The following is a 287376-nucleotide window of genomic DNA, read 5'->3' as shown; positions in this document are numbered from 1 at the left end:
CCTTATATCAGTGGTCAGTGTAGTGATCCCTTACATTGGTGACCAATGGGAGAAGGATCCCTTATATCAGTGGTCAGTGTAGTGATCCCTTACATTGGTGACCAATGGGAGAAGGATTCCCTTTAATCAGTGGTCAGTGTAGCAGTCCATTACAAGACTAGAAGGTCTAAAAAAATAAATGAATGAATCACCAGAACCAGATGGCTTGCATCTGAGAGTCCTCAAGGAATGTAGCAGGTCATTGATAGACTGTCATTCCTCATCTTTAGGAAAGCTTACTGACCGGAATGGTGGCAGCAGATTGGTGAAAATCTAACGTGGTTCCAGTATTCCAGAAAGGGCCAAGATACATATCTGGAAACTCCAAGCCAGTCAGCCTAACATCAATAGTTTGTAAACTATTGGAGGGATGATAAGGGACCATATCCAAGAATTTGCTGATGAACATAGTATCATTAGTAGTAACCAGCATGGATTTATGGGAAAAGATCGTTCTTGCCAGACCAACCTATTAACAATCTATGAGGAGGTGAGATGTGATCTGGATAAAGGAACCCCCGAGGATGTAGAAGGAACGAGGATTGTGTCACTTCCAGAGTCACTCAGATGTAAACAAGCCATTTCCAGCTTGTGAAAGCATCAGAACGAACGGATCTTGGTTTGATCGGATGTTTTTATGGTCAGATTGGGATCTGGGGTCCAATAGACCCCAAATGTCTCAGTAAAGGGAACCTGTCTGATAGCAATAAAAGTCCTGAAAAAAAATGAAAATCGGTCCTATACCATGTGATCAGCTGTGTCCAATAAGGACACAGTCTTAGTCTAAACAAAAGCCGCATAGTGCGGCTTCCGACTTCTTCTCCTCACACGAAGTTGTCTGTGAGAGAAAGAGCAAAGAAGAGGTAGTAGCGAATTGCCCTCCACCTCAGTGACACCTGATCACCCCCACAAGTGTCCCTGATCACCCACAAGTGTCCCTGATCGCCCACTAGTGGCCCTGATTGCCCCAAAAGTGTCCCTGATCGCCCACAAGTGGCATTGATCGCTCACAAGTGTCCCTGATTGCCCACAAGTGGCCCTGATCACCCACAAGTGGCCCTGATTGCACCACAAGTGGCCCTGATCACTAACAAGTAGCATTGATTGCCCACAAGTGGCCCTGATCACCCAACAAGTGGCCCAGCAGTCTCCCTGATTGTCAGTGTCCCTGATCGCCACATAGTGGCCCAGCAGTGTGCCTGATCGCCGCAGTGTCCCTGATTGCAGCACAAGTGGCCCAGCAGTGTCCCTGATCATCGCACAAGTGGTCCAGCAGTGTCCCTGATCACCACAGTGCCCCTGATTGCCACACAAGTGGCCCAGCAGTGTCCCTGATCGCCACACAAGTGGTCAAGCAGTGTCCCTGATCACCGCAGTGTCCCTGATTGCCGCAGTTGCCCAGCAGTGTCCCTGATCACCACAGTGGCCCAGCAGTGTCCGTGATCACCGCACAAGTGGTCCAGCAGTGTCCTGATCATCGCAGTGGCCCAGCAGTGTCCCTGATCACCGCACAAGTGGTCCAGCAGTGTCCCTGATCGCCACAGTGTCCCTGATTGCCTCAGTGGCCCAGCATTGTCCCTGATCACCACAGTGGCCCAGCAGTGTCCCTGATCGCCACACAAGTGGCCCAGCATTGTCCCTGATCACCACAGTGGCCCAGCAGTGTCCCTGATCGCCACACAAGTGGCCCAGCAGTGTCCCTGATCACCGCACAAGTGGTCCAGCAGTGTCCCTGATCACCATACAGTGGTCCAATCAGTGTCCCTGATCACCTTACAGTGTCCCTGTTCATACAGTGTCCCTGATCTCCGCTACACCAGTGGATCCTGTTCACTGCCATCATCTGTGAGGAGAGAGATCCAGTACAGCTAACTGTGAGTAGATTTCACCCTTGGCACACAGTTTACACACACTCACAAAACATTGCCTGCCAGCTCACGGTATCTCTGATTGTTGCCCAACAGTGACTACTGTGAACCAACCGCAGCCAGATATCTGTCCCTCACTGCAACCCCATCATCCTGATCACTGCCATACCAGTGGGTCCTGATCAGTGTCAAAAATATGGGCAAAAGATCATATAGAAGCGAGGAGGCATTTCAAATTCTGAGTATGACAGATGAGAGTGACGGAGAACTCTCACTGTCAGACTCAGATTCTGTATATCAACCAGTACACAGCAGCGGTTCACTCTCTGACTCAGAAGAAGGTGTTCCAACAAAAAGAATGAGGAACTCCAAGGAGCAGCAAGCAACCCCCAGCAGCTCAATACGTTCCTCTGACATGGCTACTACCAGCACTGTAAGTGCAAGTTCTAGTACTCGGGTGTCACATCAGCCACCAAGGATTAGGGCCCATACTGCTGTCCCAGATGCTCTTTTAAACCCTGTGTGGCTACCTTCAGGATCAGGAGCACCTATAATTCCCCCATTCATAGCCAAACCAGGCATTCAGGCAGAAACCCAAAATTTTACAGCCATTGATTATTTCCATTTATTTTTCACTGAAGATTTTTTGAATTCAGTTGTGCACCAATGCAATATTTTCACCCAGCAATTCATCACCCAAAATCCCAACTCCTGTTATGCTCGAACATTTGAGTGGAAATGCCTCACAGTTGAAGAATTTAAAGTGTTTCTTGGCCTTACATTTAATATGGGACTAACAAAAAAAATGAACTGCATGCTTATTGGTCGACAAATCGCATTCAACACATGCCGCTCTTTTCTGCCACTATGTCCAGGACCCGCTATAAAACAATTATGCACTTTCTACATTTCAATGTTAATTCCCTGTTCCCCCCCAGAGATCACCCCAAGTACGACAAACTTTATAAAATTCGTCCACTAATCAATTATTTCAACCAAAAATTTTCAGAAATATATTGTCCTGAAAAAAACATCTGTGTCGATGAATCCCTAATCCATTTCACTGGGAGGCTGATCATAAAACAGTACATTCCAAGTAAACGGCCAGATACAGGGTGAAGATGAACAAACTCTGCGAAAGGGCCACAGGGTATGTGTACAAGTTCCGTATCTACGAAGGAAAGGACAGTCAGCTAGAGCCCCCTGAATGCCCAGCCTATATGGGGAGTAGCGGAAAAGTTGTCTGGGACCTGGTATACCCCCTCTTCAATCAGGGGTACCACCTTTACGTGGACAATTTCTACACAAGCCTGCCCCTTTTCCGCCACCTTTATCTCAAGGACACTGTAGCCTGTGGCACAGTTCGACCCAATCGGAAGAGCTTTCCACAACAATTGGTTGCCACCAGGCTAAACAGGGGGGAGTCAGCTAGCTTGAGAAATAAAGAGATCCTGGCCCTTAAGTGGCGAGACAAACGGGATGTGTATGTCCTTTCATCTGTCCATAACAGCAGCTCATTGGAAATTCAAGGAAGTCGTGGTCCCATCTGAAAACCCCAATGCATACACGAATACAACCTGTTCATGGGGGGAGTGGATTTAAATGATCAAATGTTGCAGCCCTACATACCCAACAGAAGATCAATCTACTGGTATAAAAAAGTATCCTTCTACCTTTCCATATGGCCCTGTACAATTCCTACATCGTTTTCCAGAAGTCCACACAAAGACCTGTCACCTTCTTACAATATCAGGAAGAGATTATCACATCCCCCATCTATCAAGGAAGACCCGTACCTGAACAAATTCGGTCTGATGCAGTGAGCCGATTGCATGAAAGACATTTCCCCGATATCGTCCCCCCTACCGAAACAGACCGCAATCCTCAAAAGAGATGTCGGGTATGCTCCAAACATGGAATTCGATCTGACATCCGATACTACTGTCCCCAGTGTCCCTCAAAGCCTGGTCTCTGTATAGAAGAGTGCTTCCGTATCTACCATACCGCACTACATTATTAGGGAAGTACGGTGAAGATATATCTCTTTGTCCTCTGTTTGCTATTTCCCTGCCACGTTTCTGCCTGTTGCCTGAATTCATTTTCCTGCCTTCTGAACTGACCTCGGCCTGTTTATTGACCATGCCTCTGCTTGCTGCCTGAACTGACCTCGGCCTGGTAATGGACCATGCCTCTGCCTGCTGCCTGAACTGACCTCGGCCTGTTACTCGACCATGCCTCTGCTTGCTGCCTGAACTGACCTCGGCCTGTTACTCGATCATGCCTCTGCTTGCTGCCTGAACTGACCTCAGCCTGTTAATCGACCATGCCTCTGCCTGAACTGACCTCAGCCTGTTAATCGACCATGCCTCTGCTTGCTGCCTGAACTGACCTCGGCCTGTGAATCGACCATGCCTCTGCCTGCTGCCTGAACTGACCTCGGCCTGTTAATCGACCATGACTCTGCCTGCTGCCTGAACTGACCTTGGCCTGTTAATGGACCATGCCGCTGCCTGAACTGACCTCGGCCTGTTAATCAACCATGCCTCTGCTTGCTGCCTGAACTGACCTCGGCCTGTTAATCAACCATGCCTCTGCTTGCTGCCTGAACTGACCTCGGCCTGTTAATGGACCATGCCTCTGCCTGCTGCCTGAACTGACCTCGGCCTGTTAATCGACCATGCCTCTGCCTGCCTCCTGGACTGATCTTTTGCCCTCCCACTTTAGTAGTGGGATTCAAGACAACACAGGGGTCTCACGTATGTGAGGGGATCCAGAGTAGTGTTTCTGAGCAGAGAAAACTTTTTTGTTTTCTTTGGGTTTTTTAATTCCCGGATCAGGGTCTGGAGACCAGAGGCTTCAAAGAGATTTGGGTGGGATGAAGCCTCTACCCCTTTGTCCAGTCTTACCTAACCAAGGCCCTAAGCTTAATGTTTCTGCCTGGACCAATCCTTTTCCCACGTCTTTGCTTGCTGTCTGTATTGACTGTGGCCTTTTTATGGACCATATTCCTGTCTTCTTCCTGGACCACTGCTTTGCCTGTTTGCTCACCACGTCTATGCATGACACCGGTACTGACCCATCTGCACATCCCACTGACTACCTTCCTGCGAGACACTGGTGCCACCCATCCTCTGCACTGAAACCACAGGTACTCTTTGGTTTATCTTTTGTTCAACTTCTTGGTGAATGAACATAGTGCTATGTGGACAGCCACGTACTAGTAGGTTAAGCTTTTAGGAACAGGCCGTAGGTGAAGCTACACTATGCTTTATTGATATATAATGTATAATGATACACAGGTTGCAATGACCAGTAATCAGTCCAAACACTGAAAATGTCTTACACATGTGGTATCCCCATACTCAGGAAAAGTAGCAGAATGTGTTTTGATGTGTTATTCTAAGAATGCCTATGCAGTGTGTTAGAAATATGTTATTATTGGTAACATTGCATTAAAAAACTACTTTTTTTTCACATTTTATAAAAATCTGTGTAAAAAAATTAAGTCTTCAGAAGACTTTGCTGCTCCAGGACCTCCAAAATTGTGATACGTAGTCAATAAATTAGATGTGTAATTTTTGCCCTTAGTATGCCTAACGGTGCTTATTGCATGTGGGGCCTCTATTTGGCTAGGCTGTGAAAAAGTCTTACCCGTGTGGTATCATTATACTCAGGAAGAGTTAGAGAATGTGTTTTGGGGTGTAATTTTAAGTATGCCTATGCTGTGTATTAGAAATATCTTCTATATTGACAACTTTGCGTAGAAAAAAATACATTTTCATTTTCTTTTAACATATTCCAAAAACTTTTGACAAAAAATGAAGTCTTCAGAAGACTCCCCATGCCTCCTAAAACATACCTTGGGGTGTTTGCTTTCCAAAATGGGGTCATTTTGTGGGTAATTCAATTGTCCTGATGCTCCATGACCTCCAAAACCGCAATAGGTAGTCAAGAAATTAGATGTGTAATTTTTGCCCTTAGAACTCCAAAAGGTGCTTATTGGATGTGGAGCCCCTCTATGTGGCCAGACTGTGAAAAAGTCTCACACATTTGGTATCGCCATATTCAGCAGGAGTTAAAGAATGCGTTTTGAGGTGTAATTTTAAGTATGCCTATGCTGTGTAATAGAAATATCTCATAGATTGACACTTTGCGTAAAAAAAATACATTTTCATTTTCTTTTTACATTTTCCAAAAACGTGGCAAAAAATGAAGTCTTCAGAGGACTCCCCATGCCTCTTAAAACATACCTTGAGGTGTTTTCTTTCTAAAATGGGGTCATTTTGTAGGTAATTCAATTGTTTTGGTGCCCCAGGACCTCCAAAACTGTGATAGACAGTCAAGAAATTAGATGTGAAATTTTTGCCCCTTGAACGCCTAAGGGTGCTTATTGGATGTGGGGCCCTTCTATGGGGTTAGGCTGTGAAAAAGTTTTACACATGTGGTATTGCCATACTCAGGAAGAGTAGCAGAATGTGTTTTGGGGTGTAATTGCAAGTATGCCTATTGTGGTGGTTTATGTAAGGATATATTTTATTTATAAAGGGCGTGTCCCTTTCCCTTAGATGAAATATTACAGTGCCTCCAGCCGTTAAAATACGGCAAATATTTAGTGAACCAATAATTTGGACACCTTGATAATTTGATCACCACTTATTATTATACCTTGAATTCTTTTAGCCAATATGATTTCGTACCATACACACAAAATTTGCCTTATAATAGATAAATATAAAAATGTATTTATGTACAAAAATTATATATATATTAACACAAAACGCAAAAGACTGGTGATAGATGAATATTGATACACACAATCAAAAATATATCCTACCAATGTAAGACACAATAATAAGGTTTCTAACTAATTACATCAATATCACAAATTTTTAAATGATCTGATTATTTATTAAATTTATTAATAATTAATAATTTCGAGTATCTCAAAGGTTATATTCTCACAAGCCATGGCCATAGGATTGCAAGAAGCAAGCCCTTGATATTTTATACTCTTGATTATTAATATTCAATAAATTATGAAATATGAAAAATTATAATATGGCAACAAACAATTTTTAACAGTAAAACAGGATCTCTCTACATATATCTAACTACCCAATATTGTTGTGATACACTAAGGTAATTTTATGATTCCACACAACAGAGAAAATAGGTAATACAAAATCAAATAAACAATCTCACCGCGCCCGGCATTCAGACTAGGCAACTCTCCCGTGGATTTAGCTGGCAGTGGAACACCTTTAGACTGATATTATAGGGCAAGTGATAGATATTCAGTATGGGAGAATGTAGGAAGTTATAAGGTTAGAGGTTTAGAAATTTAGTTAAAGTTTTAGGAAGTTTGAAAGTATGGAAGAGTAGTTATTCAGAGGTCTCTTCAGATGTCAGGGTCTTCTTTTGATGAGGTCTTTTCTTGATGAGGTCTCTTCTTGATGAGGTTTTTTTTTTTCTTAAAGGTACAAGGGCTTTTATACCAACTAATCCATTGTTCTAAGATACCTTCCCACCAGGCTTCCTGATTGGCTAGTTGAGAAATGTGTGTACATAAGCTATTTCTCACCTGCCCGCCAGGTGGCGGTCATGTATCATAGAACAATTTGAGTATTTGAGATGACTCATACCTCGGGTGGAATCTTAAGGTAATTTCAGGGATCAAATATACGTCTTTTTCCAGATATAAGTGATCATACCTATAATATTCTAAATAGGGACCATGGAATATAGGTGTATATTCAGTTATTCCTTCTTGAAATACCATCCTGTTTGTTTCCTGATAAGACATGTAACTAATGCTAGTTTATAATACATCTTACTTTCCATCATCTCAATACTCAAGTTAGTGATATATAGTTCCCATTGCTGAATATTTAGTGGTGTGTAAAACCTATAACATCTCATTTATAATATGTTTTTGTAGTATATTTTTGTAATTATATACAGTCAATTTTTAGACTTAAATGTCCTGAATTTCACTTCTTTGTTTTAGAACCAACATTTTCTATGTGTAGGGAAAAACTCTCTGTTTGCCTGGCTCTTGTATTGGAATCACGGTAAACAACTGTTAATGCTTTCACCCTTGGTGGACAATAGTATATTGTGATAGTTTCAGAGGTCTGTTGGTTTATCACACTCTACAAGGTTTGGGTAAGCTCTCAGACAATCAGTTTGGTTCCTCTATTGTCATGTCCAGACCTTGTATATATTTACCTGCTTATTGAAGTCTGAATAATGGTGTTTGATCACCTGTAGAACTTCAAAATAGTATATTGTCTCTGGGAGGAAAAAAAATCTCTTCACCCACCGTCTACATCTCTCCAGCCAGATGGTCATTCGACTTTCCAACCAAGACAAATTAACCCCTTAACATCCGGCTATGCTGACTTGATGTTATATAATGTTATGTCTTGATAAAGTCATGTTTTTGAGACATAATTCAAAAGGTCCACAACACTATGCCGTGTGAGAGAAAGAACTTGTTAAATGACAACTTTGTGGAAAAAAAAATTGTGTTTACTTTCATCATTTCCTTCAAAAACTGGCAAAAAAATGACAACTTCAAAAACTCCCCATGCCTCTCATTAAATACCTCAGACTGTCTACTTTCCAAAAAGGGGTCATTTGGGGGGTATTTGTACTGTCCTGGCATTTTAGGGCCCCAAGAAATTATATAGGTAGTCTGTACATCAGGATTGATACATTTTAAAAAATATAGAAAATGTCTATGGACTATAACTTTCACAAAGACTAAATAATACACACTGATTTGGGTTATGTCTACCAAAAAAAGTAGCACAATGGATCTTGGCCTAAGTTTATGAAGAAAGTATATTTATTTGCAAAATGTATTATCAAATACTAAGAAGAACATGTTATTTTTCAACATTTTCAGTCTTTTTTCATTTTTTTAGCAAAAAATAAAAACCTCAAGTGATGATTAAATACCACCAAATTAAAGCTCTATTTGTTTGAAAAAAAAATGATAATAATTTCATTTAGATACAGTGTTGTATGCCTGAGTAATTGTCATTCACAATGTGATAGCACTGAAAGCTGAAAATTGGCCTGGACAGGAAGGGGGTGAAAGTGTCCGGACAGGAAAAGGTTAAATTCAAAAAATACTTTGTGAGCTTCTAGCAAGTGTTTTTGGTTGTCTGGGTTCTTCAATATCGAGGAATTCAGTCTCCAGCTACGGGGGGATTGAGGAATGTTGCTTGTCGTCAAGAGTTATGTTGATTGGAGCGTGATCAGACCAGGTTATGGTGCCAATTTTGGATGACGTTATATGTTGTAGGGTCTATTTGTCTGTAACAAAGAAGTCGATTCTAGAGTAGGATAGGTGAGATGGGGAGTAGTAGGTGTAATCTCTTTCATTGCTGTGATGGCATCTCCAGATGTCGTATGGATCATGGTCATGTAAGAAACAATTAAAGTAATGTTTTGGGGAGCGTTTGTTGGTGGAAGAGTCCAGGAGTGGGTTGCTGATGACGTTGAAGTCTCCACCAATGAGAAGTCCGCCTTGTTTGTGAGAAGAGATGCTGGAATGGAGATTGTGGTAGAATTGCATTTGGTTGTTGTTGGGTCCATAAACATTTACTAGGGTATATGGTATATTGTTAACTTTGCAGATTAGGATATGGTAGCGACCTCGAGGATCTTCTATTTCTGAGATGTGGTGGAATTGTATAGAGTCTTTTATGGCTATAATAACCCCATTTTTCTTCTTAGAGTTAGTGGCCATATAAATATGGAAGAATCGGTGCAGTTGTAGTTTAGGGGTCTTGGTGGTTGTGAAATGTGATTCTTGTATGAAAAGTATATCAGCATGAAGCGTACGGGCTTCCTTTTGGAGCATCCATCTCTTAAAGGGGGAGTTTAGACCCCGAACATTAAGTGATGTTATGTCAATCATTTTGTAGTTCGTTGGTTGGGTTGGTGGAGTAGAGGAGTCATTTCTGGGTGAATTGACATAGAATGGAGAGACTTGGTAGGACAAGAGAAATTTCTATGTGTTTGGTAGAGCGGTATTGGTTTGCTTGATGATGCGTGTGGTATTTTCCATGTTGTTTGGTTGGTTTCAGGTGAACAGTTGGTTCGGATGATCGACTGATGGTGCAGGGGGGGTGAAAGTAAACAGGAATAAAAAAGACTTGTGGAAAATGCAAGTAACATGAGTAGCAGGGAGTGCTACTTCAAAACAGGGGGGTGTGAACAAGCATAGACCGTAGAAAAGGTTATGCCAAACAGAGTCTCGTAATGTAAGAATATTCTGTAAGGGGCCATTGCCAGAGAATAATAGGTTGAGGTATAGCGTCCGAGGTGGTGTGGTTGGGGCCATTGCCAGAGAATAATAGGTTGAGGTATAGCGTCCGAGGTGGTGTGGTTGGGGCCATTGCCAGAGAATAATAGGTTGAGGTATAGCGTCCGAGGTGGTGTGGTTGGGGCCATTGCCAGAGAATAATAGGTTGAGGTATAGCGTCCGAGGTGGTGTGGTTGGGGCCATTGCCAGAGAATAATAGGTTGAGGTATAGCGTCCGAGGTGGTGTGGTTGGATTGTATAGAGTGTAGTAAGTCAGGTTCACTCTGCCTCTATTTGTTGCAGATTGGTAGAGGTGGATTGGTGGGGTTCCACGGGTATTATGTTCCATGTCTTCAATAGGTTGATGCCTGCCTCTAGGTTTTTGATTGTGTGTATTCTGCCCTGATGTCTGACGATCAGTTTTGTGGGGAATCCCCATTGATAGCCTATTCCGTGATTTTGTAAGGCTTTGGTAATGTTCACCATCTTTTTGCAGTTAAGGAGAGTGGCCTTTGACAAATCCGTATATAATCTGATGTTTGTATGTGATGGCGGGAGCGGGCGGGGGGGTTTCTGGCTGCTGTCATTACTTTTTCTTTGATCTGGTAGAAGTGAATGTGAGCCAGGATATCTCTGGGGATGGACGCTGATAGGAATGCAGGTTTGGGTATTCTATGTGTTCGATCTATGGCGAGCTCAATATCTGAGAGAGATGGAATGAGAAGCTTTGTGAATTGTTGGATAGATGATAGTAGTGTATCGTTGGTGATATTTTCAGGGATACTTCTGAATTTTATATTGTTGCGTCTTGAGTGATCTTCAAACTCTGCTATTTTCAGGTTTATTTGCTCGATTTCAGAAGCGTGGTCATCATGTGCGTCAATTAAATGGTTGTGTGCTGTACTTATACCTCCCATTCTCGTCTCAATATGGCGTAATCTGGGATCTTGTTGCTGGACCACATTTGAGATCTGGGATAGTGATCCCGTCATATCGTTATGTAGTGTTTGTCGCAGGGATAGACGCATGTTCTTCATACACATTTCTGTGATAGGCTGGGCTGAGGTAGGGAAAGATTCTATGATGTGCTGAGGTGATGGAGGAATGAGAGGCTGACAGGCAGATAGTGAGTTTGAATCTAGACGGGGTCTAAATTTGGCTGGGCTGCTTGTGGTGGGTGACAGGGGGGAGATAACTCACCCGGGTCCCCAGGTTATAGTGGAGAAAAGAGTCTGATGTCCGGCTGCTGGGATCTGCTGTCCCCCTCATGGCTGCTGTGTCCTGTGTCCATGCAGCCGTCGCCATCTTGGATCCCTGTTGTGACAGCAGGGAAGAATTGGGTTCATTTCCCTGGCTGTCCAGGGGTTTTGCGGCGGCGAGGCATGGCTACCGAGGGTTGTACACCCTTTATCTGCTGATTGGTGCAGGTTAGAACACTCGGTGTCGGAATGAGCCGCAGTGTAACTGGCAGGTGGATGGAGCTGAACTCAAAGCGCGTCCATCCAGGAGCCGGCCACACATGCACCCCCCAAGGGCTCTATTTATAGAACATTCATTGGACCAATGAGACAATCATTCCTCCAGCTGTGACAACATCCTGCCATATGTTAAGTAACACAGTGATTTCCTATGATCGCCGGCTCCATCTAGAGGCCACAATGAGGTGATATTTCTGAAATCTCTCCATCAGTAAAACTAGCCCAATATGATATTATGGCCACTAGATGGAGCCAATGATCATAAGAATTAAAATACGGCCAAAACTCCTTCCAGCTGGAGAATGGGGGTCACATCCATTCAACATTGTTCTCCATAGACCTCCAAGTGTTGGTGAAATCTCCCACCACAAAATGTACTCAGCCAATCACAGGGCAGGACTCCATTTTTATTCTTCTCCTGCCATCAATGGCCAACCCGGTCCCACACTTCATCCATGTCTTTGGGGGCCTCTGATCTCCTTATGAACTGTTTCTTCCATGATGAAGATCAGCCATGGAGTATATCTGAGGTGTATATCAGGGTGTGCTTCTTCCCCACATGAGAGCTGGGATGTCCAGCAACATTCATCTAGAAGACATTTCCCGCACTCAAGGCACTAATACACCTCCAGGGTTGTGTGGGACCCCTGATGTACAGGAAGACAGGACTCCAGTGAGGAACATTTCCCTCACTCAGGACAGGAAAGTGGCTTCTCCCGGGTGAGATCTCTGATGTGTGTAAAGATGGTACATCTCTGAAAAACATTTCCCACACTCAGGACAGGAATATGGCTTCTTCCCCGTGTGAGATTTCTGATGTGTGGAAAGATGGGACTTCATTAAAAAACATTTCCCACACTCCGGACAAGAATACGGCTTCTCCCCCGTGTGAGATCTCTGATGTATGTGCAGATCGGACTTCTGTGAAAAACTTTTCCCACACTCAGGACAAGAATACGGCTTCTCCCCCGTGTGAGATCTTTTATGCATATTAAGACTAGATTTAGAATAAAAATCCTTCCCGCACTCAGGACAGGAATATGGCTTCTCACCTGTATGATATCGCTGATGTATATAAAGATTGGACTTCTGTGAAAAACATTTCCCGCACTCAAGACAGAAATACGGCTTCTCCCCCGTGTGAGATCTCTGATGGGTGTAAAGAATGGACTTCCTTGAAAAACATTTCTCGCACTCAGGACAGGAATATGGTTTCTCACTTGTGTGAGTTCTCTGATGTGAGTAAAGATAGGACTTCACTGAAAAACATTTCCCGCACTCAGGACAGGAATACGGCTTCTCCCCCGTGTGAGATCTTTTGTGCACATTAAGACTGGATTTATAACTGAAACATTTCCCGCACTCAGGACAGCAGAAGCTCTTCCCTGTTGGAAGGCCGGTCCGGTACCGCACAGTCTGAGGTTCCTCAGGATACAAGGAATCCGATGGTCCATCTACACTGGGTGGTGCCGGATGGACATTGGAGGGAGCCGGGTTTTCTCCTGGACTATACTGTGTGATGTCCTCATCTTCTACTTTCCAGTCTGGAGACAAAGTGAGACAATCCTCGGAGGTTTTCCTCATCTCCCGACCATGGACTAAAATACAAAGACAAAGAGGATTACTAGACAGGAGCTTATTGGTTCCCCCAAACCAGGACTCCGCCCACATTAGGCAGCTTGGTCTCTGAGGAGCTTACAATTCCACCCTCAAGGGAACTAAGAAATGGCTCCTCTGATCTCCTACCAGGTCATTTCTTTATTCATGGACCTTAGTCAGAGAGTGAGGAAACAACCAGAACTGTCTTTTATAGAAGGGACAGTGATGAGGGGATTATAGGACGAGGGTCCCCACCCCCTCTATCACTCATCGCCATCTTCCCAACACAAGAAGTACTGCACTTCCTTATTTAGTCCATGATTTAGTCATGAAGAACAGCGGGGCTGAGCCCCACCAGAGGTCAGAAGTATGTAATGTATAACAGAGTATATAGTGCAGGGGTCAGGAGTATGTAATGTACAACATAGAGTATATAGTGCAGGGGTCAGGAGTATGTAATGTACAACACAGAGTATGTAATGCAGGGGTCAGGAGTATGTAATGTAAAACATGGAGTATATAGTGCAGGGGTCAGGAGTATGTAATGTAAAACATGGAGTATATAGTGCAGGGGTCAGGAGTATGTAATGCACATCATAGATATATATTGCTGGAGTCAGGAGTATGTAATGTACAACATGGAGTATATAGTGCAGGGGTCAAGAGGATGTAATGTAAAACAGAGTATATAGTGCAGGGGTCAGGAGTATGTAATACACAACATAGAGTATATAGTTCAGGGGTGGGGAGTATGTAATGTACAACATAGAGTATGTATTGTAAAGGTCAGGAGTATGTAATGTACAACAAAGTATATAATGTAGGGGTCAGGAGTATGTAATGTACAACAAAGTATATAGTGCAGGGGTCAGGAGTATGTAATGCACAACAGAGTATATAGTGCAGGGGTATGTAATGCACAACAGAGTATATAATGTAGGGGTCAGGAGTATGTAATGTACAACAAAGTATATAGTGCATGGGTCAGGAGTATGTAATGCACAACAGCGTATATAGTGCAGGGGTCAGGAGTATTTAATGCAAAACATAATAAAAAGTGCAGGGGTAACGAGAATATAATGTACAACATAAAGTATATAGTGCAGGGATCAGGAGTATGTAATGTACAATATAGAGCATATAATGCAGGGGTCAGGAGTATGTAATGTACAACATAGAGTATGTATTGTAAAGGTCAGGAGTATGTAATGTACAACATAGAGTACATAGTGCAGGGGTCAGGAGTATGTAATGTACAACATGGAGTATATAGTGCAGGGGTCAGGAGTATGTAATGTACACTATAAATTATACAGTGTAAAGGTCAGGCCTCATAATATTGGTATTCAGTAATCAATTGTAATCTAAATGTTTACTGTAGACAAGTTGCAGAGATCCCACACCGCTGCCTCCCATCTCCTGAGACTGCACTCAGTGACTTGGGTCTGAGACACTACAGACATATCCCTCCACCCGGCACAGCCAGCAGACCACAGAGCAAGGAACCCTGGGAGAAATGTTCTGTCACGGATCTTACTAGACCCGGTGATGGGGCAGAAGACCCAAGACACACACCCCAGGGGCCTAAGTCTAGTAACACTTATGGTGAAAATGAACATTTTCCTGCCGCTGAACCCCAGAACCTCCATAAATCCAGTCTAGAGACATAAATTGTGTCTGCAGCACAGAGAAGGAAGATTATCCGAGAGAAATCCAGGAATACAGGACGGGGAACACAGCTCAGGAAAGTGACCAGGGGATTACAGGCTGATATCACCCAGTCCCCGCCCTACTCTGGACCAATCAGTGAGCAGTATGGGTGGAGGAATGGATTTAGTGTTCATGACCCACCTGTGCTGATCTCTGTAGGAGTGTCCTCCTCTATAAATGTCCCCGTTATTCCATCCTCCTCCATAGACTGCTGATCATCCCTCACATACGCCTCTTCTTCTTCTGCTTTCACCTCAAATTCTATATCGATTGGATCTCCACTCTAAATCAAGGAAATGAGAGAAAATATCATCTGTAAAATATAAGGTCACATAAAAAATCCACACATTGTCTATATGAATCCATGTTCTAGATGCTCCATCTCACCAACCTTGCAATGGTGAGGGATGGTGTGACCTTCCTGTGTGGAATCCCGGGAATACAGAGGACGGGGACATCTCTCTGGTGGGTTCCTGGTATTAGGTGGCTCCATCATATCCTTGTGTCCTTCTGAAAACTCCTCCATCACTCCATACTCCTCATCCTCCTCTTTATACTCTTCTTTAACATCAATATTATCATCCCCGAGGATTCCACTCTGAAAGATATAATAAAACATTCATTGTAACAAACATGCTGTGTATAAATCACAACTACCAATAATTGTCATCATCTACCTGATGATGGTGAGGGATGGTGTGACCTTCCTGTGTGGAATCCCGGGAATACAGAGGACGGGGACATCTCTCTGGTGGGTTCCCATGACTGGATCCATCTGTAGGAAACACACACACTGACTGAATCCATTGTTTCTATGTGTTTATCAGATGATGGGGGATCTAGGTGGATCCTCCGTACTGCTCTCTCCTTTACAATAAAGTCTCCTCTTACCTGGTGATGTGAGGGGCGGCTGATTGTCCATCATGACGTCCTTGTAGAGGTCCTTGTGTCCTTCTAAATACTCCCACTCCTCCATGGAGAAATAGACAGTGACACCCTGACACCTTATAGGAACCTGACACACACAATGATACAGTCACCATCCAGACACATCCCTTGTCTGTTACTGGAGAATGTCCCAGAATTCCCGGCACCGCTCACCTCTCCTGTCAGCAGCTCAGTGATCTCTCTGGTGACTTCTAGAATCTTCTTCTTCTTTCTCTCTTCTATCAGGGAGGGAGGTGGAGGCAATGTGATGTCATATGATCTCCAGACTTCACAGGAGGAAAACTCTACATCTGAACACAAATAGTCACATCAAATGATATTCCCAGAATCCTCCTCACCTCTCCATTCAGGTCTCCATTTTATTAAAGCCCCACTTCAGGCTGAGGTATAATTCCCCCCCACAGGACCCCCACACTACGCAGGGTATAGGCTTGTTGCAGCATTCTGATGTCATTACATACAACGCAGGACCAACAGTCCCACTTTACATGTGAGGATACCAAGGGGCCCCACATCCTAAGAGCATCAGAAAAATGCCAGATGGAGGGACATTGGGAGGAGGAGCTGTGAGGTCAGTGTGATGTCATAGGATTCTCTGACTCTGGATGGAGGGACATTGGGAGGAGGAGCTGTGAGGTCAGTGTGATGTCATAGGATTCTCTGACTCTGGATGGAGGGACATCAGGAGGAGGAGCTGTGAGGTCAGTGTGATGTTTCCTCCCCCCAGGGTCACTGCAGGTGTGGAGAAAAGCTGTGTAAGAGGATATGGAGGAGAGATGAGGAGGAGATCCAGGAATCAGGAGAAAGGTCAGGGCAAGCAACAGACGAGCGCATCCAAGAGACCAAGCCGGGGTCACTACACAGAAAATCAATCCAAGGAAACAACAGGCAGGACGAGGAATAGCAAGAAGGAGCTGAGAGACAAATGAGAATATTGCTCAGCCAATGGGAGATGATCTCAGCATGACTTCCATCATGAAGGAGATGAGGGGGAGGGGAGGAAGTCACTGAAGGTGACCATAGATCCATGGAAATTCAGCTGGTTCAGCAGGGATCGCTCACATTTCCATCCATGTGTGGCCACTGCCGGATAAAAGCCACTCCCCCAGCGGCTGCAGCCAATAGCTTCAGTGCTGATCTGTGTATTCTGAGAGCTGAGGAGTCCCCCCATTGTCAGAATACAAGAGTGCAGCGGGGAGGATTTCCCATCCACCTCCAATGTGTGGATGGGGGAATCACTTCAGTTTTTATGGTCATCCCGCTGGCTGAACGATAAAACTGAACCATGTAGGCCAGCATTGGGAGCAAATATATTATCATCAACTCCTCCCCCTGAAGGGGTTCATCTACGTATTACCTCCTCTGCTGCCAGATCCAGGAACCTCTCCTCTCTACTTCCTCATTCATGGAACTTCCTGTCTGTACCTAACATCACTTCCTGACTGTACCTGACATCACTTCCGGTCTTCCATAGAGACTTCCTGTCTGAGTAGAAGTGAGATCCCCACCTTGTGGAGCTCAGAGGAACTGCAGCCCTGAGAAGTGTCTGGTAGCCCCTTTGATTTTGCAGTAAATGTGATTGCATTAGTCCCGTTGATTTTCGTATTTCCATGTAATAAAAGGTTTCACATGATGTCGGGTTCCCCTTTCTCTCCTCCCTGAGTGTGTATTTAGAGGCGGAGCTCTTGCTGGAATGGCGGTCGGAGGCAGAGTCTAGTTACACATAGCGTGGGTTTTATCCATTTATAGTGATGACATCATTGCCCAAATCTGGGGGTCACCAGCCATTTCCACCCTTTACTCCCAGCTGGGGGGCTTTGTATCCATATACCAGATGTTCTGCAGGACTAAATCTGCAATGTTACTGCAAAATCAAAGGGGCCAAAATCCCTCCCCCGAGCAGTCATATATTTCTGTCCCCCTTGGTGGGAGTGGAGGTGACCCCTCTATAAGGATCTACAGTCCATACACACCCAGCACAAGGCCGGGGTCACACTACCAGACGCTTCTCGGGGCTGCAGTTCCTCTGAGCTCCACAAGGTGGGGATCTCACTTCTACCCAGACAGGAAGTCTCTATGGAAGACAGGAAGTGATGTCAGGGACAGACAGGAAGTGATGTCAGGGACAGACAGGAAGTGATGTCAGGTACAGACAAGACTTTCAGTGTGGAAGCGAAGCTGAGAGGAGACGTTCCTGGAAGTGGCAGCAGAGGAGGTAATAAGATGTTATGTTCTATTTACACCCAGTAACCCCCCATCATGTCCGTCCTCTTCCTCCATAGTCACTGTGACGTCTTTTATCTCCAGCAGATGATGATACACACATATATATAGTGTGGGAACCCACATTATCCCCTTCAGGGGGAGGAGTTGATGATAATATATTTGCCCCCAAAGCTGGCCTACATGGTTCAGTTTTATCGTTCAGCCAGCGGGATGGCCATAAAAACTGAAGTGATTCCCCCATCCACACATTGGAGGTGGATGGGGGAATCCTCCCCGCTGCACTCTTGTATTCTGACAATGGGGGGACTCCTCCGTTCTCAGAATACACAGATCAACACTGAAGCTATTGGCTGCAGCCGCTGGGGGAGTGGCTTTTATCCGGCAGTGACCACACATGGATGGAAATGTGAGCGATCCCTGCTGAACCAGCTGAATTTCCATGGATCTATGGTCACCTTCAGTGACTTCCTCCCCTCCCCCTCATCTCCTTCATGATGGAAGTCATGCTGAGATCATCTCCCATTGGCTGAGCAATATTCTCATTTGTCTCTCAGCTCCTTCTTGCTATTCCTCGTCCTGCCTGTTGTTTCCTTGGATTGATTTTCTGTGTAGTGACCCCGGCTTGGTCTCTTGGATGCTCTCGTCTGTTGCTTGCCCTGACCTTTCTCCTGATTCCTGGATCTCCTCCTCATCTCTCCTCCATATCCTCTTACACAGCTTTTCTCCACACCTGCAGTGACCCTGGGGGAAGGAAACTTGGCACCAGCAAGCCGCCAAATCCATCCCCACCATTAGGGGCTCTGGAAACAATTGTCTGCTATTTACACTCCGTTCCTCCGCACGTCACCTGATCACATGACAGCTTACTTCCACAGATTCCAGACAGATTTCTGGATGGTAAAGGTCAAAGGTCACTCTTCAGTTTAGGAGAGGTAGGACGCACCCAGGAACTAGGATTTGGTTTGCATGAGAGCCTCATATAGAAGACCCATCAAGTCTCCCCATCCAAATGTCCCTCCATCCAGAGTCTATATGTCCTATGACATCACACTGACCTCACAGCACCTCCCCCCAATGTCCCTCCATCCAGAGTCAGAGAATCCTATGACATCACACTGACCTCACAGCTCCTCCTCCCAATGTCCCTCCATCTGTTTTTTTCTGATGTTCTTGGGATGTCAGCAGGTACTTGTTATTCTCACTAGCACAGTGGGACTGTTTGTCCTGTCATATGTAATGACATCAGAATTGCTTACGCCAAGCTTTACCCTGAGTTATGTGGGGGTCCTGTGTTGAATTTTGGATCCATTTTTTATTGAACTGAATGTATCTGATATTTATAGCAATTATTACGGATTCTTTTTTGAGTTACCTCCATTGCTATTTTGTAAGAAATTTGGGCTTCAAAGACGTAAGTAATCTTCCTAGGAACATATTATGATATACTGCATTTCCATGATCCCTTTATAATTCTGTCATTTCCGTCATCCCTTTATAATTCTGTCATTTCCGTGATCCCTTTATAATCCTGTCATTTCCGTCATCCCTTTATAATTCTGTCATTTCCGTCATCCCTTTATAATTCTGTCATTTCCGTCATCCCTTTATAATTCTGTCATTTCCATGATCCCTTTATAATTCTGTCATTTCCGTCATCCCTTTATAATTCTGTCATTTCCGTCATCCCTTTATAATTCTGTCATTTCCGTCATCCCTTTATAATTCTGTCATTTCCGTCATCCCTTTATAATTCTGTCATTTCCGTGATCCCTTTATAATCCTGTCATTTCCGTGATCCCTTTATAATTCTGTCATTTCCGTCATCCCTTTATAATTCTGTCATTTCCGTGATCCCTTTATAATTCTGTCATTTCCGTCATCCCTTTATAATTCTGTCATTTCCGTGATCCCTTTAGAATTCTGTCATTTCCGTCATCCCTTTATAATTCTGTCATTTCCGCGATCCCTTTATAATTCTGTCATTTCCGCGATCCCTTTATAATTCTGTCATTTCCGTGATCCCTTTATAATTCTGTCATTTCCGTCATCCCTTTATAATTCTGTCATTTCCGCGATCCCTTTATAATTCTGTCATTTCCGCGATCCCTTTATAATTCTGTCATTTCCGTCATCCCTTTATAATTCTGTCATTTCCAGGAACCCTTTATAATTCTGTCATTTCCGTCATCCCTTTATAATTCTGTCATTTCCGTCATCCCTTTATAATTCTGTCATTTCCGTGATCCCTTTATAATTCTGTCATTTCCGCGATCCCTTTATAATTCTGTCATTTCTGTGAACCCTTCATAATTCTGTCATTTCCGTCATCCCTTTATAATTCTGTCATTTCTGTGAACCCTTTATAATTCTGTCATTTCCGTGAACCCTTCATAATTCTGTCATTTCCGTCATCCCTTTATAATTCTGTCATTTCCGTGATCCCTTTATAATTCTGTCATTTCCGTCATCCCTTTATAATTCTGTCATTTCCGTGATCCCTTTATAATTCTGTCATTTTCGTCATCCCTTTATAATTCTGTCATTTCCGTGATCCCTTTATAATTCTCTCATTTCCATGATCCCTTTATAATTCTGTCATTTCCGCGATCCCTTTATAATTCTGTCATTTCCGTGATCCCTTTATAATTCTGTCATTTCCGTCATCCCTTTATAATTCTGTCATTTCCGCGATCCCTTTATAATTCTGTCATTTCCGCGATCCCTTTATAATTCTGTCATTTCCGTCATCCCTTTATAATTCTGTCATTTCCAGGAACCCTTTATAATTCTGTCATTTCCGTCATCCCTTTATAATTCTGTCATTTCCAGGAACCCTTTATAATTCTGTCATTTCCGTCATCCCTTTATAATTCTGTCATTTCCGTCATCCCTTTATAATTCTGTCATTTCCGTGATCCCTTTATAATTCTGTCATTTCCGCGATCCCTTTATAATTCTGTCATTTCTGTGAACCCTTCATAATTCTGTCATTTCCGTCATCCCTTTATAATTCTGTCATTTCTGTGAACCCTTTATAATTCTGTCATTTCCGTGAACCCTTTATAATTCTGTCATTTCCGTCATCCCTTTATAATTCTGTCATTTCCGTCATCCCTTTATAATTCTGTCATTTCCGTCATCCCTTTATAATTCTGTCATTTCCGTGATCCCTTTATAATTCTGTCATTTTCGTCATCCCTTTATAATTCTGTCATTTCCGTCATCCCTTTATAATTCTTTCATTTCCGTGAATCCTTTATAATTCTGTCATTTCCGTCATCCCTTTATAATTCTGTCATTTCCGTCATCCCTTTATAATTCTGTCATTTTCGTCATCCCTTTATAATTCTGTCATTTCCATTATCCCTTTATAATTCTGTCATCTCCATGATCCCTTTATAATTCTATCATTTCCGTGATCCCTTTATAATTCTGTCATTTCCGTGATCCCTTTATAACTCTGTCATTTCCGTGATCCCTTTATAATTCTGTCATTTCCAGGAACCCTTTATAATTCTGTCATTTCCGTGATCCCTTTATAATTCTGTCATTTCCATGATCCCTTTATAACTCTGTCATTTCCGTGATCCCTTTATAATTCTGTCATTTCCATGATCCCTTTATAATTCTGTCATTTCCGTGATCCCTTTATAACTCTGTCATTTCCGTGATCCCTTTATAATTCTGTCATTTCCAGGAACCCTTTATAATTCTGTCATTTCCGTCATCCCTTTATAATTCTGTCATTTCCGTGATCCCTTTATAATTCTGTCATTTCCGTCATCCCTTTATAATTCTGTCATTTCCGTGATCCCTTTATAATTCTGTCATTTCCGTCATCCCTTATAATTCTGTCATTTCCAGGAACCCTTTATAATTCTGTCATTTCCGTCATCCCTTTATAATTCTGTCATTTCCGTCATCCCTTTATAATTCTGTCATTTCCGTGAATCCTTTATAATTCTGTCATTTCCGTCATCCCTTTATAATTCTGTCATTTTCGTCATCCCTTTATAATTCTGTCATTTCCGTGATCCCTTTATAATTCTGTCATTTCCATGATCCCTTTATAATTCTGTCATCTCCATGATCCCTTTATAATTCTATCATTTCCGTGATCCCTTTATAATTCTGTCATTTCCGTGATCCCTTTATAACTCTGTCATTTCCGTGATCCCTTTATAATTCTGTCATTTCCAGGAACCCTTTATAATTCTGTCATTTCCGTGATCCCTTTATAACTCTGTCATTTCCGTGATCCCTTTATAATTCTGTCATTTCCATGATCCCTTTATAATTCTGTCATTTCCGTGATCCCTTTATAACTCTGTCATTTCCGTGATCCCTTTATAATTCTGTCATTTCCAGGAACCCTTTATAATTCTGTCATTTCCGTCATCCCTTTATAATTCTGTCATTTCCGTGATCCCTTTATAATTCTGTCATTTCCGTCATCCCTTTATAATTCTGTCATTTCCGTGATCCCTTTATAATTCTGTCATTTCCGTCATCCCTTATAATTCTGTCATTTCCAGGAACCCTTTATAATTCTGTCATTTCCGTCATCCCTTTATAATTCTGTCATCTCCGTCATCCCTTTATAATTCTGTCATTTCCGTCATCCCTTTATAATTCTGTCATTTCCGTCATCCCTTTATAATTCTGTCATTTCCATGATCCCTTTATAATTCTGTCATTTCCGTCATCCCTTTATAATTCTGTCATTTCCGTCATCCCTTTATAATTCTGTCATTTCCGTGATCCCTTTATAATTCTGTCATCTCCGTGATCCCTTTATAATTCTGTCATTTCCGTCATCCCTTTATAATTCTGTCATTTCCGTGATCCCTTTATAATTCTGTCATCTCCGTGATCCCTTTATAATTCTGTCATTTCCGTCATCCCTTTATAATTCTGTCATCTCCATGATACCTTTATAATTCTGTCATCTCCGTCATCCCTTTATAATTCTGTCATTTCCAGGAACCCTTTATAATTCTGTCATTTCCAGGAACCCTTTATAATTCTGTCATTTCCGTCATCCCTTTATAATTCTGTCATTTCCGTGAATCCTTTATAATTCTGTCATTTCCGTCATCCCTTTATAATTCTGTCTTCTCCGTCATCCCTTTATAATTCTGTCATTTCCGTGATCCCTTTATAATTCTGTCATTTCCAGGAACCCTTTATAATTCTGTCATTTCCGTCATCCCTTTATAATTCTGTCATTTCCGTCATCCCTTTATAATTCTGTCATTTCCGTCATCCCTTTATAATTCTATCATTTCCGTCATCCCTTTATAATTCTGTCATTTCCGTCATCCCTTTATAATTCTGTCATCTCCGTGATCCCTTTATAATTCTGTCATTTCCGTCATCCCTTTATAATTCTGTCATTTCCGTCATCCCTTTATAATTCTGTCATCTCCGTGATCCCTTTATAATTCTGTCATTTCCGTCATCCCTTTATAATTCTGTCATTTCCGTGATCCCTTTATAATTCTGTCATCTCCGTGATCCCTTTATAATTCTGTCATTTCCGTCATCCCTTTATAATTCTGTCATCTCCGTGATACCTTTATAATTCTGTCATCTCCGTCATCCCTTTATAATTCTGTCATTTCCAGGAACCCTTTATAATTCTGTCATTTCCAGGAACCCTTTATAATTCTGTCATTTCCGTCATCCCTTTATAATTCTGTCATTTCCGTGAATCCTTTATAATTCTGTCATTTCCGTCATCCCTTTATAATTCTGTCATCTCCGTCATCCCTTTATAATTCTGTCATTTCCGTGATCCCTTTATAATTCTGTCATTTCCAGGAACCCTTTATAATTCTGTCATTTCCGTCATCCCTTTATAATTCTGTCATTTCCGTCATCCCTTTATAATTCTGTCATTTCCGTGAATCCTTTATAATTCTGTCATTTCCGTGAATCCTTTATAATTCTGTCATTTCCGTGAATCCTTTATAATTCTGTCATTTCCGTGATCCCTTTATAATTCTGTCATTTCCGTGATCCCTTTATAATTCTGTCATTTCCGTGATCCCTTTATAATTCTGTCATTTCCATTATCCCTTTATAATTCTGTCATTTCCGTGAACCCTTTATAATTCTATCATTTCCGTGAACCCTTTATAATTCTGTCATTTCCGTGATCCCTTTATAATTCTGTCATTTCCGTGAACTCTTTATATTTCTGTAAATTTCTTCAAGTTACTGTTTAAATACAGTGACTATATTGTGGGAATTATTGCAGCTGTGTGTGCTACTTCCCCTACTGATGTAGTTCCCAGCCTTGCTATAACTTATGTCCATTTTGTAACCTTTATGATATTTATTTTGTTTCTATCTCTGTATACTACGCTGTTGCAGCACATTGCTGTATGATTATCAATCTTTATATGTGTATGCATCCTGCTGCTGTTTCCCCTCCTGGCCTCTGGGGTCTGGACCTTCTATTGCTCCCTTGTTTTTTCACTGGGCTGATGGGCCGTTTGGTTGGGCCTGATGTGCAGCCGGGTGGCCACGGTGTCCCTTGTGTATCCTTGCTAGGGTCCAAATGTCCGTGTCTTGGTAGGGACCTTCTGTCCCTCCCTGTGCAGACCTGTGATGTAGCATGAATGGCCATAGCACGCCGGTGTCATCACTGATGGCCGGACGCGGTGACTACATAGGTCTCGGTTCACAGCCGCCCAGTGCCATTCTTTCAGGGCTGGTAATCCCTACAGGTTATCAGATTTATGATCCTCGTGGCACAAACCTTATACCGTGCCCTTTTGCGGTTTTGGTCGTCTCCTCGCCGGACAAGTGCGTTTGTTCCATCAATTAAGCACCAATATAAACATTTTTTGGTAAGATACCTTTTTGAAATTGTTGGGATGAATAAGATATTACATTGTTTTATCTATATTTACACCCTTACACCTGCCTTCCAATGAATGGCTGGGCCTACTTTTTTGATACCCCCAAAGTGTTTGACGGGCTGGCCCAGGTGTATTATCCTGTGGCTCTATGGTGACTGGGAGTCATCTCCTCATAGCTGGGATGTCATTGTAGTTGATGCTATTATACAAGTGACTACTCTATGGAGGTGTTGTGTTACTTTCTTCCCCTCCCCCTCCCTTTTCTCCTTTTTTTGGACAGTTGTCATGAGTCAGAGATATACACAGTAATGTTATGGGGGGTAAGAAATATGTAACAAACGTTTTGCGCTGCTACTAGAAAAGATGGGACTATTGGGACGCAGCGCACACCCGGCTATACCACTAGTAACAGACAACAGACAGAACATTGATGCTGCGCTAATCACAATAATGCCGCAGACATTCCAATACAAATCATGAGATGAGAAGACAACAGATAATACACCAGAACATCATCAGTAAATGGAAGGAATATGGGAGAGAAGGGAAAGGTGAAATCATAAAAGTACAAAATGAGGAGCAAAAGGTGTAACAGACAAAAAATCGTGACCGCGGGCGAAACGCACGGAAATGATCCGGGAGAAATAAAATATGAACTCAATCCCAGTAATAGTGGGACATGGAGTCCGTCACAACATACATGACATAACGTGAATACAACTGAGGAGAAAGTGGAGCAAAATGTGAAAAATACAAAATGAAGGGCTTAATATGAAAAGTGTACAAACCACTTATCACAGAAGAATGACAATAACAACGCACAGCGCGGCCAAACATTGTGACCGTGCGACTAAAGAGTCACCACAATGTGCAACAAAGGCCATGTGACATAAACCGACTAATAAGTGACCATAGAAATACCAGCAATAAATGTGGCAAACAGATATAGAGTGCGGCTAGTATAAAAGAGGAAATGGTGATATAAACGCACAGCGACACCAAATGAATGGATTACTGAGTACCGAAAATACAATAACACAATGAAGAAATAAATAACATGTGACTAAAAAAATTTGTAAAAAAGACATAAAGTCCATGTGCAAAAATGTCCAACAAAAACACATAAAAAAACAAACCACAACGTGGATAGGTAAATGATTGTTGAATCCCACACCGGCTACATTGCCTCCTCACCTCTGTGCCCAGACCCCAAGGGGCCAAAAGGCTTTCAGGACACTCCCTGCAGGGGCCCTTTAAGTGGAATCCCAAATGGCGATGTAGGGATGATATCCCCTCACTGGTGGACCATACTGCTCAGCGGTGGTAATAGATCTTTCACCTTTGGACACGGAAATCCGCCAGTGCACAGAACTCCTGCCAGGGGATTGTTGGACCAGAAAGAACAGCCGGCTCACAGCACTCCCAGGAGACAAGAACAAGTCCTTCCATAGTGTGATGTTATAAATGAATCATTATATTGTAAAGACAAATGAGGACTTACATGGGAACAGATCCAACAACGCACCAATCACATGTGCTGATATGGGTGTACTGGGTGTACCAATATGGCTGTGGCCGTTCATGTCAGAAATGACGTCACCACATTCCGTTCTCCGACCTACGCGTTACGTCACTGTCATGTGACTTCATCAGGGACTTGCAATCAGCCACCCCTCACATCACCGGGTAAGAGGAGACTTTATTGTAAAGGAGAGAGCAGTACGGAGGATCCACCTAGATCCCCCATCATCTGATAAACACATAGAAACAATGGATTCAGTCAGTGTGTGTGTTTCCTACAGATGGATCCAGTCATGGGAACCCACCAGAGAGATGTCCCCGTCCTCTGTATTCCCGGGATTCCACACAGGAAGGTCACACCATCCCTCACCATCATCACGTTGACAATTATTGGTAGTTGTGATTTATACACAGCATGTTTGTTACAATGAATGTTTTATTATATCTTTCAGAGTGGAATCCTCGGGGATGATAATATTGATGTTAAAGAAGAGTATAAAGAGGAGGATGAGGAGTATGGAGTGATGGAGGAGTTTTCAGAAGGACACAAGGAGATGATGGAGCCACCTAATACCAGGAACCCACCAGAGAGATGTCCCCGTCCTCTGTATTCCCGGGATTCTACACAGAAAGGTCACACCATCCCTCACCATCATCAGGTAGATGAAGAACAATCACTGATAGTATCATTAGGATCTGTACATTATCTGCATTGTTACCATTGATGTCATTTTTATTATATATTCAGAGTGGAAACCTGAGAGATCCTAAAGTTGAGGTTAACAAAGAGATAAAAGAGGAGGAGGATGAGGATGGGGGGATGGAGGAGTCAGAGCTTCTAAGAGAACACAAAGATCTGTACCAGGACACCATGGTGGAGTCATCCAGCTACAGGAACCCACCAGAGAGATGTCCCCGTCCTCTGTATTCCCGGGATTCCACACAGGAAGGTCACACCATCCCTCACCATCATCAGGTAGATGATGACAATTATTGGTAGTTGTGATTTATACACAGCATGTTTGTTACAATGAATGTTTTATTATATCTTTCAGAGTGGAATCCTCGGGGATGATAATATTGATGTTAAAGAAGAGTATAAAGAGGAGGATGAGGAGTATGGAGTGATGGAGGAGTTTTCAGAAGGACACAAGGATATGATGGAGCCACCTAATACCAGGAACCCACCAGAGAGATGTCCCCGTCCTCTGTATTCCCGGGATTCCACACAGGAAGGTCACACCATCCCTCAGTATTGCAAGGTCGGTGGAATGGAGTATCTAGAACTCGGACTGATGAAGACAATTTGTGGATTTTTTAATGTGAGTTTATAAATTACAGATGATATTTTCTCTCATTTCCTTGATTTAGAGTGGAGATCCAATCGATATAGAATTTGAGGTGAAAGCAGAAGAAGAAGAGGCGTATGTGAGGGATGATCAGCAGTCTATGGAGGAGGATGGAATAACGGGGACATTTATAGAGGAGGACACTCCTACAGAGATCAGCACAGGTGGGTCATGAACACTAAATCCATTCCTCCACCCATACTGCTCACTGATTGGTCCAGAGTAGGGCGGGGACTGGGTGATATCAGCCTGTAATCCCCTGGTCACTTTCCTGAGCTGTGTTCCCCGTCCTGTATTCCTGGATTTCTCTCGGATAATCTTCCTTCTCTGTGCTGCAGACACAATTTATGTATCTAGACTGGATTTATGGAGGTTCTGGGGTTCAGCTGGCAGAAAAATGTTGATTTTCACCATAGACATTGCTTGACTTGGCATTTGGGTCTTGGACCTTCTTTCCCATGCCCTGGTCTTGCAAAATCTCTGACAGAGCAATTCTTCCAGTCTTTTGACCCAGACAACTGACCCTTGCCCTTATGTCCCTTTTTCTGTTGCAGATTTCCACACTAACACACGGACATCCCACCACTTAGGACCCACTGCTGCTGCAAACAGCATCCAGCCAGACTCCCTGCCCACGTTTCCTCCCATGGCACCCCCAAGTGGGCAAAAAGGCCAGGCTTCCAGGGGGAGCCATGGTGCCAGGGGGGACACTGGGCCACACCTTGGCCATGATGCCAGGGGAGCTACTGGGGCCCAGGGGTCCATTAGGGCTAGGGTGGACCAGAGGTCTGACTGTGGTGTGAAGGGGTCACAAACTGGTGGCAGAAGGGGCCAGTCTTCCTTCAGAAAAAAGGCGGAAGCTAAGTTGAGGACCTCACCTGGGGCTGCTGTATCCCCTTTGAGCCCAGGAGAAGGGACATCAAGGGGAGGCAGAAGGTCCCAGGCCCAGGCCCAATCCCAGCCCAATTTTCCACCCTTCTCCCATGATGAGATCTGGGCCATGGTGGTTGCTTATGTAGAACGGGCTGAATGCATCTCGGGGCCCAGGTCCTACCGCAGCGGTAAGGCAGCAAAGGACCGTCTGTGGAAGGAAATCACGGTGGCCGTAAATGCAGTGGGCAGGATGGTACGCCGGTACCCCAAGATTGTGAAGAAGCATATGCGTGATCTGAGGTGGAATTTAAAGGAGAAGCTGACTCTGTGGGCTCGGCAGGGACATGTTACAAGGCATGGGGTGGACCCTGACCATCTGCAGGAACTGTCTCAGGCAGAACGGGCACTTCTGCCAATCATTGGTCTCAACACGATTTTTGGGGTGACGGCTCATGAAGATACTGATGACTGGCAGAGTGGTAAGTACACCACACATGTCCATATTGTGTCTTCAAAGTTGTGTTATCTTTTTAACATTTACCATTTGTTGTTCATTTTGTCTTGTGTTGTAGCCAATCCCGAGGCAGGGGCAGCCCCAGCCAGCCCATCAGAGGACAAGCCAGATCACACATACGCTGATGAAGAGATGTTCCCTCCTGGTAAGCACTCATTGGGAATGCCCCCCCCCGTAATGTTGAACAGACTGCTAGAACATCAATCATCTCACATGTCAATGTCCTATTCACAGCACAACATCAGCAGGAGGAGGAGGAGGAGGAGCGGCTCCCCCCACTGCAGCCAGGAATGGAGGAAGATCTGGGTATGTATTAATGTGCTTGTCTACAACAATCATAATCACTCAGGATGAGCCAATGAGCATCCTCTTAGGAATGCAGAACAAACCAATGCTAAACTCTGTGTGAACACAAATATATCTCCACAACACGCTGGATTTCTTTGGGGTTCCTCACTGTATTGCGCTCAAACCCCTAGAGAAATCCGTGTGGAAAACTGTTACCACACAGAAATGTGTCTAATCCCTGCCAAATGTCCTGGGACCAGTTTCCCTGAACCATGAAAAGCAGGTAACCCCACAAAACCAAATGGGGGAACTAACTGATGAGGGCAATAAAGTTCCAAACATCACTAACTAGCTGACATCTCCTGAGCGTTCCAAATTAGACTCGTCCTCGTAACTTCACAACTTCTCCCAGACACAAAAACATTCCACGCATGTAAACACATACATGTAATCTGACCAACGTCACCATGCTCAACTCTGACAGTCCCAGAATATCCAATGTGTTTGGTGTTTAGTGACATCATATATCATGCCTGCTCAATATACAGGAAATGATCCACTACAGGGACCCATCACCTCCCAATCGTGCCGCTCACCTTCAGGTTTGAGCCACACAAAGGGAAGGTCAAACACACTTTGGTCACCACTATGGGTGGCAGAACTGGCAACATTCCTCCACTTCACTTGGAATCAGTAAGTCTCATTTTAAGGTCTCCAGGCAAATCCTTGTTAAAAATAAAGCCCAAAAGAGCTCATGATTGTTTACATTTCCATTCAATGAGTTTATTGGCCCCTTAAGGATGCAGATTTCCAGAGAAGTGTTTAACCACTTGTCACCCGCACTGTAGCTGTCATTTGGCTACAGTCTGGGGAGGGCGTCATACAACATCCTCCCAGAACACGCCCTCCCATAGGCCCCTGGGGGTGCACACCCAGCCATCTCAGGGGTCGCTGTGTCCTACGGACACAGCTGATCACATGATGTGGTAAAAGGCCAATCACAGCGGCCTTTTACCACGTGATCACGGCAGATCACCGGTAAATGCAGTTGCCGGTTATCAGCTGCACTTTCCTCATGCTGTCACAGTGGGAGTAAAGTACTGCAGATAACCGACAATTGGCAGAGAACAGATCAGCACCGATCACCAGCTCACTGATGATCATTGACCTGATGATCAGAGCCCAGCAGTGCTGCCAGTCAGTGCCCATCATTGGTGCAGATCAGTGCTGCCTATCAGTGCCCATCAGTGCTGCCTATCCATGCCACCTCATCGACACACATCAGTGAAGGAGAAAAATTACCTGTTTGAAAAAGAGAAACAAAGACAAAAACTTTTTAATTTCAAATTTTTAGCTCTTTTTTTGTTTATAGTACAAAAAACAAACCACCCATCAGAGATTAAATACCACCAGAAGCAACCACTATTTGTGTGAATAAAATGATAACAATGTCATATGGGTACAGTGTTGCATGACCACAATTGTCATTCAAAGTGTGACAGCGCTGAAAGGTGAAAATTGTCCGGGGCAGGAAGGGGGTCTAAGTGCCGGATAGGCAAGTGGTTATAAAAGCCGTGCTGACCCTGCTGGCAGTAATATCTAGTGGGCCCCTCTCCTGACTTGTTTCATCATGTGATCTGGGACTTCAGCATAGTAAAACTTGAGGTCAACATCAAGAAATGTAGCTACTCACCCAATTGTCAAGTTCCAAGTGACGGCGACCATTCTCCTATTGCTCCAAATGTAGAGGCCAAATCAAATACATACCAAGACTGAGTATTCTTGGGGCCATTTTCCCGAAGCCCAAAAACCCAACCAGATCCAAATAATATAACACAATTTAATTTTCCTGATTCCAGGAAAAGAGTCAAATCATTTTACAGTGCCCCTCCCCCCAAAAAAACTGGAACCTAACTAATGCTTTGGGCCTCTCATGTAAACTTGGGGCCGATAATTAGACTGCTTTGTTTTGGCACATCACATGACTAGCAGGAAGATCTATTCCTTTGTCAGAGTTATCCACCGAGAATCTCAGGACTGAAGCACCTAAAGCCCAAAAGGCATCATAAAGACTAATCTATAGGTCATTGACAAATACACTATATTGCCAACACTGCTGGGATGACTTCCTTTCCACACACATGAACTTCAATGACATCCCAGTCTTAGTCCGTAGGGTTCAATATTGAGTAGTCCCGCCCTTTGTAGCTCAGCTTCCAATCATCTGGAAAGGCTGTTTAATGTTTTCAGATACAAGATCAAGTAACTCTGAGACTGCCACATGAGTTCATTATTTTCTTTTTCACATTGAGTTTGCAGGAGACCTGCGGTTTAAAAGTGATTAAAGGAGTTTTGGATGCATTGCTCTTGGTCTCTTCAGATCAACAGTTATATCAACAATTCTTTTGGGTGCATTTACATGCGTTTGGCTTTGGAAATATTTTGGGGAACATTTATATTTGATTCAACCCATTTTTTTCCCTGGGTGACCCTTCTATAACCTATTGAATCCTTTTTGGAATGTTGCCTTAATGACAAATGTTATATATTTTGCTTTAATGTTTGAAGCCCATGGTCAAAATGGGTGCAGTAGCCTATGGGCATAATGGAGCCATCCTAACATCTGCCTCCTTGTTTGGCAGGAAAGGTGGCCCCTCATTCTTGTGGCCCCTGCTCCTGAGCCTTACCATGGCTCTTTCTACTCCCTATCAGTCTCCTGGGCTGTGGCTGCCAGTGTCCTATTTGTCTGGATAAACTTGGGTGAAGAACATACCAATGAGCAATCCCTCAAACCTTGGTCACAAATGTCACATCATACATGCAGCCTGTGACGGAAGCGTAGGCAGGACAGAACACACGGAGGATGATAAACACACAACGTTTTATTGAAGTAAGAGAGACACTCAATCAGGGTAACAAGGGTAGCGGGTGGGTACTAAAAAAGGGGGGAGGAGTCCAAACAGTGATAATCCAGCCCACGATAGGGCAATTCAGGTAGCGATAATCCGAGCATTCAGTGGGGCAGGCCAGGTAGCTACAATAATCCAGGCACACAAGAGGGGCAGTTCAGGCAAGTATTAATCCGGGCACACAAGAGGGGCAGTTCAGGCAAGTATTAATCCGGGCACACAAGAGGGGCAGTTCACACAAGTATTAATCCGGGTGCACAATAGGGGCAGTTCAGGCAAGTATTAATCCGGGAGCACAAGAGAGGCAGTTCACACAAGTATTAATCCGGGTGCACAATAGGGGCAGTTCAGGCAAGTATTAATCCGGGTGCACAATGGGGCAGTTCACACAAGTATTAATCCGGGTGCACAATGGGGCAGTTCACACAAGTATTAATCCGGGTGCACAATGGGGCAGTTCACACAAGTATTAATCCGGGTGCACAATAGGGGCAGTTCACACAAGTATTAATCCGGGTGCACAATAGGGGCAGTTCAGGCAAGTATTAATCCGGGTGCACAATGGGGCAGTTCACACAAGTATTAATCCGGGAGCACAAGAGAGGCAGTTCACACAAGTATTAATCCGGGTGCACAATAGGGGCAGTTCACACAAGTATTAATCCGGGTGCACAATGGGGCAGTTCACACAAGTATTAATCCGGGTGCACAATGGGGCAGTTCAGGCAAGTATTAATCCGGGTGCACAATAGGGGCAGTTCACACAAGTATTAATCAGGGTACACAATAGGGGCAGTTCAGGCAAGTATTAATCTGGGTGCACAGCGGGGCCGTTCAGGTAAGTATTACTCCGGGTGCACAATAGGGGCAGTTCACACAAGTATTAATCCGGATACACAATAGGGGCAGTTCAGGCAAGTATTAATCCGGGTACACAATAGGGGCCATTCAAGCAAGCAATAGTTCAGGTATTCAATGGGGCAGTCCAGGCAAGGGGCATAGGGGTGTTTCACAGGGCAGTCTGGGCAAGGATAATATGGGAATTCAATGGGGTAGTCCAGGCAAGGGGAAATATGGGAATACAATGGGGCAGTCCAGGCAAGGGAAATATGGGCATACAATGGGGCAGTCCAGGCAAGGGAAATATGGGCATACAATGGGGCAGTCCAGGCAAGGGAAATATGGGCGTACAATGGGGCAGTCCAGACAGGGGTGATATGGGTACACCATTAGACAGTCTGGGCAAGGACAAAGGGGTGCACAATAAGGATAGTTCCACACTCTGCCACATGCGGCTTGTAGGGGCACTCATGGCAGGTAGTTTTCAGGGGCATCCAGCAAACAATGTGCAGGAACACTCACGGTTCAGGGACCCTAACAGTGGTCAGCTTTCCAGGGACAGCAGCGAACAGTAGACAGGGACCCTCGCAGCAATCAGCAGCAGGGTCAGCTTTCCAGGGACAACCAGTGATCAGCAGACAGGGTCAGCTTTCCAGGATCAACAGCGAGGGTCTTGGCTGTGGGGTCTGGCCTCAGCTCAGACCTCACACAGCACTTCTCTCAAGAGCAGGGGACCAACAGCTCATGGGTCTTCAGAGGGTTGTGTGTCTTGGCCGCAGCTTCAAGACTACACAGGCAATATAGGACCACAAGTCCCAGCAGTGCACAAAGCAAAGCACAGTTCAATGCATCTCCTAGTTAGGGCTCGGCCAGGAGGGGCTCTGATATCCTCTCTCTAGCTCTCTCCTTTTTCAAGAGATCGCATGGCCCTTTCAATTGTCCAAGCCCCAAACTCCCAGTGAGAACTGGTCGGGCCTTTCACAGCCACAAAAGACCATGCTGTCTGCACTCCCTGCTGAGATCAATCCCATTTCCCACCTCCTGCGGGGCACAATAACTCCAAATTGTAGACAAAGCAGACAAGCTAACTGTTTGGCCACAAACAAAACACAAAAATAAATAGAATATTTCTGCTGTCCGTCACACAGCCTAACTAGTATCTGTTACTAATCATCATCTTGAACTATATTTGCAGATCATCTTTTGCCCCTGGAGGCCCCAGCTGTTGGAGTGGGAGAAGAATCTGCATCTGATGTTGGGGTACGGGAACTGCTGTAATGGGGTGGGGATGTACAAATGCATGTTACATGTGTATTTGGGAAATGTCATGCATTTTTTTTTTGTTTTGTGGTGCAGGGAAGTTCAGGCACTCCAAACTTGTGTGAAATGCCGTCACCTCCACCTGAGTTGCGTGAACATCCGGTAAGAGATGGTACAGATGTTCTCCCTAATGAGTCACCCATTTAGAGTATAACTCCGTTCCTGGCTGGGCAGGACTTGGCAACGTGATGTGTAACTTACTTTTTTTGGATCATTGCTTAGTCAGGAGCTGGAGGGAGTGATGTGCATGTGACAAATCAGCAGGAAGGTATCAGTCTGGGGAAAGATGCCAAACCATTCATTTCAGTCAAATGTTCATCCAGTGTAATTTGTCAGGGAAAGGCATTCACCAATACCTGGTCCTAGGGGTGGGACAAGAACATGAGCTAGTGTTTGGTGCAGGGGCGGACTGAAACTCATGGGGCCCCGGGTCAATAGGGGATCATGGGGCCCCTGTGTGCTTGCTCACCCTCAAACCACACCCAAAAAAGCCTATGAAAGGTACCAGGGACATTTCATGGGGCCCCCTACTGACCCCGGCAGTGCCCGAGTTCCCCAATGGTCAGTCCTCCCCTGGTTTGGTGTCAAACGAGCCCCCTGTCATGCTGTGTGTTAAACACGCTTTCTTTTTTTTGTTTGTTTCTCCTTGCAGCCAACATTGGATCCAGCTGGTTCAGCACCCCGTCCACCTGGACCCAGCCCCCTTCGCAAGCTTGGGGAAAGGCTGTCGTTCAACATGGAGAGATTATGGGAGCAAAGGAGGCTTTCTAATGCATCCAGTAATATAGAAAGGTTACTGGGGCTCCAACATGAAACCCTGCTTGGACTTGTCACCGCGGTCAGGGATCAGTCTACAGCATTGCAGGACCTTAGTCATGATATCCGGGCCTTATGTCAAGCAGGGGCTGAACAAAATGCACCTTCAGCCAGAGGCTCCCAACCCCTGTGCAGTAGTAGTTTGGGGCCAATGCCAAGGTTGCCACAGAGTTCCCCTGTAGAAAGTGCCGGGGAATCAGCAGGGGAACAAGCATTGGAGGTGCCGAATCTGGAACTACCCACTCTGGAGCAGCCCCCTCAAGAAACCCCACCCGAAGACCAGTATGACTCCTTCCCCATGGGTCCCTCTTCTACACCTTCCTCACACTCCACTTTGCCCCTTGACCACACCCCCACTTTCACACCCCCTCCCCTTGTTTCTACATGCTCCTCCTCTCAATCCCGTTTCCACCCTTACCTTCCACGTCCTCAGCCCTCAAATGCCCCTCCCCACATTCTCCCTGTCTTCCATTCCCCCCATTCAACCTCTCCCCCAGCACTCCCACCCCACCACTCTTTCCCAGCCCCTCCACACACTGTACCCCCCCAACCCTCACACCCACCCCCTCTGCAGCAGCAGCCTCCTCCTCCCCATTAATTTTGTATTTTTTTTGTAATAAACATTTTTTGGAAAGTATCAGAACGTGTCTTTCAAATTGTCAACAATGCATTTGGGGTAATAATGGTGGCTTGGTCATGTAGGGAATCCAACACAGGCGCTTTTCTGAGTATGGCTACCAATAATTCCAAATAGCGAACACTAAAAAAGAAGCACTTCAGGAAGAAAACTAAAAGGTGACCCTTCCAGAGGCATTGGTGGTGAGACTCTTTGGCCTTTCTGCTGCTTTCACCTGGTGGTCTGTCCTGCAAATAGTTTTAGCTGTTCCCCATCACACAAGTTCTCTGGCACATGTAGCGGTTGGCCATTATCTGCTAACCATTTGGCTGCCCCAAGGGAGCTTAGAATTCTCAGTGGACTCTGTGGGCAAGGCCAACGTTCCCCAATATGGGAACACACAATATTGCAGCTTGTTTCTAAGTGTCGGCTAGCTTTTGTCTTTTTTGGGTGCTGATTTTGGCCAAGACTCCTGCATGGAACACTCACCCCCCCCAGAGACTGACACTGCTGTCCAAATATGTTCCCTGTGCTACTTCATTGACACACACTATACAAGAAGTGTGTAATATCCAGGACACCAGGCGTGACACCAGGACACAACTTACAGTAAGCCTGCCAAGGAATGCTAGAGACACAGAAAAGTTGGGAGAATAAGAAGAAGGCCTTCTGTTGTTTGGACTATCATTATGCTGGACTAACTGGACCCAGACTAAGTTTGCTTTACACCCCGTGTAACATCTTGCCCTGAGATTGGTTGGGGGCATAGGATCTTTAGCTGCCTGATTCTAGATGTGTGTGCCTATGGAATTTATGTGCCCAATGGACACTTGTTCCTCACTTCATTCCCTCCCCACCTCTTGTTGTCAAAACACTGACATGTGAATGAGGAACAAGTTGGATCCAAGTGGTATGTGTGGAGCAGATAGACAATTTGCCCATTAGGGCCCCTTCTTTTCTGGGGGACATTGCATGTAACTGGTCTCATCCATAACTGATAGTCCTTCCAAGAGCAGCTTTCAAGTCATGTGACTTCTGTGGAATGCCAATCCCAACTAGAGATGAGGTGATGGGAGACATCTTGACAGAGTTGGATCACAGGATCCCCCCACACATTGTCTACTTGGCTGCACCCCCCTTTTGGCAGTCTGCAAAACTCCACTCCACCAAGCTATGTAGAAGACCCTGGATGGAATGAAGAGCTACTCCAAACGTGAACAATGTAACGTGAATGGAGTGTTCTGTGTAAACTGTTGCAGCATTTCACAAGAGGAAGCAAACCAAGATTGGGAGTAGCTGCAGACAGCAAGCAGACAACTTCAATCTTTATGTATCCCAGCTTAGGATTGAAGGAGCTGGTTTACCTCTCGGAAACATGCAATCCTATCTGCTACAGTCCTAAAGCTGGACTTGCCAGAAAACACTTCGTTTGGACATTACCAGAAATTCCAGGTAAGCAAGATTGTCCAGTGCAGCTGGAGCTAGCAGAGTCCTGCAATGCTTTAGGGACATGCAGATCAGCTCCAACTGCAATGAAGAAGATTGCCGACCTGCAAAGGCTGAAGAAGGCCACAACACAGGGCACTGTCCAAGAGAAATAGAACATTTATTACCAACAATCAATAGAAAACTATAAAACATCATAAAAAATTGTAACTAAACTAAAATTGCTGCCTGAAATAGGCTCCAAGGCTGGGCTGGTCCTCGTCTGGTTCCACCTCCAGGGCTTGCTCCAGGGCCTGGATCCAGCGGCACATCCAGCCCAGGAGGCCACGAATGTCAGGATCGGGGAACAATGTAGAAAAAGCCAAACAAAATGTATTATCTGTAATAAAAAAGGAGGCAGACTTGCTTCACACAACAACAGCATGCAATGCTTGTCTACCTTTGTCCATTATCCTGAAAGCACTCTATGCTGTTGTCACCTCATAATTGGAACACAGAACTTACATTTCTTGCCTGGATGATATCATGGCCCAAGGAGTGAGCTTGGAATCCTTAGTCCTAGATTACCCGCTTCCCACCCTCAATGTACTGTGGTCAGGCGGCAGCTACAGGCAAAGCAATGTACTTGTACGTCACTCTGGCTGTACTAACACAGGAGGAACACCGCGCACCCGAGCCGGAACACAGCACTCCCCTCCCCCGACTGCTGTGTCTGGCGGATACAGGGGAATGAAGATCCCAGTGATTGTGACCCTGTGATCATGTGATCTCTAGGTGATCCCAATGTAAACAGTTATTATGAATCAATTTCATTCATAACAGCTCTGCTTCTCCTCCTAGAGAGCTGTGATTGGACCACAGCTGTCACATGATACATGGGGCCAATCACAGCACCCTGTACCATGTGACCAGCTCCAGCCAATCACAGATCACTATCTTGAGCTGTCAAAAATCTAACTCACTGATGACAGTTGATGAATGAGTTCAGTTCTGACAGCAAGCTTTGCATTGCCGGAGAAATCACCATTATTTCTACAGCAAAGAAAAGTGTAAAAAAAAAATCCCTGATCTCCCCCCTCCCCCCACAGTAGTACAATGGTTACTATGGTAACATCCTACTATTCTGATACAAGTATTAAAAAAAAAAGTTAAATATATTGAGAATTTTGTTTTAAAATTTTTTTAAAGGTTTTTTTTAACTACTTGCCAACCACTTACCCGCATTTTGTGGGCGAGCAGCAGCTCTTGGCAAAGTGGCGTAATCTGCATCACTTCCTGTTTTGGGGTGTCAACATGCCTGCGCCCCCCAATACCCCCCCGGTCGGTCCAGGGAGAGAAGAGAGAACACGGCACCGAGTAAAAGCACCACTACATTGTACACACACGTTAGATTAGCACATTTAACCCTTTGATTGCCCCGTCACCCAGCCAGTGCCATTAGTACAGTGTCAGTATATAGAATGTTTCACTGATCTCTGTATTCCTGTCACTAGTGACATCACATAGTGTCAGGGTCAGTAAGCCCCTCCCAGCCAGGGTCAGCTGGCGTTAGATTGGCTGCACACTGTCGCACTCACGCTATAGGTCGCTGATCACCGCCATTACTAGTATAGTGTTTGTACGGATCAATATATTGATCATGAACAGAACTATACTAGTGCCGGCTTTGTATAGTGTCCCCAATACTCAGTGTTAGCCGGATCGGCCCGGTCACTGCCAGCACTAGTGTTCAGCCCCTCCACTGTTCTTCACAGAAGATTTGTACCAATTGTGGGCCAAGGCAATTTATACCCCACAATACATGGCGACACCCAAATTCAGCTCTTGTCACACAATTCACATGGAACTCTCACCGTTTATGAAATTAAAACATTTTTGGGCCGAAACCCCAACATGGATATTACAGAAAAGAATGAATTGCAGTCATATTGGTCCGCAGACCCGATTCATCGTATGTCCGTGTTCTCTGCTGGTACATATATGTCCAACATGGACCAGCAATGTACTGGAACGTCGCTGGACTTGGAGTGGTTATACCGGGAGGATGCTTGCAGCTACAGGCATCATTCTAGTGCTGGTTTATTAGCTGGTGGGCGGCTTTCATGTAAAAGTAATCCTAGTGGCCAATTAGCTGCAGAATTGTGTTTATGATCATTTTACATGATTTCCTATAGCAGCAAATCTGATGAGATGAATGAAGTGGGTGTAAAGTGGAAGCAGTGGATGTGCAGGGAGCAGCATCTTGAGCACAAAGCACTTTATGTTGTGGATGGATTTGCACACGGTTCAGTTTCCTTCATTTATTGATAAACCCCATAAGACCAATGAAGTGGGTGTAAAGTGGAAGCAGTGGATGTGCAGAGAATAGGATTTGGAGCCCCGAGCTCTTTATCTCTGAATGTCTCCACATATTTGTAGTGTATTTGTGATGATTTCTGTGCACACACAATAGGACAGCGCTGTGACACATAATGCTCTTCTAGATGACAGGGAATCCTTCCCTTTGTTACAGCAGCAGTCCGCTAGAAGGTTTTTGTAGGTTTGGAGTTGTTACACATAGCGCGGGTTTTATCCATTTCTAGTGATGACATCATTGCCCAAATCTGGGGGTCACCAGCCATTTCCACCCTTTACTCCCAGCTGGGGGGCTTTGTATCCATATACCAGATGTTCTGCAGGACTAAATCTGCAATCAATGTTACTGCAAAATCAAAGGGGCCAAAACCCCTCCCCTGAGGAGTCATATATTTCTGTCCCCCTTGGTGGGAGTGGAGGTGACCCCTCTATAATGATCTACAGTCCATACACACCCAGCACAAGGCCGGGGTCACACTACCAGACGCTTCTCGGGCTGCAGTTCCTCTGAGCTCCACAAGGTGGGGATCTCACTTCTACCCAGACAGGAAGTCTCTATGGAAGACAGACAGGAAGTGATGTGAGACAGGAAGTGATGTCAGGTACAGACAGGAAGTTCCATGAATAAGGAAGTAGAGAGGAGACATTCCTGGATCTGGCATCAGAGGAGGTAATACGTAGATGAACCCCTTCAGGGGGAGGAGTTGATGATAATATATTTGCTCCCAAAGCTGGCCTACATGGTTCAGTTTTATCGTTCAGCCAGCGGGATGACCATAAAAACTGAAGCGATTCCCCCATCGACACATTGGAGGTGGATGGGGGAATCCTCCCCGCTGCACTCTTGTATTCTGACAATGGGGGGACTCCTCCGCTCTCAGAATACACGGATCAGCACTGAAGCTATTGGCTGCAGCCGCTGGGGGAGTGGCTTTTATCCGGCAGTGGCCACACATGGATGGAAATGTGAGCGATCCCTGCTGAACCAGCTGAATTTCCATGGATCTATGGTCACCTTCAGTGACTTCCTCCCCTCCCCCTCATCTCCTTCATGATGGAAGTCATGCTGAGATCATCTCCCATTGGCTGAGCAATATTCTCATTTGTCTCTCAGCTCCTTCTTGCTATTCCTCGTCCTGCCTGTTGTTTCCTTGGATTGATTTTCTGTGTAGTGACCCCGGCTTGGTCTCTTGGATGCGCTCGTCTGTTGCTTGCCCTGACCTTTCTCCTGATTCCTGGACCTCCTCCTCATCTCTCCTCCATATCCTCTTACACAGCTTTTCTCCACACCTGCAGTGACCCTGGGGGGAGGAAACTTGGCACCAGCACGCCGCCAAATCCATCCCCACCATTAGGGGCTCTGGAGACAATTGTCTGCTATTTACACTCCGTTCCTCCGCACGTCACCTGATCACATGACAGCTTACTTCCACAGATTCCGGACAGATTTCTGGATGGTAAAGGTCAAAGGTCACTCAGTTGAGGAGAGGTAGGACGCACCCAGGAACAAAGATTTGGTTTGCATGGGAGCCTCATATAGCGGACCCCTCAAATGTCCCTCCATCCAGAGTCTATATGTCCTATGACATCACACTGACCTCACAGCTCCTCCCCCCAATGTCCCTCCATCCAGAGTCAGAGAATCCTATGACATCACACTGACCTCACAGCTCCTCCTCCCAATGTCCCTCCATCCAGAGTCAGAGAATCCTATGACATCACACTGACCTCACAGCTCCTCCTCCCAATGTTCCTCCATCCAGAGTCAGAGAATCCTATGACATCACACTGACCTCACAGCTCCTCCTCCCAATGTCCCTCCATCCAGAGTCAGAGAATCCTATGACATCACACTGACCTCACAGCTCCTCCCCCCAATGTCCCTCCATCCAGAGTCAGAGAATCCTATGACATCACACTGACCTCACAGCTCCTCCTCCTAATGTCCCTCCATCTGGCTTTTTCCCTGATGCTCTTAGGATGTGGGGCCCCTTGGTATCCTCACATGTAAAGTGGGACTGTTGGTCCTGCGTTGTATGTAATGACATCAGAATGCTGCAACAAGCCTATACCCTGCGTAGTGTGGGGGTCCTGTGGGGGGAAATTATACCTCAGCCTGAAGTGGGGCTTTAATAAAATGGGGACCTGAATGGAGAGGTGAGGAGGATTCTGGGAATATCATTTGATGTGACTATTTGTGTTCAGATGTAGAGTTTTCCTCCTGTGAAGTCTGGAGATCATATGACATCACATTGCCTCCACCTCCCTCCCTGATAGAAGAGAGAAAGAAGAACAAGATTCTAGAAGTCACCAGAGAGATCACTGAGCTGCTGACAGGAGAGGTGAGCGGTGCCGGGAATTCTGGGACATTCTCCAGTAACAGACAAGGGATGTGTCTGGATGGTGACTGTATCATTGTGTGTGTCAGGTTCCTATAAGGTGTCAGGGTGTCACTGTCTATTTCTCCATGGAGGAGTGGGAGTATTTAGAAGGACACAAGGATCTCTACAAGGACGTCATGATGGACAATCAGCCGCCCCTCACATCACCGGGTAAGAGGAGACTTTATTGTAAAGGAGAGAGCAGTACGGAGGATCCACCTAGATCCCCCATCATCTGATAAACACATAGAAACAATGGATTCAGTCAGTGTGTGTGTTTCCTACAGATGGATCCAGTCATGGGAACCCACCAGAGAGATGTCCCCGTCCTCTGTATTCCCGGGATTCCACACAGGAAGGTCACACCATCCCTCACCATCATCAGGTAGATGATGACAATTATTGGTAGTTGTGATTTATACACAGCATGTTTGTTACAATGAATGTTTTATTATATCTTTCAGAGTGGAATCCTCGGGGATGATAATATTGATGTTAAAGAAGAGTATAAAGAGGAGGATGAGGAGTATGGAGTGATGGAGGAGTTTTCAGAAGGACACAAGGATATGATGGAGCCACCTAATACCAGGAACCCACCAGAGAGATGTCCCCGTCCTCTGTATTCCCGGGATTCCACACAGGAAGGTCACACCATCCCTCACCATCATCAGGTAGATGAGGAACAATCACTGATAGTATCATTAGGATCTGTACATTATCTGCATTGTTACCATTGATGTCATTTTTATTATATATTCAGAGTGGAAACCTGAGAGATCCTAAAGTTGAGGTTAAAGAAGAGATAAAAGATGAGGATGGGGGGATGGAGGAGTCAGAGCTTCTAAAAGAACACAAAGATCTGTACCAGGACACCTTGGTGGAGTCATCCAGCTACAGGAACCCACCAGAGAGATGTCCCCGTCCTCTGTATTCCCGGGATTCCACACAAGAAGGTCACACCATCCCTCACTATTACAAGGTTGGTGGGATGGAGAATCTAGAACATGGACTTGTAGAGACTATGGGCTCCAATCACAAAGCGGTATCTTCCCGTATCCCAGTATGTAGTAAGATGCTGCATTCTGTTTTTTAGTAGTGAATCCTGCGGGTAATTTACCACTGGTGTCCATAGCAACACTTGTAAATAGCTTGTTGTTAAGGAAAAGGCAGCCGCCAGTGTCCCCAACAACCAGTAAACAAGGAGCGGATGGCCGACAGGTTCTCCGCTGATGGCTGTGACAGGTCTGGTATGAATTTTGAGGGGAACCCGATGCCAAAATTATAAAAATAATGGCGTGGGGTCCCCTCCAACATCAATACCAGACCCTTAGTGAGTGCCCACCTTCCTCCTGAACCATATCAGACCACATACCCTGAACATGAGGTGGGTGCTTCAGGGCAGGTGCGCTCTGCCTCCCCAAAAACACCTTGTCCCCATGTCGATGGGGACAAGGGTTCCTTCCCCACAACCCTGGGCAGTGGGTGTGGGTGGGGGGCTTATTGGAATCTAGAAGCCACCTTTAACAAGGAGGCCCCCAGATCCAGGCCCCCCCACTATGTGAATGAGTATAGAGTACATAGTACCCCTATTCATTCACCAAAAAAAAAATGTAGTTTAAGAAAACACTGGAAGTAATTTTTAACAAAACAAAAATAAAGAAAAATGTCCCCCTGATGTAGATCCATCGATGATCCAATCACAATACTCGCTGTCATCGCTGACTGGAAGAAAAAACAAAGATCCCCTCCTGCCATCTGACAGCTCCACCGCCTCCCACTTCTAAATAAACTAAGGACCTGTGACATCACTGGGTGGCCTTGCCCTCTTGTGACATCACCAATACAACATGCCCCGGTCAGTGACATCACCAATACAACATGCCCCGGTCAGTGACGTCACCAATACAACATGCCCCGGTCAGTGACATCACCAATACAACATGCCCCGGTCAGTGACATCACCAATACAACATGCCCCGGTCAGTGACATCACCAATACAACATGCCCCGGTCAGTGACGTCACCAATACAACATGCCCCGGTCAGTGATGTCACCAATACAACATGCCCCGGTCAGTGACATCACCGAGTGGCACCGTCCCTTAGTATATTTAGTGGCAGGAGGCAGCAGAGCTGTCAGACAGAGGGGAGTCTTCATTGGGAGCGGAGCTTTTCTTTCCGAGTCAGCGTTGACAGCGAGCATCGTGATTGATGATGGATCTACACCGGGGGGACATTTTGCTTTAGTTTTGCTTTTTTAATAAAGGACTTGTCAAAAACTGCCTGCTGTCTTTAACAGAATACTTTTTTGGGGGTGAATAATTAGGGGTACCATGTACACCATACTCATTCACATGGGGTGAGGGATCTGAGGGCCCCCTTGTTACATTTTGTAAGTTCTCTGCCTGCAAACCCCCACAGCCACTAGCCTGGGTTGTGGGGAAAAATCGCTTGTCCCCATCAACATGGACAAGGTGCTCTGGGGGAGGAAAGCCCCCCTGCCCCAGAGCATCCACTGCATGTTAAGGGCACGTGGCCTGGTATGTTTAAGGATGGGGGGTCGCTTGCACTCCCCCCCATTCCTGGCCTGCTGGGCTGCATGCTCAGATAGGGGTCTGGTATGTATTTCTTTCATTTTGGCAAGGGGTCCCCCTCAAAATCCATACTAGACCCCCCAAAGGGGGGGACCCCACGCCATTTTCTTAATATTTCATTGCCGGTAATTCTTTTTTTTTAGATTTATCGATTGGTTTGGACGTGGTGGCCGCTCGCTCCCTAACAACCATGTTGTTTACTGGTTGTTAAGGATGCCAGCGGCCGCCCACTCTTTACCAAGCAGTACACATTTCCTGAATGCCGCATGTCTCCACCACTAATTAATGACCGCATGCATTTCATTCTTTATTTCCTTCTGTGAATGTAACGCCTGTTCATGCGGTATTTACTGAGCGTGTTCAGTGTTTGTGGTCAATACCGCAACACGGGATAGGAAATGGACAGTTTCAGGATGGCATGCGGTATTTAGGGGAAATGTACCGACATATCACATGTGATCTGCTTCTGTGAAGGGAGACAATGTGTGGATTTTGTGTGTGATGTCACAATCATAAATCTTACATTTTACAGATGATATTTTCTCTCATTTCCTTGATTTAGAGTGGAGATCCAATCGATATAGAATTTGAGGTGAAAGCAGAAGAAGAAGAGGCGTATGTGAGGGATGATCAGCAGTCTATGGAGGAGGATGGAATAACGGGGACATTTATAGAGGAGGACACTCCTACAGAGATCAGCACAGGTGGGTCATGAACACTAAATCCATTCCTCCACCCATACTGCTCACTGATTGGTCCAGAGTAGGGCGGGGACTGGGTGATATCAGCCTGTAATCCCCTGGTCACTTTCCTGAGCTGTGTTCCCCGTCCTGTATTCCTGGATTTCTCTCGGATAATCTTCCTTCTCTGTGCTGCAGACACAATTTATGTCTCTAGACTGGATTTATGGAGGTTCTGGGGTTCAGCTGGCAGCATTACTAGACCTAGTCTCCTGGGACATGGGATTTGGTTCTCCTCCCCATGTCCGGGTCTAGTAAGATTCCTGACCGATCATTTCTCCCAGGGTTCCTTGCTCTGTTATCTGCTGGCTGTGCCGGGTGGAGGGATATGTCTGTATAGTCTCAGTCCCAAGTCACTGAGTGCAGTCTCAGGAGATGGGAGGCAGCGGTGGGGGATCTCTGCAACTTGTCTACAGTAAACATTTAATCTTCCACTGATTACTGAATACCAATATTATGAGTCCTGACCCTTACACTGTATAATTTATATTGTGCATTACATACTCCTGACCCCTGCACTATATACTCTGTTGTACATTCCATACTCCTGTTTTCTGCTCTCCCCCCTCCCCCCACTGCTATATATACACATAACATGGATTCTCTTTTGTTACACCCATTTCCTCCCAGCTGGACATAGTTGTTCTCCCCCATCCTCACTCTCTGACCTTTGGTGATGCTCAGCCAGTCCTGGTTTGGGGGAACCAATCAGCTCCTGTCTAGTAATCCTCTTTGTCTTTGTATTTTAGTCCATGGCCGGGAGATGAGGGAAACCTCCGAGGATTGTCTCACTTTGTCTCCAGACTGGAAAGTAGAAGATGAGGACATCACACAGTATAGTCCAGGAGAAAACCCGGCTCCCTCCAATGTCCATCCGGCACCACCCAGTGTAGATGGACCATCGGATTCCTCGTATCCTGAGGAACCTCAGACTGTGCGGGACCGGGCCGGCCTTCCAACAAAGAAGAGGTTCTCCTGTCCTGAGTGCGGGAAGGGTTTCCAGTCTAAATCTGGTCTGAATGGGCATAAAAGATTTCACACAGGAGAGAAGCCACATTCCTGTTCTGTGTGCGGGAAATGTTTTTCAGTGAGGTCCCATCTTTACAAACATCAGAGATCTCATACGGGGGAGAAGCCGTATTGCTGTTCTCAGTGTGGGAAATGTTTTTCAGTGACGTCCCATCTTTATACACATCAAAGATCTCACACGGGGGAGAAGCCATATTCCTGTCCTGAGTGCGGGAAATGTTTTTCACAGAAGTCCTATTTTTACATACATCAGTTATCTCACACGGGGGAGAAGCCATTTTCTTGTACTGTGTGCGGGAATTTTTTTTTATCGAAGTTCCATCTTTACAAACATCAGAGATCTCACACAGGGGAGAAGCCATATTCCTGTCCTGAGTGTGGGAAATGTTTTTCAGTGAAGTCCCATCTTTACACACATCAAAGATCTCACACAGGGGAGAAGCCATATTCCTGTCCTGAGTGTGGGAAATGTTTTTCAGTGAAGTCCAGTCTTTACACACATCAGAGATCTCACACGGGGGAGAAGCCACATTCCTGTCCTGATTGTGGGAAATGTTTTTCAGTGAAGTCCCATCTTTACACACATCAAAGATCTCACACAGGGGAGAAGCCGTATTCTTGTCCTGAGTGTGGGAAATGTTTTTCAGTGAAGTCCAGTCTTTCCACACATCAGAGATCTCACATGGGAGAGAAGCCGTATTCCTGTCCTGAGTGTGGGAAATGTTTTTCAGTTAAGTCCCATTTTAACAGACATCAGAGATCTCACACAGGGGAGAAGCCGTATTCTTGTCCTGAGTGCGGGAAATGTTTTTCACAGAAGTCCAAACTTGATAATCACCAGAGATCTCACACGGGGGAGAAGCCACATTCCTGTCCTGAGTGTGGGAACTGTTTTTCAGTGAAATCCAGTCTTTACACACATCAAAGATCTCACACAGGAGAGAAGCCGTATTCCTGTCCTGAGTGTGGGAAATGTTTTTCAGTGAAGTCCAGTCTTTCCACACATCAGAGATCTCACACGGGAGAGAAGCCGTATTCCTGTCCTGAGTGTGGGAAATGTTTTTCAGTTAAGTCCCATTTTAACAGACATCAGAGATCTCACACTGGGGAGAAGCCGTATTCTTGTCCTGAGTGCGGGAAATGTTTTTCACAGAAGTCCAGTCTTTACATACATCAAAGATCTCACACGGGGGAGAATCCACTTTCCTGTCCTGAGTGAGGGAAATGTTCCTCACTGAAGTCCTGTTTTCCTGTACATCAGGTATTATAACGGGGTAGACAGATCAGACGGGTCAGTACTTATTGGTGGGTGGAATGGGGAAAGATGCGGGGAAGGCTATGGTAGATGATAAGAAGTTTCCCATGTTACAAACAACCAGTGCAATTGGTACCATTTGTATGCAAATAAAAAATACAAAAAATCCATGTGAACAAGGTGTCGGTGAATGAACAAGGTGTCCGTGAATAAACAAGGTGTCCATGAATAAACAAGGTGTCGGTGAATGAACAAGGTGTCGGTGAATGAACAAGGTGTCGGTGAATGAACAAGGTGTCAGTGAATGAAAGTGTTTGTTCACTAATGCCAGAAGTGTGCCAGCACAATAGGTGAGTTGGAAGGTTTGGTGCATGAAGAGAACTAGGATTGAATTGGTATTGCTGAATCTTGGCTTCATTCCTCACATGACTGGGCCATTCATATTCCTGGCTAGGTTCTCTTTCGGAGAGACGGGGGAAATAGGAAAGGTGGTGGAGTCTGTCTCTATGTGAGAAGTGATCTCAGAGCGAGTGTGAAAGAGGACCTAGTTGATGGAGAGTGTGATGAGGCTGAAGTATTATGGGTGGAACCAGGGGCGGACTGACAACTCATGGGGCCCCCGGGCAATAGGGGATCATGGGGCCCCTGTGTCCTTGCCCAAACTCAAAAAAGCCCATGAAAAAGGTACCAGGGGCATCTCATGGGGCCCCCTACTGACCTCAGGCCCTCGGGTAGTGCACGAGTTTCCAAATGGTCAGTCCGCCCCTGAGTGGAACTGCACATGGGGGGCGGTACTACAAAGGTCATCATTGGAGTTTGTTATAGGCCTCCCAGTGTTAATGAGGAGGTGGAGACTCAGCTCCTTCCACAGATGGAAAGGGCTGGGACAGTGATAATAATGGGGGATGGTAACTACCCGGAATGGGACTGCAAGCACAGTTAAAGGGTAAAAATGTATAAACCTACTACAGGACAATTTTATGGTCCAGTTCATAGAGGCCCCAACTAGGAATGATGCTCTGGTGGACCTGGTCATCTCCAACCATGCAGAGCTTATTACGAATGTCCATATAAAAGAACATCTGGGTAGCAGTGACCATAACATGATTTCATTTATTGTTAGTTGTAAACAGCAAGCACATACGGGAAAAATAAAAATGCTCAACTTTAAGAGAGCTAATTTTCCAAGGCTGAGAGCTGCTCTCCAAGACTTAGACTGGGAGGGAATATTGACATCGATGAACACAACACAGAAATGGGAGTTCTTCAAAAAGACTGTATGTGACCACACTGCAAAATATATTCCCATGGGCAACAAGTATAAAAGGCTACAAATCCAACCTATGTGGCTTACGGCCAAAGTTACAAAAGCGATAGATAATAAGAAAAGAGCTTTTATTACATATAAAATGAAGGAACGCGATCATCGTTTACACATTACAAAGAATAGAACAGAAGATGCAAAAAGGAAATAAAGGCACAAAAACTGAAAACAAACGACAGAAAGATATCAGGACGACCCCAAAACATTCCTCCAATATATGAATAGTAGAAAGGTCCGGTCCCAGCATGTAGGCCCTTTACAGAACCATCTAGAGGGGGGGGACAAAGAGAAGGACAATGTATGAAATCCCTTCTTCAGCTCTGTGTATACAAAGGAGTATGGGGGGGCTCTTGTCCATAATGGGGGGTGGTACTGACACCCCCAGATGATCCACATTGGCTCACAATTGATATGATCCAGAAATATTTGTACAGAATAAAGGTGAATAAAGCCCCTGGACCGGATGGCAGACACCCACGGGGCCTTAAAGAATTCAGCTCTGTCATCTCACAGCCATTGTTTCTCATTGTTAGGGACTCTTTAATGACTGGCATAGTACCACTGGATTGGTGTAAGGCCAATGTGGGGCCAATATTTATAAAGGGGACAAAATCTTTCCCAAGTAATTATAGACCTGTTAGTGGAACTTCTATAGTTGGGAAGATACTGGAGAGTTTAACCCCTCCCCCTCCTGAGGTTCACCCCCCTTAATGACCACGCCTCTTTTTGCTTTTACCGCTGCACTAGTTCAACTGATAATTGCGCGGTCATGCAATGCTGCACCCAAATGAAATTTATGTCCTTTTTTTCACACAAATAGAGCTTTCTTTCGGAGGTATTTGATCACCTGTGCACTTTTTATTTTTTGCGCTATAAACAAAAAAAACCCAAAAATTTTGAAAAAAAAACAATATTTTTTACTTTTGGCTATAAAAAATATATAGTAAACTCAAAGTTAGTTATAAATTTAGGCCAAAATGTATTCTGCTCCATGTTTTTGGTAAAAAATCCCAATAAGTGTATATTGATTGCTTTGTGTGATAGTTATAGCGTCTACAAACTATGGGAGAGATAATGGAATTTACACCATTGTTTTACTATACAGCACTGCACTAGTGTTACTGACAATTGCGCGGTCATGCAATACGGTACATAAATGAACATGTAACTAAACTCTTCTTTAAACACAGATGATTCTATCCCAATATACAATAAAATAAAAAAATAAATTGTAAAATAAAAATCCCAAAAAATTATATATCAAACTAAATGTCCCAAAATATAAAAGTCCAAAATGTCTCTGTAAAGATGTCTTTCCAAATTCCAAAGCAAACTCGTATCATCTTTAATCATCCAGTATGGAAATTCCAAAATTCTTCATGAACCTCAAAAAAATAAACTTCTGATAGTGTATTACCTTTATACTGAACATACATGTAAAATAGTGAAAGAACCGTGTATCATGCCAACTGCATAACGTGAGCTCACACGTGAAAAACAATTCCTCTACCAATATATCAATCTGAATATGTAAATACACTCGTGACAAGAATCAGAAGAGTGACCATTCCAAGTCCAAACGATGAAACGTGATCACCTCCAAATAGTGAGGATGGAGAATCACCCAAATCTCTAATAGTGAGCTCTACAAACTCAATAATAGTGAACAATAAAGTGCTCTCCTCCAACTGGTGCAACAATGGATCATGTTCCTCTGGAAATAAATCCCAGGCTTTCAGGGGATAGTCGCACTCTCCAGGCTTCCTAATGTTCCTGTTGGCACTCTTCCATATTCCTCATCAGGTGAGATAGGAGACAATCAGCGCTATATAGTAACAGAAGTCAATATTTATTGAATATCTTACATTACAATTGAAGAATATCAGCTTCCAGCATTCAGAACAGCTCAGGTGTAGTCCTATGTATAGAGAACCGCATGTTCCCACTTCCAAAATGGCTGCAATTGCACTTCTGGTTTTGCGTGAGTTCTTTAGACGTTGCGTTTTCTGACGCGTTTCATCACTTCCTGGACTTTTTCACAAGGGATCAAGATGTCTGAGAGGCAGTTCCTTATATTCTGTCCCACATCAAGGGCAGGAAATCGAATCCACCATCTTTCTATATGGAAAAACGGTGGCATGTATATCTTTATTCCCATTCCCTATACAAGCACTGTGATCCCTATACGAGCACTGCAATCCCTATATGAACACTGCAATCCCTATACAAGCACTGCAATCCCTATACGAGCACTGCAATCCCTATACGAACACTGCAATCCCTATATGAGCACTACAATCCCTATATGAACACTGAAATCCCTGTACAAGCACTGCAATCCCTATACGAACACTGCAATCCCTGTACGAGCACTGCAATCCCTATACGAACACTACAATCCCTATACAAGCACTGCAATCCCTGTACAAACACTGCAATCCCTATACGAGCACTGCAATCCCTATACGAACACTGCAATCCCTATACGAGCACTGCAATCCCTATACGAGCACTGCAATCCCTATACAAACACTGCAATCCCTATACGAGCACTGCAATCCCTATACGAACACTGCAATCCCTATACGAACACTGAAATCACACAGCATCTATACTAGAAACATATACTGTGAATCCAACTAAATAGTAGGAATGTATATACACCCTTCTTATATAAATATATAAATATATAACAGACCGATATTCAATACAATGACAATCTTATACCCCCTATGGTAATGACTCCCTCTACTGGTCAATCTATGCATTCCCAGATCAATACATTCTACATCTACTCACACACAAACTAAACCTGATCCATATCCCCCAAACTATCTCATAAAAATGAGGATAAATATGATATATAATAAAATAAATTAACTAAAATATAATATATAAATAAAATCAACCCCTAAAAACACTAAAAGTTAATATAAAATCTACCAAATACATAAAAGTTTTCACTATTTTACATGTATGTTCAGTTTAAAGGTAATACACTATCAGAAGTTTATTTTTTTGAGGTTCACAAAGAATTTTGGAATTTCCATACTGGATGATTACAGAGTGATACGAGTTTGCTTTGGAATTTGAAAAGACATCTTTACAGAGAAATTTTGGACATTTATTTTTTGGGACATTTAGTTTGATATATAATAATATTGTTTGGAATTTTTATTTTATTTTACAATTTATTTTATTGTAAATTGTATTTATGTATTATTTTATTGTATATTGGGATAGATTCATCTATGCTTAAAGAAGAGTTTAGTTACATGTACACATACTTTCAAGGGTGAAAGTTTACTTTCCTTTGGGTATAGTAGATATTTTTGTAGGTGATAGGGTGCGGAATTCTGTTTATTGATTATTGTGTAAGTAAATGAAATTTGCATCCTTTTTTTCACACAAATAGTTTTCCCTTAGTGGTCATTGATCACCTGTGCACTTCTTATTTTCTGCTCTATAAACAAAAAAAGACCGAAGTTTTTTAATAAAAACAATATTTTCTCATTTATATCATAACAAATATCAAAAAAAATTAAATTTCATCATAAATTTAGGCCAAAATGTATTCTGCTACATGTTTGTGTTAAAAAAAATTCCCAATAAGTGTATATTGATTGCTTTGTGTGATAGTTATATCGTCTACAAACTATGGGATAGATAATGGAATTTACACAGCTTTTACTTTCTGACTGCCCATCACATTTCTTGAGGTGCTAAAATACCAGGATAGTACAAACACCCCCAAATGACCCTTTTCAGAAAGTAGACACCCTAAGATATCTGCTGAGAGGCATATTGAGTCTATGGAAGATTTATTTTTTTCCACAAGTTTTTGGAAATTTTTTTTTTCCACAAAGTTGTAACTTAAATTATATATTTGTCACACAAGCCATGGGTATATGTGGAATTACACTCCGAAATACATTCTGCTACTTCTACCAAGTATGGGGGTACCACATGTGTGAGACTTTTTGGGAGCCTAGCCACATACAGGAGCCTGAAATCCAATGACTGCTTTGAAATGCCAAAGGTGTGGAACCTCCTCATTTCACTTCCTCACTACCTATCACAGTTTTGAAGGCCCTTAAATGTCAGGATAGCACCAGACCCCCCAAAATGACCCCTTTCTGGAAAGTAGACACCCCAAGGAATTTAAAAAGAGGCATGGTGAGTATTTTGCAGATCTCATTTTTTCCTACAAGGTTTTGAAATATAAAAAAAGAAAAGAAAAAATGTTTTTGTTTTTTTTATTCATTTTCCAAAAACATGTGGCAACAAACGAGATCTGCAAAATACCTACCATGCTTATTATCAAATTCCTTGGGGTGTCTACTTTCCAAAAAGGGGTCATTTGGGGGTTAAGTTCTATCCTGGCATTTCAGGGCCTCTGAAACTGTGATAGGTAGTCAGGAAGTGTAATGAGGATATAAAGCCCTTTAAAAGCCTGAAGGTGCTTATTGGATTCTGGGGTCCTGTACTTCGCTAGACTGCCAAAATGTCTCTCATATGTGGTACCCCAATAGTCGGGAGAAGTAGCAGAATGTATTTTGGGGACTAAGTCCACATATATCCATGGCATGTGTGAGCAGTAAATCATTTAAGTGACAATTTTGTGTAAGAAAAAAAAAGTTTGTAATTTTTCAAAAACGTGTGATAAAAAATGATTTTGTCTATTGATTCAACATTCCACTCAGCAAATAGTTTGGGGTGTCTACTTTCCAAAAAGAGGTCATTTTTTGGGGGTGGGGGCATTCTATGCCCAGCATTAGAAGTTTATACCACACATCACTCACTCTTCTACCCACCTGAAGACCAAGCCTTTTCTTACACTTTTTGGTCACATGAAAAAAATCTGTATTTTTTGCTAGAAAATTAATTTAAACCCCAAACATTATATATTTGTTTAAAGTAGACACCCTAGTGAATAAAATGGTGGGTGCTACAATTTTTCATGTCACAATGATTATTCAAATGCAAATTAAAAAAATACACTTTTTTTACTTTTAATGCACAAAAACACAATATGTTGGCCAATTATTTGGCAAAATATAAAAGATGATGGTATGCCGAGTAAATAGATACCAAACATGACATGATTTAAAACTGCACATACCCCATGCAATGGCGACAAACTGCAAACATTTTTAACATCCATAGGCAACGTTTTAAAAGCCTTTACAAGCTACCATTTTAGATCTACAGAGGAGGTCTGGTGTTAGAATTACTGCCCTTCATCTGACATTCATGGTGATACCTGACATGCATGGTGCAACCGCTGTTTACATACCAGTACAGGGTCAACACTCCTGCACACAGGTGTGCACGTGCGTGGGGGGGCAAGGTTTTTTTTCATTATTTTGTTTTTTTCAATTATTTTTACACTGTCCCTTTAATTTTTTTTTTTAGCACTTTTAATGCTATAACAGGGAATACAAATATCCCCTATAACCTCAATGGGGAGAAATCTGGGGTCTATCAGACTCTGGATATCTCCTCTGCCCTTACATTATCTAATCAAACCAACATCGGTGATCAGATGCTTTCCCAATTTACAAATGGCACTGTTTATATCCTGCAAAACTGAAGTGATGAAATGCTGGTAGCTTCCAAATTCTTAGACTATAGAGATGATTGGCACCATTCTGGTCTCCAATCAGCTCTATGGTCAGCTGGCAGAAACACCGGCTGCATTCTCAGGTTCCCCTGATGGCACGGAACTGCCCGAGAAGGCCATGGAAGGCAACGGGAGAGGGGGGGCATCATATCCTGCTGCTTGTAAAAGCAATCTTGCAGCTAATTAGCCACTAGGATTGCTTTTACATGAAAGTTGATCGCCGGCTGAAAAAAACGATACCAGGATGATGTCTGCAGCTATAGGCATCATCCTGGTATAACCATTCAAAGTCCAGTGATGTACCAGTACATCGCTGGTCCTTGTTGGGTATATATACTATGTTCTTTTTTTTTGTATGCAGCCTGTGGACTGAATGAAAAAAAGAGAAGAAATCTCTGCCAGAAAAAGTGTGTGGTATGCCCACCATTAGAATATAGTGCCCTGCATCCACCCACTTCTAATGGTTGGCACACATTAGGTCACACGGTGCCACATGCGCCAATTCCAAGATTGTACAAATGACTAAATAGTGGCACGCTTGAATAAAAATTGTCCACGTATACGTGGTACCCCATATGGAAAAAGGATGACACCAAGTCCCAAACTATCTTGCCACTACTCCCCATGTAGTCTGGGCATCCGGGGGGCTCCACGTGACTATATTTTCCCTCATAAATCCAAAACTTACATCTTGACCTCATATCTGGCACGCTTGCTGGGGAGAATTGTTTGAATGCAAGGAGGCCAGAAAAATGAATCAGGGACTCATCAACGCAGATGCTTTGCTGGGGAGTATAGACATCTGCAAATTTTTGGTTAAGGTGATTTGCGAGGGGCTGAATTTTGTGGAGCCGGTCAAATTCAGGGTCACCCCGAGGACGACAGAGTGTATTGTCGCTGAAATGCATAAAACACATTATACTCTCATATCTATGCCTGGCCATGGCAGCAGAGAACACGGCATATGATGAATCGGGTCTGCGGACCAATACAACACAATTCATTTCTTTTAGTAATGCCCATGTTGAGGGTTAGGCCCCCAAAAAATGTAAATTTGGAAACCGTAATGGGTTTCCATGCAACTGGTCTGGCAAGGTTTGAATTTGGGTTGGTGGCGATAAATTGTTGTGCATATAAATTGCTTTGATCCACAATCAACGCATACAGATATTCCATAAAAAACAGCTCCAAAAATCAAGGGGAGTAGTTAAATTTGCTGTTTCCACCTGAATTCCGGGTTGGGCAGTGAATGGGGGAAGTACAGGTGTTGCAGAATTTGTGGGCTGTCAATTGGGATTTGCAAGCACATCTGGAAGGATACTAGGGGCTCTACAGGCCTGTGTGCGAATTCTTCGTGGCAGCGGGACAATACTTGTGCTCACCACCGCACCGGCTTGTACTGGACTTATGGGACTCACCACGTCACCAAGTCATACTGCAGTGCTGGTATTATTATTATTATACAGGATTTATAGAGCCAACAGTTTGCTCAGCGCTTTACAATATAACAGGAGACAATACAGCAACAATACAGTTCAATACAAGAGGGTTAGGAGGGCCCTGATCCTGGGAGCTTACAATCTAAGAGGTATGTGAAAGACCAGGATGTACTAGCCCACTAGTGCTCGCCAGTTCACCAAAAGGTAGCGTGGCACTAGTACTGGCACTCTGCTGCATATGAGAGTCATCAAAATTTACCAGCAAGTGCTAACAGAGATCAGGCCTGATTCTGCGAACACTGCGGTTTTGTGTGCAATGTATCAAGTGATAGTGACCTACTGACACTGCACTTGCTGGGGGTGAAGGGGGGGTAAGCATAGGGGCTAAACGCAGGAGCTCAGGTCTCCTGTCTCTAACAAAGGTTTTAGGTCTTAGGTCTCCTGTATCTAACAAAGGTTTTAGGTCTCAGGTCTCCTTTCTCCGACACGTTATAGGTCATAGGTCTCCTGTCTCTAACAAAGGTTTTAGGTCTTAGGTCTCCTGTCTCTAACACAGGTTATAGGTCTTAGGTCTCCTGTTTCTAACAAAGGTTTTAGGTCTTAGGTCTCCCGTCTCTAACAAAGGTTTTAAGTCTTAGGTCTCCTGTCTCTAACACATGTTATAGGTCATAGGTCTCCTGTCTCTAACAAAGGTTTTAGGTCTCAGGTCTCCTGTCTCTAACAAAGGTTTTAGGTCTTAGGTCTCCTGTCTCTAACACAGGTTATAGGTCTTAGGTCTCCTGTCTCTCACAAAGGTTTTAGTTCTCAGGTCACCTGTCTCTAACAAAGGTATTAGGTCTTAGGTCTCCCCTCTCAAACTAGCCATGTTCGTTTTCTTCCCAGGTATCTTCACTGCCCCAATAGAAGGCAGGTACTTCTTTAGTGCCATCTAGACTGGCTACAAAGATGAAAAGATTGAAGCTGTGCTCTCCAAATCCAACTTGGGCATTGCCAGAGTGGACTTTGAGGGCTACCAACCAGAAGGCCTGGAGTAGAAGCCCCTCATAGAAAACAAGACCACCACCAGCTCACTTGGGGTCTTCAATATTATTCTACAGCTGAGTGCGGGTGACACCGTCTGCATTGACCTGGTGACTGGAAAGTTGTCCCATTCTGATGAGCCTCTGACAGTGTTCAGCGGCATTTTCCTGTACGAGGGGGAAGTGGACTTCTAGGGGGACTCAAACTACTCACCCTGTTGATTTTTTTGTACGATAAGAAGGGTGAAACCTCTCTATGGTGAATTTTGAGTCATTTTTCTGTTGTTAATATTATCTGGGGCCAGAAGAGTAATGAGTGAGTGTCTGAGGACAATCCTGGAAGATAAGAAAATATTTACCCACCAAGGGACATCTTCCTAGATGAGGAGCCCAGCAACCATCTTGTATAAACTTCTGCTCAGCAAGCCTATGAATGCACCTCACAATCCAGCTATCCCCATTATAAAACCACTTAGCTTTTCAACAGTACCAAGGCTATCCCAGCACAAAGTCACCGGCACAAATTAAACAATCTTTATTGAATAAGACAAGATATATCAATGATGTGACTGGACAGATGAGTTACATGGAGTCAGTTGTGTTGTGTTTATTAAATGGGGTCAGATCTGTCATGGAAATTTTCTATTACAGGTTGTCCTTTAAATGTGTCATATATTAGTGTTATCCATATGTCTCTCGTGTGGCTTAATTAAAGCTCTGAAGGCTGCAATTGGGCCATGCGCATTTACAATGTATATGTTACAGTACTCAGCTCGGTAACAGATGAGATGGCACATAGACTGGCGTGTATACCACCACGGCATTCGATGCGAATACTGCCTGCGGTAGGCCGCGGGCCTGTATCCACATATCAGCAGCATAGTACCACATGGACTTCGTATGGCCAGGCGCCGGGCAGTGCGAACTCCGCGTGTAGGCTCATGTATATCTCTACAAGCCACTACCGACCTGAACTGTATTTGGATGGATGTGTTTTAATAAAGATCGTATCGGGCCCATTCAGATACAGACTGGCACTGTTTAATCTAAGGGATGCTTGTACAGACAATGTACATACTGCTGGGAGTTGATAGCATGTAAATAATGGGAAACTCGCTCTCCAAAGAGAGCTTACGGGGGAGGGCAGGAAAAACTGGTTTAATTGGTTTTAGTAAGAGGGAACTTTACATTCCGAGCAGGATAGACATTCTCGTGTATGGACACTCCCTATACATTGTTCTGTGGGAGGGGAATGACTTGGCCCCAGTGCGGGGGTGTGTGTTTTTGTAAGATAATAAAACAGGAGTCTGGTGTTAGACCCAGACAGAGTGGATTCCAACTCCAACCTAGGAGTGTCGTCTGATTATTCCTGGATCACGGGAGCTCCACTTCCCCACATCTCAAGAGAGCTAAACCTTTGCACACCAGTTGGAGGCGCAGGAATCGTGGAGCTAAGCTGCAGTCGCGGTAAGTGAAGTTCGCACAGCTTTATGGGGGATTGCTGCGCATCCAACTGCGGGTACTCACGGTAAGGAGAAATTCATTGAAAGCGAATTTCTAAGACAGATCAGACCTCCATCCACAATCAGAGGTGTCTGTTCCTTCTAACACACAATACATGACAATGATTTGTATCCTGGTGAATGGGTGTATGTGTGGGGGGGTGTCCGGGGTTGTGGCCAGCTTACTACTCAGGGTGTAACCATAGAGGTAGGCTGGGCCAAGCAGATTTAAATTACAAATGGAGACCAAAATTAATTGTGGATGGAGTGGTGAAGGATTAGAACTCCTGTCAGGTTTTTACTATCTGGGGCTCCTTTGAGAAATTTCCCTACACTTCCTGTCCTCCTGACAACAATTTACCAATCAGGAAGTCAGGGAAACTCTTCAAGGAATAAAAATCTGACAGGGGTCTAGTTTTCTTCTAAGCTACTAAGGTATTTTCCTTTCTTGTCCATTGAGGGACACAGGAGGCAGGTTATACTGCCGCATATGGGCAGGGTCATCTTCGCCATGCATGCTTTCGGGTGGAGCATGCTCATTGATGTCCGGAGACCAGGTGGAGTTTGCAGTCATGTGAAAAGTCAAACACTAAGGCAGTTCCCCGACTTGGAGATGAACCTTCACTGAGTGAGGTAATTAAAGCACAGAGTTCCTCTGAAAAGCGACTTGTCTCATGACACTACATGCTGTATCTTGTATGTTGTATTAGGAGGGACGTGCTGAGCCTGTGCCCACTCCACCAGTCCAGTGTACCTCTGTTACCTCACTCCCAGTAACAAAATGGGTTCCACCATGCACATATCATAGACCTCATGCATGCTCCTTCCTTCCCGTACCTCATGACCAGGCCATAGATCTCTGTAATGTGGGTTTGGATCTTCTTTCCATTGGATGCTGACCGCTAGAGAGGGAGCCAGACAATGAGCCCCTCGCTACCAGAGGACATGCCATCTTACCAGGTACCACACCTAACAATTGGCTGCTTGTAGCTTGTTCCTTCACTTGGTTACCCATAGCAACTATACTCCTCTCCTGGTCTTGCTGAGTTAACCCTTTTATAACAATGTTACTTTATAACCCACAGTGTGATACACACCCGTGTTCTTTAGATGCACCAGAACCAACACTATTCACCCCTTTGAATACCTTCAGACCAGGATCCTTCACTGAATGGGTTGCAGTGTACAGTTCAATATGAACAACATCTTTCCCCTAGCTATAACTATAGTAGTGTGGCTGCCCAGGCATACCTCTGTGAGGCAAGAGTCCATGGCATTGTTCATGGCTTGATGTCTCCAAAAGTCCCAGTGTCTTCAATGTGCTGCAGGGCTTGCACCAAAATGCCTGGGAACTGAGTTACAATAGGATTGGACACGAGCAATCAGAACACCTATAAGCCAGTCCCTGTGTAACCCCTTCTGCTCCCAGCAAGCTTCAGTTATTTGTTATTATCTTAAGTGGTTGGATGCTTCAGCTCTGAAGAAAAAAGTCTACTTTTTTTTTTGCTAGAACGGTCTGGATAAAAGCGCACAGATGTGTCCCAAAGGAAATAAGTGAATGGTATATGTCAACTATGATTGGTGGGGAAAAAACTCACTGCTGCCATGGTAAAAACACATCGGTTTGTGGGAGGTATGAACAGGAGCCAGGCGCTGTGTAGTTTTGTGATAGAAATAATACACCTTGTATGGAGGTGTGCCTTTAATAAGTCATATGGTAAAACAATAATAAATAACCAGCCTGTGGCTTTAGGAAGCCAGGTTCCAAGATGGACGGCCCGTCCGCTCAGAGGGAAGCAGTGGAGTAGAATGCCTGTCAGTGCAGGGACCACGTTTACCCGACGTCCCAGCGTCCTGGATGACGTCACCACGATGTGGAGAGACGGAGGGGGGGAACTCTTGCTGGAGCTGCAGCTTTAGAAGGAAGAGGCCGGTTGCTGGGACAACATGTTTCGCGCGCATGCGCTTTGTCAACAAAGCGCGAAACATGTTGTAACTCAGTCCTTGTCATCAACCCCTCATGCCTGGGAGACTAAACGTGGGGTGAAACATCCAAATGGTCTCTCTAGACCAAGTACTTCCAGATATTACCTGTCTGCCTTTTTGTCTGAAAGGGGCAGTTTATTCCCTTCACCATGAAAGTCTTCACTTGCAGGGGTGTCCCCTTGTCTGGGGCTCCAATCTGTTTCCTGAGAACAGTTCCCGTCTCATCAAGCATCCCCTCAATGACTTGGTACTCTGACCTGAGCTCCACTGGAAATCCCTCACATGTTGAAGAGTCTTCCCCTATGGAAAGGTCTGGGAGTTTTCCCTGTGGCAGGTCTAGTGGCCTAGTCCCTATGCTGTACTGCACTGAGAGTGTTACGTTTCACTATGCTGTCCTCCTTGGAGATAAGAATTTGCCGTCTGCTTCTCTTCTGATTCAGTAGCTGAAAGCTGTTGATTTCCCACCTGGCAGGAAGATTTAATTGCTGGATGGCCCTGTGCTCTCCATATTGTCAGCATTATTGCTGCTAGTTCCCCCAGCAGGTAGGGGGTCTGCCTGGAGACCTTTGTGGGACCTGGTCACTGGAGGTTAAGTTCTCATTTGATGACCGATGTGCACTTCCTCCAGACTCCTTCCCTTGCTCCTGTTCCTAATCAGGTAGACAATCTAGGACCCCTTCCCCCTTCCCCTCTCCTCAGCTGAGGATGCTTTGTTGGACCATGCTCCATGATTAGATGTCAGCAGTTTTGCTTAGAGGCAATGATGGGTGTTTAGGCACATGGGTCCCTGTGCATCCTTATGACCTGCTGGTGTTTTGTGCACCATATGAGTTGCTCTCTATATCTTCTCTTTGCTTACCCCTGTGGAGGTGTCTTGGCACTTTCTCCTCTTCCAATCAAGCCCTTAGGTACCCTTATGGTTCTTTCCTACCAGCCTTCAAGAGCTGGCTGTCTAATATGAAGGACAGGACATTCTGGGTAGTCTCTCTCTCTGATATGAAGGACGGGACATTCTGGATAGTCTGTCTCTCTCTCTTTGATATGAAGGACGGGACATTCTGGGTAGTCTGTCTCTCTCTGACAGGAAGGATGGGAGATTCTGGGTAGTCTGTCTCGGTCTCTAATATGAAGGACGGGACATTCTGGATAGTCTGTCTCTCTCTGATATGAAGGATGGGACATTCTGGGTAGTCTGACTCTCTCTAATAGGAACGATGGAGGATTCTGGATAGTCTGTCTCGGTCTCTGATATGAAGGATTGGACATTCTGGGATGTCTCTCTCTCTCTCTGATAGGAAAGACGGGACATTCTGGGTAGTCTGTCTCTCTCTCTCTGATATGAAGGACGGGTCATTCTGGGTAGTCTGTCTCTCTCTGATAGGAAGGATGGGACATTCTGGGTAGTCTGTCTCTCTCTGATAGGTAGTATGGGACATTCTGGGTAGTCTGTCTCTCTCTGATAGGAAGTATGGGACATTCTGGGTAGTCTGTCTCTCTCTGATAGGAAGGATGGGAGATTCTGGGTAGTCTATCTCGGTCTCTGATATGAAGGACGGGACATTCTGGGTAGTCTGTATCGGTCTCTGATATGAAGGACGGGACATTCTGGGTAGTCTGTATCTCTCTGATATGAAGGACGGGACATTATGGGTAGTCTGTCTCTCTCTGATATGAAGGACGGGACATTCTGGGTAGTCTGTCTCTCTCTGATATGAAGGACGGGACATTCTGGGTAGTCTGTCTCTCTCTGATATGAAGGATGGGACATTCTGGGTAGTCTGTCTCTCTCTGATATGAAGGACGGGACATTCTGGGTTGTCTGTCCCCCTCTGATATGAAGGATAGGACATTCTGGGTAGTCTGTCTCTCTCTGATATGAAGGAGGGACATTCTGGGTAGTCTGTCTCTCTCTGATATGAAGGACGGGACATTCTGGGTAGTCTGTCTCTCTCTGATATGAAGGACGGGACATTCTGGGTAGTCTCTCTCTCTCTGATATGAAGGACGGGACATTCTGGGTTGTCTGTCTCTCTCTGATATGAAGGACGGGACATTCTGGGTAGTCTCTCTCTCTCTGATATGAAGGATGGGACATTCCGGGTAGTCTGTCTCTCTCTGATATGAAGGACAGGACATTCTGGGTAGTCTGTCTCTCTCTGATATGAAGGATGGGACATTCCGGGTAGTCTGTCTCTCTCTGATATGAAGGACAGGACATTCTGGGTAGTCTCTCTCTCTCTGATATGAAGGACAGGACATTCTGGGTAGTCTCTCTCTCTCTGATATGAAGGATGGGACATTCCGGGTAGTCTGTCTCTCTCTGATATGAAGGACAGGACATTCTGGGTAGTCTGTCTCTCTCTGGTATAAGAGGTAGTCTGTCTGATTTTGGAGGTTTCTGTTTTATTATGTATACCTTTGTTGTTATCTCTGTTTCTTTAAGACTTTTCTATCTGTAGTAAAAAAACTTTTTTAAACAGTTGGTTGCATAAGAGTTAGGTTTATTGTTTCTTACTTTTTTTTAGTTATTTTTGCACTTCCCTGGTATCTCTGTAAGGTAGATACAATGCAGGAATGGTTATTAGGGGACATTTCTCGGGGCTGCAGTTCCTCTGAACTCCACAAGATGGTGATCTCATTTTTACCCAGAAAGGACTTCTCTATGGAATACAGACAGGAAGTGATGTCAGGTAAAGACAGGAAGTGATGTCTGGAACACACAGGAAGTCATCTGGAAAAAAAAACAGGCTGTGCCATGCAGTGTGAAGGATATTGGAGACATTGGTGAACATGGCAGCAGAGGGGGTATTAAGATGTTATGTTCTATTTATACCCAGTGACCCCCCTTCATGTCCGTCCTCTTCCTCCGTAGTCACTGTGACGTCTTTTATCTCCAGCAGATAATACACACATGTTGATGATACAAATCAATATTTAGAAGGACACAAGGATCTCTACAAGGACGTCATGATGGACAATCAGCCGCCCCTCACATCACCGGGTAAGAGGAGACTTTATTGTAAAGGAGAGAGCAGTACGGAGGATCCACCTAGATCCCCCATCATCTGATAAACACATAGAAACAATGGATTCAGTCAGTGTGTGTGTTTCCTACAGATGGATCCAGTCATGGGAACCCACCAGAGAGATGTCCCCGTCCTCTGTATTCCCGGGACTCCACACAGGAAGGTCACACCATCCCTCACCATCATCAGGTAGATGAGGAACAATCACTGATAGTATCATTAGGATCTGTACATTATCTGCATTGTTACCATTGATGGCATTTTTATTATATATTCAGAGTGGAAACCTGAGAGATCCTAAAGTTGAGGTTAAAGAAGAGATAAAAGAGGAGGAGGATGAGGATGGGGGGATGGAGGAGTCAGACCTTCTAAAAGAACACAAAGATCTGTACCAGGACACCATGGTGGAGTCATCCAGCTACAGGAACCCACCAGAGAGATGTCCCCGTCCTCTGTATTCCCGGGATTCCACACAGGAAGGTCACACCATCCCTCACCATCATCAGGTAGATGATGACAATTATTGGTAGTTGTGATTTATACACAGCATGTTTGTTACAATGAATGTTTTATTATATCTTTCAGAGTGGAATCCTCGGGGATGAGAATATTGATGTTAAAGAAGAGTATAAAGAGGAGGATGAGGAGTATGGAGTGATGGAGGAGTTTTCAGAAGGACACAAGGAGATGATGGAGCCACCTAATACCAGGAACCCCCCAGAGAGATGTCCCCGTCCTCTGTATTCCCGGGATTCCACACAGGAAGGTCACCATTACAAGGTTGGTGGGATGGAGCATCTAGAACATGGATTCATAGAGACAATGTGTGGAGTTTTTATTATGTGACCTTACATTTTACAGATGATATTTTCTCTCATTTCCTTGATTTAGAGTGGAGATCCAATCGATATAGAATTTGAGGGTAAAGCAGAAGAAGAAGAGGCGTATGTGAGGGATGATCAGCAGTCTATGGAGGAGGATGGAATAACGGGGACATTTGTAGAGGAGGACACTCCTACAGAGATCAGCACAGGTGGGTCATGAACACTAAATCCATTCCTCCACCCATACTGCTCACTGATTGGTCCAGAGTAGGGCGGGGACTGGGTGATATCAGCCTGTAATCCCCTGGTCACTTTCCTGAGCTGTGTTCCCCGTCCTGTATTCCTGGATTTCTCTCGGATAATCTTCCTTCTCTGTGCTGCAGACACAATTTATGTATCTAGACTGGATTTATGGAGGTTCTGGGGTTCAGCTGCTAGCAAAATATTCATTTTTACCATAGACGTTACTAGACCTAGGCACCTGGGGTGTGTGCTTTTGATCTTCTGCCCCATGTCGGGGTCTAGTAAGATCTCTGACAGAACATTTCTCCCAGGGTTCCTTGCTCTGTTATCTGCTGGCTGTGCCGGGTGGAGGGATATGTCTGTAGTGTCTCAGACCCAAGTCGCTGAGTGCAGTCTCAGGAGATGGGAGGCAGCGGTGTGGGACCTACATAGTTACATAGTTAGTCTGGCTGAAAAAAGACATTCCATCTAGTTGAACCATTAAAAATAACAGTTATAATCCGACACCCACAGCTGATCCACCAGAAAGCAAAATCCAAGCAAAGCACGATCCAATCTGCTCCTGCAGGGGAAAAAATTCCTTCCTGACCCCCGAGAGGCAATCGGATATTCCCTGGATCAACTTTCCCTATAAATGTTATATCCAGTTATATTCTGTGTATCCAAGAAAGAATCCAGGACTTTCCTACAGCAATCCCCCCCTTATGTATTATACATGGAGATCATATCCCCCCTTATGTATTATACATGGAGATCATATCCCCCCTTATGTATTATACATGGAGATCATATCCCCCTTATGTATTATACATGGAGATCATATCCCCCCCTTATGTATTATACATGGAGATCATATCCCCCTTATGTATTATACATGGAGATCATATCCCCCCTTATGTATTATACATGGAGATCATATCCCCCCTTATGTATTATACATGGAGATCATATCCCCCTTATGTATTATACATGGAGATCATATCCCCCCTTATGTATTATACATGGTGATCATATCCCCCTTATGTATTATGCATAGAGATCATATCCCCCCTTATGTATTATACATGGTGATCATACCCCCCCCTTATGTATTATACATGGAGATCATATCCCCCCTTATGTATTATACATGGAGATCATACCCCCCCCCCTTATGTATTATACATGGAGATCATATCCCCCCTTATGTATTATACATGGAGATCATATCCCCCCTTATGTATTATACATGGAGATCATATCCCCCCCTTATGTATTATACATGGAGATCATATCCCCCCCTTATGTATTATACATGGAGATCATATCCCCCCCTTATGTATTATACATGGAGATCATATCCCCCCCCCTTATGTATTATACATGGAGATCATATCCCCCCTTATGTATTATACATGGAGATCATATCCCCCTTATGTATTATACATGCTGATCATATCCCCCCCTTATGTATTATACATGGAGATCATACCCCCCTTATGTATTATACATGGAGATCATATCCCCCCTTATGTATTATACATGGAGATCATATCCCCCCCTTATGTATTATACATGGAGATCATATCCCCCTTATGTATTATACATGGTGATCATATCCCCCCTTATGTATTATACATGGAGATCATATCCCCCCTTATGTATTATACATGGAGATCATATCCCCCCTTAAGTATTATACATGGAGATCATATCCCCCTTATGTATTATACATGGAGATCATATCCCCCCCTTATGTATTATACATGGAGATCATATCCCCCCTTATGTATTATACATGGAGATCATATCCCCCTTATGTATTATACATGGTGATCATATCCCCCCTTATGTATTATACATGGAGATCATATCCCCCCTTATGTATTATACATGGAGATCATATCCCCCCTTAAGTATTATACATGGAGATCATATCCCCCTTATGTATTATACATGGAGATCATATCCCCCCCTTATGTATTATACATGGAGATCATATCCCCCCTTATGTATTATACATGGAGATCATATCCCCCCTTATGTATTATACATGGAGATCATATCCCCCCTTATGTATTATACATGGAGATCATATCCCCCCTTATGTATTATACATGGAGATCATATCCCCCCTTATGTATTATACATGGTGATCATATCCCCCCTTATGTATTATACATGGTGATCATATCCCCCCTTATGTATTTTACATGGAGATCATATACCCCCCTTATGTATTATACATGGAGATCATATACCCCCCTTATGTATTATACATGGAGATCATATCCCCCCCTTATGTATTATACATGGAGATCATATCCCCCCCTTATGTATTATACATGGAGATCATATCCCCCCCTTATGTATTATACATGGAGATCATATCCCCCTTATGTATTATACATGGAGATCATATCCCCCCTTATGTATTATACATGGAGATCATATCCCCCCTTATGTATTATACATGGAGATCATATCCCCCCTTATGTATTATACATGGAGATCATATCCCCCCCCCCTTATGTATTATACATGGAGATCATATCCCCCCTTATGTGATATATTATGTGTTCTTTTTGTGATTTGGAGTCCAAAACTAAACTGCATATTCCAGATGAGGTGTTACGAATGATTTGTACCGGAGGGGGGGGGGGTTATATCTCTCTCTCTCTCTGGAGTCTATACCTCTCCTAATACAAGAGAGGATTTTGCTCACTTTAGAACACGCAGTTTTGCATTGCTGCCGTTATTAAGCTTTTGATCTACTAGAACCCCCCAGATTCTTCTCCACCACTGACCTTCCCAGATCTTTCTCCACCATTGACCCCCACAGATCCTTCTCCACCATTGACTCCTCCAGATCATTCTCCACCATTGTCCTCTTCAGATCCTTCTCCACCATTGCCCCCCCCAGTTGTACCCCCCTAGTATGTATGATGCATATTCTTAGCCCCCCCAAGTGCAGAACCTTACATTTATCACCATTAGCCCTCATTGGCCCCATAGTCCCCCAATTACACAGAGCATTGAGGTCGGCTTGTAAGTTGGAGACATCCTGTAAGGACGTTATTCCCCGGCACAGCTTGGTGTCATCTGCAAAGACTGAGATCCCCGACACCATATCGTGTATATAGATTACAAAGTAAGGGTCCCAACACTGAGCCTTAGGGTACCCCACTAATAACACTAAATCTTGGGGTACCCCACTAATAACACTGAGCCTTGGGGTACACCACTAATAACACTGAGCCTTGGGGTACCCCACTAATACTGAACCCTGGGGTACCCCACTAATACTCAACCCTGGGGTACCCCACTAATAACACTGAACCTTGGGAAAACCCACTAATAACACTGACCCTTGGGGTACCCCACTAACACTGAACCTTGGGGTACCCCACTAATAACACTGAACCTTGGGGTACACCACTGACACCCCCAGACCATTCAGAGTATGAATTATTAACCACTACTCTCTGAATACGATCTTTTAGCCAGTTTTCTATCCTTTTATATTCAGATTTTTCCAGCCCATAGACTTTACCTTACACATTAGCCGTGTGTGGGGAACTGTGTCCAAGTATACCACATCCACCGCCACCCCTCTGTCCAAGTATACCACATCCACCGCCACCCCTCTGTCCAAGTATACCACGTCCACCGCCACCCCTCTGTCCAAGTATACCACGTCCACTGCCACCCCTCTGTCCAAGTGTACCACGTTCACCGCCACCCCTCTGTCCAAGTATACCACGTCTACCGCCACCCCTCTGTCCAAGTATACCACGTCCAGGTTTGGGGGAACCAATCAGCTCCGGTCTAGTAATCCTCTTTGTCTTTGTATTTTAGTCCATGGCCGGGAGATGAGGAAAACCTCCGAGGATTGTCTCACTTTGTCTCCAGACTGGAAAGTAGAAGATGAGGACATCACACAGTATAGTCCAGGAGAAAACCCGGCTCCCTCCAATGTCCATCCGGCACCACCCCGTGTAGATGGACCATCGGATTCCTCATATCTTGAGGAACCTCAGACTGTGCGGGACCGGGCCGGCCTTCCAACAGGAAAGAGCTTCTCCTGTACTGAGTGCGGGAAGGGTTTCCAGTGTAAATCCAATCTAAATAGGCATAAAAAATCTCACACGGGGGAGAAGCCGTATTCCTGTCCTGAGTGCGGGAAATGTTTTTCAGTCAAGTCCAATCTTTACACACATCAAAGATCTCACATGGGGGAGAAGCCACATTCCTGTCCTGAGTGCGGTAAATGTTTTTTGCAGAAGTCCGATCTTTACACACATCAGAGAACTCACACAGGAGAGAAGCCGTATTCCTGTCCTGAGTGTGGGAAATGTTTTTCAAAGAAGTCCAGTCTTCACAGACATCAGAGATCTCACACGGGGGAGAAGCCGTATTCCTGTTCTGTGTGCGGGAAATGTTTTTTGCAGAAGTCTGATCTTTCCACACATGAGAGATCTCACACTGGGGAGAAGCCGTATTCCTGTCCTGAGTGCGGGAAATGTTTTTCACAGAAGTTTGATCTTTACACACATCAGAGATGTCACACAGGGGAGAAGCCGTATTCCTGCCCTGAGTGCGGGAAATGTTTTTCAGTGAAGTCCAATCTTTCCAAACATCAGAGATCTCACACAGGGGAGAAGCCACTTTCCTGTCCTGAATGTGGAAAATGTTTCTCAAATATGTCCTGTCTTCACAGACATGAGAGATCACACACGAGGGAGAAGCCATATTCCTGTCCTGAGTGCGGGAAATGTTTTTCACAGAAGTCCAATCTTCACAGACATCAGAGATCTCATATGGTGGAGAAGCCATATTCCTGCCCTGAGTGCGGGAAATGTTTTTCAGAGAAGTCTTACCTTTCTAGTCATCAGAGATCTCACACGGGGGAGAAGCCGTATTCCTGTTCTGAGTGTGGAAAATGTTTTTCCGAAAACTCTAATCTTCACAAACATCAGAGATCTCACACAGGGGAGAAGCCGTATTGCTGTCCTGAGTGTGGGAAATGTTATTCACTGAAGTCCCATCTTTATACACACCAGAGATCCCACACAGGGGAGCAGACATATTCCTGTTCTGAGTGCGGGAAATGTTTTGTATACAAATCAGAACTTGTTATACATCAGAGATATCACACGGGGGAGAAGCCGTATTCTTGTCCTGAGTGCGGGAAATGTTATTCACAGAAGTCCCATCTTTCCAGACATCAGAGATCTCATGCAGGGGAGAAGCCACTTTCCTGTCCTGAGTGAGGGAAATGTTCCTCACTGAAGTCCTGTCTTCCTTTACATCAGGGGTCCCACACAACCCTGGTGGTGTATTAGTGCCTAGAGTGTGGGAAATGTCTTCTAGATGAATGTTGCTGGACATCCCAGCTCTCATGTGGGGAAGAAGCACACCCTGATATACACCTCAGATATACTCCATGGCTGATCTTCATCATGGATGAAACAGTTGATAGGGAGATCAGAGGCCCCCAAAGACATGGATGAAGTGTGGGACCGGGTCGGCCATTGATGGCAGGAGAAGAATAAAAATGGAGTCAATGTTCTAGCGGAAGCTCTCACAAACACTTGGAGGTCTGATGGAGGTGTGGAAGTGTGAGGTCCTGCCACTGTGACAATGACACAGGGTCTTCCTGGCTGCTGTTTGAGAAGCTCCAACATGTATTTTGTGAGCAGAGAAAACTGTGTTCTAGGTTGTCAATGGATTTGGTAGTTCCGGGTTGGGACCTGGAGCTTGAAGGTTCCAGAGATTCTTGGTTGGGACAAGACCGTCTGTCCCATGTCCAGGCTTTGCTAGATGCCTGCAGCCTGTGTGAGTACATAGGTGGGCAGGATCGTTATAGGCCTGGTCTTCTGCCATTTGGAGACTGGACCCTGTCAGGAGAGCTGGGGGTTCCTGCTGGAGACTGCATCCCTTGTGAGGTGGGATTCCTTGCCCAAGGACTGGGAAAGTCAGGACAGCTCCAAGACTCTGGGGGACGTGAAGTGGCTTGTGAGTCCAGGGGGCTGGAGGGAGTCCAGAAGTCAATGGAGGAGTGTTCACGTTTGAGGGGGGCTGGGGAACCCTATTCAGAGGCCAGGAGTGGACCTGTGTAGTGAGGTGCTGTGAACAAGGCTGAGTAATCCTGAAGAAGTCCTAGTCTCGGGGACCTGAAGTGGCTTGTGAGTCCAGGGGGCTGGAGGGAGTCCAGAAGTCAATGGAGGAGTGATCAAGCTTGAGGGGGGGTGGGAAACCCTATGTAGAGGCCAGGAGTGGACCTGTGTAGTGAGGTGCTGTAACCAAGGCTGAGTAATCCTGAAGAAGTCCTAGTCTGGGGGACCAGTGTAAAGATCAGTGGTGCTGCTGAAGTGTAGCCAGGTGAGCTAGCATTTTCAGTGATCTGATGTATTGACAAAGCTGGACAATCCCCTGCGTGGGAAACCTTATGGTGTAAAGACTTTCATTTTCCTTCTTAATAAAAGTGGGCTGCCGTGCCGATAAACTGCAAGTCTTGACTGACGTGGACTCACTTACAAACATCTACCACAGGAGCTAACAAACCCCCATATCACAGAGGGATTTCAGGAAAATACTGCATTGAGGCCACTAGATGGAGCTGACCATCATAGGAAATCATTGTGTAAAATAAATGATGGCCACAATGTATCTCGGCGGGGGAAATGCTCCTCACATTTGTCCAACTACCTTTCACTTGCAGTAAGTTTTTATTATTAACGTTTTGTAGGATACATTGTGCAACTCGTACAAATGTTCAGAAGTAACCAACCCATGAAAACAATTCCAGCGTGCATCCGTAAATCATACAAGAGAATACAAGTGATGGATATAAAGATCAATGAGCGCGGCGTGTTACAAGATCGGGTGTACAGTAACCATACACATTGTAAGAATGGCAACAAGAGGATAATTAGGGAAGGAGAAGAGAATAAAATGAGGGGGAGGGGAAATCTTGAGTTAGCCATAATTCGGGAGACACTCTTTGACTGGGTGTGAGAGTCGGGTCCTGCACAGAGGATAGGCAAGATACCCAGTAACCAAGGCCTCCCAGGTCAGGGGGCCGAGAGAAAAGGAAGAGGGAAGGAAAGAGAACAAGATGGTAAGATGAAGAACAGATGGAGGACATCGGGGACCCCCTTACCAGAAACCTGGGGCCTCAATGCCTATAGCAGTGTGTAGGTATCAGGGGACATGGGGGGGTGAGTGTAATGTATACACGGGGCCCAGGTTTCTAAGAATTTCTTATTAGACATCTTTCTTAGACGTCATCTTTGCCAAGATGGACTTCCACGAGGGGGCCAAGCTCTTGTTTCCAAGTCTTTGTTTTGCTGCTAGTAGAACATTTATAGCCAATTTAAATTGGTAACTTGTGAGGCCTGGGGGGCTTCAAATGCCATCATACCAAGGGTTCCTGGGAAGGTGGCAGGTTAGGAATGTTTGTAACCATTTTAGGACCTTTTTAGGATCGCCCAAAAGAGGACAGAGAGGCAAGTGAGGGGATATGAAGTTTCTGGAATTAGAGTCCCAGGTGCAGAGTGTGTGACCCATCAAGAGGCTGATAGACGGAGGTCTGGATTTAGGAGGAAGCCATGGGAGTGAATGGTGAGAAGTTTGAGAACAGAGCAATGCTTCTAAGTCAGCCCATAAGGAGCCATGTATTGTGGTGTAAAGGGAGGTTAGTGGGGTAATCTGGGCACCAAGAAATTTTTAGTAAAATTTGGAACACCCAAACCTCCTTGTTTCTAATGTATAAACATATATATAAAGAAAATGCAGCGCTGTGTGATGTTACTATATTGCGCGCAGATATAAATAATAAATGAAACCAAAGCAAAATGAAAAAATGAATCAATAAATAAATCACAGTCCAGTAATGGTGCTCGCTGATTCCCAGTGCAAAAGTTAGAAATGCGCACTAACCAGAAACGTATTAATAATGCGCATGTGTATATGATATCATGGAGATTCCCCTCTCTTTTCTGGTCTGGTAATGGGCAGGAGATGGAGATAGTAGAGATGAAGTGCCCTCGTGTGGCGAAATGGAGGTCCAGCAGGTCACAGAAATCCTGACAGAAGTGTGTGAAGGAATCTGTAAGGATTTCTGTGACCTGCTGGACCTCCATTTCGCTACAAGAGGGCGCTTCATCTCTACTATCTCCATCTCCTGCCCATTACCAGACCAGAAAAGAGAGGGGAATCTCCATGATATCATATACACATGCGCATTATTAATACGTTTCTGGTTAGTGCGCATTTCTAACTTTTGCACTGGGAATCAGCGAGCACCATTACTGGACTGTGATTAATTTATTGATTTATTTATTCATTTTTTGGTTTCATTTATTATTTATATCTGCCCACAATATAGTAACATCACAAAGCGCTGCATTTTCTTTATATATATATTTTTGGGACTTTTATGTGTTTTCCTTGAATGTTCAGCTGCTGACCATTGGAGCGCTCACTGTATTTTTTATAGTTTAATGTATATACATAGCATGTCTTGAGATTCGTGGCCCTTTGTCTGCTTAGTTGAATCACAAGACCTGATTTTAAAAAGATTTCATAGTATAGGAGGAGATGGGGATCGGTGGGGGTGGGGATGGGGAAGAATACAGGACAAGTAAAGGAGTTTTGGTAAAATTGCCACTTTTCCATCACTGATCCTCCCTATCCAGGAGAGGTGAAGATGAGTCCAGGACAGAAGTAGGACTCTCAAGTATTTGAAAGTGGGATGTAGTTGGCCTCATGGAGTGTGTTGTACGAGCGAGGGAGATGAATGCCCAAATAATCCAGGTAGGAGGTGGGCCAAGGAAACTATCATTCTGTTTTATAGAGGAAAGGGAAATGTATGGAGTACAGAGAATAGGACTGGCAGGGAGGTGTTGGGTTGGACCAAAGTAAGCAAAAGATCATCGGCAAACAATCTGACTTTACCCAGTTCAGGACCGACCACCACACTTATACTGCGGCAGGGCCGTCCTGCTTCTCCAGATCACATACAGTACATGTACACGTGTGAGCCCACCGCCCTGACTGTGCTGTCACTCGGTACAGCACAAGTCGATTATCAGGTCCAGGCCAATGATTTCTGGTCTGGACCTGCTGATCACCTGTACAGAATCAGAAATCTTCCTGTGTCCATATTTATAAACACAGGAACTGGAAAGGAACACTAGTGAAGAGGAGCACAAATAATACAAAGTATTCCCACAAGCAGCTAAAAAAGGTGATCAATAATCAATAAACCAACTTAACAGTGAATTCAACTAAAACAACGCTGCCCACACCTAAACATACTTATATATGTAAAAATGTCAATAAATAGAAATACAGCGCCACGCTTTCCTTATCTGCTTTAAGTCCCCCCTATAATAGAAATACTTCTACAGGGTGGAGTCCCTGCACAAAATCATGTGTACATATATATATATTTATGTGGTTTGTGCTCCTGTGGTGACCGCACGCATGCACCAACCTGCCGTTGCCGTGATTCAGTTCCTGACCGATCAATCATCAGATTCAGGCCAGTGATGTTCGGATCTGATGATCGATCCCTGCCCTATCAGAGATCTTCCTGTACCTGTGTTTACATTACACAGGTACAGGAAATGAAACAATCTTCTCTCTCTGAGCACATTCCATCCCAGAGAGAGAAGAAAGCAGATCCACACACTGCACACACACAGTAAAATCACATTTAGGACTCATTTAACCCCCTGATCACCCCCCAGTTAACCCCTTCGCTGCCCTGTCACCAGTGTCATTAGTACAGTGTACAGGTTGTTTGCTGATCACTGTATTAGTATCGCGAACGACTTCAGATAGCATTAGTGTCAGTTAGTGTCCCTCCCAGATGATGTCAGATTGTCCGTCACTACATCAGTCATCACATTTAAAAACACTAATTAACTTGTGAGCCACTGAGGTATACTGACAAATATGTGTATTAGGTCGCTGGTTAGTTTGCCCACTCTCAGAAGATGTGCATTTAATATCAATTAAATATTGTTGTGGGCTTTTGAATTATGTCTCAAAAACATGATTTATCAAGACATAATCCTATATAACATCAAGTCAGCATAGCCGGATGTTAAGGGGTTAATTTGTCTTGGTTGGAAAGTCGAATGACCATCTAGCTAGAGAAATGTAATGGGTGAAGGGATTTTTTTTCTTTCCTCCTAGAGACAATACTATTTTGAAGTTCTACAGGTGATCAAACACCATTATTCAGACTTCAATAAGCAGGTAAACATATACAAGGTCTGGACATGACAATAGAGGAACCAAACTGATTGTCTGAGAGCTTACCCAAACCTTGTAGAGTGTGATGAACCAACAGACCTCTGAAACTATCACAATATACTATTGTCCACCAAGGGTGAAAGCATTAACAGTTGTTTACCGTGACTCAAATACAAGAGCCAGGCAAACAGAGAGTTTTTCCCTACACATAGAAAATGTTGGTTCTAAAACAAAGAAGTGAAATTCAGGACATTTAAGTCTAAAAAATTGACTGTATATAATTACAAAGATATACTACAAAAACATATTATAAATGAGATGTTATAGGTTTTATACACCACTAAATATTCAGCAATGGGAACTATATATCACTAACTTGAGTATTGAGATGATGGGAAGTAAGATGTATTATAAACTAGCATTAGTTACATGTCTTATCAGGAAACAAACAGGATGGTATTTCAAGAAGGAATAACTGAATATACACCATTCCATGGTCCCTATTTAGAATATTATAGGTATGATCACTTATATCTGGAAAAAGACGTATATTTGATCCCTGAAATTACCTTAAGATTCCACCCAAGGTGAGTCATCTCAAATTGTTCTATGATACATGACCGCCACCTGGCGGGCAGGTGAGAAATAGCTTATGTACACACATTTCTCAACTAGCCAATCAAGAAGCCTGGTGGGAAGGTATCTTAGAACAATGGATTAGTTGGTATAAAAGCCCTTGTACCTTTAAGAAGAGGAAAAACCTCATCAAGAAAAAACCTCATCAAGGAAAAAACCTCATCAAGAAAAAACTCATCAAAAGAAAAGACCTCAGCAAAAGAAAACCTGACTGAAGAAAGACCTGATTCTGAATAACTACTCTTCCATACTTTCAAACTTCCTAAAACTTTACTAAATTTCTAAACCTCTATTCTTATAACGTCCTACATTCTCCCCTACTGAATATCTATCACTTGCCCTATAATATCATTTCTAAAGGCGTTCCACTGCCAACTAAATCCACGGGAGAGTTGCCTAGTCTGAATGCCGGGTGCGGTGAGATTGTTTATTTGATTTTGTATTACCTATTTTCTCTGTTGTGTGGAATCATAAAATTACCTTAGTGTATCACAACAATATTGGGTAGTTAGATATATGTAGAGAGATCCTGTTTTACTGTTAAAAATTGTTTGTTGCCATATTATAATTTTTTTTCATATTTCATAATTTATTGAATATTAATAATCAGAGTATAAAATATCAAGGAATAGCTTCTTGCAATCCTATGGCCACGGCTTGTGAGAATATAACCTTTGAGATACTCGAAATTATTAATTATTATTATTATTATTAATAAATTTAATAAATAATCAGATCATTAAAAAAAAATTGTGATATTGATGTAATTAGTTAGAAACCTTATTATTGTGTCTTACATTGGTAGGATATATTTTTGATTGTGTGTACCAATATTCATTTATCACCAGTCTTTTGCGTTTTGTGTTAATATATATATAATTTTTGTACCTAAATAAATTTTTATATTTATCTATTATAAGGCAAATTTTGTGTGTATGGTACGAAATCATATTGGCTAAAAGAATTCAAGGTATAATAATAAGTGGTGATCAAATTATCAAGGTGTCCAAATTATTGGTTCACTAAATATTTGCCGTATTTTAACGGCTGGAGGCACTGTAATATTTCATCTAAGGGAAAGGGACACGCCCTTTATAAGTAGAATATATCCTTACATAAACCACCACAATATTTATGTAATTACCGCGCTCTAATACCAATAAAAGTGCAAAGTGTTTATAAAAGAATAAAGATATAATATATGGTGACTTATGTGATTAAATAATAAAATTCAATAAAATAAATTAAAATGGTGATATCATAATACCAAATCACTGAATGTGCCATATTCATATAGATGTGCAAATGTTACATAAATAAACCACAGAAAAATTCATGGTGGAATAAATATAAAAACTAAATACTATATAATGTGAAATCATCAACAATACTGTCCCAAGTGCAACTGTGCAAATGATATTCCAGCAAAAGCAGATATACTCTCCTTCAATATACGGATTGGTTCTTTGCAGTAATGCTGTGAGCCTGTGAGGGATACTCCCCTCCTTTGATCCGTTTCTTAATCCACTGCCTTTGTGTTCCTCGTATGTCTCGTGTAAAAGAGGAAAAAACAACATATGGTGCCTTATCCCAGAGATAAAAACCGCTTTAATGTGCTTCCATAATGCACTCACATGTATTATATAACATTGTGCTTTAGATGTGTCAATATCCGCAATTTGCAGTAAAGGACAAAGCAGAGGGTGTGTGTCCACACAAATTTAGTGCTCACCGTATGGTAGATGAGATGCGCGGTGACGTCACTGCCCCTCCCCAACGCGTTGCGCTACAGGGATTTTGTAGCTTTGTCCAGGGGATGTTGTGTAGCGCAACGTGTTGGGGAGGGGCAGTGACATCACCACGCATCTCATCTACCATACGGCGAGTACTGAAGGTGTGTGAACACACACCCTCTGCTTTGTCCTTTACTGCAAATTGCGGATATTGACACATCTAAAGCGCAATGTTATATAATACATGTGAGTGCATTATGGAAGCACATTAAAGCTGTTATTATCTCTGGGATAAGGCACCATATGTTTTTCATTTCAGTCATCACATTTAACCCCTTGATTGCCAGGAAGACACTCAAACACAATAAACCTCCATTGCTAGTATAGTGTCTAAACGGATCAATATCTTTGATCAGATCAGCAGTATACCAACATTCTCAATAGTATAGTGTTCCCAAAAATGCAGCATTAGTGGGATCAGCCCCGGCACCTGCCAGCACCTGTGTTTAGCCCCTACACTTACCCCCCCTTCTCCCCCAGCAAGTGCAGTGTCAGTAGGTCACTGTCACAGGATACATTGCACACAAAACCGCAGTGTTGGCAGAATCAGGCCTGATCTCTGTTAGTACTTGGAAGCCAATTTTTTTGTAGCAGTTCAAGCAGTCCCTGACAGCCAGGTGCTCTTTTTCCCGGGAGTCGCGCTAGCTACCTAAAAATTTAGTGGCCAAAATGTCAAACGGAAGGTACTCTAGTGAAGAGACTTACAGAATTCTGAGCATGTCAGGTGAGAGTGAAGGGGAAGCCTCCCTGACACAATCAGAATATGAACCTGTAGACAGCAGTGGTACCCTAACAGCTAGCTCAGACGATGGAGAAGAGGTCCCTGCTAAGGTCAGGTGTACCCGACCCCATTCCCAGGGTGCTGAGGTGTTACAATTGCATGATGACTCTCATATGCAGCAGAGTGCCAGTACTAGTGCCGCTCTACCTTTTGGTGAATGGCGATCACCAGCGGCCTAGTACATCCTGGTCTTTCACATACCAGCACTGCAGTATCACTTGGTGACGTGGTGAGTCCCATAAGTGCAGTACAAGCTGGTGCAGTGGTGAGTACAAGTAGTGTCCCGCATTCACCAAGAATTCGCACACAGGTCCATAGAGTCCCTAGTATCCTTCCGGATGTGCTTGCAAATCCCAATTGACAGCCCACAAATTCTGCAGCACCCGTACTTCCCCCATTCACTTCCCAACCCGAAATTCAGATGGAAACAGCAAATTTAACTCCTCCTCTTGATTTTTTGGAGCTGTTTTTCACGGAGGATCTGTATCAAAGCAATTTACATGCACAACAGTTTATCGCCACCAACCCAAATTCAAACCTTGCCAGACCAGTTACATGAAAACCCATTACGGCTTCTGAATTTAAGGGTTTTTTGCGCCTAACCCTCAACATGGGCATTACTAAAAAAAAATGATTTGCAGTTGTATTGGTCCGCAGATCCAATTTATCACATGCTGTGTTCTCGGCTGCCATGGCCAGGCATAGATATTAGTATATATATTATGCATTTCAATGACAATACACTCTGTCATCCTCGGGGTGACCCTGAATTTGACCGGCTCCACAAAATTCAGCCCCTTGTAAATCACCTTAACCAAAAATGTGCAGATGTCTATACTCCCCAGCAAAACATCTGCTTTGATGAGTCCTTCATTAATTTTTCTGGCCACCTTGCATTCAAACAATTTCTCCCCAGCAAGCATGCCAGATATGGGGTCAGATCTGTATATCAGACCTGTGATTTGGGGGAGGTGCTATCCTGGTATTTCAGGGCCTCCAAAACTGTGATAGGTAGTGAGGAAGTGAAATGAGGAAGCTACACACCTTCAGGCTTTCAAAGTGGTCATTGGATTTCAGGCTCCTGTATGTGGTTAGGCTCCCAAAAAGTCTCACACATGTGGTATCCCCATACCTGGTAGAAGTAGCAGAATGTATTTTGGGGTGTAATTCCACATATACCCATGGCGTGTGTGAGCAATATGTCATTTAAGTGACAATTTTGTGTAAAAAAGAAAACTTGTGTAAAAAAAAAAGGCATTGCACCAAAGAGGATTACTCCAAAGAGTTCCACATTCATATGATTGGTGTTTTGGTGTCCAGGAATTCTGGTCAATTTCTATCATTGCACCATGGAGAGTATTCTTCCCATCCACACTGCAGTGTAGTATGATGGCTGTAGGATGGAGGATAGGAAGTGTCGGTCTCAGGAGGAGAAATAAAGCACAGCGGATCATAGGTACAGATCTATCGAATTTGGACACAGCTATGCCAGCAGACTAAAAAAGAAAGCAAATGGCATAGTGATCCATCCCGGTTACAGTGTGTTTGTATCTATGATAAATGACAGGCTAAACCCACCTGGAGACTTTCTCCACACCTGGAGTGTGCTGAGTTCTTGGAGAACGTCTACACAGTGTTTCCAGATTGGCTTTATCACCCCAACGAGCTCGCTCCAGTTCATGGATGTCATCATTATGTTTGGAGGATCTCACCAGTCAGGAGCCTTTCCTGTCATCCTACATGTTCCCTTCTGAGGATTGTTCTATCCTTCCAAACAAATGTATGAAATCATGGATGAGTCCTCCTTCTATGTGATCTAGAAGATCTTCAATCACAATGTCTTTATGGATGAAGTGGATGGCCCAGTTTATATATTATTTATTGCTTTACAGCTTTATTCCCTCCAGGATTCATTCTTTATTTATAGAACCATTCAAGGAAGTGTTCTTACTTTGAGAGATCTCCACCACCATTCCTCTGTGACCATTACATCCTTGTCATTTATGTCTAACATCTTCATTATGAGAGGTTTGATTTATATTTTTATACTTTAAAGAATATTTTACATTTTTGTGAAGAACCGTCCCTTTCTGATAACATTTTGCTTTTTCTGTTTCAGTTTTCTCCCCTTTGTAAAGCTGTATATGTTAGCGGCTGTTATGGAGACAAACATTCTACACTGTTTAGGGAAATGTGACCTTGTAGTCTTTCACTTCTATAGAGTTCATACTGTATTTTTGTGTTGTAGGGTTTTGTTGTGGGTGGGGAAAACCCGGTGCCAGGATGTCTGGTGGGGGTAAAGCTGTATATACTGAGCTGTGCTTAATAAAGATTGATTCATTTCACCCAACATGAAGTTCCGACTCGTGGTTTGGGATATCAGGGAAGGATTGGTTTTGAGCTCTAATACCTGCCTTGGCAGAGCACTGGAAGACGTGCCAGAAAAGGGGACCATTGGCTGAGACGCATCGCTCCGCACGAGGAAGCCCAGGCGGAACGGTTCCGCCACAATTTTCTTTACCAAAAAGATTTGATTTCAGAGGGAATCTGTTTTAATTTATTTTCTATATGTAATAAAATATCTTTGTTAAAGCGTTGGCTGCATAAGAGCTAGAATGATTTGTTCTTCCTTATCTTGTGTTATATATGAATTTCCCTGGTAGCCGTGTAAGGTAGATATTTCACAGGAATGATTATTCAGGCTCCGTTCACACAAATGCGTTTTTTAATGCTTTTTGCTTGTTTTTGGAAAGGGTCAGGGACTTATTTTTGAAAGCAAAAAGCAGCATTTTTGCTACAATAGAGTTCAATGGAGTATCTGCTGAAATGCATGGCAGTGTGTTTTTGCATTTTTATTCTGCCCAACAAAAAAATATTCCACTTTGAAAAAAAAGAGCTGAACAAAACACAGTGAAAATGCATCACAAACGTATCAACATGCAAGTGTACAATCCAAACACTCATGTTCCTGTGTTAAAAATGGCGGTGTGTATAAGTGGGTGCTGCAGCGACCGTCGGCTGGAACTGAACAGAATCAGCGAGGGAGAATGTCGCCAGCACACCGAGGATCAGCAATATGGGGCCAAAAGTTTTAATGAACGATCACATAGTTACAGCAAGGCAACGTTTCAGAGTCTCGCAGGATCCCTTCATCAGGCATGTGACAGAGGGGTCCTGCGAGTCTCCAAAATGTTGCCTTGCTGTAACTATGTGATCGTTCATTAAAACTTTTGGACCCATATTGGTGATCCTCGGTGTGCTGGTGACATTCACCCTTACAAACATATCAAAAACTCAAAATGAACTGCGAAAAGTACTGCAAAACAAACAAAAAGCAAACTGCAAAGATGTGACTGGAGCCTTACAGATGTTTCTCAGGGCTGCAGTTCCTCTGAGCTCCACAAGGTGGTGATATCACTTCTGCCCAGACAGGAAGTCTCTATGGAAGACAGGAAGTGATGTCAGGCAGGAAGTTCCAGGTGGTTTTGAAGTAGAAAAGAGACGTTACCAGAAGTGGCAGCAGAGGAGGTAATAAGATGTTATTTCCTATTTACATCCAGTAACCCCCCTGTCATGTCCGCCCTCTCCCTCCACGGTCACGTCCGCCCTCTCCCTCCACGGTCACGTCCGCCCTCTCCCTCCACGGTCACGTCCGTCCTCTCCCTCCACGGTCACGTCCGTCCTCTCCCTCCACGGTCACGCCCGTCCTCTCCCTCCACGGTCACGCCCGTCCTCTCCCTCCACGGTCACGTCCGTCCTCTCCCTCCACGGTCACGTCCGTCCTCTTCCTCCACGGTCACGTCCGTCCTCTTCCTCCACGGTCACGTCCGTCCTCTTCCTCCACGGTCATGTCCGTCCTCTTCCTCCATAGTCACTGTGATGTCTTTTATCTCCAGCAGATGATGATACACACATATATAGTGTGGGAACCCAGATGAACCCCTTCAGGGGCAGAACATTCCCCCACTTCCGGGGCCGGAACATTCTCCTCATTGTGGAGATAAATTCTAGTAATATGGTCCTCTAAACAAACAGCACTGACAATAAATAGACAAGACAAGGACCATCCTGACCATACATGGCCTACAAAGGGCAATGATGACACTACACAGGCAGCCAATGGGCAATCATTACACTATGCAGCCAACACAATGATGGAGTGCCGGGGTCAGGAGTATGGAGCATAGAGCACCTTACATTGCTGGGAAGGAGGAAGGAAACATTCCTTTGTAACAGAAAATGTATATAAATCTGAGGTGCTTTTAGGAATGTGCGGGGGGGTTAAAGAATGAAAGGGGCTTTATAGCGACTAAAACATTTAATATGTGTAACATTCGCTGTTTATCTCCTCTTCCCCTCCCCCACCTGTCTCCAGCACCGCACCCGGGGACTAGCAGGGAGGGGAGAGACCTTGCAGTGTAATGAGAACTGATTGGCTGCTCCTCAGGAAAGGGGAGTGTCCAGCTTATCCTTTCTCCCTTTCACTCCCAGAGCCATTTTTGCATTTTTTGCACACGTTTAAAAAAATCATTTTAGCCCTAAAGATGACACAAAACCACCAATATATACATTTTCTAAAAGTAGAGACTTTAGAGAATAAAATAGTGGCAGTTCTAATTTTTTATGTCGCAAAATATTATCACAAAGTCTAGGAAATGACAAATTTCAGTAAAATATACACTTAAGTTAGTTTCAGGGCACAAAAAAGCAATAAATTACACCATAAAAGCCGAGGTTGCAGCGAGTAAATAGATATCCAACATGTCAAACCTTAAGTTGTGTGTGCTGAAATGGTGACAACCTTTAGTCCCGGTATTATCTATAGGGGACACATTTATAGCCCCTTCTAGGTCATCAGTATAGAGTACGGAGGAGGTCTGCTCCTAGAATTATCCTCTCATTCTGGTGTGACCGGCGATATGTAACGTGTATCACAATCAATGTTATCACGTGTAGGCGCTCCAGCGTGTGCTCTTACGTTTGGGTGTGCATATATGTGGGGGTGGAGGGCCTTAAAAAATTTTAAAGGGAGGAGTTATGTACTTATGTGTAACTTTAATTCTTTACAATTAGGTTCTCTTTATTTAGACATCCAGGGTCTAAAAGACCCCCAATGTCTCCCCTGTACTCCATTGGATGTAATGTAGTGCACATCGCACCGCATTACATTCTTTGCCGGCCTCAATGTGTCAGGAATCAGGGTATGACCAGAGGTATGTGGACTGACGCAGGGAAACGCAGGCTTCAGATATGGTATAAACAATATAATTTATTAAGACTAACAATACAAAACGCAGTGCAAAACTAAACATAAACACAGTGCAAACAAACCAAACCACCCACAGATAACAATACATACAATGCAAGAGTCGTCAGGCAGGCCGGGTCAGTAGCAAACGGGCAAACGGAGTACCAGGAACAGGCGGGAGAGTGGTCGGGGTCACAAGCTGGGTTCAGTAACTCACGGGCAGCGCAGTACAGAGGGTCAGGCAGAGAATGGTCAGGGTCACAAGCCAGGGATCAAGCAGAAGTCCGCAGAGGTCAGAATCAGGCAGGGTCGGCAACAAGTCAGACAGGAACAGGAATACAGGATATAAGATACAGGGGCCCATGGAAAACACACACCATGGCCTTGACTGTGAGTCTGGCCATTCCTTAAATACAACCCCTGCAATCAGCTTCAGGTGATTGCTGAGAGCACCCGCTGGCCAGCCCTGGTACTGCAGCCCACAAGGCAGGTGATTCCCACCATTATTGGCAAGTCCATTCCTGACAGTACCCCCCCCAAGGAGCGGCCTCAGGACGCTCCAAACAGTCCTAGCTGGGTAAAATGTTCCACCTCCCGGGTCCGGTAACTGGCGGGATATCAAAGACTGGCACATCAGGCTGGGCACCGGACAGAGGCACATCAGGCTGGGCACCGGACAGAGGCACATCAGGCTGGGCACCGGACAGAGGCACATCGGGCTGGGCACCGGACAGAGGCACATCGGGCTGGGCACCGGACAGAGGCACATCAGGCTGGGCACCGGACAGAGGCACATCGGGCTGGGCACCGGAAAGAGGCACATCGGGCTGGGCACCGGATAGAGGCACATCGGGCTGGGCACCGGACAGAGGCACATCGGGCTGGGCAACGGACAGAGGCACATCGGGCTGGGCAACGGACAGAGGCACATCGGGCTTGGCAACGGACAGAGGCACATTGGGCTGGGCAACGGACAGAGGCACATCGGGTTGGGCAACGGACAGAGGCACATCGGGTTGGGCAACGGACAGAGGCACATCGGGCTGGACACCGGACAGAGGCACATCAGGCTGGACACTGGATCACCAGGCGGAGCAGCGGGCACCGGGCCACCAGACGGAGCAGCAGGCACCGGGCCACCAGGCAGGGCAGCAGGCACCGGGCCACCAGGCGGAGCAGCAGGCACCGGGCCACCAGGCGGAGCAGCAGGCACCGGGCCACCAGGCGGAGCAGCAGGCACCGGGCCACCAGGCAGGGCGGCAGGCACCAGGCCCCCAGGCGGAGCGCCAGGCACCGGGCCCCCAGGCAGAGCGGTGGGCACCGGGCCCCCAAGCGGAGTGGTGGGCACCGGGCCCCCAGGCGGAGCGGCAGGCACCGAGTCATCTGGCAAGACAGCGGGCACCGAGTCATCTGGCAAGACAGCGGGCACCGAGTCATCTGGCAAGACCGTGGGCACCGAGTCATCTGGCAAGACCGCAGGCTTCGAGTCATCTGGCAAGACCGCAGGCCCGAGTCATCTGGCAAGACCACGGGCCCCGAGTCATCTGGCAAGACTGCGCACCCCGAGTCATCTGGCAAGACAGCGGGCTCCGAGTCATCTGGCAAGACAGCGGGCTCCGAGTCATCTGGCAAGACAGCGGGCCCCGAGTCACCAGGCACGACAGCGAGCTCTGAGTCAACTGGCACAACAGCGGGCACCGGATCATCAGGTACCGGATCGTCTGGCTCGACAGCGGGCACCAGGTCATCTGGCTCGACAGCGGGCATCGGGTCACCAGGTACGACAACGGGCACCGGCTCATCAGGCAGTGGATCGTCTTGCTCGACAGTGGGCACTGGGTCATCTGGCATCAGGTCATCTGGCTCGACAGCGAGTACCGGGTCATCAGGCATTGGATCGTCTGGCTCGACAGCAGGCATCGGGTCATCAGGCACGACAGCGGGCATCGGGTCACCAGGCATGACAGCGGGCACTGGGTCATCAGGCATTGGATCGTCTGGCTCGACAGCGGCATTGGGTCACCAGGCATCAGGTCATCTGGCTTGACAGCGGGCACCACGTCATCTGGCAAGGCAGTGGGCACCGAGTCACCAGGCACGACAGTGGGCTCTGAGTCAACTGGCATGACAGCAGGCATCGGGTCACCAGGCACGACAGTGGGCTCTGAGTCAACTGGCAGGATGGTACTGGTTGGAAAGAATTTTCGCTTTTTTCTCATTTTAGTTACTGGAGCACTGTAAGTAAATGCAGGTCTGTACATGAATGGAGCAGCTGAAGACAGAGAAGAGCTGGAGGATAGAACAGAGGAGGGAGCAGCCGCCACAGCGGACCTCTCCACAGGGCCAAAGAAAGGATAGGTGCAGCGAGTGGGAGCAGGGGACTGGTATGTGGTAGTTAGCAGAGTATACTGGGCCGTCACTGGGGGTGCTGTCGGGGATGCAGGAAGAGTGCCTTGAGCAGAGGAATGATGTTGCAAGCTGACTGAGGGTGGGTGCAACAAATCTGTCCATGTCTGCAGTACTGGTTGAACAAAACTCAGCTTACACATAGCCTGTCTGACCAAAGACTGCACTGCGTTTATACAATCCATAAGCACATGTGATGGACATGCTGCATAGTGCTCATGGAAGCAATCTGGATCCTCCTCCAACAACCATACCAGTGATTCCACTTGATCCACACTAAATGGGGGAAAAGGTCATCCCTGCTTTCAGGGGTACAGGACCGAGCCAACTCAGCACAAACCTGGATCAATGGCTGCACCTCAGAAAACTCTGTGCCCTGATCTACTAGACAATGAGCGATCCGTATACACTCTAGTAGTTGATCCCGGGGATACTCCTTCAGAGTCTGATAAGCATAGTCTTTGTCATCAAACACTAGCAGAGATAAATACACAACCTCATCAAGATCCATCCTTCCTAGCAACAATAAGCCAAGATGGCTTCCCTGTGCAGCCACTTCTGGTCAGGATTGGCCATGGTGTAATGTCAGGAATCAGGGTATGAGCAGAGGTGTGTGGACTGACACAGGGAAACGCAGGCTTCAGATATGGTATAAACAATATAATTTATTAAGACTAACAATACAAAACGCAGTGCAATACTAAACATAAACACAGTGCAAACAAACCAAACCAAACCACCCACAGATAACAATACATACAATGCAAGCGTAGTCAGGCAGGCCGGGTCAGTAGCAAACGGGCAAACGGAGTACCAGGAACAGGCGGGAGAGTGGTCGGGGTCACAAGCTGGGTTCAGTAACTCACAGGCAGCGCAGTACAGAGGGTCAGGCAGAGAATGGTCAGGGTCACAAGCCAGGGATCAAGCAGAAGTCCGCAGATGTCAGGATTAGGCAGGGTCGGCAACAAGCCAGACAGGAACAGGAATACAGGATATAAGATACAGGGGCCCATAGAAAACACACACCACGGCCTTGACTGTGAGTCTGGCCATTCCTTAAATACAACCCCTGCAATCAGCTTCAGGTGTTTGGCTGATTGCAGGGATGAGTCTCTGATTGCTGAGAGCACCCGCTGGCCAGCCCTGGTACTGCAGCCCACAAGGCAGGTGAGTCCCACCATTATTAGCAAGTCCATTCCTGACACAATGCTCGGGAAATCTGTCATAACATCACTTCTGGGTCAGGACAAGAAGGAAGTGAACGTGTCCCCTCTACCCTCCGACACCCACTGACCCGGGCCCACAGATGGGCAAGCAGAGCCGGGGAAGCATAGTAGGTACAGGAGAGGTTCACACACATGGGGTGGCAGAGGCTGGAACCTGAAAGGAGAGCCCTGTGGCTTGCCCTTAGCAGGGTTAAAGATTAAAGGCAATACTTGCTCGAACTACATATCCCGGGCGTCGGGCGATATAAAGTGACCATCCCTGCATGATGAGCTGACATTGACCTCACAGCACTGCCTCAGAGCAAACTAGTCATAGGAAGGATCAGATTTATCATTTCTTGTCTGCAGATCTAAAACTCATCAAAACCAGTTCAGAGACCAAACAAACCCAACAGAGAAAAGGGGCCCCGGACCTCAAAATTGTAGTAAACACTAAACAGTCCAAACAAAATGTCTTCCCATGGGGGGAGTAGTTCTTCAATGTCCAGCAACCCTCCTATTCCCCCCTCACATCCACATCCTATTATTGTGTGACCAATACCATCCAAATCATTCTTACTTTCATTTCCCAAAGTTATCCGTCTACAAGGAGACCTGTATAGATCACATGATGGCACCAATGAGGATGGAGGAGGACCGGAGTCACATGACTGAGAAGATACTAAACCTCACCCTGGAGATCATCTACCTGCTGACCGGAGAGGTGAGGAGGATTCTGGGAGGTCACATGACATCACTCTCATCTCTATGTCGGAGATCGTCGCGCCGCTGGGCTCGGCGCAGGCGCAGTACACCTCCCTGTACGCGAGCGCCGGGACTTGGCCGACCGCGGCAATCAGGTTCGCGCATGCGCAGTAGTGACCACGGGCGCGCGCCTGGCACCAATGACAGCGCAGGGCGGGATATTTAAACGGCCCTGAGCTGTCATTCAGTGCCTTTTGGTCTTTTGTATCCTGTGAACCTGTTTGAAGTAAGTTGCTGACCCGGATTGTGCCCTGACCTTGCTGTTTTCTCCTGTTTTGACCCTTGCTTGCCTGACCTCTCTCCTGAATGCCCCCTATTGGATCTGACCTACTGTTGCTGACCTGGCGTGTGACCCGACTATTCTCTGCCCGCTGCTCTGTACCGCACCGTCCCCATAGTTACCGACCCGGCTTGTATGACCCTGCTCCTGCTCAGCCATCCATCCATCCGTCCCTCTCTACGGGGTCTCCAGACCTCCTCATACCTGGCTCTATCCCGTGGGAGCCCTTGGCGAATACCCCTACCACTGACGGGTGTCCTCAGTAGTCACGACCTGGTCCTGGGGTACTCCAAGTCCATCCCCACCATCAGGGGCCCTGGTGAACAAGTACTCTGGGGCTTAGACTCCGTGCGCTGGGAACATCCGATCAGTGGAGTGCTAGTGGTACCGCCGGGCGGTCCCTTACAGTACCAAAAGGCCATGACTGAGCCTAGAGGAGGGTCCTCCCCGCTAGAGGAAATTTGCAGGCACCTAGCTAATTTGACGCAGGCCGTAACGGTCCTGCAGGACAGATGCATGCAGCTGGAGAATCGCATCCAGACTGGCTCTATTTCTGACCCTGCCCCAGAGGCCCCGGTTTCTGCACCCCCGGCCCTGGTAGCTCAGGAGCCAGTCTCAGGGGCTTCCGCCCCGCTCCCTATGGCAGAACCCCGAGTACCCCTACCGGAGCGTTTTCACGGGGACCGCACACGCTTCCGGTCATTCCGCGATTCCTGTCTCTTGTTCTTTGAGCTACAACCCCGTACCTTCCTGACCGAACACGTGAAGGTAGGATTCATTATTTCACTACTACAGGGTGAACCCCAGGATTGGGCCCACCGGCTAAGGGGAAACAATGATCCTCACCTGGGATCGGTCAATAGTTTCTTTGAAGCAATGGCCATCTTGTATGATGACCCACAGCGGGCAGCCTCTGCCGAAGCGACCTTATATGCGCTCCGACAGGGCCGGCGGGCGGCAGAGGAATACGCCTCTGATTTCAGGCGGTGGATGGGGGACACACGCTGGAATGAGTTCGCTCTATTGCACCAGTTCCGTATGGGGCTCTCCGATCCCTTGAAAGATGAGCTGGCCCGGGTGGAGGTTACCGAATCTCTAGAAGACCTTATTGCCCTGACAATTAAGATTGACCGAAGACTGCGGGAACGCAGGCTTGAGAGGTCCGGCCAGGGTCGCGGTAATACCTGGGGTCCATTCCTAGTCCCCAGCCCACCAACCCGACAAAGCATCCAGAACCCACCACCAGGAGATGTTCCAGAACCTATGCAGCTAGGTCTGGCACGGCCTAAATTATCACCGGAAGAACGCCAGCGCAGATGAGCCCAGAACCTCTGCCTTTACTGCGGTGAAGCTGGTGATATGGTGCGATCCTGCCCTCAGAAAATGAGTAAGTGCACCCGTTTTTCTTCCTTGTCTATTAGCAATACCTGTCCTTCGCAATACTTAGTAGTGCCCCTCTCCTTTCAGCTTCCAGGAAAGATCGTGGAGGTGACAGCCATAGTTGATTCGGGGGCATGCAGCTGTTTCCTGGATCTAGAGTTTGCTCACCAACAGGGTATCCCTCTCCAACACAGACAGAAGGGCTTCAACATCTTTTTGGCTGATGGTTCCCAGATAAAATCGGGGGTAGTTAATCAGGAAACTCCCCCCATTGCCACTATCATTGCCAACCAGCACCAGGAGTTCCTCCGCCTGGACGCTATTGCATCACCTCTTTTCCCAGTCATTCTGGGGCTCCCATGGTTACGGGCCCATAACCCCCAGATTGACTGGGAGACCGGGTCAATCTCGTTCCCTTCCCCATACTGTCGGGAACATTGTCGCACTTCGGGCCCCGCAGGGCCCCGAGTTCTCCTTTGCTCCGAAGGAGACTCCGACTTGAAACAGGTTATTCCCGCAGCCTATCATGGGTTCCTGGATGTGTTCAGTAAGCGGGGAGCCGACACTCTGCCCCCCCACCGCCCGTATGACTGTCCAATCGACCTGTTACCGGGCTCTGAAATCCCTTTTGGGCGTATTTTCCCCCTATCTGAGCTTGAATTGGGGGCCCTGAAGGAATATATCGAGGACAGCCTCCAGAAGGGATTCATCCGCCCCTCCACTTCTCCAGCAGGAGCGGGAATCTTCTTCGTGGAGAAAAAAGACAAAACCCTGAGACCTTGTATTGACTACCGGGAGCTGAACAGGGTCACGATAAAAAATCGTTACCCATTACCATTGGTACCAGAACTGTTTCAGAGCCTAAAGGCTGCGGTTATTTTCACAAAGCTTGATTTAAGGGGGGCCTATAACCTGGTACGCATAAGAGAGGGGGACGAGTGGAAAACTGCTTTCCGTACCCGGTTTGGCCACTTCGAATACTTGGTCATGCCATTTGGGCTGTGCAATGCACCAGCCACCTTCCAACACTTTGTGAACGACATCTTCAGGGATTTTTTGGATGTCTTCGTTATCGTCTACTTGCACGACATACTAATTTTTTCACCCTCTCTAGAGGATCATAGGATACATGTGGCAAAAGTTTTGGGGCGATTGCGGCAGCATGGGTTATATGCTAAGGCGGAGAAATGTTGCTTTGAGCAATCTAGCATCACGTTTCTAGGCCTGATTATCTCCACTGCGGGGGTCGCGATGGACCCCCAGAAGGTCTCTGCAATTTTAGATTGGCCTGAACCCACGGACAAAAAAGGTGTCCAACGGTTTATAGGGTTCGCGAACTTTTATCGGAAGTTCATCAAAAACTTCTCGGGTCTGGTCTCCCCCATTACCCAACTAACCAAACTTGGAACCCGGTTCAAATGGACACCAGAGGCTCAAAGAGCTTTCGAAGCTCTGAAAAAGCTGTTTACCTCGGCACCCATCCTGGGCCACCCGGACGCGGCCCTGCCCTACATCTTGGAGGTAGATGCATCGGAGAATGCGGTAGGATCCATCCTGTCTCAGCGGAAAGGCACCAAAGAGTTACTCCATCCCGTAGCATTCTTCTCGAGGAAACTCACCCCAGCAGAGAAGAATTACGATATCGGGGATCGAGAGCTGCTGGCTATCAAAGCAGCGCTAGAAGAATGGAGGTACCTGCTGGAAGGCGCCTCACACCCTATATTGATTTTCACAGACCACAAGAATCTGGAATATCTGAGGACTGCCAAGCGTCTACGCCCACGGCAGGCAAGATGGGCCCTGTTCTTTTCCAGATTCAATTTTCATATTACTTACAGGCCCGGATCTAAAAATACGAAGCCTGACACGCTATCTCGTATGTTTGAAGACTTCGAAGAAGAATTGGTACCCGACACTATCTTGTCCTCAGGGAACTTCTTGGCGCTCCAGACGGACCTTCGCTCCAAGTTAATAGAAGCATCTACGGCCACACCAACCCCAGTTGGGGTATCCCTCCAGAACAAAGGGGGACTCCTGTGGAAGGAGGATTCTATCGTGGTACCTGAGGAAGTCCGGACCCTGGTTTTGGGGCATTGCCACGATCACCCGCTGGCAGGTCACTTTGGCCCAGTCAAGACTCTGGAGCTTCTCCGGCGCTCGTTTTGGTGGCCAAACATGGCTAAGGATTGCAAGCGCTACGTGAGATCCTGTACCATCTGCCAGAAGAGCAAACCGTCAAGGAGCAAAGCCTGGGGGCTGTTGCGACCTTTGCCGATTCCCGAACGGCCTTGGCAGAAGATCGCGATGGACTTCATAGTCGAGCTCCCACCGTCACAAGACCACACAGCAATTTTGGTGGTCATTGATCGCCTATCCAAGATGGCTCACTTCGTGCCACTAAGGAAGACTCCGTCAGCAACCGAGACGGCGCGAATATTCATCCGGGAGATCGTTAGACTTCATGGAGTACCCGAGGACATCGTCTCTGATCGAGGGGTCCAGTTTACTTCTAAGTTTTGGAGGGCTCTGTGCAAGGCCCTGGACATCAAGTTGTCCCTCTCCTCCGCGTTCCACCCTCAGACCAACGGTCAGACCGAGAGGACGAACCAGACCCTGGAGCAATACTTGCGTTGCTACACGTCTTTCCTGCAGGATGATTGGCTGTCTCTTTTACCCCTGGCGGAGTTCGCTTATAACAACGCAAGCCATTCGGCAACGGGGCAGTCCCCATTCTTTTCGAATTATGGGTTTCACCCTGTCTTTCTCCCTGATTTGGTCTCTGAATGCCCAGTTCCAGCAACGCAGGATGCGTTGACCTTCTTCTCCGTCAATAACAAATTACTCCAGGAAGCCATCGCTCGGGCCCAAGAGGACAATAAGAAGGCGTTTAACAAGAAACGAAGAGGGGATTTGGCGTTGCGGCCTGGGCAGAAGGTGTGGTTGGCCACAACCAACTTAAAAATGCTTTGTCCCTCGAAAAAATTGGGACCTAAATTTGTGGGGCCTTTTCAGGTAAAGCGGATGGTCAACGAAGTGACATATGAGCTGATCCTTCCGGCCACGTTCAGAATTCATCCAGTCTTCCATGTATCTCTGCTGAAGCCAGTGATCCCAGATGCCTTCCCAGAACGGGAATCCAGACCCCCAGAGGCCATAACGGTCGAAGGACAAGAGGAATTTGAGGTGGAAACGATCCTTAAGTGCCGAAGACGGGGGGGCCAGACCCAATTCCTAATTAAGTGGAAGGGCTATGGTCCTGAGGACAATTCCTGGGAACCGGCTCATAATGTCCACGCACCTAGACTAGTCCGGGAGTTTCTTCGTGATCACCCGTGGTGGAGAGATCGGGTGGGCATCCGGAGGTTGCCCGTAGGGGGGGGGCAATGTCGGAGATCGTCGCACCGCTGGGCTCGGCGCAGTACACCTCCCTGTACGCGAGCGCCGGGACTTGGCCGACTGCGGCAATCAGATTCGCGCATGCGCAGTAGTGACCACGGGCGCGCGCCTGGCACCAATGACAGCGCAGGGCGGGATATTTAAACGGCCCTGAGCTGTCATTCAGTGCCTTTTGGTCTTTTGAATCCTGTGAACCTGTGAACCTGTTTGAAGTAAGTTGCTGACCCGGATTGTGCCCTGACCTTGCTGTTTTCTCCTGTTTTGACCCTTGCTTGCCTGACCTCTCTCCTGAATGCCCCCTATTGGATCTGACCTACTGTTGCTGACCTGGCGTGTGACCCGACTATTCTCTGCCCGCTGCTCTGTACCGCACTGTCCCCATAGTTACCGACCCGGCTTGTATGACCCTGCTCCTGCTCAGCCATCCATCCATCCATCCATCCGTCCCTCTCTACGGGGTCTCCAGACCTCCTCATACCTGGCTCTATCCCGTGGGAGCCCCTGGCGAATACCCCTACCACTGACGGGTGTCCTCAGTAGTCACGACCTGGTCCTGGGGTACTCCAAGTCCATCCCCACCATCAGGGGCCCTGGTGAACAAGTACTCTGGGGCTTAGACTCCGTGCGCTGGGAACATCCGATCAGTGGAGTGCTAGTGGTACCGCCGGGCGGTCCCTTACACTCTGATAATAAAACACAGACCTGACGGGAGAAGTGAGGAGGATTCTGGGAGGTCACATGACGTCACTCTCATCTCTATTAATAAAACACAGACCTGACCGGAGAGGTGAGGAGGATTCTGGGAGGTCACATGACATCACTATTATCTCTATTAATAAAACACAGACCTGGCCGGAGAGGTGAGGAGGTTCTGGGAGGTCACATGACATCGCTCTCTTCTCTATTAATAAAACATGGACCTGACCGGAGAGGTGATGAGGATTCTGGGAGGTCACATGACATCACTCTTCTCTCTATTAATAAAACACGGACCTGACCGGAGAGGTGAGGAGGATTCTGGGAGGTCACATGACATCACTCTCATCTCTATTAATAAAACACAGACCTGACCGGAGAGGCGAGGAGGATTCTGGGAAGTCACATGACATCACTCTCATCTCTATTAATAAAACACAGACCTGATCGGAGAGGTGAGGAGGATTCTGGGAGGTCACATGACATCACTCTCATCTCTATTAATAAAACACAGACCTGACCGGAGAGGTGAGGAGGATTCTGGGAGGTCACATGACATCACTCTCATCTCTATTAATAAAACACAGACCTGACCGGAGAGGTGAGGAGGATTCTAGGAGGTCACATGACATCACTCTCATCTCTATTAATAAAACACAGACCTGACCGGAGAGGTGAGGAGGATTCTGGGAGGTCACATGACATCACTCTCATCTCTATTAATAAAACACAGACCTGATCGGAGAGGTGAGGAGGATTCTGGGAGGTCACATGACATCACTCTTATCTCTATTAATAAAACACAGACCTGACCGGAGAGGCAAGGAGGATTCTGGGAGGTCACATGACATCACTCTTGTCTATTCTGGTCAATAGACCATTTTATTTTTGCACACATTTAGATGATGTCAGGTGATTGATGTTTTATTTTTCTCCTGATCTGTAGGATTATGTTGTATAGAAGAAGTCTAGTGGGGAGCCAATCTCAGGAGGATGGAGCAGAACCCGGAGCCTCACCATGGTGCCTCCATCTCATTCTCTGATACCTGAGAGGGAGAAAGAGCAGAAGATTCTGGAACTGACCACCATGATGGTCCATCAGCTGACAGGAGAGGTGAGCGGTGCCGGGAATTCTGGGACATTCTCCAGTAACAGACAAGGGATGTGTCTGGATGGTGACTGTATCATTGTGTGTGTCAGGTTCCTATAAGGTGTCAGGGTGTCACTGTCTATTTCTCCATGGAGGAGTGGGAGTATTTAGAAGGACACAAGGATCTCTACAAGGACGTCATGATGGACAATCAGCCGCCCCTCACATCACCGGGTAAGAGGAGACTTTATTGTAAAGGAGAGAGCAGTACGGAGGATCCACCTAGATCCCCCATCATCTGATAAACACATAGAAACAATGGATTCAGTCAGTGTGTGTGTTTCCTACAGATGGATCCAGTCATGGGAACCCACCAGAGAGATGTCTCCGTCCTCTGTATTCCCGGGATTCCACACAGGAAGGTCACACCATCCCTCATTGTTGTAAGGTTGGTGGGATGGAGCATCTAGAACATGGACTTGTGGAGATGATGTGTGGATTTTTATGTGACCTTACATTTTACAGATGATATTTTCTCTCATTTCCTTGATTTAGAGTGGAGATCCAATCGATATAGAATTTGAGGTGAAAGCAGAAGAAGAAGAGGCGTATGTGAGGGATGATCAGCAGTCTATGGAGGAGGATGGAATAACGGGGACATTTATAGAGGAGGACACTCCTACAGAGATCAGCACAGGTGGGTCATGAACACTAAATCCATTCCTCCACCCATACTGCTCACTGATTGGTCCAGAGTAGGGCGGGGACTGGGTGATATCAGCCTGTAATCCCCTGGTCACTTTCCTGAGCTGTGTTCCCCGTCCTGTATTCCTGGATTTCTCTCGGATAATCTTCCTTCTCTGTGCTGCAGACACAATTTATGTATCTAGACTGGATTTATGGAGGTTCTGGGGTTCAGCTGGCAAAAAAATGTGGATTTTTCCTATAAGCATTGCATAATGTAGGCACCCAGGACATGTGACTGGGGTCTCCTGCCTTGTGCCTGAATCTTCCAGGGTTCCTTGCTCTGTGGTCTGCTGGCTGTGCCGGGTGGAGGGATATGTCTGTAGTGTCTCAGACCCAAGTCACTGAGTGCAGTCTCAGGAGATGGGAGGCAGCGGTGTGGGATCTCTGCAACTTGTCTACAGGAAACATTTAATCTTCCACTGATTCCTGAATACCAATATTATAAGTCCTGACCCTTACACTGTATAATTTATAGAAAAAAATATGCAGCGCTAAAAGCATATATCTTATAAAGGTAAGTATAACCATAAGTGGGCGCTGATATGAGCGCAAAATGGTGCAAATGACATCTTGGCTTGATTATTGCGAGCCTCACAAGGTGGAGCCATTTAGGAGTGTGGAGTCAATGCTTAGAGCTGCCTGATGAGTCTGTCAGCGGAGTGAGACCCCCGAGTGTGAGTTATCATCTTGACTGTCCACTGCTGAGCCTGATGACCCCGCAGCCTCGGACCAGATCCGATGACCCCATCATAAGGATATACATATAATGCGCATATTATATGTACTTCTGGTAAGTGCATCACCTCACCAGATCTTGGCACCAGTATTGATGGTCATGAAGCACCGATCACCTTGCATGATGGACATCATTATTTTGTGATTGGACTCCCTAGCACTGACGTATTTCATTTCATTTCATTTCATAGACGTATTTCCACTGCACTACTTTTGCGCTCATATCAGCGCCCACTTATAATATATGGTTATACTTACCTTTATTTTTTTTTTTGTATTAACAATTTTTATTAGTTTATATATATACATATATATATATATATACATACAAGCAGTAAATTAGAAACAAAAAAAAAGGAACACGAGAAAAACAAGGTAGCACATCGATGGTGAAATCTGCATGGTTACAGACAGTGTCACATAGCAACAGTGAGGAGGCCATCAAAACCGTACATTTGGAGAAAGGCGGGAGGAAGTGAAATTATCCCATGGGGGCCACACTGCCTCGAACACAGCAATCGAACAGGCGTGTAGAGCAGTCAGGTACTCCATCTGTCTCACATCAGCAATAATTTTAAACAGAGTTGGCATCGAAGGAGGTATAGAGGACACATAGGAATGCTTCTTCTAGCCGCTGTCAGGATATGTGTGGTGAATTTCCTGGCCATTTTGGGAAGACCTGGGAATGGCAGACTCAATAAAAAGTACAGAGGTTCAAAGGGAAGGGAGGTATGCAATAGCAATTGTAAAAAGGACAAAACCTCTTCCCAAAAGGGAACGATGGATCCACACGTCCAAAAAATGTGGAAGAGAGAGCCAAGGTCTTTCCCGCAACGCCAGCAAGCGGAAGAAGCATTCGGATTAAAGGCATGGATTACATCAGGAGTTTTGTACCACAGCATCATCATTTTGTATGTATTTTCCTTATAAACCACACAGACAGAAGATTTAGATGTGTTTTCCCAAATTTTCCTCCACTGCATCAGATCAATGTCACATTGTAAAACCTGGCACCACTTGCGCATGTAGTGGCGAGTGTCAGAGAGAGGGGAGGCATCCATAAGAAGTTTATATGTATTAGAAATTAAGCCCCTTTGATGTGGACCCTGTATGCACAGACGCTCAAAGGGAGTGGGTTTCCCAAGAGTCAATGTGGGGGACATGGTAGAGAAAAAGTGGCGTATCTGGAGGTAGATATACAAGTGTTGGGAAGGTAGATCCTTTTTCTGGAGGTAAGCGAATGGTTGCAGCCTCCGAGTCACGTGGTGTACTAAATGATGTAGTTGGAAGAGGTTACCTGTGACCCAAGGGAGCACCCGTGACACGGCCAAACTGTCTGGAAGGCTGGGGTTGAAGAGGACATTAGTCAGTGCGGAGCAATCCGATGTCAATGCAAACCTAGTCTTACATTTCTGCCAGATACTCATGGAGAATTGCATGGGGCCAAGGAAAAAATGACGGATAGGGACAAGGTCCACCGCCGAGGTCGACCAGAGGAGAGAGCAAGGATGAGTCGGAGTCAATTGTAAGGACTCGATCTCAGTCCACAGGTTGGGAGGGTTATAAGACCACGATGCGAGGAAGCGGAGATGAGTAGCATAGTAATAGGTCACGATATCCGGTGCCCCTAGGCCTCCCCTAGAGCGCAGAGAGAGTAGTACACTACGTGCAATTCTATGTCGCTTATTATGCCAGATGAAATGTAGAAGGGATTTCTGGGGGAGTGTAGTCTGGACATAGGAACAGGAATGGGGAGGGTCGCAAATAAGTACAGAAGTTTGGGCAGTACAGTCATTTTTATGACATTGATGCGTCCCAGGAAGGATATGGGAAGGGTATCCCAAAATTTCAAGGAGCGAGAAATAGCTCTAAATAAGGGGGGGGGGGGAAATTGGCATCATATATAGAATCGTAGGAGGAAGTGAGACTAGTACCCAAGTATTTTAGAGAATGAGTGCAGCATCGATAAGGGAAGGATTCCTGGAGAGACGTGAGAACAGCTGGTGGGATATGGAGTGGAAGTGCTTCAGTTTTGGAAGTATTAACCTTGTAACCCGAGAGAGTCCCAAACTGACATCAAATGTTTTGCAGTAATGGAAGAGAGATTTGGGGATTCGAGAATGTAAGGAGGATATCATCCGCAAATAGAGATAGTTTGTATTCATGGCCATGGGATAATATCCCTTGTATGTCGGGGTGAGACCGAATTGCAATAGCCAAAGGTTCCAAGCAGAGGATAAACAATAGAGGGGAGAGTGGACATCCCTGTCATGTACCATTCGACATCTGGAAGGAGGGGAGAGAAAGGAGGCCAATCTGACCTGTGAGGAAGGATAAGAATAAAGAGCTTCTAAAGCTGCCACGAAGGGGCCGCGGAAGCCAAACTTCTCCAAGACCATAAACATATAAGGCCAGCTGAGGCGGTCGAAAGCTTTTTGGGCATCTAAGCTCAATAAAATGGTGGGCGTAGCAGACCGATTAACCAAGTCAACCAGGTCAATGGATCTCCTAGTATTGTCCACTGCATGTCTGGCAGGAACAAAGCCTACTTGGTCTCTGTGTATGAGCTTGGAGATGAGCCTGGACAGCCTATTGGCTAGGATTTTAGTAAAGATTTTGTAATCGGAATTAAGTAGGGCAATAGGACGGTAATTATCTAAAATAGAGTGATCTTTGTCCGGTTTGGGAATTACGGAAATGTATGCACGGGAAAAGTCAGCCTGGGGAGTAATACCCTTGAAAAAATCCTGATAGAGAGAGAGAAGATGTGGAGCCAGGATACCAATGAAAGTCTTGTAGTAAGAGTAGGGAAGTCCATCTGGTCCCGGCGATTTGCGTGAGGGGAGATGTTTGACTGTATCAAATAGTTCCTCAGAGGAAATGTCAGCATTAAGGGCCGAGATGTCAGAGGGCGATAGCTTCGGCAATAGTAGAGGATTAAAAAATCGAAAGAAGTCTCTGTGAGGGGAGGATGGAGATCTGGGGTCAAACATTTGTAAAGGGACTCGTAATAGGAGCCAAAAAGGGAGACCATTACATGGGGGTCATAAGTAGGGTCCCCATTTGGTTGGATAAGATGGTCTGGCAGTGTAGAGGGAGTTTGGGCTTTGAGTCTATTAACGAGCATGCAGTGAGGTTTGTTGGAAACATCATAGAACTTCTGCTTGACCCAGAGAAGAGATTTAGTGGACTTACAGGCATCAAGAGCCTTGATTCGGTCACGGAGAGAGGTCACTTTACGCAGCCCAGAAATAGACGGTTTTGCGAGAAGTCTACGTTCAGCCAAAGTTAACTGGCGGACTAGGGTAGTCCTGGCACTCTCTGAGAATTTCTTCAGGCGAGAGCCCATGGAGATACACAGACCTCGAAATACCGCCTTGTGGGCTTCCCATACGGTTGAGTTGGATGGTACAGAGCTTACATTGTGGTGGAAATACATGTCAAGTCCCTGTGAAAGCTCAGCACGGAGATGTTCCGTGGTTAAAAAGGTTTCATTAAGGCGCCAATGACCCACCTTAGGCATAACAGTAGGGAAAAAGAGATTTAAGGTCAAGGAGGCATGATCAGACCATGTGATAGGGTTGATATCAGAGGAAACCAGAAGGGGGAGCAGAGGAGCTGAAATAAAAAAGTGATCTAGGCGTGAATAACTACAATGAGGAGTGGAGTAAAAGGTGAATTGTTTGTGAAGGGGGTGCCGGATCCGCCATGCATCAAGGAGACGATGTTCCCTGATCAGCTTACGAAAAGATTTCGAAGAGGAACATTGCAGCTTCGAGGGAGTAGACTCAAAAAGAGCCTTCCTATCTTTATGTGGTGAGAGGATTAAGTTAAAATCACCCCCTATAATCATGTGTGGAGTAGGGAAGGAACCTAATTTGGCGAGTGTTTGTGTAAGAAACTGTAACTGACCTGAGTTCGGGGCATATAAGTTCATCAAGATAAGAGGAGTATCACCAAGTGTACATTCTAAAATAATGAAGCGACCATGGTGGTCGACCCTGGAGGAAACGACCCGAAGGGAGCAATGTGTCCGAATCAAAATTGTCACTCCAGCCTTCCCAGATGGGTCAAAGACCGAGTAGGATTGGGAAAAAAACCTTGAGGCAAAACGAAAGGAGCCTGTTGATTTAAAATGGGTCTCCTGGAAAAAAATAATGTCTGCTCCTGAAGATCGGAATTCCTTCAAAGCCATTAACTGCTTCTGAGCGGAATTAAGGCCTTTGACATTATATGACATAAGTCGCAAAGCCATCACAAAATAACAATAGATATAGCATGTGTACCAGCAGGAAAGGTAAATGGAAAACCATCGATGAAACTAAACAAAAAACAAATGACATTAATAGATAAACCGGAAACATAACAATAAAAGACATAGATATCCGTGAGGATATACACTTGGGAAAAACAACTATAACCAAGTCATCCAGGCCAGTGGCTGGACGGGATCGGGGGCAACACGACAACCGAACATAACAGTCGTCAAACCCGGCCAGAAAATCAGAGCAAATGAAAGCACCCAGCAAGGACTCAGCCAGGGAAAAAAAAAGGGGGGGTAGGGAAGGGGGGTGGGGGGGAGAGAAGGGAAGGGAAGAAGGGAGGGAATAAAGGACAACCCCGAAGTATCTGCAGGAGAACACTCTAGAAGAGCATCAGGTAGGCTCATCTCTGGAATGAGGACAAGGACATTGTGGAGTATGTGAAAAACGCTTCCGGCCCCTACAAACTGGTGTCCAAATCTTGTTGGGAGTAACAGAAGGGCGAGATGGAGTAGGCGGTGATGAGGAGGCGTCTTCTGGTAGAGGAGGTAGTCCCAATTGCTTCAGAAAGGAGTCCGCCTCTAAGAGATCACGTAGAATAACTTGGGAATTGTCTTTGGAGACAACCAGCTTGAAGGGAAATCCCCAGCGATAAGGGACACAGTGGTGTTGAAGGTGCGTGGTGATTGGTTTCAGTGCCCGCCGTTTGGCCAGGGTGATTGGAGAAAGATCACAAAAGAGCTGGAGCTTGTCCCCTTTAAATTCCAAGGAAGGCTTGTTGCATACGGAGGCTAGCAAGGCTTCTTTGCTTTCAAAAAAATGAAAGCGGACGATGACGTCATGAGGTCTGGAACCATCAGCAGGTCTAGGGCCTAGTGATCGGTGGGCCCTGTCCATGCGCCAATCTGCTTCTGGGACCATGGGGGCGGTTGCGATGAAAAAGGATAAGAGATGTCGGCGGAGTTGGGAATCGGCAATAGATTCAGACATACCGCGAATATGGATGTTCTGCCGACGTTCCCGGTTTTCCAAATCTTCTTGTTGCAGCTGGATTTGTGACATGGTGTGTTTCAGATACACGTTATCTTCTTCTAAGACATGGACGTATTGCACCAATTCATCAAATTTGTTCTCCAATTGATCCGCACGCTCACCGATCTGAGCTATTTCCCATCGAAGATCCAAAGCCAATTTGCCCACTTCGGTGGATATAGAGGCGGTAATGTTGCGTAAAAAAACTTGAAGTTTTTCCTCAAACGCAAACACCGTGAGAGAAGATGAGGAGTGAGGAGTGGAAGGAACAGTGGGAGGATGGCTCAACAAAGGGTGTTCTATTGCCCCCCTACCAGTGTCAGGGGCTCGGGATCCTTCATCTGGGGGCTAGGAGACCGTGCGGCTGCAGGGGATGCAGGCTGCACTGTAGAGCTGGTGGCTGCAGTACCTCTGGCCGCCACTGGGGGCCCGGAGCTCGTTCTCCGGGTCTCAGCTGTAATAGAGGCTGGGGATTGCGGCCTGGTGAGGAACCGCTGCAGCGGGGATGGCAGTGGGTCACTCGGCGGGGAGGGGGGCTTCCAGCGCCCAATCTTCCCCATTGTCTCTTCCCTTATCATGGGGGCCGGGTGCAGAGCTGAGGTGACTCACCCAGGGATGCTCGGAGGCCGACGCTGCGCCATGGGTGAGTCGCTAAGGCCAGGGAAGCAGGGAGCCTCAGAGGAACGCGGCCATCACCTGTCCTGGTCGCGCATGCGCCCCCCTTACCTTTATAAGATATATGTTTTTAGCGCTGCATATTTATTTCTATTTATCATTTTAAGGTGTTGAGGTTTTATCTTTTATATGCTGGCTGCTTTTTTTCCACTTTTAATATTGCGCTTACATTTACACTTTATATATACTGTATAATTTAAATTTGTAACGGAACCGCACCCCGAATGCGCTAGGGTATTTCCGTTAGACTCTCGCTTCCCTGTCCGAACATTATCCACGGACACCACCGCTGACCATACAGGAAATAGACAGCACCAGACTCTTCTTAAGACAGGAAGTGAGACTGCTTTATTTTAACACAAACACAAGATATACACAGGGCGGGGAAATACAACCAGTAACAGGAAACACATCAGCAGGCTATCCCATCAGGGGGAAGGGCTGCTGGAAACACCCCCCACCAAACCAAGACACACCATAGAACAATGAGATACACCATGTGGCTGTAGACAATACACACACAATAGAACAATGGGATACTCCCAGTGGCAGTAGACAATACACACACAATAGAACAATGGGATACTCCCAGTGGCAGTAGACAATACACACACAATAGAGCAATGGGATACTCCCAGTGGCAGTAGACAATGCACACACAATAGAACAATGGGATACTCCCAGTGGCAGTAGACAATACACACACAATAGAACAATGGGATACACCATGTGGCAGTAGACAATACACACACAATAGAACAATGGGATACTCCCAGTGGCAGTAGACAATACACACACAATAGAACAATGGGATACTCCCAGTGGCAGTAGACAATACACACACAATAGAACAATGGGATACTCCCAGTGGCAGTAGACAATACACAGGCAATAGAACAATGGGATACACCATGTGGCAGTAGACAATACACACACAATAGAACAATGGGATACACCATGTGGCAGTAGACAATACACACACAATAGAACAATGGGATACTCCCAGTGGCAGTAGACAATACACACCCAATAGAACAATGGGATACACCATGTGGCAATAGACAATACACACACAATAGAACAATGGGATACACCATGTGGCAATAGACAATACAGGAACACATACATCCCATAATAGTTCGCTGTCAAGGAAGACACAATAGAACAATGGAGAAACCACATGGCAGTAAACAATGAACAACCCCCACACCCCACCTATACATGTCTACACAATACTAGGACATTCCACCCTGTACCCCTAACAGGCACAGGGTGATTTACACATAAGAGGGATATGGGGAGCTGCATCAGGGGTCTCCCCACCACTACAAAAGAGGCTGTGCCCCCCACCCAAATTCACTCCCCTCACAATATTGTACATTACATACTCCTGGACCTGCACTATATACTCTGTTGTATATTACATACTCCTGACCCCTGCACAGTATATTCTATGATGTACATTACATTCTCTTGACCCCCTGCACTATATACTCTGTTGTACATTACATAGTCATGACTTCTGCTCTCCCCCTCCCCCCACTGCTATATATACACATAATATGGATTCTGTTTTGTTACAATCATTTCCTCCCAGCTGGACATTTTATATCGGATGATGTGATTGGAGCACAGACTTTTACATGGTGATAATAATGTGATAACATCCTCCAACTTTGGACCCTTAAACAGAAAGTGATAATGAGGGAGGAGTCAATACCCCAATGATGGTGGTCTTCAGGATCAGTCCAGTCTTCATCTTGGTTGTTCTCCCCCCATCCTCACTCTCTGACCTCTGGTGGGGCTCAGCCCCGCTGTTCTTCATGACTAAATCATGGACTAAATAAGGAAGTACAGTACTTCTTGTGTTGGGAAGATGGCGATGAGTGATAGAGGGGGTGGGAACCCTCGTCCTATAACCCCTCATCACTGTCCCTCCTATAAAAGACAGTTCTGGTTGTTTCCTCACTCTCTGACTAAGGTCCATGAATAAAGAAATGACCTGGTAGGAGATCAAAGGAGCCATTTCCTAGTTCCCTTGAGGGTGGAATTGTAAGCTCCTCAAAGACCAAGCTACCTGATGTGGGCGGAGTCCTGGTTTGGGGGAACCAATCAGCTCCTGTCTAGTAATCCTCTTTGTCTTTGTATTTTAGTCCATGGCCGGGAGATGAGGAAAACCTCAGAGGATTGTCTCACTTTGTCTCCAGACTGGAAAGTAGAAGATGAGGACATCACACAGTATAGTCCAGGAGAAAACCCGGCTCCCTCCAATGTCCATCCGGCACCACCCAGTGTAGATGGACCATTGGATTCCTCGTATCCTGAGGAACCTCAGACTGTACGGGACGGGGCCGGCCTTCCAACAGGGAAGACATTCTCCTGTACTGAGTGTGGGAAGGGTTTCCTTTATGAATGCCGTCTTAATGTGCATAAAAGGTCTCACACGGGGGAGAAGCCATATTCCTGTGCTGAGTGTGGGAAATGTTTTTCACTGATGTCCTACCTTTGCAAGCATCAGAGATCTCACACAGGGGAGAAGCCGTATTCCTGCCCTGAGTGTGGGAAATGTTTTTCAGTGAAGTGTAATCTTTACATACATCAGAGATCTCACACAGGGGCGAAGCCATATTCCTGTCCTCAGTGCGGCAAATGTTTTTCAGTGAAGTGTAATCTTTACTCACATCAGAGATCTCACACGGGGGATAAGCCGTATTCCTGTCCTGAGTGTGGGGAATGTTTTTCACAGAAGTCCAATCTTTATAGACATCAGCAATTTCATACAGGTGAGAAGCCCTATTCCTGTCCTGAGTGTGGCAATTGCTTTTCATTGAAGTCCAGCCTTTACAGACATCAGAGATCTCACAGAGGAGAGAAGCCGTATTCCTGTCCTGAATGCGGGAAATGTTTTTCAGTGAAGTCCCATCTTTACACACATCAAAGATCTCACACGGGGGAAAAGCCATATTCTTGTCCTGAGTGTGGAAAATGTTTTTCAGATAAGTCCAATCTTTACAGACATCAGAGAACTCACATGGGGGTGAAGCCACTTTCCTGTCCAGAGTGAGGGAAATGTTCCTCACTGAAGTTCTGTCTTCCTGTACATCTGGGATTATAAAGAGGTAGACAGATCAGACAGGGGTCAGTACCCCTAGGGGATGGAATGGGGGGAGGGCTATGGCAGATGATAAGAAGGTTCCCATGTTACAAACAACCAGTGGAATTGGTACCATTTGTATGAAAATAAAAAATACACAAAATCTGTGTGAACAAGGTGTCAGTGAATGAACAAGGTGTCAGTGAATGAAAGTGTTTGTTCCCCAATGCCAGAAGTCTTCCCAGCACAATAGGTGAGTTGGAAGGTTTGGTGCATGAAGACAACTAGGATTGCATTGGTATTGCTGAATCTTGGCTTCATTCCTCACATGACTGGGCCATTCATATTCCTGGCTAGGTTCTCTTTCGGAGAGACGGGGGAAATAGGAAAGGTGGTGGTGTCTGTCTCTATGTGAGAAGTGATCTCAGAGCGAGTGTGAAAGAGGACCTAGTTGATGGAGAGTGTGATGAGGCTGAAGTATTCTGGGTGGAAGTGCACATGGGGGGCGTACTACAAAGGTCATCATTGGAGTTTGTTATAGGCCTCCCAGTGTTAATGAGGAGGTGGAGACTCAGCTCCTCCCACAGATGGAAAGGGCTGGGACAGTGATAATAATGGGGGATGGTAACTACCCGGAAAGTGACTGGAGTAATGGTACTGCAGGAACAGTTAAAGGGCAAAAATAAATAAACCTACTACAGGACAATTTTATGGTCCAGTTCATAGAGGCCCCAACTAGGAATGATGCTCTGCTGGACATAGTCATCTCAAACCATGAAGAGCTTATTACGAATGTCCATATAAAAGAACATCTGGGTAACAGTGACCATAACATGATTTCATTTATTGTTAGCTCTAAACAGCGAGCACATACGGGAAAATAAAAATGCTGAACTTTAAGAGAGCTAATATCCCTGGGAGGGAATATTGGCATCACAATGAACACAACACAGAAATGGGAGTTCTTCAAAAAGACTGTATGTGACCACACTGCAAAATATATTCCCATGAGCAACAAGTATAAAAGGCTAAAAGTCCAACCTATGTGTCTTACGGGCAAAGTTACAAAAGCGATAGATAATAAGAAAAGAGCTTTTATTAAATATAACAATGAAGGAACGCGATCATCGTTTACACATTACAAAGAATAGAACAGAAGATGCAAAAAGGAAATAAAGGCAAAAACTGAAAACAAACGACAGAAAGATATCAGGACGACCCCAAAACATTCCTCCAATATATGAATAGTAGAAAGGTCCGGTCCCAGCATGTAGGCCCTTTACAGAACCATCTAGAGGGGGGGGGGACAAAGAGAAGGACAATGTATGAAATCCCTTCTTCAGCTCTGTGTATACAAAGGAGCATGGGGGGGCTCTTGTCCATAATGGGGGGTGGTACTGACACCCCCCAGATGATCCACATTGGCTCACAATTGATATGATCCAGAAATATTTATACAGAATAAAGGTGAATAAAGCCCCTGGACCGGATGGCAGACACCCACGGGGCCTTAAAGGATTCAGCTCTGTCATCTCACAGCCATTGTTTCTCATTGTTAGGGACTCTTTAATGACTGGCATAGTACCACTGGATTGGTGTAAGGCCAATGTGGGGCCAATATTTATAAAGGGGACAAAATCTTTCCCAAGTAATTATAGAGCTGTTAGTGTAACTTCTATAGTTGGGAAGATACTGGAGAGTTTAACCCCTCCCCCTCCTGAGGATTTACCCCCCTTAATGACCGCGCCTCTTTTTGCTTTCGGTGCTGCACTAGTTCAACTGATAATTGCGCGGTCATGCAATACTGCACCCAAACAAAATTTATGTCCTCTTTTTCACACAAATAGAGCTTTCTGTCGGAGGTATTTGATCACCTGTACGCTTTTTATTTTTTGCGCTATAAACAAAAAAAGACCAAAAATTTTGAAAAAAAAACAATATTTTTTACTTTTGGCTATAAAAAAATATATAGTAAACTCAAAGTTAGTTATAAATTTAGGCCAAAATGTATTCTGCTCCATGTTTTTGGTAAAAAAAATCCCAATAAGTGTATATTGATTGCTTTGTGTGATAGTTATAGCGTCTACAAACTATGGGAGAGATAATGGAATTTTACACCATTGTTTTACTATACAGCACTGCACTAGTTTTACTGACAATTGCGCGGTCATGCAATACGGTACATAAATGAACATGTAACTAAACTCTTCTTTAAACATAGATGAATCTATCCCAATATACAATAAAATAAAAAAGTAAATTGTAAAATAAAAATCCCAAAAAATGATATATCAAACTAAATTTCCCAAAAAATAAATGTCCAAAATGTCTCTGTAAAGATGTCTTTCCAAATCAAACTCGTATCATCTTTAATCATCCAGTATGGAAATTCCAAAAATTCTTCATGAACCTCAAAAAAATAAACTTCTGATAGTGCATTACCTTTATACTGAACATACATGTAAAATAGTGAAAGAACCGTGTATCATGCCAACTGCATACCGTGAGCTCACACGGGAAAAACAATTCCTCTACCAATATATCAATCTCTGAATATGTAAATACACTCGTGACAAGAATCAGAAGAGTGACCATTCCAAGTCCAAACGATGAAACGTGATCACCTCCAAATAGTGAGAATGGAGAATAACCCAAATCTCTAATAGTGAGCACTACAAACTCAGTAATAGTGAACAATAAAGTGCTCTCCTCCAACTGGTGCAACAATGGATCATTCCCCTCTGGAAATAAATCCCAGGCTTTCAGGGGATAGTCGCACTCTCCAGGCTTCCTAATGTTCCTGTTGGCACTCTTCCATATTCCTCATCAGGTGAGATAGGAGACAATCAGCGCTATATAGTAACAGAAGTCAATATTTATTGAATATCTTACATTACAATTGAAGAATATCAGCTTCCAGCATTCAGAACAGCTCAGGTGTAGTCCTATGTATAGAGAACCGCATGTTCCCACTTCCAAAATGGCCACGCCCACACTTCCGGTTTTGCGTGAGTTCTTCAGACGTCACGTGTCCTGACATGTTTCGTCACTTCCTGGACTTTTTCACAAGAGATCAAGATGTCTGAGAGGTGGTTCCTTATATTCTGTCCCACATCAAGGGCAAGAAATCGAATCAGCCATCTTACTATATGGAAAAACTGTGGCAGGTATATCTTTATTCCCATTCCCTATACGAGCACTGTGATCCCTATACGAGCACTGCAATCCCTATACAAACACTGCAATCCCTATACGAGCACTGCAATCCCTGTACGAGCACTGCAATCCCTATACGAACACTGCAATCCCTGTACGAACACTGCAATCCCTGTACGAGCACTGCGATCCCTATACGAACACTGCGATCCCTATACGAGCACTGCGATCCCTATACGAGCACTGCGATCCCTATACGAACACTGCAATCCCTATACGAACACTGCAATCCCTATACGAGCACTGCAATCCCTATACGAACACTTCAATCCCTATACGAACACTGCAATCCCTATACGAACACTTCAATCCCTATACGAACACTGCAATCCCTATACGAGCACTGCAATCCCTATACGAGCACTGCAATCCCTATACAAACACTGCAATCCCTATACAAACACTGCAATCCCTGTATGAACACTGCAATCCCTATACAAACACTGCAATCCCTGTATGAACACTGCAATCCCTATACGAACACTGCAATCACACAGCATCTATACTAGAACCATATAACTGTGTTCCTATACTGTAACATAAACTCCATCTTAATGACCCCCCCACTCCCCCTAACAGGTACACGCCCCCATACCTGATCTAAATCCCCATGTAATTAAAATGCTAAAAAGGATCAACATATACTGTGAATCCAACTAAATAGCAGCAATGTATATACACCCTTCTTATATAATATATAAATATATAACAGATCGATATTCAATACAATGACAATCTTATACCCCCTATGGTGATGACTCCCTCTACTGGTCAATCTATGCATTCCCAGATCAATACATTCTACATCTACTCACACACAAACTAAACCTAATCCATATCCCCCAAACTATATAATAAAAATTATGATAAATATGATATATAATAAGATAAATTAAATAAAATATAATATATAAATAAAATAAATAAAATCAACCCCTAAAAAAACACTAACAGTTAATATAAAATCTACCAAATACACAAAAGTTTTCACTATTTTACATGTATGTTCAGTATAAAGGTAATACACTATCAGAAGTTTATTTTTTTGAAGTTCACAAAGAATTGTGGAATTTCCATACTGGATGATTACAGATGATACGAGTTTGCTTTGCAATTTGGAAAGACATCTTTACAGAGACATTTTGGACAATTATTTTTTGGAACATTTAGTTGGATATATAATTTTTTGGGATTTTTATTTTATTTTACAATTTATTTTATTGCAAATTTTATTTATGTATTATTTTATTGTATATTGGGATAGATTCATCTATGTTTAAAGAAGAGTTTAGTTACATGTACACATACTTTCAAGGGATCAAGATCTGTGTCAGATTTCTTGCAAATTGCACTTTAAATCACCATGTACCCCGACTTGGAAATCATGTGACATCAATGTAAGTCACATGATGTGACTGTGGTGTCAATAACACCACTTAGAAATCTGCTTTAATGTGACCGGGTGGCCCCCAGTAACATTGTTTGCGATTTGGCATGAAATTGGCATGACATGCGACTTGCAAATCGTAGACCAAGTTGCACCCTATTGGCCACTGTAGGCTCCATTCACATCCAATTGGATTGTGAACTCGTGCAACTTCACTGTAAGTTGGGCAATTGCCGCATCGGATTAGATGTGACAGTGGTGTTGGCCCCCAGTAACATTGGGTGCAATTTGCCATGCAAAGGGCAAGCTGCTGGCCATGCCAATCACATGACAAGTCACATCCAGGGTGTGCAATTTCAGGTGTGATTCGTGAATTGACATGGTACCTGATATTGGATATAATGAATGTGAATGTGAGGGGAGTAACGTACGCCATTTGTTGCAGCGAGAGTTCAAAGGTAGTTCGTGTTGAACTTTTTGGCCATTTAATAACAATTTCACATCTACACTACCATAGAAATCACAATGCTACACACAATTGAAATCACAACTAGTTTGAAATTTTCTAGAAAACGGTGAAATTGGCAACTTAAAGCGCAATTTTCAATTGCATATAGTGTGAGCGAAGCAGGAAAATCAAAAAAGGAAATAAATCTTTGAAGGCGTGCGGTACCTGCCTGCTGGGATAAGGGTCTGCTATGCATTTGGGGGAAATTCCACACCAGTATTTATAACAATTTGGATGTGTGGATTCCCCACCCAAGCCTTTTCTCTCTCTCTCACTCTTCTGTATGTCTCTCTTTATCACTCTTCAGTATGTATCTCTCGCTCGCTTTTCTTTGTCTCACTGGCTCGCTCTTCTCTCTCGCTCACTCTTCTGTATGTCTCTCTTTATCACTCTTCAGTATGTATCTCTCGCTCGCTTTTCTTTGTCTCACTGGCTCACTCTTCTCTCTCACTCACTCTTCTGCGTGTTTCTCTTTATCACTCTTCAGTATGTATCTCTCGCTCGCTCTTTGTCTCACTCCTCTCTCTCACTCACTCTTCTGCATGTCTCTCTTTATCACTCTTCAGTATGTATCTCTCGCTCTCTTTATCACTCTCTGGTATGTATCTCTTACTCATCTCTCTCTCAGCTCTTTGCTTGCCAAATCCTTCACAAAAGGGGGTGGAGTGTAAACCAGCATTATCAAATCTATTAGTAGTCCAGTAGTATCTCCTCCCATTGTATGACATTCACATTAGGTGCAGCTTTGAAGGTGTTTGAACAGACAAGGCCTCATTCTAATTCACATTCTAGGGATCATTTAGACAGAAAGCAAAGATGCTGCCAGAACATGTATGTGAAGACAGCCACACACAGAGATCATGCTACTTCCTTGCCGTGGTTGGGATTCAAACCGACAACCCTAGAGTTGTGAGGTAGTAGTGCTAACCACTAATCCACAGAGCTACATTGCTAACCCAGCCTGTATTTCTGTGCTGTGAATCAATCCTAAGTCCCTGGGCAATGTCAGTATAACTACCAGATATCTCCCATGTGACACAAATGTTGTGCTATGTTGCCAATTCACATGTATGTTGGTTCTATGTATCCCAATACAAAGGACTGCAATACTAATACAGGCGTACCTCGGTTTACCAAACCATTAAAATTAATTGGTTGTTTTATAAATGTTTGAATCATTTGCTTCACAATACGAAGTGTATGTCGGCGCTGATTTTCAATGCTAATGGCTAATGCCTTTTTTTGTCCTTCACTATAGTTCACACGCTTAGCTGTCACTTTCCCCGAAGTTAAAGAAAAATGTCTGAATTTTAATTAACTAAAAGTCAACCTTGTTACCTTTAAGGAAATAATCTCAAAACTTTCTCTTTTAGCCGGGGGAAGTGACAGGTGAATTTCTGAGCTATAGTGAAGACCAAAAAAAACCAGAATAACATTTAAAAACCAGCACCATAATAATAAAAAAACCCGGCATGGGGTCCCCCCTCCCATCCATACCAAGCCCTTCGGATCTGGTACGGATATTAAGGGGGAACTCCACGCCAAAATTAAAGAAAAAACAGCATAGGGCTCCCCCCAAAATCCATACCAGACCCTTATCCGAGCATGCAGCCCGGAAGGTCAGGAAAGGGGGGACGAGCGAGCGCCCCCCCTCCTGAACCATACCAGGCCACATGCCCTCAACATGGGAGGGTGCTTTGGGGCAGGGGGCTCCCCCCAAAGCACCTTGTCCCCATGTTGATGGGGACAAGGGCCTCCTCCCCACAACCCTGGCCTGTGGTTGTGGGGGTCTGCGGGCGGGGGGCTTATTAGAATCTGGAAGCCCCCTTTAACAAGGGGGCCCCCAGATCCCAGCCCCCCCCCTACGTGAATGAGTCTGCGGTACATGGTCCTGCGATTCATTCACAAAAAAACAAAGTGCTGTGTAAAAAAAAACACAGTACAGGGTCTTTGACAAGTCCTTTATTAAAACAATGTCCCCCGAAGTAGATCCAACGTCAATCACGGCGGCGGCTACCCGAAAAAAGAAAAAAAAAAACCTATTTAAGAACTGTCAGCGAGACCTTTTTTCAGAAGCCTGGAAGCCTCCGACGGGAGCAGAACCTTTTTTTTTTCTTTTTTCGGGTCGCCGCCGTGATTGACGTTGGATCTACTTCGGGGGACATTGTTTTAATAAAGGACTTGTCAAAGACCCTGTACTGTGTTTTTTTTTACACAGCACTTTGTTTTTTTGTGAATGAGTCGAGGGACCATGTACCGCAGACTCATTCATGTAGGGGGGGCCAGGATCTGGGGGCCCACTTGTTAAAGGAGGCTTCCAGATTCTGATAAGCCCCCCACCTGCAGACCCCCACAACCACTGGCCAGGGTTGTGGGGAAGAGGCCCTTGTCCCCATCAACATGGGGACAAGGTGCTTTGGGGGGGAGCCCCCCTGCCCCAAAGCACCCCCCATCTTGAGGGCATGTGGTCTGGTATGGTTCAGGAGGGGGGTCGCTCGCTCATCCCCCCCCTTTCCTGACCTGCCGGTCTGCATGCTCGGGTAAGGGTCTGGTATGGATTTAAGGGGGAACCCCACGCTGTTTTTTTTAAATTTTGGCATTGAGTTCCCCCTTAATATCCATACCAGACCCGAAGGGCTTGGTAAGGATGGGAGGGAGGACCCCACACATTTTTTTTTTTTTATCTGCAGACCTTTTTTTTTTATATTCAACTGTCAAAATAAATATTAAATAGACATTCGAAAAAAGTAAAATCATTACAGTAATAATTAAAAAGGATAAGAAACAAAAATAGAATCAAAAGAACTAAGGAAATCTAATTAGAATACAGAAAGATATGCCGAGTGTTGTTTGTTAAACACAGGAGACGTGATCTTCGCCATCTGTCAGAGGACTCCACACACAGGAGACGTGATCTTCGCCATCTGTCAGAGGACTCCACACACAGGAGACGTGATCTTCGCCATCTGTCAGAGGACTCCACACACAGGAGACGTGATCTTCGCCATCTGTCAGAGGACTCCACACACAGGAGACGTGACCGAGTGCCGGCTGTCAGAGGACTCCACACACAGGAGACGTGACCGAGTGCCGGCTGTCAGAGGACTCCACACACAGGAGACGTGACCGAGTGCCGGCTGTCAGAGGACTCCACACACAGGAGACGTGATCTTTGCCATCTGTCAGAGGACTCCACACACAGGAGACGTGATCTTCGCCATCTGTCAGAGGACTCCACACACAGGAGACGCGATCTTCGCCATCTGTCAGAGGACTCCACACACAGGAGACGCGATCTTCGCCATCTGTCAGAGGACTCCACACACAGGAGACGTGATCTTCGCCATCTGTCAGAGGACTCCACACACAGGAGACGTGATCTTCGCCATCTGTCAGAGGACTCCACACACAGGAGACGTGATCTTCGCCATCTGTCAGATGACTCCACACAGAGATTTACTATTGAACAGCGTCTAAAAAGAAAGCGCCCACGGAAGACGTCTAACATGTGTTCTGCACATGCTCATTCCTATTAGCCAGAGCCGCTGGAAAAGCATCCAGTTTTTGAATGTGACGAGCAGCCTTAAAAAAAGTACTATTTACACATTGTAAAAATTTTTGGAAATGTCAGATATTGTTAAAAGTGATGTCCTGATATTTGGCAAAGCAAATGTCAATGGAAACATGTCTCTGCAGTGATTTTTCATGGTGTTAGACGTGCTTCTTAGCACATCTGCTTTTTGGGTCTGATTCCTGGACTGTGTCTCGTTAGTAAATTCGTAAATTCGTAAATTCGATTTGGCGTCTACTTCTTAGACGCTTTCTTTAGTAAATGTCTTTGCCGTCTAAAAGTAGACGCTCGCGGTTAAAAAGTAGCCCACAGAAATGCGCCCAGGCTCAATAGTAAATTTGGGCCCAAGTGTTCCCCCTTGACCAACATCATTTTTAATCCAAGTCTCCCAGATAGTCTGGCCATTGGTCGAGTCCATCCTTGGGCTGAGGTTAATCTATTCCAATTGCAACATTTGGTCAATCCCGTAATTCACAACCTTAAATCCTTCCCTGACATTCAAAAAGCTGCTCGCATTCCACCCCATCAGTATTTTATCTACAGATACAACACATTTTTGCCCCCAAAGCCTCTTCTCTGACTCTTGAACAACCTACCCCTTTAGATCATATCTGCATCCAAGGCCCACACCACCGGGACATCATTTCCGCTACGTATACATTGCTTGTAGATGTCGCCCTTTTTCTATTGGTTCTCCCCTTTATATGTGTAAATGGTCCCGTTTCCTTCAATGTGATATTGGGTTGGATCAATGGAGTAGGATTTGGGAGGCCTCTTCTAAATCTTCTGTGTGTGTAATGTATACAGAAAATCCTTCTAAGACCCCCATGTTTTGGTATCGGACCCCTGAGGTTCTCCATGATAGTAACCTGAATGTTTCTTCTGTTTGCTGGTGTTGTGGGACGGAAACTGACACTCTTTTCCACATTTTTTGGGATTGCCGGTCCATTGCGCCCTTTTGGAGGAGGTCCTTACCCCATTGTGGTTACTTTTCCTGGCTCCTGTCCCTTTTGAGCCCATTTACTTTCTGTTGGGTCTACCTTTTCGGGTCTCTCTAAATGTGCGAGGAAACTTTCCACCTACATTCTGAGGGCAGCCAGGAGAACCATTCCCATGCATTGGCTGTCTTCTATGTCCCCCATGTTACCGGCACTGATGAAGGTCAGAGCAGAAATGAGAAAGTTGAAGTACCTACCTGCTTTACACCCTGCTACTGTCCCTGTGCTGGAGGCAGTTCAGGACCCACGGGACACCTATGACACCGATCTGTCTGCTCCGATCGTTTGTGATTGATGGCCATGTCACTGTTTTGTATTGACATTGTATGTTCTTATGTACCTCTCATCGATGAGCTGCTTTATCAGCCTTCTCTCCCTCTCTGCTTTTATTTTACATTTACCTTTGTGACTGCTTGTTGTAATGTGTGACATAGAGGGGAAATGGGTGCTAATAGGCTGCAGGAGATCCGCCGAGACATAGAGAGGGAAATGGGAGCTAATAGGCTGCAGGAGATCCGCCGAGACATAGAGAGGGAAATGGGAGCTAATAGGCTGCATGAGATCAGCTGAGACATAGAGAGGGAAATTGGTGCTAATAGGCTGCAGGAGATCCGCTGAGACAGAGAGAGGGAAATGGGAGCTAATAGGCTGCAGGAGATCTGCTGAGACAATGAAATGTGTGTGAAATGGATGGATGTGCAGACACTCCCAGAAGATGATGTCATTATGAGTGGATTGATATATATTTTTGCATTGTCCCCCCCAGAAGGATCAGGTTTGGCGGGATCGCTCCCATTAGCTATACATTTGTATTTTGTGTTCTGTGTTTGTAAGACTTTTCTATATGTAATAAGAGATGTTTGTTGAACAGTTGGTTACATAAGAGTTACATTTATTTCTTCTTCCTTTATTCAGTAATGTTTCATCTCCCGTAGTATCCCTGTAAGGTACATATTATACAGGAAGGGGGATTATGGGATGGATCTCGGGGCTGCAGTTCCTCTGAACTCCACAAGGTGGGGATCTCACTTCTGTGCAGACAGGAAGTCTTTATGGAATGCAGACAGGAAGTGATGTCAGGTACAGACAGGAAGTGATGTCAGGTACAGACAGGAAGTTCCAGATGAGAGGCGAGGCGGGAAGAAGTATAGAGGAGACGTTGGTGGAAGTGGCAGCAGAGGAGGTAATAAGATGTAATTTCCTATTTACAACAAATGTATATAAATCTGAGGCTCTTTTAGGAATGTTGGGGGCTTTAAAAAATGAAAGGGGCTTTATAGCAACTTAAATGTGTAATATGTGTAACATTGTTCTGTTTATCTCCTCCTCCCCTCCCCCGCCTGTCTCCAGCACCGCACCCGGGGACTAGCAGGGAGGGGAGAGACCTTGCAGTGTAATGAGAACCGATTGGCTGCTCCTCAGGAAAGGGGAGTGTCCTGCTTATCCTTTCTCCCTTTCACTCCCAGAGACGTTTTTGCATTTTTTGCACATAAAAAAAATCATTTTATCCTGAAGATGACACAAAACCCCCAAAATATCAATTTTCTAAAAGTAGAGACTTTACAGAATAAAATAGCGGCAGTTCCAATTTTTTATGTCACAAAATATTATCACAAAGTCTAGGAAATGCCAAATTTCAATAAAAAATACACTTAAGTTAATTCCAGGGCACAAAAAGCAATAAATGACCCATTTATGTGTAATAATATAAAAGCCGAGGTTGCAGCGAGTAAATAGATATCCAACATGTCAAACCTTAAGTTGTGTGTGCTGAAATGGTGACAACCTTTAGTCCCCGGTATTATCTATAGGTGACACATTTATAGCCCCTTCTAGGTCATCAGTATAGAGTACGGAGGAGGTCTGCTCCTAGAATTATCCTCTCATTCTGGTGTGACCGACGATATGTAACGTGTATCACAATCAATGTTATCACGTGTAGGCGCTTCAGCGTGTGCTCTTACATTTGGGCGTGCATATATGTGGGGGTGGGGGGGCCTTAACATTTTTTAAAGGGAGGAGTTATGTATTTGGTGTAACTTTAATTCTTTACAATTAAAAAAAAAAATTTACTTAAGGGGACAAAGTCTTCTATGAGATGACTTTTGATGACAGGTTCTCTTTATTGAGACATCCAGGGTCTAAAAGACCCCCAATGTCTCCCCTGTACTCCATTGGATGTAATGTAGAGCACATCGCACCGCATTACATTCTTTGCCGGCCTCGATGGTCAGGAAATCTGTCATAACGTCACTTCTGGGTCAGGACAAGAAGGGAGTGAACATGTCCGCTCTCCTCCATCCCCTCTACCCTCCGACACCCGCTGACCCGGGCCCACAGATGGGCAAGCAGAGCCGGGGAAGCATAGTAGGTACAGGAGAGGTTCACACACATGGGGTGGCAGAGGCTGGCACCTGAAAGGAGAGCCCTGCGGCTTGCCCACAGCAGGGATAAAGATTAAACACAATACTTGCCCGGCCCCCAGAACTACATGTCCCGGGCGTCGGGTGATGTAAAGTGACCATCCCTGGATGATGAGCCGACATTGACCTCACAGCACTGCCTCAGAGCAAACTAGTCATAGGAAGGATCAGATTTATCATTCCTTGTCTGCAGATCTAAAACTCATCAAAATCAGTTCAGAGACCAAACAAACCCAACAGAGAAAAGGGGCCCCGGACCTCAAAATTGTAGTAAACACTAAACAGTCCAAACAAAATGTCTTCCCATGGGGGGAGTAGTTCTTCAATGTCCAGCAACCCTCCTATTCCCCCCTCACATCCACATCCTATTATTGTGTGACCAATACCATCCAAATCATTCTTACTTTCATTTCCCAAAGTTATCCGTCTACAAGGAGACCTGTATAGATCACATGATGGCACCAATGAGGATGGAGGAGGACCAGAGTCACATGACTGAGAAGATACTAAACCTCACCCTGGAGATCATCTACCTGCTGACCGGAGAGGTGAGGAGGATTCTGGGAGGTCACATGACATCACTCTTATCTCTATTAATAAAACACGGACCTGACCGGAGAGGTGAGGAGGATTCTGGGAGGTCACATGACATCACTCTCATCTCTATTAATAAAACACAGACCTGACCGGAGAGGTGAGGAGGATTCTGGGAGGTCACATGACATCACTCTTATCTCTATTAATAAAACACAGACCTGACCGGAGAGGAGAGGAGGATTCTGGGAGGTCACATGACATCACTTATCTCTATTAATAAAACACAGACCTGACTGGAGAGGTGAGGAGGATTCTGGGAGGTCACATGACATCACTCTCATAACCATTAATAAAACACAGACCTGACCGGAGAGGTGAGGAGGATTCTGGGAGGTCACATGACATCACTCTTGTCTATTCAGGTCAATAGACCATTTTATTTTTGCACACATTTAGATGATGTCAGGTGGTTGATATTGTTTTATTTGTCTCCTGATCTGTAGGATTATGTTGTAAAGAAGAAGTCTAGTGGGGAGCCAATCTCAGGAGGATGGAGCAGAACCCGGAGCCTCACCATGGTGCCTCCATCTCATTCTCTGATACCTGAGAGGGAGAAAGAGCAGAAGATTCTGGAACTGACCACCATGATGGTCCATCAGCTGACAGGAGAGGTGAGCGGTGCCGGGAATTCTGGGACATTCTCCAGTAACAGACAAGGGATGTGTCTGGATGGTGACTGTATCATTGTGTGTGTCAGGTTCCTATAAGGTGTCAGGGTGTCACTGTCTATTTCTCCATGGAGGAGTGGGAGTATTTAGAAGGACACAAGGATCTCTACAAGGACGTCATGATGGACAATCAGCAGACTTTGGGTTTTGTGAAGATTGTAAGGAAGGAATTTCCCCGGAATGAGACGATATTGAAGCTCACCCTGGAGATCCTCAGCCTGCTGACTGGAGAGGTGAGTGTAATGAAGGGGTTAAATCTGACTCGGCTGTACACTGGGAGGTATTCAGAGTCACTTGAAGTCTTCTGATGTTCTGTAATCAATAACGACATCCACACAAGTACTATGAATACATAAAGTGTCCGGACTCTATGAGATTTGGTTATAGCACAAGATGGCGGCATTGGTTATAGAAGAGAACAATCTCAGCTTTAGTCCAATCAGGGAGACCCATGATTACCAGCATGCCACGCCCACTGACCACTAAATCCATGGGTGACATTTCCTGGTGGGTCAGTGAGCCTTACTAGTAAACCATTAGTGACTCTATTATATGACTTCTAGAAGGAGCTGTAAATCTGACCCCATTGTCATCATATCATTGGATGGAGATGTCTGTCCTTTGCTGAGTCGGCACATTGTGACCAATCCCTGGAGAATAAATCTAGAGCTGACCATAGAAGTGAGGGATTATGGGAGAGTGAGATTTATCTTTGTATCACACAGAACTGTACAGGAGTCATGAAGAAATCTACCGACAATGACACCAGAAGGAGATCTCATCGTATGACCACAAGATCCTCGAGAATCCAGAATCCCATCACCATCCCCCCACCTCCATCCCTGATCCCTACAAGACAGAAGACACAGAAGATTCTAGAAGTCACCAAGAAGATGATGGAGCTGCTGACAGGAGAGGTGAGCGGTGCCGGGAATTCTGGGACATTCTCCAGTAACAGACAAGGGATGTGTCTGGATGGTGACTGTATCATTGTGTGTGTCAGGTTCCTATAAGGTGTCAGGGTGTCACTGTCTATTTCTCCATGGAGGAGTGGGAGTATTTAGAAGGACACAAGGATCTCTACAAGGACGTCATGATGGACAATCAGCCGCCCCTCACATCACCGGGTAAGAGGAGACTTTATTGTAAAGGAGAGAGCAGTACGGAGGATCCACCTAGATCCCCCATCATCTGATAAACACATAGAAACAATGGATTCAGTCAGTGTGTGTGTTTCCTACAGATGGATCCAGTCATGGGAACCCACCAGAGAGATGTCCCCGTCCTCTGGATTCCCGGGATTCCACACAGGAAGGTCACACCATCCCTCACCATCATCAGGTAGATGATGACAATTATTGGTAGTTGTGATTTATACACAGCATGTTTGTTACAATGAATGTTTTATTATATCTTTCAGAGTGGAATCCTCGGGGATGAGAATATTGATGTTAAAGAAGAGTATAAAGAGGAGGATGAGGAGTATGGAGTGATGGAGGAGTTTTCCGAAGGACACAAGGATATGATGGAGCCACCTAATACCAGGAACCCACCAGAGAGATGTCCCCGTCCTCTGTATTCCCGGGATTCCACACAGGAAGATCACACCATCCCTCAGTATTGCAAGGTCAGTGGGACAGAGTATCTAGATCATGGACTTGTGGAGACAATGTGTGGAGTTCTTTTATGTGACCTTATATTTTACAGATGATATTTTCTCTCATTTCCTTGATTTAGAGTGGAGATCCAATCGATATAGAATTTGAGGTGAAAGCAGAAGAAGAAGAGGCGTATGTGAGGGATGATCAGCAGTCTATGGAGGAGGATGGAATAACGGGGACATTTATAGAGGAGGACACTCCTACAGAGATCAGCACAGGTGGGTCATGAACACTAAATCCATTCCTCCACCCATACTGCTCACTGATTGGTCCATAGTAGGGCGGGGACTGGGTGATATCAGCCTGTAATCCCCTGGTCACTTTCCTGAGCTGTGTTCCCCGTCCTGTATTCCTGGATTTCTCTCGGATAATCTTCCTTCTCTGTGCTGCAGACACAATTTATGTATCTAGACTGGATTTATGGAGATTCTGGGGATCAGCTGGCAGCAAAAATGTTGATTTTTACTCTAAGCATTGCATAATGTAGGCACCCAGGACATGTGACTGGGGTCTCCTGCCTTGTGCCTGACTCCTCCAGGGGACCTTCTCTGTTATCTGCTGGCTGTGCCGGGTGGAGGGATATGTCTGTAGTGTCTCAGACCCAAGTCACTGAGTGCAGTCTCAGGAGATGGGAGGCAGCGGTGTGGGATCTCTGCAACTTGTCTACAGTAAACATTTAAGCTTCCACTAATTACTGAATACCAATATTATGAGTCCTGACCCTTACACTGTATAATTTATATTGTACATTACATACCCCTGACCCCTGCACTATATACTCTATGTTGTACATTACATACTCCTGACCCCTGCACTATATACTCTATGTTGTACATTGCATAGTCCTGACTTCTGTTCTCCCCCTCCCCCACTTCTATATATACACATAATATGGATTCTCTTTTGTTACACCCATTTCCTAGTCATGGACTAAATAAGGAAGTGCAGTACTTCTTGTGTTGGGAAGATGGCGATGAGTGATAGAGGGGGTGGGGACCCTCGTCCTATAATCCCCTCATCACTGTCCCTCCTATAAAAGACAGTTCTGGTTGTTTCCTCACTCTCTGACTAAGGTCCATGAATAAAGAAATGACCTGGTAGGAGATCAGAGGAGCCATTTCCTAGTTCCCTTGAGGGTGGAATTGTAAGCTTCTCAGAGACCAAGCTGCCTGATGTGGGTGGAGTCCTGGTTTGGGGGAACCAATCAGCTCCTGTCTAGTAATCCTCTTTGTCTTTGTATTTTAGTCCATGGCCGGGAGATGAGGAAAACCTCCGAGGATTGTCTCACTTTGTCTCCAGACTGGAAAGTAGAAGATGAGGACATCACACAGTATAGTCCAGGAGAAAACCCGGCTCCCTCCAATGTCCATCCGGCACCACCCAGTGTAGATGGACCATCGGATTCCTCGTATCCTGAGGAACCTCAGACTGTGCGGGACCGGGCCGGCCTTCCAACAGGGAAGAGCTTTCCCTGTAATGAGTGCGGGAAGGTTTTCCATCATAAATTCCTTGTTATTAGGCATAAAAGGTCTCACACGGGGGAAAAACCATATTCCTGTCCTGAGTGCGGGAAAAGTTTTTCTCAAAAGTCCCATCTTGTCAGACATCAGAGATCTCACACTGGGGAGAAGCCACTTTCCTGTTCTGAGTGCGGGAAATGTTTTTCAGAGAAGTCCAGTCTGCACAAACATCAGAGATATCACACGGGGGAGAAGCCATATTCCTGTCCTGAGTGCGGAAAGTGTTTTTCAGAGAAGTTCAGTCTTTACAGGCATCAGAGATCTCATACGGGGGAGAAGCCATATTCCTGTCCTGAGTGTGGGAAATGTTTTTCACATAAGTTCAGTCTTTACAGCCATCAGAGATCTCACACAGAGGAACCTCAGACTCTGCGGGACCAGACCGGCCTTCCAACAGAGAAGAGGTTCCCCTGTAATGAGTGCGGGAAGGGTTTCCGGTGTAAATCAGAGCTTAATGCGCATAAAAGATTTCACACAGGGGAGAAGCTGTATTCCTGTCCTGAGTGCGGGAAATGTTTTTCAAGAAAGCCCAATCTTTACAGCCATCAGAGATCTCACACAGGTGAGAAGCCGTATTCTTGTTCTGAGTGCGGGAAATATTTTTCAAGGAAGTCCTATCTTTACAGACATCAGAGATATCACACAGGGGAGAAGCCACATTTCTGTCCTGAGTGCGGGAAATGTTTTTCACAGAAGTCCAATCTTTACAAGCATCAGAGATCTCACACAGGGGAAAAGCCATATTCTTGTTCTGAGTGCGGGAAATATTTTACAAGGAAGTCCAGTCTTTACAAGCATCAGAGATCTCACACAGGGGAGAAGCCATATTCTTGTCCTGAGTGTTGGAAATGTTTTTCAGTGAAGTCCCATCTTTATACACACCAGAGATCCCACACAGGGGAACAGACATATTCCTGTTCTGAGTGCGAGAAATGTTTTTCACAGCAGTCCCATCTTTCCAGACATCAGAGATCCCACACAGGAGAGAAGCCACTTTCCTGTCCTGAGTGAGGGAAATGTTCCTCACTGAAGTCCTGTCTTCCTGTACATCAGGGGTCCCACACAACCCTGGAGGTGTATTAGTGCCTTGAGTGTGGGAAATGTCTTCTAGATGAATGTTGCTGGACATCCCAGCTCTCATGTGGGGAAGAAGCACACCCTGATATACATCTCAGATATACTCCATGGCTGATCTTCATCATGGAAGAAACAGTTCATTAGGAGATCAGAGGTCCCCAAAGACATGGATGAAGTATGGGACCGGGTTGGCCATTGATGGTAGAAGAAGAATAAAAATGGAGTCATTGGCTGAGTCTATAAATTGTTGAATGAATGGACCGGCATTCACCCAGATGTGACCAGTTTGGTCCATACTTGAAGGAGAAGTTCCCCTTTCCGGACAGAATTTCCCTCTCATAATACACAGAAGCGTTCTCTGATGCCGTCTCTGGCCCGGCCGTCCCGATGGGCTTTCCTCTCCCCTCATCCACAGGACCATCACTTGTCTGTCAGTTTATTGGAACAGATTTTCAGATTGCATCATTTCCTGTCCATGATATCTCAGCATTCACTTCCTGTAGGCCACTTCCCAGAAGTCTTCACTTCCTTGTTGCATCACAGAAAGGGGTGTGACAGGGCGTGTTCACCACTCTGGACCACACCTCCCTCATTATAATACCTTCCTATACAGTCTGATTGGACAATCTCCTTTAGATCTTCCACCAGCTATGTAGTACAGGGGCAGACAAAGTCCAGGGCAATGAAATGTGTGTACCCCATTATAAATGTGCAAAGAAAGCAAATAAAAAATGGCAAACGCATGTAAACGCATAAAACACAGAGAGTGATAAAAGTGATGATATAACCGATGAGAAAACAAATAATAGGAAAAATGCAGCCCAACTAAATGTGTAGAACTTCCTATAAATGTGCAAAGAAAACAAGAAAAATACAAACTGGCAAACGCATAAAACACAATGAGTGATAAAACTGGATAAAGTGCAATAAACCTCAACTTCCCTTGTCCATACAGAGCTTCATAATCCATCGTTCCCCTTTAAACGTCATAAATACTATAAACGCATGTAAACGCATACACATAAAACTAATAGAAACAAACACAGAATCCATAAAAGTCCCAAATTATCTAGTGAGAGATTTCTGTCTTCCAAGTATTGTGTTCTGTGACATGCACACGTCATGAATGCTCAATACATAGTTGCTGACGTGCCCCACACACGGTGCGTTTCAGGCCCCATTCACACCCAGAGTAGAGGGAACGCAGGTTTTTTGACACACATAGGGCGGCCCATTAATTGCAATGGGCTGTGCTACATGGCAGAGTAGCTCATGGGACATTTTGGCGTGGTGCGTGTTGAATATTTTTTACTGCGTGTGTAGTGATGTGATCATTTCTTTGCCCATTTTCCAGTGTATGCTTCTGTTATGCAGTGTTTGTTTTGCCCTTTTCCAATATGGCTCCTATGCTCTCTGTGCACTGAGGATGAGGTCATCAGAGAGAGCACTTGTGGAAGAGAGAGGTGTGGATTTCCTGCAGAGAGAGCTCAGACTGTCAGTGTTGCAGCCTCCCCTCACTGAGACATGCAGAAAACACTGTTAATGCTTTAATGTTCCTGTTTGGAAGATACTTTATGTTGGATGGTCACTGAATGTGATTTCTTCAATACATGGACTTTCATATACAATGCTGTGTGGATTACTGTCTATGTGGATGATACATTTCTCAGTTGGGATTTCACTTGTTATCCACAAGCCCCAATTGAGTGGAGGCACTAGTGCTTGTTAGAGATCTTGTCCTGATCACACAGATTATATAAAGACTCTGCTCCTGAATTTTATACAGGTGGCGCCATCATACCTCAGTAGCCACAAAAATTGTACAAAGAGCGCTACACGTGTTTTGCTGGATTTGTCACTTGTTTTTTCATGCGGTAAAATATGTTCTTGTTTCTGTGCTGGGTGTGCCGTTACCAATTAATGACACTGAAAGGACAAATAGGTCATTTTAGGTGTATAAAGAGGCTGTACACTATACCATCTGATTGTACAATCTTCTTTAGATTTACAAAAACGATATAATAGGAGGACCTTCCATCTATCTGATCAGGCTGGCCCTTGCACTACATCAGGGGTGTCCTGGGGGCTGCATGTGGCCCCAGGGAATTTAGCATGCAGCCTGAGCCCATCTGGGGTAGCCAGGCAATGCACGTGGGGAGAGATCCTGGGGATGCTGTGAAGAAAATGTTGATGGGTGAAAGGTGTGTACCAATGAGGTCAGTGCAGGATCTGTGTCCTAATGAGATCAGCTGGTAATCTACTTCCTGGTCTTACTGGTTCCTCTGTCCTCTGTCTACATTCCAGGAAGTGAAAACGATTTCTAAGACATTGACCAAAGACTAAGGTAAGGCCTTGTTCTCCAGACCACAGACATCTTGTATATTTGTGCAGTGAGGCACATGAATGGTGTATTGGTGCCGCGGGGAGATGGATTCTAGAAACAAAGGTGACCTTAGCCTGTAATTTTTATTAAACCTACTAATAGCTGCTGCCACTTAACTTATACCATAAAGTATGTGCTCAAATTATTATAAATAGCGAAGCGCTATATCAATATATTAAAAAATAAATAACTAAATATGAACAACATAATGGTGCGCAGTGAAAAATATGAATTATTAATAATATACAGTGAACCAATCTCTAAATAAAGTGAACACTCAAATGTGATGGTGGTTATACTCAATATTAATAGTTGTAATCCATAAAAAAACAAAATTCATTGGTGAATAGTGATTATACTCAATAATATTAATTATAATCCATAAAATATAAATAAAACAAAATTCATTGGTGAAATATCAAAATATAAAGTCCATGCAAAACGTGATGGTGCCCACGTGATCTTCACTCTAGTGGAGAAACAAACACCGATCCCCAAATGGCAGCAATGCCCGCTCACCTCAACACCCTGACCCACACAGGGCTAAAAGGCTATAATTGACAGTGTCAGGTCCTCTGGATTCCACTTCTCATGACAGGGACCATAGGATATAATAAACAATTCCTCCTCTATAAGCCGCACCTTATCCACTCCACCACCGCTCAGGGTAATATGTATGAGATACAAAGCAAAAAGCCTTCCATTGTGCAGTATTTTATTAAATAAAACCAAACAAAACAATTCACATTGCACTCACATGTGTATCCAGTTCAAAAATGCCTGTCACCACTTCCTATGGGTGTACTGCATGGTAACTGGGTATACCAAGATGGCCACTGCAAGTGGAAATGTGTCAACTCGCACCGGAAATGACGTACCAACGCGTTGTCACGTCCCTCGTGACTTCTTCTTAAAGATCACGTGGGCATCATCACGTTTTGCATGGACTTTATATTTTGATATTTCACTAATGAATTTTGTTTTATTTATATTTTATGGATTATAATTATTATTATTGAGTATAATCACTATTCACCAATGAATTTTGTTTTTTTATGGATTACAACTATTAATATTGAGTATAACCACCATCACATTTGAGTGTTCACTTTATTTAGAGATTGGTTCACTGTATATTATTAATAATTCATATTTTTCACTGAGCACCATTATGTTGTTCATATTTAGTTATTTATTATTTAATATATTGATATAGCGCTTCACTATTTATAATAATTTGGGCCTGTAATTTCATGCTGCTCGTTGGCTCCATATAGTGGCCATAATGTTGTATTGCACTATTTTTACTGATGGGTTCATTTCAGAAGAAATACTGTATGATGGTCAATAGATGGCGCTGACAATCAGAGGAAATCACTGTGTTACTTGAACTATGGCCCTCATATTTCATGGCTGAGTGAATGCTTGTCACAGTCTTCTGGTGAATTTCCTATGAAAAGACCCCTTAGTGTCCTTGGTCAGGATGGCTTCTTACTAATACCTGAGCTCATACCCCCACACTTGTGACTACATGAGACATTGAAGGAAAGGAAGTTCTCTAAACCAACAATATTAATCTTGAATGAAAATATGACATTGGACCATTAGAACCAGAACCGGCCCAATGCAGCATTTTCCATTTTATATCTTTCAACCCGCTTAGCAAATATCCTAACAATATTTCACTTCCCCCATTCACACAGAAGGGATGTTTCTGCACTTTCCCCGGGATAATCGATACGCAGTCATTTATGGATCCATGTCAGGAGACGTTTCTATAAAGACGGGAAGTATGGAGCAGAGAAATGAATAGACCTCCCAGCAATGTTATTACCAGGCTGCACCTAGGGGGAGCTCTAATGTCACCCCAGCTGAGTGATCCCATCTAGCCCACATTAACCCTCTCACTGCCAGAGCTGTTTCTGCATGATTTTGCACACATGGGAAAATGCAGATTTTGGTCCTGAAGATGAGATAAACCCGCAAACATCTATTCTGTGACATCAGAGGCCCTGGAGAATAAAATGGTGGTAGTTCCAGTTTTGTATGTCACATGATTAAGCTCAATGATTTATCAAGATTAAATTTCAGTAAATAAATACACTAAATGTCATATTAGAGAACACAAATGTAAGATTTTACTAATTTTATGGGGGATAAAATGTAAAATATGTGGTTGTGCTGAGTAAATAGACACCCAACATGTCCATCCTTGGAATGGTGTGTGCTGATGAAATGATGGAAAATGTTGGTGCCCTAAAACCCCCCCGAGGTGATCATTAACCCTTGTGCTGCCATGGATGGGTGTTGTACTGACCTATAGAACTGCTTCCAGCTGGCCAGGTCAGTACGACGTATGTCCATGGCTTTCCCCTTCTGCTATAACCTCATGGTCTCCTGAGCTTCCCTCCACTCCACAGACCCTCTGCCTGTCCTCTAGGATGGCTCCCTGCACCTCTAACATCCCCCGTCCGCACCCATCCCCCCACACAGCACCCATTGCTCGCCCACAGCACAGATCTACCTTTAGCTTCCCTGCTGCTGGCCTCTTCTCCTCTCCCCTCCCACCAGCTTCAGCTGCTGCAGGGGAGCTACGGGGAATCAAAATGTCTAAATATTTTCCTCTGCCGCTCAGTCTCCCCCCTTGTCCTTAGACCTCTTACTGATCCCCTGAAGCACCTTCCCTGCAGTGCTGCTTTGCCGGCTTCCCCTCTACCCCCGCCCATGGCTGTAGCTGCTGCTGGAGTGGGAGATCAGTGTGGTGTTCAGGATGGAGAGTGGAGGGTGGGCATGTCATGTTTACCAGCCCCTTCCTGAATGAACACAATGATTGATCAGTACCGATCACTCCTGTATTCATTCATCACTGAAGCCTAGTAAAGAGTGTTTTCTGTGCTTTAGTTTCATGAATGAATAGAAGCATCTGTACAGTAGTGTGACGGGAGTGACTTTTGGGGGTGGGGGAACCCTGTATTATCTCCCCAAATCCCTCTTATGTGTAAGGCACCCTGTGCCTGTTAGGGGTACAGAGTGGAATGTCCTGATATTGTGTAGACATGTATAGGTGGGGTGTGGAGGTTGTTCATTGTTTACTGCCACATGGTTGTGCCATTGTTCTATTGTGTGTGTATTGTCTACTGCCACATGGTGTATCCCTTTGTTCTATTGTGCGTCTTGGTTTGGTGGGGGGTGTTTCCTGCAACCCTTCTCCCTGATGGGTTGGCCTGCTGATGTGTTTCCTGTTCCTGGTTGTATTTCCCCGCCCTGTGTATATATCTTGTGTTTGTGTTAAAATAAAGCAGTCTCACTTCCTGTCTTAAGAAACCTGGTGCTATTTCCTATATGGTCAGCGGTGGTGTCCGTGGATCTGTGTTCAGACAGGGAAGCAAGAGTCTAACAGAAATACCCTAGTGCAGTCGGGGTCTGGTTCCGTTACAAGTAGACTCCTATTTATTCATCTACAGTGCAGGTGAGGTTGCATTGAGAACTCCATTAAAGATTTCTTTAGTCCTCTGATATCTAACCACCCCCCCCCCCCAAAAAAAAAAAATGTAAAATTCTTTACAGGGCACATTACAGCATAGGCCCATGCCAGTCCTTGTTCACCTGCACAGATATACAGTGGTGCTCTGTGTATCCCTGTACAAGCAGTCCCATTGATGACAATTGGTACACAGTAACTGCACAGACACAGCTGCTGATCTCAATCTTGTTGTCTTATTATAATGACGTCCACACAGGAACAGTTCATATGACAAATCTATTGTCTTATATCAGTAATGGAGGACGCATGACCAGGGTGTATTATATATGTACTATTCCTGCAGCAACCAATAGTCCTTTTCCAGAGAGATGCATTTATGCAGATAAAGATATTTGTTACAGGTGACAGAAATCCAGCTGAATATTTGTAAATGTTACAATGAACAACAGTCCTCAAAGTCCCATTCAAGATACTTCATATCAAGCATAGAGATAGTACACCATCCAGCATATGTCCGATATATAATATACACCCAGGTTGCTCCCATGCATACAGTAATGTGAGTTATGATCTCTACCTATCATCTGTGTTTTGTCACCCGTATATATATATATATATACACACACACACACACACAATATACTACAAATCTGACATCCATGTGGATGCATGTCCCAGAAGTCACACTGTCTGCATTCAGGGCTGTGCACCCTCCTCATGGATGGCAGGATGGGAGCAGCAGCTATGTCCTCCATGCAGCCACTGAATCACCAATGGGACCGCACAGCACGTGTCCATCACCGTGTGGGGAACCGAGGCCTGGCAGGGCTTACACTATAGGATTTCCTGTGTGAACGAGGCCTTAGGAAGAAGGGTCAGCCACACACCTGAGGATTGATGAATATAGTGTGTATTTATTGATCCATAGGACACACAAAACACCAGGACATGAATACAGGACCTGTTAACGCGTTTCACACCATCTCATGCTTAATCACAACAAAGAAAACAACAAAAGTGCCCTCTTATATAGGTGTTAATTAATAAAGAACACCTGTCCTAATCAGCACTCCTGCATCCTGAGGATACACCTACTAATACATTGTAACAAGACATAGAAAACCATTGTATCAAAAGCAGTGATCTCAGAGAACAAGAAAGGAAGAAAAGAAAAAAGGAAAGTAAAGTGGAATAAAAGGAAATACAAAGAAAGAGAAAAAGAATAATGGATACAAATAATTTTGAAAAAACAATTATGAAAAAATTATAAATGAAAAATAGAATAACAAACACAGATAAAAAAGTGATTAAATATCCCAAGATATGAGCTAAGAAGTCACATTTGTAAATAATCAAAATTTAAATATATGCAAAAAAAACGCATAAAAAAAACAAAAAATGTATGTCTACTTGGAATAAAATACAAAAAAAAAAAAATCACAAAAAAACATACATATTCAGACCAGAATATATAAAAACAGCAGAAAAATAAATTACTAAATATATATCAAAAAAGTAACGCATCGAAAAACAACACATCAAAAAACAAAAAAAAATGCATCAAAAAAAAAAAAAAGAAAAGGAATATATATATATATTGTGGGAACTCGCTTCAACGTGGTAGAGCTTTTAAACGCACACAGCTACTCGCTTATTTTCCAAGGCCTTTTTTAGCCCACTTTTATTTACAAGAAAGTTCAAACAGAAGTTTCCCACACAGGGGTATCGATCATCCACAAAACAAAATTCAATGATTCAGCCTCCTGGCTTACCCCCAGATATACAATCTTCCTGTCTGTCTCCTGCAGACTTCTTCAAGACTTATGGCCACTAGCACACAGCTAGTCTCTAGCAGCCCCTTGCTGCTTTTGGCTTCCACCTCTCCTAGGTGAAGCCCACCTGACTTCCAGGCAGTGACCTCCTGTCTTCCAAGTGGAGCCCTATCTGCCAGGGTGGAGCGGTGGAGCCCAGAACCCTGGTCCTGACTCTATCTAAAGGCCTGCACACACCTGTGCAATCAGTCTCCTGGCCTATCCCAAAACCTGGTCCCAGGATTGGAGATTTCATCCCTCCCAGATCTCTTTGAAATCTCCAGGCTCCAGATCCCAAAACAGACCTTACAAACAAAGGAGGAAAGTGAAAAGCCACTTTCCTCCGTATCAAACACTTAGCCTGGAGCCCCTCAACCTGCCTTGTTGAGAATCCTGGGTGACAGATTGCCACACTGTCACAATATATATATATATATATATATATATGCACGCACATGTGCATATACACACATGTATCTTTGAACGAGGCTTTAGTAGGACTGTAGCAGGAATGAACACCAGAATTGGCAGGTCCACCACTGGCACCCTGTGCTTTTCACAGATGAGAGCAGGTTCACCCTGAGCACATGTGACAGACGTGAAAGGGTCTGGAGAAGCCGTGGAGAATGTTCTGCTGCCTGGAACATGGTTCAGCATGACCGTTCTGGTGGTGGGTCAGTGATGGTCTGGGAAGGCATATCCATGGAGGGATGCACAGACCTCTACAGGCTAGACAATGGCACCCTGACTGCCATTAGGTATTGGGATGAAATCCTTGGACCCATTGTCAGACACTACACTGGTGCAGTGGGCCCAGGATTCCTCCTGGTGCAGTTGGTCCTGGGTTCCTCCTGGTACAGTGGGTCCTGGGCTCCTCCTGGTACAGTGGGTCCTGGGCTCCTCCTGGTGCAGGTGGTCCTGGGTTCCTCCTGGTACAGTGGGTCCTGGGCTCCTCCTGGTACAGTGGGTCCTGGGCTCCTCCTGGTGCAGTGGGTCCTGGGTTCCTCCTGGTACAGTGGGTCCTGGGCTCCTCCTGGTGCAGTTGGTCCTGGGTTCCTCCTGGTACAGTGGGTCCTGGGCTCCTCCTGGTACAGTGGGTCCTGGGTTCCTCCTGGTACAGTGGGTCCTGGGTTCCTCCTGGTACAGTGGGTCCTGGGCTCCTCCTGGTACAGTGGGTCCTGGGCGCCTCCTGGTGTACGACAATGCCCAGCATCATGTGATGAGAGTATGCAGGCAGTTCCTGGAGGATGAAGGAATTGATACCATCTCCTGGCCTAAATCTAATAGAACACCTCTGGGATGTCATGTTTTGGTCCATCCAATGCCCCCAGGTTGCACCTCAGACTGTCCAGGAGCTCAGTGATGCCCTGGTCCAGATCTGGGAGGAAATCCCCCAGGACACCATCCGTGGTCTCATTTGGAACATGCCCCGACGTTGTCAGGCATGCATACAAGCACGTGGGGGCCATACAAACCACTGAGGACCATTCTGAGTTTCTGCAATGACATTCCAGTAAAATGGACTCGCCTGCTGCATCATTTCTTCACTTTGATTTTCCGGGTGTCTTTGAATTCAGTCCTCTGTAGGTCGATCATTTTCATTTCCATCAAATGATGGGGCGTCCTTACATTCCTAACATATTAACCAGTCCATGTCAGTATAGAGATCCAGCAGGAGATTTCTCCCCATTCAGATCTGATGGGTTTTCAAAGTTGTCCTTTCATTTTTTTGAGCAGTGTATGAGTATCCACCAGAAGTGAGTCCCCCCTCACATATGTGTAAATATTTGATTCTCTCTTTTCATGTGACAACACTGAAGAAATGACACTTTGCTACAATGTGACGTAGTCAGTGTACAGCTTGTATAACATGTAAATTTGCTGTCCCCTCAAAATAACTCAACACACCGCCATTAATGTCTAAACTGCTGGCATCAAAAGTGACTCCACCCCTAAGTGACAAGGTCCAAATTGGGCCCAATTAGCCATTTTCCCTCCCAGTGTCATGTGACTCATTAGTGTTACAAGGTCTCAGGTGTGAATGGGGAGCAGGTGTGTTAAATTTGGTGTTATTGCTCTCACTCTCTCATACTGGTCACTGGAAGTTCAACATGGCACCTCATGGCAAAGAACTCTCTGAGGATCTGAAAAAAGCTTTGTTGCTGTACAGTGAAACTCTCCAGTGAAATCTCCTCTCCTCAATTACTAGTCGGATTCTCTCTATTACCTCCTGTATGTACAAAACTCACCCAAATCTCTCCCCTCCTCACCATCCACTAGAAATTGGAGGAATTGTTTCTTCTTCCTGAAATCCAGACCTAGAGAGGAATAGAAAAGAATCAACAAACCCCACAAAGTCTTTTTATAGAGATTTATTCCATCAAATCCAAACTATTCTACACATATTTATTCCATGGAATATGAAGAGATTTTTCTATCAATAATCCCATCAAATCTGCGTGTTTATTGGACTTTATTCCCAGCAATAATCAATCAGGAATCCATGCCAGCAATCATCAGATCAATAGGAATGTTTCCAATATCCAGTGATCACGGTTTGATCCTCCAACATAACCAGTGCACAGAATGATAAATCTATCCCATGAAATGGATCTTATTGATTGGTTGATGTCATTTATTGATCTATTGATTCCCTTCTATGATAGAATAGATTGATTTCTCCATGTATTGATCATCCTCTCCATATATCTCTTCACCTTGTCTAACATCATACAAATCCTGAATGCTATAAATCTCAGTCATGATGTGTCCTCATCATCCACAGAGGAGAATTGGGATGAAGGATGGAGAGCACTCCCCTCTGTCCTCATTGTCCACAGAGGAGAATTGGGATGAAGGATGGAGAGCACTCCCCTCTGTCCTCATTGTCCACAGAGGAGAATTGGGATGAAGGATGGAGAGCACTCCCCTCTGTCCTCATTGTCCACAGAGGAGAATTGGGATGAAGGATGGAGAGCGCTCCCCTCTGTCCTCATTGTCCACAGAGGAGAATTGGGATGAAGGATGGAGAGCGCTCCCTTCTGTCCTCATTGTCCACAGAGGAGAATTGGGATGAAGGATGGAGAGCGCTCCCTTCTGTCCTCATTGTCTACAGAGGAGAATTGGGATGAAGGATGGAGAGCGCTCCCTTCTGTCCTCATTGTCCACAGAGGAGAATTGGGATGAAGGATGGAGAGCGCTTCCTTCTGTCCTCATCGTCCACAGAGAAGAATTGGGATGAAGGATGCGGAGTGCCCCCCAATGTCCTCAACTGTCAGCACAGGAGAATTGGGATAAAGGATGGACAGTGCTCCCCGCTGTCCTCACCGCACTGTCACTGTGTGTTCAGTGTCTTCTACTTGTGTAGGAGGAATCTTCATGTCGTAAACAGAAATTTCCCAGCATGCTGGTCTCATCCATGGTGGCAGTTTTGGTGTGAAGATCCAAAATCACATCTTTATTTTGTAGTAATGAATACATTAAGGAGCAACAATATATAAAGTTGAGGAATCTGAGGAACAGCGAATTCACTCTTCAGTAGATATCATTAGAGATGAGCGAATCGAAGTAGGCGAAGTGGAATTCGAGTCGAATATTGGAAAATTTTCGATTTTTCCTAAAATGGCGGCGGACATGTGCGGCGACGGAGCGGGGATGTCTGGGAAGGCGCGCAGACAAGGCGCGCTGACCCATAATGCATTCATTCATGACATGTGATCGCATTAGCCAATCAGCAGCCAGCCAGCCAGCACTGTGTAATGGTCGAGCTATAAATAGCGGCCATTTTAGAATTCTTCATTTGCCTGCAGTCATTCAAGAGAGGCAGACCGCTCTGTATTAGGGACAGAGTTAGGGCCACAGAAACGTTACTTGGGGACAGAGAAACGTTACTTAGGGACAGAGAAGCATTACTCAGGGACACAGAATTGTTAATGAGGGCCACAGAATCGTTACTTAGGGCCAAAGAAATGCTAGTTAGGGCCACAGAATTGTTACTCAGGGACAGACAGAATTGTTACTGAGTGCAAGAGAATTGTTACTTAGGGCCACAGAAACGTTAGTTAGGGCCACAGAATTGTTACTCAGGGACAGACACAGAATTGTTACTGAGGGCCACAGAATTGTTACTTAGGGCCACAGAAACGTTACTCAGGGACACAGAATTGTTACTGAGGGCCACAGAACTGTTACTTAGGGCCACAGAAATGTTAGTTAGGGCCACAGAATTGTTACTCAGGGACAGACACAGAATTGTTACTGAGGGCCACAGAATTGTTACTGAGGGCCACAGAACCGTTACTTAGGGCCACAGAAATGTTAGTTAGGGCCACAGAATTGTTACTCAGGGACAGACACAGAATTGTTACTGAGGGCCACAGAACCGTTACTTAGGGCCACAGAATTGTTACACAGGGACACAGAATTGTTACTGAGGGCCACAGAACCGTTACTTAGGGCCACAGAATTGTTACTCAGGGACAGACACAGAATTGTTACTCAGGGACACAGAATTGTTACTGAGGGCCACAGAACCGTTACTTAGGGCCACAGAATTGTTACTCAGGGACACAGAATTGTTACTGAGGGCCACAGAACCGTTACTTAGGGCCACAGAATTGTTACTCAGGGACACAGAATTGTTACTGAGGGCCACAGAACCGTTACTTAGGGCCACAGAATTGTTACTCAGGGACAGACACAGAATTGTTACTCAGGGACACAGAATTGTTACTGAGGGCCACAGAACCGTTACTTAGGGCCACAGAAACGCTACTCAGGGACACAGAATTGTTACTGAGGGCCACAGAACCGTTACTTAGGGCCACAGAAACGCTACTCAGGGACACAGAATTGTTACTGAGGGCCACAGAACCGTTAGTTAGGGCCACAGAATTGTTACTCAGGGACAGACACAGAATTGTTACTGAGGGCCACAGAATTGTTACTTAGGGCCACAGAAACGTTAGTTAGGGCCACAGAATTGTTACTCAGGGACAGACACAGAATTGTTACTGAGGGCCACAGAACTGTTACTTAGGGCCACAGAAACGTTAGTTAGGGCCACAGAATTGTTACTCAGGGACAGACAGAATTGTTACTGAGTGCCAGAGAATTGTTACTTAGGGCCACAGAAACGTTAGTTAGGGCCACAGAATTGTTACTCAGGGACAGACACAGAATTGTTACTGAGGGCCACAGAACTGTTACTTAGGGCCACAGAAACGTTAGTTAGGGCCACAGAATTGTTACTCAGGGACAGACACAGAATTGTTACTGAGGGCCACAGAATTGTTACTTAGGGCCACAGAAACGTTACTCAGGGACACAGAATTGTTACTGAGGGCCACAGAACTGTTACTTAGGGCCACAGAAATGTTAGTTAGGGCCACAGAATTGTTACTCAGGGACAGACACAGAATTGTTACTGAGGGCCACAGAACCGTTACTTAGGGCCACAGAATTGTTACACAGGGACACAGAATTGTTACTGAGGGCCACAGAACCGTTACTTAGGGCCACAGAATTGTTACTCAGGGACAGACACAGAATTGTTACTCAGGGACACAGAATTGTTACTGAGGGCCACAGAACCGTTACTTAGGGCCACAGAATTGTTACTCAGGGACACAGAATTGTTACTGAGGGCCACAGAACCGTTACTTAGGGCCACAGAATTGTTACTCAGGGACACAGAATTGTTACTGAGGGCCACAGAACCGTTACTTAGGGCCACAGAATTGTTACTCAGGGACAGACACAGAATTGTTACTCAGGGACACAGAATTGTTACTGAGGGCCACAGAACCGTTACTTAGGGACACAGAAACGCTACTCAGGGACACAGAATTGTTACTGAGGGCCACAGAACCGTTACTTAGGGCCACAGAAACGCTACTCAGGGACAGACACAGAATTGTTACTGAGGGCCACAGAATTGTTACTTAGGGCCACAGAAACGTTACTCAGGGACACAGAATTGTTACTGAGGGCCACAGAACCGTTACTTAGGGCCAAAGAATTGTTACTCAGGGACAGACACAGAATTGTTACTCAGGGACACAGAATTGTTACTGAGGGCCACAGAACCGTTACTTAGGGCCACAGAAACGTTACTCAGGGACACAGAATTGTTACTGAGGGCCACATAACCGTTACTTAGGGCCACAGAATTGTTACTCAGGGACAGACACAGAATTGTTACTGAGGGACACAGAATTGTTACTGAGGGCCACAACCGTTACTTAGGGCCACAGAATTGTTACTCAGGGACACAGAATTGTTACTGAGGGCCACAGAACTGTTACTTAGGGCCACAGAATTGTTACTCGGACAGACACAGAATTGTTATTCAGGGACACAGAATTGTTACTGAGGGCCACAGAACCGTTACTTAGGGCCACATAAACGTTAATCAGGGACACAGAATTGTTACTGAGGGCCACAGAACCGTTACTTAGGGCCACAGAATTGTTACTCAGGGACAGACACAGAATTGTTACTGAGGGCCACAGAATTGTTACTTAGGGCCACAGAAACGTTACTCAGGGACACAGAATTGTTACTGAGGGCCACAGAACTGTTACTTAGGGCCACAGAAATGTTAGTTAGGGCCACAGAATTGTTACTCAGGGACAGACACAGAATTGTTACTGAGGGCCACAGAATTGTTACTGAGGGCCACAGAACCGTTACTTAGGGCCACAGAAATGTTAGTTAGGGCCACAGAATTGTTACTCAGGGACAGACACAGAATTGTTACTGAGGGCCACAGAACCGTTACTTAGGGCCACAGAATTGTTACACAGGGACACAGAATTGTTACTGAGGGCCACAGAACCGTTACTTAGGGCCACAGAATTGTTACTCAGGGACAGACACAGAATTGTTACTCAGGGACACAGAATTGTTACTGAGGGCCACAGAACCGTTACTTAGGGCCACAGAATTGTTACTCAGGGACACAGAATTGTTACTGAGGGCCACAGAACCGTTACTTAGGGCCACAGAATTGTTACTCAGGGACACAGAATTGTTACTGAGGGCCACAGAACCGTTACTTAGGGCCACAGAATTGTTACTCAGGGACAGACACAGAATTGTTACTCAGGGACACAGAATTGTTACTGAGGGCCACAGAACCGTTACTTAGGGACACAGAAACGCTACTCAGGGACACAGAATTGTTACTGAGGGCCACAGAACCGTTACTTAGGGCCACAGAAACGCTACTCAGGGACACAGAATTGTTACTGAGGGCCACAGAACCGTTAGTTAGGGCCACAGAATTGTTACTCAGGGACAGACACAGAATTGTTACTGAGGGCCACAGAATTGTTACTTAGGGCCACAGAAACGTTACTCAGGGACACAGAATTGTTACTGAGGGCCACAGAACCGTTACTTAGGGCCAAAGAATTGTTACTCAGGGACAGACACAGAATTGTTACTCAGGGACACAGAATTGTTACTGAGGGCCACAGAACCGTTACTTAGAGCCACAGAAACGTTACTCAGGGACACAGAATTGTTACTGAGGGCCACATAACCGTTACTTAGGGCCACAGAATTGTTACTCAGGGACAGACACAGAATTGTTACTGAGGGACACAGAATTGTTACTGAGGGCCACAACCGTTACTTAGGGCCACAGAATTGTTACTCAGGGACACAGAATTGTTACTGAGGGCCACAGAACTGTTACTTAGGGCCACAGAATTGTTACTCGGACAGACACAGAATTGTTATTCAGGGACACAGAATTGTTACTGAGGGCCACAGAACCGTTACTTAGGGCCACATAAACGTTAATCAGGGACACAGAATTGTTACTGAGGGCCACAGAACCGTTACTTAGGGCCACAGAATTGTTACTCAGGGACAGACACAGAATTGTTTCTTGAGGGACACAGAATTGTTACTGAGGGCCACAGAACCGTTACTTAGGGCCACAGAAACGTTAATCAGGGACACAGAATTGTTACTGAGGGCCACAGAACCGTTACTTAGGGCCACGTAAACGTTAATCAGGGACAGACACAGAATTGTTACTGAGGGACACAGAACCGTTACTTAGGGCCACAGAATTGTTACTCAGGGACACAGAATTGTTACTGAGGGCCACAGAACTGTTACTCAGGGACACAGAATTGTTACTCGGACAGACACAGAATTGTTACTCAGGGACACAGAATTGTTACTGAGGGCCACAGAACCGTTACTTAGGGCCACAGAAACGTTAATCAGGGACACAGAATTGTTACTGAGGGCCACAGAACCGTTACTTAGGGCCACAGAATTGTTACTCAGGGACAGACACAGAATTGTTACTGAGGGCCACAGAATTGTTACTGAGGGCCACAGAACCGTTACTTAGGGCCACAGAAACGTTAATCAGGGACACAGAATTGTTACTGAGGGCCACAGAACCGTTACTTAGGGCCACAGAATTGTTACTCAGGGACACAGAATTGTTACTGAGGGACACAGAATTGTTACCGAGGGCCACAGAACCGTTACTTAGGGCCACAGAATTGTTACTCAGGGACACAGAATTGTTACTGAGGGCCACAGAACCGTTACTTAGGGCCACAGAATTGTTACTCAGGGACAGACACAGAATTGTTACTCAGGGACACAGAATTGTTACTCAGGGACAGACACAGAATTGTTACTCAGGGACACAGAATCGTTGAATTAAAGAGTATGTCAGACAACATGCAGAGGAGTGGCAGAGGAGGCAATGTTTTAGGAGCGAGCAGACGTGGCAGCAGAGGAAGGGGTCGAGGCAGCACTATTCGCAGCCAGAGGCCAGTGCTCCCGGTGTCATCCAGCGGTCGTGTCTCCACCGACAACCCTGCCGTCATCGATTGGTTGGCTCGGTCGTCTTCCTCTTCCCAGGTCGCCTCTGACACCTACAGCCAACGGTCGGTGGGTACGTCAGACACAACCGTTAGTTGGCATGGCCCGGGAGCAAGCCCACTGAAATCACATGTCCTCTACCTGCCCCTGTCCTTTGGTGTTCCCTCACCAAGCGAAGTATCGCATGCTGTGGGCTCAGCCCCACTGTACAGTGAGGAAGAGCTAACAGAGGGCGGTCAGGAATGGGGGGAGACATCCACCTTTTCAGCAGCCAGGCGAAGAAGTACTGGCGAGGAGAGTGGCTCGGTAGCCGGTCTAGAGACAGGTCTGTCTCCTGACCCAGACACAGCCGAGGGGGCTAGTAGTGAGGCGGAGACCCTACTTGATGATGAGGAGGTTGATCGCACTTGGCTGCCTCGTCGTCATCAGGTAATTTCTTCCGCATCATCAGGAGAAGAGGGTGCCAGCTTGGCAGCGAGCGAAACAGTCGGTGGGTTGCCCAGGAGGCAGCAGGGTCGCAGCAGTGTCAGTGGAGCCAAACGTCCACGGAGTAGAGCACCAGCTCCACTGCAGCCTACCACCACGGCCAGTAGTGGTGCCGGTGCGCACGGAGGAAGTAGCAGTCAGCCAGTGAGGAGTAGCGGGGGCAAAGTTTCCTACTCGGTGGTGTGGCAATTTTTCGTCAAGCCGCCCGAGGAAGTAAACGTAGCCGTATGTCGACTATGTGGCCAGAAAGTCAAGCGTGGCCAGGGGGCCCATGTTGGGACTACAGCGTTGCGTCAGCATATGCAACGTCGCCATTTGGTGGCCTGGGAAAACCGTGATAAAGATACGGCGGTTCTGCCTGCCCCAGCCCCCGCTCCATCACCCGCTCCGTTACTTGCTCCATCACCCGACGTCAATCGCCCTCTATCAGCCAGTCAAGGCTCCAACACCTCTGCTGAGGGGAGTTGTCGCTCGTTGGCATCTTCCGCTCGTTCAGATGCTCCTTCTCCTGCTACTCCTCTTCTCAGATTCCGTCAGCAGTCTTTCTTGGAATCCGTTTCCAAGAGACAACAGTTTGCGAGCACGCACCCGACGGTGCAAAAGCTGAACGTCCTCCTGTCCAAGTTGCTGGTGCTGCAGTCCCTCCCTTTCCAACTGGTGGACTCAGCACCTTTCCGAGAAATGATGGCTTGTGCCGCGCCGCGGTGGAGAGTGCCAAGCCGTCATTTCTTCGCCAAAAAGGCAGTGCCAGCCCTGCATTCACATGTAGAAGAGATGGTGGGCCAGTCTTTGAGCATGTCGGTCTCTGCCAAAGTGCACGGCAGCGCTGACGTGTGGAGCTGTAACTACGGTCAGGGACAGTACATGTCATTTACGGCCCACTGGGTGAACGTGGTGCCGGCACAGCCGCACCAGCAACTTGGACAGGTCACGACGCTTTTGCCTCCACGTTTGCACGTCCTTGGTCCAGCAAACATGTCCGCCTCTACCACCTCTTCTTCCGCCGTGTCCTCAGCCGCCACCCCCGTGCCAAGTCCCATTACCCGACCGGCATATCACATGTGCAGGGCGCAACGGTGTCACGCTGTGCTGCACCTGGTATGCCTTGGCGAACGTAGTCACACAGGGGAGGAACTTCTGAGTGTAATGAACAGAGAAATCGACAGATGGCTGTCTCCGCGCAAACTGAAAATCGGAACCATGTTGACCGACAACGGAAAGAACATGGTGTCTGCTCTGCGTCAAGGAAGGTTGTGCCATGCGCCATGCATGGCTCACGTGTTCAATCTGGTTGTCAAGCGGTTCCTAAAATCCACCATCCCACTGCAAGACATCCTTAAAATGTCACATAAACTTTGCATGCATTTCAGCCATTCCTACACCGCAAAGAACACCCTCATTGAGCTGCAGCGGCAGAACGGAATTCCACAGCATCGCCTGATCTGCGACGTTGCAACAAGGTGGAATTCAACCCTACACATGTTAGACCGCCTTTACGAGCAGCGAAAGGCCATCACCGATTTCCTGATGTTACAAGCGGATAAAGGTACTCCCCTGTGTAACTTCGATGTCAGCCATTGGCAGCTCATGCGTGACACCTGCCGCTTGCTCAGGCCCTTTGAGGAGGCCACGCTATGCGTGAGTATGGGATGAACGACGTCATTCAGGACTATGGGATGAACGACGTCATTCCTCTGTTGCACGTCCTGGAACAAATGCTGTTAACAATGGCTGGTCAGGGCGCGGTAGACGTGGCGCACAGATCTCAACGCCACATGACCCCTGTGGGGGCAGGACAGGAAGAAGAGGAGGAGGTAGAGGAGGACATTTGTGCTCAGGAATTATTGAGTGAAATGGGTGGTTTTTCCACTCAGCGGACAGGAGTGGAGGAGCAGGAGCATCTGGTAGAGGAGGAGGAGGAGGAGACAGAGGACCTAGACGCACCGTGGCAGTATGCTGTGGAGATGGAGGCAGGGAGTCCCTCGCATTCCTTGGCACAAATGGCCCATAGCATGCTCGCTTGCTTGCGTAGCGACAGCCGAATAATAACCATCAGACAGAGGGATGACTTTTGGCTGTCCACCTTGTTGGACCCTCGCTATCGTTCAAAAATGGTGGCCTTTTTCACACCTGCTGAGAGGGAGGCCAAAATAACGTACTATAAAAACCACCTATGTAGTCAGCTGGTCTCTGCCTTTGTGCGCCAACGTCCATCCTCAGACACTGTGGGCCCTGTGCGCTCGCGTTCCGCTGCCATGGCAGCAGGGCAGGGGTGGGGTGGTAGGAGCAGTGGCAGCTCCACCAGCAGCGGCTGCCTCAGTCTGCAGTCGATGATGAGTAGCTTTCTTCACCAGCGCAGTGAGGAAACTAATAACCAGCCGCAGCAGCAGCAGCAGCATCAGGTGGACCTGGAGCAGGAGCTCAAACAACAGGCTTGGGCCTACTTGGACAGCACCCTGCCAACCGAGGTAGACAATCCCCTTGACTACTGGGCAACGAAACTTGACCTTTTGCCCCAACTAGCTGAATTTGCCCTTGAAAGGCTGTCATGCCCGGCCAGTAGCATGGCATCGGAGCGCGTGTTTAGTGCGGCAGGAGGTATTGTAACTCCGCGGAGGACACGACTGTCCACCCAAAGTGTGGAGAGACTGACGTTTGTGAAAATGAATCAGGCGTGGATTAGTCTGGATTTCAAACCACCAGTTCCTGACACAACTGACTAAATCCGCCATGAATCATGCCCCAAACATGTGCCACTTTCAGGTCTCCTCACACACTGCTGGTGTGTTCCATTTTTTTTACATAGGGTGCTGGCAGATTACGGGCCTCCCATAGCTGCTGCCAGGCCCCTAATCTGCCATGGGCCCCTATACCGCCTCCTCATGCTGCTGCCAAGTCCAGAGTCTGTCATGGGTCCCTGTACGGCCTCCCATTGCTGCTGTCTCCATCGCCACACTCTGCCATGTGCCACTTTCAGGTCTCCTCACACTGCTGGTGTGTTACATTTTTTGTCATAGGGTGCTGGCAGATTACGGGCCTCACATAGCTGCTGCCAGGCCCCTAATCTGCCATGGGCCCCTATACCGCCTCCTCATGCTGCTGCCAGGTCCAGAGTCTCTCATGCCATGTGCCACTTTCAGGTCTCCTCACACTGCTGGTGTGTTAAATTTTTTGACATAGGGTGCTGGCAGATTACGGGCCTCCCATAGCTGCTGCCAGGCCCCTAATCTGCCATGGGCCCCTGTACCGCCTCCTCATGCTGCTGCCAGGTCCAGAGTCTCTCATGGGTCCCTGTACGGCCTCCCATTGCTGCTGTCTCCATCGCCTCACTCTGCCATGTGCCACTTTCAGGTCTCCTCACACACTGCTGGTGTGTTCAATTTTTTGTCATAGGGTGCTGGCAGATTACGGGCCTCCCATAGCTGCTGCCAGACCCCTAATCTGCCATGGGCCCCTGTACCGCCTCCTCATGCTGCTGCCAGGTCCAGAGTCTCTCATGGGTCCCTGTACGGCCTCCCATTGCTGCTGTCTCCATCGCCTCACTCTGCCATGTGCCACTTTCAGGTCTCCTCACACACTGCTGGTGTGTTCAATTTTTTGTCATAGGGTGCTGGCAGATTACGGGCCTCCCATAGCTGCTGCCAGGCCCCTAATCTGCCATGGGCCCCTATACCGCCTCCTCATGCTGCTGCCAGGTCCACAGTCTCTCATGCCATGTGCCACTTTCAGGTCTCCTCACACTGCTGGTGTGTTCAATTTTTTGACATAGGGTGCTGGCAGATTACGGGCCTCCCATTGCTGCTGCCAGGCACGTAATCTGCCATGGGCCCCCGTACCGACTCCTCATGCTGTGACGTTGCAACAAGGTGGAATTCAACCCTACATATGCTAGACCGCCATTACGAACAGCGAAAGGCCATCACAGATTTCCTGATGTTAAAAGCGGATAAAGGTACTCCCTGTGTAACTTAGATGTCAGCCATTGGCAGCTCATGCGTGACTCCTGCGCTTGCTCAGGCCCTTTGAGGAGGCCACGCTATTCGTGAGTCGGCAGGACTATGGGATGAACGACGTCATTCCTCTGTTGCACGTCCTGGAACAAATGCTGTTAACAATGGCTGGTCAGGGTGCGGTAGACGTGGCGCACAGATCTCAACGCCACATGACCCCTGTGGGGGCAGGACAGGAAGAAGAGGAGGAGGTAGAGGAGGACATTGGTGCTCAGGAATTATTGAGTGAAATGGGTGGTTTTTCCACTCAGCGGACAGGAGTGGAGGAGCAGGAGCATCTGGTAGAGGAGGAGGAGGAGACAGAGGACCCAGACGCACCGTGGCAGTATGCTGTGGAGATGGAGGCAGGGAGTCCCTCGCATTCCTTGGCACAAATGGCCCATAGCATGCTCGCTTGCTTGCGTAGCGACAGCCGAATAATAACCATCAGACAGAGGGATGACTTTTGGCTGTCCACCTTGTTGGACCCTCGCTATCGTTCAAAAATGGTGGCCTTTTTCACACCTGCTGAGAGGGAGGCCAAAATAACGTACTATAAAAACCACCTATGTAGTCAGCTGGTCTCTGCCTTTGTGCGCCAACGTCCATCCTCAGACACTGTGGGCCCTGTGCGCTCGCGTTCCGCTGCCATGGCAGCAGGGGAGGGGTGGGGTGGTAGGAGCAGTGGCAGCTCCACCAGCAGCGGCTGCCTCAGTCTGCAGTCGATGATGAGTAGCTTTCTTGACCAGCGCAGTGAGGAAACTACTAACCAGCCGCAGCAGCAGCAGCATCAGGTGGACCTGGAGCAGGACCTCAAACAACAGGCTTAGGCCTACTTGGACAGCACCCTGCCAACCGAGGTAGACAATCCCCTTGACTACTGGGCAACGAAACTTGACCTTTGGCCCCAACTAGCTGAATTTGCCCTTGAAAGGCTGTCATGCCCGGCCAGTAGCGTGGCATCGGAGCGCGTGTTTAGTGCGGCAGGAGGTATTGTAACTCCGCGGAGGACACGACTGTCCACCCAAAGTGTGGAGAGACTGACGTTTGTGAAAATGAATCAGGCGTGGATTAGTCTGGATTTCAAACCACCAGTTCCTGACACAACTGACTAAATCCGCCATGAATCATGCCCCAAACATGTGCCACTTTCAGGTCTCCTCACATTGCTGGTGTGTTCCATTTTGTCATAGGTTGCTGGCAGATTACAGGCCTCCCATAGGTGCTGCCAGGCCCCAAATCTGCCATGGGCCCCCGTACCGCCTGGTCACGCTGCTGCTGGGCCCACAGTGTGACCTGGGTCCCTGTACCGCCTCCCATTGCTCCCACTCTGCCATGTGCCACTTTGAGGTCTCCTCACACTCCTGCGGTTTTCCATTTTGTCATAGTTTGCTGGCAGATTTCAGGCCTCCCATAGGTGCTGCCAGGCCCCAAATCTGCCATGGGCCCCCGTACCGCCTGGTCACGCTGCTGCTGAGCCCACAGTGTGACCTGGGTCCCTGTACCGCCTCCCATTGCTCCCACTCTGCCATGTGCCACTTTGAGGTCTCCTCACACTCCTGCGGTTTTCCATTTTGTCATAGTTTGCTGGCAGATTTCAGGCCTCCCATAGGTGCTGCCAGGCCCCAAATCTGCCATGGGCCCCCGTACCGCCTGGTCACGCTGCTGCTGAGCCCACAGTGTGACCTGGGTCCCTGTACCGCCTCCCATTGCTCCCACTCTGCCATGTGCCACTTTCAGGTCTCCTCACACTCCTGCGGTTTTCCATTTTGTCATAGGTTGCTGGCAGATTACAGGCCTCCCATAGGTGCTGCTAGGCCCCAAATCTGCCATGGGCTCCCGTACCGCCTGGTTACGCTGCTGCAGGGCCCACAGTGTGACCTGGGTCCCTGTACCGCCTCCCATTGCTCCCACTCTGCCATGTGCCACTTTCAGGTCTCCTCACACTCCTGCTGGTTTCCATTTTGTCATAGGTTGCTGGCAGATTACAGGCCTCCCATAGGTGCTGCCAGGCCCCAAATCGGCCATGGGCCCCCGTACCGCCTGGTCACGCTGGGTCCACAGTGTGACATGGGTCCCTGTACCGCCTCCCATTGCTCCCACTCTGCCATGTGCCACTTTCAGGTCTCCTCCCACTCCTGCTGGTTTCCATTTTGTTATAGGTTGCTGTATGGCCTCCCATTGCTGCTGCCTCCACCGCCACACTGTGGCTCCAAACACTGGTTTTGGCCCCGTGACTGGCCAAATGAGTGAAGTGTGCAGTGATTCTAAGATCGACGGCACTCATCTGCATGTCATACTGACTGACAGTATTATTTCTCTTCCCCAGCAGACTCCAAGGGCATTTAAATTAAAGGTACAGTGTTCTGCACTAATATAAAGGCTCTCTGAAGCCTAGAAACACCCTTTTATAAGTTAAATTCACAGCGAATATATTCGACTCGAATCGAATATTTTCCACAAATTCGCCGAATCAGTCGAATCGAATTTTTGAATACTTCGCTCATCTCTAGTCCTGACATTTGGGGGATATCTGTACCGTCCTGACATTTGAGGGATATCTGTACCGTCCTGACATTTGGGGGATATCTGTACCGTCCTGACATTCGGGGGATATCTGTACCGTTCTGACATTTGGGGGATATCTGTACTGTCCTGACATTTGGGGGATATCTGTACCGTTCTGACATTTGGGGGATATCTGTACTGTTCTGAAATTCTTGGACCTCAAGAAATGAGATTGGCTGTCAGTACTTCAGGATTGATCAATATTCAGATCTATACCATAGTTTGTGAACTCTATAACTTTCCTACAAACTAAAAAATACATCCTAATTTGGGTTATTTTCACCAAAGACATGTAGCAGAAAACATCTCGGCCTAAATTTATGAAGAACAATTATTTGTAAACTTTTATAACAGAAACAAAGAAAAAATTTTTTCAAAAACCCCAGCGGTGATTAAATACCACCAAAAGAAAGCTCTAGTTGTGTGAAGAAAATGATAAAATTTTAGTTTGGGTACAGTGTTGTATGACCGCGCAATTGTCATTCAAAGTGTGAGAGCGCTGAGACCTGAAAAATGGTCTGGGCAGGAAGGTGTAAAATTGCACGGAATTGAATTGGTTAAACTCTAGATTGCTTTCATTAACTAAATCATCAATAAATTCCATAATTGTTATTCACCGTAATCAGATGATTTTCTTGTTTGACCCGGCTCAGTCACTGGACCTCTCGTTCACGTCTGACGAAACACAAACGCCTTCACTTCTAGGTTCTTTTCACCGTGTTTTTCTCAGACTTGACAATCACAGAATTGTGCGTTCTCCCCCTTATCAAGGAATGGAAAACCAGAGAAAAACTGCAGCGGAGGCTGGCTCACCAAAATGTTGGATTTTAGACACATATAATACTTCTTTAGTGTCTTGAGGCGATTATGAATGAAAGAGCCATTGAAATAAAAAATGAAGTGTGATTTTATTCTATCACACAATGGTGTAAAATAACAATGTAAAGCGTATCATGAACAGTTCCATGGAGATACAACTACTGTAGAAATAACAATGTAAGTGTATCATGAACAGTTCCATGGAGATACAACTACTGTAGAGATAACAATGTAAAGCGTATCATGAACAGTTCCATGGAGATACAACTACTGTAGAAATAACAATGTAAAGCGTATCATGAACAGTTCCATGGAGATACAACTACTGTAGAAATATCAATGTAAAGCGTATCATGAACAGTTCCATGGAGATACAACTACTGTAGAAATAACAATGTAAGCGTATCATGAACAGTTCCATGGAGATACAACTACTGTAGAAATAACAATGTAAGTGTATCATGAACAGTTCCATGGAGATACAACTACTGTAGAGATAACAATGTAAAGCGTATCATGAACAGTTCCATGGAGATACAACTACTGTAGAAATATCAATGTAAAGTGTATCATGAACAGTTCCATGTAGATACAACTACTGTAGAAATAACAATGTAAAGTGTATCATGAACAGTTCCATGGAGATACAACTACTGTAGAAATAACAATGTAAGCGTATCATGAACAGTTCCATGGAGATACAACTACTGTAGAAATAACAATGTAAAGTGTATCATGAACAGTTCCATGGAGATACAACTACTGTAGAAATAACAATGTAAAGCGTATCATGAACAGTTCCATGGAGATACAACTACTGTAGAAATATCAATGTAAAGTGTATCATGAACAGTTCCATGTAGATACAACTACTGTAGAAATAACAATGTAAAGCGTATCATGAACAGTTCCATGGAGATACAACTACTGTAGAAATAACAATGTAAAGCGTATCATGAACAGTTCCATGGAGATACAACTACTGTAGAAATAACAATGTAAGCGTATCATGAACAGTTCCATGGAGATACAACTACTGTAGAAATAACAATGTAAGTGTATCATGAACAGTTCCATGGAGATACAACTACTGTAGAAATAACAATGTAAAGTGTATCATGAACAGTTCCATGGAGATACAACTACTGTAGAAATAACAATGTAAAGCGTATCATGAACAGTTCCATGGAGATACAACTACTGTAGAAATAACAATGTAAGTGTATCATGAACAGTTCCATGGAGATACAACTACTGTAGAAATAACAATGTAAAGTGTATCATGAACAGTTCCATGGAGATACAACTACTGTAGAAATAACAATGTAAGCGTATCATGAACAGTTCCATGGAGATACAACTACTGTAGAAATAACAATGTAAGTGTATCATGAACAGTTCCATGTAGATACAACTACTGTAGAAATAACAATGTAAAGCGTATCATGAACAGTTCCATGGAGATACAACTACTGTAGAAATATCAATGTAAAGCGTATCATGAACAGTTCCATGGAGATACAACTACTGTAGAAATAACAATGTAAAGTGTATCATGAACAGTTCCATGGAGATACAACTACTGTAGAAATAACAATGTAAAGCGTATCATGAACAGTTCCATGGAGATACAACTACTGTAGAAATAACAATGTAAAGCGTATCATGAACAGTTCCATGGAGATACAACTACTGTAGAAATAACAATGTAAAGCGTATCATGAACAGTTCCATGGAGATACAACTACTGTAGAAATATCAAGCAGAAGTGTAAAGATAAGTCACCATTATTTGTCATGGCTGTCCTGGCCATGTGCAGTTCTCCATGTTCTTGTCCTTCTCATGTCTTTTGGGAAGTAGACGGAAGTGACGATCTTGCAGCATGCACCTGTTGCAGCTTCTCAGACGTGGATGTGTGTGTATACAAGAGTGTCAGTGTTAGCGTTTCCAACTGTCCCTTATGGACCTTTTATATAGGAACAGCGTCATAGCTAGCGATCTTAATACCTTCTATGGACATTATTACTGCTTGGCAAAGCCATTTCATACAAGGAAGGGGATGCTATATATGATGTTTGATGGACAGGTACAGATGTGATGTACATAATACTATAAGCTGATGATGTCACCTCAGCTATTCATATATAAATGATAATATAACTTAAGAACATATCTTTACAACATATCAATGTATAATCACTAATCTATATATGTATCAATGTTAGAGACGTATACTAAATACACACAGATACTATTAAATACATTATGTAATAACAAGTCACTTCTAATACCTCTGACATTATACTACCAGAGACATCTAACCAGCTACACCGAAATATAGAATACTCAGCCTTCAGCTGGATAGCTGGTCAGCTAACTCCTGTCTTATGTTACTGTCTCAGCTTAACTGATTCATATCTTTCAGTCTCAGTTATATCTGAAGAATACTAATACTGCCATTTGTCAGAAGACCATTCACACATATTAATATTAATGATGACTAATCATAAAAAACAAATATTTTGCAAGCTTGCCATCAATATAAGTGCCGAATCATAAATGTGATTTCTTACAGAGAACCCCACTAATAACACTGAACCCTGGGGTACCCCACTAATAACACTGAACCCTGGGGTACCCCACTAATAACACTGAACCTTGGGGTACACCACTAATACTGAACCTTGGGGTACCCCACTAATAACACTGAACCTTGGGGTACCCCACTAATAACACTGACCCTTGGGGTACCCCACTAATAACACTGAACCCTGGGGTACCCCACTAATAACCCTGAACCTTGGGGTACCCCACTAATAACCCTGAACCTTGGGGTACCCCACTAATAACACCGAACCTTGGGGTCCCCCACTGACACCCCCAGACCATTCAGAGTATGAATCATTAACCACTACTCTCTGAATATGATATTTTAGCCAGTTTTCTATCCATTTACATTCTGATTTTTCCATCCCATAGACTTACACATTAGCCGTGTGTGGGGAACTGTGTCCAAGTATTCCACGTCCACCACCACCCCTCTGTCCAAGTATACCACGTCCACCACCACCCCTCTGTCCAAGTATACCACGTCCACTGCCACCCCTCTGTCCAAGTATACCACGTCCACCGCCACCCCTCTGTCCAAGTATACCACGTCCACCGCCACCCCTCTGTCCAAGTATACCACGTCCACTGCCCCCCCTCTGTCCAAGTATACCACATCCACCGCCACCCCTCTGTCCAAGTATACCACGTCCACCGCCACCCCACTGTCCAATTATACCACGTCCACCGCCACCCCTCTGTTCAAGTATACCACATCCACCGCCACCCCTCTGTCCAAGTATACCACGTCCACCGCCACCCCACTGTCCAATTATACCACGTCCACCGCCACCCCTCTGTTCAAGTATACCACATCCACCCCTCTGTCCAAGTATACCACGTCCACAGGCACCCTTCTGTCCAAGTATACCACCTCCACAGCCACCCTTATGTCCAAGTATACCACGTCCACCACACCCCTCTGTCAAAGTATAATACATCCACCTCTCTGTCCAAGTATACCACGACCACAGCCACCCCTCTGTCCAAGTATACCCTATCCACCACCCTCCCTCTGTCCAAGTATACCACATCCACCTCTCTGTCTAATTATACCACGACTACAGCCACCCCTCTGTCCAAGTATACCACGTCCACTGCCACCCCTCTGTCCAAGTATACCACGTCCACCTCCACTCCTCTGTCCAAGTATACCACATCCACCGCCACCCCTCTGTCCAAGTATACCACATCCACCTCTCTGTCTAATTATACCACGACTACAGCCACCCTTCTGTCCAAGTATACCACGTTCACCGTCACTCCTCTGTCCAAGTATACCACAACCACCACCACTTCTCTCCTCTAAGGCCCAGTGGGTGTATGCCAGCCGGTCCACGGGCTTTATTCACCTTTATTCTATTCTATAATATTTCTGGATCATATCAATTGTGAGACAATGTGGATCATCTGGGGGGTGTCAGTACCACCCCCCATTATGGACAAGAGCCCCCCATGCTCCTTTGTATACACAGAGCTGAAGAAAGAAGGACAATGTATGAAATCCTCTTTGTCCCCAGTCACCCCCTCTAGATGGTTCTGTAAAGGGCCTACATGCTGGGACCGGACCTTTCTACTATTCATAGATTGGAGGAATGTTTTGGGGTCGTCCTGATATCTTTCTGTCGTTTGTTTTCAGTTTTTGCCTTTATTTCCTTTTTGCATCTTCTGTTCTATTCTTTGTAATGTGTAAACGATGATCGCGTTCCTTCATTGTTATATTTAATAAAAGCTCTTTTCTTATTATCTATCGCTTTTGTAACTTTGGCCGTAAGCCACATAGGTTGGATTTGTAGCCTTTTATACTTGTTGCCCATGGGAATATATTTTGCAGTGTGGTCACATACAGTCTTTATGAAGAACTCCCATTTCTGTGTTGTGTTCATCGATGCCAATATTCCCTCCCAGTCTAAGTCTTGGAGAGCAGCTCTCAGCCTTAGAAAATTAGCTCTCTTAAAGTTGTTTTTATTTTTCCCTTATGTGCTAGCTACAGCTAACAATAAATGAAATCATGTTATGGTCACTGCTGCCCTTGCAGCCCTTTCCATCTGTGGGAGGAGCTGAGTCTCCACCTCCTCATTAACACTGGGAGGCCTATAACAAAATCCAATGATGACCTTTGTAGTACCGCCCCCCATGTGCAGTTCCACCCATAATACTTCAGCCTCATCACACTCTCCATCAACTAGGTCCTCTTTCACACTCGCTCTGAGATCACTTCTCACATAGAAACAGACACCACCACCTTTCCTATTTCCCCCGTCTCTCCGAAAGAGAACCTAGCCAGGAATATGAATGGCCCAGTCATGTGAGGAATGAAGCCAAGATTCAGCAATACCAATTCAATCCTAGTTCTCTTCATGCACCAAACCTTCCAACTCACCTATTGTGCTGGGCACACTTCTGGCATTGGGGAACAAACACTTTCATTCACTGACACCTTGTCCATTCACTGACACCTTGTCCATTCACTGACACCTTGTCCATTCACTGACACCTTGTCCATTCACCGACACCTTGTCCATTCACTGACACCTTGTTCACACAGATTTTGTGTATTTTTCATTTGTATACAAATGGTACCAATTCCACTGGTTGTTTGTAACATGGGAACCTTCTTATCATCTGCCATAGCCCTCCCCCCATCTTTCCCCATTCCACCCCCCAAAAAGTACTGACCTCTGTCTGATCTGTCTACCCCGTTATAATACCTGATGTACACAAAGACAGGACTTCAGTGAGGAACATTTCCCTCACTCAGGACAGGAAAATAGCTTCTCCCCGTGTGAGATCTCTGATGTCTGAAAAGACTGGACTTATATGAAAAACATTTTCCACACTCAGGACAGGAATATGGCTTCTCCCCCATGTGAGATCTTTGATGTCTGTAAAAATAGGACTTAAATGAAAAACGTTTCCCGCACTCAGGACAGAAATATGGCTTCTCCTCCGTGTGAGATTTCTGATGTTTGTTAAAACTGGACTTCACTGAAAAACATTTCCCGCACTCAGGACAGGAATACGGCTTCAATCCCGTGTGAGTTCTCTGATGTTCGTAAAGATGGGACTTATCTGAAAAACATTTTCCACACTCAGGACAAGAATACGGCTTCTCCCCTGTGTGATATCTCTGATGTGTGTAAAGATGGGACTTCACTGAAAAACATTTCCAGCACTCAGAACAGGAATACGGCTTCTCACCTGTGTGAGACCTTTCATGTATGACAAGACTTGATTTTTGTGAAAAACATTTCCCGCACTCAGGACAGGAATACGGCTTCTCCCCCGTGTGAGATCTTTTATGCACATTAAGATAGGATTTAGAACGGAAACCCTTCCCGCACTCAGTACAGGAAAAGCTCTTCCCTGTTGGAAGGCCGGCCCGGTCCCGCACAGTTTGAGGTGCCTCAGGATACGAGGAATCCGATGGTCCATCTACACTGGGTGGTGCCGGATGGACATTGGAGGGAGCCGGGTTTTCTCCTGGACTAGACTGTGTGATGTCCTCATCTTCTACTTTCCAGTCTGGAGACAAAGTGAGACAATCCTCAGAGGTTTTCCTCATCTCCCGGCCATGGACTAAAATACAAAGACAAAGAGGATTACTAGACAGGAGCTGATTGGTTCCCCCAAACCAGGACTCCGCCCACATCAGGCAGCTTGGTCTCTGAGGAGCTTACAATTCCACCCTCAAGGGAACTAGGAAATGGCTCCTCTGATCTCCTACCAGGTCATTTCTTTATTCATGGACCTTAGTCAGAGAGTGAGGAAACAACCAGAACTGTCTTTTATAGGAGGGACAGTGATGAGGGGATTATAGGACGAGGGTCCCCACCCCCTCTATCACTCATCGCCATCTTCCCAACACAAGAACTACTGCACTTCCTTATTTAGTCCATGATTTAGTCATGAAGAACAGCGGGGCTGAGCCCCACCAGAGGTCAGAGAGTGAGGATGGGGGAAGAACAACCAAGATGGAGACTGGACTGATCCTGAAGTCAGGAGTATGTAATGTACAACATAGAGTATATAGTGCAGGGGTCAGGAGTATGTAATGTACAACAGAGTATATAGTGCAGGGGTCAGGAGTATGTAATGTACAATATAAATTATACAGTGTAAGGGTCAGGACTCATAATATTGGTATTCAGTAATCAGTGGAAGTTTAAATGTTTACTGTAGACAAGTTGCAGAGATCCCACACCGCTGCCTCCCATCTCCTGAGACTGCACTCAGTGACTTGGGTCTGAGACACTACAGACATATCCCTCCACCCGGCACAGCCAGCAGAACACAGAGCAAGGAACCCTGGGAGAATTGTTCTGTCAGAGATCTTACTAGATCTAGGCATGGGGAAGAACACCCAAGACACACACCCCAGGTGCCTAGGTCTAGTATCGCTTGTGCTGAAAAACATTATGCTGCCAGCTGAACCCCAGAACCTCCATAAATCCAGTCTAGATACATAAATTGTGTCTGCAGCACAGAGAAGGAAGATTATCCGAGAGAAATCCAGGAATACAGGACGGGGAACACAGCTCAGGAAAGTGACCAGGGGATTACAGGCTGATATCACCCAGTCCCCGCCCTACTCTGGACCAATCAGTGAGCAGTATGGGTGGAGGAATGGATTTAGTGTTCATGACCCACCTGTGCTGATCTCTGTAGGAGTGTCCTCCTCTATAAATGTCCCCGTTATTCCATCCTCCTCCATAGACTGCTGATCATCCCTCACATACGCCTCTTCTTCTTCTGCTTTCACCTCAAATTCTTTATCGATTGGATCTCCACTCTAAATCAAGGAAATGAGAGAGAATATCATCTGTAAAATATAAGATTTATGATTGTGACATCAATTAAAACTTTCATATCATCTATAAAATATATTAATTCACAGAAAATATCAACACATCACCTTTACAAGTCCATGCTCTAGATTCTCCATCCCACCTACCTTGTAATGGTGAGGGATGATGTGACCTTCCTGTGTGGAATCCCGGGAATACAGAGGACGGGGACATCTCTCTGGTGGGTTCCTGGTATTAGGTGGCTCCATCATATCCTTGTGTCCTTCTGAAAACTCCTCCATCACTCCATACTCCTCATCCTCCTCTTTATACTCTTCTTTAACATCAATATTATCATCTCCGAGGATTCCACTCTGAAAGATATAATAAAACATTCATTGTAACAAACATGCTGTGTATAAATCACAACTACCAATAATTGTCATCATCTACCTGATGATGGTGAGGGATGGTGTGACCTTCCTGTGTGGAATCCCGGGAATACAGAGGACGGGGACATCTCTCTGGGGGGTTCCCATGACTGGATCCATCTGTAGGAAACACACACACTGACTGAATCCATTGTTTCTATGTGTTTATCAGATGATGGGGGATCTAGGTGGATCCTCCGTACTGCTCTCTCCTTTACAATAAAGTCTCCTCTTACCCGGTGATGTGAGGGGCGGCTGATTGTCCATCATGACGTCCTTGTAGAGATCCTTGTGTCCTTCTAAATACTCCCACTCCTCCATGGAGAAATAGACAGTGACACCCTGACACCTTATAGGAACCTGACACACACAATGATACAGTCACCATCCAGACACATCCCTTGTCTGTTACTGGAGAATGTCCCAGAATTCCCGGCACCGCTCACCTCTCCTGTCAGCAGCTCCATCATCTTCTTGGTGACTTCTAGAATCTTCTCCATGTTGTGTCTCTCAGGGTTTAGGGAGTCACATGGAGGCACTGTGATGGTCATATGATCACCTGACTTCAATTTCTGTATTGAGGAACCAATAGGAACATCATGTTAGAATCCCAGAATCCTTCTCACCTCTCCGGTCAGGTCTGTGTTTCATTAATAGAGATAAGAGTGATGTCATGTGACCTCCCAGAATCCTCCTCACCTCTCCAGTCAGGTCTGTGTTTTATTAATAGAGATGAGAGTGATGTCATGTGACCTCCCAGAATCCTCCTCACCTCTCCGGTCAGGTCTGTGTTTTATTAATAGAGATGAGAGTGATGTCATGTGACCTCCCAGAATCCTCCTCACCTCTCCGGTCAGGTCTGTGTTTTATTAATAGAGATGAGAGTGATGTCATGTGACCTCCCAGAATCCTCCTCACCTCTCCGGTCAGCAGGTAGATGATCTCCAGGGTGAGGTTTAGTATCTTCTCAGTCATGTGACTCCGGTCCTCCTCCATCCTCATTGGTGCCATCATGTGATCTATACAGGTCTCCTTGTAGACGGATAACTTTGGGAAATGAAAGTAAGAATGATTTGGATGGTATTGGTCACACAATAATAGGATGTGGATGTGAGGGGGGAATAGGAGGGTTGCTGGACATTGAAGAATTACTGCCCCCATGGGAACACATTTAGTTTTGACTCCGGGATTTACAAATCCTATCTCTTGACTCTCGGGACATGTAGTTCCGGGCGCAGTGCAGGATGTTTTCTTACATTTATCCCTGTTGCAGGCAAGCAGCAGCTGGGCACGCTCAGTGTCTGTGACACTTGTTCAGACAGCACACTTCCCCCCTCCCTCCTCGCATAGACGGGGGAGGAGAGAGATTCTGTTTTGCTCCGCCTCTTCCCACCCCTCTGCTCTGTGACTGCCCCGTGGGGGGGGGAAATTTGAAGATTCATCTGGTTGTACAATTGGCGATGTCTGAGCCTGCAGAGAGCAGCCTGGGGGTGAGCGATCTCTGCTCTACCATGGAGCTTTCCCCACCTCCTTCCCTTCTCTCCTTATCTACCTCCCCTCTCCCTGTTCTTCCAGGAGCTTCACACTTCCCTATTCCATGTCCAGTTAGCAGCTGAGCTCTGATGTAAGGGGGGACTCTGCTGAGCTCTGATGTAAGGGGGGGCACTCCGCTGAGTTCTTACGTAAAGGGGGCACTCCGCTGAGCTCTGACTTCTGACGTAAGGGGGGCACTCCGCTGAGCTCTAACGTAAGGGGGGACACTCCGCTGGACACTGACGTAAGGGGGGGGACACTCCGCTGGACACTGACGTAAGGGGGGGGGGACACTCCGCTGGACACTGACGTAAGGGGGGGGACACTCCGCTGGACACTGACGTAAGGGGGGGGGACACTCCGCTGGACACTGATGTAAGGGGGGGGGGGACACTCCGCTGGACACTGACGTAAGGGGGGGGGGACACTCTGCTGGACACTGATGTAGGGGGGGGACACTCCGCTGGACACTGACGTAAGGGGGGACTCCGCTGGGCACTCATGTAAGGGGGTAAAGATGGGGACTTTGATGCAAGGGGGGACTCTTATGTGAACATGGTGCTCATCCTGACTGCTGCACTCTACAGTTCCAAGAACAAGTATGTGAACCCCTTGGGATTACGTGGGGTTTTGCATGAATTGGGCATAAAATGTGCTCTGAACATCATCTAAGTCACAACAATAGAAGAACACAGTCTGCTGAACATAATACTACACAAACATTTCAATCGGGTTGAGGTCAGGACTCTGACTGGGCCACTCCAGAAGGCGTATTCTGTGCTGTTGCAGCCATTGTTTTGTTGAATTACTTGTATGCTTTGGGTCATTGTCCTGTTGTATCGGCTCATTAAGGCAGTCCATACATTACTCATATTGTTCATCCAATCAGTGGGCTGAACAGAAAACAAAATGATCCAATCCTGGAGGACACTGGAGCTTGATTTGTCTGCTCAGCATGTGCTTGTACTGAGCACCCAAGTGCTCCCATGTGCATCAACCTTCATATTCTCCACCCTGGCAAAGTCATTTCATGCTTTATAGGGACATCCATCCATTGACAGTCCTTCGTGATAAAACGTCTCATTCAGTAATAGTAGAACAATAAACACCGGATATAAATATGGTTTGGGTTCAATTATTATTTTTATCAGGACAAGTAGATTGTCATGAGGACAAGTAGTTTGGGACCCCGATTTAGTCCCTTGGACAAATAGTTTTTTGATAAATTTCCACATCGCTGGGACTGCTTAACGTTTAGTACATTTTCATGGTCCTGGGCTTGCTGGATCAGAAATCCCCTTTTCTCTGTTGGGTTTGTTTGGTCTCTGAACTGGTTTTGATGAGTTTTAGATCTGCAGACAAGGAATGATAAATATGATCCTTCCTATGACTTGTTTGCTCTGAGGCAGTGCTGTGAGGTCAATGTCGGCTCATCATGAGGTCCAGGAAGGGGAACTTGATGACTTTTGATTGGAGTTGCTGGATAATCAGGATAATTGCCCGATATCCGGCTGCAAGGCTCCAATCTCCGGCAGCCTGCTGACTGACAGGAGTGATGTCACTGTCACTCTCTTCAGTAAGAGAAGGGATTGGATTGGATAGCAGGAGAATGCTGCTGGTGGAGCAGAGAGAGCTTTGGGGGAGGACTCTGTTCTCCTCCCTCCAATGGCAGCTCAGTGTGGGTAGGAGGGGGACAACAGGGGAAGACCTTTGGTTGCCAAATATACTGTAATACCCAGGACATTGTACAGAGTGGTGGTGGGTTCCTGGGGCTCTGAATTCCAGCACCGGGCACTGCCGGAGCCTGTGTCATGGGAAGGTATGGGACTGTCTCTGGAAGATGTTCAGCACTGACCCCTGACTACCTGTTAGTCTATGCTGAGCATACAGACCTCCTTTAGAAACAAGTGCCCACCCCGGGGTGAAGAACTGTCCTTCATTCCACTTGGACAATATTATTTGACCGGCGAGATGGTAAGAAGGTGAAGGTCGCCTTCTTTTCTTGGCTGGAGTTCTGTAAGGAGGTCTGAAAGTAAGTTCAGGTAAGAGGACCATCATAGACCAACAGCCCCTCCCTAACTCAGCGATTCCCTGAGCCATAGTACCTCCTCTTCTCTCAGAGATCTCCTATCAAGGACCTAAAGTCCTTTGGCTACTCTACCCCCTCAGAGAACTTGGGATCCACTACCCTCCAAGGGGCCCCAAAGTCCTCCATCCTCTGTACCCCCAAAGAGACCCCTCAGCTCCCCTTCATCCATGAGGACCATATTACTAGAATTTATCTTCACAATGAGGAGAATGTTCCGGCCCAGAAGTGGGGGAATGTTCTGCCCCTGAAGGGGTTAATCTGGGTTCCCACACTATATATGTGTATCATCATCATCTGGAGATAAAAGATGTCACAGTGACTATGGAGGAAGAGGACAGACATGACTATGGAGGAAGAGGACGGACATGACGGGGGGTTACTGGGTGTAAATAGGAAATAACATCTTATTACCTCCTCTGTTGCCACTTTCACCAACGTCTCCTTGCTGGTTTCTACCATATGGAACTTCCTGTCTTTATTCCAGATGACTTCCTGTCTTTACCCGACATCACTTCCTGTTTGTACCTGACATCATTTCCTTTCTGTATTCCATAGAGACCATTTGTTTGGGTATAAGTGAGATCACCACCTTGTGGATTTCAGAGGAACTGCAGAAACATAAAAATATCTATCTTACAGGACTACCAGGGAAGTTCAAAAATAATAAATAATAAATAGCTCTTATGTTTAATAAAGATATTTTATTACATATAAAAAAGTCTTAAAAACACAGAACACAAAAACCAAATGTATAGTTAATAAAACAGATACCACCAAAACTGATCATTTTGTTGAAGAAAATGCAAAAATACATCCTAAAGTATAAAAATATATATCAATCCACTCATAATGAGGATGTTAGGCATAAATTACAAGGATGTAAAAAAACTGGGCCATCCACTTCATCCATAAAGACATTGTGATTGAAGATCTTCTAGATCACATAGAAGGAGGACTCATCCATGATTTCATACATTTGTTTGGAAGGATAGAACAATCCTCAGAAGGGAACATGTAGGATGACAGGAAAGGCTCCTGACTGGTGAGATCCTCCAAACATAATGATGACATCCATGAACTGGAGCGAGCTCGTTGGGGTGATAAAGCCAATCTGGAAACACTGTGTAGACGTTCTCCAAGAACTCAGCACACTCCAGGTGTGGAGAAAGTCTCCAGGTGGGTTTAGCCTGTCATTTATCATAGGTAGAAATGTCCACACATGGACTTCCACAGGGACCCATGAGACTACATATAGAACTTGGAGGTACCTGTAACATGGAACAGGATTTGGTGTTGCTGGAAGACTGGTCAGATCAGTGGAAATTGCAGTTCAATGTTTCTGAATCGTGGGCTGGGGATGGGTAGCGGGTACAAAGCTCCCTGGGATGGGCACACTTTCAGGGACAGATACCAGTCCAGTGATGTGGTGTCACACAGTGCAGTGTTTATTGGTGCTATTTACAGGTGCTGTACAATGTTCCACAAAGTAACAGCAGAAACCTCAAAACCAAAATCCTAGCCGTGTCCCGGCACTAACTACACAAACACGATTCCTGACTATCAGGGTACTGGGGCAATGGACATTTTTTATATTGTTGAATTGTTGGGGAGGAGACACACTGGACACCCTGGCTGCCATTGTGCTATATGCTGGGTGTCCGGTGCGCTCCGGTACCTTTAACCACCTCCAGTCCGGCCGTTGAATATAAACGGCCAGACGGTGGCAGTGCAGGGGTGGGTGGCCATTTATAAATGGCCTCCCCGCCCCCTGCTTGTGTGCGCTCCCTGGGAGCATGCAGCACCACAATCCAGTGCCCGCTGTTTCCTCCAGACACAGTGGAACACCGTTCATCGTACGGGACCTCTGTGCGAGGTCACGATCATGTGATTACTGATTGACCAATCAGTGATCACATGTCACTTCTGACATCATTGCTTACTACGTGTGAAATCTGTAAATGATCACAGAGGTCACATGGTACAGGGCTATTCACAACAGCCTTGTACCATGTGACAAGCTGTGACCAATCACAGCTCACACAGTATTTCTCAATGGCTGCAAGAATGCAGCCAGAGAGAAGGAGAAATTATTCCTCTTTATGGGTGTAAAAGCAATCGGTGTAAAAAATAATTTAAAAAATCTTCATCACCCCCCACAGGTAGTACAGTGTCACCATGGTGACAGTATGTTAAAAAATAATAATAATAATAATATAAAAAAATAAAATAAAAATGTTAAAATATTTTTTAAAAATTATAATTTTTGGTTATAAACTAATTTGGGTTATTTTTTGTTTTACTAAAAAGATAACGGAATACATTTTGGCCAAGATGTATGATGAAATATTTATTTGCAAAATTTTGTAAGAAATAAACTTTTTTTCAAAATTTTTGGACTTTTGCATTTATAAAGCAAAAAAATAAAAATACCACCAAAATAAAGTTTTATCTGTCTCAAAAAATGCTAAAAATTCATATGGGTACAGTGTTGCATGACTGCGCAATGGTCATTCAAAGTGAGACAGCGCTGAAAGCTGAAAATTGGCCTGGGCAGGAAGGGGGGGGAAAGTGTCTGACCTTGAAGTGGTTAAAGAGGGGTGGGTTCCCACAGGTCCACCTGCCCTTGGTCTAGCCATTAAATACATGTGCCTCTACTATGGGGGTTCAATTAGTTTGTAGAGTTAGGACTACAGAATATCGGGGGTGCCGTGACGTGGCTCTATAGCTTACAATGTGATTGCAAATGTGTGCTAACTAAACCCCTGTTTTAACGCATACTGTTAGACGGGGTAATTTGGTTTGTTTGCAGGATGGCTGGTAAGTTGAGCCGGGAACTTTTCTCTTTTGTTGTGTGACATGCGTTGCCCGTTCAAGTGCTCCTTGCTGTGAAGGCCAGTTATAGACTGGGGCAGCGGCCATTTCTTGTACTATCAGGGTGAGCAAGCCTAGTGATTGTCAGTCTCCAAAGATGCAGCTTTACCCCAAGAACCCTTTGGAGGACCCCTGGCTGAGAAAGGCTGGACTAGGCAGTCATATATTTCTGTCCCCCTTGGTGGGAGTGGAGGTGACCCCTCTATCAGTGTAGCGATCCCCCCAAAGGGGGTAAGTTTGTTCACTTCACCACTCTGCCTCCCAACCCCAAGAACTGTCTCAGCCCCAACTGACACCCCTGACAATAGTGAAGTACAAGGACCAATGAAAAGCACACACGGTATAATAAACACAGAGATCAGCTTTACTGTAAGACCTCTATGGGAAGTAATAAACATGAACAACAGGTATACGTTCGGTGAATCCAGAGAACAGCAAATCCTGAGACCGGAAGCAATATAACTCACTTTTACACTCAGGCTGCTTTCAGGGGATTCCAACCGTGAATAACCCCAAGAGCAGAGGAAACACTTACATGGCGCCCTCAAAGTGGGTCTAAACCCCTTTACATAAACTCAGCTCTATGATGTCCAAGCAGGAGGAGAGCAGAAGGATGACTCTCTGTGGTGTCAGACTTCTCCCTTCTAACCCCCGACACCACAAGCCCAATAGGCAAACACTGCGCCCAACTGATGCTTCATAGCTACTTTCCAAGGTAGAGCTATTCCCTCCCACACCATGCAATATAGAGGCCTGAATACGCATGCGCGTGCCCGTATGGCACCAGTAACTTCAGTCTCTTGGTAACAGGATGAATGTTGGGGTCTTCAGCGAGACACTTTCATTGGTGCACTTACACTCCTATGGTAAAGTATCATTGTAATCCCGTGGCAGGATTTGTATAGCAAAGCAAACACTGTGTCTGTATAGCAGGACCATCTACACAACCCAGTGCCTGGTGAGTATGGGAGAAGTGTCATGTCTCTGTGTGCCGTGTTCCTGTCATCTGCCAGGGGGCAAAATCCCTCTCACCAGATCCTGGGACTAAGGCCCAAACCATGGTCCTGGAAATGACCGGCTCCTGTGGTCACCTCACGATGAGCCCTTCACACTGTCGGTGTAGGCACTGTACTGTAGGCCACATCTCTCAGGTTGGATGTTCCCTGACTGATGCAGATACCTAAACATGCTGTGAACTGACCCTGAGCACTTCTCTGCCAGGTCCAGACTGTCTCCTGCCACATGCAGACTGCCTCCCCTCAGGAAAAACAAGATGGAGTCCTTCACTCTGCTCTCACTAAGCATGCTGGTCTCTGTAGTTCCATCCCTCATATCAGCCTATCAGGCCATTTCTGTTCAGGACTGCATATTCCACAATGCTTTGCAGCTGCACCTCCTGCTTGAGAAAGTCCCTGTCATTGGCTCCTTTAATACCTCTTCTGATTGGCTCTCTCTGTATTACAGTCTGAGAGGAGAAGGGAGGGGCTGAAATCCCTCACTGCCTTGTGTGTATCCAGTGCAAGTGTCAGATTTCACAGGAGATGCCAGTCAGCAGGTTACAGCAGTCACAGATAGGAGTCATTTCCTCCCTACACAAGGATCTACAGTCCATACACACCCAGCACAAGGCCGGGGTCACACTACCAGACACTTCTCGGGGCTGCAGTTCCTCTGAGCTCCACAAGGTGGGGATCTCACTTCTGCCCAGACAGGAAGTCTCTATGGAAGACAGGAAGTGATGTCAGGTACAGGCAGGAAGTTCCGGGTGAGAGCTGAGTTGGGAGGAAACAGAGAGAAGACCTTGCTGGAAGTGGCAGCAGAGGAGGTAATAAGATGTTATTTCCTATTTACACCCAGTAACCCCCCATCATGTCCATCCTCTTCCTCCATAGTCATGTCCGTCCTCTTCCTCCATAGTCATGTCCGTCCTCTTCCTCCATAGTCACTGTGACGTCTTTTATCTCCAGCAGATGATGATACACACATATATAGTGTGGGAACCCAGATTAACCCCTTCAGGGGCAGAACATTCCCCCACTTCCGGGGCCGGAACATTCTCCTCATTGTGGAGAGGTGTCACCTTCTCACCTCATCAGTCTATACTAATGGATTATACCACTTTTATAAGTGGCGGGGAATGGAGAAATCTATGACATCATACTGACCTTGCAGCTCCTCCTCCCAATGTCCTCCATCCAGAGTCAGAGAATCCTATGACATCACACTGACCTCACAGCTCCTCCCAATGTCCCTCCATCCAGAGTCAGAGAATCCTATGACATCACACTGACCTCACAGCTCCTCTCCCCAATGTCCCTCCATCTGGCTTTTTCCTGATGCTCTTAGGATGTGGGGGCCCCTTGGTATCCTCACATGTAAAGTGGGACTGTTGGTCCTGCGTTGTATGTAATGACATCAGAATGCTGCAACAAGCCTATACCCTGCGTAGTGTGGGGGTCCTGTGGGGGGAAATTATACCTCAGCCTGAAGTGGGGCTTTAATAAAATGGAGACCTGAATGGAGAGGTGAGGAGGATTCTGGGAATATCATTTGATGTGACTATTTGTGTTCAGATGTAGAGTTTTCCTCCTGTGAAGTCTGGAGATCATATGACATCACATTGCCTCCACCTCCCTCCCTGATAGAAGAGAGAAAGAAGAAGAAGATTCTAGAAGTCACCAGAGAGATCACTGAGCTGCTGACAGGAGAGGTGAGCGGTGCCGGGAATTCTGGGACATTCTCCAGTAACAGACAAGGGATGTGTCTGGATGGTGACTGTATCATTGTGTGTGTCAGGTTCCTATAAGGTGTCAGGGTGTCACTGTCTATTTCTCCATGGAGGAGTGGGAGTATTTAGAAGGACACAAGGATCTCTACAAGGACGTCATGATGGACAATCAGCCGCCCCTCACATCACCGGGTAAGAGGAGACTTTATTGTAAAGGAGAGAGCAGTACGGAGGATCCACCTAGATCCCCCATCATCTGATAAACACATAGAAACAATGGATTCAGTCAGTGTGTGTGTTTCCTACAGATGGATCCAGTCATGGGAACCCACCAGAGAGATGTCCCCGTCCTCTGTATTCCCGGGATTCCACACAGGAAGGTCACACCATCCCTCACCATCATCAGGTAGATGAGGAACAATCACTGATAGTATCATTAGGATCTGTACATTATCTGCATTGTTACCATTGATGACATTTTTATTATATATTCAGAGTGGAAACCTGAGAGATCCTAAAGTTGAGGGTAAAGAAGAGATAAAAGAGGAGGAGGATGAGGATGGGGGGATGGAGGAGTCAGAGCTTCTAAGAGAACACAAAGATCTGTACCAGGATACCATGGTGGAGTCATCCAGCTACAGGAACCCACCAGAGAGATGTCCCCGTCCTCTGTATTCCCGGGATTCCACACAGGAAGGTCACACCATCCCTCCCCATCATCAGGTAGATGATGACAATTATTGGTAGTTGTGATTTATACACAGCATGTTTGTTACAATGAATGTTTTATTATATCTTTCAGAGTGGAATCCTCGGGGATGATAATATTGATGTTAAAGAAGAGTATAAAGAGGAGGATGAGGAGTATGGAGTGATGGAGGAGTTTTCAGAAGGACACAAGGATATGATGGAGCCACCTAATACCAGGAACCCACCAGAGAGATGTCCCCGTCCTCTGTATTCCCGGGATTCCACACAGGAAGGTCACACCATCCCTCACTATTACAAGGTTGGTGGGCTGGAGGATCTAGAATATGGACTCATGGAGACAATGTGTGGATTTTGTGTGTGATGTCACAATCATAAATCTTACATTTTACAGATGATATTTTCTTTCATTTCCTTGATTTAGAGTGGAGATCCAATCGATATAGAATTTGAGGTGAAAGCAGAAGAAGAAGAGGCGTATGTGAGGGATGATCAGCAGTCTATGGAGGAGGATGGAATAACGGGGACATTTATAGAGGAGGACACTCCTACAGAGATCAGCACAGGTGGGTCATGAACACTAAATCCATTCCTCCACCCATACTGCTCACTGATTGGTCCAGAGTAGGGCGGGGACTGGGTGATATCAGCCTGTAATCCCCTGGTCACTTTCCTGAGCTGTGTTCCCCGTCCTGTATTCCTGGATTTCTCTCGGATAATCTTCCTTCTCTGTGCTGCAGACACAATTTATGTCTCTAGACTGGATTTATAGAGGTTCTGGGGTTCAGCTGGCAGCAAAATGTTCATTTTCACAAGTGTTAAGATACCTAAGCACCTTGGACAAGTGATTTTTTTCTTCTTCTCCATGCCCGGGTATAGTAAGATCTCTGACAGAACATTTCTCCCAGGGTTCCTTGCTCTGTGGTCTGCTGGCTGTGCCGGGTGGAGGGATATGTCTGTAGTGTCTCAGACCCAAGTCACTGAGTGCAGTCTCAGGAGATGGGAGGCAGCGGTGTGGGATCTCTGCAACTTGTCTCATGTAGACATTTAATCTTCCACTGATTACTGAATACCAATATTATCAGTCCTGACCCTTACACTGTATAATTTATATTGTACATTACATACTCCTGACCCCAGCACTATACACTCTATGTTGTACATTACATACTCCTGACCCCTGCACTATATACTCTATGTTGTACAGTACATACTCCTGACCCCTGCACTATATACTCTATGTTGTACATTACATACTCCTGACCCCTGCACTATATACTCTATGTTGTACATTACATACTCCTGACCCCTGCACTATATACTCTATGTTGTACATTACATACTCCTGACCCCTGCACTATATACTCTATGTTGTACATTACATCCTTCTGATACTGTATAGTCCTAACATTTGTATCCTATATAATAGGTTGTACATTACATAGGCGTTACTTCTTTTACACCCATTTCCTCCCAGCTGGACATTTTATATCGGATGATGTGATTGGAGCACAGACTTTTACATGGTGATAATTAGAGATGAGCGAATCGAACCAGGCGAACCGGAATTCGAGTCGAATTTCAGTAAATATTCGATTCGCGTCGAATCCGAAATTTTGCCTACTTCGGGTGCGCGAATCGAACATTTCCCGATCAGCCGGCAAAAGTGTCCCTGCAGTGAGCTCCGCTATTTCTGACAGTTCTCTGACAGAAGGAACACATGTTTAGCGGTTGAAACATTGTATCTATTAGTTTCCATTTAGGATACAGATGTTTCAACCGCTGTACATGTGAAGAAGCTGTCAGAGAACTGTCAGAAATAGAGGAACTCTGCACATACACTTTTTGCCGGCTTGGAATTATTCTTCTTTTCATCCTACTTCTTCTTCTTCTTCATCCTCATCCTCAGAAGAAGAAGAAGAGGATGAGGATGAAGAAGAAGAAGAAGAAGTAGGATGAAAATAAGAATAATTCCAAGCCGGCAAAAAGTGTATCTGCAGAGCTCCTCTAAGTGTATCTGCAGAGCTCCTCTAAGTGTATCTGCAGAATAGAGGAACTCTGCACATACACTTTTTGCTGGAAACCGCTGTATGGAGGGAATGTCCCATAACTGTCAGAAATAGACTATTTATGACAGTTCTGGGACATTCACTCCATACAGCGGTTTCAACCGCTGTATGGAGGGAATGTCATAGAACTGTCAGAAATAGACTATTAATGACAGTTCTGGGACTGTCCTTCCATACAGCGGTTGAAACATTGTATCTATTTGTTTCCATAAATGGATCCATTTATGGAAACAAATAGATACAATGTTTCAACCGCTGTATGGAGTGAATGTCACAGAACTGTCAGAAATAGACAGAAACTGTCACAGAACTGTCCTTCTTCTCATCCTTCTCCTTCTTCTCATCCTTCTTCTCATCCTTCTCCTTCTTCTCATCCTTCTTCTCATCCTTCTCCTTCTTCTCATCCTTCTCCTTCTTCTCATCCTTCTCCTTCTTCTCATCCTTCTCCTTCTTCTCATCCTTCTCCTTCTCCTTCTTCTCATCCTTCTCCTTCTTCTCATCCTTCTCCTTCTTCTCATCCTTCTTCTCATCCTTCTCCTTCTTCTCATCCTTCTCCTTCTTCTCATCCTTCTCCTTCTTCTCATCCTTCTCCTTCTTCTCATCCTTCTCCTTCTTCTCATCCTTCTCCTTCTTCTCATCCTTCTCCTTCTCCTTCTTCTCATCCTTCTCCTTCTTCTCATCCTTCTCCTTCTTCTCATCCTTCTCATTCTTCTCATCCTTCTCCTTCTTCTCATCCTTCTCCTTCTCCTTCTTCTCATCCTTCTCCTTCTTCTCATCCTTCTCCATCTTCTCATCCTTCTCCTTTTCCTTCTTCTCATCCTTCTCCTTCTGCTTCTCCTTCTTCTCATCCTTCTCCTTCTTCTCATCCTTCTCCTTCTTCTCATCCTTCTCCTTCTTCTCATCCTTCTCCTTCTTCTCATCCTTCTCCTTCTCCTTCTTCTCATCCTTCTCCTTCTTCTCATCCTTCTCCTTCTCCTCATCCTTCTCCTTCTTCTCATCCTTCTCCTTCTCCTTCTTCTCATCCTTCTCCTTCTCCTTCTTCTCATCCTTCTCCATCTTCTCATCCTTCTCCTTCTTCTCATCCTTCTCCTTCTGCTTCTCCTTCTTCTCATCCTTCTCCTTCTTCTCATCCTTCTCCTTCTGCTTCTCCTTCTCCTTCTTCTCATCCTTCTCCTTCTTCTCATCCTTCTCCTTCTCCTTCTTCTCATCCTTCTCCTTCTCCTTCTCCTCATCCTTCTCCTTCTTCTCATCCTTCTTCTCATCCTTCTCCTTCTTCTCATCCTTCTCCTTCTTCTCATCCTTCTCCTTCTTCTCATCCTTCTCCTTCTCCTTCTTCTCATCCTTCTCCTTCTCCTTCTTCTCATCCTTCTCCTTCTCCTTCTTCTCATCCTTCTCCTTCTCCTTCTTCTCATCCTTCTCCTTCTTCTCATCCTTCTCCTTCTTCTCATCCTTCTCCTTCTCCTCATCCTTCTCCTTCTCCTTCTTCTCATCCTTCTCCTTCTCCTTCTTCTCATCCTTCTCCTTCTTCTCATCCTTCTCCTTCTTCTCATCCTTCTCCTTCTCCTTCTTCTCATCCTTCTCCTTCTTCTCATCCTTCTCCTTCTCCTTCTTCTCATCCTTCTCCTTCTTCTCATCCTTCTTCTTCTCCTCATCCTTCTCCTTCTTCTCATCCTTCTCCTTCTCCTTCTTCTCATCCTTCTCCTTCTCCATCTTCTCATCCTTCTCCTTCTTCTCATCCTTCTCCTCATCCTTCTCCTTCTCCTTCTTCTCATCCTTCTCCTTCTTCTCCTTCTTCTCATCCTTCTCCTCATCCTTCTCCTTCTCCTTCTTCTCATCCTTCTCCTTCTTCTCATCCTTCTCCTTCTTCTCATCCTTCTCCTTCTCCATCTTCTCATCCTTCTCCTTCTTCTCATCCTTCTCCTTCTTCTCATCCTTCTCCTTCTCCTCATCCTTCTCCTTCTCCTTCTTCTCATCCTTCTCCTTCTTCTCATCCTTCTCCTTCTCCATCTTCTCATCCTTCTCCTTCTTCTCATCCTTCTCCTTCTTCTCATCCTTCTCCTTTTCCTTCTTCTCATCCTTCTCCTTCTCCTTCTTCTCATCCTTCTCCTTCTTCTCATCCTTCTCCTTCTTCTCATCCTTCTCCTTCTTCTCATCCTTCTCCTTCTCCTTCTTCTCATCCTTCTCCTTCTCCTTCTTCTCATCCTTCTCCTTCTCCTTCTCCTTCCTCATCTCCAAGGGCATTTAAATTAAAGGTACAGTGTTCTGCACTAATTTAAAGGCTCTCTGAAGCCTAGAAACCCTTTTTATAAGTCATCTTCGTAGCGGAGAAATTCGCATCGAATCGAATTTCATACTGGAATTCGCCGAATCAGCCGAATCGAATTTTTCAATTCTTCGCTCATCTCTAGTGATAATAATGTGATAACATCCTCCAACTTTGGACCCTTAAACAGAAAGTGATAATGAGGGAGGAGTCAATACCCCAATGATGGTGGTCTTCAGGATCAGTCCAGTCTTCATCTTGGTTGTTCTCCCCCCATCCTCACTCTCTGACCTCTGGTGGGGCTCAGCCCCGCTGTTCATCATGACTAAATCATGGACTAAATAAGGAAGTGCAGTACTTCTTGTGTGGGGAAGATGGCGATGAGTGATAGAGGGGGTGGGGACCCTCGTCCTATAATCCCCTCATCACTGTCCCTCCTATAAAAGACAGTTCTGGTTGTTTCCTCACTCTCTGACTAAGGTCCATGAATAAAGAAATGACCTGGTAGGAGATCAGAGGAGCCATTTCCTAGTTCCCTTGAGGGTGGAATTGTAGGCTCCTCAGAGACCAAGCTGCCTGATGTGGGCGGAGTCCTGGTTTGGGGGAACCAATCAGCTCCTGTCTAGTAATCCTCTTTGTCTTTGTATTTTAGTCCATGGCCGGGAGATGAGGAAAACCTCCGAGGATTGTCTCACTTTGTCTCCAGACTGGAAAGTAGAAGATGAGGACATCACACAGTATAGTCCAGGAGAAAACCCGGCTCCCTCCAATGTCCATCCGGCACCACCCAGTGTAGATGGACCATCGGATTCCTCGTATCCTGAGGAACCTCAGACTGTGCGGGACCGGGCCGACCTTCCAACAGGGAAGAGGTTCTCCTGTACTGAGTGCGGGAAAGGTTTCCATTATAAATCCCAACTTAATAGGCATAAAAGATGTCACACGGGCGAGAAGCCGTATTCCTGTCCAGAGTGTGGGAAATGTTTTTCACATAAGTGCCATCTTGACATACATCAGAGATCTCACACGGGGGAGAAGCCGTATTCCTGTCCTGAGTGTGGAAAATGTTTTTCAGTGAAGTGCAGTCTTTACAACCATCAGAGATCTCACACGGGGGAGAAGCCGTATTCCTGCCCTGAGTGCGGGAAATGTTTTTCTCATAAGTCACATCTTGACACACATCAGAGAACTCACACGGGGGATAAGCCATATTCCTGCCCTGACTGCGGGAAATGTTTTTCACAGAAGTCCAGTCTTTACAAACATCAGAGATCTCACACAGGAGAGAAGTTCTATTCCTGTCCTGAGTGCGGGAAATGTTTTTCACATAAGTCACATCTTGACACACATCAGAGATCGCACACAGGGGAGAAACCGTATTCCTGTTCTGAGTGTGCAAAATGTTTTTCACAGACGTCCAGTCTCTACAAACATCAGAAATCTCACACGGGGGAGAAGCCGTATTCCTGTCCTGAGTGCGGGAAACGTTTTGCAGAGAAGTCCAATCTTTACAAACATCAGATATCTCACACGGGGGAGAAGCCATATTCCTGTCCTGAGTGCGGGAAACATTTTGCACAGAAGTACCAACTTTACACACATCAGAGAATGCACACGGGGGAGAAGCCGTATTCCTGTCCTGAGTGTGGGAAATGTTTTTCATGGAAGTTCCATCTTTCCAGGCATCAGAGATCTCACACGGGGGAGAAGCCGTATTCCTGTCCTGAGTGCGGGAAACGTTTTGCACAGAAGTACCAACTTTATCCACATCAGAGAATGCACACAGGGGAGAAGCCATATTCCTGTCCTGAGTGTGGGAAATGTTTTTCTGTGAAGTGCCATCTTTCCAAGCATCAAAGATCTCACATGGGGGAGAAGCAATATTCCTGTCCTGAGTGAGGGAAATGTTTTGCACAAAAAACAGATCATGTCACACATGAAAGGTCTCACACGGGTGAGAAGCCATATTCCTGTTTTGAGTGCGGGAAATGTTTTTTAGACAAGTCCAATCTTTACAAACATCAGAGATCTCATACGGGGGGAGAAGCCGTATTCCTGTCCTGAGTGCGGGAACTGTTTTTCACAGAACTCCTAGCTTTACAAACATCAGAGATCTCACACAGGGAGAAGCTGATTTCTACTTCTTAGTGAGGGAAATGTTCCTCACTGAAGTCCTGTCTTCCTGTACATCAGGGGTCCCACACAACCCTGGAGGCGTATTAGTGCCTTGAGTGTGGGAAATGTCTTCTAGATGAATGTTGCTGGACATCCCAGCTCTCATGTGGGGAAGAAGCACACCCTGATATACACCTCAGATATACTCCATGGCTGATCTTCATCATGGAAGAAACAGTTCCTAAGGAGATCAGAGGCCCCCAAAAACATGGATGAAGTGTGGGACCGGGTCGGCCATTGATGGCAGGAGAAAAAGAAAAATGGAGTCCTGCCCTGTGATTGGCTGAGTACAGTTTGTGGTGGGAGATTTCACAAACACTTGGAAGTTGATTATGATTACTTTGTGGACAAATGTTCCAAGCACTCATTAGGCCCACAGTTGAAGGTGAGGACAATACTTGCATGGTGGGGGATCACTGAAGAGGTGGGTGGTAATAAAATGTCCCAATTCTAGAAGAGTGACTGATGGTGTACACATGGAAGCAATGGAATTGTGTGTATACCGGGAATGAAGGAGTGATTGGTGAATGCACATATTGGGACTTTCCCGTGTCTTTCTCCATACATGTTTCTTCTTGTATGTTTCCCGTGATACAAATGTCTGTGTATATGATCGGCACATGATGGTCTGTCTATGACAAACGTTTCATTGATCTGATCATTTCCATGGTGATTGTGGACACATTGGCCCTGATTTACTAAGACGTGAGTCTACCAGCAGACTCTGACCATTCAGGCAGACTCAGTTAAATCAATGAGGACCTGTCAGTCCTCTGAGCGGCGTCTAGCAATCTCATTGCCGAACGTCTACTTTGCTGTTAGTAAATGTGGAATCACGTCTGGCACATTTTCAGCTGCAATACTGGATATGTTCGCTAGATGGCGCACAAGCGCGGGCTTTGTACCATTGGCGGTTTCCTGTTGGCATAAGAGAATACTTAGAATGTAACATAATTAGTACACCGAGATTAGAATTGTTTTTTTGCTGTTTCTCCAAAATGATGAGACAACTAATGCATTTACTAATGAATGTCATACATTCTATTTTCAGATGTTAAACATTTTCACACTTATATCTCCAATAATTGGGAATGTCCAGTTCTAAGTTCCCAATATAATGATATATCTCCCTTCTCTGTAATCATGTAACTATTCTATGTTAAGGTATTAATGTGCATGGGTTATACACATCACACATCTGGGGGTGCAGCGGTATGCTGGCAGCTATGGGTTAGTCATCCATCCATCCATCCATCCATTAGGGTGGGTGCCCAAATGGTCCTGGGGAGGAATTAGCTCAGCCACAGGAGCCAGAAAGGTTCTTAATAGTGTAGTACACTGTCACAAGGGTGGATGACCTTTCACGAGTTCATGCACTACTGTCCGTCACGGATTATCCACACGTGCCATTCATAGGCACTCTCTGAGTTGGTACTCTCACACCAAGGACATTCCATTATTCACGAATGATTAGATGAACTTTTTATTAACACCATTTACCATTTTACATCATCATTAATGGGCAGCACAGTGGCTTAGTGGTTAGCACATCTGCCTTGCAGTAAATGGGTCATGGGTTCGATTCCTGACCATGGCACCTCCTGCATGGAATTTGCATGTTCTCCCTGTGCTTGCATGGCTTTCCTCCAAGTACTCCAGTTTCCTCCCACACTCCAAAGACATGCTGGTAGGTGTATTGATTCCTCTCCAAATTGGCCCTAGTGTATGAATGTGAGTTAGGGACCTTAGATTGTACACCCCTTGAGGGTTAGGGACAGATGTGAATGTACAATATATGTGTAGAGCACTGCGTACATTGACAGCACTGTATGTTCTGTCTTGCATCGGTTGTACTTGTGGCGAGATTCGTTTAGACCCGGTCTGTAAGAATGTGTGCAGCAAGTTGAATGATCGCCTTAACAGATAGTTTACTCAATGAATAACAACTTCAGAGGTGTCTTCCAATGCTTCTTTATGCTTCCAGGTAGCAAAGGTATGAACATAAAGGTGTTTTCATAAGTCCATTTCCAGTGATGTCACACAGCTTTCTCACTCTACAGTGTCTTCATAACCACTAAACAAAAGGGGAGTTACAACAGGAAATGGAGGGTGGAAGCAACCAACTAGTCAGAAACAGCAGGGGTGTGTGGATGATACCAAATAGCATGATAACATAACATGTAATAACAACTGCTATACAGTAAAGCTGCGTGGCAGCACACTGTAAGAGTACCTAAAATAAATAAATGATTGCACTTTTTGGATTTTCCATGCGTTGATTGATAACATGCATTTATAGCGCTGCACTATTACTGTAACATATTTCTATTCTGGGACTGTTGCCAATACCCTGAGTGCTAGCTGCTACCTTCATATCTATACCTAGATTTATATTCATCTTGTGTAATACTGTTTTAGTCATGGACTTAATCATCCAGTGCTTATCTGTTCCTGTCCAAAATTTATGACGCTGGCCAGCTTGTGGAATGTGCGCACATAAAGAAACTCACACTGACACCTTTGGTCTGTGAAAACTTCTCTCTAATTTATTGAAATGAAACCGTGAGCTTATATATGAAAAATGATGCGAACATCACGTGATAACAGCATAAGCATTATATTAGTCTTTGATTGGTCACTTTACGGAAAACAATCTCCGTCATGGTATAGGTGTGATCTTCTTCAGTCTTATCTTAAAAAGAGAAAAACATTCTTTTGTCTTCCAAATCACACGATGGGAGGGGGTCTGTTCCTGTGAGCAAATATTTCTTAAGCAAGGATTTCTTAAAGTACCACAAAGCCCAGCAGGCAGAAAATATTCACACAACATATGTATTAAAGTATAAAAGTAAATATTTATAAAACTTATAGAAATAGCGTATATATATATATATATTCAATAGGAAACGAAATAGGCATTTTACCAAATCCATCACAATACCATTTTAGTAGTCTATATAATTTGACCAGCGCTCGCTGTATCATTATTTGTAAACAATGTAACTATTCTACATTGCAGCTCAAACTCTGTCTCCTCCAGTGGCTGAGTGGTTAGAACTCAGAACTTACAGCACTTGGGTCATGGGTTCTACTCCCACTCATGGCTGCATCTCAGTTTGCATGCTTTCTCTGCACGGGTGTGTTTCTGCCAACACTCCAAAGACATGCTGTTAGGGTAATTGGGCCTAGTATATGTAAAAAAACAAAAAATTGGTTGTTCAATCAGCTGACATTACCACCAACAGCAAAAAAACATCTGATTTTCGTCCCCTCTATGGCCAGCATTTTTACTTCTGTCCCTTACAGAGAGCTCTGCTATTATATTTTACATGAAAAGTATTGCGGTTGCCACATTGTATCCATTTTGGATAAAGATAGTTTTATTCAGATACAAATAGATACATTGTTGCAACCGCAAGACTTTTCATGTAAAATATAATAGAGGACTGGAATTCTTCTTCCCAAAAAAAGTGTCAAAACCCCCATTAAACAGCCGACCAATTAACCCACTAATGGTGCAAAAATTGGCCGATTTTTTTTTTTTCGGTCGATTTTCGACCCATCTATGGCCTGCATTAGATTGTAAGCTCCTTGACATTTGGACATGAATGCCCAAATTATGGAGATCAATTTCTAGGGTTCTGTCAGTGCCAGGAATATAGATCAATTAATTAAGATTTTGGCTACTGACTAGAAAGTGGAAAGGGAGTGAATCTTACCTGCGTCCTGTTCTTCTGACAAGTTTGAAATTTTCAATTTTCCTTCTGTTTATATTTCATTACAACTTTATCTTCTCTAAGGCTGCGTTCACACTAGCTTTGTCAGCAGGTGTCAGACAGGCATTTGGTTAGCGTTTTTATGCTTCTCAAACGCCTATGAAAATTCTGCACATGGCAGCACACAGCGCTGTTCACACTGAAGCGTTAGCATTGCATCACAGCAAAACTGGCGCCTCCTGTCGAGTCATGAGGAATTGAAGCCTCGCATTCAAGTCTATGGTGCCGCTCCTCAAATGCCTGGCAGACGTTTGCGATGTGATTGCGAGGATTTTTTGGAGCGTCAATACAATTTAACTTCATTACAGGCATTTGTGGCACAGTTCTAACTCTTGGTAAATGCTTATCACATGCCTCAAAACCGCACATAGGGTGTTTGGGGAGCATTTGAGGAGCGTAACAAACGCTTCCCAGACACCTGTCCAATGCTATAGGGGCGTATGGCAAGAGTTAGAAATAAAGTCACGTGTGAAAGAGCCCTTAAATCTCTCTCCTTATACATCTTGACCCCACCCCCTCTGTCATCACCTGTCCCCCTTCCCCCTGTCATCACCTGTCCCCCACCCCCCTGTCATCACCTGTTTCCTCCCCCATCCCTGTCATCATCTGTCCCCCTCCCCCACCCCTGTCATCACCTGTTCCCCTCCCCCCCGTCATCACCTGTTCCATCTGCCAATCTATGTATCCCCGCCCCACTCTTTTTATGTAACTATTTATTGATCTTGTTAATGTGTCTCATTTCCTATCACCTCCAGCTCAGATCTCACATTATTATACGATTGCTGATTGTATATCACCTCTAGTCTGATTGAATTCACAATTCCTGGTCAGTCCCGTTCCCTGACCTCTAATAACCTTTAGGGCCAGTTCACACTACATGTGTTTCAGTTGCTTTTTTTGCATCCAAAACGCACAGAAAGAAGGTTATATGGTTGTCAATGTCATAGTTCACATCAGCGCTTGCAGTTCCAGTGCGTTGCAGGTGCTGCCAAAAAAGTCAACCAGGCTGCATTGTTTATGCATAGAACTGTACTGGAACACGGTAAAACGCCCTGGAACGCACATGTCCCTAATTAAATTTTAGAAAAAGAGAAGGGGAAAAATTAACTGGAATGCATAAAAAAATGCACTGGAACACGTCAAAAATGCATCCAAACTGCACTGGAACACACCAAAAACACATCCAAAATGCATTGGAACACACAAACAACGCATCCAAAATGCAGTGGAACACACCAAAAACACATCCAAAATGCTCTATGGGGACACAGCAGCTGTATGAACACAGGTTGTCACCTGACAGGTGTGAAGGCGTGGGGAAGTGGCCCTGAATGCTCACTGTCTGTGTTCAGGGCTGTACACCTGCACACATATGCTTATCAAATTATGACCTGCAGCAATTCCATAGTGTAACATAGGTTGCTTGCAAACGGCGATAGACACAAAAACAAACCACTGATTCCCACGCTACAGGCCACAGCACCCATGTGAATGAGCCCCAAGACTTCCATTTCACACACAGCTTTATTTATGAACTCAGTACAGTTTTATCATTTAGATTTCACAGAAATATGGTTGGGATTATGTCCATTAATAAGGTTTTTAGTGTATTTTTACCATAAATATAATTTGGATATTTTCTCTGGCGGTGGGGGGCTGTCAGGGATGCTGTACGGGGCCCTGTGATATCTAACAGTGGCCCTGGGTGTATGCTTGTGTCTATGCCACCTGTATAGTTAGGAAGAACCTTGAACCTCTGCTATGTACCTCAATGTGTCTAGGAATTGGACATGTTTTCAACTGAAAATACAACAATTATTAGTAATGTTTCCCCAGCAAATGAGGATCAGCTCCTCGGTGGAGAACAGCGATCTCGCCATGTCCAGATGTGGTCTGGAATTCCACAAAAGAACAATTCACAAAACTAAAACATAGACTTGTAAATGACCACTAAACTCTCCTAACTACACTCCCATCCGCTCACACTCCCCACTACGACTTCCGGGTGTGAGCAAACGTCCTTCCCCAAATGTCATGACGTATTTCCGGTATGACAGCTGCTCCTCCAACAGCCGTCTTGGTGTTGATTTATGCACCATAGCAATTTTACATGTGGCTCCATTGTGTATATGACATTTGCAAATATATGTTTGCAGTTATATTTGTGGATTTGGCATTGGTGAATGTATGCTTGCAGCTATACTGTGTATATGACATTGGTGAATGTGTGCTTGCAGCTATACTGTGTATATGACATTGGTGAATGTGTGCTTGCAGCTCTACTGTGTATATGACATTGGTGAATGTATGCTTGCAGCTATACTGTGTATATGACATTGGTGAATGTGTGCTTGCAGCTATACTGTGTATATGACATTGGTGAATGTGTGCTTGCAGCTATACTGTGTGTATATGACATTGGTGAATGTATGCTTGCAGCTATACTGTGTATATGACATTGGTGAATGTGTGCTTGCAGCTATACTGTGTGTATATGACATTGGTGAATGTATGCTTGCAGCTATACTGTGTATATGACATTGGTGAATGTATGCTTGCAGCTCTACTGTGTATATGACATTGGTGAATGTGTGCTTGCAGCTATACTCTGTATATGACATTGGTGAATGTATGCTTGCACTATACTGTGTATATGACATTGGTGAATGTATGCTTGCAGCTCTACTGTGTATATGACATTGGTGACTGTATGCTTGCAGCTATACTGTGTATATGACATTGGCGAATATATATTTGCCAGTAAAGGCCCAAAGTCAACATAAATTGGAGGCCCAATTTATTACTGTTAAGAGGATTGTAGAAAAAGAATAGCTAGCTGCACATTGAACACGACCTATTCATTGGTACAGAACATGATCTTGTGGTGCAATAGAGGGCTTTTGGTTTGTTTGGACATACTTGCACATGTGCGCTCTAACAAGGAAGATTTGGGCATATTATATAGCTAACAACAATAAGTGTTAGGGGTGCTAGTACATTTATTTATGGTATTTATATAGCGCTGTCAATTTACACAGTGCTTTACATATATATGTTGTAAATTCACATCAGTCCCTAACCCTCAAGGGGTGTACTATCTAAGGTCCCTAACTTACATTCATATATATACTAGGGCCAATTTTGACAGGATCCAATTAACCTACCAGCATGTCTTTAGAGTGTGGAAGGAAACAGGAGTACCCAGAGGAAACCCACACAGACACAGGGAAAACATGCAAACTCCAGGCAGGAGGTGCCATGGTTGGGATTTGAACCAACAACCCTAGTACTACCAGGCAGAAGTGCTAACAATTTAGCCACTGTGCTACATTCAACTAGAACATGAAATAATCCCCCCCCAAAAAAATACATAGTCCAAATGTTTATTGATCAAATACACATTCCACATTTATTTGGACAGCAACAACAAGTAGGTACATTTAATTTCTTGGTAAAAAAAAAAAAAAAAGCAGGATTGATGTTGCTAAAATAGAACGGTCCTGCTCATAAGAGCTTACAATCTAAAAGATTATACTTCTAATGAACTGTGCTTTCACAGGTTACAGCAGGAAACAAACAGTTAATATAAATCACGTATTAGGCTTATCTATCCACAAAACAAGCTGCAGATCAAAATATCAATATAAAAATACATACGTGCCAAAATAACACCTCCCACCTCCCCAAATCCCCGACACATACATTTCTTATCAGGTTTGTCTGAAAACTGCATTTCAGTCTAAATAAAGCAAACTTGGAAGAGCAGAGCAATGGACATGTGTTAGGATTACAATGCAAAGATAATAAACACACAATCATTGTACAATAACACACAAACACACCTTAGAAGAAAGAACATGCAAAACATTTACAGCCCACATCAAAACACAGCATGAGTGTGGCCTGGGGCAATTCACCACAATATCTCTTCCTCCCCCAAACACAGCGTGAGTGTGGCCTGGGGCAATTCACCACAATATCTCTTCCTCCCCAAACCACCACAGACAAGGACTTGCAGAAATAATGTAGCCTGTGCAAGGAAAAAATCAGCCCCAACTGCATCTCTTTATATAAGGTAGGCCACACCCACCACTGTCATTCATTGGGTCAGAGAAAGTGTTTGCACCTGATGAATCCTCTTCCCACCTGCGGTAACCCTTGGTATACAGGCCCCACAAATTAGAGTCAGAAAGAAAGCCACAGTGACGTGTACCTGTGCAGCATACAACAGAACATTGAACAGGGATGTGAAAGGGAACCCTATTGGCAATATTTCTTGGCTCTATGGGCACACTTCACTCCAGGTTATCACATGAGTTAAGGCAGTCACATGACCACATCTCGCATGCAATACTGAAAATGTCAATTCACTTTTGCTAGTATGCGGCATTTCCCATAAATCGGAAAAACACTCAGGAAATCAAACATAAAAAGGCCTTACACTGCTGTCACATCAAAGCCGATTTGGCATTGTAACCCGTGTGTGTCACCTTGTGTGTCTGTACCCAGGCCAAACATTCCAGGGGGTGGAGACTTCTGATCCGGGGGCGGAGACTTCTGATCTGGGCCATATGGGGGATTTCTGTTATCATTATGATTTAAAAAGGAGCCAAACAACTATGTGATTATAAATGGCTTCATATGATCACTATCCCAATAAAAGACAGTTTTTTGGCAGATCAGTCATATTTTCAATATGAATACCAAAATGTCACAATTTCTGCCAGGGTATGCAAACTTTTGAACATAACTGTGTATATATATATATATGTCTATATGTATGTGTGTGTGTGTGTATATATATATATATACACTGTATATGTGTGTGTGTTTATGTATATGTGTATATAGTGTGTATATATAATAAAATATATAATGCTCAGTACATAATTGTCATAAAATAATGATGTTGATCACTGAAATTAATAACAAAAGTATGAATACAAATACACCGTGTTTCAAATTATTATGCAAATGATATTTTTGTCATTTCCCTCAATAATTGATGTAAATAATAGTCGGCATAATTCTCAGGTTACAACTAGAAGAGTACAATTCACATTTTATTGAACAAACCTCCTAATGATAACAGGATTTTTGTTCCAAATTATTCCGCACAGGAAGTTTCAAAACACTTTATAGGTTGTAAAGAACTGAAAATTGTCATTTGTTGTGTTTGCAGCATATTTACTGAAATCAAAAGCTATTTCAATCAAACGTTTAACAACATTGTAACTTTGTAAACATTTGAAGCGGTCACGTTACATTGTAACATAGGAGCCCTTATCTGATAGCAGATCACAAGTCTTGCATCCATTGAACTTGGGAGTTTTTGGACAGTTTCTGCTTGAATTTGTTTGCAAGATGTCAGAATAGCCTCCCAGAGCTGCTGTTTGGATGTAAACTGCCTCCCACCCTCATAGATCTTTTGCTTGAGGATGCTCCAAAGGTTCTCAATAGGATTGAGCCAGGGGAGGATGGAGGCCACACCATGACTCTCTCTCCATTTATCCCCATAGCAGCCATTGATGCAGAGGTATTCATTGCAGCATGAGATGGTGCATTGTCATGCATGAAGATGATTTTATTACAGAAAGCAGAGTTCTTCCTTCTGTACCAGGGAAGAAAGTGGTCAGTCATAAACTCCACATACTTTGCAGAGGTCATCTTTACACCTTCGGGGACCCTAAAGGGGCCGACCAGCTCTGTTCCCATGATTCCGGCCCAAAACATGACTCCACCACCACCTTGCTGACGTCACAGCCTTGTTGGAACAGGGTGGCCGTCCACCAACCATCCACTACTCCATCCATCTGGACCATCCAGGGTTGCACGGCACTCATCAGTGAACAGGACTGTTTGAAAATGAGTCTTCATGTATTTTTCTGCCCAATGCAGCCGTTCCTGCTTGTGAGCATTGGTTAGGGGTGGCCGAATAGAAGGTTTATGCACAGTTGCAGGACTCTGGAGGACTCTACACCTTGATGTCCGTGGGACTCCAGAGGCACCAGCAGCTTCAAATATCTGTTTGCTGCTATGTAATGGGATTTTAGCAGCTGCTCTCTTGATCCGATGCATGGATCTGGCAGAAATCTTCCTCAATGTGCCTTTATCTGCACCAACCCGTCTGTGCTCTGAATCAGCCACAAATCTCTTCATAGTGCGATGATCACGCTTAGATTTTCGTGAAATATTGAATGTTTTCATACCTCGTCCAAGGCATCGAACTATTTCACTCTTTTCAGCAGCAGAGATCCTTTTTCTTCCCCATATTGCTTGAAAATGGTTCTCTGCTTAATAATGTGGAACGCCGTCCTTTAGGAGTTTTTCCTTAAATTGGGCTCACCGGTAAATCTAATTATCACAGGTGTCCCAGATTGTTTTCAGTGATCAAAAGAGCCCTGACACACAATGCCATCCATGAGTTACACTGAAAAACAAAAGATTTAATCTTTGTGACACTTAAATGGAATTTGCAGAATAATTTGGAACACGGTGTAGTAATAAATCCATGATTCAGCTTTACCTGTACATTGTGATTAGAGCATATCGATCTTTTGCTGAGTGATTTGCATTAAATCCATGTTATTAGAGCTCTTAAAATGCTTCAGCAACTCTTTAGAACTCTTTCCAAGTGATCAGATGGGTTTAGAGGAATATTATGAGGAAGTATTGTGTTCGATGTGTCAGAATTGTAACAACGGCAGTGGAGAGAGGAACGTCAAACAATCAATCAACAGCAGAGGCTGCTCAGATGGCGGTGGAATGCACGCCGGTATGTAACCACTAATGGGTGCCTGCTCAATGCGTTCCAGCCGCCATCTTTACTTGTCACTGGAGGGCATATCACAGGAGGTGCAACCGAGAAGCCTCTGAAACCGCCCATATGTAAATCCGAACAGACGGAGGGCGGCTGCACACAGCCACAGTCTACTGCTCACTGCATCGTCACTTGTGGGACGGAGAGCCCAGGAACCAACACCTCCATCTCACAACACAAGGAGGGATGGAGGGGCACAGCGTCCACCTTGCACTAGATGGAAGAGTTTATGGATTATGATCCAAAGGAGGAAGGAAAAAAAGGGGGGAATTATGCAAATAACTTAAAAAATAAAATAAATGATTAACGAACAATTGATGGACCACAACACTGGTAAATTGAATTGATGATGCGACGTACAGTGAAGATGCCGATTTCCTTGCGATTTGAAAAACTTCTGACAGATCTCTATGCAAATCGTCACAAAAGTAGTACATGTACTACTATAGAAATCAGTGTCGGAAACGCACCCATGTGACCGCTCTAATAGCAGACAATAGGGTGCAACTTGACATACGATTTGCAATCCTCATGTCATGCAAATCACATGCCAAGTCGCACTCAATGTTACTGCTATTAGAGCGTTCATGTTGGTGTGGTTCAAACTTGGTTGGAGCTGCAACAATTTCTAAATAATGAATATACTACTTTTCATGTGATTTGCAGAGAGATCTGTGTCAGATGTGTTGCAGATCGCACTTTAAATCAGCATGTCCCCCGACTTTGAAATCATGTGACTTCACTGTAAGTCCCATGATGTGACCGTAGTGTAAGTCGCACCACTTCAAAATCCGCTTTGATGTGACTGTGGAGTTAGCCCCCAGTCACATTGGGTGCAATTTTGCATACAATTTGCAAGTCGCAGGGCATGCAAATCGAATGCCAAGTCACATCCAGAGTGCACAATTTCAGGTGCGATTTGAGAATTGAAATTGTACCGGATATCGGATCTAATGAATGTGGATGTGAGTGTCTTAACGTAAGCGATTTGCTGCAGCACAATTTCAAAAGTAGTTCTTGTCTAACTTTTTCAGCATTTTGTAGCGATTTCACATATAGACTACTATAGAAATCGCAATAACTCATTGGTAAATCTACAGAAAATACGGTGAAAAAAAAGCAAAATTTAAATCACATCTAGTGTGAGCCAAGCAGGCAATCCAACAAAGGAAATAAATCTTTGAAGGCATGCGGTATCTGCATGCTCAGATAAGGGTCTGTTGTGGATATGCCGGGGGGGGGGGGGGGGGGACTCCATGCCATTATTTTATTTTTAAATCCTTTTCTCTCACTCTTCTCATGGTTTGAAAAACCTTCCCAAAAAGTGGGTGGAGTGTAAACCAGCATTATCCAATCAATCATTAGTCCAGGCCCTTATCTCATCCCATCGTTTGACATTCACATAAGGTGCTACTTTAAAGGTGTTTGAACAGACAAGGCCTCATTCTAATTCACATTCTCGGGATCATTTAAACAGAAAGCAAAGATGCTGCCACCAGCACATGTATGTTAGGGTAGTCACACGGAGATCATGCAAATTCATTGCTGTGGTTGGGATTCAAACCAAAAAGCCTAGCGTTGTAAGATATGTTGGGGGGGGTGATCGCCGGTATTTGTATGACACCGCCCCTCACATAGCACACTAATAATATGTTGGGGGTGTGATCTCCGGTATTTGTATGACACCGCCCCTCACATAGCACACTAATAATATGTTGGGGGGTGTGATCTCCGGTATTTGTATGACACCGCCCCTCACATAGTACACTAATAATATGTTGGGGGGGTGTGATCTCCGGTATTTGTATGACACCGCCCCTCACATAGTACACTAATAATATGTTGGGGGGTGTGATCTCCGGTATTTGTATGACACCGCCCCTCACATAGTACACTAATAATATGTTGGGGGGTGTGATCTCCGGTATTTGTATGACACCGCCCCTCACATAGTACACTAATAATATGTTGGGGGTGTGATCTCCGGTATTTGTATGACACCGCCCCTCACATAGTACACTAATAATATGTTGGGGGGTGTGATCTCCGGTATTTGTATGACACCGCCCCTCACATAGTACACTAATAATATGTTGGGGGGTGTGATCTCCGGTATTTGTATGACACCGCCCCTCACATAGTACACTAATAATATGTTGGGGGTGTGATCTCCGGTATTTGTATGACACCGCCCCTCACATAGCACACTAATAATATGTTGGGGGGTGTGATCTCCGGTATTTGTATGACACCGCCCCTCACATAGCACACTAATAATATGTTGGGGGGTGTGATCTCCGGTATTTGTATGACACCGCCCCTCACATAGCACACTAATAATATGTTGGGGGTGTGATCTCCGGTATTTGTATGATACCGCCCCTCACATAGTACACTAATAATATGTTGGGGGTGTGATCTCCGGTATTTGTATGACACCGCCCCTCACATAGTACACTAATAATATGTTGGGGGAGGTGATCTCCGGTATTTGTATGACACCGCCCCTCACATAGTACACTAATAATATGTTGGGGGGGTGATCTCCGGTATTTGTATGACACCACCCCTCACATAGTACACTAATAATATGTTGGGGGGGTGTGATCTCCGGTATTTGTATGACACTGCCCCTCACATAGTACACTAATAATATGTTGGGGGTGTGATCTCCGGTATTTGTATGACACCGCCCCTCACATAGCACACTAATAATATGTTGGGGGGTGTGATCTCCGGTATTTGTATGACACCGCCCCTCACATAGCACACTAATAATATGTTGGGGGGTGTGATCTCCGGTATTTGTATGACACCGCCCCTCACATAGTACACTAATAATATGTTGGGGGTGTGATCTCCGGTATTTGTATGACACCGCCCCTCACATAGCACACTAATAATATGTTGGGGGGGTGTGATCTCCGGTATTTGTATGACACCGCCCCTCACATAGCACACTAATAATATGTTGGGGGGGTGATCTCCGGTATTTGTATGACACCTCCCCTCACATAGTACACTAATAATATGTTGGGAGGTGTGATCTCCGGTATTTGTATGACACCGCCCCTCACATAGTACACTAATAATATGTTGGGGGATGGGATCTCCGGTATTTGTATGACACCGCCCCTCACATAGTACACTAATAATATGTTGGGGGGGTGATCTCAGGTATTTGTATGACACCGCCCCTCACATAGTACACTAATAATATGTTGGGGGGGTGTGATCTCCGGTATTTGTACGACACCGCCCCTCACATAGTACACTAATAATATGTTGGGGGTGTGATCTCCGGTATTTGTATGACACCGCCCCTCACATAGCACACTAATAATATGTTGGGGGGTGTGATCTCCGGTATTTGACACCGCCCCTCACATAGCACACTAATAATATGTTGGGGGGGTGTGATCTCCGGTATTTGTATGACACCGCCCCTCACATAGTACACTAATAATATGTTGGGGGTGTGATCTCCGGTATTTGTATGACACCGCCCCTCACATAGCACACTAATAATATGTTGGGGGGTTATCTCCGGTATTTGTATGATACCGCCCCTCACATAGTACACTAATAATATGTTGGGGGGTTATCTCCGGTATTTGTATGACACCGCCCCTCACATAGCACACTAATAATATGTTGGGGGTGTGATCTCCGGTATTTGTATGACACCGCCCCTCACATAGCACACTAATAATATGTTGGGGGGTGTGATCTCCGGTATTTGTATGACACCGCCCCTCACATAGCACACTAATAATATGTTGGGGGTGTGATCTCCGGTATTTGTATGACACCGCCCCTCACATAGTACACTAATAATATGTTGGTGGGTGTGATCTCCGGTATTTGTATGACACCGCCCCTCACATAGCACACTAATAATATGTTGGTGGGTGTGATCTCCGGTATTTGTATGACACCGCCCCTCACATAGTACACTAATAATATGTTGGGGAAGTGTGATCTCCGGTATTTGTATGACACCGCCCCTCACATAGTACACTAATATGTTGGGGGTGTGATCTCCGGTATTTGTATGACACCGCCCCTCACATAGCACACTAATAATATGTTGGGGGGGTGTGATCTCAGGTATTTGTATGACACCGCCCCTCACATAGCACACTAATAATATGTTGGGGGGTGTGATCTCCGGTATTTGTATGACACCGCCCCTCACATAGTACACTAATAATATGTTGGGGGTGTGATCTCCGGTATTTGTATGACACCGCCCCTCACATAGCACACTAATAATATGTTGGGGGGGTGTGATCTCCGGTATTTGTATGACACCGCCCCTCACATAGCACACTAATAATATGTTGGGGGGGTGATCTCCGGTATTTGTATGACACCTCCCCTCACATAGTACACTAATAATATGTTGGGAGGTGTGATCTCCGGTATTTGTATGACACCGCCCCTCACATAGTACACTAATAATATGTTGGGGGGGTGTGATCTCCGGTATTTGTATGACACCGCCCCTCACATAGTACACTAATAATATGTTGGGGGATGGGATCTCCGGTATTTGTATGACACCGCCCCTCACATAGTACACTAATAATATGTTGGGGGGGTGATCTCAGGTATTTGTATGACACCGCCCCTCACATAGTACACTAATAATATGTTGGGGGGGTGTGATCTCCGGTATTTGTACGACACCGCCCCTCACATAGTACACTAATAATATGTTGGGGGTGTGATCTCCGGTATTTGTATGACACCGCCCCTCACATAGTACACTAATAATATGTTGGGGGGGTGATCTCCGGTATTTGTATGACACCGCCCCTCACATAGCACACTAATAATATGTTGGGGGGTGTGATCTCCGGTATTTGTATGACACCGCCCCTCACATAGTACACTAATAATATGTTGGGGGGGTGATCTCCGGTATTTGTATGACACCGCCCCTCACATAGCACACTAATAATATGTTGGGGGGTGTGATCTCCGGTATTTGTATGACACCGCCCCTCACATAGTACACCAATAATATGTTGGGGGGGTGATCTCCGGTATTTGTATGACACCGCCCCTCACATAGCACACTAATAATATGTTGGGGGGTGTGATCTCCGGTATTTGTATGACACCGCCCCTCACATAGTACACTAATAATATGTTGGGGGGGTGTGATCTCCGGTATTTGTATGACACCGCCCCTCACATAGTACACTAATAATATGTTGGGGAGTGTGATCTCCGGTATTTGTATGACACCTCCCCTCACATAGTACACTAATAATTTGTTGGGGGGTGTGATCTCCGGTATATGTATGACACCGCCCCTCACATAGCACACTAATAATATGTTGGGGGGTGTGATCTCCGGTATTTGTATGACACCGCCCCTCACATAGTACACTAATAATATGTTGGGGGTGTGATCTCCGGGATATGTATGACACCGCCCCTCACATAGCACACTAATAATATGTTGGGGGGTGTGATCTCCGGTATTTGTATGACACCGCCCCTCACATAGTACACTAATAATGATTTAGTATTGGACCTAATCGTCCAGTGCTTATCTGTTCCTGTCCTAATTTATGATGCTGGCCAGCTTTTGGAATGTGCGCACATGAAGAAACTCACACTGATACGTTTGGTCTGTGAAAACTTCTCTCTAATTTATTGAAATGAAACCGTGAGCTTATATATGAAAAATGATGCGAACATCACGTGATAACAGCATAAGCATTATATTAGTCTTTGATTGGTCACTTTACACGAAAACAATCTCCGTCATGGTATAGGTGTGATCTTCTTCAGTCTTATCTTATAAAGAGAAAAACATTCTTTTGTCTTCCAAATCACACGGTGGGAGGGGGTCTGTTCCTGTGAGCAAATATTTCTTAAGCAAGGATTTCTTAAAGTACCACAAAGCCCAGCAGGCAGAAAATATTCACACAACATATATATTCATGCTAAACATTTATAAATATGTGGAAAGAAATAGTATTAAAGTATAAAAGTAAATATGTAAAAAGATATTCCCACTTCCAAGATGGCCGCGATCGCACTTCCGGTCAGCATCGATACGTCTGACGTAACGTGTCACTGACGCGTTTCGTCACTTCCTATGACTTTTTCAGAAGTCACTTCTGAAAAAGTCATAGGAAGTGACAAAACGCGTCAAAGACACGTGACGTCAGACACACGTGACGTCAGACGTATCAACACTGACCGGAAGTGCGATCGTGGCCATCTTGGAAGTGGGAACATGTGGCCAATGTTTCCCTAAACTTGTCTACACCTGTATCCTTATGAGGAGGAGCTGCTTCACCCAAATTTTAATGTGAGTTGCCAAATAAAGGAGGATATTTTGTATCTACTATTTGTAACTGTGGATTTTCTTATGAGGGAAATGGAGGAGAAACCCTAACATTGGATGAAACCTTATTGATGAGAAGTTCACCCAGAGTGGTGTTATGCCCTGTCGTTTCTTATATAGGGTAATATCCATCAGTACATGAGTTGGAGAGTGCTGGTTTGGGTTTAAGGTGATCACTGATGAATACAGAGTGCGGTGATACACACTTGCAGTGACAATTTTGAGTTGTTTTCACATATTGTGTTAATGACACTTTGTGTGAGTGTCTTTCACTTATATTTATATATATATATTTTAGGTACACAAAAGAATATTTGCATGTGTATAGATACTCGCCTATAGAGTATACACATTTATATAGATTTTTGCATGTTGCACAGTGAGTGGCACGTGTGTTCCTTTTATTTAAAAGGTATGACACTATGTCGAGCTTTTTCTTTTTGAGGTGTATTGTCATCAGGATTTGCGGGTGTTGAGGAGATTTATTGATGAAAGAAGAAAGAGAACAATTGTCTACACTTGTGGGGACTATTTTTTAAATTTTTGATATTTTGGACACTTTTTTGTGTTGTTTTATTTGTTTACATATTTATTTTTATTTATTTGTTAAAGAGAAAAGTCTTATAATTTTTGCTTGATTGGCCTTCAAGGGTGGAAGTGGATAACTTTTCTGGGATATTATATGGGGATTTGTTGCTGTGTATTTTAATATAAATGCGTCAAGGTTGCCCTCTCTCACCCGCTTCTTTTTGTAATTTCATTAGAGCCATTGCTTCATAAACTTTGCTTGAACCCGGATATCAGGGGTAGTTCCGTGGTGAATAAGGAATACAACCTTGCTGCTTACGCAGACGACATTCGTTTGTTTCTGACGGAGCCTCGGATTACCTTGCCCAACCTGCTTAAAGATTTGTCCTTCTTTCAATACATTTCGAATCTTAAAATGAATCATTCCAAATCCTATGCCTTAAACATTACTCTTCCCTCAGACCTGGTTTCCTTTTGTCAGTCACAGTTTCCGTTTCGATGGGAAAGGGACCCCCTTACCTATCTGGGAATACAGCTTACGAGTAACCTCTCTGATCTTTACATCAAAAATTTCCTTCCAATCCTTGGTGCCATCCGAACAGACCTAAGTAGGTGGCATCGCCCATGCTTCTCCTGGTTAGGTAGGGCGGCAATACTAAAAATGAATATCATCCCGCGCCTCCTCTATCTATTTCAAACCTTACCTATCCATCTACCACCCGCCTTTTTTGTCTCATGCAGACGATTGTGCTCTCTCTTTCTCTGGAATCACAAGCACCCACGCATAGCTTTCTCTCAACTTGTGCTCCCAAATCCAAAGGAGAGATTGGACTACCAGACCTACAACTTTACCATCGGGCCTGCCATCTCACAAGGATAATCAATTGGAATATTCACTCTACCACCAAAGCGTGGGTCCAACTAGAACACTCCTGCTCCTCCTCCCCCTTAGCATCGATCCTGTGGCTCCTGCCCAAACACATTCCTCAAGACCTCCTCCTACATCCAATTATCGGACTTTCCCTTAGAATCTTCCATTTAGCCTGTAAATTGGCCTCCATTTCAGATGCCCCCAATCCACTAACTTCTCTCCGCCTCAATCCGGTCTTTCCTCCAGGTATGCACAAGTCCTTTCCATCAGCACACTGGCCACATAGTCAAGTATTGGCGAACCATTTTTGTCACAAAGGTCAGCTGAAGTCTTGTTCTTCCTTGACAAGTATTATGGGAGATCACTCCTTCCCCTTCCGTCTTATCTTCAAATTAGGCACTTTCTTCTCTCTCCCGCATATCGCCATAAATGGGTCCGCCCTCTCACCTCTTTTGAGTTAATCTGTTCAAAGGCCGAGACATGGAGGCATCTAGTGTCATGTACATATCTGCTCCTTCTTGGTGATAGAACCTCTGACTCTCTTCTGACCTGCCAAGCATGGAAAAGAGACTTAAACACTGACTTTTCTTCCTCTGAATGGGATCAAATCTTTACCTTTTCTCATAAGTGCTCCTTGAATGTTTCGACTCAAGAAAACAGATACAAGTTGGCGACACGTTGGTACAATACACCTTCTAGAATCCATCATTTTTATCCATCTAAACCTAGCACTTGCTGGAGATGTGGAGCTTCTGTTGGATCTCTTCTTCATATTTGGTGGGACTGCCCTATGGTTCAGCCCTTTTGGCAGGAGGTACATCCGATTACTTCCTCGGTATCTACTCTTGATATTGAGTTCTCTCCGGCCCAACTCCTCCTCCACCACTCTACGTTTACCAAACGTCTATATTTCAAATCTCTGGCTATGCATATGCTCAACGTGGCTAAACTTTGCCTACCGGTCTTCTGGGGGTCTGTTCACCCCCCCACAGTGCGAGATTGGCTCATACGTCTATGTAGAATTGCTGAGATGGAACAGTTGATTGTTTCATCTCAGGACAACCCAACTAAATTTTCCCACGCGTGGTCCTGCTGGACCCTCTTCCGAATGACCCCTGAATATCATTCTCTCATGGGCCTTGCTGTCTAACTCTGAATTCCCTCTGCATCCCATGATGTTTCTGGCATTACCTTCTCCCCTGTGTGAAATCTCTGATGTTTGAAAAGATGCAACTTCCGTGAAAAACATTTCCCGCACTCAGGACAGGATTACAGCTTCTCCACAATGTGAGATCTCTGATGTGTGTGAAGACTTGACTTCTGTGAAAAGCATTTCCCACACTCAGGACAGGAATATAGCTTTCTCCCTGTGTGAGATCTCTGATGTGTGGAAAGATGCGACTTCCGTGAAAAACATTTCCCGCACTCAGGACAGGCATACATCTTCTCCCCTGTGTGAAATCTCTGATGTCTGGAAAGATGCAACTTCCGTAAAAAACATTTCCCACACTCAAGACAGGAATACATCTTCTCCCCTGCGTAAGATCTCTGATGTTTGGAAAGATGTGACTTCCGTGAAAAACATTTCCCGCACTCAGGACAGGAATACGGCTTCTCACCAGTGTGAGATCTCTGATGTTTGTAAAGATTGGACTTGTCTGAAAAATATTTCCCGCACTCAGGACAGGAATACGGCTTCTCACCCGTGTGAGATCTCTGATGATTGTAAAGATTGGACTTCTGTGAAAAACATTTCCCGCACTCAGGACAGGAATACGGTTTCTCCCCCGTGTGAGATCTTTTATGCACATTAAGATTGGATGTAGAATTGAAACATTTTCCGCACTCAGTACAGGAGAAGCTCTTTCTTGTTGGAAGGCTGGCCCGATCCCGCACAGTCTGAGGTTCTTCAGGATACGAGGAATCCGATGGTCCATCTACACTGGGGGGTGTCGGATGGACATTGGAGGGAACCGGATTTTTTCTTGGACTATACTGTGTGATGTTCTCATCTTCAGGGCAAGAATGTTTCTTCTCACCTGTGTGAGATCTTTTATGCTCATTTAGTTTCGATTTATAATGGAAACCCTTCCCGCACTCAGGACAGGAATATGGCTTCTCAGCTGTGTGACGCCTTTGATGTGTTTTAAGATTAGACTTTTGTGAAAAACATTTCCCGCACTCAGGACAGGCGTATGGTTTTTCACCCGTGTGAGATCTGTTATGCTCATTAAGATGGGATTTATAATAGAACCTCTTCCCGCACTCAGTACAGGAGATGCTCTTCCCTGTTGGACGGCCGGCGCAGTCCCGCAGAGTCTGAGGTTCCTCAGGATACGAGGAATCCGATGGTCCATCTACACTGGGTGGTGCCGGATGGACATTGGAGGGAGCCGGGTTTTCTCCTGGACTATACTGTGTGATGTCCTCATCTTCTACTTTCCAGTCTGGAGACAAAGTGAGACAATCCTCGGAGGTTTTCCTCATCTCCCGGCCATGGACTAAAATACAAAGACAAAGAGGATTACTAGACAGGAGCTGATTGGTTCCCCCAAACCAGGACTCCGCCCACATCAGGCAGCTTGGTCTCCGAGGAGCTTACAATTCCACCCTCAAGGGAACTAGGAAATGGCTCCTCTGATCTCCTACCAGGTCATTTCTTTATTCATGGACCTTAGTCAGAGAGTGAGGAAACAACCAGAACTGTCTTTTATAGGAGGGACAGTGATGAGGGGATTATAGGACGAGGGTCCCCACCCCCTCTATCACTCATCGCCATCTTCCCAACACAAGAAGTACTGCACTTCCTTATTTACTCCATGATTTAGTCATGAAGAACAGCGGGGCTGAGCCCCACCAGAGGTCAGAGAGTGAGGATGGGGGGAGAACAACCAAAATGAAGAATGGACTGCAGGGGTCAGGAGTATGTAATGTACAACAGAGTATATAGTGCAGGGGTCAGGAGTATGTAATGTGCAATATGAGTACTGACCCCTGCACTGTATAATTTATAATATTTGTATTCAGTAATCAGTGGAAGATTAAATGTTTACTGTAGACAAGTTGCAGAGATCCCACACCGCTGCCTCCCATCTCCTGAGACTGCACTCAGTGACTTGGGGCTGAGACACTACAGACATATCCCTCCACCCGGCACAGCCAGCAGACCACAGAGCAAGGAACCCTGGGAGAAATGATCTGTCAGAGATCTTACTAGACCCGGGCATGGGGAAGGAGACTCAAACCATATGCCCCAGGGGCCTAGTTAGAGTATCTCCTGTGCTGAAAATCTACATTTTGCTGCCAGCTGAACCCCAGAACCTCCATAAATCCAGTCTAGATACATAAATTGTGTCTGCAGCACAGAGAAGGAAGATTATCTGAGAGAAATCCAGGAATACAGGACGGGGAACACAGCTCAGGAAAGTGACCAGGGGATTACAGGCTGATATCACCCAGTCCCCGCCCTACTCTGGACCAATCAGTGAGCAGTATGGGTGGAGGAATGGATTTAGTGTTCATGACCCACCTGTGCTGATCTCTGTAGGAGTGTCCTCCTCTATAAATGTCCCCGTTATTCCATCCTCCTCCATAGACTGCTGATCATCCCTCACATACGCCTCTTCTTCTTCTGCTTTCACCTCAAATTCTATATCGATTGGATCTCCACTCTAAATCAAGGAAATGAGAGAAAATATCATCTGTAAAATGTAAGATTTATGATTGTGACATCACACACAATCCACACATTGTCTCTATGAGTCCATGGTCTGGATGCTCCATCCCACCAACCTTGTAATAGTGAGGGATGGTGTGACCTTCCTGTGTGGAATCCCGGGAATACAGAGGACGGGGACATCTCTCTGGTGGGTTCCTGGTATTAGGTGGCTCCATCATATCCTTGTGTCCTTCTGAAAACTCCTCCATCACTCCATACTCCTCATCCTCCTCTTTATACTCTTCTTTAACATCAATATTCTCATCCCCGAGGATTCCACTCTGAAAGATATAATAAAACATTCATTGTAACAAACATGCTGTGTATAAATCACAACTACCAATAATTGTCATCATCTACCTGATGATGGTGAGGGATGGTGTGACCTTCCTGTGTGGAATCCCGGGAATACAGAGGACGGGGACATCTCTCTGGTGGGTTCCCATGACTGGATCCATCTGTAGGAAACACACACACTGACTGAATCCATTGTTTCTATGTGTTTATCAGATGATGGGGGATCTAGGTGGATCCTCCGTACTGCTCTCTCCTTTACAATAAAGTCTCCTCTTACCCGGTGATGTGAGGGGCGGCTGATTGTCCATCATGACGTCCTTGTAGAGATCCTTGTGTCCTTCTAAATACTCCCACTCCTCCATGGAGAAATAGACAGTGACACCCTGACACCTTATAGGAACCTGACACACACAATGATACAGTCACCATCCAGACACATCCCTTGTCTGTTACTGGAGAATGTCCCAGAATTCCCGGCACCGCTCACCTCTCCTGTCAGCAGCTCAGTGATCTCTCTGGTGACTTCTAGAATCTTCTTCTTCTTTCTCTCTTCTATCAGGGAGGGAGGTGGAGGCAATGTGATGTCATATGATCTCCAGACTTCACAGGAGGAAAACTCTACATCTGAACACAAATAGTCACATCAAATGATATTCCCAGAATCCTCCTCACCTCTCCATTCAGGTCTCCATTTTATTAAAGCCCCACTTCAGGCTGAGGTATAATTCCCCCCCACAGGACCCCCACACTACGCAGGGTATAGGCTTGTTGCAGCATTCTGATGTCATTACATACAACGCAGGACCAACAGTCCCACTTTACATGTGAGGATACCAAGGGGCCCCACATCCTAAGAGCATCAGAAAAATGTCAGATGGAGGGACATTGGGAGGAGGAGCTGTGAGGTCAGTGTGATGTCATAGGATTCTCTGACTCTGGATGGAGGGACTTTGGGAGGAGGAGCTGTGAGGGCAGTGTGATGTCATAGGATTCTCTGACTTCCATCATAAAGGAGATGAGGGGGAGGGGAGGAAGTCACTGAAGGTGACCATAGATCCATGGAAACTCAGCTGGTTCAGCAGGGATCGCTCACATTTCCATCCATGTGTGGCCACTGCCGGATAAAAGCCACTCCCCCAGCGGCTGCAGCCAATAGCTTCAGTGCTGATCCGTGTATTCAGAGAGCGGAGGAGTCCCCCCATTGTCAGAATACAAGAGTGCAGCGGGGAGGATTCCCCCATCCACCTCCAATGTGTGGATGGGGGAATCGTTTCAGTTTTTCTGGTCATCCCGCTGGCTGAACGATAAAACTGAACCATGTAGGCCAGCTTTGGGAGCAAATATATTATCATCAACTCCTCCCCCTGAAGGGGTTCATCTACATATTACCTCCTCTGCTGCCAGATCCAGGAATGTCTCCTCTCTACTTCCTCCTGATTCACCTCTCCCTAGTACGTCCTGAGTGTATCTGACATCACTTCCTGTCTGTACCTGACATCACTTCCTGTCTTCCATAGAGACCTCCTGTCTGGGTAGAAGTGAGATCCCCACCTTGTGGAGCTCAGAGGAACTGCAGCCCCGAGAAGCGTCTGGTAGTGTGACCCCGGCCTTGTGCTGGGTGTGTATGGACTGTAGATCCTTATAGAGGGGTCACCTCCACTCCCACCAAGGGGGACAGAAATATATGACTGCTCGGGGGAGGGGTTTTGGCCCCTTTGATTTTGCAGTAACATTGATTGCAGATTTAGTCCTGTAGAACATCTGGTATATGGATACAAAGCCCCCCAGCTGGGAGTAAAGGGTGGAAATGGCTGGTGACCCCCAGATTTGGGCAATGATGTCATCACTATAAATGGATAAAACCCGCGCTATGTGTAACAACTCCAAACCTACAAAAACCTTCTAGCGGACTGCTGCTGTAACAAAGGGAAGGATTCCCTGTCATCTAGAAGAGCATTATGTGTCACAGCGCTGTCCTATTGTGTGTGCACAGAAATCATCACAAATACACTACAAATATGTGGAGACATTCAGAGATAAAGAGCTCGGGGCTCCAAATCCTATTCTCTGCACATCCACTGCTTCCACTTTACACCCACTTCATTGGTCTTATGGGGTTTATCAATAAATGAAGGAAACTGAACCGTGTGCAAATCCATCCACAACATAAAGTGCTTTGTGCTCAAGATGCTGCTCCCTGCAGATCCACTGCTTCCACTTTACACCCACTTCATTCATCTCATCAGATTTGCTGCTATAGGAAATCATTTATAATGATGTCCCATCTCGCTGTTCGTAAAAACAATTCTGCAGCTAATTGGCCACTAGGATTACTTTTACATGAAAGCCGCCCACCAGCTAATAAACCAGCACTAGAATGGTGCCTGTAGCTGCAAGCATCCTCCCGGTATAACCACTCCAAGTCCAGCGACGTTCCAGTACATTGCTGGTCCATGTTGGACATATATGTACCAGCAGAGAACACGGACATACGATGAATCGGGTCTGCGGACCAATATGACTGCAATTCATTCTTTTCTGTAATGTCCATGTTGGGGGTTCGGCCCAAAAATGTTTTAATTTCATAAACGGTGATAGAGTTCCATGTGAATTGTGTGACAAGAGCTGAATTTGGGTGTCGCCATGTATTGTGGTGTATAAATTGCCTTGGCCCACAATTGGTACAAATCTTCTGTGAAGAACAGTGGAGGGGATGAACACTAGTGCTGGCAGTGACCGGGCCGATCCGGCTAACACTGAGTATTGGGGACACTATACAAAGCCGGCACTAGTATAGTTCTGTTCATGATCAATATATTGATCCGTACAAACACTATACTAGTAATGGCGGTGATCAGCGACCTATAGCGTGAGTGCGACAGTGTGCGGCCAATCTAACGCCAGCTGACCCTGGCTGGGAGGGGCTTACTGACCCTGACACTATGTGATGTCACTAGTGGCAGGAATACAGAGATCAGTGATACATTCTATATACTGACACTGTACTAATGGCACTGGCTGGGTGACGGGGACATCAAAGGGTTAAATGTGCTAATCTAACGTGTGTGTACAATGTAGTGGTGCTTTTACTCGGTGCCGTGTTCTCTCTTCTCTCCCTGGACTGACCGGGGGGGCAGCGGGGGGTGCAGGCGCATTGACACCCCAAAACAGGAAGTGATGCAGATTACGTCACTTTGCTAAGAGCTGCTGCTCGACCACAAAATGCAGGTAAGTGGTTGGCAAGTAGTTAAAAAAAACCTTAAAAATGTTTAAAACAAAATTCTCAATATGGTATTTAACTTTTTTTTTTAATACTTTTATCAGAATAGTAGGATGTTACCATAGTAACCATTGTACTACTGTGGGGGGAGGGCGGTGATCAGGGATTTTTTTTTCCACACTTTTCTTTGCAGGAGAAATAATGGTCATTTCTCCTGCAATGCAAAGCTTGCTGTCAGAACCGAACTCATTCATCAACTGTCATTAAGTTAGCTTTTTGACAGCTCAAGATAATGATCTGTGATTGGTTGGAGCTGGTCACTTGGTACAGGGTGCTGTGATTGGCCCCATATATCATGTGACAGCTGTGGGCCAATCACAGCTCACTAGGAGGAGAAGCAGAGCTGTTATGAATGAGATTGATTCATAACAGCTGCTTACATTGGGATCACCTAGAGATCACATGATCACCGGGTCACAATCACTGGGATCTTCATTTCGCTGTATCCGCCAGACACAGCAGTCGGGGGAGGGGAGCGCTGTGTGTCGGCTCGGGTGTGTGATGTGCCTCCTGTGTTAGTACAGCCAGAGTGACGTACAAGTACATTGCTTTGCCTGTAGCTGCCGCCTGGCCACAGTACATTGCGGGTGGGAAGCGGGTAATCTAGGACTAAGGATTCCAAGCTCACTCCTTGGGCCATGATATCATCCAGGCAAGAAATGTAAGTTCTGTGTTCCAATTATGAGGTGACAACAGCACAGAGTGCTTTCAGGATAATGGACAAAGGTAGACAAGCATTGCATGCTGTTGTTGTGTGAAGCAAGTCTGTCTCCTTTTTTATTACAGATAATACATTTTGTTTGGCTTTTTCTACATTGTTCCCCGATCCTGACATTTGTGGCCTCCTGGGCTGGATGTGCCGCTGGATCCAGGACCTGGAGCAAGCCCTGGAGGTGGAACCAGACGAGGACCAGCCCAGCCTTGGAGCCTATTTCAGGCAGCAATTTTAGTTTAGTTACAATTTTTATGATGTTTTATAGTTTTCTATTGATTGTGGTAATAAATGTTCTATTTCTCTTGGACAGAGCCCTGTGTTGTGGCCTTCTTCACCCTTTGCAGGTCGGCAATCTTCTTCATTGCAGTTGGAGCTGATCTGCATGTCCCTAAAGCATTGCAGGACTCTGCTAGCTCCAGCTGCACTGGACAATCTTGCTTACCTGGAATTTCTGGTAATGTCCAAACGAAGTGTTTTCTGGCAAGTCCAGCTTTAGGACTGTAGCAGATAGGATTGCATGTTTCCGAGAGGTAAACCAGCTCCTTCAATCCTAAGCTGGGATACATAAAGATTGAAGTTGTCTGCTTGCTGTCTGCAGCTACTCCCAATCTTGGTTTGCTTCCTCTTGTGAAATGCTGCAACAGTTTACACAGAACACTCCATTCACGTTACATTGTTCATGTTTGGAGTAGCTCTTCATTCCATCCAGGGACTTCTACATAGCTTGGTGGGGTGTAGTTCTGCAGACTGACAAAAGGGGGTGCAGCCAAGTAGACAATGTGTGGGGGGATCCTGTGGCCCAACTCTGTCAAGATGTCTCCCATCACCTCATCTCTAGTTGGGATTGGCATTACACAGAAGTCACATGACTTGAAAGCTGCTCTTGGAAGGACTATCAGTTATGGATGAGACCAGTTACATGCAATGTCCCCCAGAAAAGAAGGGGCCCTAATGGGCAAATTGTCTGTCTGCTCCACACATACCACTTGGATCCACATGTCAGTGTTTTGACAACAAGAGGTGGGGAGGGAATGAAGTGAGGAACAAGTGTCCACTGGGCACATAAATTCCATAGGCACACACGTCTAGAATCAGGCAGCTAAAGATCCTATGCTCCCCAACCAATCTCAGGGCAAGATGTTACACGGGGTGTAAAGCAAACTTAGTCTGGGTCCAGTTAGTCCAGCATAATGATAGTCCAAACAACAGAAGGCCTTCTTCTTATCTCCCAACTTTTCTGTGTCTCTAGCATTCCTTGGCAGGCTTACTGTGTGTAAGTTGTGTCCTGGTGTCACGCCTGGTGTCCTGGATATTACACACTTCTTGTATAGTGTGTGTCAATGAAGTAGCACAGGGAACATATTTGGACAGCAGTGTCAGTCTCTGGGGGGGGTGAGTGTTCCATGCAGGAGTCTTGGCCAAAATCAGCACCCCAAAAAGACAAAAGCTAGCCGACACTTAGAAAACAAGCTGCAATATTGTGTGTTCCCATATTGGGGAACGTTAGCCTTGCCCACAGAGTCCACTGAGAATTCTAAGCTCCCTTGGGGCAGCCAAATGGTTAGCAGATAATGGCCAACCGCTACATGTGCCAGAGAACTTGTGTGATGGGGAACAGCTAAAACTATTTGCAGGACAGACCACCAGGTGAAAGCAGCAGAAAGGCCAAAGAGTCTAACCACCAATGCCTCTGGAAGGGCCACCTTTTAGTTTTCTTTCTGAAGTTCTGCTTTTTTAGTGTTCGCTATTTGGAATTATTGGTAGCCATACTCAGAAAAGCGCCTGTGTTGGATTCCCGACATGACCAAGTCACCATTATTACCCCAAATGCATTTCTGACAATTTGAAAGACACGTTCTGCTACTTTCCAAATAATGTTTATTACAAAAAACATACAAAATGAATGGGGAGGAGGAGGCTGCTGCTGCAGAGGGGGAGGGTGTGAGGGTTGGGGGAGTACAGTGTGTGGGGGGGCTGGGAAAGAGTGGTGGGGAGGGAGTGCTGGGGGAGAGGCTGAATGGGGGGAATGGAAGACAGGGAGAATGTGGGGAGGGGCATTTGAGGGCTGAGGAGAGTGGGCAGGACGTGGAAGGTAAGGGTGGAAACGGGATTGAGAGGAGGGGCGTGTAGAAACAAGGGGAGTGGGTGTGAAAGTGGGGGTGTGGTCAAGGGGAGTGTGAGGAAGGTGCAGAAGAGGGATCCATGGGGAAGGAGTCATACTGGTCTTCAGGTGGGGTTTCTTGAGGGGGCTGCTCCAGAGTGGGTAGTTCCAGAATCGGCACCTCCAAAGCTTGTTCCCCTGCTGCTTCCCCGGCACTTTCAGCAGGGAAACTCTGTGGCAACCTTGGCATTGGCCCCAAACAACTACTGCACAGGGGTTGGGATCCTCTGGCCGAAGGTGCATTTTGTTCAGCCCCTGCTTGACATAAGGCCCGGATATCATGACTAAGGTCCTGCAATGTTGTAGTCTGATCCCTGACCGAGGTGACAAGTCCAAGCAGGGTTTCATGTTGGAGCACCAGTAACCTTTCTATATTACTGGATGCATTAGAAAGCCTCCTTTGCTCCCATAATCTCTCCATGTTGAACACCAGCCTTTCCCCAAGCTTGAGAAGGGGGCTGGGTCCAGGTGGACGGGGTGCCGATCCAGCTGCCTCCAATGTTGGCTGCAAGGAGAAACAAACAAAAATGAAAGAGTGTTTAACACACAGCACAAGTGTACAGTAGGACAGGGGGCTCGTCTGACACCAAACACTAGATCATGTTCTTGTCCCACCCCTAGGACCAGGTATTGGTGAATGCCTTTCCCTGACACATTACACTGGATCAGCATTTGACTGAAATGAATGGTTTGGCATCTTTACCCAGACTGATCCCTTCCTGCTGATTTGTCACATGCACATCACTCCCTCCAGCTCCTGACTAAGCAATGATCCAAAAAAAGTAAGTTACACATCACGTTGCCAAATCCTGCCCAGCCAGGAACGGAGTTATACTCTAAATGGGAGACTCATTAGGGAGAACATCTTTAGCATCTCTTACCGGAGGTTCAGGCAACTCAGGTGGAGGTGACGGCATTTCACACAAGTTTGGAGTGCCTGAACTTCCTTGCACCACAAAACCAAAAACAAAAAGCACGACATTTCCCAAATACACATGCAACATGCATTTGTACCTCCCCCACCCCATTACAGCAGTTCCCGTACCCCAACATCAGATGCAGATTCCTCTCCCACTCCAACAGCTGGGGCCTCCAGGGGCAAAAGATGATCTGCAAATAGAGTTCAAGATGATGATTAGTAACAGATACTAGTTAGGCTGTATGTATGATGTGACATTTGTGACCAAGGTTTGAGGGATTGCTCATTGGTATGTTCTTCACCCAAGTTTATCCAGACAAATAGAACATTGGCAGCCACAGCCCAGGAGACTGGTAGGGAGTAGAAAGAGGCATGGTAAGGCTCAGGAGCAGGGGCCACAAGAATGAGGGGCCACCTTTCCTGCCAAACAAGGAGGCAAATGTGTTTGGATGGCTCCATTATGCCCATAAGCTACTGCAGCCATTTTGACCATGGGCTTCAAACATCAAAACAAAATATATAACATTTGTCATTAAGGCAACATTCCAAAAAGGATTCAATAGGTTATAGAAGGGTCACCCAGGGAAAAAAAGAGGTCGGATCAAATCTAAATGTTCCCCAAAATCAAATGCATGTAAATGCACCCAAAAGAATTGTTGATAAAACTGTTGATCTGAAGAGAGCAAGAGCAATGCATCCAAAACTCCTTTAATCACTTTTAAACCGCAGGTCTCCTGCAAACTCAATGTGAAAAAGAAAATAATGAACTCATGTGGCAATCTCAGAGTTACTGGATCTTGTATCTGAAAACATTAAACAGCCTTTCCAGATGATTGGAAGCTGAGCTACAAAGGGCGGGACTACTCAATATTGAACCCTACGGACTAAGACTGGGATGCCATTCAAGTTCATGTGTGTGGAAAGGAAGTCATCCCAGCAGTGTTGGCAATATAGTGTATTTGTCAATGAACTATAGATTAGTCTTTATGATGCCTTTTGGGCTTTCCACCGAGATTCTCGGTGGATAAGTCTGGCAAAGGAATAGATCTTCCTGCTAGTCATGTGATGTGCCAAAACAAAGCAGTCTAATTATTGGCCCCAAGTTTACATAAGAGGCCAATGATTTGCCCCTGGGGATTCCTTTTTCAAGAATTAGAAAAATGAAAATTTTGTGTAATTTTATTTGGATCTGGTTGGGTTTTTGGACTCCGGGAAAATGGCCCCAAGAATTCTCAGTCTTGGTATGTATTTGATTTGGCCTCTACATTTTGAGCAATGGGAGAATGGTCGCCGTAACTTGGAACTTGATGATTGGGTGAGTAGCTACATTTCTTGATGTTGACCTCAAGTTTTCCTATGCTGAAGTCCCAGATCACATGATGAAACAAGTCAGGAGAGGGGCCCACTAGACATCACTGCCAGCAGTGTCAGCACGGCTTTTATAACCACTTGCCTACAGGGCACTTAGACCCCCTTCCTGCCCCGGACAATTTTCACCTTTCAGCGCTGTCACACTTTGAATGACAATTGTGGTCATGCAACACTGTACCAATATGACATTTTTATCCTTTTTTTCACACAAATAGTGGTTGCTTCTGGTGGTATTTAATCTCTGATGGGTGTTTTGTTTTTTGTGCTATAAACAAAAAAAAGAGCTAAAAATTTTAAATCAAAAAATTTTTGTCCTTGTTTCTCTTTTTCAAACAGGTAATTTTTCTCCTTCACTGATGTGTGTTGATGAGGCTGCACTGATAGACAGCACTGATGGGCACTGATGGGGTGGCACAGATAGGCAGCACTGATGGGCACTGATGAGGTGGCACTGATAGGCAGCACTGACTGGCAGCACTGCTGGGCTCTGATCATCAGGTCAATGATTATCAGTGAGCTGGTGATCGGTGCCGATCCGTCCTCTGCCAATTGTCGGTTATCTGCAGTACTTTCCTCCCACTGTGACAGCATGAGGAAAGTGCAGCCGATAACCGGCAACTGCATTTACTGGTAATCTGCCGTGATCACGTGGTAAAAGGCCGCTGTGATTGGCCTTTTACCACATCACGTGATCAGCTGTGTCCATAGAACACAGCGACCCCTGAGATGGCTGGGTGTGCACCCCCAGGGGCATGTGGGAGGGCGTGTTCTGGCAGGATGTCATAGGATGCCCTCCCTGGACTGTAGCCAAATGACAGCTACAGTGCGGGTGACAAGTGGTTAAACACTTCTCTGGAAATCAGCATCCTTAAGGGGGCCAATAAACTCATTGAATGGAAATGTAAACAATCATGAGCTCTTCTGGGCTTTAATTTTAACAAGGATTTGGCTGGAGACCTGCGGCCTTAAAATGAGACTTACTGATTCCAAGTGAAGTGGAGGAATGTTGCCAGTTCTGCCACCCATAGTGGTGGCCAAAGTGTGTTTGACCTTCCCTTTGTGTGGCTCAAACCTGAAGGTGAGCGGCACGATTGGGAGGTGATGGGTCCCTGTAGTGGATCATTTCCTGTATATTGAGCAGGCATGATATATGATGTCACTAAACACCAAACACATTGGATATTCTGGGACTGTCAGAGTTGAGCATGTTGACGTCGGTCAGATTACATGTATGTGTTTACATGCGTGGAATGTTTTTGTGTCTGGGAGAAGTTGTGAAGTTGCGAGGGCGAGTCTGATTTGGAACGCTCAGGAGATGTCAGCTAGTTAGTGATGTTTGGAACTTTATTGCTCTCATCAGTTAGTTCCCCCATTTGGTTTGGTGGGGTTACCTGCTTTTCATGGTTCAGGGAAACTGGTCCCAGGACATTTGGCAGGGATTAGACACATTTCTGTGTGGTAACAGTTTTTCACATTGATTTCTCTAGGGGTTTGAGCGCAATACAGTGAGGAACCCCAAAGAAATCCAGCGTGTTGTGGAGATATATTTGTGTTCACACAGAGTTTAGCATTGGTTTGTTCTGCATTCCTAAGAGGATGCTCATTGGCTCATCCTGAGTGATTATGATTGTTGTAGACAAGCACATTAATACATACCCAGATCTTCCTCCATTCCTGGCTGCAGTGGGGGGAGCCGCTCCTCCTCCTCCTGCTGATGTTGTGCTGTGAATAGGACATTGACATGTGAGATGTTTGATGTTCTAGCAGCCTGTTCAACATTACGGGGGGCATTCCCAATGAGTACTTACCAGGAGGGAACACCTCTGGATCAGCGTATGCGTGATCTGGCTTGTCCTCTGATGGGCTGGCTGGGGCTGCCCCTGCCTCGGGACTGGCTACAACACAACACAAAATGAACAAATGTTAAATGTTAAAGATAACACAACTTTGAAGACACAATATGGACATGTGTGGTGTACTTACCACTGTGGCAATCATCATTATCTCCATGAGCCTTCACCCCAACAATCGTGTTGAGGCTAATGATTGGCAGAAGTGCCCGTTCTGTCTGAGACAGGACCTGCAGATGGTCAGGGTCCACCCCATGCCTTGTAACATGCCCCTGCTGAGCCCACAGAGTCAGCTTCTCCTTTAATCTCCGCCTCAGATCACGCATACGCTTCTTCACGTTCTTGAGGTCCCGGCGTAACATCCTGCCCACTGCATTTACGGCCACCATGATTTCTTTCCACAGACGGTCCTTTGCTGCCTGACCACTGCGGGAGGACCTGTGCCCCGAGATGCGTTCAGCCCGTTCTACATAAGCAACCACCAGGGCCCAGGTCTCATCGCGGGAGAAGGGTGGAAACTTGGGCTTGGACCGGGACCTTCTGCCTGCCCTTGATGTCCCTTCTCCTGGGCTCAAAGGGGAGGCATCAGACCCAGGTGAGGTACTCAGCTCAGCTTCCGCCTCTTCTCTGAAGGAAGCCTGGCCCCTTCTGCCACCAGCTTGTGACCTTCTCATATCATAGCCAGACCTCTGGCCCTCCATGCCCCCCCTGGCCCTAGTGGACCCCTGGGCCCTAGTAGCCCCCCTGGCATCATGGCCAGTGGGGGGCCTAGTATCCCCCCTGGCACCATGACCCCCCCTGGAACCCTGGACTCTTTGCCTCCTTGGGGGTGCCATGGGAGGACAAGTGGGCAGTGAGTCTGACTAGGTGCTGTTTGCAGCAGAAGCAGCAGGTCCTAAGTGGCAGGATGTCCGTGTGTTAGTGTGAAAATCTGCAACAGAAAAAAGGGACATAAGGGCAAGGGTCAATTGTCTGGGCTCCAAAGACAGCACATGCCCTGGAGGAAGGGCCACACTTACCAAAAGAAACAACTGGCCCTCTTGGCCCAAGGGGGGGCAGATACGTCAAAATCCTGCAATGAGAAAAAAGACAAAAGGGCAATAGGTGTCTGGCTCCAACTACAGCACATGCCCTGGTGGGGGCCACACTTACCAAGACAACCAAATGGCTCTCTTGGCCTGGGTTGGAGGGGGGGGGCAAAGTATTACAAAATCTGCAATGGGGAAAAGGACATAAGACCAAAGGTCAGGTCTATGGCCTCCAGAGAAAGCCCAGGGCCTGCTTGAGGGGGACCCCAAAGCCAAGTAAAAAATGCCAACACAACCAACGTGGGAGGTGATACATTAACAGGTCTAGAGGAAGAAATACTAGGTTTGGCCAGACAAACACCACATTAAGAGAATTAGAATATGGACAGAGCCACAAAAAATCAATCAACCAATAAATGTGCAAATTAATATGCAAATGTGAAAGAGCAGCTCACCTAACCCTTAACTAGGTGTGCATATAAATAAAAAAAAAGGCAGCGCTCCTTCTTACTAGATGACCACAGTGTTTAACCAATCATATGTTAAAATCAATAAGAATAAAATAAATAATCAAAAAATATTCAAAAAGTAAATTATCCCCAACAAAAATTGTCCTTATATGACTTTTTTAATAAACTCGGAGTTGTGAAAAAAAATTTTTTATAAAATGTCGGCCAGTGGCGTACCTTTCCAAACTGGACACTAGCTCAAGGTTGGCCACCTTGGCTGTGGGCTATCTCAGCAACAGCCCTCTTGGTGGCCGAAGCGGACAAGTTGTCACTGGGTCAAGAGATCTATGTCAGGAGTTCCACACCACATTCAGGCATTGATGGATTATAAGGGAAATCACTGGTTTACTAACAGCCGGATGGTCAAATACCAGGCCATCCTGTGTGAAAATCCTCAAATCCATTTAGAGACTAACACTCTGAACCCCGCCACCCTGCTCCCCACCTCAAAAGAACCCCTAATACACGACTGCCTCCAGGTAATGGATGAAGTCTATGCTAGACTTGAGACAGTCCCTTGGGAAAGCCAGATGTTGAATATTACATTGATAGCAGCAGTTTCGTAAAGGATGGACTCCGCTATGTCGGTTATTCAGTGGTCACACAGGAAACGGTGATTGAGGCAACAGCCCTACCACAGGGGACCTCTGCACAAAAAGTGGAATTAATTGCCCTGACCTGAGTGTTACAACTAGCTGCAGGCCTAAGACTGAATGATTATGTGGGCTCTAAGTATGTCTTCCTGACTCTTCATGCTCATGGAGCCCTGTACAAGGAAAGAGGACTCATCACATCCAGGGAAAAGAGCATCAAGTATGGGACAGAAATACTAGACACTTTGGAAGCAGTATGGGCCCCCTCGGAAGTTGCAGTAATACACTGTAGGGCTCATCAAAAGGGAGACTCCCAGGAGGCCAAAGGCAACAGAAAAGCAGATCAAGCAGCCAAAGAGGCAGCACTTCAGTGGTCCCCACAACAGATTATGGCCCCTCTGTTCTCAGTACCACTCTCTGAATGGGACCCAGTCTATACAAAGGCAGAACAAGAATGGATAGAGACTGAACCTGGAAAGTACAGGAAGACTGGTGGTATCAACTGCAGGATGGAAGAATTGTCATTCCAGCTACTGTAGCAACTGAATTAGTGACAGAATTCTACAAGGGAACACACAACAGGCAAAACAGCCATTGAAAAGGCCCTAGAGAGATATTTTTACATTCCCTGTCTATACACGCAATCACAAGCAGCAGCCAGTAGATGTGTGGAATGCACCAGAAACAATCCAAGACAAGGGCCTGTACCAACTCCCAGAGTACAAGCAGTAGGGCCTCACCAATGGAAGAATTAATGGTCAACTTCACTGTTATGCCCCCTTCAGGAGGATATAAATATCTGCTGCTGGCCGTCTGCACCTATTCAGGCTGGGTGGAAGCCTGGCCTATATGAACTGAAACTACCAGAGAAGTGGTCAAATGCCTAATACAGGAAATTATCCCTAGATATGAAGATCCCTCCTCCATAGGCTCAGACAATGGTTCTGACTTTGTTCTGCCTTCAGATATTTGCAGCCATACTCAAGACCACTTGGAGACTACACACTGTATGCAGGCCTCAAAGATCTGGAAAAGTGGAAAGAATGAACCGCACCCTAAAGTTACAACTGGCAAAACTCTGTCAGGAAACCCAAATGAAGTGGACCTTGATGCTGCCCATTGCCTTGTTGAGAATCTGGAGTACTACAACAAAGAGGACAAATTTGTCCCCTTTTGAAGTACTATATGGTAGGCCCCCACCCATCATTGGAGGTATCAAGGGAGACTTACACCAGATAGGAAGGGTGGTGAACCATGAACTGTTACAGAAATTGGGGGAGAACATGAAGGATATAGGGAAGTGGGTTCAAGAGAAACTCCCCATACGCCTGTCCAACCCCATCCATCCTTTTGCACCAGGAGATGCAGTGTGGGTAAAGGAGTGGAACGTAATCCTTTTAGGGCCCAGATGGAGGTCCTTACACTGTTCTTCTATCCACTCCCACAGCCATCAAGGTGGCCAAGGTGACCCCCTGGATACATCACTCCAGAGCAAAGCGAGCTGCTCAGCCAGGAATCTGTGGGATCATCACAGATTCCTGGCTGAGTAAAGCAGACCCTCAAGACCCCTTAAAGCTGAAGCTGACCAAAGAGATCAGAAGGAAGGACTCCAGCCCTGCTCTCAGCACATACCTGGAAGCTGTTGAGTCTACACATGGTGGAAGAAAAGGTTACATCTGACCAGAAGGAAGGACTCCAGCCCTGCTCTCAGCACATACCTGGAAGCTGTTGAGTCTACGCATGGTGGAAGAAAAGGTTACATCTGACCAGAAGGAAGAATTCCAGCTCTGCTCCAGTCACACCTGGAAGCTGTTGAGTCTACACATGGTGGAAGAAAAGGTTACAATCAGACCAGAAGGAAGAATTCCAGCTCTGCTCCAGTCACACCTGGAAGCTGACTGGCCAATGAACAGCACAAGATGGGAATATACACCGATAGGATGCCTGATAAAAATGTTTTAATAAAATGCTGGTAGCCATAGTAATAACCCTGACTAGAACGAGAGGGGGGAGGGCAGGTCATGTGACCCATGTATGGAGACTACAAGAGTAGGATCTGTAACCACTAGAATGTTACTATGGCATCCTCATTATCAAGGTGAGGGAACAATGACTGACACTTGTGTACATAATGAAACAATGTATTCAATGTGCACTGTAGGGAACCAGGTAACCTGTTATGACCCCACCTATAGACCCACTAAAACCTGGTTGACCATATGGAGATACAGCTCCACAGGCAAGCTGATAAACCGTACCCTGATAACCAATCCCAATGCTGCAGCGAGCCGGATCTTTGATGTATGCTCTGCTATTAACCTAAACTATTCCCCCAGGAAAGGTTGCGGAGGGGGGGTTAGAATGGGAAAGGGAGTACCTGGCAAATGATAAGTATATTTGCTTAGGGAAGCGAGGAAATGGCTGCAATAATGAATTCTGAAATGACTGTCCTCAGTGGAGTTGTGTAACATGGGGAACATGGGGAGAGGAAAGTCATGACGCCAGCCTTTAGTCCTTGCCTAGCTTATCCAGCTGTTCAATAGTAAGACTGCAATCCATGTAATGGCCATGTGGTAATATCAACCCCTAGATGTCCAAGATCAGTAAGTCTGCCCTTAGACCCTTATGATTTGGGTAGTTAGTGGTTAATTGGTGATGCTTTATCTCATTCAAACTTTCACTACGATTGCATCAAAGGGGGGAATGTGGTAGCACCCAGATATGGCAGAGTTCCCCTTTAAACCGTAACATTTCTAACAGGATCTGCTTGCAAGTCAGAAGTGGTGTCGCGCTCCACTACCAATTGCAAAAATGTGAATAAATAAATATTAAATAAATAACAGTCCAGCTTCGAAAGTGTGCATAATATACACTCTATTGAAGCTGGACTATTATTTATTTATTTACATTTTTTCAATTGGTAGTGAAGCACGACACCACTTCTGACTTTATATTCTATGACACAATGGTATGAGGATGTGTATAGTGTAAGCGAACCACTCATTTTCTCATATTTCTTTACACAATTTTTCTGATAATCTTATTATTGTATTGATTTTACCACACAGTATTGGTAATATTTAAATATTTTAGCATACACCATAGTAGCTCACAAGACCCCACACTTCAGTATCTGCTTGCAAGGCTTTTGGCTCATAGTCCCTCCTCACTTATTTCCTGTGAATACTGTGTACTGGCTCGTAGCTGGTATTCTTATCTGCAGCTGCTGTCCAAGGTTATTCTGCAGAGTTTAGGAACCCTGTTGAAAATATAGAAAGTGAAAGAGGAATGTATGTATTGTGACGTAATCATTGGTATATACGCTTGTAAGAAGTTTTCTATAACTCACTCAGCTTTGCAGGCTTGTGCCCGGCTGGGTCAAAACAGCGCTGTTTTTAATAAATCATTTGTATTCCTCAAGTCCATGCCTGGAGTTTTCTGGTTTGCCATAATTGCTACTACAATGCTTTATCCATTAGTTCCAAAACACATGATGGCAGAGGTGTCCTCAGGAAGGCACCTTTTTACATCTTTGGTGGCATTGCCCCAAGATTCAAAAGTTTTTGAGGGATATTTCCCCCTGGATCCAGAAAACGACCTTTCAACCTATTGATTTCACCCCTCTACACTATCTGTTTCATGGCACCCCTTCCTCAATCCAAATGTATAAACATAGTGTTACTCTGCATCTTTTGAATGCTGCTAAGTGCCTAGTACCATGCCTATGGAAGCAGAGTAGATGCCTTACAGTAGCAGAGTGGAAGCAAGAGGTTGAAAGGGTCTATCAGGCCGAACGCTGGAACCATACTGTCAAAAACAACCTTGAGAAATTTCATGGCATTTGGGATGGGTGGTTGTACTACTCTATGGAATTAGAGGACCCAGTTGACTCTCCTCCAGATATGGGCTCTCTACAATTCTCAATCCTTTCCTTGGGTCCCCCATCTGGGCTTCCAGACCCCCCCTCCCCCAGCTGGTATTCCTCTGCATGCCTAGACCCAGAAACTCTATGGCCAGCTTGCCATGTGGTGGGTCTCTCCAAGGTTCTGCTCCCTGAATTGTCCCCCTCCTGTTTCAGCATGAGCATCGTGCCCTCAATCCTGTGTTACTATTCCTATTCTACTGGCCCTATACGGCCTCTAGTACTCTTTCTTTTGTTCCCCTCTTTTATTTTTCTTTTCTCTGGATTATTTTTATATGCTTCGCCTTCTCACACGAGTGCTGAGTTTCTGCAAATGCCCTTTGTGCTATATAATGGTATTTTTACTGTCTAAGTTTGAAGTATACGGGGGCAAGTTTGATCCTTCGCCCTGAGATTGGCTGGCCTCGAGCAGAGACGTAGCTCCTGCGTGGCGGTCAGATCTATGGGTGATACGTTTTGTGAAGCTTCTCGCTGCCATAACAGCGGGTGGGGGGTATGTGGCATGTCATCTGTACTGTACTATGTGCTGGACCTATACTTGTATTACATCATTGTACGCTGGGTCTGCTATTGGAACCTTTTCTAATATTGATATCTGCCCTATATGTTTCTGTGTGTCTTTATCCTTACTGTTTCTTTACCTTCTATTTTTAAAATCTTTAATAAAAACAGATTATACAAAAAAAAGAAAAGAAAAACATAAAAGTGGATGACCAGCAAGGCATGCGTATCATAGGTAAATATTCAAATCAATCAGGGCAGATTTTCAACATCATAGATATTGGACCATTTTGTGTGAGGACAAATATCTATCACAGATCCTATCTACAGACCCCAAGATAACCTACAGACGGGGGAGGAATTTGAGAGACATGTTAGTACATAGTCATCTAGAAAAAACCTCTAAATCATCAATGAAACACACTTGGCTGCCTGAGAAACCAAAAGGTAGTTTCAGGTGTGGTCACTGTAAGGCACGGACTTTCTTCAGCAATACCAAGGAGTTTGTTACTCCTAAAATTGGGGAGATTATTAAAATAAGAGATTGCTATAATTGCAGCGCAGAGGGGGGATTTATGCTTTAAAATGCCCATGCCCCCTAATATATGTAGGAAAAGCAATTTGCCCCTTTAGGAGAAGAGTTCTTGAACATGTGAGTGATATTGCTCCAAACAAGGGTAGACCAGTAGCAGGACATATGATACAAAAACATGATGGTAAGCCGGATCTCTTAGACTTTTGGATTATTGACAAATATAATCTGGGTCCTAGAAAAGGGGGCCGAGATAAATGTCTTTTGCAGAATGGATCTTCCGTTTAGGATCAAGGGCACCTCATGGTGTTAATGAAGGATTTACCTTCCTTCCTTTTGTGTGTGATGGGGGGGCATTTTGATGATCATCTCTATATATAGAGGTGAAACAAATGATAGGTGCCATTGTGCCACCGTGTGCAGCTGAGCACAACTTCCAACCTCTATGTGACCTATTTTGGTTCTTTGTATCCCTGACAAAGCTGTTTTCTGGAGTGAAACGTAGAGATTCTTTTTTTCTTTGGGAACACTTTTTCAATGCACATGGTAATCACTCCGCTCCCTTTTTTTGGAGAGGTTTGCATTTTACAAAGCATCATTTGCATTCCTCAAGACAGTGAGGTATTTTTTCTGGATATGGTGATGTATGGGGCTTATCCACGAGAGGATGACATTCAGGCCTGTGGATGAGTGTACCCATATTACATATATGTAACAAGATAGATTATACAATCCAATTAGTTTTGTCCAGGGGGGGGAACTCCATTTCCTTAACAGAGATTATAGAGTCAAGCTGATAGGCTTCTGATCAAACTACAGGACCTCCTTGTATGCCGTCACTTCATCTAAAATGGGATTATATAAAGCCATCAATTACAGCTGAGATACATTGTTTATATGTTTGAGTAAAGGTTATATATTTTAGATTCATCAATTGGCCAGATGGTGCGAAGGGAAACATACCTTCGTCCAGTATAGATTTTTTAAACTCTAGATCTGAACACAAATAGTAAAATCAAATGATATTCCCAGAATCCTCCTCACCTTACCATTCAAGTCCCCATTTTATTAAAGCCCCATTTCAGTCTGAGGTAATATTTCCCCCCACAGGACCCCCACATTCCATAGGTTAAAAATGTGTCAATTATGGCGACATTACATACAACACATGACAAGCAGTTCAACTTTGCTACTGAGGATGCCAGGATGCCTCCTAAGAGCTATGAGGTCAGTGTGATGTCATTGGATTCTCTGACTCTGGATGGAGGGACTATAGGAGGAGGAGCAGTAAGGTCAGTGTGATGTCAAAGGATTCTCTGACTCTGGATGGAGGGACTTTGGGAGGAGGAGCAGTAAGGTCAGTGTGATGTCATAGGATTCTCTGACTCTGGGTGGAGGGACATTGGGAGGAGGAACTGTGAGGTCAGTGTGATGTCAAAGGACATATAGACTGTGGATGAAGGGACATTGGGAGGAGGAGCTGTGAGGTCAGTGTGATATCATAGGATTCTCTGACTCTGGATGGAGGGACATTGGGAGGAGGAGCTGTGAGGTCAGTGTGATATTATAGGATTCTCTGACTCTGGATGGAGGGACATTTGGGGGAGGGGCGGTGAGGTCAGTGTGATGTCATAGAACATATAGATTCTGGATGGAGGGACATTTGGATGGGGGGATTTGAGGGGTCCTCTATATGAGGCTCCCATGCAAACCAAATCATTCTTCTTGGGTGCGTCCTACCTCTCCTAAACTGAAGAGTGAACTTTGACCTTTACCATCCAGAAATCTGTCCGGAATCTGTGGAAGTAAGCTGTCATGTGATCAGGTGACGGGCGGAGGAACGGAGTGTAAATAGCAGACAATTGTCTCCAGAGCCCCTAATGGTGGGGATGGATTTGGCGGCGTGCTGGTGCCAAGTTTCCTCCCCCCAGGGTCACTGCAGGTGTGGAGAAAAGCTGTGTAAGAGGATATGGAGGAGAGATGAGGAGGAGATCCAGGAATCAGGAGAAAGGTCAGGGCATGCAACAGACGAGCGCATCCAAGAGACCAAGCCGGGGTCACTACACAGAAAATCAATCCAAGGAAACAACAGGCAGGACGAGGAATAGCAAGAAGGAGCTGAGAGACAAATGAGAATATTGCTCAGCCAATGGGAGATGATCTCAGCATGACTTCCATCATGAAGGAGATGAGGGGGAGGGGAGGAAGTCACTGAAGGTGACCATAGATCCATGGAAATTCAGCTGGTTCAGCAGGGATCGCTCACATTTCCATCCATGTGTGGCCACTGCTGGATAAAAGCCACTATGGAGGAAGAAGGCGGACGTGACTATGGAGGAAGAGCACGGACGTGACTATAGAGGAAGAGCATGGATGTGACTATGGAGGAAGAGGAAGGACGTGACTATGGAGGAAGAGCACGGATGTGACTATGGAGGAAGAGGAAGGACGTGACTATGGAGGAAGAGGACGGATGTGACTATGGAGGAAGAGGACGGACGTGTCTATGGAGGAAGAGGACGGACGTGACTATGGAGGAAGAGGGCGGACGTGACTATGGAGGAAGAGGAAGGACGTGACTATGGAGGAAGAGGACGGATGTGACTATGGAGGAAGAGGACGGACGTGTCTATGGAGGAAGAGGACGGACGTGACTATGGAGGAAGAGCACGGACATGACTATGGAGGAAGAGGACGGACGTGACTATGGAGGAAGAGCACGGACGTGACTATGGAGGAAGAGGACGGACGTGACTATGGAGGAAGAGGACGGACGTGACTATGGAGGAAGAGGACGGACGTGACTATGGAGGAAGAGGACGGACGTGACTATGGAGGAAGAGGACGGACGTGACTATGGAGGAAGAGGACGGACGTGACTATGGAGGAAGAGGACGGACATGACTATAGAGAAAGAGGACAGACAGGATTATGGATGAAGAGGATTGACATGACTATGGAGGAAGAGGACAGACATGCTGGGGGGTTACTGGGTGTATAGAGAACATAACATCTTATTACCTCCTCTGCTGCCACTTCCACCAACGTCTCCTCTCTACTTCCTGACTGTATCTGACATCACTTCCTGTCTACCATAGAGACTTCCTGTCAGTACCTAACATCACGTCCTGTCTGTGCCTGACATCACTTCCTGTCTGTCTTCCATAGAGACTTCCTGTCTGGGTAGAAGTGAGATCCCCACCTTGTGGAGCTCAGAGGAACTGCAGCCCCGAGAAGCGTCTGGTAGTGTGACCCCGGCCTTGTGCTGGGTGTGTATGGACTGTAGATCCTTATAGAGGGGTCACCTCCACTCCCACCAAGGGGGACAGAAATATATGACTGCCTAGTCCAGCCTTTCTCAGCCAGGGTTCCTCCAAAGGTTTCTAGGGGTTCCTTCAGCAATAAACAATTCCTGTCTCTTAGTAACAAATGGCATCAATGATCTGTAAAATCCATTTCTTGGAATACATCACAGGACACGAAGCATCTTTATAAATCCTTCCTAACACTGTTATGCCCACCTACAGGTGATCGGACATTGGCAAACAATAGACAGGACGTCCCCTTGTAGAGCAGATCTCTGACATAGGAAAGGTTTGTAGCAAGCCATAGCCCATAACAGGAGGGGACGGATCTCTGGGATTCCTGAGGGACTCCAAGAAATGGATTTTACAGGTAAACCACAAAATGTCATTTTCTTTGTTGCACATCACAGGACACAGAACATCTTTTACATTCCTTACTAACAGGGATGTCCCACCTAGAACATGAGGGGAGGACAACAAGCCAACAGGTCCCAAAAACAACCAGAAATAGGAAAGAACCTCATGCAGCAGCCTGCAAAAACCAATGTGTCCTGTTGGTTCTATTGACCCTTAGACCCCTGGTCTAAGTTCTCTGTCACTCGTTCTGTCTCCTCAGGCCTGGAGAAGCATTGGTTACAAGTAATCACACATGAGACCGTCTTATAAGTAACCAAAAACTTCTAATTTATTCCACAACGAAAACTCTCTTATATAGTACAATATAGCGTTAACTTTCTCAAGAATAAGGAATGTCTATAATATTACATAAAAACTTATCTGCTACATACAATAGAATCTCGCTAGATACTTTTCAAGGCTGTGAACATGATCTTTCTCAGGCATTGTAATTAGTTATAAGTAACAAACAATTATTTTCTCATGGAACAGAAATATTTGACATTTAATTGTATCATAACAGAAACAGGTGCTTGTTAATACAAAGAAATAGTTGAATACTTTCACCGTCTCTACCAAGGCTAAGCTAAGATAAAAGATAGAAGAATTTTGTGAGTATAGTTCTGTAATACATAACTGACATAGCATATTTTCATTAACTCATTCTGGTTATAATACAAAACAATTAATCAACATGGAATATAAAATGGAGTGGGAAAAACAAAATGACAGACCTAAAAGACATACATTTCCCTTCAATCCCCTCTTAAAATCATTATTTACATATATGATTTTACTTTCCCTTATACAACATAGTTCTTTTTCTGCTTCTTTCTATATTTGGCTAGATAACTATTGTACTCTTTGGGTTTTGGGTTCAGTGGGGCAGTTTGTTCTTAGATCTCTTCTGCATACATACTCATACCTATTCCTTTGTTCATAAGCTTCTTAATACACGGGAGGATGCATCAAACCACAAAACCTATGGTAACTAATATAATCAGGATAATAACAAGCTGCACTAGTGTGTTTCCAGCTAGTGAACCACTCAAAATACTGATCCCAAAAGTTGTCTAAGCCGGAGTTCTTCTTAAACTCTATAGACAAGTCTTCAAGTTTCTTTATGACTAATGTGACTTTGCCATTTGGGCCTGTGTTGTTTAGGATATAAATGCAACAAATGTCTACCATGTCTATGTATTTTCATGTACCACTCTTCTCAGCTAGAATCATATCTAGGGCTATCCTGTTCTGGAGTGTCATCTGTGGAATGGCTTCTAATTGTTCAGCAGTTCCCTTTAGGACATCCCTAGTATAATTAGCAAATCTTTTTTGATTATATTAAATATAATTTATCCTATCAACGTTCTTGTTTACGGTGACAATGAGAAATATAGACTCAAATCCAGTTGCTGCTTGGTCTTTTTTTGGCCTTGAGTTCATCTGGAACCCCTCTTGGTACCCCTATGGCATCTATATATACATAGCTAACATCATGTGCAGTATGATACATATTACACAACCAGAGTAAGTGGGAGTTATGGGAACATTGTACACTTTGGCAGTAATTAATAATAAAGGTGACAACCTCAGTATTTGATGAATTATACCACAATATGGTGTGGCCTGAGTCCTGTATTATCACCACTTCACCATGGCTAGATGCCAACAAAATCAGTATGATCAGGAGAAAGTGGCAGAATCATGGTCCAAAATTGGGGAAGCAGTTCATCTTCTTCAGGGTCAGGGTTTTCTACCCCCGTTAGTACCCCTTTTCCTTGATTGTCCTGTTCAAGGTCAGGGCTTTCTGCCCCCGTTAGTACCTCCTTTCCTTTTTTCCTTGGGTCTGGTCCTGGGCCTTTCTCGACCAGCTTCGCTCTGGAAGCATGGATCCAGATGGAGCTATGTTCAGTGAGAATTGCTGTTCTAGTTACTGCTACGACCGTAGTTTCTGGTCCATAGACGAAATCCTGCTGTTTCTTGTTTCTCGTCAGCTGTTTCACCACAATACGATCTCCGGCCTGGAATGGGTAGGTATTTTCCTGTAAAAAAAACGGAAACTTGCGGATAACATCGTTCTCTTTTTGTGGGATACATTTCTTGCCATCGGGAAAACACATCTGTGACCACACAAGCTGGTTGTTGTCTTCCCTTTTGTTGGGGTATGTGTGTAAAATCAATTTGAAGATGTGTAAAAAGTGTTGTGGGGTAAGGCAGGTGTTGATGCATGGCTTTATTTGGGTTGTTTGGGTTACTCCTGATACATGTGATGCATCTTTTTACATAATCTTATTCTAACTTCGCCATTCCTGTGATATAAAAATCTTTTTGGAGTTGTTTTAGGGTTGCCTTCCATCCTATATATCCTATCCCATGGTATTGTGCAATGTATATCAGGGTGTGCAATGTATATCAGGGCATTACACCGTGGGATGCATGGTATCCCCTCTTTGCAGATTAATCCAGTCCTTGGATTCTTCTGTAAAATAGGGTAGCACCAGTCTTCGAGCTCCTTTGTGAAAGCTGACTACTACAAAGTTGTGATCAATTGGGAATCATCTGGGAGGATGGGGCACAAAGTGGGTATCTGCAGTAAAACAAATTATTATTGAGCTACCTTTTTTGCTTCATAATCTGCTAGAGCGTTACCTTTTGTTATATCATCGTCCCCTTTGGTATGTGCTCTGCAGTTTATGACAGCAAGTTCCTTGGGAAGTGTGAGAACCTTGAGCAAATTGGCTAATAGTTGGGAATGGGCAATCTTTTTCCCTTCCGCTCCTATGTAGCCTCTGAGAAACCATAATACACCATGGTCATACACTGTTCCATAGGCATATTTGGAATCCGTGTAAATAGTGACAGACTGATCTTTGTACAATTCACATGCTTTAGTGAGAACAATCAATTCAGCAGCCTGGGCTGATTGAAAAGGGATTGGTCATTTGGTCTAGTACAGGAGCCATCTATGAAAACAACATCAGCATTTGGAAATGGAATCTTTAATAAATCCAGTCTGGGTGAAATATTAGCCTCAATGGATTTGAAGCAGTCATGAGCCTCGGGTCCCAGATCGTTTGACAATTTGAGACCCAACAATGCCTTTAGGATCATTGCTGGACCTGAGTTGTTTGCGCTATACTTGATATGCAACATGGGGTTGCTCATCAAGATAACCTCATATCCGCTGAGTTGTTGGGAGAACATGTGCTGAGTGTGTATATTTCTTAATAAAATAACTACATTATGTGTAGTGTGCAATATCATAGGGTGTCCTAAGGTGAATGACATAGACATCTCCACAGTCATAATGTAAAATGCCAACACTTTGAGACACACAGGCATGCCTTGAACCTGAACTGGCACCATTTTTGAGAAAAAAAACTACAGGGCGAAGTCTGCCTCCATGCTCTTGGGCGAGTACACCAGCCATGGTCTTACAATTGTCCCTTGCATACACATGAAACATTTTTACATAATCAGGAAGGCTAAGGCCTGGGGCAGTTACCATTACATTTTTCAAATACACATATGCATCAACCATGTCATCTGACCACTTAACAATTTCTGACATTTTCTGGGTTGTGACTTGTCATAATAGGAACAGTCAGGTATCCACTGGCGGCAGTAACCAATGGCTCCAAGAAAGGTGAGCATGTCTTTCTTGGTTTGTGGGCGGGCAAGTTTCAGGAGAGCCACAGCTCTCTTTGGACTGACTTTCCTTTCCTCCTTTAGTAAACACAAAACCCAGATATTCAACACTTGCTTTACACCATTGTAGTTTTTTCTTTGACACTTTGTGTCCACCTTCAAAAAAACATTTCAACAAACTCTCCCCATCCCTCAGGCCGGCCCCCTTAGTGAGACTGCAGAGACAGATAACATCCGTGTACTGCAGCAGGACTGACCCATAGTCCGGTGTCCACCCCCTCAGAGTGGCCTGGAGAACAGTTGAGTAGACTACAGAAAATCTACAAAAAACCCTGAGGCATTAAACAGAAAGCAAAAATGGGCTGTGTCTCTGCATCAACAAGGACGCTAAAAAATGCATTTGCTAAATTAATTACTGAAAAACATTCAGCATTAGATGGTATGGCTGCAAAAAAAAACGGAATGTCAAACACCAACAGAACAATATTTTGTAACACAGTCAATGTCCTCTATTTCTAAACATTTAATTATTAACGTGTCTCCTACAGTGAGAAATTGACATTGCTTAGTATTGCCACCTTGTATCTGGTTCTACCTGCCTTTCCAGGACTGAAAATTTTATCTATTCCTGCTTTATTTGCCAAGTCTACTAATAGGGACCCTGATATCTCTTTTAATCCTTCAGCAAAAAAAGGTTTCCTCATTCTGTGTGGAATCAGGAATTCCTTGGGTGGGGGTTAAGGTTGGTCTTCCACAGCGTCCTGGACTGGGACAGGGGATGGAGCTGTGGATTGGATTTGCTGCTGTGCTGCAATAAAAAAAAATCACGTCCTCTTTGGAAAAGGAGGGATATATTCTGACAGTTCGGAGCTGACAGTACAGAGCGGGTCTAGTAACACATAAACACTTATCACTCTCAACAAAAGACAGACAATAAGAACTTAAATATTGACTCTATTTCAATTACTTCGACCCGATCACTTACCAACCAGGTTCACTTATTTGCATAAACAAATTATCTTATACTATATGCATTTGATAGTAGAAGCAAAGAAAAGAAAGTTGGTTACCCTCAACAGACTAGTTAAGACTCTGTAAATTATACCTAGACCCCGTCTAGGTATTTCAAATGTAGACCCCGTCTACATAAATCACCTTTCCTTATCTGAGTCTCCCGGAGACTCAATGAAGTATTCCGGAATACAATTGAAAGGTTGTCCATAGCCCCTGGCTATCAGTCTTTATAGTCAGTTTCAGGTAAGGACGCGTCGGGGAGATTGACTTCATCTCAGAAAAAACAACAGACATACACATACACACAGTGATAGTTGAAATCAATCTCTCAAGTTTATTAGCGGGAAGGAAGGTCTATTTACAATATCTACAATAACGTGACTATTACTATCATAACCTTTATAATGTATCAGCAACCCACATTTACACAATGTACATGTCATTACATAGACCTCCCAGTTGGTGTCACCATGCGTTCACCTTTCTCAGGTCAACAACCAATAAGGTCTAGCTGAGAGGGTGGTGCGTCTTACACCTTCTGACAATAGGTCTTCAGTGATTTCGGTCTGTACACTTACCACCTCAGACTTACTACTCATACAAAACAAATTATCTTATACTTCTATATATAGAAAATAATAAACTTTAGACACAGAATGAGTGACTATAGGCAATCTCCCTGAGATTGCTTAGTCTCCCTGAGACAATTTTTTTTCTCCCTGAGATTTCTTAGTCTCCCTGAGACAATTTTCACTAACACTCCCGGAGTGTTGTGTTCCCAGAACACATATTGGCTTAAATGGATATCGGACTAATCAGAGCCTCCCAGTTTCCTTATATCCAACTTGTACAGGTTATATAGAAAATAATTCTACTTACCGGACAAGTGGATGGTCACTGAGCGGGTGATTCCGATATCCCGGACGAGCCCCCAAAACTGTTGGTTCTATTGACCTTTAGACCCCTGGTCTAAGTTCTCTGTCACTCGTTCTGTCTCCTCAGGCCTGGAGAAGCATTGGTTACAAGTAATCACACATGAGACCGTCTTATAAGTAACCAAAAACTTCTAATTTATTCCACAACGAAAACTCTCTTATATAGTACAATATAGCGTTAACTTTCTCAAGAATAAGGAATGTCTATAATATTACATAAAAACTTATCTGCTACATACAATAGAATCTGGCTAGATACTTTTCAAGGCTGTGAACATGATCTTTCTCAGGCATTTGTAATTAGTTATAAGTAACAAACAATTATTTTCTCATGGAACAGAAATATTTGACATTTAATTGTATCATAACAGAAACAGGTGCTTGTTAATACAAAGAAATAGTTGGATACTTTTACCGTCTCTACCAAGGCTAAGCTAAGATAAAAGATAGAAGAATGTTGTGAGTATAGTTCTGTAATACATAACTGACATAGCATATTTTCATTAACTCATTCTGGTTATAATACAAAACAATTAATCAACATGGAATATAAAATGGAGTGGGAAAAACAAAATGACAGACCTAAAAGACATACATTTCCCTTCATGTCCAAAGGGAAGAGTCCTTAGTGACTCTAACATCCACCTGGTAACATCATAAAGAGTGCCCCGAACACCAGGTAGAGGCTTCACCAACATGATACACTGAAGGTAGGTAGTGTCATCCCTTATAAAGGGGGAACCTGTCCTTTCATACTGGAAACTGGAGCAACAAGCCGACAAATTCAGGGAATAAACAGACATGGAAGCTGCGGGATCCTTCTATTCGGTCCTCAGGAGCCACAAAGAGAAATCCTGTTGCCAAATTGCGGCTGTCAACTACAGGTAACCTGATAGACAAACAAATACCCAACGTGATAAAAACCTATTCCCCCAGTTACTGAGCCTGAGGGCAAAGGGAGGCAAAACACTGTCCCAGCTGAGATGAGGGTAAAGGAAGGTAATACGCTGTCCCGGCTGAGATGAGGGTAAAGGGAGGTAATACGCTGTCCCGGCTGAGATGAGGGTAAAGGGAGGTAATACGCTGTCCCGGCTGAGCTGAGGGTAAAGGAAAGTAATACGCTGTCCCGGCTGAGATGAGGGTAAAGGAAGGTAATACGCTGTCCCGGCTGAGATGAGGGTAAAGGGAGGTAATACGCTGTCCCGGCTGAGATGAGGGTAAAGGGAGGTAATACGCTGTCCCGGCTGAGATGAGGGTAAAGGAAGGTAATACGCTGTCCCGGCTGAGATGAGGGTAAAGGGAGGTAATACGCTGTCCCGGCTGAGATGAGGGTAAAGGGAGGTAATACGCTGTCCCGGCTGAGATGAGGGTAAAGGGAGGTAATACGCTGTCCCGGCTGAGATGAGGACAAAGGGAGGTAATACGCTGTCCCGGCTGAGATGAGGGTAAAGGGAGGTAATACGCTGTCCCGGCTGAGATGAGGACAAAGGAAGGTAATACGCTGTCCCGGCTGAGATGAGGACAAAGGAAGGTAATACGCTGTCCCGGCTGAGATGAGGGTAAAGGAAGGTAATACGCTGTCCCGGCTGAGAGGAGGGTAAAGGGAGGTAATACGCTGTCCCGGCTGAGAGGAGGGTAAAGGGAGGTAATACGCTGTCCCGGCTGAGATGAGGGTAAAGGAAGGTAATACGATGTTCCGGCTGAGATGAGGGTAAAGGGAGGTAATACGCTGTCCCGGCTGAGATGAGGGTAAAGGAAGGTAATACGCTGTCCCGGCTGAGATGAGGGTAAAGGGAAGTAATACGCTGTCCCGGCTGAGATGAGGGTAAAGGAAGGTAATACGCTGTCCCGGCTGAGATGGAGGTAAAGGGAGGTAATACGCTGTCCCGGCTGAGATGAGGGTAAAGGAAGGTAATACGCTGTCCCGGCTGAGATGAGGGTAAAGGGAGGTAATACGCTGTCCCGGCTGAGATGAGGGTAAAGGGAGGTAGTACGCTGTCCCGGCTGAGATGAGGGTAAAGGAAGGTAATACACTGTCCCGGCTGAGATGAGGGTAAAGGAAGCTGAAAGAGACTGCCAAGGCTGAAATCTGACTCTTGATTATACACAAGGCCAGGCACACATTCACCCCCCACCCCAAGAAGGAAACCAAGACACGGACCAAAACAAGGAGGAAACCTCTTAGGTCAACAAAACACAAAATATGATTGTAAAGTCCTGCAGGAAGTTTCCCTAATTTAGAATTCCTAGCCTTCAAAAGAGCAGAAACAACAAAAGGCCTCGATACTTCTGTCTCTCAAAACCTTTTTGGCTGCAATAGTTAATCCAGTATGCCCACTGACACCATAAGGCTGGAAAAATCAGTTTTTGTAACAGCAGGGCTTGACTATCTGGAGATCCAAGGACTTGGGCAGAATCAAAGAAAAAAAAATGAAGAATGAAGTATGGAGGGGAACAGTTCCAAAATTCTATGGCCTGGTTCACACTGCAACAAACAGCTGCCAGAGGTCTTTACTGCTCAGCCTTTGGGCTGGGTACGTTCCCTTGCCGTACCATCTGGTAGTCTTGTGTAGCGCTTCTTCAATTTGCTGGACCATCTGTGTGGTATTACATTACTACCTGGTAGACTATTTTGTTGTGCTTTGTCTTGTTATCCCGACTCTGCCCTCATGTTCCCCAATAAACACCCACATGTTGGGTTTTCTGTGATATACCTCCATTTACTCTCTCTTTCTCTCTGCACTCCTAGTTCATCACAAACTGGTTGGCAGCAGCAGGACAAGAGCACTGGAGATGGATGACAAGAATCTGCACACCATGGATAGATGTCCCAGCCTACAAGAAAAGGCTGGAGAGTTGGGTCTCAGCTACAGGGAACTTCCTAAGAACAGGTGGTCCGGATACTGGAGGAAGCTGGTCAACAGGGGTTGAGCATGAACATGGGTCAGGCACCATCCTTGGAGGATGTACCAGAGCTACCCAGGAAAGCCAGTAAGAGCCCATGGGTTATCTGGTACTAGAGATGGCCATTCTGAGGGAGGGTGCCATGACAGAAAGGAAACTTGCAGTCACTGAAAATACACAAAAGAGACAGAGTGGGAGGCTGCAAAGAACAGAAAAGCCACCTCTGTCCCTGTCCCTGTGGTAAGGGAAAACCTCCAGCAAGGACTTTAAGCCCTACCAAGAACATACTAGAGATGAGGAAGGGTTCGTTCAGGACTTTGAACACCAATGCAAGCTGCTGGAAGTACCTCCCATGGACTGGACCTGCCATGTGGTAGGGATGCTAGATGAAGGGGCTGCTGAGGCCTATCACATGATGGATCCCCTAAAGAAATGCAGCTATGAGTACATAAAAAGGGCAGGGATGGCAGCAGTATCACATATTCTTATTGGGACCAGTTTCAGACTACCCCTCACCTCCCAGAGACCTCTTTCAAAATGTGCATAAGCTGTCTTTAGCCTGTTGCCGATTGCTGGCAGGGGAGAAATGGACCTCCCCTGAGGAAATTATTCACATGATCCTGAAGGAGCAGTTGTTGTCCAAGTGCCTCCCTGAGCTCCGACAGTGGGTTTGTGAAAGGAAACCCATCACTCTAGAGGAAGCAGCAACCTCCCCACTGCTGGATGAGTCCCCAGATAGTGCATCTGCCTCAACCAAATCTCTCATATAATCCAGTTCCCCCACAGGAGGCCCTCCAGCCTACTATAGAGAGTGTCAGGGCTCCGGGTAGGACCAGAGGTGTGTGGACTGACACAGGGAAACACAGGCTTCAGATATAGTATAAACAATATAATTTATTTAAGACTAAACAATACATAAATGCAGTGCAAGTCTAAACATAAACACAGTGCAAACAAACCAAACCAAAACCCCCAACAGATAACAAAAGGACAATACTAAGTGTAGTCAGACGGGCCGGGTAGGTAGCAAACGGGCAGGCAAGGTACCAAAGGAGCAGACTGGAGAGTGGTTAGGAATAGCAGAGGTCAGGACAGGCGGAGTTCAATCAGAGTCAGGGATCAAGCAGGATCAGACAGGAAGCCGACAGGATGCAGGTAGAGGGGCTCTTGGGAAAACATACACCAAGGCCCTGATTGTAAGTCTGGCCATTCCTTATATGCAACTCCTGTAATCAGCCTCAGGTGTTTTGGCTGACTGCAGGAGTGAGCCTCTGGTTGCTGAGAGCACCCGCTGGCCAGTCCTGGTACTGCAACCCACAAGGCAGGTGAGTCCCACCACTATTGGCGAGTCCATTCCTGACAGTACCCCCCCTCAAGGAGCGGCCTCAGGATGCTCCAAACTGTCCTAAATGGGCAAAATGTTCCACCGCCCGGATCCGGTAATTGGCGGGATATCAAGGACAGGTACATCAGGCTGGGCACCGGGCGGAGGCACATCAGGCTGGGCACCGGGCGGAGGCACATCAGGCTGGGCACCGGAAGGAGGCACATCAGGCTGGGCACCGGAAGGAGGCATATCAGGCTGGGCACCGGGCCACCAGGTGGAGCAGCGGGCACCGGGCCACCAGGCAGAGCAGCAGGCACCAAGTCATCTGGCAAGACAGCGGGCTCCGAGTCATCTGGCAAGACTGCAGGCTCCGAGTCATCTGGCAAGACTGCGGGCGCCGAGTCATCTGGCAAGACTGCGGGCGCCGGGTCATCTGGAAAAACAGCGGACGCCGGGTCATCTGGCAAGACTGCGGGCACCGGGTCATCTGGCAAGACTGCGGGCGCCGAGTCATCTGGCAAGACAGCGGGCGCCGAGTCATCTGGCAAGACAGCGGGCATCGGGTCGTCAAGCTCGATAGCGGGCACCGAGTCATCTGGCAAGACTGTGGGCACCGAGTCATCTGGAAAGACTGCGGGCACCGAGTCATCTGGAAAGACTGCGGGCGCCGAGTCATCTGGAAAGACTGTGGGCACCGAGTCATCTGGCGAGACTGCCGGGCGCCGAGTCATCTGGCAAGACTGTGGGCGCCGAGTCATTTGGCAAGACTGCGGGCGCCGAGTCATCTGGCAAGACTGCGGGCGCCGGGTCATCTGGAAAAACAGTGGACGCCGGGTCATCTGGCAAGACTGCGGGCACCGGGTCATCTGGCAAGACTGCGGGCACCGAGTCATCTGGCAAGACTGCGGGCACCGAGTCATCTGGCAAGACAGCGGGCGCCGAGTCATCTGGCAAGACAGCGGGCGCCGAGTCATCTGGCAAGACAGCGGGCACCGAGTCATCTGGCAAAACAGCGGGCACCGAGTCATCTGGCGTCAGGGTATCAGGCTGAATTGCGGGTGCCAGGGCACCAGGCTGAACCACGGAAGGCGGGTTCTCAGATGGCAGGCTGACCGGTTTGGATACTGGCAGGATGGTACTGGTTGGAAAGAATTTTCGCTTTTTCCTGGTTTTAGTTACTGGAGCACAGGAAGTAAGCACAGGTTTGTAAGTGGATAGAGCAGCTGTAGGCAGAGAAGAGCTGGGGGATGGAACAGAGGAGGGAGCAGTTGCTACAGAGGACTTCTTTACAGGGTTAAAGAAAGGATAGGTGCAGCGAGTGGGAGCAGAGGACTGATATGTGGTAGTTAGCAGAGTATACTGGGCATTCACTGGGGGTGCTGTCGGGGATGCAGGAAGAATGCCTTGAGCAGAGGAATGATGTTGTAAGCTGACTGAGGCTGGGTGCAACAAGTCTGACCATGTCTGCAGTATGGGTTGAACAAAGCTCAGCTTACACAAAGCCTGTCTGGTCAAAGACTGCACTGCGTTTATACAATCCCTTAGTACCTGTTGTGAACATGCAGAATAACGCTCCAGAAAGTAATCCACATCATCCTCTAATAACCATACCAGGGACTCTACCTGGTCTGCACTAAATGGCGGCAAAAATTCATCCCTGCTTTCAGGGGTACCAGATGAAACCAACTCTGCACAAACCTGAATCAATGGCTGCACCTCAGTGAACTCTGTGCCTTGATCTACTAGAACATGAGCGATCTGTATACATTCTAGTAGTTGATCCCGGGGATACTCCTTCAGGGTCTGATAAGCATACTCTCTGTCATCAAACACTAGCAGAGACAAATACACAACCTCATCCAGATCCATCCTTCCCAGCAACAATAAGCCAAGATGGCTTCCCTGTGCAGCCACTTCTGGTCAGGATTGGCCTTGGTGTAATGTCAGGGCTCTGGGTATGACCAGAGGTGTGTGGACTGACACAGGGAAACGCAGGCTTCAGATATGGTATAAACAATATAATTTATTTAAGACTAAACAATACATAAATGCAGTGCAAGACTAAACATAAACACAGTGCAAACAAACCAAACCAAAACCCCCAACAGATAACAAAAGAACAATACTAAGCGTAGTCGGGCAGGCCGGGTAGGTAGCAAATGGGCAGGCAAGGTACAAAGGAGTAGGCAGAGTGTAGTCAGACGGGCCGGGTCAGGAACAATCAGGCAGACAAGGTACCAAAGGAGCAGACTGGAGAGTGGTCAGGAATAGCAGAGGTCAGGACAGGCGGAGTTCAGTCAGACTCAGGGATCAAGCAGGATCAGACAGGAAGCCGACAGGATGCAGGTACAGGGGCTCTTGGGAAAACATACACCAAGGCCCTGATTGCAAGTCTGGCCATTCCTTATATGCACCTCCTGTAATCAGCCTCAGGTGTTTTGGCTGACTGCAGGAGTGAGCCTCTGGTTGCTGAGAGAACCCGCTGGCCAGTCCTGGTAATGCAACCCACAAGGCAGGTGAGTCCCACCACTATTGGCGAGTCCATTCCTGACAGAGAGACTCTGCTTTGGCTGTGGAAAAACCAGTCACTACCAGGCCAACTGCCCTGCTAAGAAAAATACTCTTGGGCCCACCTCTCTCAAGCTGGTGCACTATGTGGATATGTACCAAGCTTCTGAGGAAATGCCACTCCAACCCTAGCCCTCTGGTCACCCTTGGACAGTCCACACTATGGATGTGGACAACCCAGGCAACTCCAGGCTAGATGCCCAAGGAGATTCCACCCTCCCCAGACTCAAAACACTTGCACTGATCCCAGTGTAGCACTGGTGCCAGAAGAAAAGTGTCTTTCATCAAAGTGAATGGATGCTTCCAATAACAACCGGTGCCCTTCTAGGAGTCTGTGGAGTCCAGCCCCAAGCTACGGCAGCAGCAGTTACAGGAGCTCTGCGTAGATGTACAAAAAGTCATTGGTTTCTATGATACAGGCACTTTCTTGACCATCATTGATCCGTGTGGTGAATTTCTTCTGTTGGGGTAATGGAAGGACTTTCTGTTGACATTCTCCAAGGGAATGACCTGGAAGAACTTAATTGTCAGTTTCTAGGGAGTGTGACCCAGAGCTCTAGGAGTAGAGCACAAATCTGGGACAGGCTTGATGCAAGATGCAAATTCATCAAGGATCTACCCAGTTAACTATGTAAAGGCTCAGGTCAATCCCACCAACACCCCAAGGTTTAGGGGAGGATCTCTTGGTTTGGAAAACAGGTGGAGACATAAAGGAAGAGCACCCCAGACTTGATTCTGTAGATGGAGACAGCGGGGTCACATGCAGGCTAATTGTCCCAAGAGTTGTAGGGAGATGTCCAACTTTACAGCTGCAGTTTGGTGTAGAGATAATGTTAGTGGATCAAATTATCCTCCCAGCACTTCAAGTGTGTCCATCAGCCAACCACTTCCATACCCCAAAGTGATGTCCTGCTGGAAAGAGCTTTAATAACCATGTGGCCCTCAGATGAAAAGCCATCCCATGGATACTTTTGTAGTTTTGCTGCTGAACTGGGACATGTACCTTGCAGAGGCATGTTGAGGCCTCTTGCTGGTACATGTTTGGAAGGGGCAGGGGTTGTAACAAAGGGCAGAAGTATTTTTTTGTGTGTTGTTTGTTGAAGCACAGACAGCATTGTGTCCTGTAGCTGGATAAAGCCAGATGGGCCAGCAGCAGGTTTGGATGCTTAAGGCTTGGCTGAACTCAAAGGACAATATAATAACCCTATGCTGGCAGAAAGGGTCAGACGTTTCTGAGTTTACTTCTGTGATGGACACACAGGACTGAGGGCTGCATGTCTTCCTAGAAAGAGGTTACCTGGTGCACAGAGTTGCTGAGACAGATAGCTACCTGGACACTGGGACTCTGCTCTACTCTCTGATCTTCTGGGAACTTCTGTCTCTGTGGTCCAGATGCTGGGGCAGGACACACAGCCTTCTGAGGACCTGTGATGTGCATATGAAGAACCTCTGCCCACCAGACCTCCTGTTCCCTGCCATGCTGCCTGGACTTCCTAAGTTGGAGCCTGTAGAAATTATGTAGCTTAAAACAGACGTCTCATATCTTTCATAATGACAGCAAAAGTCATTTAGAAGTAATTTTAACTTCACGTGTGAATGAAGCTTTAGAAAACAGGTGTTAAAGATGAACCATGGTATATTCATGTCTAAGAGGTCAGCAGGTCATAAGCTTAGTTTTAAGAATAGCAATTGGAATGTAAAAAGATATTGGTATGCAGTAGAACAAAGAAAGGATATGTCTTTTATAAAGAAAATCATGTCTAATCCATAATATAGTTAGTTGGATAATTATTTCATATAATCAATTTATTAGTTAGGAATAGTGTGTGATAAGTTTAGTATCAATTATTGTTGGTTATATCTATGCATTTATGTGACCATTATCCTTTCTAAAGATATGTGAAGCCATTATATCAGATGACAGTATCATATATTTCTGTCTTCTAAGAGGTTTTCAAATAACGTCATACTAAGTATAGTTTAGAAGGTTTACATATATGGACACTAAGAGTATATGTTTAGAAGAAGCACAAATAAGGGTTTTACTTATTTAGCTCACACTGAATTAGGAAATAACTGTTTAGTGGGTTGGTCTGGTAAAATATATATAACATGTGCCTTAGAGATAGAGAGACACATACACTCACTCACACTCATATATCAAGACATTATACAGCTGACACGCACTGACATATTTGTCTCCTGGTAAGGCCTGCAAAGCCTTGATACACCTGTTGTCTTCCTTGCCGAGACTGAAACACTTGTCATAGAACAGACAAGAGATTAGACATTTCTCCAAAGCTTATTTCTTTTTCCATAATCTACAACTTTTGTTATATTTTACTCTGTATTTTATTTTATCTTTTGTATTCATTTTTGATGCCAAGTGTGCATTAAATAAAAGTCACACTGTTTTAAGTCAGCCTGGCACTAGAACAATTTGCCTCAAACGCCTAAAGACAGACACTTAAATAATATAAGTGTCACGATATTTAACATTTGGGTAAGCCAGCCTCCGCCACCGTTTTTCCGGGTTTTTCATTCCTTGCTAAAGGGGGAGTAAGCACAGACTGATCAAGTCTTGGAAAAACACGGTGCAAAGAACCTAGAAGTGAAGGCGTTTGTATTTCGTCAGACGTTGACGAGAGGTCCAGTGACGGAGCCACCGGCTGAAAAAAAGAAAATCATCTGATTACGGTGAGTAAAAGTTATGGAATTTATTGATAAACTAGCTATAGAAAGCAAGTTAGAGTTTAAGGATGTTTCTTTATATCCTGATGATGGTAAATTATGGCAGTACATGTACAAGGAATGTTTACAGGCCAATGTTCAGATAGATAAATCTAGATTTACTGTAAACAAACAGCATAAGAAGATATCTAATATCTTAAAGTTGGTAAGAATATTCAACAAAATGATTTTGAATATTGATTTACCTGCTAAAAGTGTTTCTACACTAAAGCAGACAGAATGTAGCACTGTACAGAACACAGAAATGCATGAACATTTGTCTCAAGATCCTCTTAATTGTCCAAATTGTGACATACTTTGTAATTACATAGAAAATCTTGAGGAGCAAATTGATTCTAAAACAAATCTTTTGTTAAGACTGCAGAATGACAGAAAAGAGGTTGCTGTATTAACAAAAGGTGGTAAAAAGACTGATTCTAAACAGTCAAAGCCTCAAGCTTCCTGCATTCCTGAAATGGGGGAAGATGACGCAAATGACGAAGCCGAAGTTAGAAAGAAAAAACTACTAGACCGTGCAGCTAAATTAAAGTTACAAATTCATGATCAATTAATTAAAATTTTAAAAGATATTCCAGCGTATGACTCAAAGGTCGATGCCTTTTATAATGCGGACACCTTCGAGTCTTATACAGATCGTTATCACTTGACTAACGAACAGCGTAACCGTATCTATTATCTTTGGATACCTGCACATTTTGCTAGACGACTTGTGCAATCACCTGTTATTGACGATGACGGACAGGAGATACATAGTGACGCATCAGACAGATTACGACAATTGTTGTTATGTACCACAGGTGAGGAAGTACCTTCTTTAGAAGTACTAGATTCATTACAGACTTCAGTTAGAGAAGACCCTTATGAATTTAAAATTAAATTCACAAAGGCATACAAGATGGTCTTGGGTGTAGATGATGAAAACGATACAGGTATGATAAAAGCATTTGTAAAAAAATTTAAATATCTTGATCCAACTTCTTTGGCCATTGTGCAAGATAAAACTTCGATTACAGATGCTTGTTCATTCATTGATAAAATCAGAAGACAAATGAAACAGAACTATCTCAAGTCTAAGATAGCTCTAGTTCAAAATGACACTTTAAATAGGAACGGTCAAACTACAGCTAAGACAGGAATGACTGCTCTTAGTAAAAGTGACAGATACCAGCAGGTGAGACAGAGAGAGCCAATAACTTGTTACTACTGTCAAAAGCCTGGACATTTAAAATGGAAATGTAAAAAATTCTTAAAGGATATGCAGATAAAGGATTCAAGAAATTTAGGTAAAGAAAATGGACTTATTTCTCTTGAACCATCTGCTCCTCCTAGTCAGAAGGAAACTCAATCTTCTTCTCCCTATGCTCCTCTGATAAAACAAATCAGAGAGTTATCGGTCAGCAGCGGTTTGACTGAAAAGAACTTGCAGTCAACCACTGTTCATTCAGCTCCATTATTGCCTACTCCATGACTAGACAATAAAAAGGAAATAAAATCTCATCATCTAGAATATGTAACACCAATATGTCTAGATAAATGTGGACGCCCTTACATTAAAGCAAAATTGAATGGACAAAAGCTCAAGTTTCTAATTGATACAGGTGCCGAAATTTCTATTACTGGTGTAAGATTACCTCTTTTGACAGATGCAACAGTATGTACAGTTGTTGGATTTAACGGATCAGGTAATTCGAAAGCTTCAATGTGTAAAAATGTTTCATTTGAAATCCCTGATTATTTGGATACTGAGATTGATATTTGGTATTGTCAAGGTGCAGAGAATATCATTGGGACAGATATCCTTCAACGAAGAGGTTGGATAATTGATCTTGGTAATGGCATTGTATGGAAAGGTTCCATTAATCGTAAGCCTGTGGTAATTGACCCAGCAGATTACTGTGAGGTCGGCAGCATCTGTTTAACAGAAGTGCTTGCTGCAGACCATAAATGGCCAGATAGTGGTGACAATCAACAATTAGAACAATTGGTCAAATCATACAAAAATCTTTGGAGCCAAGGCAAAAATGAGGCCGGTCTATTTAAAGACATAGAAGTAGACGTGCAAGGCAAGGATCCGCCCCCACAGAAGCAATACAAATTGCCACCAGAATCTATTGAACCAGTATCAATAGTCATACAGGAGCTTCTGCAACAAGGTATTATCAGAAAAACAAATTCTGTAACAAACAATCCATTATGGGTAGTACCTAAACGTGATGACCCTAAATCATTCAGGCTTCTGGTAGATCTCAGAATGCTGAATAAATATACCCCAAGCTGCGCTCCAATAGTGGCAGATACACCAGATATAATGTCCCGAATTGATGCAAAAGCAAAAGTGTTCTCTGTGATTGACATTGCAAATGGATTTTTCTCAATCTCTTTATCTAAAAGCTGTCAATATAAATTTGCCTTCTCCTTTGAAAATGCTCAGTATACCTTCACACGTCTTGTGAAAAGCCTACATTTGAGCTCAAGTATATTTCATCAAGCTTTAGCAGATGTCCTATCTAAATTTTCTAGGCCAGAATGTATCCTACAACATGTGGACCATATCTTGTTGTCAACAGAAAATGAGCAAGAACATTTAAACCTTTTGGCAGAATTGTTTGATCTGTTGCAAGATGCAGGTCTCAAGCTGAATACTCGTAAGGTTCAGCTCATGAAAAGCGAGGTCAAGTTTATCGGCATTCAGATCAGTCCGGGTAAACGCCAACCTTTGCAAGAAAGGGTTAATGCTATTGCTGCACTTCCTGTACCAACAACATTCAAAGCACTAAGACAATTCCTAGGATTAGTGAATTTTTCTAGAGAGTTCATTGAGTCATTTGCTGATAAAGCAAAACCTCTGTATGAACTTCTAAAGAATAATGAGGAAAATGGTTTTGGTCCTTGGACAGAAGTTCAGCAAAAGGCCTTTGAATCTTTGAAAAAATATTTGCAGACAGCACCAGCCCTAACTACAGTAGAAAAGCAAGCACCGTTTGCTTTGCAGGTGCATACATCTGAAACTGCTATTTCTTCGGTGTTGCTTCAGCTACAAGGAGGAAATTGGAGGATCCTAGCATATTTCTCTAGGCTTTTAACACCTGTTGAGAAAGGTTTTGACACATGTGTTATTTGGTTAATTGGTAGGAGTTCACTATGCAGTAAAAGCAACTGAGCACATTGTAGGATTCAACAAAATTATCTTACAAACACCTCATTCCACCCTGAAATTTCTCCTTGAAAAAAACATCCCAGGTGTTTCCAATCAAAGATTTTCACAATGGTTGTTGGCTTTATCACCCAAACAGATCCAGGTTGAACATAATGCCAAATATGTACTCCCTCAATTGATGGAATATAATGGATCAGAACATGAGTGTTCATGTGAAGTCCAAGACACTCACTCTCCTCTGTTTCGCAGAGAAGCAGAGAAGACTGATGAACCTGTGTTTGTGGATGGTTCACGTTATTGTGTCTCAGGGGAGTATTTTTCAGGTTATGCAATCTGGTTTCCAAAGAGAGGATATGCCATACAACACAGACTTCCAGGACACTTTTCAGCACAAAAAGCAGAACTGATAGCCATTGAGACAGTGTTAACTGTAGACAAAGAAGAGAATCAAGGTCCACTAGTGATTTATAGTGACAGTTCATATGTTGTGCGTTCTCTTACTGATTATCTTCCAATTTGGAAAAGACGAGGTTTTGTAGATGCTTCAAACAAAGCTTTAGCACACAGAGAGATACTAGAGTCAATTTTTGCACTAGCAGGGATAAACCCTTGTGCCTATGCAATTGTTAAAGTACCAGCGCATAGGAAAGACAATGATGAACTGAGCATAGGAAATATGATAGCTGACACATTAGCAAAAGAAGCAGCTGTTAATGAACAGTCAGAGACTCCATCTGAAGTAGTTTCAGTAAACACAGTCAGAAAAACAGATACACAGATCCCCTCATTTGCAGAAGAACAGAAAAAGGACCCGTCCCTTTCTGCTTCTCAGGTTGATACAGAATCTTCCTTTGTTTTTGAAAACAAGATTTTGTTTCATGACTGTAACGGGGTTCTGCGTCCTGTCATACCAAAACATTTACAAGTGGAGTTCACAAAATACAATCATGAAAGTTTAGGCCATGTAGGTAAGCAGAGATTGTTAGAGATTCTCAAAGAGAAATTTTTCTGGGAAAAAATGGATGAGACTGCAGACAATGTAATTCAATCTTGTCTTATTTGTGCTCAAGTGAACCCCAGGCCAAAAGGACAGAAACCTCCTTTACAAAGAACTCCTCCAGCTAATGGTCCATGGTCCACATTACAACTTGACTATATAGGACCATTACCAACAGGAAAAAATGGTTTCAAATATGCTCTCATAATTGTTGATGTTTTCTCAAAATGGGTTGAGATTTTACCTGTACGCACAGACGATGCACTAACAACTGCAAGAATGTTAATTAATCATGTTTTTCCTACTTGGGGGATCCCAATTGATATCAGTTCAGATCGTGGAACTCATTTCACAGGTAAAGTAATGCAGGCAATGTGTAAAATTTTGGGAATCCAGCAAAGATTTCATGTTCCATACCATCCGCAATCTGCAGGTATTGTGGAAAGAATGAACAGGACTATCAAATCCAGAATTGCTAAAATGTTGTTAGACAAAGGACATACATGGGTAGATGCCGTGCCTTTTGTTCTGATGAGTATCAGAAGTACAACATCTTCATCTACACAATACAGTCCATTTGAACTGATGACAGGTAGAAAAATGCCGCTTGTTTTTCCACATGAACCGTGTTTTTTGTCAACTCCGCAGAAAGAAGCAATTGAGAAAACCAAATGGTTACAGATGTTGCAAGACCATCTAAATGCCATTTTGCCACATGCAGCTACTCACATGCAGAAAATGATCCCTCCACACTCCTCAAAATTTGAGAAAGGTGGACAAGTCATGATTAAAACATTTAGAAAAAGTGGGCCGTGGCAAAGTAATTGGGAAGGTCCTTTTGAAATTTTGGACACACGTGGTGTAATGATACAAGTCCAAAGACCTCTCAATTCTGTTAAAAATGCACGGAGACAACAAAAAATATGGGTTCACACTGATCAATGCAAGCTGTTTATGCCAAGATAATGATACTGCATTTCTTTTGCAGAAATGACATCTGATAATCAAATATGGAGGAACATCAAACTCCAAAAAGAAATACTGACAACATCAGAAAAGTGGAAAGAAAGAAAGAACATTAAAAGGAGAAAATTCGTCATCACGGGACTCCTTTTCTCATTAATGACATTTTTATTCCTAAAAACTTATATGACTTTTTCCAGCCCAGCAGAGAAGAACAAGTCTGAGACCCTGCATAAAAGAGAATTGCCTTTATCCAGAAACAAGAGACATTTTCCAAGATACAGTAACATTGACACAGCCGTAGACTTGTATGGACTTGCTTGTATAGGTCATGGAGCTACTTGTTGTATGCAATTTTATTTTCTTCATAGTAACTCTATTGAAATACAAGCTAGAATAGAATCTAAAACAAAGTTTACAAAAATGCAAGGATCATATGTACATAATAATAAAACTGGTACATATGAATGTAATTTAACTGAGATGGGGTTCTGGTCCATAGTTTTAAAAGGAAATGAGTCTACAATTTGGACTGGCGATGTAACTGGAGATAGAGTAGGTTCTTCTTCTGTAGGAGGATCCAAAACAGATATTTGGTTTTTGACCCAATATTATTTACAGTTTATGGATCCTGAACACTTAAAGATTACAGGAGATGAAGAAGGAGATGTAATTAGAGTATGGGATTTTCAAATAACAAGAGGTTCAGCTCACGTTAATGTGAGAGTGACTATTTCAATTGTAGACTTGATTATTCCAGATATAAAAGTATCCCCTCAAGCTGTTAAAATTATTGAAGGAAAGGATGATTTAAATTTGATATGTACTACACAAATATATTTACCTCAAAATTCCCTATTAACTTGGAAAAGAAATGGTGAATTTTTGGGCAGTCTTTTCCATAGCTCTACTAATATAATTCGTAAGAGTAATCTTGGAAATGTAGATTGGACTAATAATAACTTTATTTATCAACACAGTAGTCCAAATCTTAATGACAGAGGCATATATGAATGTTGCATATCATTAGAAAATAATCCAATGAAATGTGATACTGCAAATGTTATAATTTCATCTCCTAGGAACATTAAGTGTATTGATGAAAAATTTATTCCTTCTAGTCCATTTCAAATTAATCATTTCCAACCCAGACATCTCTTAAGAGAAGGACATTTTGTGATTATACTTTGGAAATTTAATGTTTCTGAATGGAAAATTTCATCAAAGTATCCTCAATGTCAAGAATACTTAATTAATATGGAATTGGGTATGGATAAATGGTTTGGAACTAATAATAAAAATAACAACAGGAATAAACGAGGTATCATAGAAGGAATTTTAGGTGGAATTGGTACTATTGGAAGTATTACCAATAGTATGGATATTAATACATTACAGTCTGATCTGGAAACAGCGGGCTTAGTGGGTAGTAAAAGTATTAAAGTTCAAAGAAATGTAAATCAAATATTAGAAAATATGTTAATGAAGACAGCTACGGTTATAGGCCCAGCTGTAGTCCACTTACAAGATGTTACTTTGAATTTAATGGACAGAGAACAACATTCCCACATAGCCAGAACATGTCTAGAAATACAGACAGAGTATTCTACCAATTTTAAAATAATTGCACAAGCATTCCAAAGTGGCATAACTCCTCTAAGTCTTTTGCAAAGTTTACCTAATGAATATGTATTTGCAAAAAATCATACAGATTTATGGGTAAATAAATGGGTAGGATGTAATCAACATGAATGCTTTGGTACCTCAATGATTCCCATTGCTGGGAAAGAACAAATGTTAGTTCCAGTTACAGTCTTAGGATTGCCAGTTAGTAATACCCAGTTGTTATATTATCAATTACAATTTGTAGATTTTGCTTTGGATACTAATACATCTGAACCAGAACAATTAGATTTATCTTCTTGTTTACATTTTCAATCAAAAGTAATATGTTTGCCTAATCAGGACAAAAGTATTTTTCACTCTTGTTTTCATAATCATTCATTATGTACAGCAAGAATAGAAAAAGTAAAAACTTCACTTGACCTAGTCACTGTTGTAGGAAAGAGGAAAGTCTGTTTTCAAGTCATGACAGACACTGAAACAGTGAAAGCTTTCTTCCTATCCTGCACACATACAGATATCCTGAGTCGAGGCTTGTATTGTATAGAAGGAGATCTTACAGGAATTAGTTTAAATGAAATTAGAGTAAATTTAACTAATATACTTACGAAAAATGTGAGTGTTCTACCTATACAATATAATATATCTCAAGTAGATGAGTTTCCATGGAAGGAATGGGCAGAGATCATACAAAAGGATAAGGGATTATTAATTGCTTTGTCTGAAGAACTTCAGAAAGCAGAAATAATATTTAAGCATGAACAAGGAAATCTACTAGAGATAGAACATGATTGGTCTGAATTTTCAGGTCGTTCATGGTGGTCAAAATTTAAAAATACTGTATCAATGTGGGGAAAAACTTCAGTAACAGCAGCTGTTGGAAATATATTATTACACCCATTAATTATTATATTTATTATTATGATTTTATGTATTTTATTTCAAATCTGTATTATGATTAGAATGAAACGATTTTACAAATTGATTAAGAAACAAATGAAAGAAGGTGAAAAAATCCTTTCAGGTATTATTAGAAGGAAGGTTACCTCTGACCTAACTGACCTGGTTATAGAAAATGGTGCATCTGGAACAACTGATTCAGAGCGTGTATAGTTGGGCCATGAATGAAGTATGAATGTACAGTTGTGGCCAAAATTATTCAACCCCCACTGAAATTGAGTGTTTTGGCCAGTTTGACATTGCTTTTGATCATTCAGTCATCTTGCTTACATTTACATTAAAGAGGCACTTGTAGGTCAGACAAATATAACATAACAGTTATAATGAAATAACCACAAATGTCTTTTCTGTGCTCACAGCATTATCAGTTTTATTCAACCCCCAAGTGACATTCAATCTTAGTACTTAGTACAGCATCCTTTTACAGTTATAACAGCTTTTAAACGTGAAGCATAGCTTGACACAAGTGTCTTGCAGCGATCTACGGGTATCTTCGCCCATTCTTCATGGGCAAAGGCCTCCAGTTCAGTCACATTCTTAGGCTTGCGCACTGCAACTGCTTTCTTTAAGTCCCACCAGAGGTTCTCAATCGGATTTAAGTCTGGTGACTGCGATGGCCACTCCAAAATGTTCCAGCCTTTCCTCTGCAACCATGCTCTAGTGGACTTGGAGGTATGCTTGGGATCATTGTCCTGTTGAAAGGTCCAACGTCTCCCAAGCCTCAGGTGTGTGACGGACTGCATCACGTTTCCATCCAATATCTCCTGGTACTGAAGAGAATTCATGGTACCTTGCACACGCTGAAGCTTCCCTGTACCTGCAGAAGCAAAACAGCCCCAAAGCATGATTGACCCTCCACCATGCTTCACAGTAGGCAAGGTGTTCTTTTCATCATAGGCCTTGTTCTTCCTCCTCCAAACATAGCGTTGATCCATGGGCCCAAACAGTTCTAATTTTGTTTCATCAGTCCACAGAACACTATCCCACAACTTTTGTGGTTTGTCCACATGGCTTTTGGCATACTGCAGTCGACTCTTCTTATTCTTTGGAGACAGCAAGGGGGTACGCCTGGGAGTTCTGGCACGGAGGCCTTCATTACGCAGTGTGCGTCTTATTGTCTGGGCTGAAACTTCTGTACCCACATCTGACAAATCTTTTCTCAGTTCCTCAGCAGTCACACGGGGACTTCTCTCCACTCTACGCTTCAGGTAGCGCACAGCAGTCGAAGTCAGCATCTTCTTTCTGCCACGACCAGGTAGCGTTTCAACAGTGCCCTTTGCCTTGAATTTGCGAATGATGCTTCCTAAGGTGTCTCTTGGTATGTTTAACATCTTTGCAATCTTCTTATAGCCATTGCCCTTCCTGTGAAGAGAAATCACCTCTTCTCTTGTCTTCCTGGACCATTCTCTTGCCTTCACCATGTTTGTAACCACACCAGTAAATGTCTAGAAGGAGCTGAGTATCACAGTCATTTTAAAGCTGCCTAATTGGTGCTTATTATGCTTGATTGCTGCTCGGTGACATCCACAGGTGTTTTCAATACCTGATGGAAAGCACCTGTATGAACCTCTGTTCTTCAGAGTGGTAGTCTTTAAGGGGTTGAATAATTGTGGCAATGAAGAAACCACATAAGAACCATTTACTACTGTATTACATAAACAATTGATGTCATTTTAGTTGCATTTGGGTAGTTACAACGTCCTTGTAGGATTTGATTCTGAATACAATTCCAAATGTACACTATAGTCCCTAAACCCCTTTACAGCATTGGGGGTTGAATAATTTTGGCCACAACTGTATATATAATATTATATGATAAATTATATTTAGGGGGAATATTGTAGAAATTATGTAGCTTAAAACAGACGTCTCATATCTTTCATAATGACAGCAAAAGTCATTTAGAAGTAATTTTAACTTCACGTGTGAATGAAGCTTTAGAAAACAGGTGTTAAAGATGAACCATGGTATATTCATGTCTAAGAGGTCAGCAGGTCATAAGCTTAGTTTTAAGAATAGCAATTGGAATGTAAAAAGATATTGGTATGCAGTAGAACAAAGAAAGGATATGTCTTTTATAAAGAAAATCATGTCTAATCCATAATATAGTTAGTTGGATAATTATTTCATATAATCAATTTATTAGTTAGGAATAGTGTGTGATAAGTTTAGTATCAATTATTGTTGGTTATATCTATGCATTTATGTGACCATTATCCTTTCTAAAGATATGTGAAGCCATTATATCAGATGACAGTATCATATATTTCTGTCTTCTAAGAGGTTTTCAAATAACGTCATACTAAGTATAGTTTAGAAGGTTTACATATATGGACACTAAGAGTATATGTTTAGAAGAAGCACAAATAAGGGTTTTACTTATTTAGCTCACACTGAATTAGGAAATAACTGTTTAGTGGGTTGGTCTGGTAAAATATATATAACATGTGCCTTAGAGATAGAGAGACACATACACTCACTCACACTCATATATCAAGACATTATACAGCTGACACGCACTGACATATTTGTCTCCTGGTAAGGCCTGCAAAGCCTTGATACACCTGTTGTCTTCCTTGCCGAGACTGAAACACTTGTCATAGAACAGACAAGAGATTAGACATTTCTCCAAAGCTTATTTCTTTTTCCATAATCTACAACTTTTGTTATATTTTACTCTGTATTTTATTTTATCTTTTGTATTCATTTTTGATGCCAAGTGTGCATTAAATAAAAGTCACACTGTTTTAAGTCAGCCTGGCACTAGAACAATTTGCCTCAAACGCCTAAAGACAGACACTTAAATAATATAAGTGTCACGATATTTAACAGAGCCACTGTTGACTGATGAGTCCCTGAACCCATGCTGTGTCTATTGCTGCTCATCCCTCATTGTGCCTTGATTGTGGTCCTGGACTCTGGACTAAGTACCTGCTGGATCCAATTGCTGCACAGTGTGCCAGCCTGTACCCTTGATGTGCCATACCATGCTGCCCTGGTCTCTGCCCTGTGCTTGAATCACCCCACTTGTCTGCCCAGTTCCCTGTCCTGTGCTGACTTAGCCCCTTGTCTGCCCGGATCCCTGTCCTGTCTGCTGGATTTGACCCTTGCTACATCCTACCCTGGTCCACCTGGATCCCTGCCTAGTGTGCTGGACTTACCCACTGCTATGCTGTACTCTGGTCTATCCGGATCCCTGCCCTGTGGGCTGGGTACATTCCCCTTGGGGTGGTGGCCTGGTGTACTGGTTCTCCTTTCTGCTTGGCCATCCTACATGGACTATCTATGTGGTATTACATTGCTATCTGGTGGACTATTTTGTTGTGCTATGTCTTGTTATCCGTACTGTGCCCTCACATTCCCCAATATACCCCCGTATGTCGGGTTTTGTGTGATCTGCTCTGTGTGCTCTCTCTGCACTTCTAGTTGATCACTAGCGATGGGCCGAACACCCTCCGGTTCAGTTCATGGTAGAACATTCGAACAGACCAAACGTTTGCCGTGAACATCGAACCTAATGCAAGTCTATGGAACTTGAACTTGCAAATTCAAAAGTGCCGATTTTGAAGGCTTATATGCTATGTATTGCCCATAAAAGTGGTATGGGGACTCGGGTGCTGCCCTGAGGGAGATGAATCAGTGGAAACATTTTTTCTAATAGTACCATTTATAAAGGGGCAGTCATCTTTCAATGCTTAAAGTAAAAAAAAAAATTTCCTTTAAATATCATGCCTTGGGGGTCCCCTTAAACTACCTGCAAAGTTGCACATCTGTACAATGTATAGAACCTGCTGCATCAGGACTCACACCCAGGGGCGGACTGAAAACTCATGGGCCCCCCGGGCAAGAGGGGATCATGGGGCCCCTATGTCCTTGCCCAAACTAAAAAAAGCCTATGAAAAAGGTACCAGGGGCATCTCATGGGGCCCCCTACTGACCCCGGGCCCTCGGGCAGTGCCCAAATTTCCAAATGGTCAGTCCGCCCCTGCTCACACCGTAACCCTTCAGAGTTATTCTTGATGAGTGCAGGATTGGACCCGGCTCTATAAATTCTAATTATATGTACCTGTCATACAGATGTAGAAACAATGGGCCTTGGGTGTTGGTGGTACCTGAACACTGTATCCCCTCACAGTTACTATTGCTGGGTGCAGGAATGGGCCCTGCAGTTAAAAACTGTTAACAATTATAGATACATGGTAAAAAAAATGAAATGACTTGCATGTGTAAAACAGGTGCCAAAAAATTGGGCCTTGGGTGTTGGTGGGGCTTAATAGTTGGAAGCTAGCAAAATCATGATTGAGGAATAGGATAGGCAACATAGGCAGTCTTCAAGGGATCCCAGATCCCTAACAAATGTAATCAGTTACATCAGCATCAGGGACAAGATAGTTGCTGTTGATCCAGGACTGATTCATGTTGATAAATGGGACGGCACAGTGGCTTAGTGCTTAGCACATCTGCCTTGCAGTAAATGGGTCATGGGTTTGATTCCCAACCATGGTGCCTCCTGCATGGAGTTTGCATGTTCTCCCTATGCTTGTGAGGGCTTCCTCTGGGTACTCCGGTTTCCTCCCACACTCCAAAGACATGCTATTAGGTTAATTGGATCCTGTCCAAATTGGCCCTAGTATATGTATGAATGTGAGTTAGGGGCCTTAGATTGTACGCTCCTTGAGGGTTAGGGACTGATGTGAATGTACAATATATATGGAAAGCGCTGCGTAAATAGACGGCGCTGTATAAGTACCTGGAATAAATGTCAGTTGGTCAGTGGAGTCTGTGGACAGACGCACTCTTTTATCTGTCACAAAACCTCCATCAGCACTGAATATCTGTTCAGAAAGCACGCTGGGTGCAGGACAGGCCAGTACCTTGATGGCATATTGAACAAGTTCTGGCCAGTGATCCATCCTCAAGACCCAGTAACCCAGTGGATGCTCAGTTGGAAAGGTCTCCAAGTCTGTTCTTGCCCCTAGATAATCCTGCACCATATGATGCAGACCCTGCCGATGGGTGCTTAAACCTAACAGCCCTGGGTGCTGAGGACTAAAGAACTGTTTAATCGGTCAGCTGGCCGCCTTCTCCACCGCTCTTCCTTTGACAGAATGAAGCCTCAGAAACACGTTGTCCAGGAAATTGTAACCTCCCAGTGTCTGGAAAGGTGTTACACAATTTTTTTTTCAAGGCATCCTCAGGATGTTTCATCCTCTGCTCCCTCTGGGAAGACTGGATGAGCTCTGCACCTTTACCCTTGTAACGTGGATCAAGAAGGGTTGCCAACCAGTATTGATCCCTCTTCTTGATAACACAAATCCTCAGGTCCTTACACAGACTTTGCAGAATCAGGGAGCCCATGCAGCGTAAGTTTGAGGAGGCAGGAGATTCTGAGTCCTCTGGGTCACTGACGATGATATTTCCAGGAACTACCTCCTCCCACCCATGTACTACTCCTGGCTGGGTTCTGGGGGACTGAAACGCATCCCTTGAAGACTGCTGTATGTGATCCTCTTCTTCCATGCTGCTGCAATCCTCCTCCTCCTCCACTTCCTCCTCCTGTGTGTTCTGCGGCCCCACAGGAATGGTTTCTGCATAAAGGGGGCCTTGAGAGGACAGGACATCTTCCTCATCCTCCCGCTGTTCTGCCTCCAGTGCCCTGTCCATGATTCCATGCAGCGTGTGCTCCAGCAGGAAGACTACAGGGATAGTGTCACTGATGCATGCAGTGTCACAGCTCACCATCCTTGTGACCTCCTCAAATGGGGACAGGACAGTGCATGCATCCATTATCAGCAGCCACTGGCGTAGCAAAAAGAAGCCAAGTTCCCCTGAGCCTGTCCTTGTGCCATTCTCACACAGGTGAGAATTGATGGTCCTCTGCTACATGTGCAGCCACTACAGCATTGCCAAAGTGGAGTTCCACCGAGTGGGCATGTCACAAATGAGTTGGTTGGTAGGCAGGTTCAATTCCCGTTGAATTTCAGCCAGCCGAACACTTGCCGTGTATGACCGCTGGAAATGGCAAGACTTTTCTGGCCTGCCTCAGAAGATCTTGAAAGCCTGGGTACCTGTTCAAGAAACACTGCACCATCAAATTCAAGATGTATGCCAAGCTTGGAACATGTGCCAAGTGTCCCTGTCGAAGGGCGGAGAGAAGGTTGGTGCCATTGTCACATAAAACCATTCCTGGCTCAAGCTGCCATGGCATCAACCACCTCTGAGCATGCTCCTGCAGAGCGGACAGAATCTCTGGCCCGGTGTGGCTCCTGTCCCTTAGACAGACCAGCTGAAGCACCACATGGCATCTTTTATCCTGACTGATCACATAGCCCCATGAACGCTTATGGAGCACTGCTGGTTCAGATGACAATTCAGCAGAAGAGGCCATAGAGGAAGAGGAAGGGGAGGGGGTGGAGCAGACAGATGTGGCAGAATCACCACCAGGTTTTTGGAAGCATGGTGGTGGAACAAGCTCCAGAACTGAACCCTGTCCTGCATCCTTCCCAGCTGCTAGCAGAGTCACCCAGTGTGCCGTGACGGATATGTACCATCCCTGACTGTGCCTGCTGGACCACGTGTCAGTAATGTGGACCTTGCTGCTGACCTCCTTGTCCAACAAGGCCAAAACATGACCTTCCACATGATGGTACAGAGCTGGAATGGCCTTGCATGAAACAAATTGTCTTTTCAGAACCTGTCACTGTGATACAGCACATTCTGCAAATTCCCGGAAGGGGGAAGAGTCCACCAGATGGAAAGGCAGCAGTTGTAACGCAGCAATTTGGCCAGGATAGAATGTGGATGGGTGGGACAGTCTATTTTTCACGGTTCAGTAAATGGGGTAGTGAAATGTTCCTGCTGAAATGAACAGGTGGTGTCCTGCTGTCAGATGGGCCACCCACTGCTATACCATCACTCCTCTCAGTGGAGGCTGTTGAGAAGACCTGACGTTTTACAGTAGAGATCCCAGATGAGGAGCAAGGAGAAGTCTGCACTTTTTCTGGGTCTTTCAGGTGCTGTTACCAGCGGGCTGCATGGCAGCTCATCATACGTCTTGTCAAGCATGTGGTGCCCAAGTGGCTGGTGTTTTGGCCACGCTTGGTCTGCTTCAGTCAAAGACTGCAAACAGCAATGCTGCACATGTGTTGAAGAAAGCCCACACCAGAGAACTTGTGGAAGTCTGCCTGGAGTCAGCAGCGCCCCCCACCTGTGGAGCTCTGTCGTGTGATGCCATTGGTTGGCTGCCCTTATGCCTGTCCCTGGAGGACATCCTGCCTTGTTGGAGTCCTGCCTCCTCCTCACTGTCCTCCTCTGTTCTCTCAGGCACCCAAGTATGGTCAGTGACCTCATCATCCCCATCCTCCTCATCAATGGAGCCAACTTGGCAGTGTGCTGCGGCTGGGGGAACACAACTGACAATTTCTTTTCCCTCACTGGCGCCCCCTCTCTCTAGGCTCACGTCACTCCTTTCCTCATCCTGGGAACCAACATCACAGCATTCAGATTGCTGCACATCCTCCAGCAGCATGGGACTGACACTATGATCCAATCATTCTGGTGACTCCTCCATGCATGATGGTGGGGCTACGGAAGGAGCAGCCGTGGTGGACAAGGAGCCGGAGGAACAGGACACTTTGGCAGCTGTGGTGGAAGGCAAAATAGTATGAGCCTGGATGACAGAGGATGAGGATGACTGACTTATCCACTCCACCACCTCTTCTGCATGTTGTGGTTCAATAATACGCCCAGCACTTTGGCCAATCATGGCTCTTCCTGAGAACTCAGCTGTTATTGGCCAAAGCATTCCACCTGACCTGTGGTCAGGTGCAATGCTTTGGCCAATCACAAAACATGTTTTACATTGGGCACAAGGGCAAACTTCCAGCATAATGGTGAACACTCAAATGGCTAATGTTCGAGTCGAACTTATGTTTGACTCAAACCGTCATCCCATCCCTATTCAAAATATAATTCTCTGCGGATCTACTGCTTCCACTTTACACCTACTTCATTGATCTTGAGGTGTTTGACAGTAAATTAGGAATACTGAACCATGTGCAAATCCATATAGAACAAAGTGCTTTGTGCTCAAGATGCTGCTCCCTGCAGATCTACTGCTTCCACTTTACACTGACTTCATGTAGCACTACCTCAGAAGGAGCTGAATGTTGCCCCCGGTTCCCCTTTGCTTTGCCCCACAGCAAGGCAAACACACACACTTCTGCTCGTTGTCCCCAATGACCAGTCTAGGGGATGTTTTGTGTTTGGAGTTTATTGTAGAACTGGGGATAGGGATGGGGAATGTAGTCGGATCCTCCAGAATCAGAACTCTTCACACTGAGGACATGTAGCTGATCTCTTAGTAGAACACTTGTGAAGTCTCGGCTGACAGTAGATAGCAGACTTCTCAGTAACAAATAGCAGCAAGTAGTTGTAGGAGAGCGAAGTCCCATTAGCAGTAGCAATACTTGGACAAGCTCTGCAGAACACTAGGCAGGGCTCCCTTTCTCAGACCCAGGCTGACTATCAAGCACCAGAGGGGTAACAAGCACACAGAGCCCCCAGATCTCTCAGAGTTTGCACTCACAGGTCCAAGGACAGAATGGTTGCCTCCTTCCAATCTTCCAAGCCACTCTCTCCAGTGACACCAGACAGAGCTTTGGCAGACAGCTCCCCTCAGTCAGCTTACTGTAGAATCAGGGTCACTCTCTCTAACTTCAGGCCCTCAGGTCACCCACCCGAGGCCACATAACAGCAAGTGCCAGGCGAGGCAGCCTGCCTCCAGCCTGGCTGGTGCAATCCTCTCCGAGGAAAGACACTGAACCCATGTGATCTCAGAATATAAATACCACTCCCAGCATGCAATGGGGCCACCCTCCCCTGCAATTGGCCAGGACTGTATCCATATTCATGCTGGTCATTTGTCTAGCCAATTCCCATGTTCTGGAAGACTCTCATAGCTTCCTAAAGGCAGGAAGAACTCAGACAAACTCCAACAGAACCAGAGCAGCATGAGCAGACCTGACTAATCAATCACAGCTCTCTGTAAATCAGAATACCCGACTGAATTTACCTGACAGCCTCTCTGGTGAGCAGAGAAACACAGCTATGCTTTACCTGACTACACATCCTAGACCTGACCAGGAGGGGGCGCTACATTCATTCATCTCATCAGATTTGCTGCTATAGGAAATCATCTCAAATCCTGTGCAAATCCATGGAGACAGACAATATTGTGTGCTCAGTATAGTGTTCTCTGCAAGTCCACCGCTTCCACTTTGCATCTACTTCAATCCACTTATTTTACTAAAAAAATCCACCAATCAGTGAAAAGTTGATAAGGTGTGAAAGTGCTCCGCCCTCCAAACTGTGTTGGCTGTAGTGTAGCCCTGCCTTCTTCCACCTCCTGTACACGGGATGGTGAGGGCGCCCCCTAGTAGTGCTTCCCCCTCACCACACCAATAGGACTCCCAGCTTTTCAGCTCCCAGAGTCAGAAACATCCTTCACACTCTCCTCATCTCCGATGGTAAAGGAACCGGATCCTCCTCGCTCACTCCTGCAAGTCTGCTGCGGGTTCTGTCAGTCTCCCTCCTAGACTCCGCCTCCAACTGCCATTCCAGCAGGAGCTCCGCCTCTAAATACACACTCAGGGAGGAGAGAAAGGGGAACCCGACATCGTGTGACACCTTTTATTACATGGAAATACGAAAATCAACGGGACTAATGCAATCACATTTACTGCAAAATCAAAGGGGCCAAAATCCCTCCCCCGAGCAGTCCTATATTTCTGTCCCCCTTGGTGGGAGTGGAGGTGACCCCTCTATAAGGATCTACAGTCCATACACACCCAGCACAAGGCCGGGGTCACACTACCAGACGCTTCTCGGGGCTGCAGTTCCTCTGACCTCCACAAGGTGGGGATCTCACTTCTACCCAGACAGGAAGTCTCTATGGAAGACAGGAAGTGATGTCAGGTACAGACAGGAAGTGATGTCAGGTACAGACAGGAAGTGATGTCAGGTACAGACAGGAAGTGATGTCGGGTACAGACAGGATGCTCTGGGTGAGAGATGAATTGGGAGGAAGCGGAGAGGAGAATCTGAATCTGGTGTCAGAGGAGGTAATACGTAGATGAACCCCTTCAGGGGGAGGAGTTGATGATAATATATTTGCTCCCAAAGCTGGCCTACATGGTTCAGTTTTATCGTTCAGCCAGCGAGATGACCATAAAAACTGAAGCGATTTTCCCCCATCCACACATTGGAGGTTGATGGGGGAATCCTCCCTGCTGCACTCTTGTATTGAACCAGCTGAATTTCCATGGATCTATGGTCACCTTCAGTGACTTCCTCCCCTCCCCCTCATCTCCTTCATGATGGAAGTCATGCTGAGATCACCTCCCATTGGCTGAGCAATATTCTCATTTGTCTCTCAGCTCCTTCTTGCTATTCCTCGTCCTGCCTGTTGTTTCCTTGGATTGATTTTCTGTGTAGTGACCCCGGCTTGGTCTCTTGGATGCGCTCGTCTGTTGCTTGCCCTGACCTTTCTCCTGATTCCTGGATCTCCTCCTCATCTCTCCTCCATATCCTCTTACACAGCTTTTCTCCACACCTGCAGTGACCCTGGGGGGAGGAAACTTGGCACCAGCACGCCGCCAAATCCATCCCCACCATTAGGGGCTCTGGAGACAATTGTCTGCTATTTACACTCCGTTCCTCCGCACGTCACCTGATCACATGACAGCTTACTTCCACAGATTCCGGACAGATTTCTGGATGGTAAAGGTCACTTCAGTTTAGGAGAGGTAGGACACACCCAGGAACAATGATTTGATTTACATGGGAGCCTCATATAGAGGATCCCTCAAATCTTCCAAATGTCCCTCCATCCAGAGTCTATATGTCCTATAACATCACACTGACCTCACAGCTCCTCCTCCCAATGTCCTTCTATCCAGAGTCAGAGAATCCTATGACATAACACTGACCTCACAGCCCCTCCTCCCAATGTCCTTCTATCCAGAGTCAGAGAATCCTATGACATCACACTGACCTCATAGCTCCTCCTCCCAATGTCCTTCTATCCAGAGTCAGAGAATCCTATGACATCACACTGACCTCACAGCCCCTCCTCCCAATGTCCTTCTATCCAGAGTCAGAGAATCCTATGACATCACACTGACCTCACAGCTCCTCCTCCCAATGTCCCTCCATCCAGAGTCAGCGAATCCAACGACATCACACTGACCTCAGAGCTCCTCCTCCCAATGTCCCTCCATCCAGAGTCAGAGAATCCTATGACATCACACTGACCTCACAGCCCCTCCTCCCAATGTCCCTCCATCCAGAGTCAGAGAATCCTATGACATCACACTGACCTCACAGCTCCTCCTCCCAATGTCCCTCCATCTGGCTTTTTCCTGATGCTCTTAGGATGTGGGGCCCCTTGGTGTCCTCACATGTAAAGTGGGACTGTTGGTCCTGCGTTGTATGTAATGACATCAGAATGCTGCAACAAGCCTATACCCTGCGTAGTGTGGGGGTCCTGTGGGGGGGAATTATACCTCAGCCTGAAGTGGGGCTTTAATAAAATGGAGACCTGAATGGAGAGGTGAGGAGGATTCTGGGAATATCATTTGATGTGACTATTTGTGTTCAGATGTAGAGTTTTCCTCCTGTGAAGTCTGGAGATCATATGACATCACATTGCCTCCACCTCCCTCCCTGATAGAAGAGAGAAAGAAGAAGAAGATTCTAGAAGTCACCAGAGAGATCACTGAGCTGCTGACAGGAGAGGTGAGCGGTGCCGGGAATTCTGGGACATTCTCCAGTAACAGACAAGGGATGTGTCTGGATGGTGACTGTATCATTGTGTGTGTCAGGTTCCTATAAGGTGTCAGGGTGTCACTGTCTATTTCTCCATGGAGGAGTGGGAGTATTTAGAAGGACACAAGGATCTCTACAAGGACGTCATGATGGACAATCAGCCGCCCCTCACATCACCGGGTAAGAGGACACTTTATTGTAAAGGAGAGAGCAGTACGGAGGATCCACCTAGATCCCCCATCATCTGATAAACACATAGAAACAATGGATTCAGTCAGTGTGTGTGTTTCCTACAGATGGATCCAGTCATGGGAACCCCCCAGAGAGATGTCCCCGTCCTCTGTATTCCCGGGATTCCACACAGGAAGGTCACACCATCCCTCACCATCATCAGGTAGATGATGACAATTATTGGTAGTTGTGATTTATACACAGCATGTTTGTTACAATGAATGTTTTATTATATCTTTCAGAGTGGAATCCTCGGGGATGATAATATTGATGTTAAAGAAGAGTATAAAGAGGAGTATGGAGTGATGGAGGAGTTCTCAGAAGGACACAAGGATATGATGGAGCCACCTAATACCAGGAACCCACCAGAGAGATGTCCCCGTCCTCTGTATTCCCGGGATTCCACACAGGAAGGTCACACCATCCCTCATCATTACAAGGTTGGTGGGATGGAGAGCATGGACTTGGGACAATATATGGATTTTTTATGTGAGTTTATATTTTACAGATGACCTCTTCTCTCATTTTCTTGGTTTAGAGTGAAGACATCAAAGTTGAGGTTAAAGCAGAAGAAGAAGAGGCGTATGTGAGGGATGATCAGCAGTCTATGGAGGAGGATGGAATAACGGGGACATTTATAGAGGAGGACACTCCTACAGAGATCAGCACAGGTGGGTCATGAACACTAAATCCATTCCTCCACCCATACTTCCCTTCACATTGATCCAGCACCGGGTTTTGCCTCCTGTCTGTTGCTTGGGTTCCTACCTATCTCCCCTGAACCTAGGTATTATTATGCCTTTACACCTGTGTATTAGTGTTTGAGAAACGTGTCTTCATGTGGACCCTTTGGACCCTTAAACAGAAAGTGATAATGAGGAAGGAGTCAATACTCCAATGATGGTGGTCTTCAGAATCAGTCCAGTCTTCATCTTGGTTGTTCTCCCCCCATCCTCACTCTCTGACCTCTGGTGGGGCTCAGCCCCGCTGTTCTTCATGACTAAATCATGGACTAAATAAGGATGTGCAGTACTTCTTGTGTTGGGAAGATGGCGATGAGTGATAGAGGGGGTGGGGACCCTCGTCCTATAATCCCCTCATCACTGTCCCTCCTATAAAAGACAGTTCTGGTTGTTTCCTCACTCTCTGACTAAGGTCCATGAATAAAGAAATGACCTGGTAGGAGATCAGAGGAGCCATTTCCTTGTTCCCTTGAGGGTGGAATTGTAAGCTCCTCAGAGACCAAGCTGCCTGATGTGGGCGGAGTCCTGGTTTGGGGGAACCAATCAGCTCCTGTCTAGTAATCCTCTTTGTCTTTGTATTTTAGTCCATGGCCGGGAGATGAGGAAAACCTCAGAGGATTGTCTCACTTTGTCTCCAGACTGGAAAGTAGAAGATGAGGACATCACACAGTATAATCCAGGAGAAAACCCGGCTCCCTCCAATGTCCATCCGGCACCACCCAGTGTAGATGGACCATCGGATTCCTCGTATCCTGAGGAACCTCAGACTGTGCGGGACCCGGCCGGCCTAACAACAGGGAAGAGGTTCTCCTGTACTGAGTGCGGGAAATGTTTTTCAGATAAGTCTAATCTTTACAGACATAAGAAATTGCACACTGGGGACAAGCCACATTCCTGTCCTCAGTGTGGGAAATGTTTTTCACAGAAGCCCCATCTTTACATACATCAGAGATCTCACACGGGGGAGAAGCCTTATTCCTGTTCTGAGTGTGGGAAATGTTTTTCTCAGATGTCCCATCTTTACACACATCAGAGATTACACACTGAACAGAAGCCGTATTCCTGTCCTGAGTGCGGGAAATGTTTTTCAGGGAGATCCGGCCTTAACACACATCAGAGATTTCATACAGGAGAAAAGCCATATTCTTGTTCTGAGTGCGGGAAATGTTTTTTGCAGAAGTCCGATCTTTACAGACATCAGAGAATTCACACGGGGGAGAAGCCACATTCCTGTCCTGAGTGAGGGAAATGTTCCTCACTGAAGTCCTGTCTTCCTGTACATCAGGGGTCCCACACAACCCTCGAGGTGCATTAGTGCCTTGAGTGTGGGAAATGTCTTCTAGATGAATGTTGCTGGACATCCCATGTGGGGAAGAAGCACACCCTGATATACACCTCAGATATACTCCATGGCTGACCTTCATCATGGAAGAAACAGTTCATAAGGAGATCAGAGGTCCCCAAAGACATGGATGAAGTGTGGGACCGGGTTGGCCATTGATAGCAGGAGAAGAATAAAAATGGAGTCATTACCTTTCATTGGCTGAGTACATTTTTTTAACATTCTTTATTGAGTTTTCTAAAGAGATATAGAAAGAAGCAATATGTCTGGGGTGAAAGAGGAGACGAGCACCTCATAGTTCTTGCCATGACTTCTGAATAAAAGATAAATCACAGTAACCAATGAAATAATTATAATCTCTCCAATAAAGAAAGAGGAAGGAATCTTCTGGCAGGAACTGACCTGGAGGTGTGACCGGGTGTGATACCTGATCAGAAAACATGGATGGACTCTCCTGAGACTTTGTTCCCAACTCCAATAAGTGAGAGGAGCAGAATGTCATAATGTTCCTAGATGTCATGATAAAGCCAAGGAAGTAAGGTTCGGCCATGAGTGCGCACAGACACATCAGGAGAGCAAAAGAATGACAACGTCATGAACCAGAAAACCAAGGTATACACGGCCAGATGGGGAACAAGTAACACCTGTTATGTATGCGTGTCCTCAATGCGTGTTCCATACACGGCTGTCTAATCTCTACAATGTAACCACCTTCACCAACCCATCCATAGAAGTAAAAGAAGACAACATAGAGGATTGCTCCAAGGATGTAAGTGTTGCTGCAATAAAAGTGTCCCATCTATTATGGAAATGTCTGACTGAGGCTTGGTTGTTGAGCTCCATGTCTACCTTCTCTCTGTAAATCAGAAGACGTAGATCTTTTTTAGTGTCTGTGATGGTGGGGACAAGGTGATAGTCCATTTCTGAGGAACAGCCCTGTGGGCCACCAGTAAGCATAATAATATCCACCGCAAGCTCCTGCGGGATTTGTGGATGTGGGCTTTCTGAGCTGAATGGAGAGTTGTAGCGGAACCGAACAGTAGAAGAACTGGGTCCATGGGGAGTGAGCAGCCACAAACTCCTCAGATGTAGGCTAACACTTGTTCCCAATAGGTTGAGATGCGGGGCCATTCCTGAAATCGGTGGAAGAGAGAGGGCGGTGCTCACTATATAGTGGATTTGTGGAGAGTTCTTAGTGGATAGAAATGGGATGATGGCCCCATGGAAGAGCTTACATTGAGACTCTCCAGGATTCATTCACCACAAGCCTTTGCACTTTGTTCTATCCTTCCAGTATGTTGCCCACCAGGTTCTCTCCCGGTATGACCTTGCTCCAAGATTTCACAGATGTGGGATGTAGAGGTTTAGTAAAGAGAGAGTGTAAAGGTCGATAGATGTCAGATATGGAGTATTTCCATTCCTGTAGGAAGCGATCCGATATGGAAGTTTGAAAACATTGTTGTTTGGCTGGGCAGCACCAGTTTATACAACCTGAGAGGTGTAGGTAGTAGAGAGAGGGATGGCTTGGCAGGTCATAAGTTGATGCAAGGGTTGGGAAAGATTTCAAAGTTCCTGATAGTTCAAATATGCGTCATACATGGAGGCAACGCAGGAGAGCCCCTTAGAACTCCAAATGTTGAAAGCCTCATATTGAACAGCTTCCGGAAACTTTTTATTGCCTCTTATGGGCAAATATTGGGAGACATGGGGTGACAGGCCCAGTTTGCTCTGTATGTCCCTCCATGTAAGAATCAGATCCCGTATCAGAAGGTTGTGTTGAATACTTGTGGGGAACAATTGTATTTTGCAATGCAGGAGTGCAGCTAAGTCATATGGTTGCCCCACTGCCATCTCCAAATCATAATTGCTGTATGAGGAAGCCTGAAGTATCCAATCTGTCCCTATACACAATAAACAAGCAAGGTGATACAATCGAATATTGGGAAAGTTTGCTCCACCCTCTTTTTTTGCTCCCCCTGTTTAAGCAGTAAAGGAATTGTTTGAAGAGGGTACAATAGGCGAGCAAAGCTCACCATTTTGAACAGGTGGCATCCCCCAAAAAGTGATAGGAGAAGGTACATCCATGTTTCCATCTCATTTCCTATTTTAGATATCAGTGAAGGGTAGTAATGATAGACCGAGGATGGCTCCTTCCCTATCGTAATGCCTGAATATGTGATCTGAACATTTGCTACATGAAAGAGAGACTGCTGGGCCCAGGGAAGGGTGTTGGTTCGAGAAAAGGAAAGTATTCCACTCTTAGCAGAAATGATTGGAAGGCCAGAGCACTGTAGGCAGCTTGTGAAGACCTGATGGAGAATGTGAATATCTGCCACAGGATCCGCCATAAAATATATCATCGGCAAATAGGACTACACAGAGTTCTTCTTGACCTGTCTGAATCCCATGTATTGGGGCTCTGGAGGAAAGGTAACAGGAGAAAGGTTCCAGGGCAAGGTTGAAAAGAAGAGGTGAAGGGGGGGCAACCCTGGTGAGTACCCTTCGTGCAGCAATATTTCACCTGATATGAGACCTGCAGCTACCACCCTGGGTGAAGGTGCAGAATCCATACTGCTAAAAAGCCCATCAGAAGAACCAGAGCAAGCCAATGATAGCTGACATTATCCAAGACTTTTTCAGCATCCAATGTAATAATAGCTCGATCCTCAGACGGGTGTACCTTGCCTTGTTCCAGCACTGCAATAACTTTCTGAATGTTGGAAGCCACTGGTCTACCATTAATAAAGCCAGCCTTGGCAGTATGGGTAAGGGAGGGTAATACTGCAGCCAAGAAGGATGCTACTATTTCAGAGAGTATTTTAGTGTCCACATTTAGGAGGGATAGGAGTCGGTATGCCTCTGGTTCAAGTGGGTCCTTGCCCTTATTAGAAATCAATTTTATATAGTCTTGGTGACCCATTGGAAGGTATGGGCCCCCCTCCCAAACCTCGTTATATACTGTCAGTAGCTGAGGGATGAAGAGAGTCCATCATCTTATACAATGCTGCTGTGTAGCCATCAGGACCAGGTGATTTCCCACTAGGTAAGCCTTTCATCACCTCAGACTCTTCCTTTAATGAAATAGGGGCATTTACAGATTGCAGGTGGGAGGGGCCAATAGTGAGTAAATGAAGTGAGTCTAAGACTTGTGGTCACCTCAAGGTCTTGGATCTAGATATAGAGCGGCACAAATATCTTCCAGTATTTTATTGGTTTCTTCTGAGGAGGAGACAAGGGTAGCAGAAGTATCCTTTAGGGAGGCTACATGAGTTGGTTGGAGACCCTTTGCTTACCCACCTTATCACCATATTTACACAATTGTGAATCAGCAGAGGAACAATTTACTGTATAAGTTTACCCAGCCGAGTCCTTCCTGTGTTAGCGCCTCCACTCTGCTACCCAGCCAAGTCCTTCCTGTGTTAGCGCCTCCACTCTGCTACCCAGCCGAGTCCTTCCTGTGTTAGCGCCTCCACTCTGCTACCCAGCCGAGTCCTTCCTGTGTTAGCGCCTCCACTCTGCTACCCAGCCGAGTCCTTCCTGTGTTAGCGCCTCCACTCTGCTACCCAGCCGAGTCCTTCCTGTGTTAGCGCCTCCACTCTGCTACCCAGCCGAGTCCTTCCTGTGTTAGCGCCTCCACTCTGCTACCCAGCCGAGTCCTTCCTGTGTTAGCGCCTCCACTCTGCTACCCAGCCAAGTCCTTCCTGTGTTTGCGCCTCCACTCTGCTACCCAGCCAAGTCCTTCCTGTGTTAGCGCCTCCACTCTGCAAACCCCGGGAGATGTTCACCTGTCCTTCACTCCAGGCCAGGACCCCCAGAAATCCCCCTGTACCCATCTCAGGCTCTCTCCTTCCAGTCACAGGGCTTTTCAGAGGACATCTGACAGAGGATGAGGACATGTTATTACCACCCCCACCACCTGATTTCACCCTACAATGACACACTATCACATTGTAATTGTGTGCATTGTACGTAGTGGTGATGTGGCCCCATTGAGCCCAGTGGGGGAGCTTGATAAGAGGTGCTGCTTGTCAGACTCTGCACCCCGAGGTAATAATGCTGCAGACACGGCCTGTTAATAGCCACATCCAGCTGTTATTTTACAGTTTGAGAGCAGAAACACTGGCTCAGCTGTCCATTTTTACCACCCCCAAAACCCAACTGAAAGAGACCAATCTCATGAGCAGTGGTATCTAAAATAAATTGAATACCTCTAGCGCTAACTATGGTGAAATGAAAACAACAAAAATTACAATTAAATACTGTAGCCGCTAGTGCACACAACCCATGTCTCAGTGCGGGAAATTATACAATCATAATGTGAAGTGAAAAAATGCTGCGCTACATGAAACAATGGCACAATCCTTATATAACCAAAAAACAAAGTGAAAAAATATAAAAATATATATTATAAGATAAAATAGAAAAAAATAATATTGAAATAAAAAAAAAAAATATATATATATATATATATATAAAAAAAAACACACACACAAAATAAAGAATAGTTTTAAGTATGAATCAAAAAAGTAATTCAAAAAACCAAGTTCAATCAATAAAGTGTTCATTCAGTGAGCCCTTCTTTGGATATTGAAAAATATGTGCATCTGTCATCAATTCCCATTCAGAGACATCCTCCACCATGTATCTGCTCACCATCCTCCACCGTGTATCTGCTCACCATCCTCCGCCGTGTATCTTCTCACCATCCTCCGCCGTGTATCTGCTCACCATCCTCCACCATGTATCTGCTCACCATCCTCCACCATGTATCTGTTCACCATCCTCCACCATGTATCTGCTCACCATCCTCCACCATGTATCTGCTCACCATCCTCCACCATGTATCTGCTCACCATCCTCCACCATGTATCTGCTCACCATCCTCCACCATGTATCTGCTCACCATCCTCCACCATGTATCTGCTCACCATCCTCCACCATATATCTGCTCACCATCCTCCACCATATATCTGCTCACCATCCTCCACCATGTATCTGCTCACCATCCTCCACCATGTATCTGCTCACCCTCCTCCACCATGTATCTGCTCACCATCCTCCACCATGTATCTGCTCACCATCCTCCACCATATATCTGCTCACCATCCTCCACCATATCTCTGCTCACCTCACGCAGTGTGATCACACATTGTACAATGTTACGGTGTAGCTGCACTTTTGGTCCCATATGGACTCAGAAGATCAGCTTGCTGAATGAAGACTCCAAAGTAAGCTCCCTCCTGATAAGCGTCTTTGTATCAGCCGTATTCCTCATTAATAAGAACTCCACATGGTGCTTTATCCTTTTATACTTTAATTCATCAATTACACATAAGAAATGCTCTCACATTCCGGAGGTGTATTTTGCACCATGTATGATGAAGATCCAGTGATGTACTGATCAGACACAAGGTGGCAGTATCATCTCAGCAGCAGAGTCCTGCACATGCTCAGAACAGACACTGTCCATCGGGGAGGAGTGTGCGGATGACGTCATGACGTTGCCATTCATCGGGACAGCGGTTGTAGTACTCTACAAACGGCTCTTGGAAGGACATTACAGCAGGCAATAGCATTCACTAAGGGGCCCCGTGCTTTGCCTTGCCTTATGTGATGGATGGTGTCTGTTCTGAGCATGTGCAGGACTCTGCTGCTGAGATGATACTGCCACCTTGTGTCTGATCAGTACATCACTGGATGTTCATCATACATGGTGCAATGTACACCTCCGGAACGTGAGAGCATTTCTTATGTGTAATTGATGAATAAAAGTATAAAAGGATAAAGCACCATGTGGAGTTCTTATTAATGAGGAATACGGCTGATACAAAGATGCTTATCAGGAGGGAGCTTACTTTGGAGTCTTCATTTAGCAAGCTGATCTTCTGAGTCCATATGGGACCAAAAGTGCAGTTAGACGGTAACATTGTATAATCACACTGCGTGAGGTGAGCAGATATATGGTGGAGGATGGTGAGCAGATACACGGCGGAGGACGGTGAGCAGATACACGGCGGAGGATGGTGAGCAGATACATGGTGGAGGATGGTGAGCAGATACATGGTGGAGGACGGTGAGCAGATACATGGTGGAGGATGGTGAGCAGATACATGGTGGAGGGTGGTGAGCAGATACATGGTGGAGGACGGTGAGCAGATACACGGCGGAGGACGGTGAGCAGATACACGGCGGAGGACGGTGAGCAGATACACGGCGGAGGACGGTGAGCAGATACACGGCGGAGGACGGTGAGCAGATACACGGCGGAGGACGGTGAGCAGATCCACGGCGGAGGATGGTGAGCAGATACATGGCGGAGGATTTCTCTGCACGGGAATTGATGACAGATGCATATATTTTACATTATCCAAAGGAGGGTTCACTGAATGAACACTATTGATTGAACTTGATTTTTTGAATGACTTTTGTTTGATTAAAGCTTAAAAATATAATAATTTTTTTGTGTGATTTTTGTTTTATATATATTTATACATACAGTGAGGAACAGAAGTATTTGAACACCCTGCAATTTTGCAAGTTCTCCCACTTAGAAATCATGGAGGGGTCTGACATTTACATTGTAGGACATTCCCACTCTGAGAGACAGAATTTAAAAAAAATTCAGGAATTGTATGATTTTTAAAGAATTTATTTGTCTTGCACTGCTGAACATAAGTATTTGAACACATAAGAAACAGCAAGAATTCTGGCTCTCAAAGACCTGTTACTGCGCCTTTAAAAAGTCCACCTCTACTCCACTCATTCATCTAACTTAGTAGCACCTGTCTGAGCTCTTTAAAGACACCTGTCCACCCCACAGTCAGCCAGACGCCAACTACTACCATGGGCAAGACCAAAGAGCTGTCAAAAGACACCAGAGACAAAATTGTGGACCTCCACAAGGCTGGAAAGGGCTATGGGGCAATTTCCAAGCAGCTTGGTGAAAATAGATCAACTGTTGGAGCAATTGTTAGAAAATGGAAGAGGCTAAAGACGACTGTCAGTCTCCCTCGGACTGGGGCTCCATGCAAGATGTCACCTTGTGGGGTATCACTGATAATAGGAAAGGTGAGGAATCACCCCAGAACTACAAGGGAGGAGCTGGTCAATGACATGAAGAGAGCTGGGACCACAGTTTCAAAGGTCACTGTCGGTAGAACACTACGCCGTCATGGTTTCAAATCATGCATTGCATGGAAGGTTCCCCTGCTCAAGTCATCACATGTCCAGGCCCGTCTGAAGTTTGCCAATGACCATCTAGATGATCCAGAGGAGGCATGGGAGAAAGTCATGTGGTCAGATGAGACCAAAGTAGAACTTATTGGTCTAAACTTCACTTGTCGTGTTTGGAGGAAAAAGAAGGATGAGTTGCATCCCAAGATCACCATCCCTACTGTGAAGCATGGGGGTGGTAACATCATGCTTTGGGGGTGTTTTTCTGCGAAGGGGACAGGATGACTGCACTGTATTAAGGAGAGGATGAATGGGGCCATTTATTGTGAGATTTTGAGCAACAACCTCCTTCCCTCAGTCAGAGCATTGAAGATGGGCCGTGGCTGGGTCTTCCAACATGACAACGACCCGAAGCACACAGCCAGGAGAACCAAGGAGTGGCTCCGTAAGAAGCATATCAAGGTTCTGGAGTGGCCTAGCCAGTCTCCACACCTAAATCCAATAGAACATCTTTGGAGGGAGCTGAAACTCTGTGTTGCTCAGCGACAGCCCCGAAACCTGACAGATCTAGAGGAGATCTGTGTGGAGGAGTCGGCCAAAATCCCTGTTGCAGTGCAAACCTGGCCAAGGACTACAGGAAACGTCTGACCTCTGTAATTGCAGACAAAGGATTCTGTACCAAATATTAACACGGATCTTCTCAGGGGTTCAAATACTTCTGTTCAGCCGTGCGAGACAAATACATTCTTTACAAATCATACAATGTGATCTCCTGAATTCTGTCTCTCAGAGTGGGAATGTCCTACAATGTGAATTTCAGACCCCTCCATGATTTCTAAGTGGGAGAACTTGCAGAATCACAGGGGGTTCAAATACTTCTGTTCCTCACTGTATGTGTGTGTGTATATATATACAGTCATGGCCGAAATTGTTGGCACCCTTGATATTTTTCCTGAAAATCAAGTATTTCACACAAAAAAGGTATTGCATTAACACATGTTTTGCTATACACATGTTTATTCCCTTTGTATGTATTGGAACAAATATAAAACAGAGGCAGAAAAGCAAATATGACATAATGTCACACAAAACCCCAAAAATGGGCTGGACAAAAGTATTGGCACCCTTAACTTAATATTTGGTTGCACACCCTTTGGAAAACATAACTGAAATCAGTCGCTTCCTATAACCATCAATAAGCTTCTGACACCTCTCACCCGGAATTTTGGACCACTCTTCCTTTGCAAACAGCTCCAGGTCTCTCTTATTGGAAGGACACCTTTTCCCAACAGCAATTTTAAGATCTCTCCACAGGTGTTCAATGGGATTTAGATCTGGGCTCATTGCTGGCCACTTCAGAACTCTCCAGCGCTTCTTTGCCATCCATTTCTGAGTGCTTTTTGACGTATGTTTGGGGTCATTGTCCTGCTGGAAGACCCAGGATCTTGGACGCAAACCCAGCTTTCTGACACTGGGCCCTACAGTGCGACCCAAAATCCTTTGGTAATCCTCAGATTTCATGATGCCTTGCACACAGTCAAGGCACCCAGTGCCAGAGGCAGCAAAACAACCCCAAAACATCATTGAACCTCCACCATATTTTACCGTAGGTACTGTGTTTTGTTCTTTGTAGGCCTCATTCCGTTTTCGGTAAACAGTAGAATGATGTGCTTTACCGAAAAGCTCTATCTTGGTCTCATCTGTCCACAAGACGTTTTCCCAGAAGGCTTTTGGCTTACTCAAGTACATTTTGGCAAACTGTAGTCTTGCTTTTTTATGTCTCTGTGTCAGCAGTGGGGTCCTCCTGGGTCTCCTGCCATAGCGTTTCATTTCATTTAAATGTCGACGGATAGTTCGCGCTGACACTGATGCTCCCTGAGCCTGCAGGACAGCTTGAATGTCTTTGGAACATGTTTGGGGCTGCTTATCCACCATCCGGACTATTCTGCGTTGCAATCTTTCATCAATTTTCCTCATCCGTCCACGACCAGGGAGATTAGCTACAGTGCCATGGGTTGCAAACTTCTTGATAATGTTGCGCACTGTGGACAAAGGCAAATCTAGTTCTCTGGAGATGGACTTGTAACCTTGAGATTGTTGATATTTTGCCACAATTTTGGTTCTCAGGTCCTCAGACAGTTCTCGTCTCCTCTTTCTGTTGTCCATGCTTAGTGTGGCACAGACAGACACACAATGCAAAGGTTAAGTGAACGTCTCTCCTTTTTATCTGCTTTCAGGTGTGATTTCTATATTGCCCACACCTGTTACTTGCCCCAGGTGAGTTTACAGGAGCATCACATGCTTGTAACATTCTTATTTATCCGCAGTTGTGAAAGGGTGCCAATACTTTTGTCCAGCCCATTTTTGGAGGTTTGTGTGACATTATGTCGAATTTGCTTTCTTTCCTCCCTTTTTTTGTTTTGTCCCAATACACACAAAGGGAATAAACATGTGTATAGCAAAACATGTGTTAATGCAATACGTTTCGTGAGAAATACATGATTTCCTGGAGAAATATCAAGGGTGCCAACAATTTCGGCCATGACTGTATATATATGTATATATATATATATATATATATATTTTTATTTTTTTTTTTTAATTTATTTTTTTATTTCAATATTAATAGTTTTTCTATTTTTTCTTCTAAAAAAACATATATATATATATATATATACAGTTGTGTTCAAAATAATAGCAGTGTTTTGAAAAAAGTGAATAAAGCTCACAATCCTTCTAATAGCTTTTATTTCCATCCACACAAATGCATTGAAAACACGACACATTCTATTCCAAATCAAAACATGAAGAAAAATATATCAAATTTGTGTTGTTCCTCTAAAAAAAATTGAAGAAAAGTGAATATTAGACGGTTAAAAAAAATCATAGTGTTCGTATTCTTCTTTACAAACTCAAACATTCACTATATAAACTGAGAAATGTTTGAAGATTTTGCTTTCCTTTGAATGACTTCATGAATATTTGGTTGTAGTCGCACTGTTTCTGAGAACTGCTGTACATCTGTGTTGCATGGAGTCCCCCAACTTCTGGCCCCTGTGATCAGGTATTCCCCACAAGTTTTCTATTGGATGAAGATCCGGGGATTGGGCTGGCCACTCCATAACGTCCATCTTGTTGGTCTGGAACCAAGATGTTGCACGTTTACTGGTGTGTTTGGGGTCATTGTCTTGTTGGAACACCCATTTCAAGGGCATTTCCTCTTCAGCATAAGGCAGCATGACCTCTTCAAGTATTCTGATGTCTTCAAACTGATCCATGATCCCTGGTATGCGATAAATAGGCCCAACACCGTAGTATGAGAAACATCCCCATATCATGATGCTTGCACCACCATGCTTCACGGTCTTCACAGTGTACTGTGGCTTGAATTCAGTGTTTGGGGGTCATCTGACAAACTGTCTCCGCCCACTAGACCCGAAAAGAACAATCTTACTTTCATCAGTCCACAAAATGTTGCGCCATTTCTCTTTAGGCCAGTCAATGTGCTCTTTGGCAGATTGTAACCTCTTCAGCACACGTCTTTTTCCCAACAGTGGGACTTTGCGGGGACTTCTTGCAGATAGCTTGGCTTTACATAGGCGTCTTCTAATTGTAACAGTCCTCACAGGGAACGTCACACCTTCTTTCATCTTCCTGGAGCTGATTCTTGGCTGAGTCCGCCCCATTTTGGCTATTCTTCTATCCATTCCAATGGTAGTTTTTCGCTTTCTTCCACGTCTTTCAGGTTTTGGTTGCCATTTTAAAGCATTTGCCATCATTTTAGCTGAGCAACCGATCATTTTCTGCACTTCTTTATATGTTTTCCCCTCTCCAATCAACTTTTTAATCAAAGTACGCTGTTCTTCTGAACAATGTCTGGAACAACCCATTTTCCTCAGAATTTCAGAGAGAAATGCACTGTAACCAGCATGTGCAACATTTGCTGCCTTCCTTCCTTAAATAAGGGCAATAATTGCCACCTGTTTTTCAAAGAATGAATGACCTCACTAATAGAACTCCACACTGCTATTATTTTGAACATGCCCCTTTCAATGAGTGATTCAATGACACAGAATCAGCAGCATGCATGTCATGACTGTTGGGTCTGTTGGATTTCTATTACTCTACTACACCTGCTAGGAAATTATTTGCCATGTACAGTAGAAATATCATTTCCACCAAAACAGTGATTGATACGGTTAGTGATGTCTGACTACTATTATTTTGAACACAACTGTGTGTATGTATATATATATATATATATATATATATATATATATATATATATATATATATATATAAAATTATTATTATTTTTTTTAATTTCCCAAAAACTTGTGGCAAAAAATAAAATCTTCATGCCTCTCAGCAAATACCTTGGGGTGTTTACTTTCCAAAAATGGGTCTTTTGGGGGGTGCTTCTACTATCCTGGCATTTCAGGGCCTCCAAAACTGTGATAGGTAGTGAGGAAGTGACATGAGAAAATTCCAGCTCTTGAAAGCCTGAAGGTGGTCATTGTTTTTGGCCTCTGTATGCAGCTAGGCAATAGAAAAGTCTCACAAGTGATAGCTCCATGCTCAGAAGTAGCAGAATGTGCTTTGGAGTGTAATTTCACATACAACCAAGGCATGTGTGAGAAAGATCTTATTAAAATGACAATTTTGTGTAAACAAAAAAAAAAAAAGGATTTTGTAATTTTTTAAAAAACTTGTGACAAAAAATAAAATCTTTCATGGACTCAACATGCATCTCAGCAAATTCCTTGGGGTGTCTTTCCAAAAAGGGGTTATTTGGGGGGAGTTTATACTGCCTTGGCATTTTAGCACCCGATAGTCAGAAAGTAAAAGTTGCATAAATTCCGGTATATATACCATAGTTTGTAGACTCTATAACTTTTACAGAAACCAATATACACTTACTCAGATTTTTTTTTTTACCATCCAGCATAATACACTTTAATCTTAATTTATGAAGACATTTAAATGTATTGGATTTTTTTATAACAGAAAGTAGAAAATATAATTTTCAAAATTTTTGGTATTTATTTGTTTATATCACAAAACATTAAAAACCCAGAGGTGATCAAATACCGCCAAAAGAAATCTCTATTTGTGGGAAAAAATTATATGAATTTTGTTTGGGTACTGCATTGCATTAGTGCGCAATTACCCTTTAATGTAGCGCAGTGCAGTATAGCAAAAAATGGCGTGGTCAGGAAGGGGATAAAATGTTCCAGAGGGCAGGTGGTTATGACCCAGTTTCTTGTGGCTGAGTATATGCCGTATCAGGAAGGGGTTAAAGATGTACTTGCTTTTTGGGTAGAATACTCTGAGCAGACAAGGGTTCCACGTAGATGACATACACTGTGCAGTTTTATAAAATGCTGCTTCATGTAGCCGCCATACCTGTAGGCCATTCCAGATGGGAAATTCCCACACTGCCTATATTATATCCAGCAACACAGGACTGATCTCATATCCGTGTTCAAATGTCGCACATACATGTGTGCTTTCTTCTATAGGAGCAGCGGCTGAGCTCAGTGTTGTTAGGGAAGGGAGTGCACTGGGCATGCTCAGCATTTAGGATCATGGAAGCATGATAACCACCCCTGGACATCACCCATATACATAGCTGGAGCTCATCCTTCCAGAATCATTCCACTGATGGAACGCACGGCCCCCAGATTAATATGGTGGTCCAATCAGAACACTCCAGGTCCCAACAGTGCACACCACCAGATTAATATGACACAGGTACCGGTGGTCCAATCAGAAGACTCCAGGTCTCAGCAGTTCACACCACCAGATTAATATGACACAGGTACCTGTGATCCAATCAGAACTCTCCATGCCCTAGTAGTGCACACCTCCAGATTAATATGAACCAGGTACCAGTGGTCCAATCAGGACACTCCAGGCCAGAGCAGTTTACACCACCAAATTAATACAACACAGGTACTGGTGGTCCAATCAGAACACTTCAGGCCCCAGAAGTGCACACCACCAGATTAATACGACACGTATACTGGTGGTCCAATCAGAACACTCCAGGCCCCAGAAGTGCACACCACCAGATTAATACGACACAGGTACTGGTGGTCCAATCAGAACACTCCAGGCCCCAGAAGTGCACACCACCAGATTAATATGACACATATACTGGTGGTCCAATCAGAACACTCCAGGCCCCAGAAGTGCACACCACCAGATTAATACGACACGTATACTGGTGGTCCAATCAGAACACTCCAGGCCCCAGAAGTGCACACCACCAGATTAATACGACACGGGTACTGGTGGTCCAATCAGAACACTCCAGGTCTCAGCAGTGCACACCACCAGATTAATATGACACAGGTACCTGTGATCCAATCAGAACTCTCCATGCCCCGGTAGTGCACACCTCCAGATTAATATGAAACAGGTACCAGTGGTCCAATCAGGACACTCCAGGCCAGAGCAGTTTACACCACCAGATTAATACCACACAGGTACTGGTGGTCCAATCAGAACACTCCAGGCCCCAGAAGTGCACACCACCAGATTAATATGACACTGTCATGGAACACACGCTCACGGCTCTGAGAAGCAATCTAGCACATGGCACACCCGTCTAGGATTCCTCCAGCTATCCTACAAGCTAGAACCCCGGTGTTAATCACTCTTCCACTATCCACACACCCCCACACCAGACACAGTAGCTTGCCACCACCCAACAGTTTGTCCACAGACTGGTCTGCTGGGCCACCACACACACACAGATCTCCGTTTAGCAGATCTGCTACTTTACAATCTGCATGCAATCTGCCAACACACAGTACAATTGCATACAGATTTTCAATGAACTTAGACCGAGCACATAGACACTACAATACAACAATCTCTCCGGAGATATGAGCCCGAGTTTAGTGCACAAAAGTCACTTATTAATTTTAGATTTATTATCCTGGAAGTGAGCGGTGCATAAAATATATACAAAGAAAAGGAATTACAAGAAAGACAAGAAGACCCACAGAGTTGGCTATTCACTAGGAAAATAAAAGGGATAAAAACAGAAATAAACTTTATCGAGGTTTATCCTGTGACAGAAGCATGTCAGAATTGTCTGCAATTCCCCAATTGTACCGGTTCCATAGGAATCACCCCGTCCATATCTCAGGCTCCTCAATTTATTGAAATTTGAATGTGGGTGGGACTTTAGCCCTTGTCCAATCAACCCTGGGGGATGTTTCTGTATCAGCCTACAGGGCGTTCTGTGTTCTGAAGTGACCTGGATCCAATGGGCCAGGAATGACTCTGATCGTTGGGTCAGAGATAGGATTTTTGACACCAGCGCATCAGTCCGATCGTGACAGTACCAATCACTGTTCAGCTGTCACAATCAGGTGCCATTTTTGTGTGTTTCCCCGGGATTCTACAGAGGATACATATTCAGTTTTATATGGACATGGAGCTTAAAATGTGTCCAATCAGAAGTATTTTCATCTCTCTGCAACTAATATTTTAGCTTTTATGAGAGATGAAATAGATTCCTCTGATCTGTTGGTATAAATCAGAGCTGGCAGACATTTTGGAGCCTTCTCCTGATCAGGCTACAGCTCTTGTTTCAGGTTCAGGAAGGTGAGAAATCCATGTCTACATGGATGAGTTCTATTGGCATCTCAGTGTCTCTCCTGGCCTAGAAGCTGCTCTGTCCTTTCACATGCTAATTGGTGACCATATGTCTCTGACTGATTACTGAATACCATGGAATGAAACTAGATCTACAATCACATCCTTCTACAGATCACTTCACATCTCAGCTACTGGCAGAACTACCCGACTCCCACATTTATGTTACAAATATATTTCTATATCATTATCATATCTCCTCTGAAGGATCTCGTCTACAAGGAGAATACATGTCATGTTTGTAGTCATTCCTCATAACTGAGGTCTTCCAATCAGTCAGAAATTCTCCAATCAGTCACAAATGTAAGGGACCACTGCTCTGACCACTGATAGAAGGGAATTCTCCCATTGCTCCCCAATTTAAGGTATCAATAATTTAACCACTGATATAAGGGGGATCCTTCTCCCATTGGTCACCAACGTAAGGGACCACTACACTGACCACTGATATAAGAGGGTCCTTCTCCAATCGGTCACCAAAGTAAGGGACCACTACACTGACCACTGATATAATGCGGTCCTTCTCCCATTGGTCACCAATGTAAGGGACCACTACACTGACCACTAATATAAGAGGGTCCTTCTCCCCTCGGTCACCAAAGTAAGGGACCACTATACTGACTACTGATATAATGGGGTCCTTCTCCCATTGGTCACCAAAGTAAGGGACCACTACACTGACCACTGACATAAGGGGTCCTTCTCCCATTGGTCACCAATGTAGGGGACCACTGCACTGACCACTGATATAAGGGGTCCTTCTCATATTGGTAACCAATGTAAGGGACCACTATGCTGACAACTAATGTAAGGGAATCCTTTTCCCATTGGTCATTAATGTAAGGGACCACTACACTGACCACTGATATAAGGGGTCCTTCTCCCATCGGTCACCAATGTAAGGGACCACTACACTCACCACTGATAGAAAAGAGTCCTTTTCCCATTGGTCACCAATGTAAGGGACCACTATACTGACCACTGACATAAGGGGGTCCTTCCTCCATTGGTCACTAATGTAAGGGACCACTACACTGACCACTGATATAAGGGGGTCCTTCTCCCATTGGTCACCAATGTAAGGGACCACTACACTGACCACTGATATAAGGGGTCCTTCTCCCATTGGTCACCAATGTAAGGGACAAATACAATGACCACTTGGGATGATCTCTGGGTTTAGTTGTCGGAGAGTAGGGATGAGACGACAGTACAAACCAAACTTTGCCTGTTCCGGTCCCGTGTTTTGCAGGAGCCGATCATCACATATAGAAGAGACATTTCTACCACTTCTATATATAACAGCTTCCCGCTGTCACTGGTGCCTGAGGAAGACATGGATGGGTACAGCGGCCACACCCCCAGGAATTAGTGAGGTCATTGGGAATCCCTGCCATGTAAGGAAGGGGGCGGGGACAGCAGTGACATCACTGACCAAATATGGTCACTGGTCACATTTGGGTAATAAGGTCCCACCATCCCTGTCCCTTCACTTATGTAGATGATGACAGTTTAGGGAGCTGTCATTGGGCTGGTGCTATTGTCGGGTACTATATACCCCATACTCATTCACATGGGGGACGGTATATGGGGGTTCCTTGTTATTAAAGGGGGGTTCCAGAATCCAATATGACCCCCACTCACAGATCCCCACAGCCACCAGCCAAGGTGACAAGGTGCTATGCCTGGGGGAATCCCCCTGATAAGGTGACCCCCCCCGGTAAGGTGACCCCCATGTTGTGGGCATGTGGCCTGGTATGGATCAGGAGGGGGGGCACACTACAGCCCCCCTCTGCACTCTGTATGGTGGGCTGTATATGATATACTGCTGACCCCCGCACTCTGCACCGTTATTGAAGGGTGTGAGGTGTCACCGAGGAGCAATGTTCTATATTGAAGTTTGCCGTCATTGCACCGACACACACAATAGTTTTTGTTCAATAAATGTTTTATTATAATTTTACATTTAACAAGATTGAAGCATAAAAATCAGGAAATAGTAAAGGAAGGAATCCGATTGGTCAGGAAGATCCCTTGTCTGGAATGTGGGGGCGGAGTCATTATTATTGGCGTACAATACAATACACAACGTGTTCCATTATTATAACAAAGTATTGTAGAAAAGACCCCAACATAGAAAATGGGGGAAAGGAGGAAATAAAGGCGGATATGAAGGGGAATCTGTGTACGGGGAACACCTTAACAATCACCACCATTTTATTCTCCAGGGCCTCTGATGTCACAGAATAGATGTTTGGGGGTTTATCTCATCTTCAGGACCAAAATCTGCATTTTCCCATGTGTGCAAAATCATGCAGAAACAGCTCTGGCAGTGAGAGGGTTAATGTGGGCTAGATGGGATCACTCTGCTGGGGTGACATTAGAGCTCCCCCTAGCTGCAGCCTGCTAATAACATTGCTGGGAGGTCTCTTCATTTCTCTGCTCCATACTTCCCGTCTTTATAGAAACGTCTCCTGACATTTGGGGGTCTATTCATAGAATGTGTAGAACCATTCACCTGGTGAAAGTGCATGTCCATTCCTTAGCAGATTCGGAGAGGTAAGTGTGCATGGATGGGGTGTAGGTCAGTCCTTACCCTAGATGAAATCTCTCATACAGACACAATGGAACTCATGGGACTTTATAAAGAGGAACTCCAGAAAAACATCAATAAAGATCTTCCAATGTTTTCTTCCCAATCAGCGTAGAAATCATAAAACCCTCCCAGCAGGTGTACAAGGCCATGAAATCTCTCACAAAGTCCATCAATGGACAATTCCTGGACAACAATCACCGTGGGACAGAATTCTGAGCACCATAAGGAGGATCCAGCAGCGTCATCCATCTCCACGCGTTTCGTGGTGCAGCGCTCACTTCTTCAGGAGAAATGATTCCTGCTGATCAGAGTATACACCAATAATAAAACAAATGGCGGCAGGACCATCACTGGCTGGATGGAAAGTGGAGCAGGAAAGTGGCGTCAGGTAAGTCTTCCCAGGAGTTCTGTGCTGGGCCAGCTCCCTTGTTTATGGAAGCCGGTGGACATGCTGGTGCTCGGGTCTATGACACTTCCTGCCTACCATGGTAAGCCAGCCCCCCTCTGTGTTCTCACTGTATGCCCCCAGGTCTGCCCCTCCCCCCATGTGTACGCAGATTGCACAGAACACATTGGAAGATTTGATTGATGTGATTTTCTGGCGTTCCTCTTTATAAAGTCACATGACCATTCTGTCTGTATGAGAGATTTTATCTCCTGTCCATTCCTTCTCTGTGAATGGGGCTAAAACACCGATGTCATTAGGAGATTTGCTGAGCCGGGGGAATGTTTTCCATCATTACAGAGCATTTCACACTCCATTTATATTCTTCTCCTGATATCAATGGCCAACCCGGTCCCACACTTCATCCATGTCTTTGGGGGCCTCTGATCTCCTTATCAACTGTTTCTTCCATGATGAAGATCAGCCATGGAGTATATCTGAGGTGTATATCAGGGTGTGCTTCTTCCCCACATGAGAGCTGGGATGTCCAGCAACATTCATCTAGAAGACATTTCCCGCACTCAGTGCACTAATACACCTCCAGGGTTGTGTGGGACCCCTGATGTACAGGAAGACAGGACTTCAGTGAGGAACAATTCCCTTACTTAGGACAGGAAAGTTGTTTCTTCCCCGTGTGAGATCTCTGATGAATGGAAAGATTGAAGTTCCTTGAAAAACATTTCCCACACTCAGAACAGGAATATGGCTTCTCGCCCGTGTGAGATCTCTGATGTCTAGAAAGATGGTACTTCTGTGAAAAAAATTTCCCACACTCAGGACAGGAATATGGTTTCTCCCCTGTGTGAGATCTCTGATGTTTAGAAAGAATGGACGTCTGTGAAAAACATTTCCCGCACTCAGGACAGGAATATGGCTTCTCCCCCTTGTGAGATCTCTGATGGCTGTAAAGATGGGACTTCACTGAAAAACATTTCCCGCAATCAGGACAGGCATACGGCTTCTCCCCTGTGTGAGATCTCTGATGTTTGTAAAGATTAGACTTCTGTGTAAAACATTTTCCACACACATGACAGGAATAACTTATTTCCCCTGTGTGAAGCCTTTCATGTGTGACAAGATGTGATTTTAATCCAAAACATTTCCCACACTCAGGACAGGAATATGGCTTCTCCCCCGTGTGAGATCTCTGATGTGTGTAAAGATGTGACTTCTGTGAAAAGCATTTCCTGCACTCAGGACAGCAATATGGCTTCTCCCCCGTGTGACATCTTTTATGAACTTTAAGATTGTATTTATAATGGAAACATTTTCCGCACTCAGCACAGGAATACGGCTTCTCCCCCGTGTGAGATCTTATATGCAAATTAAGATGAGATTTATAATAGAACCACTTCCCACACTCAGTACAGGAGAAGCTCTTCCCTGTTGGAAGGCCGGCCCGGTCCCGCACAGTCTGAGGTTCCTCAGGATACGAGGAATCCGATGGTCCATCTACACTGGGTGGTGCCCGATGGACATTGGAGGGAGCCGGGTTTTCTCTTGGACTATATTGTGTGATGTCCTCATCTTCTACTTTCCAGTCTGGAGACAAAGTGAGACAATCCTCGGAGGTTTTCCTCATCTCCCGGCCATGGACTAAAATACAAAGACAAAGAGGATTACTAGACAGGAGCTGATTGGTTCCCCCAAACCAGGACTCCGCCCACATCAGGCAGCTGAGGGGATTATAGGACGAGGGTCCCCACCCCCTCTATCACTCATCACCATCTTCCCAACACAAGAAGTACTGCACTTCCTTATTTAGTCCATAATTTAGTCATGAAGAACAGCGGGGCTGAGCCCCACCAGAGGTCAGAGAGTGAGGATGGGGGGAGAACAACCAAGATGAAGACTGGACTGATCCTGAAGACCACCATCATTGGGGTATTGACTCCTCCCTCATTATCACTTTCTGTTTAAGGGTCCAAAGTTGGAGGATGTTATCACATTATTATCACCATGTAAAAGTCTGTGCTCCAATCACATCATCCGATATAAAATGTCCAGCTGGGAGGAAATGGGGGGAACAAAAGAGAATATATAGCAGTGGTATGCAATTTATAACATAGAGTTGTGTTCAAAATAATAGCAGTGTGATGAAAAAAGTGACTAAAGCTGAAAATCCTTCTAATCCTTTTATTTCCATCCACACAAATGCATTGGGAACACGACACATTCTATTCCAAATCACAACATGAAGAAAAATACATCAAATTTGTGTTGTTCCTCTAAAAAAATGGAAGAAAAGTGAATATTAGACGGTTCAAAAAAATCTCAGTGTTTGTATTCTTCTTTACAAACTCAAACATTCACTATATAAACTGAGAAATGTTTGAAGATTTTGCTTTCCTTTGAATGACTTCATGAATATTTGGTTGTAGTCGCACTGTTTCTGAGAACTGCTGTACATCTGTGTTGCATGGAGTCACCCAACTTCTGGCCCCTGTGATCAGGTATTCCAGCCCAGGATGATTGGACCACATTCCACAGTTCTTCTCTATTTCTTGGTTTGGCCTCAGAAACGGCATTTTTGATGTCACCCCACAAGTTTTCTATTGGATGAAGATCCGGGGATTGGGCTGGCCACTCCATAACGTCAATCTTGTTGGTCTGGAACCAAGATGTTGCACGTTTACTGGTGTGTTTGGGGTCGTTGTCTTGTTGGAACCCCCATTTCAAGGGCATTTCCTCTTCAGCATAAGGCAGCATGACCTCTTCAAGTATTCTGATGGATTCAAACTGATCCATGATCCCTGGTATGCGATAAATAGGCCCAACACCGTAGTATGAGAAACATCCCCATATCATGATGCTTGCACCACCATGCTTCACGGTCTTCACAGTGTACTGTGGCTTGAATTCAGTATTTGGGGGTCGTCTGACAAACTGTCTCCGCCCACTAGACCCAAAAAGAACAATCTTACTTCCATCAGCCCACAAAATGTTGCGCCATTTCTCTTTAGGCCAGTCAATGTGCTCTTTGGCAGATTGTAACCTCTTCAGCACACGTCTTTTTCCCAACAGTGGGACTTTGCGGGGACTTCTTGCAGATAGCTTGGCTTCACATCGGCGTCTTCTAATTGTAACAGTCCTCACAGGGAACGTCACACCTTCTTTCATCTTCCTGGGGCTGATTGTTGGCTGAGTCCTCACAGGGAACGTCACACCTTCTTTCATCTTCCTGGGGCTGATTGTTGGCTGAGTCCTCACAGGGAACGTCACACCTTCTTTCATCTTCCTGGAGCTGATTGTTGGCTGAGTCCGCCCCATTTGGGCTATTCTTCTATCCATTCCAATGGTAGTTTTTCGCTTTCTTCCACGTCTTTCAGGTTTTGGTTGCCATTTTAAAGCATTTGCCATCATTTTAGCTGAGCAGCCGATCATTTTCTGCACTTCTTTATATGTTTTCCCCTCTCCAATCAACTTTGTAATCAAGGTACGCTGTTCTTCTGAACAATGTCTGGAACGACCCATTTTCCTCAGAATTTCAGAGAGAAATGCACTGTAACCAGCATGTACAACATTTGCTGCCTTCCTTCCTTAAATAAGGGCAATAATTGCCACCTGTTTATCAAAGAATGAATGACCTCACTAATAGAACTCCACACGGCTATTATATTGAACACGCCCCTTTCAATGAGTGATTCAATGACACAGAATCAGCAGCATGCATGTCATGACTGTCGGGTCTGTTGGATTTCTATGACTCCACTACACCTGATAGGAAATTATTTGCCATGTAGAAATATAATTTCTACAAAAAATAGTGATTGATCCGGTTAGTGATGTCTGACTGCTAGTATTTTGAACACAACTGTAAATTATATAGTGCAGGGGTCAGGAGTATGTAATGTACAACATAGAGTATATAGTGCAGGGGTCAGGACTCATAATATCGGTATTCAGTAATCAGTGGAGCTTTTAATGTTTCCTGTAGACAAGTTGCAGAGATCCCACACCGCTGCCTCCCATCTCCTGAGACTGCACTCAGTGACTTGGGTCTTAGACACTACAGACATATCCCTCCACCCGGCACAGCCAGCAGACCACAGAGCAAGGAACCCTGGGAGAAATGTTCTGTCAGAGATCTTACTAGACCCGGATATGGGGGAGAAGACATTAGACACACACCCCAGGTGCCTAGGTCTAGTAATGTCTATAGTGAAAATCCACATTTTGCTGCCAGCTGAACTCCAGAACCTCCATAATTCCAGTCTAGATACATAAATTGTGTCTGCAGCACAGAGAAGGAAGATTATCCGAGAGAAATCCAGGAATACAGGATGGGGAACACAGCTCAGGAAAGTGACCAGGGGATTACAGGCTGATATCACCCAGTCCCCGCCCTACTCTGGACCAATCAGTGAGCAGTATGGGTGGAGGAATGGATTTAGTGTTCATGATCCACCTGTGCTGATCTCTGTAGGAGTGTCCTCCTCTATAAATGTCCCCGTTATTCCATCCTCCTCCATAGACTGCTGATCATCCCTCACATACGCCTCTTCTTCTTCTGCTTTCACCTCAAATTCTATATCGATTGGATCTCCACTCTAAATCAAGGAAATGAGAAATTTTACAAAAAATATATAAGCTTACATGAAAAATCCACATATTTTCTCCTCAAGTCCATGTTCTAGATTCCCCATCCCACCAACCTTGCAATAGTGAGGGATGGTGTGACCTTCCTGTGTGGAATCCCGGGAATACAGAGGACGGGGACATCTCTCTGGTGGGTTCCTGGTATTAGGTGGCTCCATCATATCCTTGTGTCCTTCTGAAAACTCCTCCATCACTCCATACTCCTCATCCTCCTCTTTATACTCTTCTTTAACATCAATATTATCATCCCCGAGGATTCCACTCTGAAAGATATAATAAAACATTCATTGTAACAAACATGCTGTGTATAAATCACAACTACCAATAATTGTCATCATCTACCTGATGATGGTGAGGGATGGTGTGACCTTCCTGTGTGGAATCCCGGGAATACAGAGGACGGGGACATCTCTCTGGTGGGTTCCTGTAGCTGGATGACTCCACCATGGTGTCCTGGTACAGATCTTTGTGTTCTTTTAGAAGCTCTGACTCCTCCATCCCCCCATCCTCATCCTCCTCCTCTTTTATCTCTTCTTTAACCTCAACTTTAGGATCTCTCAGGTTTCCACTCTGAATATATAATAAAAATGACATCAATGGTAACAATGCAGATAATGTACAGATCCTAATGATACTATCAGTGATTGTTCCTCATCTACCTGATGATGGTGAGGGATGGTGTGACCTTCCTGTGTGGAATCCCGGGAATACAGAGGACGGGGACATCTCTCTGGTGGGTTCCCATGACTGGATCCATCTGTAGGAAACACACACACTGACTGAATCCATTGTTTCTATGTGTTTATCAGATGATGGGGGATCTAGGTGGATCCTCCGTACTGCTCTCTCCTTTACAATAAAGTCTCCTCTTACCCGGTGATGTGAGGGGCGGCTGATTGTCCATCATGACGTCCTTGTAGAGATCCTTGTGTCCTTCTAAATACTCCCACTCCTCCATGGAGAAATAGACAGTGACACCCTGACACCTTATAGGAACCTGACACACACAATGATACAGTCACCATCCAGACACATCCCTTGTCTGTTACTGGAGAATGTCCCAGAATTCCCGGCACCGCTCACCTCTCCTGTCAGCAGCTCCATCATCTTCTTGGTGACTTCTAGAATCTTCTGCATGTTGTGTCTCTCAGGGTTTAGGGAGTCACATGGAGGCACTGTGATGGTCATATGATCACCTGACTTCAGAAGAGGAAATCTCTGTATTGAGGAACCAATAGGAATATCATGTTAGACTCCCAGAATCCTCCTCACCTCTCCGGTCAGGTCTGTGTTTTATTAATAGAAATAAGAGTGATGTCATGTGACCTCCCAGAATCCTCCTCACCTCTCCGGTCAGGTCTGTGTTTATTAATAGAGATAAGAGTGATGTCATGTGACCTCCCAGAATCCTCCTCACCTCTTCGGTCAGGTCTGTGTTTATTAATAGAGATGAGAATGATGTCATGTGACCTCCCAGAATCCTCCTCACCTCTCCGGTCAGCAGGTAGATGATCTCCAGGGTGAGGTTTAGTATCTTCTCAGTCATGTGACTCCGGTCCTCCTCCATCCTCATTGGTGCCATCATGTGATCTATACAGGTCTCCTTGTAGACGGATAACTTTGGGAAATGAAAGTAAGAATGATTTGGATGGTATTGGTCACACAATAATAGGATGTGGATGTGAGGGGGGAATAGGAGGGTTGATGGACATTTAAAGTGTAACTAAAGACAAACCACTTGTTTCATTTTGGATAGAGTAAGGGAGGGTTATAACCTCTGTCAGGTGTTTTTGCCATCTGTGTCCCATTGGGGAGATTTCCCTTCACTTCCTGTCCCATAGCCAAAACAAGTGAGAGGAAATCCCCCAAAAGTGAGGGAATTCTGCTGTCATTGGACGATATACCCTCTATTAGTGTTCTGATGTCAACCCAAAATTTGGGGCTCTCTTTCACTCTTGATTATAATGGTCACAGGGACAAATGGGGGCACAAAGCGCTATAAAAACTGACAGATGCTCTAATTCCTCTCTAATCCAAACCTAAAAAAAATGTTTTCCCTTTAGTAATACCTTAAGAACTACCGCCCCCCACGGGAACACGTTTACTTTAGACTGTTTAGTGTTTAGACCCCAGAACTCTCTTGGTCTGCTGGATCAGAAATCCCCTTTTCTCTGTTGGGTTTGTTTTGTCTCTGAACTGGTTTTGATGAGTTTTAGATCTGCAGACAAGGAATGATAAATGGTTACATAGTCGGTAAGGTTGACTAAAGACACCCGTCCCTCCAGTTCAGCCGCAGTGTGTGTATCTGCGTGTCTATGGCACCATCCTCTTCCATATCCCTTTACATTGTGTTCCCTAAGAAACACATCTAAAAGGTTTGTGAATGTATCTACACTCCCCGCTGACACACCAACTGTGGAAGGGAGTTCCACATCCTTACCGCTCCAACAGTAAAGAATGTAACACACAGTTTAAATACTTGACCTCCAGAAGGTATTACCCCTTCATGAACAGGTTATATTTTGCTGTTCAGCACTGCACTACTTTAACGGCAAATTGTTTCGTCTTGCAACACTGAACCCAAATTAAATTTATATAATTTTTTCACACAAATGAAGCTTTCTTTTGGTGGTATTTGATCACCACTGGGGGGTTTTGTATGTATGTAACACACTGCATTGTTACTAATTGTAGATTGTTAAATGGCCACAATATGGCTGTGCTCTGCAGTTCAGCTGACACAGGAAATTGTACAGCAACGCTAAGAATGCTGGGACTAGTATGCTGCAAGCAGGATATCTCCATTCAGTGCAGCTGACATAGAACTACAGATCCCAAGTGAGTGAGTAAAGGGGCTGGAGCGTATAAAAGGAGAAAAGCCCAGGAGGAGAGGAGAAGAGAGGCAGGGTGCGTGTGAGAACAGAGTGCCGATCCAGGAGGCCTCAGGCTGGATCAGACTGAATCAGAGGATGGAGAAGGGAATTTCCAGATTGTTGATCGTACTGAGAGGCAGGATAGTCAATCCTGCATGTAGGTGGATCGAGTCATCTGCATTGGCACCACTATCTCCATGGGAAGACAGCCAGAAAAGGGGCCCCCCAGCAACAAGGACATCATTTCACACCACTACTTTGAAGGACTGGGTGAGAGAGTTCCTAACCCACACCACACCACCATGTGATACAGGTTCCATAGTTGTTGTTGCCGGTTACTAAAGTCCAGGATTCTTACAATATAGACTGTCACATAGAGACACAGTCTCTGTAGCCCAATCAGTGCTGCGGCCTATCTACACCAGAAGCCCATTGAAGTATCACACACAGTATATCAGCCCTAATAGATTCTGTTGCCTGATTGGCAGGAACTGGAAAAAAGTAAAATCATATTACCTCCGGCCTGTTCTACACAAAGTTCCACCAGCCAAGTCTCACACTAAAGGGACATACTTCTTCTGAAGTCTGCTCTCACCCTCCTCAGTTTGAGTAACCTCCATACCCAAGTAAACTCCTAGATTGTTGCCTTTATTGAAGGGGAACTCTGCTTCCTGTGTCCTCATCACCAGGGAAGGGACATTTTCTCATTAAGAAAAGGGATGACCCCTCCACTGTACACCAACGTAAAGAGCTCCACCAAAGCCAGCAGAAGAGTCTTTCCTGCATTGGGTGATGGGGTTTATATGGGACTTTCTGCTTGTTGAAACCCTCAGAGAGTTAAGCACTGGTTCTGTTTACTGGGAGCCCACAAGGGAGCGAGCCTAACATTCCTAATCTCCCCTTTTCTGCTTGTTTGGGGAAAGTTCTCTGGGTAGGAGAGAAACATTAAACTCTGAGTCCTGGAGGACAATTTGGTCTATTTAACGTGGTATTGTGCTGTAATATGTTGTTTATTTCTCCTGAACGGTTCATAGTTTCTCACATCAGTCATCGATTCTTTGTGTGTATATTGCTGATAATCTGACTCTAATACAGACTGATTTACTATTCATTCAATGCTATGTGATTATTGTGTGTTATAGCCAGGGGGGGGACACCTGACCAAGGTATTACAATGGTGTCAGCAGGGGTTGTGCTCCAGCCAGGGCTCAGAAGTGGACAGGGAACCCAAAATACTCAGTGACTCTTGAGGGGGTAGTGCTACATATAAATGAAAAAAGACCAACATTAAAAAAAAACTATATTTTCTACTTTCTGTTATTAAAAATACCTGACCAAATCTCATTTCTTCATAAATTTAGGCCAAAATGTATTCCACTACTTGTCTTTGGAAAACAATCCCCAGTAAGTGTATAGTAATTGTTGTGTGTGAAAGTTATAGCGTCTACAAATTACGGGATATATACTAGAATCTACGCAGCTTTTAAGCAGCTCTGACTTTCCTACTGCCTATACATTTCTTGAGGTGCTAAAATGCCAGGACAGTACACACAAGGGTAGATGATGCTTGGAGTAAACTTCCAGCAGAGGTAGTGAGCCAGTCAGCAGTAAATAGCTTCAAACATGCTTGGGATAGGCATAGCTCTATACTCAGACAAAACATTACCAAACAGACCCCCCCCCCCCCAAAGAACTCAGTGGACCACACAGTTTTTTCTGCCTTCACTTTTCTATGTTTCTAAATTACCTCATTTTTGGAAAGTAGAAAGTCTGAGGTATTTTCTGGGAGGCATGTTGAATCCATGGAAGATTTTATTTTTTGCCACAAGTATTTGGGATATGACAAAAATTGTATTTTTCTTTACACAAAGTTGTCACTTTAATGAGATATTTCTCACACATGCCATGGGTATATGTGTAATTACAGCCCCAAACAAGTACAGCCTATCCATGTACAGGGCCCAAAATCCAATCAGCACCTTCAGGCTTTCAAGGGGCATTAATTATTCATTGGATGTCCTGAATACTTATCACAGTTTTGGAGACTCTAAAATGCCCCAATAGTACAAACACCCCTAAATGACCCTTTTTTGGAAAGTCGACACTCCAAGGGATTTGATCAGTGGCATGCTGAGTATTTTGCAGATCTCATTTTATTGTCACAAGGTTTTGAGGAATGAAAGATGAAAATAAAAAAATTTTTTTTTTCTTCATTTTCCAAAAGCCTGGGAGGCGTAGACTTCAACTACCAAATAATGAAGCCATTGTTAACCACCTGCAGAGCTAGACATTGGTACAAAAAAGTGTCTATATATTTATGTCAATTGGCTCTATACCAGCAATGTGCAAACTACGGCCCGGCGGACCTTTTAATCCGGCCCGCGGAGCTAGGCTCCTCTCACAGTCCGCCCTGAAGACCGGTGTAGCATGAAAATCTGTCTCCTATGAGGATCTGTCCCCCTCGACGTATCTGCGCATGTGCCGGAGATCGCCGATCGGCTGCTAATGCCTGAAACTGGCACATGCGCAGATACGTCGAGGGGGACAGATCCTCATAGGAGACAGATTTTCATGCTACACCGGAAATGGGAACACGGCGAGAGGAACGCACAGAGCAAAGGTAAGTGAATTGACACGGGGGGACTTGGGGACTTAATATGGGGGATGAATTAATATGGGGAATGAATTACTATAGGGGGGATGAATTACTATGGGGAATGAATTACTATGGGGGATGAATTACTATATGGGGGATGAATTACTATGGGGGATGAATTACTATGGGGGGATGAATTACTGTATGGGGGGATGAATTACTGTATGGGGGATGAATTACTATAGGGGGGATGAATTACTATATGGGGGATGAATTACTATAGGGGTAATGAATTACTATGGGGGATGAATTACTATGGGGGATGAATTACTATATGGGGGATGAATTACTATGGGGGATGAATTACTATATGGGGGATGAATTACTATGGGGGATGAATTACTATATGGGGGATGAATTACTATATGGGGGATGAATTACTATGGGGGATGAATTACTATGGGGATGAATTACTATGGGGGATGAATTACTATAGGGGGGATGAATTACTATATGGGGGATGAATTACTATATGAGGGATGAATTACTATATGGGGAATGAATTACTATAGGGGGGATGAATTACTATGCTTACTATGGGGGAATATTACTATACTTACTATGGATGACACATACACATCATTCATCTACTCTTGGTCCGGCCCCCGGGTCCAATATATGAACCCATTGCGGCCCTCAAGTCAAAAAGTTTGCCCACCCCTGCTCTATACAATGCTTTTGTTATTTACAAAGCTACTGGAAGAACTGGATCCTTCCTAAAATATCAGGAAGAGATCATCACTGCCTTTTAGTATCCAGAAGGCACTGTGACCCAAAGCCCAAATCCAGATGCAGTTAGCCGGATGCATGAGAGGCATTTTCCTGTTGTCCTCCCACCTACCTCAACACAAAAGTCGCCCCAAAAATGATGTGTCTGTGGTAAACATGGAATAAGGGGAGAAACTCCAGGGTACAGCATGGCACAGTGTAGGGGTCCACACAATTCAGCACAGTACGGGTCTCTAAAGATCATAGGTAGTCAGGAAAAATATATATATATTTTTTTTAAATAATGTTATATTGTTACTGTGTTATTGTTAACTGTTATTTGCTTTGCAGGAACACCAGTCAGCTGCAGCATTGATCGGTGTATTCTGACGCTGACACAGATAGGCCTTTCAACAACACCAGAGGCCATGTAAATTTGGACCGTTGTGTCTGAATGGAAGACAGGATAAATACATCACATTTGTCCTTCCATTTTACTCGAGTAGTTCTTCATTCAAAAGCAGAATTCTTCCCCTCTCTAAGTGGGGTGTTACCAAGCCACTGGGGAAAGCCTTTGTGATTAGATCGCATGGTGCCATAGCAGCCAATTTCTTGAAGGAACAAATGTCTAAAAAGTTGCATGCTAGCATAAAGGTTGTCCACGTACAAATGGTACCCCATATTCAACAAGGGTGACAACATCCCACACTATCTTACCACTGCTCTCCATGTAGTCTGGACATCGGGGGCCATTGCAGCAGAGAACACAGGTATAAGATGAATCGGGTCTGTGGACCAATGAGCACATTCATTCTTTGTAAGGGCCATGTCAAGGGTTAGGCCCAAAAAAGCTTTAAATTCAGAAACCGTGACAGGTTTGAACTCGAATATCCTGGCACACTTTGAATTTGAGTTGGCAGAGATGTATTGTTGGGCATAAAGATTGCTTTGGTGCACAATCAAATTGTAGAGGTCTTCAGTGAAAAACAGCTAAAAAAAATCAAGGGGCGTTGTTAAATTCGCTGTTTCCACCTGAACCCTGAGCTGTGAATGGGGGGATGATGGGTGCTGCTGAATCTGGGGGAAACCATTCAGGGTTTGCAGGCACCTCTGGAAGGACACCATGGGCTCTACAGGCCTGTGCTTGAATTACTAGTGGATGCAGTTGCATAATGTTATGCTAGCCACGTCGCCAGCTTGTACTGCACTTGGGACTCACCACTTCACCATGAAATACTGCAGTGCTGATGTATAAAAGGTTAGGAAGTACTAGGACTCTGGTGATTGTCAATCCACCAAAAGGTAGTGCAGTGTTAGTGCTGTCACTGTGCTGCATATGAGAATAATCCTGCATTTCTAGCACCTCAGCAACCTGGGAATGGGGTTGGGTGTGCCTAATCTTAGCAGGGACCTCTTCATCATCATCAGACCTACCTGCTGGGGTGTCACTGCTCTCTACAGGTTCATAATCTGAGCCTGATTCTGATAGTGAGGCTTCCCCTTCACTCTCAGCTGTCATGCTGGGAATCCTGTACGCCTCCCTAGGGAACCTTTTTATGGACACTAAATTTACAGGTACATAGTGGTGACTATGGGAAAAAGAGCTCCTGGATAGCAATCAGGGACTGCTTGTGTGCTAGAAATAAAATGATCTGCTAGTGGTAGGAGAGATCAGGCTCAGATGTTGCTGACTCTGGTTTTGCAGACAATGTATCAGAGATGGCAGTGATCTGAAAAATTATACTGACATTGCATTTGTTGGGGAAGGGGGGGCTAAACGCAAGTGGTGGCAGTGATCGGGGCTGATCCTGCTAACACTGCATTTATGGGGACATATTCCATCGGGAGATCCATGTGCTCAAATCCCAACAGCTAGTGCATGCATTTATCCATCAGGTGCTAAAGGGGTGTAACCACATATTAACACCAGAAATTCTGAAGGCCCCTCTGCACACTGCTATATACCCTTCAAGCAGACTATGCAATAAATAGGGGTATTTAGTTCACACATATTGCAATACAGGCTTAAGCTGCCAACTGCGTCAAAGTAATCCTCTATGGCCAGTCCTACTCTGCTCTGCCTACGCAAATGCTACTGTGGACACAATGCTAGCATAGGGGAAAAGACACAATGGGGAGAGCTACAAGGTTCAGGTCTGGCTACTGACCCAACAATACAACAAACAAGAGATCCATAAGCTCAAATCCCAACAGCTAGTGCATGCACTAGCTGTTTGGATTTGAGCACACACTAGCTGTTGGGATTTGAGCACAGGGATCTCTTGTTTGTTGTATTGTTGGGTCAGTAGCCAGACCTGAACCTTGTAGCTCTCCCCCCATTGTGTCTTTTCCCCTATGTTAGCATTGTGTCCACAGTAGCATTTGCATAGGCAGAGCAGAGTAGGACTGGCCATAGAGGGATTACTTTGACGCAGTTGGCCAGCTTGTATGTTGTATTGTTGGGTCAGTAGCCAGACCTGAATCTTGTAGCTCTCCCCATTGTGTAGGACTGGCCATAGAGGGATCACTTTGACGCAGTTGGCAGCTTAAGCCTGTATTGTAATATGTGTGAACTAAATGTCCCTATTTATTGCATAGTCTGCTTGAAGGGTATATACCAGTGTGCAGAGGATCCATAGAATTTCTACCATTCCATCGGGGTCACTAGTATAGTTCTGACCATGACCAGGATACTGGTCCAGAGAAACACTATACTAGTGATCAGCAATTTATAGTGTGACTGTGATAATGTGGCAGCCAATCAGAGACTGGCAGTAACTGACACTGACTGGGGGGGACACTAACTGATGTCACTAGTGACACTAATAGAGATCTGTGATAATACTGTACACTGTCACTGTACTAATGACACTGGCTGGGTGATGGGTGATCAGGAATGCAATCAAGGGGTTCACTGTGTGCCTAACAAGTGTATGTGTGCTGATTGTACTCCCAGACTGGATGGATTTTCTTCCTGATCTCAGCTCTGAATGGTAAGTGAGATCAGGGAAAAGAAGCAGCCAGATCTTCATGTGTGATCACTAACACCCTGATCTCTGTGCTGTGGTTGGCCACAATTATCAGCAGATTCACAGCCACAATCATTGGCTGCAAGCCTGACCACAAACTCATGCTGTGTCCAACCACAGCGTGAGCAGCAAGGGGCGGCGTGCTCTCCTGTAAACCAGGAAGTTGCTGGCAGGCAAATGGTTAAACACTTTTCCCTTTGTAAGTGTCAGCGCTGCTGCAGCACTTTCTGTACATCACAGAGATGTCCCTTCACAGGGGGGATTAGGACACCTCCCAGGATTAGGACACCTCCCAGGATTAGGACATACCCCAGAGTTAGGACATCCCTTAGGATTAGGACATCCACCAGGGTTAGGATACTCCCCTGCATTAAGACAACCCCCATTATTAGGAAACCCCCCAAGATTAGGACACTCCCCAGAAATGCCATTTAAAGGTGTTGGACATTAACCCCTTTGCGCCGGCCGCACGCAGATGTGCGGCCTCCCGGCGTCTGGGCCTAGACGCCGAGCGGCCGCACATTTGCGTCCATGGAACTAAATACATATGTGCTGAGAGCGCGCGCCCTGCGCGCTCCCCGCACACATGTGTAGTACTCACAGAAAGGTCCCGCTCCGCTCTTTCGAACGGGACCTTTCCCGATCATGTGACCGCCGTGACGCGTCATCACGGCGGTCACATGATTCCTAAACCACGCCCCACCGCCCCGCCTCCCGACGTCAGAATCTCTTCAAGGGCCGGGAGGCGTCGGCGGGAAGGGGTTAATAATGTTTCACTTTAACCATTTAAACCTCCCTGCTCCCGGCCAACTGGATTCCTGCATTGTACATGTCCCTCAGGGTGATTGTCTGACACCCCCTTGTCTATTAGCCCAACTATTGTGCATTGGCTGCCATTGACTTCAGGAAGGATTGAGTTCAGTCAGTTCACTGAGCAACACTGGAACCAAACCCAGGAGAGCTCAGCTCACTCCTATGAGAAGACCACCTCACCACAATGAGGAGAATGTTCCGGCCCCGGAAGTGGGGGAATGTTCTGCCCCTGAAGGGGTTTATCTGGGTTCCCACACTATATATGTGTGTATCATCATCTGCTGTAGATAAAAGACGTCACAGTGACTATGGAGGAAGAGGACGGACATGACTATGGAGGAAGAGGACGGACATGACTATGGAGGAAGAGGACGGACATGACTATGGAGGAAGAGGATGGACATGACTATGGAGGAAGAGGACGGACATGGCTATGGAGGAAGAGGACGGACATGGCTATGGAGGAAAAGGACGGACATGACTATGGAGGAAGAAGACGGACGTGACTATGGAGGAAGAGGACGGCCATGACTATGGAGGAGAAGGACGGAGATGACTATGGAGGAAGAGGATGGACATAATGGGGGGTTACTGGGTGTAAATAGAACATAACATCTTATTACCTCCTCTGCTGCCACTTCCACAAACGTCTCCAATCTGCTTCCTGTCTGTACTTGACATCACTTCCTGTCTGTACCTGACATCACTTCCTGTCTTCCATAGAGACTTCCTGTCTGGGTAGAAGTGAGATTCCCACCTTGTGGAGCTCAGTGGAACTGCAGCCCCGAGAAGCGTCTGGTAGTGTGACCCCGGCCTTGTGCTGGGTGTGTATGGACTGTAGATCCTTATAGAGGGGTCACCTCCACTCCCACCAAGGGGGACAGAAATAGAGGACTGCTCGGGGGAGGGGTTTTGGACCTCTCTGAGCTCCACAAGGTGGGGATCTCACTTCTACCCAGACAGGAAGTCTCTATGGAAGACAGGAAGTGATGTCAGGTAAAGACAGGAAGTGATGTCAGGTACAGACAGGAAGTTCCATGAATGAGGAAGCAGAGAGGAGACATTCCTGGATCTGGCGGCAGAGGAGGTAATACGTAGATGAACCCCTTCAGGGGGAGGAGTTGATGATAATATATTTTGCTCCCAAAGCTGACTTACAGGAAAGACAATAAGACGTCTGTAAGTGAGTGCGGAATGTGTATGACCCCTCCACAGACACGTAGGTGCCGGCCTGATCCGTGGTCACAGGGGCAGTATGAAGACAAGGCGGTTGGCCCCACAAGCAGTGATGTAGGAGATAAAATCCTTTATTGGAATCCTTTACACACAATGTAGTAATAACATGACAGCTCCAGGACAGAGGAACAGAAGACGCGTCACACCAATACAGGCTTTCATGTTCTATGTAAATGGAAGGTTCTTTGGATTTGTAATTTGCAGACACCTCCCTCCAGGGCTGAGTGCCGGGTGGGATGTTATCATGTTTATGTAGGATTGTTTCATTTATTGTCTCATTATATTGTGGGTGACTCCACCTCCCTGCTTGGACTGAACAAATAAAAGGTGTCACTCATCCTTCCTTATCATGCTGGTTTCCATTTCATATATCTGTGACCTGTCCGAGGAACCACATATATTACAGGGATTGTTGTCACTTTATGTGTCATGATATTAATGATGTCATGTTGTTGTATACTTTGTTATCCCGGATTCCAGACAAATCCTTATCAGCTGTTACATGTTATTTAAAGCTGTTCTGGACAAATAAAAATCAGTAATGACTAAGCCTGTATTGGTGTGACGCGTCTTCTGTTCCTCTGCAATGTCCTGGAGCGGTCATGTGTTACTACATTGTGTGTAAAGGATTCCAACAAAGGATTTTATACACTACATCACTGCTTGTGCAGCCAACCGCTTTGTCTTCATACTTGTCTGTTGCCTGCCCTGACCTTTCTCCTGATTCCTGGATCTCCTCCTCATCTCTCCTCCATATCCTCTTACACAGCTTTTCTCCACACCTGCAGTGACCCTGGGGGGAGGAAACTTGGCACCAGCACGCTGCCAAATCCATCCCCACCATTAGGGGCTCTGGAGACAATTGTCTGCTATTTACACTCCGTTCCTCCGCACGTCACCTGATCACATGACAGCTTACTTCCACAGATTCCGGACAGATTTCTGGATGGTAAAGGTCACTCTTCAGTTAGGGAGAGGTAGGACCCACCCAGGAACTATGATTTGGTTTGTATGGAAGCCTCATATAGAGGACCCCTCAAATCTCCCCATCCAAATGTCCCTCCATCCAGAGTCTATATGTCCTGTGACATCACACTGACCTCACAGCTCCTCCCCCCAATGTCCCTCCATCCAGAGTCTATATGTCCTATGACATCACACTGACCTCACAGCTCCTCCTCCCAATGTCCCTCCATCCAGAGTCAGAGAATCCTATGACATCACACTGACCTCACAGTTCCTCCTCCCAATGTCCCTCCATCCAGAGTCTTATAATCCTATGACCTCACACTGACCTCACAGATCCTCCCCCAATGTCCCTCCATCCAGAGTCAGAGAATCCTATGACATCACACTGACCTCACAGCTCCTCCTCCCAATGTCCCTCCATCTGGCTTTTTTCTGATGCTCTTAGGATGTGGGGGCCCTTGGTATCCTCACATGTAAAGTGGGACTGTTGGTCCTGCGTTGTATGTAATGACATCA

The 287376-nt window shown here is 45.0% G+C and overlaps 14 protein-coding genes and 2 long non-coding RNA genes across 19 annotated transcripts in view; 9 read left to right on the top strand and 7 right to left on the bottom strand.

The window, feature by feature from the left end:
* Nucleotides 1–11901: 11901 nt before the first annotated feature.
* On the bottom strand, nucleotides 11902–15630 carry LOC149434962 (uncharacterized). Its single transcript, XM_089663168.1, has 3 exons — nucleotides 15403–15630; nucleotides 15153–15294; nucleotides 11902–13300 (listed from the first exon to the last, which is right to left on the bottom strand). The coding sequence occupies exons 1-3, from the start codon at nucleotides 15628–15630 to the stop codon at nucleotides 12396–12398; spliced, it is 1275 nt and encodes a 424-aa protein (XP_089519294.1). The 3' UTR covers nucleotides 11902–12395.
* A 51-nt stretch (nucleotides 15631–15681) lies between these two features.
* LOC149434961 (uncharacterized) lies at nucleotides 15682–16245 on the bottom strand. The gene is made up of 3 exons (XR_016308589.1): nucleotides 16113–16245; nucleotides 15903–16026; nucleotides 15682–15786 (listed from the first exon to the last, which is right to left on the bottom strand). It is a non-coding gene; the product is annotated as an uncharacterized LOC149434961 (long non-coding RNA).
* A 10374-nt stretch (nucleotides 16246–26619) lies between these two features.
* On the top strand, nucleotides 26620–27575 carry LOC149434960 (uncharacterized). Its single transcript, XM_089663167.1, has 3 exons — nucleotides 26620–26694; nucleotides 27028–27234; nucleotides 27324–27575. The coding sequence occupies exons 1-3, from the start codon at nucleotides 26620–26622 to the stop codon at nucleotides 27573–27575; spliced, it is 534 nt and encodes a 177-aa protein (XP_089519293.1).
* Nucleotides 27576–27938: 363 nt separating this feature from the next.
* Nucleotides 27939–36121, top strand: LOC149434959 (uncharacterized). Of its 2 annotated transcripts, none has more exons than XM_089663182.1 (6): nucleotides 27939–28088; nucleotides 29370–29456; nucleotides 29546–29617; nucleotides 34544–34608; nucleotides 34705–34770; nucleotides 35321–36121. In XM_089663182.1, exons 1-6 carry the CDS (start codon nucleotides 28025–28027, stop codon nucleotides 36080–36082), a joined length of 1116 nt encoding a protein of 371 aa, XP_089519308.1. In that variant the 5' UTR covers nucleotides 27939–28024; the 3' UTR covers nucleotides 36083–36121. The 2 variants fall into 2 exon arrangements, with proteins under 2 accessions (XP_089519308.1, XP_089519307.1); XM_089663181.1 differs by lacking the exon at nucleotides 27939–28088 and adding an exon at nucleotides 29076–29276.
* Nucleotides 36122–46369: 10248 nt separating this feature from the next.
* On the top strand, nucleotides 46370–48068 carry LOC149434958 (uncharacterized). Its single transcript, XM_089663177.1, has one exon. It carries the CDS (start codon nucleotides 46380–46382, stop codon nucleotides 47862–47864), a length of 1485 nt encoding a protein of 494 aa, XP_089519303.1. The 5' UTR covers nucleotides 46370–46379; the 3' UTR covers nucleotides 47865–48068.
* A 21014-nt stretch (nucleotides 48069–69082) lies between these two features.
* On the top strand, nucleotides 69083–70305 carry LOC149434957 (uncharacterized). Its single transcript, XM_089663176.1, has one exon. The coding sequence runs from the start codon at nucleotides 69098–69100 to the stop codon at nucleotides 70136–70138; it is 1041 nt and encodes a 346-aa protein (XP_089519302.1). The 5' UTR covers nucleotides 69083–69097; the 3' UTR covers nucleotides 70139–70305.
* A 24635-nt stretch (nucleotides 70306–94940) lies between these two features.
* On the top strand, nucleotides 94941–173173 carry LOC149434955 (uncharacterized). Its single transcript, XM_089663187.1, has 6 exons — nucleotides 94941–95044; nucleotides 95161–95258; nucleotides 95366–95507; nucleotides 104415–105292; nucleotides 121920–122754; nucleotides 170365–173173. Exons 1-6 carry the CDS (start codon nucleotides 94960–94962, stop codon nucleotides 171363–171365), a joined length of 3039 nt encoding a protein of 1012 aa, XP_089519313.1. The 5' UTR covers nucleotides 94941–94959; the 3' UTR covers nucleotides 171366–173173.
* LOC149434956 (uncharacterized) lies at nucleotides 108150–121909 on the top strand. The gene is made up of 7 exons (XM_089663160.1): nucleotides 108150–108185; nucleotides 118753–118956; nucleotides 119449–119640; nucleotides 119727–119850; nucleotides 119967–120064; nucleotides 120144–120212; nucleotides 121904–121909. The coding sequence occupies exons 1-7, from the start codon at nucleotides 108150–108152 to the stop codon at nucleotides 121907–121909; spliced, it is 729 nt and encodes a 242-aa protein (XP_089519286.1).
* On the bottom strand, nucleotides 154445–275106 carry LOC149434948 (uncharacterized). 2 transcript variants are annotated; one of them, XM_089663183.1, is made up of 4 exons: nucleotides 155442–155550; nucleotides 155228–155325; nucleotides 154942–155148; nucleotides 154445–154779 (listed from the first exon to the last, which is right to left on the bottom strand). In XM_089663183.1, exons 1-4 carry the CDS (start codon nucleotides 155524–155526, stop codon nucleotides 154627–154629), a joined length of 543 nt encoding a protein of 180 aa, XP_089519309.1. In that variant the 5' UTR covers nucleotides 155527–155550; the 3' UTR covers nucleotides 154445–154626. The 2 variants fall into 2 exon arrangements, with proteins under 2 accessions (XP_089519309.1, XP_089519311.1); XM_089663185.1 differs by lacking the exons at nucleotides 155228–155325; nucleotides 155442–155550 and adding an exon at nucleotides 274919–275106.
* On the bottom strand, nucleotides 193525–194026 carry LOC149434954 (uncharacterized). The gene is made up of 2 exons (XM_089663159.1): nucleotides 193799–194026; nucleotides 193525–193677 (listed from the first exon to the last, which is right to left on the bottom strand). Exons 1-2 carry the CDS (start codon nucleotides 194024–194026, stop codon nucleotides 193525–193527), a joined length of 381 nt encoding a protein of 126 aa, XP_089519285.1.
* Nucleotides 194092–194688, bottom strand: LOC149434953 (uncharacterized). Its single transcript, XR_016308590.1, has 3 exons — nucleotides 194509–194688; nucleotides 194299–194422; nucleotides 194092–194182 (listed from the first exon to the last, which is right to left on the bottom strand). It is a non-coding gene; the product is annotated as an uncharacterized LOC149434953 (long non-coding RNA).
* Nucleotides 199878–214448, bottom strand: LOC149434952 (uncharacterized). 2 transcript variants are annotated; one of them, XM_089663179.1, is made up of 8 exons: nucleotides 214424–214448; nucleotides 208166–208265; nucleotides 205337–205389; nucleotides 204451–205248; nucleotides 204276–204362; nucleotides 204124–204189; nucleotides 201223–201287; nucleotides 199878–200682 (listed from the first exon to the last, which is right to left on the bottom strand). In XM_089663179.1, exons 4-8 carry the CDS (start codon nucleotides 205151–205153, stop codon nucleotides 200182–200184), a joined length of 1422 nt encoding a protein of 473 aa, XP_089519305.1. In that variant the 5' UTR covers nucleotides 205154–205248; nucleotides 205337–205389; nucleotides 208166–208265; nucleotides 214424–214448; the 3' UTR covers nucleotides 199878–200181. The 2 variants fall into 2 exon arrangements, with proteins under 2 accessions (XP_089519305.1, XP_089519304.1); XM_089663178.1 differs by lacking the exon at nucleotides 214424–214448 and having other exon boundaries at nucleotides 208166–208576.
* On the top strand, nucleotides 235391–238118 carry LOC149434951 (uncharacterized). Its single transcript, XM_089663175.1, has one exon. The coding sequence runs from the start codon at nucleotides 235395–235397 to the stop codon at nucleotides 238101–238103; it is 2709 nt and encodes a 902-aa protein (XP_089519301.1). The 5' UTR covers nucleotides 235391–235394; the 3' UTR covers nucleotides 238104–238118.
* Nucleotides 250229–252413, top strand: LOC149434950 (uncharacterized). Its single transcript, XM_089663158.1, has 4 exons — nucleotides 250229–250447; nucleotides 250546–250678; nucleotides 251335–251519; nucleotides 252336–252413. Exons 1-4 carry the CDS (start codon nucleotides 250229–250231, stop codon nucleotides 252411–252413), a joined length of 615 nt encoding a protein of 204 aa, XP_089519284.1.
* On the bottom strand, nucleotides 268867–274607 carry LOC149434949 (uncharacterized). The gene is made up of 2 exons (XM_089663155.1): nucleotides 274574–274607; nucleotides 268867–271573 (listed from the first exon to the last, which is right to left on the bottom strand). Exons 1-2 carry the CDS (start codon nucleotides 274605–274607, stop codon nucleotides 270579–270581), a joined length of 1029 nt encoding a protein of 342 aa, XP_089519281.1. The 3' UTR covers nucleotides 268867–270578.
* A 10743-nt stretch (nucleotides 275107–285849) lies between the features above and the next one.
* Nucleotides 285850–287376, top strand: part of LOC149434947 (uncharacterized) — a 7632-nt gene continuing 6105 nt past the window's right edge. The window contains exon 1 of the mRNA XM_089663166.1: nucleotides 285850–285945. Within this exon, the coding sequence (XP_089519292.1) occupies nucleotides 285850–285945 (96 nt within the window). The remainder of the gene's footprint in view (nucleotides 285946–287376) is intronic.

Source organism: Staurois parvus, unplaced genomic scaffold (assembly GCF_062004578.1).
Source record: "Staurois parvus isolate SC_StPar_1 unplaced genomic scaffold, SC_StPar_1.0 ptg001636l, whole genome shotgun sequence".
NCBI lineage: Eukaryota > Metazoa > Chordata > Amphibia > Anura > Ranidae > Staurois > Staurois parvus.
The sequence above is the reverse complement of the archived record's forward strand: the minus strand, read 5'-3'. Positions and strand labels throughout refer to the sequence as shown.

What these genes read in the sequence shown, in the direction of transcription:
- LOC149434962 (XM_089663168.1), bottom strand. Translation starts at nt 15,630, where the DNA reads ATGTTTTATTATATCTTTCAGAGTGGAATCCTCGGGGATGATAATATT. An exon ending in CCATCCCTCACCATTGCAAG is followed by an intron (nt 15,295 to 15,402) that starts GTTGGTGAGATG and finishes TCCTTGATTTAG; the next exon opens with AGTGGAGATCCAATCGATAT. An exon ending in TCCTACAGAGATCAGCACAG is followed by an intron (nt 13,301 to 15,152) that starts GTGGGTCATGAA and finishes TTTGTATTTTAG; the next exon opens with TCCATGGTCGGGAGATGAGG.
- LOC149434956 (XM_089663160.1), top strand. Translation starts at nt 108,150, where the DNA reads ATGTTCCTGTTGGCACTCTTCCATATTCCTCATCAG. An exon ending in TCTTCCATATTCCTCATCAG is followed by an intron (nt 108,186 to 118,752) that starts GTGAGATAGGAG and finishes TGTGTGTGTCAG; the next exon opens with GTTCCTATAAGGTGTCAGGG. An exon ending in GCCGCCCCTCACATCACCGG is followed by an intron (nt 119,851 to 119,966) that starts GTAAGAGGAGAC and finishes TGTTTCCTACAG; the next exon opens with ATGGATCCAGTCATGGGAAC.
- LOC149434955 (XM_089663187.1), top strand. Translation starts at nt 94,960, where the DNA reads ATGGAGGAGTGGGAGTATTTAGAAGGACACAAGGATCTCTACAAGGAC. An exon ending in GCCGCCCCTCACATCACCGG is followed by an intron (nt 95,045 to 95,160) that starts GTAAGAGGAGAC and finishes TGTTTCCTACAG; the next exon opens with ATGGATCCAGTCATGGGAAC. An exon ending in TTGTCCTGAGTGTTGGAAAT is followed by an intron (nt 122,755 to 170,364) that starts GTTTTTCAGTGA and finishes AGTGCGGGAAAG; the next exon opens with GTTTCCATTATAAATCCCAA.
- LOC149434959 (XM_089663181.1), top strand. Translation starts at nt 29,084, where the DNA reads ATGCGTGATCTGAGGTGGAATTTAAAGGAGAAGCTGACTCTGTGGGCT. An exon ending in TACTGATGACTGGCAGAGTG is followed by an intron (nt 29,277 to 29,369) that starts GTAAGTACACCA and finishes CTTGTGTTGTAG; the next exon opens with CCAATCCCGAGGCAGGGGCA. An exon ending in AGGAATGGAGGAAGATCTGG is followed by an intron (nt 29,618 to 34,543) that starts GTATGTATTAAT and finishes CTATATTTGCAG; the next exon opens with ATCATCTTTTGCCCCTGGAG.
- LOC149434952 (XM_089663179.1), bottom strand. Translation starts at nt 205,153, where the DNA reads ATGGCACCCCCAAGGAGGCAAAGAGTCCAGGGTTCCAGGGGGGGTCAT. An exon ending in TCCAGAGGTGTTCCCTCCTG is followed by an intron (nt 204,190 to 204,275) that starts GTAAGTACTCAT and finishes TCCTATTCACAG; the next exon opens with CACAACATCAGCAGGAGGAG. An exon ending in AGGAATGGAGGAAGATCTGG is followed by an intron (nt 201,288 to 204,123) that starts GTATGTATTAAT and finishes CTCTATTTGCAG; the next exon opens with ATCATCTTTTGCCCCTGGAG.
- LOC149434950 (XM_089663158.1), top strand. Translation starts at nt 250,229, where the DNA reads ATGTTTTATTATATCTTTCAGAGTGGAATCCTCGGGGATGATAATATT. An exon ending in CCATCCCTCATCATTACAAG is followed by an intron (nt 250,448 to 250,545) that starts GTTGGTGGGATG and finishes TTCTTGGTTTAG; the next exon opens with AGTGAAGACATCAAAGTTGA. An exon ending in ATCCTGAGGAACCTCAGACT is followed by an intron (nt 251,520 to 252,335) that starts GTGCGGGACCCG and finishes AGTTTTCTAAAG; the next exon opens with AGATATAGAAAGAAGCAATA.
- LOC149434958 (XM_089663177.1), top strand. Translation starts at nt 46,380, where the DNA reads ATGAGGGAAACCTCCGAGGATTGTCTCACTTTGTCTCCAGACTGGAAA.
- LOC149434951 (XM_089663175.1), top strand. Translation starts at nt 235,395, where the DNA reads ATGACATCTGATAATCAAATATGGAGGAACATCAAACTCCAAAAAGAA.
- LOC149434954 (XM_089663159.1), bottom strand. Translation starts at nt 194,026, where the DNA reads ATGTTTTATTATATCTTTCAGAGTGGAATCCTCGGGGATGAGAATATT. An exon ending in CCATCCCTCACTATTACAAG is followed by an intron (nt 193,678 to 193,798) that starts GTTGGTGGGATG and finishes TCCTTGATTTAG; the next exon opens with AGTGGAGATCCAATCGATAT.
- LOC149434957 (XM_089663176.1), top strand. Translation starts at nt 69,098, where the DNA reads ATGGGGGAGAAGCCACATTCCTGTCCTGAGTGCGGTAAATGTTTTTTG.
- LOC149434949 (XM_089663155.1), bottom strand. Translation starts at nt 274,607, where the DNA reads ATGGACTTGAGGAGAAAATATGTGGATTTTTCAT. An exon ending in AAAATATGTGGATTTTTCAT is followed by an intron (nt 271,574 to 274,573) that starts GTAAGCTTATAT and finishes TTTGTATTTTAG; the next exon opens with TCCATGGCCGGGAGATGAGG.
- LOC149434948 (XM_089663183.1), bottom strand. Translation starts at nt 155,526, where the DNA reads ATGGAGGAGTGGGAGTATTTAGAAGGACACAAGGATCTCTACAAGGAC. An exon ending in CCATCCCTCACCATCATCAG is followed by an intron (nt 155,149 to 155,227) that starts GTAGATGATGAC and finishes TATATCTTTCAG; the next exon opens with AGTGGAATCCTCGGAGATGA. An exon ending in TCATCCCTCACCATTACAAG is followed by an intron (nt 154,780 to 154,941) that starts GTAGGTGGGATG and finishes TCCTTGATTTAG; the next exon opens with AGTGGAGATCCAATCGATAA.
- LOC149434960 (XM_089663167.1), top strand. Translation starts at nt 26,620, where the DNA reads ATGGCTGTGGCCGTTCATGTCAGAAATGACGTCACCACATTCCGTTCT. An exon ending in ACGCGTTACGTCACTGTCAT is followed by an intron (nt 26,695 to 27,027) that starts GTGACTTCATCA and finishes TATATCTTTCAG; the next exon opens with AGTGGAATCCTCGGGGATGA. An exon ending in CCATCCCTCACCATCATCAG is followed by an intron (nt 27,235 to 27,323) that starts GTAGATGAAGAA and finishes TTATATATTCAG; the next exon opens with AGTGGAAACCTGAGAGATCC.